The 288,358-nt window shown below is 42.5% G+C and overlaps 1 protein-coding gene across 1 annotated transcript; it reads right to left on the bottom strand.

The window, feature by feature from the left end:
- Positions 1–79,886: 79,886 nt before the first annotated feature.
- Positions 79,887–219,212, bottom strand: gfra3 (GDNF family receptor alpha 3). The gene is made up of 8 exons (XM_060910759.1): positions 219,163–219,212; positions 123,844–124,128; positions 106,414–106,506; positions 102,065–102,413; positions 101,721–101,830; positions 98,051–98,185; positions 90,727–90,851; positions 79,887–80,093 (listed from the first exon to the last, which is right to left on the bottom strand). The coding sequence occupies exons 1-8, from the start codon at positions 219,203–219,205 to the stop codon at positions 79,887–79,889; spliced, it is 1,347 nt and encodes a 448-aa protein (XP_060766742.1). The 5' UTR covers positions 219,206–219,212.
- Between the last annotated feature and the right edge of the window lie 69,146 nt (positions 219,213–288,358).

The following is a 288,358-nucleotide window of genomic DNA, read 5'->3' as shown; positions in this document are numbered from 1 at the left end:
GAAAACCACTTGTTAGTGAGACTAATCAGGAGAAAAGGCTTCAGGTTGTTTGCGAGCATAAAGACTGGACTCTGGACCAATGGAAAAAGGTCATGTGGCTTGATATGTCCAGCCCTGTATCCGAAATCACTCCCTACTCAAGATATAGTGGACTATATAGTCTATATAGTAGACTATATAGTGAGGTTGCCATTTTGTAGTGCTGTCCGAATGTGCAGTGAGCATTATTACACCCTATATAGTGCACTCAAAGTATCCCACAATGCATCATAAAAAGTAGTGTACAATGATGGTCACTAACCAAGCAATATATCCCATCATGCATTGCAGTCGCACTGAAAGAAATCAAATCAAAAGTCTCAAATTTGATTTAATAAAAGGCAGAGCCAAAGAAGAAAGGATTCAGCCTTGATTTAAAAGAACTGAAAGCTGCAGGTACTTTGTATTGATTAATGTGGGAAATACGCTCAGTATAATATGTATTTATCACAAAAATACATGCATGTGTTTATTATTTTGAAAACCCACCAGCCGACTGATCTGGCACGTCTTAATTGTGCGACAGTAATGACATAAATAATGGTGCAGCAGAGTAGTGTCCGAAAGTGGGTTTTTTTTTTTCATTTTACCAATGAGCTCACCATATAGTCCTCTATATAGTAATTCCCTATATAGTGAATAGGGAGCAGTGAATGAGTGAGTGATTTCAGACACAGGGCAGATTGACCCTATTCCTGAGTGATGGGCGTGTCAGGGTAAGAAGGGAAGCACATGAAGTGACACATCCATCATGCATGGTGTCCACTGTACAAGCCTCTGGAGGCAGTGTGATGATCTGGGGTTGCTTCAGTTAGTCAGGTCGAGGCTCAGCAACGTTATGGGGCAATAAAATGAAGTCAGCTGATGACCTGAATATACTGAATGACCAGGTTATCATCTCGTCACATCAATGGATTTGTTCTTCCCTGACAGCACAGGCATAAAATTAGGGCTTAGATTGTGGTTCAGGGAACATGAGGAATCATTTTCACACATGAATTGACCACCATAGAGTCCCAATCTTAACCCCATTGAGAGTCTTTGGGATGTGCTGGAGAAGACTTTACGCAGTGGTTTGACTCATCCATCCTCAACACAAGATCCATCCATCCATTATCTGTAGCCACTTATCCTGTTCTACAGGGTCGCAGGCAAGCTGTAGCCTATCCCAGCTAACCATGGGCGAGAGGCAGGGTACACCCTGGACAAGTCGCCAGTTCATCGCAGGGCTGGCACATAGACACAAACATCAATTCACACTCACATCTACAGTCAATTTAGAGCCACCAATTAGCCCAACCTGCATGCCTTTGGACTGTAGGGGAAACCGGAGCACCAGGAGGAAACCCACACGGACACAGGGAGAGCATGCAAACTCCACATAGAAAGGCCCTCATTGGCTGCTGGGCTTGAACCCAGGACCTTCTTGCTGTGAGGCACTACACCATCGTGCCACCCCTCAACACAAGATCTTGATGAAAAATTCAAAACAACTCTGGACCGAAATAAATGTTGTGACATTGCATAAATTTATCAAAACAATGCCACAGCGAATGCATGCTGTAATCAAAGCTAAAGGCGGCGCAACCAAATATTATAGTGCACAACTTTTTGTTTGGCAGGGCAGTGTATATTACATGAGGTGTAAGAAACATTTAAACTTAATCAAGCTCACACTCTTGAGTTTTAATCACACTTACTCCAAAGCACATGAAGAAAGCACAGCCGACTGTATCTTTTCAAACTGGCAACATAAGCTGGTGGTGTAACACATGAAGGAAAACACTATCCACCCACTTCCATAAGCATGATGATGACCAAGCATGACCATAAGATGCCCATGATTGGCTAGTGTCACTTGTGATTGACAGAGGAGAGAGATTTGGCCATCCCTCCCTCCCTGAGAGCATGGCCAATTTTGCTCTCGAGCTCCCGGTCGTCTTTCCCCACCCATCTTTCTTTGCATTGTGTATTAATCTTTTGTGACTACTTAATATAATAGACAATGATCAGTCGCTAATGACATTACTTATGGGACCGCTTGACTCATACAAAATATGAATAAAGTCTGACATTTCTTCATTACTCACCAGCTGACATCATGTCCTCAGTTCTCAGTGTACTACAGCAGAAATATTGGCACACACCCCATTTCACCATAATAGACTGCAATAATGATATATTTTATACTTATGTGTCAGGAAATGCTTGTCTAGTTTGACAAGAAAACTCATCGAATAAAAAATGAATTTAATTTTAACTGAGAAATGAAGATGCCAAAATTATCTTCAAGGATCAGTTCAAATACCATCCAACATTCTAAAAGGTGTAATTTTCAGATTTAGCAGAGAGTTGTGCAAACATTGATCCAGCAGTACTGCATTATTAGATGGATTTTGGTGACGCCACATTAATTGAAATGCTCCTGCAATCGACACAATACCGGTTTAAATCTCATTATCATTAAATATATCAATCATATTGTGCTGGTAATCACAGTTCAGAGCTACGGTAAGACATCTTTGGGAATATGGCTCCAGCATGTAATGTTGGTGCATTATAGGACTTGGGTGAAAATCTGATGATGTTTTAAGTCATATTTATGCAGAAATACAGAAAAGTCAAGTCAAGTCAACTTTATTGTCAAATATGCTATACATGCTCGACATACAGCACAGATGAAATATCAGTCCTCTCTGACCCACGGTGCAAACTGGCAATGCAATAAATAAAAATAGAATAATTGAAAAAAAATAAATAAATAAACAGTATAAACACTCTAGATAGGAACTAGACATAGACTAAACACTCAAACAATATAAACAGTATAAATAAACAGTATAAACACTAGATAAGAACAAGACAGACTAAACACTCAAACAGACAATATAAACAGTATAAACACTCTAGATATGAACTAGACTAAACACTCATATATACACACACACACACACACACACACACACACACACACACACACACACACACACATATAAATTGGTACAAATAACCAAACAGTCAAGGGCACTTGAGGTATAGCAGGTAAACATGAAACATGAAATAAGCAGTATAAACAAACTAGCAGCTGTTAAGGTGAGGTAGTGCGGAATAGTGCAAATGAGTGAGGTAAAGTGAGATGTGCGGTCCCTGAGTTCAGTGTGTTAATGAACGATGAGATGTATGTATATATGTGTGTGTGTGTGTTGGGGGGGAAACTGTGAGGATGACATGTCAGATGCTGAAGGGGTGTGTGCGAGCAGAATCTGTGGCAGGGGGCAGAGGGGGGAGGAGGGGCAGAACAGGGAGGGAGTTGAGCCTCCTGACCGCCTGTGAAAGAAACTGTTCTTGAGCCTGCTGGTTTTGGCCCGGAGGCTCCGCAGTCTCTTCCCCGACGGCAGCAGGCTGAGGAGGCTGTGAGATGGGTGGGTGGGGTCACCTGCGATCCTGATGGCTTTGCGGATGAGGCGGGAGTTATAAATATTCATAAGAGAAGGGAGAGGGACACCAATGATCCTCTTAGCTGCTCTCACGATGCACTGTAGAGTCTTGCAGCAGGACACGGTGCAGGCGCCGTACCACACGGTGATGCAGCTGGTCAGGATGTTCTTGATGGTGCCTCTGTAGAATGTGTGCATGATGGGGGCCGGGACTCTTGCTCTCCTCAGTTTACGGAGGAAGTACAGACACTGTTGGGCTTTTTTGGCCAGTGATGCAGTGTTGTTGTTCCAGGACAGGTCTTCAGAGATGTGCACACCCAGAAACTTGGTGCTGCTCACCCTCTCCACTGCAGCACCATCGATAGTTAGTGGTGCATGCTGGGTGTGCTCTCTCCTGAAGTCCACAACAATCTCCTTCGTCTTCTCCACGTTCAGACGGAGATTGTTGTCCTTGCACCACATGGCCAAGCGGCTCACCTCACTCCTGTAGATTGTCTCATCGCCATTGTTGATGAGACCCACCACAGTCGTGTCATCCGCAAACTTAATGAAGAGATTTGAGCTGGATGTTGGTGTGCAGTCGTGGGTCAGCAAAGTGAAGAGGAGGGGGCTTAGCACACATCCTTGGGGGGCCCCCGTGTTTAGTGTAATGGTGCTGGAGGCGTTGCTGTCGACCTGTACAGACTGTGGTCTCCCCGTCAGGAAGTCCAGCAGCCAGTTGCACAGGGAGGTGTTGAGTCCCAGCTGGTCCAGTTTGTGAATGAGCTGCTGAGGAATGATTGTGTTGAATGCTGAGCTAAAGTCTATGAACAGCATTCTGACATACGAGTCTTTTGTCTCCAGGTGGATGAGGGCTGAGTGGAGGGCAGTGGAGATGGCGTCATCGGTCGAACGGTTGGACTGATATGCAAACTGGAAAGGATCCAGGGCGGGGGAGGGCAGACTTGATATGCCTCATGACTAGCCGCTCGAAGCACTTCATGAGGATGGGAGTGAGTGCGACAGGGCAGTAGTCATTGAAGCAGGAGGGAGACGGCTTCTTCGGGACCGGGATGATGGTAGTGGTTTTGAGGCACGTGGGGACAACAGCCTGGCTCAACGAGATATTGAAGATGTCTTTCAAGCACCACTGTCAACATGTTGAGAGATCATTGGGTGCTTTTGGACTGGAGGAACTTTTTCATAGATGTAAGAAATGTTGGAGGAAGTTCGCCATATTTTGTGTGCAGGAACTGAGAACGATCATAGTTCTTAGAACACAATTTTGAGGGACTTTTTTAGCTCCTACTTCAGGGTAGGTACTGTCTCAACACAAGAGGAACCATGAGTGATGTAAGTGTACATCGATTGGTCAAACACGAGCCAATGCAGAACCGGCAACTGCCATTTTTAAAAATCAGCGTAAAACGTGAGCTGTGTAAACATCAATGTTAGGGTTAAAAAATGAAAGGAAAAAAAACATGGACAAATAGACTGACAGTGAAGTCCAGGCTTCAATGAGTGTATATGCCATTTTATTTGTGTGTGTCAACCTCTCTCATTGTTCCCATGTCACCCCTCTGCTTGCCAACCTGCATTGGCTACCTATCACACCTCGCATCAAATTTAAGACATTGGTGCAAGCTTACCAGGCTCACAAGGGGTTAGGGCCAGCATACCTCTAGAGTCTGATCTACCCTTACATACCAGCCAGATCCCTACACTCCACTACTTCTGGTCGCCTGGCCCCTCCTCCTCTCTGCTCCTGCCCAGCCCACTCAAGACTGCTGTCTGTCCTGGCTCCCTGTTGGTGGAATAACCTTCTCATTGAGGTCAGAACTGCTGACTCCCTGACCATCTTCAAGTGCAGACTGAAGACTCACCTCTTCAGGCTGCACTTCTCCCCTTTTTTGCTGCCCACTGTGTAACTGTGTTTCAGTCTTGACCAACCCAGGCTGTGTACTGTTTCACCTGGGGTTAGCCATTTGAGTTCTTTATTTAGTTGTACTTTGTATAGTTGGTTTATTTCCTTGGCTGCTTGAGTATTGGTATGTCAACAGACTATTACACTAGGTATTGCTGTCACTTGTTCAGTTAGCACTTGAACTGTCTTGTCTAGAAATTCAGCACTTCGTGTACCTGACTTTTGCACTCATTGTACGTCACTCTGGATAAGATAATCTGCTAAATACCATGTAATGTAATGTAATATGCCACAGAGGAAATACAGCGTGATTTTGATGTGTCTAAGCAAAAGTTAAAAATCAATTTCCTGCTAACATCATACTAGCAAGCTGGTTTATTTCACTTCAGCATTCCTACTGGCAGTGCCAATACAAACAGAAAAAAAGCCCTTTGAAGGTATGTACAGTAGTTCTTGGGGGGAGCTCCCCAGTGGGTAATTCCTCTCAATAATTGTTTAGTCTGAAAGAGCCAAATATGTTAAAAATTAATTCATTCATTCAATCATCATTAGTAACCACTTTATCCTGGTGTCACTGGTGGTGAATCTGGAGCCTGTCCCATGAACACTGGGCAGGGATACATCCTAGATGGGGCACCAGTCATTTTTCACACCTTAAGAATCTCCACTCCACCTACTAGGATGAGGTGGAAACTGGAGAACCCAGAGGAAACCCATATACACACAGCAAGAACATGAACAACGCCACACAGGCAGTAACCCAAGCTCAGGCTCAAAGCACATAACCTGGAGCTGTGAGAAGACAAATTTAGCAGATAAATACATCCAAGGACTGGCGGCATCTTTGCCCATGTTTACATTAGACCGTATCAGCGGATCATCAGATTAACGTTTTTAAAACGATTAGTGTGCACACAGCAACACCAATACACGATTTGCGTGCACACAGCAACACCAATACACGGATACGCTCGGCTCCGCAGGCATCCTGCGCTCCAAATCACTCTGCCCTGAACAGCGAGTGCCCTCTGGAGGGTGCGCACTCCGGCCTTGCGCAGCTCACAGAGCGCGCGAGTGAAGTGCACAACCACTGATTCGGGACTGAGCTGCTGTGTGTGTGTGATCCCAGCGCATATCACTTACCACTTGCAAGTGGAAGGATGGCAAGCCTAAAGACAATCATAACTACACAATGGGCAGTATTTGCATCAGTATTTGCAGTATTTTCATACTTTTATACTCTTTAATGAAAGGTGATACAAGGCCGCGCCGTTTTTCAGCAGTCGCGCCACATGACCAACGCCAGCGAATCAGGAAGGTGGATGTCACAGTGACGTTGTCCAATGACGACGCCAGCTAGAGCTCAGCACAGCGTATCCGCGTATTCTCAACGTTTACACAGCACTGGAACTGACACGATCTGGATTGAATACGTGGACGCTGGCGGATTCCCGTTTCCCGGCGTTTCCAGGCGGTTTAATGTAAACGGACAGTGCATCCGCGAAGAAAATGAGACAGATACGGTCTAATGTAAACTTGGCCTTTGTCTCAATATCCATTATTAGTTGAAACGCCAACACTTTGGAGGATTGCCATGAATAAGAGCACCTGAAGATCACCCCTTGTGCTTGGGATCACCATAATGGGCCATATTGTAACTTTGTTGGAAGCAGTATTCACCTGTGTGTTCAACACAAGAGGCAGGTTACATATATTAGAGCAAATGACCAGATGGTCTTTAATGTTCTGGTGCTGCTTTGCTGTTGGTGGTCCTGGGAGTCTTGTGAAGAGCAATGGCATTAATAAATTTATGAATTCTCAAAAGCAGCAGGATACTTTGGCTGCAAAATGGGTTCTTGCTGCCAAGCTCTGTCTTAGCTGGAAATGTATCTTTCAGCATGACAATAATCCAAAGCAGCTAAATATGATTGCCTAAAAAAAAAAGGAAATCTCAGTGTTCTGACCTGAGCAATGTTGAGAGTGTTTCCTTTTTGCACATAATTACACACCTACAAATATTAAAGATATAGAGATGTTTGAGAAGGTGAAATGGTCCAAAAATCCATCTCTACCACCAATCTGATAAGTATTAAAGGAGACAACAATCTGCTTCATGCTTGAAAATGGAGGTTCTGCCAGTAATCAGAGGGATGATACATTGCCAATAACTGCCTTTCCTTCTGTGCTTAATGAATGTGTTATTTGTTTTTCTTTATATTTAGAAATGGTAGCCATTATACCCAATCAGTCAACTGCATATGTTGGTACAGATGGGCAGCAAACTGAAAGGAAAAACAACCTAAAGTATCTTAGTAAGGTGTTGGACAATAATGAACCACCAAAACAGCTTCAACATACCTTGGTATCAATTCTTTGTTTGCAATCACGTGACTTTTTGCCTCCTGGTTCACTTCTGGTTTCCAAGTGACGGGCAACAATCAAAGATGGCGTCCAAGCCAAGTATGAATCCGTCGTTATCTTGTGGAAAACATGCTACATCTGACCATGTTAATGGACTAGAACCAAAAGCAAAATCGAGATATCAAGAAAAAGTATATTTATGCGATGAATTGGACCATGGGGTGGCACGGTGGTGTAATGGTTAGCACTGTCACCTCACAGCAAGAAGGTCCGGGTTCGAGCCCCGTGGCCGGCGAGGGCCTTTCTGTGCAGAGTTTGCATGTTCTCCCTGTGTCTGCGTGGGTTTCCTCCGGGTGTTCCGGTTTCCCCCACAGTCCAAAGACATGCAGGTTAGGTTAACTGGTGACTCTAAATTGACCGTGAATGGTTGTCTGTGTCTATGTGTCAGCCCTGTGATGACCTGGCGACTTGTCCAGGGTGTACCCTGCCTTTTGCCTGTAGTTAGCTGGGATAAGCTCCGGCTTGCCTGCGACCCTGTAGAACAGGATAAAGCGGCTAGAGATAATGAGGTGAAGAGAGGATTGGACCACTACAGCTTAAAAAAGATGGACTTTTCAAGAGATTTCAACAATTTTCCAAACATAGTTTCTGGACATTTTCAATTATCTGGTCATTCAAACATCATTTTACGTGAAGAATCAAATGAAAGCTTTCAAAAGTCTTGAAGCTGATAACTTTTTCGTTTGGGGCTGGGTTCATGATATTGGAATAAGACTTCTAAAGAACAATAATCATCTTATTTTTGCGAGGGTGAGTAATGTAAGCCGAAGTGCTGTATGTGATTCAAGTCGGAGCTGCTGTAGGCATTTTTGCAACAACAACTTCCATTTTCTTTCATGACATTTCAAACGTAGCTCAGACTTATGAATTGACGTCATTGGACAATCTGAAAAAACACATCAACAATCGAGTTTCAATTAAGGCCAGCCTACAAACTAGTTTCATCGTTTCATCAACGATTTGTTTTACGACATCCAAAACGTAAGAAAACTCATTTAACATTACAAATTTTGATTTTTGATACATAAAGTTGATGATGTACAGTATGTACTTTTAACACAACGATTGATGAAAACATGAGTATGTGGACTCTCAATTCCTTTCGAACACAGTTAAAGGTTTGCGAGCCATTTTTCATGGAGTCTTTTTGAGATAATTTTTTGTTCTTTCAGCCTTGTGCACAACTTCTTTTGGTATCCTTGAATACCTTTAGTCTTTTTCTCAATTTAATCAGTTTGAACATCCAAATGCAGAGCAACAATCGGGCATATTTTGAGACGAAACACCAGAAACTACTGCAAAGCAGCTGTAAACAAATATGCCTGCCCATCAGCTGGAAATCTGAATATATAATGAGGTGGATCACTACTGGAAGTGACGTCTATTGCAAACAAAGAATTCTGCAAGTCTTTGGAATTGTACTGATGCATGAACACCATTCTTCCCAAAGGTATTGATGTTTTGATGGTGATAGTGTCTAACCCATTACTCTAAAACCTGCCATAGGTGAACAGTGTTGAGATCTAGTGACTGCCATGGCCATAGCATGTGATTAACATCATTTTCATTCTCATCAAATCATTCAATTGGCCCTTGTGCCCTGTGGATGGGGCAGTCATCCTGGAAGAGATCACTCATATCATGATAGAAATGTTTCACCATAGGACCATAGGGTAAAGGTGATCAGTCAGAAATACCTTGTATGGATTTGCAGTGAGGCTTCCCTTTAACGTTATTTTTGTACTTGACCCAAGGACTGATCCTGGGCTCATTTGGGGATGAGGCTCTTAATGGCAGGTTTGCTTTCATATTGAAGAATTTCTTCTGAACTGTGGATCGATTGCACAAATCCATAAATCACTTTTGTGCATGCAGGTTTGCAAAATGGTAGGCACTGGGTTCATTCGTTTGCAGTTTTATATGATTTTCCCATGGTTCCAACATTCCAATATTGACGAACAGTGCTTTCTGAATGCATGATATATCATCAAAAAAGGAGCTGTGCCTATATAAGATTTTGAGCCATGTTTTAGCCAGCGCTCCAGTTCTATGATCGTCTGGTTTTATATATCAATAGGTATAATAATCCTTTCTCCGTTATCACAAAAGTAGAAACAGGAAGTGATGTGACAAGTTGAACCAGTCATGCTACTCTGCATACAAGGTTGAGTGTAAATAGCTTTTACACCTGATGTTCAGTTGAAGTGAACACCAGATCACCATTTTCAATAGGACCAATAGGTATCAGTTCTCTGGACTGCTCTTTCGCTCAGAAATTATATTCACACTTCACCAAACGTACCAAATTCAGGGCTCAGTTGGCCCTTGTCTAGAACACAAACGTTAATATGAAAAAGACAGAAGGGAACAAGTGGACCCAAAGCATGCCCACAAAATAAATGAAAGCATCCACAGTATAACAGAGCCAATGTTTTTTGTTTTGTTTTGTTTTTTCCCCCCATTAGTACCTTAGTTTGAATGGAAATTCATTATGGTCACATGCTTTTACCCAATGCCTGTAAATGTCAGTAAAATATGTCTATCCTTTTGTATAAATAAATGTCTCTCAGCAAATATGCCTTGAAGTAAAATCATAAATATATATGCGCTACATATATTTATTTTCCAGATGCATGTCAAGAATACAATCATTGTTTCTGCAAATACTTTTATATGGCACCTTGCTGCTTTCGCTGCCTCTATTTTTCTCCCCTAAAGTGCTGGCAGTGGAGTAGTAATGATTCATCTGTATGAAGCTGTCTGGGCTGCTGTAGCAGCAGCAGTTTACCCAACGTCGGCTATTACAAAAGACAGAATAGGGGGAAAAAACTTTTCTCAGGTACATGGCTCAGCTCTTCCTGCCTCTCACTGTAGTAAAGAAGTCTCCTTCTGCAGCAAGTTTTTGTTCAGAGCCCAGGAACGGGCACACTCTGCTGAGCTTCACGCAGCCAAGTCTGAATCCAGCGTAAAGCAAATGGTTTGGAATAAAACTGTTTTGTTCTACATTAGAACTGTCTAACCTGCGAACCAATTACCCTGCAGAGCCAAGCTACAACACAGCTGGCTCTGATATTCAAAAGCTACTGAAGGCCTTCAGGTATGTCAGAGTTTGTTCAGTGTGAAATGTACTTCTTTTTTTTCCCATATCCAGCAATGACTGCAATGACAAAACAGTGCAATCTGTTTTTTTTTCTTTTTCTTATTGGATTCAAATCTGGTGGCTTCAAATCTCATTAAAATTGGATTTCTGGATATGCGACTCCGTTTGACCGCTCAACTCTGATTTTGTCCAACTTGGTCTCACCAGCTGCCAAAACACAGGCTGAGCTAATCAAGCTGGTACCCATCAGTGCTGGTAGAAAGGACTCGGTTTCTGAACTACCATTATTAATGCTACATCATAGACAAGTTTTTTGTACACAACAGTAAGGAAATTAGAAATTCTCAAACATCTGTTGATCAGTTTAGTCAGCTGGGAAAGAAAGTCTACTGATTGGACCAGCTTGGAGAGTGTTTTGAAAGATGGTAGCTGGTTGGACCAAGCTGGATTTTTCTTTCGGTCAGAACATGGTGACAAAATAATGGCAAGGACTAAACCCAAGGCAGATCTTGTGGGGGCTGTAGACTTGTCCGAGCATGTCAAAGTCCCTCCTGTGCTAGGACCTGGTCTTCCCAGGCAGTCTCCCCTCCCAGTACTAACCAGGCCCTTAAGGTGCTTTGGGTGGTGCTGATCTCCGCTTCTATAGCCTTTGGCTTCTCGTCTACTATCTAGCTAGGGTTATAGTGGAAGGCTGATCCTCTGGTAACTGCGAGAATTTCACTCCCCACTCGCATCTGTATTGCAGTGTGCCTTGCCAGATGGCAGGCACCATTTTTATGATGGTCTTTAGTATGACCCGACCACAAGTAGAACCCGCAATCTCCTGATCGAGAAGTGAACATCCTAACCACTAGGCCAGCTTGCGTTCATCCAAGCCTGTAGCAACAAAGATATGTTATTTTTCTTTTTGTTGTTTAAAAGCTCTTTAGTTTATGTTGCAGTTGTACCAGATGGCATGGCAGTGCAGTGGTTAGCACTGTTGCCTCACAGCGAGAAGGTTCTGGGTTCAGCCCAGTGGCCAACGGGGGCCTTTCTGTGTGGAGTTTGCATGTTCTCCCTGTGTCTGGGTGGGTTTCCTCCCACAGTTCAAAGACATATGGTTAGGTTAACTGGCTACTCTAAATTGTCCATAGGTGTGAATGGTTGTTTTCCAAGCCTGAAAATGGGAGGGTTGTGGCAGGAAGGGCACCTGGCATAAAACTATACTCCAATTAATATGACATGTGGCTCAATAGGGTCTACATGGCAGTGACCCCACACACATACCGTAAGTGGGACAAGCTGGAAGAAGTGAGTTAGTTGCAGTTACCTGCAAAAATGTTGTACCTAATTTATAATTGTTAGTTGGTTAACTGGCCAAATGCTAACTTTTTTTTTATTCCATCGTTATTACAACAACCAAAGTTTTGCAAGCCAAGAGCTTCTGATGCAAGCATAGCAACAACAATGAGGGTCTGAGAGGAAGCTTTCGCCAGAGAAGGTTGGAAGAACAGAATCTAGTTCTGTCATCCATCTATTCATGTGTAACAGCGAGGGAAAAAATTTTATGCACAGTAGTAATCAGGAATTATTAATAGCTGTAAGGAACAGTAAAAAAGAAAAAAGACATGATTCAAGGTGATGCACGGTATAAACATATGCTTATAGCATTATGTTTATTTACATTATAACTCCAATTCTCTTTGCAGAACAGACAGTCTTTACTGCCCATGTCTCCTTGACTCCTTATTTTTCTTATTTCTCTTTTTTCTTGTTTCTGTCCAAAATCATGTAGAAACAGCCACCACAGCCAGTTTCTCTTGACAAAGTCTTGACATCTTGACACGTTAGAGTGCACTCACTTTTATTTTTGTGAGAAAGCAAGATTTAGGGATGAGACGTGCTACGTCTGGGATCTCTCCAGGTGAAAGATCACACAGCTACATCCACAAAACAACAGAACACCAAATCTCCATGCTGACATTGAACTCAGTTGTGTTTGTATGCATGCCTGCACTGTTACTCCAACAACCACAGTGAACAATCAAGCAAACACAACTACAGTCTAAAGAAGTTCAAATTTTAGTGACACACTAACAAATCTGATTTAACCTACTAAGTGAACAAAGACTTAGATTAGGCATGAAAGCTTGTAGATCTCCAGGATTACAACTGCACAGCCATGTTCTCAACTCGTACAGATTTGTGCTGAGTTAAGGCAGTTTGGTTAGGTATACTCACTAACCTATTTTAAATCATAATCCAGGTAATTGTCTAGCCCTGGATCAGATGTGCTTGGAGCAGGGAAACTCGGTACACCAGCGGGTTCTCAGGACTGGAGTTGAAACTTTTTTTTTCTGGAACACACTGGCTCTGCTCCAATATGCAGGTCCTGGCATCAAGATGAGCCACCAAGAGACTCCTGTACCTAGAGGATCTGCTGTCTTAGGACAGCATTATTTAGATTTCATATAGTGTCCAGGCTTTCACTTTAACTTTTTCAGACTAGGGAAAATCCAGAAAGTAACTTCAGTGTACTTCAAGAATAGGCTAAATTTAGTGGCTGGGGAAAATTCTGGTGTGGTGCACAAAGTTTCGTGAGATACAGAATGTTTCAGACATTGCTTCAGTTTCTCACTGCAGCTTTTGAAGCACCTTGAGATGGAAACAGCTGATATTCAGGAATGGTCCAACTTTAGCATTTTCGCTAATGCGGTGGCTAAGAATAATGGCGTTGGATCCATTGTGGAAATTTTATTAAAATGGCAGTAAAACACAAATCAAATGCAGTGCAGCATTAGACAATCAAGTGCCATTAGTCAGCAGTTCAGAGAGTACAAACACACACAAAGCTGGATTCCTGATGTTGGCAGGTATAAACTACGGTAATATCCATCCATTATCCATAACCGCTTATCCTGTGCAGGGTCACAGGCAAGCTGGAGCCTATCCCAGCTGACTATGGGCAAGACGTGGGGTACACCCTGGACAAGTCACCAGATCATTACAGGGCTGACACAGAGAGACAAACAACCATTCACACTCACATTCACACCTACAGTCAATTTCAAGCCACCAGTTAACCTAACCTGCATGTTTTTGGGGGAAACCAGAGCACCTGGAGGAAACCCACACAGACATGGGGAGAACATACAAACTCCACGCAGAAAGGCCCTCATCGGCCACTGGGCTCGAACCCAGGACCTTCTTGCTGTGAGGTGACAGTGCTAACCACGACACCAGCATGCCTCCAAGTTATGGTAACCATAGTAAGATATTCGTGCAACAATTGTGTCTTTCTTTGATGCGTATTCAATAGTGAAATAAAATGATTATATAACAGTACTGGGTAGCACCCTAGTGGTAAGCATTTGTACTCCAGTTTAGCATTTGGTTTCTGATTGGTGAAATAGACAGCGAATTTCATGTGGTGTCATTTTGTCCAATGGTAGTTTTTTTGCCATAAGAATTTGAATGCAATTCGAACAATTTAACCTCATACATTCATCCCTGCTCCATTTCATGACTAGTGAAATAAAAATGAGCTCACCTAATAATGCACACAACTTAAATACACAATCAACTCACTTGATAAACCGAAGGTAATTTTTATTAGCTGTCTTCATCTAAAAGACCCAAAAAACACCTAATAAATATGCCAGTTGCAAGATCCATGGCAATGGTTGCTGATGAAAGGACTGGGTGTTTCTCAAGGTCAAGAAAGGATCCTTTAAAGACTGCATTTCAAGGATGCCATGCCATCAAATCCTGCCGAAGGATTGTTCCGATGTCTTGGATCCCTTGAGAATTCCCAAAGATGCATGAGTGTATCCTCGATGTTCTTAAAATCACCCACAATCCTATGAGCATGTCCAAGGTGGGACCTTTTCAATGATGCACACCTGCCTAGCCTCTGAAGAACCTAACTTGAAAGGACCCATCCAACCGAGTATACATCCTTGACATTGAGAAATCCCCAGAGTCACATGCCATCCCCCCTAAACTTGCTCACTAACTGGAATGACCAGTTGGGGGAATTCGTAAATTGGTCATGTTCAAGTTGAAATTTCAGAGCCTATAAACCATTGTAATTTTGCTGAGTAGGAGAGTTTGCATTTAAAAGTGCTTAGGTGCACGTCACAATACAGCTCGTGATGGGTTTGCGAATACTTGGCAAAGAAAAATTGGTAGCATCTTCACCAATCGTATGATGCATGGTGAATGTTCTCCAAGCTGCGTGAGTTGTTTTTTGGTGTGTCTCCACATCATGAGTGGCCAAAAACATTGTGAAATTTTCCAATGCAAGCATTGAAATTTGATGGCGATGTTTTCTTCGGCAAACTAAGCAGCGAATACTTGCAGAGGAGTTTGGGAATATTTCCCAAAGCTTGGGGAGGCATCGCCACCAAAACGGCTCATTTTCATTGCGAGCTATAGTGTAATTGTAGTCTAACAGGCCAACGGGATATAGCAGCCTACCATACCTACCAACCTATATTTGAGGATGTACTTTTAGTATTGGCTGTTTTGCTATTTTGTTGTCTTTTAAAAAACATTATTAAAGGTAGACTGTCCTTCAGATTTTTCAAGTGTAGGTCATAAAAAGAATTTTCCCGACACCCAATTATTTTTGTTCGGTGGACCGAAAGCAACTGAATTTGAATTACAGACTTCCAATTTTATTAGGTTTTTGTTTTAAATAGAACAATTAATGGATTTAGAGTCACGTGGCCCTAAATTCTCTACTATTTTTTCCTGCTTCACCATGACCCAATTCAAGATACTACGTCATGCATGACGTGGTGGTCTTTCCCCATTCATGCAAGGCATTGTGGGATACAAATTTGAAACAGGAGAGAAAAATGGAGGACATGAGTGTGCGAATGAAATGTGGAAGACTGACTACAGTAACGGAAAGCGAGAAGAAAAGACGTTACATTATATACAAAGGAAAGGAAACGCAGGACCAAACTAATAAATATCGGCAGTCAGCGAGCACCTCGATGTGATCAGCTGTTCATTTAGCGACAGAATGATGTAACTGTCAGTGCACGGTTAAAGGTAAACCTGCGCGTGCACGCACACATGGACTTCCTCTGTCTGCTTGACTGTGCGAAGTGAGTGATTTCATGCACATTATTTGCTTTAATCCCCTCAAAATAAATAACTTCCCAGCCACAGAATGACCTGATATTTTGTGAGATATTACATAAATAAACTAATATCACAATGAGCAAATTTCAGAGGGAATTAAATTTCACAGATTTTATGAAATCGAAAGGCCATCTCGCTTTAAACAACTGATTTAAAAAAGCTAGAATGCAAAAAAAAAGAAAACAACAACAAAAACTATGAATGCAAGATCATCAACACATTACATTAGTGGCATTTAGCAGAAACTCTTATCCAGAGTGACATACAACATACCCAGAGCAGCCTGGGGAGCAGTTGGGGGTTACGTACCTTGCTCAAAGGCACTTCAGCCATTCCTGCTGGTCCAGAGACTCTAAGGCTACATCCACACGACAACAGCAACGAGATTTTTTTTTTAAATATCGCGTCCACAAGGGCAACGGATCAGTAAAATATCAGGTTCATATGGCAACGCAACGCTTGCTGAAAACGATGCAATACACATGCCACACCACTACGTGCGCTGTAAGATGGTCCCATCGGAGACACCAGAACAATAGAAGAAGTAGACGCATGCACATAAACCCCTTCTTCTGTAGCATTAGCCACATAAAGTTTTGATTATTAATCAGTAGCGTAAAATGAAAGATGCGGAAAGGGGAATGAACGGGGGTAGATGGAAGCCGGTACGCCAACATTCTGATATCCTCCAGAATTCTTTAATGGTCCAGAATAAATTGAATGCTACACATTGATGGATTACTTTGTTCTTCTACGCCCTTTTTGAGGAATGTATTGTCGGACTTAAACCAACATCTGATGAAGTGAGATCGCTCCTTTTTTTTTCCTATGTTTGCTGGCGGGATTGTTTTTGTTTTTGGAAAGCACACGGGCGGTGCGCGGTTTGGTACTGCTTCCACAGTGTTTGGACTAAAGACTCTGCCCTAAGGGCTATTCTCTCTCTCTCTCTCTCTCTCTCTCTCTCTCTCTCTCACTTTGTACCATTACACAATAAATATTCACAGTGAAAATATTTTGTAAGCGCGTTTCATGAACCAAGTTATAGGATTTGTTGACAACTCGCATCGAGTTAGTTACACTTCTACCCGGTGTGAAGCACTCACAGTCATGTGGTTGTGACGTCATCGTAAACAAATCCGTTCTACTCATCCAGACGACTTTGCAACGGCGCCGTTGCCAGATTTTTTCACTCTGGAACCTGTTCTCAAAAGATTTCATTTTGGGGCACCCAAAACGCCGGTGCCGTGTGGACGCCAGGCCGAAACGATAAACAATTTTATCAGATTCACCTGAATCCGTTGCCGTGTGGACAGGGCCTAACTGGTGACCTTTTGGTCCCAAAGCTGCTTCGCTAACCATTAGGCCATGGCTTCCCCCACATGTCATGTGACGCAGAGTCTTCACACCTCCCACGAATGTTCAGGAACATGGAGTGCCTATGCTTATTTGTTGCATTTGTCTTCACATTTAAATGTGAAATCAGAACTTGACATTTGTGTGTTTGAGCTACAAAGAGAAAAGACAACATATAGATGTCTCTGTGTTTATTTTTTGTTCACAACAAGCTAACTAGCTAACTGTGATGAGCAATGTTTGTATGTTTTCCTCCTGAACACAGTGAACTGTTTAACATTGTCATTGTTCTAGAGCTAACAAGTGAATCTGTCTGTATGTTGACTGATCTAAAAGAAATACTTTGATATACAGAATAACTCAATAAAAAGTAAAGAAATGCTAATTTGGTAACAGTTGATGCTGTGAGTAGCCATGTTGATTTTGCGTCACTTGCTGAACTCTGGATTTTTCCGCATAAGAATTCTGAGTTGAGGGGGTTGGAATTACGAGTTTTAGTCAAATGCAGCATCAATTGCTCCAAGGAGTGAAGGAATACGTGACTATTCGATGACTATGACTATACTGGGGGCAGCCATGGCCTGAAGCAGACCCAAAGGGTTGCTGGTTCTATTCCCAAGACCAGCAAGAATAATGTGAGGGGAGTTGAGTGAATGAACAGCACTTTCCCCTCCCTCTGGACCATGGCTGAAATGCCCTTGAGAAAGGCACCAAACCCCCAACTGCTCCCTGGGCGCTGTAGCGTAGCTGCCCACTGCTCTGGCATACATGTCAACCTTTGGTCAATCAAACCTGTGTAACCAACCTCCAAAATCCGTATTTCCCTTATAAAATCTGTATAAGATGCAAATTAAAATAGTTTACCTAAAATTTGAATGATAATTAACAATGATATATCCAAGTTACTTTTTATTCAATATTAATAACAATAAACCTTCAGAATGAATACAAAGCTCCAATGTTTGACAAAAACACAAAGTGTCACTCTAATGTTCTGAATTCAGCTTTTTTAGCAGTCTGCACCAATACCTCACGAGGCTGCATGTCACAGCAAGTGTCTGTATTGATCTTGCCGGAGTGCCCATTCAGAATCTTTTCAGTCGCTAGTGAAAGTCGCTCAGGCGGAAATACGCGTTTCAAACAAAATGTTACTTCCCGGTTGGCGGGATTCTCGCAATGCGGTGTGCGCATGATCAAAAGTGGAATGAAGTCTCGCTACCACAAGATAACATGCGATTTCATAAGACTCTTTACTGGCTGTTTGTGCTTTCTGTGGTGTACAGTACGTTTGTAAATGTTATGCGCTCTTTTATCATCGTTGGAATTGATTATAGCTCTAAATAAATATTGAAGTTTTTTAAAAGAATCCGTATAACTTTATTTGTACGCCCATATACTACGTTTATTGAATCAAATCCATATAAAATACGGACATTCCATATAGGTTGACATATATGCTCTGGGTATGTGTGTGTGCTCATTGCTCACTTGTGTGTTCACTGCTTCAGATGGGTTAAATGCAGATGAGGAATTTCACTGTGCTTGAGTGTACATGTGACAAATAAAGGCTTCTTTTATACCATTATACTATCCTTCACAGTAGCTCACCTACTAGCCAAAAATGCTAACTTTACAGAAGTTGGTAAAACGTGGGATAGCTTGGACTGAAAAGTGCTTCTGTCCCTACATAGCACTTTATCTTTTCTTTTTTTTTTAATTTCCAGCAACAAAAATGTCACACCGTGCCTTCCGCTCTACTGCGTCTGTCTCTTCATCTGTTTTTCCCTCCTGCCGTTTTTATTTCCTTTCACAAGCGAGTCAAAAACGGCCCCCAAAAAAGAGCAGCGATTTGCCAGCGTTAGCCGCATTTAATGCTTATTTTATCGTCTCCGGGGAAAATAAAGTTTGAAGAGGGAAAAAAAAGGAACCAAACCAACTGGTGTGTGGTAAAAATTTAATTAGGCGGAATCTGTCTTCCCCACTCTTTTGCTTTATTTCTGTACGTGTGTGTCCGGGAGAGAGAAAGAGGCGCTTGTATAATGACTAGATTTGAGACATAGACAGGGAAAGGGATTCAATTACTGTGGCCTGTTCTCACTCACACCCCCTGGCGATACAGCAGCACCCCCATTTAAACACACACACACACACACACACACACACACACACACACACACACACACACACAGAGCACATTACTCACAACTCAGTAATACTGCAGTAAGTGTAATATATGATTGAGGGTCAGACAGCCTGAGAAATATTTTTGAAAAAAATGGCAAGCTAATAATCTGAGCAATCAATAGTCAAAGCCCGATGGAAAAAGGAAGACGATCGCTGTATCGGAAAGCAATCTATGGACATTTTTTTATAATTATTATCATTTATACAGGCCTTTCACTGTGGGACTGTGCCTGACTTTATGTGAATATGACCATTGATCGTGTGTGTTTCTCTGCAGGGCCACCATTGCTCATATCACAACACTTTCAGTCTCTCACTCCTTCTTGTTTACTTTTTCTTTCTCTCTGTCTCAGAGAAAAACAAGCTCATGTAGACTCAGAGTCACACGTACACACAAGGTGTGTTATCTCTTCAACGTTTTCACTCTGATGCCCATCATGCCATGCATCTCTCTCTCTCTCTCTCTCTCTCTCCCTCTCTCTCTATCTTTCTCTCTTCCAGTAGCCTTTATCTTTCTCCTGCATACTGGTTTTCCACATATTTATTCATTCATAACTTTCATTGCATTGATAAGGTAACACGATTTTCAAACTGTCTGAGAAACGAGAACTGCTTAGCTCTCGGATAGGCACACACACACACACACACACACACACACACACACACGCGCGCGCCATTTAACCTCATCTATCAGATGCAGTTTATCAATAACCATCCAGCAGGTCTGTCAGCTCAACATCGGTCGTCTGTCAAGTTGCTATTGCCCCTGATCACCCTCACTGTGACACACACACACCCATACACACAAAGAGAGGTAGGTTGGGAACTCTTTCAAACTAAAGGTCAGATTTGCCATTATTCTTTTTGCGGTGTCATTATCTGTCATTGTCACAACATCACTAATGCCTGTTCAGACTGACTGTGTGTGCGCAGTTTGCCCGACACACTTTATATGTGCTAAATACAAGTGTGGAGGTGGAAAGAAGATGGCAGAGTCACACAGAGCAAACAGTGTGACAACTGTATGAAAGGAAAGTGAACATGAGGAGGGGAAGAGAAAATAAAGTAATAAAAGATGAATATTATCAGATGTACCTTCCATAAAGGTTATAAAAGGATTTAGTTATAAATGGGCCTTTTTCATCAAAACTGGAAGGACGAAGATACAGAGGGTTAAAAAAAAACAACATTTTCTGTTTACCACAGAAACCTTCACTCAGAAAGATTATTCAGTTTCTCTTTGTCAGTGCTATCAGTTTGAAGATGTCTAGAATTTCTGGAGAAGTTAGAATTTGATGCCTGCAACACACTCAAAAATATTGGGGCAGAGACATTATTACCATTGTGTTACATCACTTTTCCTTTTAATAACACTTTTTAATCGGATGGGATCTGAGGATACTAATTGTTACAGTTTTGCAATTAGATTTTTTGTCCATTTTTGCTTGATACAAGACTTCAGCTGCTCAGCAGACCGTGGTCGCTGTTGTCTGATTCTCCTCTTCATGATGCCCCATACGTTCTCAATAGGAGACAGATCTGGACTGGCAGCAGGCCAGTCAAGCACACACACTCTGTGTCTACAAAGCCACACTGCTGTAGCATGTGCAGAATGAGGCCTGGCATTGTCCTGCTGAAATAAGCATGGACTTCCCAGGAAGAGGTGTTGCCTTGATGGCAACATACTGTATGTCTCTCTAAAATCCCAATATACACCTCTGTGTCATTGGTACCTTCACATACATGCAACTCACCCATGCCATGGGCACTGATGCACACCCATATCATAACAGATGCTGGCTTTTGCACCTTTCTCTGATAACAAACATGGTCATGTTCACCTTTGGCAAGGAGAACTCAACATCCGGTTTTCCGTTTGACACCTTTCTGTTTTAGCCAGCATTAACCTTTTCAGCAGTTTGTGCTACAGAAGCTCTTCTGTGGGATTGGACCAAGTGGGCTAGCCTTTGTGCCCTATGCGAATCAGTGAGCCTTCGACACCCATGACCCTGTTCCTGGTTCACCAGTTGTCCTTCCTTGGACCACTTTTGGAAGATACTAAGCACTACATACCGGGAACACCCCACAAGATGTGCCATTTTGGAGATGCTCAGACCCAGTCATCTACCCATCACAATTTGGTCCTTGTTAAAGTCACTCAGATCCTTATGCTTACCCGTTTTTCCTGCTTCCAACACATGAACTTCAAGAACTGACTATTCTCTTGCTGCCTTATATATCCCACCCCTCATCAGGTGCCACTGTAACAACATAATCAATGTAATTCATTTTACCTGTCAGTGTTTTTAATTTTATGGCTGATCGGTGTATAAATGAATGAGAAATGAGTGAGATGACAAATGAACCTATGAAAAGCAGCTGCTTTCATCCTGCTGTTACAGAATCGGCTTAATCCATTAGTCAAGCAACAGAGAGCTTTATGTTCAGCGCAATTTCCAAACAGTTTTGCAATGATGAAATATTTTCTGGCTGGGATAATGACACAGCTGATTAGTTGGTCCTTTGTTGTTGTCCAGTACGCATTTGTGTTCACGTTACAAATGTGACGTGTGTCCCAGACCACCTCCAGGTTGCATATTCATGCCAGGTGTTAACAGGGCCTGAAAGTTTTGTTCAGAACATGACGCATTTCTACTCACTGTGGTACAGGTTATTTGCCCCCTGAACTCTACATATTCTGATATTTCAAGCTGGTTATTTGATTCCACTGCAGACTTTCTATAGCAATAGCCATTGTTGTAGCAGAAATAAAGTTCCCCTGTAGAGACTCTTTTCAATAGAAGAAAAAAAAACAATTTGTTAGCCCCCTATCCATCAAAGGACAACCATGGAACCACTGATAAGTGCATATGGGTCCACAGTTCCCAGAGAGGATCCCCCAGAACACTGACATGGTGGTATATGAGGTGCTGATATGAATGTATCAGGTTTTTTTTTTTTTTTTTATTACACATAAAGAACACTGCTGAGTTGAGAAAAAATCTTCAGCCAAAAGTGGTTCCGTGAGCAGAAACTAGCACTGATAAATTCCTGGACAATTATGTAATCTTGAAAGATTATGCTTCATAGATAGTTGCTCAACAAGTGGATTCCAGCTGTCACAGACTACAACAACAACACTTCAAGGTTGGTGCCACTAATAAAGCGGGTTAATAAGTGTACCCAGTGGTTGAAATATTTGAGCGTGGTCTACCACCCAAAAGATATCTGGTGAGAAGTGGTCCCTTGGACAGGGTGGGGGGCAAACTGCACCATTAGTTTTTTCTTTCACCAAATTTGTCAGATTTGATGGTTGTGATGGAGAACCAATTCTTCAATAGTGGATTTCTCCCAGCCTTGATTTTCCACACATGATGTAAGGGAAGTGGTGGTGAAGTGCTTAAACCTTTGAGCTGCAGATTAAATCTCATCACTGCCAAGCTCCCATGAATGGGTCTTTGAGCAAGACCCTTAACCTTCAGCTTCTCAGTTGTATCCTGCCTCAACTGTAAGTCGCTTTGGTTTCAAAGCATCAGCCAAATGAGCAAATTCAAATGCATTTCTGCTGGCTGTGGACCGAGTGCAGTGTCGTGTCTGTTGCTTTCACCAACTCCAGAGAAATTTGCTCTGCTCTGCTACTCTAACTCTGTGCTGTTTGATGCCATTGTTCTGAATGTTTGCGGAACTGCCTGACATTCTTTGTCATGATGTACCTGTGTTGAGTGTATAATTTCAGTTTAATATTTCCTTTTCAAAACATCCCCCGGTCACTAGCCCACACTGACCACCCAATCTGCAAAGGGCAGGATATCTCTTGTGGGGTATTAAAAAAACAAACAAACGTTAACTCAGGCACATGTTCATCATTCTTAACTGTAATTTCAGGAGGCACAGTGGTGCCACAGTGGTGACTGTTGCCAGGTCAGGGTCCATGTGGACCCTATTGATCCACATGTCATATTAATTGGAGCATAGTTTTACAACCCCGATTCCAAAAAAGTTGGGACAAAGTACAAATTGTAAATAAAAACAGAATGCAATGATGTTTCAAAATTCCATATTTTATTCAGAATAGAACATAGATGACATATCAAATGTTTAAACTGAGAAAATGTATCATTTAAAGAGAAAAATTAGGTGATTTTAAATTTCATGACAACAACACATCTCAAAAAAGTTGGGACAAGGCCATGTTTACCACTGTGAGACATCCCCTTTTCTCTTTACAACAGTCTGTAAACGTCTGGGGACTGAGGAGACAAGTTGCTCAAGTTTAGGGATAGGAATGTTAACCCATTCTTGTCAAATGTGGGATTCTAGTTGCTCAACTGTCTTAGGTCTTTTTTGTCGTATCTTCCATTTTATGATGTGCCAAATGTTTTCTATGGGTGAAAGATCTGGACTGCAGGCTGGCCAGTTCAGTACCCGGACCCTTCTTCTACGCAGCCATGATGCTATAATTGATGCAGTATGTGGTTTGGCATTGTCATGTTGGAAAATGCAAGGTCTTCCCTGAAAGAAACGTTGTCTGGACGGGAGCATATGTTGCTCTAGAACCTGGATATACCTTTCAGCATTGATGGTGTCTTTCCAGATGTGTAAGCTGCCCATGCCACACGCACTGATGCAACCCCATACCATCAGAGATGCAGGCTTCTGAACTGAGCGCTGATAACAACTTGAGTCGTCCTTCTCCTCTTTAGTCCGAATGACACGGCGTCCCTGATTTCCATAAAGAACTTCAAATTTTGATTCGTCTGACCACAGAACAGTTTATCACTTTGCCACAGTCCATTTTAAATGAGCCTTGGCCCAGAGAAGACATCTGCGCTTCTGGATCATGTTTAGATACGGCTTCTTCTTTGAACTATAGAGTTTTAGCTGGCAACGGTGGATGGCACGGTGAATTGTGTTCACAGATAATGTTCTCTGGAAATATTCCTGAGCCCATTTTGTGATTTCCAATACAGAAGCATGCCTGTATGTGACGCAGTGCCGTTTAAGGGCCCGAAGATCACGGGCACCCAGTATGGTTTTCCGGCCTTGACCCTTATGCACAGAGATTCTTCCAGATTCTCTGAATCTTTTGATGATATTATGCACTGTAGATGATGATATGTTCAAACCCTTTGCAATTTTACACTGTCGAACTCCTTTCTGATATTGCTCCACTATTTGTCGGCGCAGAATTAGGGGGATTGGTGTTCCTCTTCCCATCTTTACTTCTGAGAGCCGCTGCCACTCCAAGATGCCCTTTTTATACCCAGTCATGTTAATGACCTATTGCCAGTTGACCTAATGAGTTGCAGTTTGGTCCTCCAGCTGTTCCTTTTTTGTACCTTTAACTTTTCCAGCCTCTTATTGCCCCTGTCCCAATGTTTTTGAGATGTGTTGCTGTCCTGAAATTTCAAATGAGCCAATATTTGGCATGAAATTTCAAAATGTCTCACTTTCGACATTTAATATGTTGTCTATGTTCTATTGTGAATACAATATCAGTTTTTGAGACTTGTAAATTATTACATTCCATTTTTATTTACAATTTGTTCTTTGTCCCAACTTTTTTTGGAATCGGGGTTGTACACTGGACGTCCTTTGTGCCACAACTCTCCTATTTCTGGGCTTGGGAAACAACCATTCAATCACACAGTCACACCTATGGGCAATTTTTCTGAGAGTAGTCAAGTAGCCTAACTGCATGTCTTTGGATTGTGGGACGAAACCCATTCAGACACATGGAGAACATACAAACTCCACACAGAAAGGCCCCCATTGGCCACTGGGCTCAAACCCAGAACCTTCTTGCTGTGAGGCGACAGTGCTAACACTACACCACCATGCCACCCTGGTAGTGGCATTATTATAAGGCCATAAATAGGCCACACCTACTTTCAATCCACTAAAATATAGGCCACACCCAGTTCTGGGCCAAATCTGAATATGGATACAGATACAGTATTTGTAACCCTAATTTGTATTTCCATCAGGCATCTCTATGTATGGTGTCAGGCAAGGCTGTAGTACATGAGTCCAGGACTCGGACTCGAGTCCGACTCATGCCCTAATTTTAAGGACTCATGACCTGACTTGGACTCATGCATTAATTGCATTCAGACTTGTAAATTGGAAACAAGGACTCGGATTTTTTCTTTATTTTTTGTCACATGCCAATATAAATTGGCATAAGATATTTACAATTGAGGCGGCACAGTGGTGTAGTGGTTAGCGCTGTCGCCTCACAGCAAGAAGGTCCGGGTTTGAGCCCCGTGGCCGGCGAGGACCTTTCTGTGCGGAGTTTGCATGTTCTCCCTGTGTCCGCGTGGGTTTCCTCCGGGTGCTCCGGTTTCCCCCACAGTCCAAAGACATGCAGGTTAGGTTAACTGGTGACTCTAAATTGACCGTAGGTGTGAATGTGAGTGTGAATGGTTGTCTGTGTCTATGTGTCAGCCCTGTGATGACCTGGTGACTTGTCCAGGGTGTACCCCGCCTTTCGCCCATAGTCAGCTGGAATAGGCTTCAGCTTGCCTGTGACCCTGTTGAACAGGATAAAGTGGCTAGAGATAATGAGATGAGATATTTATAATTGTTGTCAGAAGTTTACATACAGTGGCATGAATGTCATGGGAATATTTGGGCTTTCAGTAATTTCTTTGAACTGTTCTTTTTCTGGGCGGCACGGTGGTGTAGTGGTTAGCGCTGTCGCCTCACAGCAAGAAGGTCCTGGGTTCGAACCCCGGGTCCGGCGAGGGCCTTTCTGTGTGGAGTTTGCATGTTCTCCCCGTGTCCGCGTGGGTTTCCTCCGGGTGCTCCGGTTTCCCCCACAGTCCAAAGACATGCAGGTTAGGTTAACTGGTGACTCTAAATTGACCGTAGGTGTGAATGTGAGTGTGAATGGTTGTCTGTGTCTATGTGTCAGCCCTGTGATGACCTGGCGACTTGTCCAGGGTGTACCCCGCCTTTCGCCCGTAGTCAGCTGGGATAGGCTCCAGCTTGCCTGCGACCCTGTAGAAGGATAAAGCGGCTAGAGATAATGAGATGAGATGAGAATGATTGTACAGCATGTCTTTAATTAAAAAAAACACTAGAATTTGGTGCACAAGTTTTAACTTTCTTTGGGTTTTCAGAAATCAACACAGGGTCAAAATTATACATACAAGGACAAAAATATACAGTGGTGCTTGAAAGTTTGTGAACCCTTTAGAATTTTCTATATTTCTGCATAAATATGACCTAAAACATCATCAGATTTTCACACAAGTCCTAAAAGTAGATAAAGAGAACCCAGTTAAACAAATGAGACAAAAATATTAGACTTGGTCATTTATTTATTGAGGAAAATGATCAATATTACATATCTCTGGGGCAGCACAGTGGTGTAGTGGTTAGCACGGTCGCCTCACAGCAAGAAGGTTCCGGGTTCGAACCCAGTGGCCGGTGAGGGCCTTTCTGTGTGGAGTTTGCATGTTCTCCCCGTGTCTTCGTGGGTTTCCTCCGGGTGCTCCGGTTTCCCCCACAATCCAAAGACATGCAGTTAGGTTGACGTGGGGTGGCCTTGGGCTGAGGTGCCCTTGAGCAAGGTACCTAACCCCTGACTGCTCCCCGGGCACGCTGGTTGGCTGCCCACTGCTCTGAGTGTGTGCGTGTGTTCAGATGGGTTAAATGCAAAGGATGAATTTCACTATGCTTGAAGTGTGCATGTGATGAATATCTGTGAGTGGCAAAAGTATGTGAACCTTTGCTTTCAGTATCTGATGTGACCTCCTTGTGCAGCAATAACTGCAACTAAACATTTCTGGTAACTGTTGATCAGTCCTGCACACAGGCTTGAAGGAATTTTAGCCCATTCCTCCATACAGAACAGCTTCAACTCTGGAATGTTGGTGGGTTTCCTCACATGAAGTGCTCACTTCAGGTCCTTTCACAACATTTCGATTGGATTAAGGTCAGGACTTTGACTTGGCCATTCCAAAACATTAACTTTATTCTTCTTTAACTGTTCTTTGGTAGAACGACTTGTGTGCTTAGGGTCATTGTCTTGCTGCATGACCCACCTTCTCTTGAGATTCAGTTCATGGACAGATGTCCCGACATTTTCCTTTAGAATTTGCTGCTATAGTTCAGGATTCATTCTTCCATCAATGATGGCAAGCCATCCTGGCCCAGATGCAGCAAAATAGGCCCAAACCTACCACCATACTACCACCACCATGTTTCACAGATGGGATAAGGTTCTTATGCTGGAATGCAGTGTTTTCCTTTCTCCAAACATAATGCTTCTCATTTAAACCAAAAAGTTCTATTTTGGTCTCATCCGTTCACAAAACATTTTTCCAATAGCCTTCTGGCTTGTCCATGTGATCTTTAGCAAACTGCAGATGAGCAGCAATGTTCTTTTTGGAAAGAAGTGGCTTTCTCCTTGCAACCCTGCCATGCACACCATTGTTGTTCAGTGTTCTCCTGATGGTGGACTCATGAACATTGGCCAATGTGAGAGAGGCCTTCAGTTGCTTAGAAGTTATCCTGGAGTCCTTTGTGACCTCGCCGTCTATTACATGCCTTGCTCTTGGAGTGATCTTTGTTGGTCGACCACTCCTGGGGAGGGTAACAATGGTCTTGAATTTCCTCCATTTGTACACAATCAGTCTGACTGTGGATTGGTGGAGTCCAAACTCTTTAGAGATGGTTTTGTAACCTTTTCCAGCCTGATGAGCATCAAGAACACTTTTTCTGAGGTCCTCAGAAATCTCCTTTGTTTGTGCCATGATACACTTCCACAAACATGTGTTGTGAAGCTCAGACTTTGATAGATCCCTGTTCTTTAAATAAAACAGGGTGCCCACTCACACCTGATTGTCATCCCATTGATTGAAAACACCTGACTCTAATTTCACCTTCAAATTAACTGCTAATCCTAAAGGTTCACATACTTTTGCCACTCACAGATATGTAATATTGGATCATTTTCCTCAATAAATAAATGACCAAGTAAAAATTTTTTTGTCTCATTTGTTTAACTGGGTTCTCTTTATCTACTTATAGGACTTGTGTGAAAATCTGATGATGTTGTAGGTCATATTTGTGCAGAAATATAGAAAACTCTAAAGAGTTCACAAATTTTCAAGCACCACTGTACATACAGCACACCTAATATTTGGGTAAAATGTATCTTCGCAAGATTCACCTTGACCAAACATTTTTGTTTACCATGAACAAGCTTCTGTCAGAATTCTGGTTGGATATTTCACAACTCTTCATGGTTGAATTGCTAGAGTTCAATTTTTTTTTCTTGGCATGGACTCGACTTATAAGCACAGTCCATATATTTTCAATAAGGTTGATGTCATGACTTGTTTTAAGCTTAATGTTAGCCTGCTTTATCCTCCACAACCAGCTCTGATGCGTGTTTGGTTTCATTGTCCTGTTGTAACTCCCAAGTCCCAAGTCATGTTCAAGTTTCTTATGGTTTATGCTGAAGAATTCTGAGGTAGTCCTCCTTCTTCATCATTCCATCCACTTTGTGCAATGAACCAGTTCCACTGGCAGCAAAACAGCCCCAGAGCATGATGATCCTACCACCACCACCAGCTGGTACAGCGTCCCTCTGTACATAGTGGCCATTGTGGCCAAACAACTCAATCTTTGTCTCATATGACCACACAGCTATCCTCCAGAAAGCTTTTTCTTTGTCCGTGTGGTCAGCTTCAAACTTTAGTTAAGCTTGAAGGTGTCAATTTTGAAGCAGGGGGTTATTTCTTGGATAGCAGCCTCTTAGTCCATGGTGATCTGAACTGTAGACAGTGATCCATCAGCTTCCAGTTCATGGCAGGGCTGTGCCATGGTGGTTCAAAGGTTGTTCCTGACCATCCAAACCAATTTCCATTCAGCTGAGGGTGACAGTTTGGGTTTTCCTGAAGCAAAGTGGCAAGGCAAAGTGACTTCACCTCAGAATAACTTGCATACAATTGTTTGAACTGATCTTGGAATTCGCAATTGTTTAGAAATGGCTCCAAGAGACATTCCGAAGTTGTGTACATCTACAATCCTCTTTCTCAGATCTGCACTGAGCTCCTTGGACTTTCTTATTGTATTGTGTGTTGGTCAATCCAATGAGTGCTGTAAACAAACCCTTTTTATGAAGGCACAGAGAAGCTACTAGCTGTAGTCAATCATGATCACTAACAGGAAGTTAAGAGACCTCGGCCTTGGCAAAATAAGAGACATTTTGGAAGTTTCAGCACCTCTGAATTAATAATCTAAGTGAGCGTATGTAATTTTTTGACCCTGTATGTATAATTTTGACCCTGTCTTGATTTCAGAAAACCCAAAGAAAATTAAAACTTGTGCACCAAATTCGAGTGTTTTTTTATTAAAGATGTATACTGTATAATCATTCTGCCAGAGAAAAAGAACAGTTGAAAGAAATGACTGAAAGCCCAAATATTGCCATGACATTCATATCCAAGATGACATTCATGTCTCTGTATGTAAACTTCTGACCACAACCGATTATCTACATTCATTTTTATACTAATTTCTTGCAAGAGAATGCACATTCACCTGTTCATACGTCATGTTCAGGAACAAACTAACATTAATGGCACTAAAATGCCTGGAGAGAACTCCCCGAGGATTGTCCGCTTTGCTTATACAGACTTCTCATGCAGTGGGAAAAAATGCACTGCTATGTGTTCCATATGTAGAAGAACTATCGAGGAGATGACTTCAATCGTCATTTGGCAAGACTCCACCCAGAGAAGGAAGTGACACGCTATGTTCATTGCTCTGTTGATAGCAGGGCTTGCTTGCTGAGCGATGAACTTGCTAGTGTTAACACTCTCATGTTATTTACCCTGTTGATAGTGGGCGGGGCTTGCTGAGTGATGAACAAGCTTTTTATCTGTAGCCTATTAACTAAAATGAGGCAGTCAAGCAGTAATGTAATGGCCCTTTTCCACTACCCTTTTTCAGCTCACTTCAGCTCGCTTCAGCTCACTTCAGCCCGACACGGCTCGCGTTTCGACTACCAAAAACCAGCACGACTCAGCTCGTTTCAGCCCTGCTTAGCCCCTAAAACTCGCACCGTTTTGGAGTGGGGCTGAAGCGAGCCAAACCGTGCCGACTGAGGCTGGGGGCGTGAGCAGACACTCCCCTGTGCACTGATTGGTGAGGAGGAGTGTCCTCACATGCCCACACACGCCCCGCGAGCGCGCTGGGATCTGTAAACACCGCAAACCCGGAAGGAGAAGAATTACGAATTACGAGAATTTCTGAAGCCTTATGCGCCTCGCCTCATCTATACGCTCTTGCCAGTATCTGTTGGCGTTGTCGGTGACAACAAGCCACAGCACCAAGACCAGCAACACTAACGACTCCATGTCCTCCATGTTTATTGTTTACTATTCGGGTCGTGAGACTACCGCTTAAAAGCTCACTGAATCAGTGACATACAGAGCATCGTGGACGAGTTCGCGGAGCGCAAGGCTCGCCGTATGCCCTTCAAATAATGCGCGCAGTAGGCTATTGATGTTTTATTATGAGCCATGTACCGTATGTCGCCTAATGTTTTTTTGTTTCTGAGTTACATGTTCGTTTGAAGGACTTAATGTACAAAATAACATAGTTGCACCCCGTAGTGTTGAAATTGGTAAACACAGTGCATTCAGTGAGGTTTGCACCGCCCTCCTTTTATTTCTGACTCTTCCTGTCACCGTTGCAACCTCTGAGCGCTCATTCGTATGCCCTTCAAATAATGTGCGCAGTATAGGCTATTGATGTTTTATTATGAGCCATGTACAGTATCCTAATGTTTTTTTGTTTCTGAGTTACATGTTCGTTTGAAGGACTTGATGTACTAAATAACAGTTGCACCCGGTAGTGTTGAAATTGGTAAACACCGCAGTTGCGGACATTTTGTAGCCTAAAATGATGTTATGATAAGCTTTAATAAAGGGCCCGGTCATTTGCCCCGCCCCCGGCCCGGCTCTGACTTGTTCCGCCACTGTCACTGATGTCACTGTTTGCGCTGCTTAACGACATCACATGACGTCCACCCACTTTCGCTAACTCCACCCAATGTGTCCACCCACTTCCAGCCAGCACGGTTCAGCACGGTTGTAGTCGAAATGCAACTCCAACAGCCCCGCTCAGCTCGACTCAGCTCAACTCGGCACGGCACGGCTCAGCCGCGTTTGTAGTGGAAAAGCGGCATTAGTCCCACACAGTAGCAGAGACGCTTTCACATAAAGGCAGAGCCACCGTCAAATGGTGCGGGTTGGAGTCTTGTTCTCTGACTCGACTCGGATCAACAGTGGACTTGATTTGGACTCGACTCAAAATTTTCTAGAATGACTCAAACTTGGACACTGGGGACTCAGGACTGGACTCAGACTTGAGGTTTAGTGACTCGACTACAACACTGGTGTCAGGGTGGTGCAGCAGGTAGTGATAGCCTTGCAGCTCTTGAGCTTGATCCTTAGCTTGGTACAGAGTTCTTGTATGTTCTCTTTCTGTAATGGTTTTCTCCAGGTTCTTTAGGTCCCTCCAACCTCCTCAAAACACAATGGTATGCAGATTTCCCCAAGCTATATGATTCCCTGCCATGAAAAGACATCCCAAATGGTGTTTTCATTCCTTGTACCCAATCTTCCCGGGATAGACACGACTCTGACCAGGACAAAGCAGTTACTAAAGATGAATGACGATGATGGTGTGCATGATTGACATGATTGTGAATGAAGGGTTTTGAGGAGTCTGGACTAGATTCGAGTTTTCTTTTTGAAAAAAAGAGAAGTGTTTGTGCTGGGATTGATTGAGAGAAAGTGCTCTAGAGAGAGACAGACAGAGATAGAAATGTTTAAGGGATAAATGAATGGAGATACTGAAATGAAGAGAATGGCATGAGGCATGCGTGAGGTAGATGGAAAGATCTAAATAAGGTAAGACCTTCCCTTATTTAGATCTATGAGGTCAAAATTAGGGACTGAAGCGAAATAAAAAGAATTTGATGAAGGTGAGATTTTAAATGGAGAGAAGATCTGTCAGGAGGGTGAGACTTGATGAAGCAACCCCCATGAAGCAGGGCAATACTGGACATACGGGGCAAAACGAGGAGAGATAAAACAGAATGATGTCCTTGAGTGAGAGGCATTTATGAATTATTCACCAGAATTTGCTGTACATCAGCTGGTATCGACTTCTTAATCTCCTCTAACTCTGCACTATGCTTTCACAACTCAAACGCATTTGGAAAGTGTGTGTGGTGTTATGCACGTGTAGTATTTTGTGTGTGTACTAGAGCGGTACGAGAGTGGATGATTGTTAGTGTATGTTAATGCGCCATGATGGAGAGCTGAGGGTTCTGAAAGCGAGTGAGTGATGCACTGCATGCGAGCACTACTGTAAAGTTGTGCGAGTACACTGACATTTAAGATCAGAAGGAGATGCACAGATTCAGATGGAAGTAAAAAGAGAAAATTTTCGAGTATAAGATCACACAGACATTCACAGACAGCCTGATGGGGCACATGAGGCCATGTGAGAGATGGAATATATGTAAGGCATTTTATTCCAGCTTGTCTGATTGACACTCCGATTTCTTCTGAAAGTGCTTCAGAACAGTTTGTGTCTCACGGCGGCTCCTTTGGGAGCAGGTACGAGAGGAGAGCTGTGTTTCTCCAGTCATTTCGCTAAATCATTTTCTTGTGTGCGCCTTCCATTGCTGACTGAGGAAAGCCCTGATGAAACTCGGCCTCCGCTCTGTTATTACATTTAGCTGCGACTCAATTCTCGGCAGCATGTTCGTCTTCGGAAGACATTTTTATTTTCGGTTTGGAAAATGGTCTATGTAAAACAAAAGCCCCATCCTAGCTGCATACTCCTCCATCATTTGTGGCAGACAGGTAAAGTAATTGTAAAGTAGTAACTACCACACATAAATATTATTTATATGACAAATGCAATTGTACATGGTAGGTTTCTTTTCAAAATTCCCACAATTTTCTAGTAGCTTGTGGAAATAAAGAAATATTAAATATTTTAAGCATGATGTACGCAACATTAACTCTTTTTTTCCCTCAGCACTTTCACAATCAAGAGCCAGGTTCTGGTTAATTTTCCACCAAACTGAGAGAAATGTGAATGGTCTCAGTTATGACAGCTAAAATATCTGCATCATTATAAAAGCACTAATGACACCAGTGTTAAATTCAGCATGGATCAAATGCTCCAAATGCTTGGATAATTATTGATCCTTTACCTGACTGGCTGTTTATTTTTATCAGTTCATATAATAATAATAATAATAATAATAATAATAATAATAATAATGGGGCGGCACAGTGGTGTAGTGGTTAGCACTGTCGCCTCACAGCAAGAAGGTCCTGGGTTCAAGCACAGTGGCCAATGAGGGCCTTTCTGTGTGGAGTTTGCATGTTCTCCCCGTGTCTGCATGGGGTTCCTCTGGGTGCTCCAGTTTCCCCGACAGTCCGAAAGCATGCAGGTTAGGCTCATTGGTGTCTCTAAATTAACTGTAGGTGTGAATGGTTGTTTGTGTCTATGTGTCAGCGCTGTGATGACCTGGCAACTTGTCCAGGGTGTACCCAGCCTCTCGTCCATGGTCAGCTGGGATAGGCTCCAGCTTGCCTGCGACCCTGTAGAACAGGATAAAGTGGCTACAGATAATGGATGGAATAATAATAATAATAATTTCTCCTACTTGTCCAGGGTGTACCCCGCCTTTCGCCCGTAGTCAGCTGGGATAGGCTCCAGCTTGCCTGCGACCCTGTAGAACAGGATAAAGCGGCTACAGATAATGAGATGAGAATAATTTCTCCTTGAGGATGTTCTAGTAGTAGGTTGATGACCTTGGACTGCCTGGTTCCCCACAGTTCCATTGGCAGGCGAGAACTGAGCAGCAAGTTTGGCCTTCTCATTCATGCCGTTCGCTTGTATTTCATTATTTGTGTTCATAGTAATCATATGAGTATTGTTTTGTCTAGGGTTAACTCCTCTAGCCTTTGACTGTAACTACATTCTGTCTCACAAGGCAGTGGGCACCAATATAGATCCCTGTTAAGGCCAATCTATAAAGGTGGGTCCAGTGTAGCATCAGGCACCAGATAAGGCCAATCCACTACTGGCACCACAGGGTATAATTATGCCACTATGATTCATGAGAAGTATGGATTTGACCACAGTTAAAGTGGTATGATCACAGAGCAGAACCAGTATTGGAGAAGGAAGATACAAAGATACTATGGGATTTCAACATCAGAACTGACAAAGTGATAGAAGCTAGGAGGCCTGATATTGTTGTAGTAGATAAGAGGAACAGTGAAACTACTATTATTGATGTGGCAGTGCCTGGAGATTTTAGAGTGAAGGATAAGGAGACTGAGGAGATAGCTAAATACCAAGATCTGGCAACTGAGATGACTAAGATGTGGCAAACTCAAGCAAAAGTGATCCCAGTAGGGATTGGTGCTCTTGGTGCAAAGTATCTCTTTACTGAAAGGCTAGCTTTGCTGGAAGTACACCCAAAGAGAAAAGACAACATCCAACAAGCGGATCTGTTAGGATCAGCACACATCCTGAGTAAAGTCCTGTCCATCCCAGTCTAGTGGTAGTAGACAGATGGCAGAGACCAACTATAGACATATCGTGATATAACCAATAATAAGAAGAATAAGAATAAGAATAATAACTAGAAAGGAGCGGCATGGTGGTGTAGTGGTTAGCACTGTCACCTCACAGTAAGAAGGTCCTGGGTTTGAGCCCAGTGGCTGACGAGGGCCTTTCTGTGTGGAGTTTGCATGTTCTCCCTGTGTCTGTGTGGGTTTCCTCTGGGTGCTCTGGTTTCCCCCACAGTCCAAAGACATGCAGGTTAGGTTAATTGGTGGCTCTAAACTGACCGTAGGTGTGAATGTGAGTGTGAATGGTTGTTTGTGTCTATGTGTCAGCCTTGTGATGGCCTGGCGACTTGTCCAGGGTGTACCCTGCCTCTTGCCCATAGTCAGCTGGGATAGGCTCCAGCTTGCCCGCAACCCTGCACAGGATAAGCGGTTATGGATAATGGATGGATGGATAACTAGAAGGGCACTCGAAGAGCGCAGACGTCCAGCAAGGCCAAATGCCATATCTCACAAAATCAGCGAAAGAGATCCTGAAGTCGTGGATCTGCCCAGTGACTCGGCTCCACTCAAAAATGTAATGGGTTCTTCCTTGGCCAATGCTACACCCTTCCACCAAGTTTCATGGAAATCAGATCAGTAGACTTTGTGCAATCCTGCTTTCAGTTACAACCCCGATTCCAAATAAGTTGGGACAAAGTACAAATTGTAAATAAAAACGGAATGCAATGATGTGGAAGTTTCAAAATTCCATATTTTATTCAGAATAGAACATAGATGACAAAACAAATGTTTAAACTGAGAAAATGTATCATTTAAAGAGAAAAATTAGGTGATTTTAAATTTCATGACAACAACACATCTCAAAAAAGTTGGGACAAGGCCATGTTTACCACTGTGAGACATTCCCTTTTCTCTTTACAACAGTCTGTAAACGTCTGGGGACTGAGGAGACAAGTTGCTCAAGTTTAGGGATAGGAATGTTAACCCATTCTTGTCTAATGTAGGATTCTAGTTGCTCAACTGTCTTAGGTCTTTTTTGTCGTATCTTCTGTTTTATGATGCGCCAAATGTTTTCTATGGGTGAAAGATCTGGACTGCAGGCTGGCCAGTTCAGTACCTGGACCCTTCTTCTACGCAGCCATGATGCTGTAATTGATGCAGTATGTGGTTTAGCATTGTCTCATCTCATCTCATTATCTCTAGCCGCTTCATCCTTCTACAGGGTCACAGGCAAGCTGGAGCCTATCCCAGCTGACTACGGGCGAAAGGCGGGGTACACCCTGGACAAGTCGCCAGGTCATCACAGGGCTGACACATAGACACAGACAACCATTCACACTCACATTCACACCTACGGTCAATTTAGAGTCACCAGTTAACCTAACCTGCATGTCTTTGGACTGTGGGGGAAACCGGAGCACCCGGAGGAAACCCACGCGGACACGGGGAGAACATGCAAACTCCACACAGAAAGGCCCTCGCCAGCCCCGGGGCTCGAACCCAGGACCTTCTTGTTGTGAGGCGACAGCGCTAACCACTACACCACCGTGCCGGTTTGGCATTGTCATGTTGGAAAATGCAAGGTCTTCCCTGAAAGAGACGTCGTCTGGATGGGAGCATATGTTGCTCTAGAACCTGGATATACCTTTCAGCATTGATGGTGTCTTTCCAGATGTGTAAGCTGCCCATGCCACACGCACTAATGCAACCCCATACCATCAGAGATGCAGGCTTCTGAACTGAGCGCTGATAACAACTTGGGTCGTCCTTCTCCTCTTTAGTCCGAATGACATGGCGTCCCTGATTTCCATAAAGAACTTCAAATTTTGATTCGTCTGACCACAGAACAGTTTTCCACTTTGCCACAGTCCATTTTAAATGAGCCTTGGCCCAGAGAAGATGTCTGCGCTTCTGGATCATGTTTAGATACGGCTTCCTCTTTGAACTATAGACCCTTTTCAGTCACGTGACCTTCGTAAACACGACCACCATTTTGGACATGTAGTGGACTTCGGCTTGAATCAGTTTGAATGAGAGGAAGGCGACAAACGAAAAACATAAAAGAAAAAGGAGCGAGATGCAGAAAACACCTTCACTATCCAGCGACGTAGGGCATTTACAGGGCGAGCAGAGGGAGAGGTATTTGCAAAAATTGAGGTTAGCAGGCTTAGAGAACGACGTTTACCTGCTTCCACCAGGATTGTTCACTGACGTACGCTCCGGAACCTCGGCCGGAGCACTCCTGGAGCAAGCCGGAGCGCGCTGCTTAATTTGAGGGGGAGCAAGCCGGAGCGCGCTCTGGAACCTTGGACGTTGGCTCCGGCAGCTATTTACACTGGATCCGGTGTAAATAGCTGCCGGATCATAATTACAGTAAACTAGTAAATACAGTAAAGGAAAAACTTGAGACTGAAAGGTTTTAACAGTCATCCAAATGACTGAACGTAAACATTGCTACAGTAACATACTAGCTACTATGTTGTTGACATTAGCTAGTCAACAATAGCTACTACAGAAGAACAAAGAGGTTACAATGGGCTATTTTAACCTATTTGGTTACACACTCGCCGCCACAGAATGTTAACAGCAATGTAATGCCTTTTCTGGCTAATTTTATTCATCTTACCTCCAACAAAGTGGTCACTACACAAGCGTTGGTATGCCGAGGGCTGCCAATCTTTCCTGTTAATGGCTGCTATCCATCTTCTCCGTTAGGATCCGATAAAATGATAAACCTTGCCTTGTTTGTTGATGGTTACTACATCCAGGTGCACAACAATATAGTGGCATGATGGAAGTCTTGCTGAAAGTAAAAACTTTCTTTGCTGCCATTCCTCAATGTTGGCTGTGGTAAACTACTGGTAGTGCATGTCCAAAATGGCGGCCACGTTTGTCATGACATCACGTGAAAAGGGTCCATAGAAGTTTAGCTGGCAACGGCGGATGGCACGGTGAATTGTGTTCACAGATAATGTTCTCTGGAAATATTCCTGAGCCCATTTTGTGATTTCCAATACAGAAGCATGTCTGTATGTGATGCAGTGCCGTCTAAGGGCCCGAAGATCACGGGCACCCAGTATGGTTTTCCGGCCTTGACCCTTACGCACAGAGATTCTTCCAGATTCTCTGAATATTTTGATATTATGCACTGTAGATGATGATGTGTTCAAACTCTTTGCAATTTTACACTGTCAAACACCTTTCTGATATTGCTCCACTATTTGTCGGTGCAGAATTAGGGGGATTGGTGATCCTCTTCCCATCTTTACTTCTGAGAGCCGCTGCCACTCCAAGATGCTCTTTTTATACCCAGTCATGTTAATGACCTATTGCCAATTGACCTAATGAGTTGCAATTTGGTCCTCCAGCTGTTCCTTTTTTGTACCTTTAACTTTTCCAGCCTCTTATTGCCCCTGTCCCAACTTTTTTGAGATGTGTTGCTGTCATGAAATTTCAAATGAGCCAATATTTGGCATGAAATTTCATAATGTCTCACTTTCGACATTTGATATGTTGTCTATGTTCTATTGTGAATACAATATCAGTTTTTGAGATTTGTAAATTATTGCATTCCGTTTTTATTTACAATTTGTACTTTGTCCCAACTTTTTTGGAATCGGGGTTGTAGACAAACATACACCAAAGGGCTTTTCTTACAGGGTTTTTGGCATCAAGGTGCATTTTTGTATTATTAACTTCCAGAGAGAGAAAAAAAGAGGCTGGTGAGGGAACAGACACTTATAGCTGCTATGACATAAGTGATAACAGACCTTCTGACCTTCACTGACATTCCACAACATTAAAAAGTGCTGATACACGGAGAAAAATTATGGCATCTTCAAATTCAATAACTTAATAGCATTACAGTACTTATTTTCCTATCACAGTATGACCCAGCCATTTTATTCTTTCCTTACTTATCAACATTCTAGATTATATCTTAAATAACTCTCATCTAGCTGATAGTACAGACACAGTCCTGAAAAGGTTGAATAGTTTATTTCCTTCTTATTTCTCTTACTGATGTTATTATTCTGCCTTTCTTCATAACACTTCCACCTTCCATTTAGCCACGAGCTAGCCTTAAAGCAATTAATGCCTTTGTGAAATTAGTTTTAATCGAACTAGTTATTTTTTTCTCTCTTGTTTTTCTCTGTACCTTAATTACCTTCGACTGAACTAGAATGGGTTTAGGAGCTGAGTTAAGTAGCTTTTTGGCTTGGCTTCTCCAACACTGATCACTTCTTATCAGTCATCACCCTTCGCTTGCAGGAAGAAGCACTCTTAATTAGTTTGAAGTTGGGCTGTGTAAGATGATACCAGATGTATTAGGGTAACTGCAAAGAAGAGATACCAAATAACTCCAAGCACAGTTGAGTCTTAGAGGAATAGTTTAGCTAAATGGGAAATTTAACACTAATTTTGTGTTACCCCAAAACGACCAAGAAATATTTTCCATCTGATGCTTAAAGCTACATTTTAAGCTTTGTGTTGACTGGATGTGTGACAAAATCATCACATACTCGCCTCAAAGTACATTGTCAGTCTCAGTGGAATGCTATTTGAACACAAACAGCTCCATAAATTCGAATTAAATAAACAAATCAAATTGGACCTATATTTCCAATCAAAAGTTTTGAAACACTTTTAAGGTTTCATAATATTTCATTATGATTTAATCACAGCTATAAAATATGAAGTGCCAAATGTAAATTAAATGAGGAAAACAATTAAACAAGTTCCACCGAAGACCTAAAGCTTTGCATTTAAGGACTTATTAACCATCCGCTCTTTCAAATCATAATTAGGCTCTAATTAAGCTTCATATTAAAGGGAAAACTAATGAAGTTAAATGTATTCATTCATCTTCAGTTTCCACTTTATCCATTTCAGGATCATGGAGAATCAGGAGCCTATTCCAGGAACACTACGAGTGAGGTGGGAATACACCCTGAATGGAGCATAGGGCAAAATGTATGCACACAATTATACACTTATTCACAGTGAGGGCAATTTAGTATAGCCAACAGACCTGGGGCTGTACGAACAGGTAGATCCAGGTACAAAACACAGAACAGCCTTCCAAGTCGTCCTCAGTGGCTGTCCATCACTAGCGATGATGACTGCTTCATTAGGATGCGCAGAAATGCAGATGGGCTGCAAGGCCAGCATCAGAGTGCACCAGACTGATTCTCCTTTCCTAATGAAGCGCCTTGCACAGTAAGGTAAGACAAACGATATCATGCCCCCATTGTGTTGCCTCTCTTGACCTCCAGACCTGATGCCAAATGGTGCACAAAAGTGCCACAGCTCTGACGGGTATGGAAGTTGCCCCACAGTGACAACTGACTCGCTGAGTGATGCCATCTGTTGGCCATTTGAGTGGCTCTTCCACATGCCATCAGGTGGTGTACTATAGACCCTGTTGGGTTCATCTGCCACATTGCACTGAAAAGCACATGGCTGCCAGCACCTTATTGGTGATGTACTGTTTAATCCATAACTGGAACCCAGGCAGGTGCTACCACTCCAGGTCAGAGCGGACCTGGGAACAATGGTGATTAAGGGGTAACTCCACTTTCACCAATACTCAAGTCCTCCTGGACCAGAGACTCACCACCAGCTGCAGTTTAAAGTCATACGCAAGACTAAGAATGACAAGCCTTCCAAGTAGTGTTCAGGACTCAGACACAGTCTCAGTGTTTAAGTCTAGGCTGAAAACATATCTTTAGTCAAACTTTTTGTTAATAGTTTTTTATTAGGTAAAGGAGTAGATCTGGAGGGTCCTCGGGCATAGAGTGTTTTGGTAAACTGGGATGTATGGATGCTGTCAAAACCCCCCCACTCTCACTCACTCAGGCTTGTTGATAGTGTAGTGGCTGGCTGCTTTATGTCCCAGGGCACCCGCATGCCTGTGTTACCTTCTGGATCTCCCCTTTTAGTTATGGTGCCATAGTTAGTTTTGCCAGAGTCCCTGTTTGCATTCAGTGCAAAATCTATATTGTTCTTACTTTTTAGGTGACATTGGGCATACCAAACAACCTGCCCCCCCACCCCCACCCCCATCTGTCCCTCTCTGTTGAGTTACATATCGATCTTGAGACACCAGTGGTGTTGACCTCTTCTGCTCTTCGGACCTGCCTGATGCATCCTGATGCCCTGTGTCTGGCTGGAGTCTCATCACGTCGCTCCTGTGGAGGACGGCCCCATATGGACAGTCAAAAGTTGTACTTGGAAGACTCTCTGGACACTTACAGTAATGCATCTATGGCTGAGGACTACAGTTGACTTGCTAATTTTAGGACTGCAGTTGTCATGAACAGTTTTGCACTCAAGTTTCCATCGATAAACAGTTTATAACTTCAACAAAATAGACTTCATGCTAAAACTGTAATGAGTTTCCTGGTTACACAGTTATATTTTGTAACTATATAGGACACTGTTATGGAAGCAAATTATTTATAATCACATTATCTGTTATCATCCAAATAAGGATGGGTTCCCTTTTGAGTCTGGTTCCTCTCGAGGTTTCTTCCTCGTGTCATCTGAAAGAGTTTTTCTTTGCCACTGTCGCCACAGGCTTGCTCATTGAGGATAGATTAGGGATAAAATTAGCCCATGTTTAAAGTCTTTAATTTTCTGTAAAGCTGCTTTGTGACAATGTCTATTATTAAAAGCGCAATACAAATAAACTTGGGTGGCATGGCGGCGTAGTGGTTAGCACTGTCGCCTCACAGCAAGAAGGTTCTGGGTTCGAGCCCAGCGGTTGACAGGGGCCTTTCTGTGTGGAGTTTGCATGTTCTTTCTGTGTCTGTGTGGGTTTATTCCAGGTGCTCTGGTTTCCCCCACAGTCCAAAGACCTGCAGGTGAGTCTAAATTGTCCATAAGTGTGAATGGTTGAGAGGAGAAAACCTCTATAATAATCCAGTAGAAGGCAATGGGAAACCACTACTGCAATTTTCCCTAGAGACTTTGATGGCGGCGGCACGGTGGTGTAGTGGTTAGCGCCGTCGCCTCACAGCAAGAAGGTCCTGGGTTCGAGCCCCGGGGCCGGCGAGGGCCTTTCTGTGTGGAGTTTGCATATTCTCCCCGTGTCCGCGTGGGTTTCCTCCGGGTGCTCCGGTTTCCCCCACAGTCCAAAGACATGCAGGTTAGGTTAACTGGTGACTCTAAATTGACCGTAGGTGTGAATGTGAGTGTGAATGGTTGTCTGTGTCTATGTGTCAGCCCTGTGATGACCTGGCGACTTGTCCAGGGTGTACCCCGCCTTTCGCCCGTAGTCAGCTGGGATAGGCTCCAGCTTGCCTGCGACCCTGTAGAAGGATAAGAGCGGCTAGAGATAATGAGATGAGATGACTTTGATGGCTGAAGCCATCAGAGCGGCCACATCACTGTAGTGATATCCCAAAATGGATGGGACAAATAAACTTGATTTGACTTAAATGTGTAATCAAATGGTGTAAGTTAAGAAATTAATGTTTAAAAAAAGTTTCATCATTCATTTTAGAGATAACAATGTGTCCTACAGTTTCAAAAACCACATAAACAAGGCTATCTGAGAGATCAAAGTGAGTGTGTGTTGATTTAGACATGATGCTAAACTGGAGGTTATAAACTTCTCTTGCTTGGAAACACCACTAATGTTCAAACACAAAACTAAAGAAGCAAAGTTCAGACCCCAACATGTTCTGGCCGCTGGAGTATATTCAGAAAAAATACATAAATGTTTACAATTTCATCTGTAATCCAGCAGTTTGCTCTCCACACTGTTCTGCTTGACACAGCTGGCTACATGTGATCCATCCATCCATCCATCCATCCATCCATCCATCATCCATGACTGCTTATCCTGTGCAGGTTCTCAGGCAAGCTGGAGCCTATCCCAGCTGACTATAAGCAAGAGGCGGGGTACACCCTGGACAAGTCACCAGATCATCGCAGGACTGACACATAGAGACAAACAACCATTCACACTCACATTCACACCTACTTAGAGCCACTAATTAACCTAACTTGCATGTCTTTGGACTGTGGGGTAAACCAGAGCACCCAGAGGAAACCCACGCAGACACGGGGAGAACATGCAAACTCCAGACAGAAAGGCCCCCGTCAGCCACTGGGCTCAAACCCAGAACCTTGCTGCTGTGAGGCGACAGTGCTAACCGCTACACCACTACATGTGATACGATATGAAATTAATTGATGCCCAAAACTATGCAGCAGACTCTGTTTGGGTGTGTTATAAAGGAATTGAAAGCACTGCCTGAGCCTAATCTTGAGAAATCCCACATTTGGCTCGAGGAGACAGGACTGCTTTGGCAGTCCCTCTCTCACACACAGTCCCATGAGTACAACCCCCAATCCCCCTCTCGTACCCCATCCCCTAATCTTCCTGGCCCTGAGTTTAACGGCCTGTTCCCATCTTTCTGCAGCATGTTTTCAGCCCCCCATTCTGCATAAACTAGTGTAGAGTTGCATCCCGGCACCTGTCAGGGGATAAAAACATGTGGCGCAAGGGAGCTTTCAGCGCCAGGCAGAAGAAGTCAAGGACTCCTTAACTGGAGCCTGAGACCGAGGGAAACTTCTCACGCTTGGCACCAGAGAACGGGCTAGACAAGGAGATGGAGAGAGTAACAACTGAATGGAACCTTGACAGAGAGGTGACACTGTTGAGGACAAAATAAAGGGATCAAGGGTAGCAAGAAAGACAGAGCGATAGATCTGGTGTCATACTGATGTAATGCTAAAAGAAGTTGAGAGCTGATAGAGAGGAGCCAAGCAAAAACAAATGTGATGGATGGAAAAGAACGGCTGATAAAAAAGCCGATATCCACACGCTTCTAAGGGCAGATCAAGAAAGCGATAGACGGCCACAGGAAAGGAGGATGGGTTGGAAGAGTAGAAACACATGGATGGGTTGGAAGAGTAGAAACACATGAAATTAAACAGAGTGGGGGAAAAACAGAAAATAAGAAATGAATTTAGTGCCCCAGGCATGAGGATGAGTAAGCATGAGAGAGGCAGATCGAGTGAGATCTAGCAAGAGATAGAAAGAGGAAGGAGGTGGAGGAGTGACCAGGCTAGCGTGACGGTACGGCAGGTGTATTAAACATGCTGATGCCTTTAAAACAGACAACAGACCATAAATTACTGCAGCTTCTGTTATTAGTGCGGCACAGGAGCACTGGAGTAGAGAGACACTTCAGTTACCAGCCCACTCTCATACTAATGCAAAGCGAGTGGAAGAGAGAAGGAGGGAGAGATAAGACAAGTCTGTGGAGATATAGATACAGGAAAGAGAGAGAAAGCAGTAAAATGAGCGGTAAAACAAGTAATTAAAGTACAAAATGTAAAGAGTGGTTGAAATCATAGAGAGAAAATAGATGTAATGAAACGACTTGATGGATGGAGTGAAGAAAAAGCAAGAGAGAGAGAGAGAGAGAGAGAGAGAGAGAAGGATTAGGAGGAGTGATAAAGGGGTAATGAGGGGGACCGAATATGAGGCTGTGCAACCGGGAAGAGCTCGCTGCTCGCCATTAAAAGCACAGGCCCCATTAGATAGTAAACTACCCGTTTGCGTGAGAACAGAATCTGAACTATTGCATACGCACGGAAAAAGCAGTCCAAAAGTATATCTGCCTCACAAACAGATGGAGAGAGAGAGGGAGGGGGAAGAAAATACCATATGGCTAAAAGTGTACATTCTATTGGCTTAGTGAGAGACAAAGAAAAGACTAAAGTTGCTTACGCTGGGTAAAACGCAAACACATGAGGAGAAAGAAAGAAAAATAAAGCACACACGCACAGACTTGAATAAAGAGGATAAGAAAGATAGAGACAAGCAGTGAGACGGACAGTGAGACAAAGAGAGAGGAAGACAGTGAGCCATGCGGCTGGCCGGTAATTAGATGGACGCCGAGCAACAGAGACGGATGCAAGGACAACCAGAGCGATGGCAGTATCTGATGAGTACTGGCTGTACACAGATGTAATGAAGTAATGATGTGCTGGAATGATGCACAGACCTGTTCCGATACAAGCCCACACACACACACACACACACACACACACACACACACACACACACACACACACACACATTGAAATCAAGTGTTCACTCACTAAAGCACAGCCATAGATAGAATATATATATATACTGATCAGACATAATATTAAAACCACTGACAGGTAAAGTGAATTATATTGATTATGTTGTTACAATGGCACCTGTCAAGGGGTGGGATATATTAGGCAGCAAGAGAACATTCGGTTCTCGAAATTGATGTGTTGGAAGCAGGAAAAATGGGCAAGCGTAAATGAGTGACTTTGACAAGGAAGGACCAAATTGTGATGGCTAGATGACTGGGTCTGAGCATCTCCAGAATGTCACATCTTGTGGGGTGTTCCCAATATGCAGTGGTTAGTACCTACCAAAAGTGGTTCAAGGAAGGACAACCAGGGAACCAACGACAGGATCATGGGTATCAAAGGCTCACTGATTCACATGGGACACGAAGGCTAGCCCATATGGTCCAATCCCACAGAAGAGCTACTGTAGCACAAACTGCCGAAAAAGTTAATGCTGACACCATTCTGTTTTCGCCAGCATTAACTTTTTCACCAGTTTGTGCTACAGTAGCTCTTCTGTCAGATTGGACCATATGGGCTAGCCTTCATGCCCCATGCAAATCAATGAGCCTTCAACACCCATGACCCTGTCGCCGATTCACTGGTTGTCCTTCATTGGAAGGACTTGGAAGTACCACTCAATGTGGGCTTCTGTTGTTGCATGCTGAGATGCTTTTCTGCTCACCATGGTTGTAAAGACTTGCTATGAGTTACTATATCCTTCCTTGCAGCTCAAACCAATCTGACCATTTTCCTCTGACCTTTCTTATCAACAAGGCGTTTGTTTCCAACCACAGAACTGTCGCTCACTCAAGTCAATGTTTTTTTGTTTTTCGTACCATTCTGTGTAAACTCTAGAGACTGTTGCGTGTGAAAACCCCAGGAGATCAGCAGTTTCTGAAATACTCAAACCAGTCCATCCCCTTCTGATGTTCGAACATTGCGAACATTCACTGAAGCTCTTGATTTGTATCTGCATGATTTTATGCATCTAATAAAGTGGCCGGTGAGTGTGTGTGTGTATGGAGAGACAGGGTTTGAGACACAAATTTGGTAATTTACAATGCAATTATCTTAAGGCGATAATATAACAAAATACAGCCTGAAACATGGTGGTGTGATGCAATTTTCTTTTAGCACCCTGATATTTTTGCAAGAACACATTCGCAACAGGAGTTCGCTCAGACTGAGCCGAGGCTTCCAGACCAAACGGCATGATCAGAAAATCTTACACTATCTTATAGCAAGCAATATATTTTACTGAACTTTCCTACAGTAAGTTGATTATTTTTCAATAACAGCCCATCCCACTGTGTTTTATTTTTCTGACAGCACACTGATTTGCTAACATTACCATTTGTTTACTTATTAAACAGTGACATACTTTTCATCTCCTTGAAGTTACATTTAATGTGGAACTAGTTCCTGTTATCACATCTCATCTCATTATCTCTAGCCGCTTCATCCTGTCCTACAGGGTCGCAGGCAAGCTGGAGCCTATCCAAGCTGACTACGGGCGAAAGGCGGGGTACACCCTGGACAAGTCGCCAGGTCATCACAGGGCTGACACATAGACACAGACAACCATTCACACTCACATTCACACCTACGCTCAATTTAGAGTCACCAGTTAACCTAACCTGCATGTCTTTGGCCCAATCCCAATTCTAATTTCTACCCCTACCCCTCCCCCTTCCCCTCCGCCTTCCCCTTGGCCCTTCCCCTTGAAACTGAGCTACAAGGGATAGGGCTTGAAATTCAACCCTTACGTATTGGGATAGCCCTTCAACGATCGCATACGTCATCGCGTACCTCCGTCAGCGTTTACGTTAGCAAAACACGACCAAATGCGTCATTGGCTGCGACCAGCCGCTACAGTCAGAGCCAGAACAGAAATCTCTGCTGGCAGGGTGTGATTTGTTAACTAACACCACTGAATGGGATATCTTTGGCGCTTCGTGCACCACATCCGACAGAATGAGGTGTCAGAACACTCATGTAAACAATAAAAGCGAGAATAACAGAACAAAACGTACGCAGTAAAGCAACCGAAAACAATATTCACTCCCAAAGCTTTTTAGCAGCAGCTTGGATTTCAGAAATCGCTGCTCATTCTCAGCTCGAAAGCGAATCAAGCGGCGTGTTTCCTCTGGATAACAACTTAAAACACGTAAATAATGGAGAAAATAAATTTATGACAATCTTTCGCCGCGGGAACCGCCATCTTTCTGAAATCCGCATGAAATCTCGCTGAAATCCGCATGGCATTGTGGGAAATCACTCAAACCCCTTCGTTCGGAGTCAGCTCCAGGAAAATCTCCGTTTGGAGGGGTACAGAAGCCCTACCCCTTCGCGTTAACTGGGATTAGGATACCCCTACCCCTTCACGTGAACGCGCAAAATGGAGGGGAAGGGCCAAGTCCAAGGGGTGAAATGGGATTCGGCCTTTGGGGGAAACCGGAGCACCCGGAGGAAACCCACGCGGACAACATGCAAACTCCGCACAGAAAGGCCCCTCGCCGGCCACGGGGCTCGAACCCGGACCTTCTTGCTGTGAGGCGACAGCGCTAACCACTACACCACCGTGCCGCCGTTATCACATTATAATAGTTATAAAGCCATTTAGCCCTCACCACTCTCTCTCTCTCTGCTCTTTCTCTCTATTTAACTTAATAAGATAGAAAAAACACACAGCTGAGACATTACTCAGAAAAAGCAAAGCTCTAAAATGTCTTAAGTGGATGTTTTTACACATCCAGTGCAATTTGGCATGACGAGTTATTTGTCTGAAATAGATTTTTTTCTGATGACTATTTCCTAAATGAACACTTTGAAATCAAAGGCAAATGTTCATGTGCGAAAAAGTGACGTTTATTTAAAAAATATCTTTTTTGCAGCAGCAGCAGCATATTCGATTTTTCTAATATTATATCCACGAAAGGAACACATTCAACCAGTCAGGGCGCAGGCTATGGAAATGTCATTACACTGCTGCAGGCTTGGGCAGGTCATCAAAAATGAGAAAGGTAAGAACTTTAAAGACTGACTGGAAAAGAACAAATAGTAGAGGAGCTCAGCAATGACAACGGTGATATCCAGTCTATGGTCTGTAGCTTACTTTGTGATTTGGTGAAGCTTGCTATCAGTCTCAGTAACTCCTGAACCAAGGAGTGAACCTCCCCGTGTTCTCAACTACTTCTGAGGAGAGGATCTTGCCAAAATTTTCTCCCGACCCTTTTTTTTTTGTAAAGAAATAAGCACTAAGTCATCATCATTTGAAGGAAGCCATGACCTATTGGTTAGAGAAGCAGCTTTGGGACCAAAAGGTTGATGGTTTGATTCCCTGGACCAGCAAGAATGGCTGAAGTGCTCTTGAGCAAGGCAACTGCTTCCCAGGCTGCTCTGCATATGTTGTACATCGCTCTGGATCGGAGCATCTGCTAAATACCATTAATGTAATTTGTTGACTCGGTCATCATGTGATTGTTTTCGTACCATGCTCACATAATTGCATCACGTTTAATGTTGCATTAAATTCGTCAATTATTTTTTCGCACGTTCACATTGTTTATTCACATCACACTGTACGTGTAAAGACCTTTACAAATTATTTAAGCTACAGCTTTACCTCTGGTTTGTTGCATATTGCTGACACTGGAGAGTACTTCCATAAATATTACATCAGTATCTCCTCACAGAAAACTTCACCATACCAACACAAGTGCCTGTGTAAATTGTTACTATTGAAACTAGAAGGGCACTTGGTAGAGCGCATACCTCTGCCAAGCCACATATTAGAATATCCAGATGTTTACTATGTTTACATCAAAATCTAATCGATTGTTCTTCGGCCCACCTTTCCACAAAATTTCATCGAAATCCATTCACTACTTTTTGAGAAATGTTAGGAACAAACAAACAAACGGAGGTGAAAACATCACCTCCTCCAACAAAGTTGACAGAGGTAACAATAATGTAGTACAATGAAGATATTAATATAAAGCTGTGATTTGAATTACAACTGGAACAACATTTTAAGCTGCTGTGAAGAAAATTAAAGTGACCAATCAGAATAGAGGATTCAGCAGTGCTGCGGCATAAATAACATTATTCTATCCACATTCACTGGATATAAGCAATTGTGCGCTCTGATTGGCTATTCTACTACTAGGATATCAGCTCATATACCATGAGTAGAGAAAAAAATGGTGAAGCATGTCGCTGAACTGACTGAGGATGAAATAAAAACTCTATTCGAAAACAAAACCCCCAAAAATAAAAAAGCAACAAAATATGGAATAAAAGTATTTGATGGTAAGAACTTTTTTTCAAGAATTATTATTAAAGCATTTTTCACAAACTGCTACTGTCGTTTGTTTATAATAATAATAATCAGGGTGCGATTTGTCAAAAAACCAGAAGGGGGGATGTTTTTTTTATCATGAAACATCACAAAATTAAGGTAACAATAGGCTAACAGCTCAATAACATCCGATGATATCAAATGAATAACACTAAATGAAAACGAACACTAAACCAGAGATAGTAAATTCATCTTCCTATCTCTCTGACCAAGGCCGAATCCCATTTCACCCCTTGGACCTACCCCTTGGCCCTTCCCCTCCATTTTGCGCGTTCACGTGAAGGGGTAGGGGTATCCCAATCCCAGTTAACGCGGAGGGGTAGGGGAAGGGGTAGGGCTTCTGTACCCCTCCAAACGGAGATTTTCCTGGAGCTGACTCCGAACGAAGGGGTTTGAGTGATTTCCCACAATGCCATGCGGATTTCAGCGAGATTTCATGCGGATTTCAGAAAGATGGCGGTTCCCGCGGCGAAAGATTGTCATAAATGTATTTTCTCCATTATTTACGTGTTTTAAGTTGTTATCCAGAGGAAACACGCCGCTTGATTCGCTTTTGAGCTGAGAATGAGCAGCGATTTCTGAAATCCAAGCTGCTGCTAAAAAGCTTTGGGAGTGAGTATTGTTTTCAGTTGCTTGACTGCATACGTTTTGTTCTGTTATTCTCGCTTTTATTGTTTACATGAGTGTTCTGACACCTCATTCTGTCGGATGTGGTGCACGAAGCGCCAAAGATATCCCATTCAGTGGTGTTAGTTAACAAATCACACCCTGCCAGCAGAGATTTCTGGTTCTGCCTCTGGCTCTGACTGTAGCGGCTGGTCACAGCCAATGACGCATTTGGTTGTGTTTTGCTAACGTAAACGCTGACGGAGGTACGCGATGATGTATGCGATCGTTGAAGGGCTATCCCAATACGTAGGGGTTGAATTTCAAGCCCTATCCCTTGTAGCTCAGTTTCAAGGGGAAGGGTCAAGGGGAAGGGGGAGGGGAAGGGGTAGAAATTAGAATTGGGATTGGGCCTAAATATACGAACACTAACACAACAAAGTTCGCATTGCTTGTCGCGTTGCTATGATGTTTCTCTCCCTCCGGATTAAATGGACAGTGACTCGAAAATCACTAAAATACATGAATACTAAATGAACAGTTTGCTCTGATGGCGCAGTTCACATTGTGCGCAGCTTTCCGATTTAAACTGGTTTTTTTTCATCCTTATACTTCCTGTTTCATGGACTGTAACGGATTTGCTTATTTAGTAATTTTAATACAGAATTTACTTTGAAATTATAATCAGACACTCCAACGCCACCCCTAAAAAAAAAAAAAATCGGCCGTGAAAAAGGCGGCATCCGCCAAAAGGTGCGCTGTTTGCATCCCTGCATAGAACGCAAAGATATTGTTATTATCTACAATGTATCTATTTGCTGGGGACGTTCGTGAATATCAAAGCTGCCACTTCGGGTCATTTTGAAAGTGAGTGCAATGTAGACCATAGAAAACTGTGTCACAACATGCCTGTCATGTCAACTTTTTTTTTGGTTTGTTTGTTTTATTGACGGGGTTGTCCCCGAGGATTTTTTTTCAGCAGAGATAAAAACCAGAGGGGGGGATGATCCCCACCATCCCCCCCAGCAAATCGCACCCAGATAATAATAATAATAATAATAATAATAATAATAATAATAATAATAATTTCAATTTATATAGCGCCTTTCTCAAAACCCAAGGTCGCTTTACAATTACTGGGGGAAAAAAGTCCACCAAATAAACATCAGGATGTCATTCCAATGGTGTAGCAGCTACAGTCCCACCAAAAGGCGCACGAAAACAAGTCCCACACCACCTGCACAGCTGCCGCGACGCTACTGGGCAACATCACTCGGAACACCGCACCATGGATCCACAAAGTGAGCATAGACGCACCGCCACACAGAGCGCTGGTATGTCCCAAACTGCCTGCATAGCCGCCGCGATGCCACCAAGCAACATCACTCGGAACATCACGCCAAGCACTAAAGCACTGCTGCACAGAGCGCTGGACAACTACAGTGTTAAAATGAGCAACGAGCTCACTGCAGTCCATAGCGAGGAGCACAGGGATCACCCACGGCAAACCAAGGCCTGGAGGGAACCGATGCTCAAAACTGGGTCTGGGGCTACACCACAACTGGCGGACAAAACACTCAAACAAAAACAAACATCAAACGACACAAACACAAAAAAAAGACCCAAAAGAGAAAATAAAATAAAATAAAATAAAAAGCTCCAGTGAGAAGAGGCAGCCAGAATGCGCACAGCATACTCTCAACCGGAAACGGGGGGAAAAAATTAACATAAAAAAAGTAAACTTTTTTACATTTTTTTGTAAAACAGTTTACATTTTTAAGCGGAAATTATTTTGTCAGACGTTTTGTATACAGTTCTTATTTATCCAATTTGCAAACAATAAAAATAAAAATTCTCTGTTTCTTAAAATCCAGTGAATATGGATAGAATAAAAGAGTTATTCCAGTCAATCTCATCGTACACGGCTTATAGCTAAGTCGGTGCTCCGAGCCTCGTTGGCTATCAGCTCATATACGACTCGATTTTGTGGAATAACTGTTAATTATTTTTTTCGCAGTGCGGCTTCCATCAAATCCTGTGCTCTGATTGGCTGGCGAGCGGGTCCGTATCCTACGATATGGACCCGTTACGGACCCCGGTTATGGACCTCTGGTGACTCGCTCATTCACAACAACAACAAACATAGTAGAATTTTTTTGTCAACAATTATCTTTTTTTATAAGATTTATTTATAAGATTATCAAAAATCTTATAAATTTTTGCCAGCATTTCTCAGGAGAATAGCATTAATTTTACAGCATGGATAGCGATAACGACAGTGTTCACAGTGAAAGTGAGTTTTACTACCCTGAGGAAGAAAAAATAAAAGAAAACATTTCAGGAGAAAGCTAAAAACCTCTAACTTGCTAACGCTGAGCAAAAACATGGCTGAATCCTGAATGACTCCTATTTGTATAAATAGGGGACTACATAGGTGGCAAAATGTAGTGTTTTTTCCTGCCATGGAAGTGCACTTGTATACCGAGGAGGAAGCCATTTACATTACAGCCGTGAATGAGGATTCAAAATGGCGGCTCGGCTTGATTTTCCCTTTCGGGCGCTCTCATTTTCTGTTAGAATTTGGTAAAGAAAAGAAAAATATATTACTTACCAGCTTAAGGTCGGTCCGTATGGTGAAATACCGTGACCGAGGTCTTGAAAGTACTGACCGAGGTCCTCTGGGACGAGGTCAGTATTCAAGGCCGAGGTCACGGTATTTCACTATACGGACCTCCCAGCTAGTAAATAACATATATTTATTCCATCTGATATTCCAGCTTGATGAGAAAACTGTGATTGTTCCAAGCCTTTCGATTTTGATTTAGATTTTGATTGACGTGACACTAAAAGTCATTTGTTGTTTACTCACTTGCCAGTGTATTCTGAGGGGGCGTGACGTGTTATGTTACTGCCACCTAAGTGACACAAACCGCACAGCTTTTCTGCTCCAAAGATCATCCAAAGATCATCCTCATCTTATGAAGCTTCGTTATGTCTTTATCACGGTTATCTCGGTTAATGTATCTCAGCAAAACAAAGCTCATGGGTCGGCGCTGTGCTGTCGAGAGATACTTGTGTTCTGATGAACACAACAACCCTGGTGCACATCATGACCCAGCTCTTTTCCAGGACATTGATAGGACAGGGTATTACAAAGAGATGTAATTACAAAGCATCTCTTGCTTTTTCCTTCTCACTTCCTCTCTCTCTCTCTCTCTCTCTCTCTCTTTCTGCAGTGCAGTAGTCAGCGCCAGCCTTGCCTATCAGTGCACGCAAATCTATGAGGCATGGAAAATTCTAGCACCAACCTAGTTTGAAAACAGTATGATTGGTCCATACTCCCTTCCACTTGCCAGAACACATCCTTGACTCGAAAGATAAACAGCTCAGAGTGAGCCAAAGGCTATAGAAATAAACCCATCGGGATACGGTGCGTGGTGTAGACCAAATGGGATGATGGTGAATTCTTACAGTAAGCAATATAATTTACTGAGCCTTCTGACAGTGAATAAACAGGTACTTTTGGCTGAATCTCAGGGTTGCCAGGAGGCATTTTTACGCCCGTTTCTAACCCCAGCAAATTTGGACGCATGCAGAACTAATTGAAGTAATTTTCTCGTAACAGCCTGGTTCGGCTGGTTCGCGGCTCAGACTATTTACAGCCTGACCGTCCTGGATTCAGCTCATTCTATATATAATGCAGCAATTTGTAGACAAGGCCATGAAGGTCATGTGTTAGGAAGTAAAACTGCATACTCAGGAAGTAAAAACGATGAGATCCAGGGTTATGCTTGTTATAAGCTCGAGTGGGTGGTTAAATAGACACAGTGTGCTTATGACATTATAGGTGTTGGGTGTCAATCAGATTTGGTTATGTTTTGAGAAAAAAATTAATCCTTTAGAAAATACAGAGGAGTACTAATTAAAAAAAAGGTACCCTATGGGTACATGTGGCTACTGCTTATAAATAAAATTGTTTTCTGATCCCATGTCCATACAGTAAATATAGCATATGTTATCAATTATACTCGCCTCATCTCTTGCAGGAATCACCAAGCTGTGAGCAGCATCAGGGCTTATATAGTATTTTGGTTCCCAATTTTGTTTACTGTGTTTTGTTCAAAATACAGCGCTGTGAACTAGATCTATTTTCAAAATGGTAAGAAAGCACTTGTTCATGAATTGTCTTAGAAGCATTATTTAGTACTAATGAGCACATTTTGTTTCACAAGTGTACTGTAAAGACTAAAATAAAAAAAAATTAAAAAATTAAAGCGAACAGCAGAAGTTTGATCAATTATATATTTAACTTTTACTCTTGGTTTTTACAAAGGAGCTGATTTATTCCCACATGGGACTTTAGTAATTGCAAACTGAGCAAATTGCTCAAAAGCTTCCAAAGTTGTCTTCGCTGCCTTCTTGAGTTTTTGTTGAATGGCTGGAATTCTTGGTGTAAATATCTGCCAAAAACCTCAAAAAAAACGTACAAAACCTTTCGTTTGACCTTTCAGGAGGACCAAACAAAAGCTGTGATAATCAAAAGGTAAATTTTCTTAAAATAAACACCACTTACTTGATATCCAATCAGTAGCCTTGGTGAGCCACAAGGTGAATTTCGTTTATCTTTTTATCTGCTGATTATCTACCAATACTACGAAGTTATAATGAGGATTCTCTTATTTTGTTTCTGGTTCTGATTGGTTCCAAAGTTTATCGAGACGTAGAATGGGTAATCGAACTTGATCAGGATAAGTGCTGATTAGTTACGAAGTTTCGCCATTGTTGCACTCAATCTTACATTCTTAAACCATGATGACGTAGTGGCTTCGCCACTCGTTTTTGTTTACCTTTGATAATGCGAGATTGACTGTTTGTATCGCGAGATCATGATTCGCCGTTCTGGTGATTGTAATGCTTATGCGCACGTGCAGTGCAGTATTGTTACACTCATTCTTACAACATGATGACATAGTGGCTCCGCCTCTATGAGGCAGTAACTATTAAAAAAAAGAAAAGGCAGCACGGTGGTGTAGTAGTTAGCACTGTTGCCTCACAGCAAGAAGGTTCTGGGTTTGAGCCCAGTGGCTGATGGGGGCCTTTCTGTGTGGAGTTTGCATGTTCTCCCCATGTCTGTGTGGGTTTCCTCCGGGTGCTCCAGTTTCCCCCAAAGACATGCAGGTTAGGCTAATTGGTGGCTCTAAATTGACCGTAGGTGTGAATGTGAGTGTGAATGGTTGTTTGTCTCTATGTGTCAGCCCTGTGATGATCTGGCGACTTGTCCAGGGTGTACCCCGCCTTTCACCCGTAGTCAGCTGGGATAGGCTCCAGCTTGCCTGTGACCCTGCACAGGACAAACGGTTATGGATAATGGATGGAAAAATCAGCCAGTTGAATAACACTTTGTCAGTAACTTTTTTCTTTCTTTCCAGTTGGTGTCATTTGTTTTGACAGCAAGACAATTGACGCCAAACCACTCTGTCTTTCATGCAGGTTTCTAATTCACTAACATATTTGATATTAGTGTCGCAGAGAAGAGTGTCTACAAAAGTTGATGGTGGCCATCCTCTCTCAGCATAGCCATGGGTTGGTTGCTAGGTAACCATGAGGTGTGCAAGAGATGATGTGTCCTGGAATGTATGACCAGTAAGTCCCCTGATAACTTCTGAAATTCTGCTCAAGATGCCGTAAAGTGTTGTCCATCCATTCATCCATCCATCCATTATCCGTAACTGCTTATCCTGTGCAGGGTCACAGGCAAGCTGGAGCCTATCCCAGCTGACTACGGGCGAAAGGCGGGGTACACCCTGGACAAGTCACCAGATCATCACACGGCTGACACATAGACACAGACAACCATTCACACTCAAATTCACACCTACGGCCAATTTAGAGCCAACAATTAGCCTAACCTGCATGTCTTTGGGGGAAACTGGAGCACCCGGAGGAAACCCACGCAGACACGGGGAGAACATGCAAACTCCGTACAGAAAGGCCCCCTGTCGGCCGCTGGGCTCGAACCCAGAACCTTCTTGCTGTGAGGCGACAGCGCTAACCACTACACCACCGTGCTGCCCCGTGAAGTGCTGTGTTATTAAATTTATCTGCCCAGTTGATGTTGTACACCATCTTAGCATGCGTATATATGTGCCATTGAATGATTTTTCCTCTTGTTGTGTTAGTGACCAGGTGGCATAACCATAGAGTTGTAGCACGAAAGGTCACTCTTCCACACTTTCTTCATTTTGTGTAAAGATTTCCAAGCTAACACTTTCCTAGTAGAAATATCCTTTTCTTTGTTACACCAATTTCCAAGATATTTAAAACTTTGGTCGCCAGACTCAGTTAATGCTTGTCTGATTTCTTCACCACCAAGAGTGTGGCGGGATTTGATATCTAACATTGTCAGTAACACACCTAGTATGAGGCGTATTATTGTGTGTCGCTTCAGAATGCATTCAGAAACTCAGCGAGTGCATGATGCTAAACTGACAACTCAACTGACAAATCAAGTTTGTGCCAATAAACTAACATGATTCATCAGCAAAAAATTGACATCAGCAACATCAATGTTTAATAAGGATACAAGCACTGGCTGTGCTTAAATGCTTAAACGAGACTTACTATCTCCCCATTAACAGATTAAAAGCTTTAAAATGTCTGTCCTTCTCTCCCCCTTCTCTTCCAGCTCTCCATCTCCTTCAGTCGCTCTCCCTCGCTAAGTGAGCATGAACAGAAAGGCAGAAAGCAGCTCCTGCAGGGACCCGGCAGGAAGGGGCGTCTTAAAACTAAGCCTCTCCAGGGAGCAAATGAAGACAGAGAGAAAGCAAGAGTGAGAGAGATGGGGAAGGGGGGGACATATTTCTTTTTTATATGACCTCTTTATTAAACGATAAAGCCGGCAGACCTGCCTCCTGAGTAAGAAAAGGATCCGCCTGGCAATTATGGAGAGATTGAAGAACAACAGAGGAGATGGAAAGAGAGAGAAAGAGAGAGAGAGAGAGAGAGAGAGAGAGCAGATGGAGAGAACAAGAGGCCTGAAAGAAAGAAAGAAAGAAAGAAAGAAAGAAAGAAAGAAAGAAAGAAAGAAAGAAAGAAAGAAAGAGGGAGAGAGAGAAAGGAGAAGGAGATTAGAAAGAAAGAAAGAAAGAAAGAAAGAAAGAAAGAAAGAAAGGAGATTAGAAAGAAAGAAAGAAAGAAAGAAAGAAGAAGAAAGAAAGAAAGAAAGAAAGAAGAGAGAGAAAGGAGAAGGATATTAGAAAGAAAGAAAGAAAGAAAGAAAGAAAGAAAGAAAGAAAGAAAGAAAGAAAGAAAGAGGGAGAGAGAGAGAGAGAGAGAGAGAGAGAGAGAGAGAGAAAGGAGAAGGAGCTTAGAAAGAAAGAAAGAAAGAAAGAAAGAAAGAAAGAAAGAAGGGGAGAGAGAAAGGAGAAGGAGCTTAGAAAGAAAGAAAGAAAGAAAGAAAGAAAGAAAGAAAGAAGGGGAGAGAGAAAGGAGGAGCTTAGAAAGAAAGAAAGAAAGAAAGAAAGAAAGAAAGAAAGAAAGAAAGAAAGAAAGGAGGAGGAAAGAAAGAAGGAAAGAAGGAAAGAAAGAGAGAAAGGAGATTAGAAAGAAAGAAAGAAAGAAAGAAAGAGGGAGAGAGAGAGAAAGGAGGAGCTTAGAAAGAAAGAAAGAAAGAAAGAAAGAAAGAAAGAAAGAAAGAAAGAAAGAAAGAAAGGAGAAGGAGCTTAGAAAGAAAGAAAGAAAGAAAGAAAGAAAGAAAGAAAGAAAGAAAGGAGATTAGAAAGAAAGAAAGAAAGAAAGAAAGAAAGAAAGAAAGAAAGAAAGAAAGAAAGAAGATTAGAAAGAAAGAAAGAAAGAAAGAAGATTAGAAAGAAAGAAAGAAAGAAAGAAAGAAAGAAAGAAAGAAAGAAAGAAAGGAGAAGGAGGAAAGAAAGAAGGAAAGAAAGAGAGAAAGGAGATTAGAAAGAAAGAAAGAAAGAAAGAAAGAAAGAAAGAAAGAAAGAAAGAAAGACACACACACGCAATGAATAAAAATTTGAGAGTGGATATCAGTGCCATCAAATACAAAACCTGTACATTCCTTTGTCTCTCTCCGTGTGTGTGTGTGTGTGTGTGTGTGTGTGTGCGCGTGTGTGTGTGTGTGTATAAAATTCTCTCCCTAACTGCTTTACTATTTTAGTAGGTGAGTCGTCCACAAACGAGAGCAGCCTTCATTTTCACCTCCAGCCCAAAGTGTGCTCAGTTCAACGGAGAGATGATGGGGGTGGTAAGGAGAAGATGCTGGGGGCGGGGGTGGGGAGTAGTCGCTCAGTGAGAGAGGAGAGAGCCTGTAATCTCATCAGCCGTGTTGTGATTGAACACGGTGGGACAGAGAGCAATCTGATTAATAAATAAATGGGCTCTGTGTGGCTCCCATATGTCAGAGAGAAAGAGAGAGAGGGAGGCTCCGCTGGCATTGCCCTCATCAGAACTGATGCTTTGATTGGGCACGATGCAATTACAACGCAGATACACCCTGGGGAATCGAAAAAAAAACACAACAAAAAAAAACAGCCACAACACTCTCATCTCATCTCATCTCATCTCATCTCATCTCATGACACTTAGATGAACTTGCACAATGTCGAAGAGTTACTTGAACTTGCTTGGGGTGCAAATACTTTCAAGCGAAGGTGTTTAGAAATGGAGGAAACCATCCGAGCTGCTGGAGAAAAAGATTAAAATATAAATTAAACTCACACACAAACACATGCATTACTCTACAGTCATAGCCTTGACATTACGCTCGCTCGGGGCGTATGTGCTTACGAGTCAGAAAATAGAGTATATGCTTCGAATATAAAGCAAACACACACACACACACACACACACACACACACACACACACACACACAAGTTTACTCTCTTAGAAAGAAAAACAGCCACAGTCAAACTCGGACCGATCGTTTCTTCCTTTATTTCAGATGGAACATTATTAATGATACACAGCAACAGTGATTTCATCCTTTTTAATTGTTTTTAATACACTTGATAGGAAACAGGACACAGCGCAGAACCTGAATACCAAAAGGAGCATGAAGGCTGAGAAATGAGTTCCAGAGCCCAGAAGGAACTCCCAGGCCGTGACTACTTGTGCTAATGTGACTAATTGTGAATTAGCGCTGATCGCCAGCCAACACCACTGCATCGTCTGGATAAAGAGTCACGGCTCTGGGATCTGATCTGTTTGGGGAAGGAGGGCGTGTTTTGTGGCCCCCGTGACAGCTGAGAGTTTTCAGAACTGACTGTGAACTAAAGCCAGCGTTGCTGTTTAACCTTGGCAGCATGAAACTTTAGTCCTCAGTCGCTTTGTCGGGTTCAACTCGTCACTTTGAAGATGCGTCAAAGGAGCTGATCTCAGAGGAACTTCAGCTGAGAGTGTGTACACCAGGGATGAGGAGTGAGGTTGGGTGTGGGGTGTGTTTAGAGCTTAGAGCAAGGATGGTAGCCATGTTTTTTTTTTTGAGAGTCAGTGTGAGTAGTGAATACAGTGAGTAAAGCAGGGGTGTAGCCACCTTTTTTTTTTTTTTTAATAGCATAGCAAGACAACAGGGGCAGTAGATGCATGGAGCAGCAACTGAGCAACCAAAACTATTCCTCTAGTTTGGTTTACGACAAGAAAGTAAATTTCAGCGACGAAAACATACAGCGTGTTTAGAGCAGTACGATAAGGTTACGTGGTGATTTTAGGATTTAAGACGGGATTGGAATTAAAAACTGAAAACTTTTTGCTCATTTTTTATTTTACAGAATCAAATCGTGCTCTATGCAATCAAAGCCTGTTGTCTCAATAAACAAATAAATAAAGGTTTATTTGAACCAAAATCACAACTTCGGACACTAAAGAAAAAAAAAATTCGAATTTAAATCATTTCTGGGATCTTTTCGTCAAGGTCAAGGCTTTTTTTTTTTAATGTAAAAAAAAAAGCCTTGACCTTGACAAAAGGGTCCCCAAAATGATTCCAATCAGAATTTTTTTCTTCCGTAGTGTCCGAGGTTGTGATTTCAGGACCTCGATCAAATTCCAATGAAATGCCAATCAAGTGAGATATCCAGAGTGGAGTTAAAGGAGAACTGAAGGCAAATTTTTTATCATCAAAATTCTATTTCTCATTTTATTAAATATCGGAATGCATTTTTGATCGCTATTTTGTCGCTGCTATAGCAAGTAATGAGTGTTTGAAATACGCTCTGTAATATATCAGTCTGTATGTCAAAGCAATGGCCGTAAACGAGATTTGTTGAGACCTGTGCGAGACATCGTAGGACGGAAGTAAAACATACAGCGGAAATCAAAGTGACCAACATCTGCCAACGTTGTCAAAAGACGCGCGCGCCCTCTTTCAACTGCTGATGTAAATCAAGCCGGAAGTTTTCCCTGTGTCCGAAATCACTCCTTACTCACTATATAGTGTGGACGCCATTTTGTAGCGCTGTCCGAAACCTTAGTGAGGATTATCTGGGAAATGCGCTCAGTATAATATGTATTTATCACAAAAATACATGCATGTGTTTATTATTTTGAAAACCCACCAGCCACCTGATCTGGCACGTTTTAATTGTGCGACAGTAATGACGTAAATACCAGTGCGACGGACTCGTCCTTATCCTGTCGTCTTTCCAACTCTTCTCTACTCCACGTTGGTTCGAAGTCGTATGGAATAATCTCCATCACTGATGAAGCTGGCAAATCTCTAAATTAATCTAAATTGGAATGATATGGCGATCTGGCCGCTGTGTAAACAGTTTTCAAAATGGCGGCGCTGACACTTCACGTTTGAAGTCTCGCACAAGTCTCGTGAAGATCGCGTGGATAAGCGACGCCTGCCGTGGACCAAACGAACTACATTCAACACGGCTAAAAACCGAAAAGGCCGACAAGTGTAATATAATATGCCAATACGAGTCACGATATAAGGTTAATAAAACCGAAAATGTAATTGAATAACACGTTAATTAAGAAATAAAGCAAGTTTAAAAATGACTTCAGTTCCCCTTTAACTCCACTGCAACTCCGCTATAACAAACTCTTTCACTACGAACTTTTGCAAACGACAAACTAAGTTTGTGTCGCCTGCCTTTAATGACAATGAGCCAGTCTTCAAAAAAACATCACTGATCCATGTACTTCTCTTCACACAGGGACAAACAATAAGTAGTTAACTCCGCAGTCAAGTTAACAATACGTGTTAATGCGACAAAACAAATGCTTAACAAGCCTCGCTTACGTGTCCATCACTAACAATTATTGAGATCAATGGACGAACATTTGGCGATCAATGGACGAACTCTATAAAAGGATGAAACGACTGCTGATATCGCTAAACTTAACATCTAGTTAAAGCACACCGGGGTTTGTTTTATACCCTCCACCCCACCCAGCCCCACCCTGCGCCACGACATCAATGACATCATCAGTGATTTGCGGCACATGAATGAACTGAATGGTGAAAATTTAGAAAACAGAGTGAGTCAGTGTTTGGACATTGACAACGATATACTGTTCACCTCCGTCATTTCCATAACAGATGAAGAAATCAATCATCGCCTCCGTTTGTGATCCTTTAAAAGAGAACTGAAGTCATTTTTAAACCTGCTTTATTTCTTAATTAACGTGTTATTCAATTACGTTTTCGGTTTTAGTAACCTTATATCGTGACTCATATTTGCAACTAATTGCAATTAAATATTATACTTATCGGCCTATTCGGTTTTTAACCGTGTTGAATTTAGTTCGTTTGGTCCACGGCAGGCGTCGCTTATCCGTGCGATCTTCACGAGACTTGTGTGAGACTTCGAAACGTGAAGAAGTGTCAGCCAGGTGTCAGTGCCACCATTTTGAAAACTGTTTTCCAAATGAAATATTGCACAAAAACGAGTTTAACTGATGATTACTGCCTACAAACTTTCCTGATTGCTATCAAAACAAACAAAACTTCCGGCTTGATCACGTCAGCATTCGAAAGAGGGCGCGCGCGTCTTTTGACAACGTTGGCAGATGTCGGTCGCTTTGATTTCCGCTGTACGTTTTACTTCCGTCCTACGATGTCTCGCACAGGTCTCAACGAATCTCGTTTACGGCCATTGCTTTGACATACGGACTGATATATTACAGAGCGTATTTCAAACACTCATAACTTGCTATAGCAGCGACAAAATAGCGATCAAAAATGCATTCCGATATTTAATAAAATGAGAGAAATAGAATTTTGATAATAAAAAATTTGCCTTCAGTTCTCCTCTAACTCAGTCACTGAATAGTGACTTGGAAGGAGAAATTTGTGATCAGGAGAATGTGCCTAAAATTTTGCATATAAACTGAGTGTTTGGTGTGACAAGTGGGTCCATTTCACTATTACAAACTTTTTGGTAGAACGAACTATTTGGACGTCCCCCAAGCAAGGAGTTCGTGATACTGTAGCTGGGTTGCAGTGTAATCAGGTTTCTAATAGCAACTGGATTTTCCTGGTCAGGGTTACAGTGGAGTCACTGGACATGACGTGGGATGGGATGCCAGGCCATCACAAGACACCATACACACAACTAAGGGTGATTTGGAGTAGCCAATCAGCTTATCAGTATTGTTTTTTTTTTTTTAGAAGGGCGGAAACTGGAGAACCCAGAGAAAACCTACACAAACAGAAACCTGACGCTGGAGCCCTGAAGTGGGATCATTTGGAAAATTTAGTGGGAAAAACAATCAGCTTTTTTTAGAAATTTGAAATATTTCATTAGCTAACCTTAATTTGCAATGACATTGTTTTTTAACGTAATGCCAAATACCGTGAAGATTGAAATATTTAAAGTGCCATTCCACCATTGGATGTATTCTTTGGCATAAAATACAATATATTTTATGACAACATGACTAGACAGAGAAATCTTTTAGCTTCAAAATGATATATCAAACATGATTTTTTGACAACGACAAGTATATTAATTTTGCGACCAAAGTCACCTACCCTTTTAATTTCCGCGCGGTAGTGAAACGTGATGTCATCGGCAGGTTCCCCTTCTTGTGTACCATGTGTCGGTCTATTTTTAGACCAGGAAACCCCCAAAGTGAGAGAGTCATTTCTCCTCGTATATGGGGGCCAAAAAAATTGCGAAAAATTTTGAGTTAATCTTTCAGTTAGCTAGATTTATTGGTATTAGCTAGATTTATTGGTATTATTTTTCTCGCGTTCTATCCGCCATTGCTGATAATATGTGCCACGTCACACGGTACACAAGAAGGGGAACCTGCCGATGACATCACGCGCGGAAATTAAAAGGGTAGGTGACTTTGGTCGCAAAATTAATATACTTGTCGTTGTCAAAAAATTATGTTTGATATATCATTTTGAAGCTAAAAGATTTCTCTATCTAGTGATACCGTTTATATATATATGTTGTCAAAATATATTGTATTTTATGCCAAAGAATACATCCAATGGTGGAATGGCACTTTAAATGGTGAGATTCAGAAATAAGTCGAACACAAGCTGTAATGGCTAAAACTGGAAAACAGGATTTGCCTGTGGATTTTCTAACGTCAGGAAAAAATGGAAAGAATTAACAATTACTATTTCATTTATAGGATGCAATCAGACTTGTAGTACTCGAGTCCAAGACTCGGACTTGAATCTGACTCATGCCCTAATTTTAAGGACTCGTGACTTGACTTGGACTTGAGCACTGATGACTCGGACTTGGAGTCATATATTAACTGCATTCGGACTTGTAAATTGGAGACTCGGACTCTGATTTTTTCTTTATTTTTTCTTCATTCTCTCCATATAAAATGCCTGGAGAGAATGTCCCTAGAATGTCCGCTTTGCTTAGACAGACTTCTCGTGCGGTGGGAAAAAATGCACTGCTGTGTGTTCCATGTGTAGAAGAACTATCGAGGAGACGACGGGGACGACCTCGAACTTCAATCGTCATTTGGTAAGGCTCCACCCAGAGAAGGAAGTGACACGCTATGTTCATTGCTCTGTTGATAGCGGGGCTTGCTGAGCGATGAACTAGCTAGTGTTAACCCTCTCTCATGTTATTTGCCCTGTTGATAGTGTTGATAGCAAGCTTTTTATCTGTAGTGTATTAACTAAAACGGGGCAGTCGAGCAGTAACACTCGTCCAACAGAGTAGCAGAGACGCTTTCACATAAAGGCAGCAACAGCCACCGTCAAATGGTGCGATTGGAGTCTTGTTCTCGGACTCGACTCAAAATTTTCTTTAATGACTCGGACTTGATCACTGAGGACTCGAGACTAGATTCAGACTCGAGGTTTAGTGACTCGACTACAACACCAGATGCAACATTCATGACTTTTTCTTTAAAAATACATTTCTACATACGGTACATTTACAAGATTTCAACAGCGTAATTTATCAACAAGAATCAGCATTCTGCCTTTGTTATATTTTTCGTCCACTTGGATTGCGTCCTCTTTTCAATCTTTTTTTTTTTTTATTACGGCTGTGCATGAAAGCCTTTAAAATGAAAACCAGGGATTGTATACAAGGATCTAAGATCTAAAATGCACGCTTCCAGTGCCAGTGAGCAGTGTGTTGAGCATTGTGCCGGTACACAATGGAAACAGTATGTGGGAGGTTTAGAGGCAACTTTTGCATGGATCACAGCAGCGTCCTGACTTCCTCATGGGGGAAAAAAAAAAAATCTTGGAAAATCTCATGTGCTTTTATTGTTCTGTATTTTTCATTCTGTCTTGATGGAACATCTGCTGCTACACGATGAACCGATCGCAGCGAGTGATGATGTGTGCTGTAGTGTACATCGGTGCGTGGTCTGCGGATGTGTGCACAGTCAACAGTGGAGCGTGAACGCTGAGGTCCAGTGTCAACAGATACAGAAAGACAAACAGCGGAAAGAAATACAGGGGGGGAGCACGAGTGTCATACCGCTTTAACATTACATACTAATGTAGAACTCAATGACCCGAAAAAATGGCGGCTTAAAGCCGTGAGGCATCAATTAGTACAAAATAACGTGTTTGTGTTCTGAATGAGTATTACAGCCAACTTAAATAGTGTTTTTGGTGATTTTTTTTCCTTTTTTTTTTCGAGGTTGTTCTTCATTTAGGAAACATTAGCGGTGTTAATTATGGTCATGTAATCGGGGTTGCAGTGTGGGGTGGAAAAGAGAGCGATGCAGTCCACTGAGCACATGGTTCTGCTGCAGGACAGAGAGAGACAGAGAATGAAGGAAAGAAAAAAAGGAGGGACAACACTTTCAAGTGTTTGAGAGCGTGTGTGAGAGGGAAAGCTTGATGTCTGTAGCGTCTAAATGAGGTCTAGTGTGTGTGAGAGGCAGAGACAGAGAGAACCTGCGATTAGTATTAGTGATGGAGTCAGACGCTCCTGCTTCATTTGCAGCATACAGACTTGACTAGCGAAGCTCATTTCAGCCCTGCTGATGCTCTCTCTCTCTCTCTCTCTCTCACCCGGACTTTTTCCTCAATCTTTCATCCTCGTGCAGTCTTTCCTTTTTTGAGATTTCCTAATCCTCTCACAAGCTTTCTGCCTTTCCTCTGTTTATACTCTCTCTCTCTCTCTTCTGTTATTGTTCTTAATCTCTTTGACTTTCCACAGTATGTGTCTCACTCACTCACTCCAGCTTATACAGGCTCTCGCTTTCTCTCTGCTTATGTCTGTTTCTTTCTGTCTCTCCTCTTTCTGTATCTCTCTCTCTCTCTCTCTCTGCTAATTTGTCTGTTTCTTCCTCTATCTATCTGTCAGTCTCTCTTTCTTTCCATCTCTCTCTGCTTGTCTCTTTCTCTCTGCCTCTCTTTTTGTATATCTCTCTCTTGTTTCTTTTCTGTCTGTCCATCTTTCACGTTCTCTCAACCTACCCATCTCTCTCTCTCGCTCTCGGACACTGTCTTGCACTCCCTTTTTCTGTCTTTCTCTCTGCTTGTTTCTTTCTCTCCATCTCTCTCTGCTAATGTGTCTGTTTCTTCCCCTGTCTATCTGTCAGTCTCTGTTTCTTTCCATCTCTCTCTGCCTCTCTTTCTGTATATCTCTCTCGCTTCCTTTTTGTCTGTCCGTCTCTCACTTTCTCTCGACCTACCCATCTCTCTCTCTCTGATACTGTCTCACACTCTTTTTCTGCCTGTCTCTCTCCCTTTCCCTGTCCGCCTGTTTCTTTCACTTTTTCAGTCATTCTTTCTCCATCTCTCTCTCTCTGCTAATTTGTCTTTCTCCCTCTGTCTATCTGTCAGTCTCTGTTTTTATCTCTCTCTCTGCTTGTCTCTTTCTCTCTGCCTCTCTTTTTGTATATCTCTCTCTCGTTTCTTTTCTGTCTGTCCATCTTTCACTTTCTCTCAACCGACCCATCTCTCTCTCTCGCTCTCTGACACTGTCTTGCACTCCCTTTTTCTGTCTTTCTCTCTGCTTGTTTCTTTCTCTCCATCTCTCTCTCTCTCTCTCTCTGCTAATTTGTCTTTCTTCCTCTGTCTATCTGTCAGTCTCTCTTTCTTTCCATCTCTCTGCTTATCTGTCTCTTTTTCTCTCTGCCTCTCTTTCTGTATATCTCTCTCGCTTCCTTTCTGTCTGTCCGTCTCTCACTTTCTCTCAACCTACCCATCTCTCTCTCTCTCTGATACTGTCTCACACTCTCTTTTTCTGCCTGTCTCTCTCCCTTTCCCTCTCCGCCTGTTTCTTTCACTTTTTCAGTCATTCTTTCTCCATCTCTCTCTCTCTGCTAATTTGTCTGTTTCTTCCTCTGTCTATCTGTCAGTCTCACTTTCTTTCCATCTCTCTGCTTATCTGTCTCTCTCTCTGCCTCTCTTTCTGTATATCTCTCTCACTTCTTTTTTGTCTGTCCATCTCTCCCTTTCTCTCAACCTACCCATCTCTCTCTCTCTCTCTGACACTGTCTCACACTCTCTTTTTCTGCCTGTCTCTTTCTCTCTGCCTGTTTCTTTCACTTTCTCTCCATCTGTCTCTGTCTCTCTCTCCAATAATTTGTGTTTCTTGCTCTATTTGTCTCTTTCTATATCTTTCTCTTTCTGTCTGTATCTCTTTCTCTCTCTCTCTTGCTCACTCTTCTTGTTCTTTCTCTCTGTCTGTTTCTCTCACACTTTGTCTGTCTCTCTCTTTTTCCTGTTTGTTCCTGTCTCTCTGTCACTCTCTATATACATCTATCTCACTCTCTCTCTCTCTCTCTCTCTCTGAATCTGTATATTAAAGCTAACATTAACACATTAAAGCTTGATGTGTTTACACTGTATAGTAATGGCTCACACTCATATAAACACAAAAAGGTATAGAAATTCAGCCTATAATCGTGTCTCTGCCTCAGTGCCTCTGATATCCTGTTATATGCAGTCATTTAACGCATGGCTTGTTTGTTTGTATCAGTAAAAAAACGTATTAGTGTAAGGCGAGGACGTCGCTCACGCTGCCTCTTGTCTTTATGCCATGCTGTGATCTTTGCTCAGTGACAGCAATTTAAAAATTACATCAGCCATCACACAAGCTGAGCGGCATCTGGACACACACGTCAATCTTCCCGCCGGAAACGTGCGTGTTCTTAATTAAGGCCTGTGACTGGATGAGCACTGCCTGCGTCAGTAGTGATAGCCATGTCTCCATCCAAATCTCAAATTCAATTTAAGAGCTAAATTAAGTTGCTGCAAAAATATATGGGTAATAAATAGGCTCCGTGTTTCTGATCACATCACGTCTCTGGTCCTTCCGCAAAAATACTTTAATAGCGGAGGCATGGACAGACGCAATTAATAATATTGGGCCATTTTCTTTTGTTTCACCAAGTAGCTACATTTCTCATTGGTCATAGATGAAAAATATATCAACAACATTGAATTAGAAATCTCTCTCTCTCAATGCTGCGATATTAAGATATTCTCAAAGCAGATACAGCCTTTTAAATGTATATACCCTTTATACTTTTAAGCAAAACTCACATGTAAGTAACATAACCTCAAGCAAAATCAGCTCCAGCACTCTCTCTCTATATATAACATGGACACGAGTGTTTTACTGGGAAATACACCACTCGTATTTTTCATATGTGCTACATTCGGGACACTGAGAACTAAAACCATGACATAAATCTCTTTATTTTTTTCATGGTCCGGGTTCCATCAAATCCTGCGCTCTGATTGGCTGGCGAGCGGGTCCGTATCCTATGATACGGACCCCAGTTACGGACCCCGGTTATGGACCTCTGGCGACTCGTTTGTTCACAACAACAAACATAGTAGCATTTTTGGTCAACATTTATCTTTTTTTAATAAGAATTATTTATAAGATTATCAAAAATCTTATAAATTTTTGCCAGCATTTCTCAGGAGAATAGCATTAATTTTACAGCATGGACAGCGATAACGACAGTGTTCACAGCGAAAGCGAGTTTTACTCCCCTGAGGAAGAAGAAATAAAATAAAACATTTCAGGAGAAAGCTAAAAACCTCTAACTTGCTAACGCCGAGCAAAAACATGGCTGAATCCTGAATGACTCAATTTTGTATAAATAGGGGACTACATAGGCGGCAAAATGTAGTTTTTTTCCTGCCATGGAAGTGCACTTATATACCGAGGAGGAAGCAATTTGCATTACAGCCGTGAATGAGGATTCAAAATGGTGGCTCGCCTTGGCTCGGTTTTCCCTTTTGGGCGCTCTTGTTTTCTGTTAGAATTTGGTAAAGAAAAAATATATATATTATTTACCAGCTTAAGGTCGGTCCGTATGGTGAAATACTGTGACCTCGGCTTTGAATACTGACCTCGACCCAGAGGGCCTCGCTCAGTACTTTCAAGACCTCGGTCACGGTATTTCACCATACGGACCGACATATATATATGTCACTAGTGAGGAAATCGATGAATTGTTTTGATAAATTTGGGTACTTTTTGTTTGTGAATGTGTTGATATAATAAAAAGAAAATCACATTAGCTTGAAGATGTGAAGTTTATCTTCTCATGTTGAAAAACTCGCATTTTTCACTCAAAATACATCATGGATCTGAGTGACATAATTCCTGATATTTCACTCCGATGACATCACTCCCAGTGTTTTCCCGCTGACTAGACAGACGAGTGCTGCCAAAATGGCAAACCGGTTCAAAATTAAAATTCTTTTGATTAACTTGCATATTTTTTATTATTTTTTTGTGGATGTGTCCATATGATATAAAGAATATTACACAGTGGCGCGAAGATATACAAATGATCTTCTCATGTTGAAAATATTTTTACTTGTTTGCTTCACTCCCTCATGAAATATATATTCACTACTTGAAAATACACTTCATATCTTCGCACCACCATGTGATATGCGCTAAATATTATACTATTCTATCAACATTCACTGGACATGAGCAATCGCATGCTCTGATTGGCTACTCTACAACTAGGATATCAGCTCATATACCGTGAGTAGAGAAAAACAAAATGGCGGCGCATGTTGCTGAACCAACCGAGGACAAAATAAAAACTCTACTCGAAAACAAAACCCCAGAACATCCAAAAAAAAAAAAAAAGCAACAAAATATTGAATAAAAGTATTTGATGGTGGAAACATATCTTTTTTAATTTTTCAAGAATTATTATTATCGCATTTTTCACAAATTGCTCCTGTCATTTCACCAGTTTGTTTACATTCTAAGCGGAAATTATTTTGTCGGAAGTTTCGTATAGTTTTTTATGTCTCGAATTTGCAAAAAATTAAAATAAAAATGCTCTGTTTCTCAAAATCCAGTGAATGTGGATAGAATAAAACAGTTATTCCACTCAATCTCGTCGATTTCATGGAATAACTGTTAAATATATAGTACCAGTGAAAAGTTTGGACACACCTTCTAATTCAGTCTTTTTTCTTTATTTTTATTAATTAAAAGCATTTTTAGCTGCTCAGTATTTTATGACTACTTCAGCCTTTCAGTTTACTATACCTGGTTCAGCAGTTCAGTGTTGTAGAATTATTTTAACGGCTCATTAGTCTAGGACTACAGTACCAGTCAAAAGTTTGGACGCACCTAATTTAATCGAACAATTTTTCTTTATTTTTATTTATTAAAAGTCACGTCATGTCTTAAAGTAATGATGGATGTTTCTCTTTATTTAGTTGAGCGGTTCTTGATATAATATGGATTACTACAGTTGTGGTGTTGAATAGGGCTTTTTACTGTATTGTTATTATTTAGCAGGCTTGTCGTACTCGAGTCCGACTCGTGCCCTAATTTTAAGGACTCGTGACTCAACTTGGACTTGAGCACTGATGACTTGGACTTGGACTCAGACTCGTGCATGAACTGCATTCGGCCTCGTAAATTGGAGACGAGGACTCGGGTTTTTTCTTTATTTTTTGGTAACATGCCATAATAATTTGGCATAAGATATTTATATCTACATTACAGTACTTTTTGTACTAATTTCGTGTAAGAGTGTCACACCTGCGCGCCTTGGCGCGTGCATCAGATAGACTCTCAGGCGTGCTCCGGACAGCGCGCGTGCCAAGCGGACTCTTGTGTGCGCACCGTAAACGACTCGCACCTGCACAGGATTAAGGGGCAATCAGCGCGCCGATATAAAAACTGCGAAAACGCACTTACTTTGCGAAGTATTGAGTTGCGTTCCTGATACATTACCAAGCCTTATTTCCTTGTTTGGGTTCCTGATCCCTGATTTCCTGTTTCTCGTCTTTGATTCTGCCGAGTCTACGATAGCCTGTTTGTGCCTCACTCGACCTGTTGCCCATTTCACTGTTTTACGATTTGCCTGCCGTTCTGGATTGTTTACCGTCTTCACTCGTATTAATAAACACACCTTCTGCACTTCCATCCGTCTCCCAACCATCTCTGACAGAATACTTCACACTCCCTGATAAAGAGAAGCACATTCACCTGGTCATACGGCATGTTCAGGAACAAAGTAATGTTAATGGCTCTGAAACAAACAGCCACCGTCAAATGGTGCGGCTGGAGTCTTGTTCTTGGACTCGACTCAAAATTTTCTTTAATGACTTGGACTTGAACACTGGGGACTCGAGACTGGACTCGGACTCGAGGTTTAGTGACTCGACTACAACACTGTTATTTACTATTTACTGTTTAATCTCAAATGTATTAAAGAAGGTAAGAAATTAATCCACTAATTAACTTTTGAAAAGCGTTCCAGGTGACTGCCTCATGAAGCTGGTTAAGATAATGCCAATAGTGTGCAAAGCGTCATCAAGGTAAACGCTGGATACTTTGGAGAAGCTAAAATATGAAACATAATTTGTTTTTGTTGACCGCATATATTTCCATATATGTTCCATATGTTATTTCTTAGTTGTGATGTCTTCAGTATTGTTTTACAATGTAGAAAACAGTAAAAATACAGAATAACCTCTGAATGAGTAGGTGTGACTGAAATTTTGACCGGTCCTGTATTTTAGACAGTATATTTCTGCAATACATAGAGTTAAAGCCAGATTTCTGCACCCCAGTCAAGTGTTTTATTCATTTGAATGTTTATAGAAATGGTAAACACTGAATAAAATGAAAATAATTGTAGTTACTGTAAATATACTGAGATACTAGATGAACAATACAAGACCTGCTCCATCATTTTGAGTCACTTTGAATCAGAACTACGTTTTTTTTTTTTAAATGTACATTTCTATAAAGAGAAACGTTTCAGGCTTCTGCTTATACCAGCGGTATTGTCTAATATTTTTGGAAGAGAGATGATCGATCCAGTGTCTGATATAATATTAATACTGTGTTAAATTACTTTTCAGAAGAACAAAAATAGCTTTTCCTGAGATATGATATACGCAATGACTAAGTCTATTGTTATTTAAAGAAAGCAAGAAAGCAGCAACTGACTGAATGTGAATGCTGCGATTTTTAATGTTATTTTTGCATCAATTGTTTTCATTTCTCTTTCATTTGGGTCAAATAATTTATTCCTGGCGATGTTTCATAAATATATCACACTGTACTCTTTATACTGTATCTGTCGTACATATCATGTGACTTCAAGTGGTGTTATATTTTTATATATCACCCATGCTTGATTTGGAGCATAATAATAATACAACCCCGATTCCAAAAAAGTTGGGACAAAGTACAAATTGTAAATAAAAACGGAATGCAATAATTTACAAATCTCAAAAACTGATATTGTATTCACAATAGAACATAGACAACATATCAAATGTCGAAAGTGAGACATTTTGAAATTTCATGCCAAATATTGGCTCATTTGAAATTTCATGACAGCAACACATCTCAAAAAAGTTGGGACAGGGGCAATAAGAGGCTGGAAAAGTTACAGGTACAAAAAAGGAACAGCTGGAGGACCAAATTGCAACTCATTAGGTCAATTGGCAATAGGTCATTAACATGACTGGGTATAAAAAGAGCATCTTGGAGTGGCAGCGGCTCTCAGAAGTAAAGATGGGAAGAGGATCACCAATCCCCCTAATTCTGCGCCGACAAATAGTGGAGCAATATCAGAAAGGAGTTCGACAGTGTAAAATTGCAAAGAGTTTGAACATATCATCATCTACAGTGCATAATATCATCAAAAGATTCAGAGAATCTGGAAGAATCTCTGTGCGTAAGGGTCAAGGCTGGAAAACCATACTGGGTGTCCGTGATCTTCGGGCCCTTAGACGGCACTGCATCACATACAGGCATGCTTCTGTATTGGAAATCACAAAATGGGCTCAGGAATATTTCCAGAGAACATTATCTGTGAACACAATTCACCGTGCCATCCGCCGTTACCAGCTAAAACTCTATAGTTCAAAGAAGAAGCCGTATCTAAACATGATCCAGAAGCGCAGACGTCTTCTCTGGGCCAAGGCTCATTTAAAATGGACTGTGGCAAAGTGGAAAACTGTTCTGTGGTCAGACGAATCAAAATTTGAAGTTCTTTATGGAAATCAGGGACGTCGTGTCATTCGGACTAAAGAGGAGAAGTTGTTATCAGCGCTCAGTTCAGAAGCCTGCATCTCTGATGGGATGGGGTTGCATTAGTGCGTGTGGCATGGGCAGCTTACACATCTGGAAAGACACCATCAATGCTGAAAGGTATATCCAGGCTCTAGAGCAACATATGCTCCCATCCAGACGACGTCTCTTTCAGGGAAGACCTTGCATTTTCCAACATGACAATGCCAAACCACATACTGCATCAATTACAGCATCATGGCTGCGTAGAAGAAGGGTCCAGGTACTGAACTGGCCAGCCTGCAGTCCAGATCTTTCACCCATAGAAAACATTTGGCGCATCATAAAACGGAAGATACGACAAAAAAGACCTAAGACAGTTGAGCAACTAGAATCCTACATTAGACAAGAATGGGTTAACATTCCTATCCCTAAACTTGAGCAACTTGTCTCCTCAGTCCCCAGACGTTTACAGACTGTTGTAAAGAGAAAAGGGGATGTCTCACAGTGGTAAACATGGCCTTGTCCCAACTTTTTTGAGATGTGTTGTTGTCATGAAATTTAAAATCACCTAATTTTTCTCTTTAAATGATACATTTTCTCAGTTTAAACATTTGATATGTCATCTATGTTCTATTCTGAATAAAATATGGAATTTTGAAACTTCCACATCATTGCATTACATTTTTATTTACAATTTGTACTTTGTCCCAACTTTTTTGGAATCGGGGTTGTAATAATAATAATAATAATTTAAAGGCGCTCATACTTTGTACATTGTCCATAAGTGAAGACAAAACGAAATAAGATAACTTTCTGAATTAACATTTTACACCACCAGAAATCTGACTCTTTCTTCTTTTTTTTTATGTATAAGACTGAAAATTTGGTTCTGGATCGAAGAATGTATACCGTATTAATTAATCTCTACGATGGCCTTTTGCAGAGCTGAGCTACATCGCAAGCCTTTTCTTCTTCATCTACAGATGACAAACAGAAATTGCTGAATCACGACAGAAATGATTACTTGCCCAATATTATTAACTTGTCCCAATGTCCTGTAGCACTTTGTTTTTAATACAGAAAGTAACGCGGAGACGGGATGTGTTTATTCACCTTAAGTTCTAAACACCATTTTTTTTCGCTGACAATTTAATTTGTTGCTTAAATCGAATTCGATATTTGGGAGGGAAAAAAAGAAGAAGAAAGAAAGAAAGACACGAGTGCTGACCTTCGCCCGGATGGTGGAATAGCAAGTTCGATCAGCGCTCTGCCTATTCCATTCCCGCCGCATAATAGACCAATTTGGGGAGGTCATTGTTAAGACATGTAATGGGTGTAATGTGAGGTTCTTCCTCTGAATAGGACAGAGTACAGAAAGACCAGAGCAGTGGCTGACCTTTCCGCCTTGCATTAGATCCCTGTGAACTGGCACAATAGATGGGGTAAGACCAAAGCGGGGGTCTTTAATAAGCCTCCTACATTAAAGCCCCTCCGGAAGAGAAGGAAAGATGCTCTGGCGTGCTCAGACATACACGAGGAGTGAAGGAAGGGGAGCAGGGAAGTGGGAAAAAAAACAAACAAACATTAGTGTCAGCAATAGATTTATACGACAAAAAGAGCTCGAGATGTTTGACTGTATGTTTGTGCTAGAGGGTCTTTCTTCTCTTCTCTCTCTCCTATTTCTTTTTTTCCCATGCTCTATCAAAAGCAATTCTTCCCCCACAACGCACAACAAGATAAACAGTTTGCGTTATAACCCATTATCTCCGGCTGGCAAATAACTTCCTCCCTGAGGTTCCAAATCCAGACTGGACCCCAACACCTGCTGTGCACTCACGTCTTCACGCATGGATTTATTTATTTATTTATTTAGACTTTATTAGTCGTATTGTTCCAGGATATGTGTGTGTGTGTGTGTGTGTGTGTGTGTGTGTGTGTGTGTGTTTGTTATTTATGCCCCTGGTTAAAGTCCACAGCCTGTGCTGACTCTAAAAATTAAAGCACAGTGCAGATAGAGCAATAAAGGAAAAGCGCTTGCATCTGCACCAATGGAGGGTCACGCTGCACGTGTGTGCGTGTGTGTGAGTGCCTGCACCTTCACTTAAGACAAAGAACTCAGAATTTACACTCTAACAATACATATCTACTTGTGTTTTCACCACATTGTCACCGCATCCACCGTTTCTGCGCTCGTTGTCATGGCAATCAAATAAATACACATAAACCTGATGAATTTATTTCAAAATTGTCTTTAAGCAATTTATCCTAATTTGTATTTTTTTAATTTAACATCAAATTTTACGGGGCGGCACGGTGGTGTAGTGGTTAGCGCTGTCGCCTCACAGCAAGAAGGTCCGGGTTCGAGCCCCGTGGCCGGCGAGGGCCTTTCTGTGCGGAGTTTGCATGTTCTCACCGTGGGTTTCCTCCGGGTGCTCCGGTTTCCCCCGCAGTCCAAAGACATGCAGGTTAGGTTAACTGGTGACTCTAAATTGACCGTAGGTGTGAATGTGAGTGTGAATGGTTGTCTGTGTCTATGTGTCAGCCCTGTGATGACCTGGCGACTTGTCCAGGGTGTACCCCGCCTTTCGCCCGTAGTCAGCTGGGATAGGCTCCAGCTTGCCTGCGACCCTGTAGAACAGGATAAAGCGGCTAGAGATAATGAGATGAGATCAAATTTTACACTGATAAAGAACAAACAGTCGATGTATGTAAATTTGTACATATTATCTGCATATTATCTTAGCATGCATTAACTGTCCGTTTTGTTAGCTAGGTTAATCTTCCAACTTCTTTTATTTTGTGCTTCATAGTGAACAACATCCACCTCCATAAATTCAGCTAAACGCTGACGTGGTGACTGAACAACGTGCCTTGAAAGTAATACAAAAACAAACCTCCATTCAAATTCAAAATAGTGTTATGCTACCAAGATATTCTCAAGTTATAGACGTAACGTTTACAAGCTAGCGCGTTCGTGCACAGTCTTGGTATAACAGTGGCTTCTTTAATACCTCATTTTATGTCATTCAGTGATTCGAAGTAACTACTGAGCCAGTTAGCTAGTTATGAGCTAGTTATCTGTTTATCTACACCTCAGTGGAACCAGAAACCTGCTAGTTATACTCGTTATCTTTAATTTATTAGGCTAGCTGTTCTGTTTATTTTTCAACAACATCCATTTTACCTTAAAACACCAGCTAGCTTGCTTAAAAAGTGAACCAAGATGGGTAATTTCCAAGCTAGCAAACAGTTTCTTGATTGAAACATGAAAAAAAAAAAAGATTTGTTTTGTTGCCATCTTTCACAAACACTCACTGTAACCTGAGCAAAATATCATTAGCCTTAATTTTTGGCATTATTAGCTAATTAGCTGTGTAGGTTTACTATTGTGCTGTCATGCGATCCCTCAGTAGCAATACTAGCTAGCTTACGTCATACTTCAAAGCAGTTCAAGGCTAATTATTTAGTTTTCGTGAAATCTTTTTAAAATGTAAATATACTCAGCAAAAATAAAAACTTGACACTCATTATTTTTCAAATAGTGTTTAGAAACTTTTCTTGAAAGAGTTCTTGTTGTGATTATGGTTAAATGCATTGTCAAGGGCATTACGTCACACATTCATTCTACTGGTCGGGCCTACGTAGCACGTGCGAGAGCACTGCACGCTAAAATCACGTTTCCACGTGACAAGTGACGTGACCTATTGATACACGTGCAATTGATCTCACGGTAGCAGAGTAGAGTGTCATCTCAGAAAAACAAGGTTTTATGGTTAATTATTCGTTAATTTGCAATGCCACGACTGTCAAACATTCAGCGTGAACGTGCCATTGGCATGCTGAATACGGGAACATCCGTCACTGACGTTGCGAGGGTTATGGGATGAAGTCGACAGACCATCCATAATCTCCAGACACGTCTCCATCAAACTGGCACCACAGCCGACCGCCCCCGTCCTGGTCGCCCACGTGTGACGTCACACGCAGAAGACCGACAGATTGTCTTACGTCATTTGTGTAATCGGTTTGTCACTGCCACATCCACTGGGAATGAATTGTTTGGAGGTCGAGTGACTGCCCAAACCATTCGAAATTGCCTGCGCTCTGCTCTGCATTAAGTTGTGACTCACAGTTTTTGATCATGAACATTGTCGTCGCATTTCCGGTGGAACCGATTCCATGACAAACATGATCTGTATGCTATAGCATCTTTAATGACAAGATAATTGAATACAATCGTTATTTCAAACCTATTTTCCAAAATGTTCAAATTATTGACTTTGAAACGAGTGTAAAGTTTTTATTTTTGTTGAGTTTATTTTAAAGGGTTTTTTTTTGGTTTTGTTTTGTTTTCAATTTGCTTCACTCTGGCACATAATCTTGCTGTAACCTGAGCAAAATAACATTAGCCTTAATTTTTGGCACTATTAGCGAAGTAGCTGTTTAGGTTTACTTTTGTGCTGTAATGACAACCCTCACTAGCAATGCTAGCTAGCTTACTTCAGAGCAAGTCAAAGCTAATTAGCTAGTTTTAATTAAATCTTTTTGAAATTTAAATATTTTTAAAAGTTTTTTTTTCCCCTCCAATTTGCTTCACTCTGGCACATAGTCTCACTGTAACCAGAGCAGAATAACATTAGCACATTAGCATTGTGTCATGTTAGCTATTGACAGTGACAATGCTTATGAGCAACACTAGCTAGATAATTTGCTAGCGTTGGCATTATTAGCTAATTAGCTGTTTAGGTTTACTATTGCACTGTCATGATACCCCTCCTTAGCAATGCTAGCTAGCTTACTTCAGAGCAAGTCAAGGCTAATTAGCTAATTTTTTACGAAATCTTTTTGAAATTTAAATATTTTAAAACATTTTTTCCCCCAATTTGCTTCACTCTGGCACATAGTCTCACTGTAACCAGAGCAGAATAATATTAGCACATTAGCATTGTGTCATGTTAGCTATTGACAGTGACAATGCTTATGAGCAACACTAGCTAGATAATTTGCTAGCTTTAATGAACGATTTTCTAATAGATAGATAGATAGATAGATACTGTAGGTGAACAACTTTTTCAATTTGTTTCAATGTGTAAAAAACTCTCAGTGGAACAGATCAGAGCGACATTAGCCTTATTAGATTTCTACGTTTAGCTAACCATTTGCAATGCTAGCTTAAGTAAAATGAGCATTAGGCTAATTTTAGTGAACAGTTTTGTTAAATTTTTTAAATTTGTTTCAGTCTGGTACATACTTTTCGTATAACCAGAGCAGAGCAATATTAGCATAACTTTATGACACGATTAGCTCACTAGAGTTTCATGTTTAGCTAATGTAGTCCAAAGGCAGACTCCATGCTACAGCTTTTGCGAGACAGTTTTAGCAAGGAGTATTTAATTTTAATACATTCAAGATTTTTAAAGTAATTATAATTTGGCATGGGCGGCACGGTGGTGTAGTGGTTAGCGCTGTCGCCTCACAGCAAGAAGGTCCGGGTTCGAGCCCCGTGGCCGGCGAGGGCCTTTCTGTGCGGAGTTTGCATGTTCTCCCCGTGTCCGCGTGGGTTTCCTCCGGGTGCTCCGGTTTCCCCCACAGTCCAAAGACATGCAGGTTAGGTTAACTGGTGACTCTAAATTGACCGTAGGTGTGAGTGTGAATGGTTGTCTGTGTCTATGTGTCAGCCCTGTGATGACCTGGCGACTTGTCCAGGGTGTACCCTGCCTTTCGCCCGTAGTCAGCTGGGATAGGCTCCAGCTCGCCTGCGACCCTGTAGACCAGGATAAAGCGGCTAGAGATAATGAGATGAGATGAGATAATTTGGCATGGAAGTGAGATTAAACCATATTCTAGCAAGGAGGGCTATCATAGTCACCATACCAGCGAAGCTGTTTACTGAAATAAACAGGATGCAGCGTGGTGAACTTGCAAGCAGACACATATTGTAAGAGGGTTTTTTTTTCTGATGTTGACAAAGTGCATACATTCTGTACACACACGCACACACACAGAGTTATAAAATCTTCAGCAATGAGAAAACGCATAAGATGTCTAAAGGCAAAGTTAAAAATAAAAAATAAAAAAAAGAACAAGGTGTGCACTCATATGTAGCTGTGTCATTGGACAGAAGCAATACAGCAATTCCGAAACAGCGGCGCAAGTTGACTGACGCTTAGCCAACATCAGCAAAGCAAAGGAGAATTACACAACAGATACATCACATTACTGATTCACTGATTCACTCAATGACAGTCAGGCGTTAAATAGATCCGATTTGATTCAGTCCAATGAGTCATGAATCATGAATCGTGATTCCTAGCAATTTTCCAAACAATTGGCACAGAATCAGATTCAGAGAGTGACTCCCTGGGGGAGAAGCTGCGATCGGCGAGCTATACACAGCCCTCTCGGCGAGAAGGAGAAACAGAGTGAAAGGAAAGGACAGTAGTGGGTAGGAGAGGACTTTCCTGTCCTCTGTCCTCTTCTTCTCTTTTCATCTCATTTTTTCATCTTGCATTCTCTCCATCCCTCAGTATAAAGTCTTTGAGTCTTTAAAGTGGGTGTGAGTGATTATTTTTAAGGAGGGTGTGTGCAGATGTAAGTGTATATATGTAAGTGTGGATAAGTGTGAAAATGGCTGTGGTTTCTACCCCCAGCTGAGGGTAGCGAGCAGCAGCAGAGGAAGAAGGTAAAGGGAGGCTGAAAGGGATGAGGCCCGGCCCTGAACTCTGCCCGTCTCGGAATCCAAATCGGTGACAGTGGCCTTCTCTGGGAATGGAGGGATGACGTTGAACTCATCCACTGGATCTATATCATCTTCGTGATCGTTCTTTTCCTCCTCGCTCTCCTCCACCTGACACCAAAAGAGAATGAAAAAAATGGATGTTAGGGCTGGCATGAAAGGAGCAACATGTCCAACACTAACCTGTGCAATATCAGGAAGCCTGAACGCAGTGTGTGTGTGTGTGTGTGTGTGTGTGTGTGTGTGTGAGAAAGAGACAGAATGAGAAAGTAACAGAGACAGGGATTAAGAAATAGCGATAACAGGGGTGAGTGAGAGAGAGTGACAGATGGGCATGAATAAATTAATACTAATAAAGTCTGACTGATGCAGTGCCTCCCGCAAACACCTCTGACTAATCCTTTCACGGAGCGAGAGGGCGCGAAAGAGATGAACACGTGAAGAAGAATGGGAAAGACGGAGTGAGAGAGATCAAGAAAAGACAGAGAGAGGTTCGGTGAACAGAGCGCAAATTCGCTGAGAAAGAGAGGTAGAAGTGACAGCGGAAAAAGAAATGAATCCCTTTTTGTCTGGAAGCCCAGATTATCACTAAGCCCCTGCACTCTGTGTATGCATGCACGCACGCACACACACACACACACACACACACACACACACACACACACACACACACACACACACACACACACAAAAGCACTGCAATTGCTCATCAATAAACAGTCTGTGAGGATGGATATTGATATATAGGAATTCCATTTTTTTTTTAAATGAAAAGAACTTATATTCATATAATCAGTCATGCTGAAAAATCCATAATGTCCCAAGAAGACAACTGAAATGCCCTTTGCCTTTTAAATACGTCTTTGCCTCTGACCCTTTCTTGACAACTCATCTCATCTCATCTCATCTCATTATCTCTAGCCGCTTGATCCTGTTCTACAGGGTCGCAGGCAAGCTGGAGCCTATCCCAGCTGACTACGGGCGAAAGGTGGGGTACACCCTGGACAAGTCGCCAGGTCATCACAGGGCTTTCTTGACAACTGTTTTTTTTTTAAATTACACGGTATGATTGATAATCTAAGGGTGGCACGGTGGTGTAGTGGTTAGCGCTGTCGCCTCACAGCAAGAAGGTCCGGGTTCGAGCCCCGTGGCCGGCGAGGGCCTTTCTGTGTGGAGTTTGCATGTTCTCCCCATGTCCGCGTGGGTTTCCTCCGGGTGCTCCGGTTTCCCCCACAGTCCAAAGACATGCAGGTTAGGTTAACTGGTGACTCTAAATTGACCGTAGGTGTGAATGTGAGTGTGAATGGTTGTCTGTGTCTATGTGTCAGCCCTGTGATGACCTGGCGACTTGTCCAGGGTGTACCCCGCCTTTCGCCTGTAGTCAGCTGGGATAGGCTCCAGCTTGCCAGCGACCCTGTAGAAGGATAAAGCGGCTAGAGATAATGAGATGAGATGAGATTGATAATCTAAGGGTGGCACGGTGGTGTAGTGGTTAACACTGTCGCTTCACAGCAAGAAGGTTCTGGGTTCGAGCCCAGTAGCCTACGAGGGCCTTTCTGTGCGGAGTTTGCATGTTCTCCCCGTGTCTGCGTGGGTTTCCTCTGGGTGACAGCCCAAAGGCATGCAGATTCGGCTAATTGGTGGCTCTAAATTGACCATAAGTGTGAATGTGAGTGTGAATAATTGTTTGTCTATGTGTCAGCCCTGTGATGATCTGGCGACTTGTCCAGGGTGTACCCCGCCTCTCGCCCATAGTCAGCTGGGATAGGCTCCAGCTTGCCTGCGACCCTGTAGAACAGGATAAAGCGGCTAGAGATAATGACATGAGATGAGAACTTATATTCATGTAATCAGTCATGCTGAAAAATCCATAATGTCTCAAGAAGACAACTGAAACGCCCTTTGCTTTTTAAATACATCTTTGCCTCTGACCCTTTCTTGACAACTGTTTTTTAAAAAAAATTACACGGTATGATTGATAATCTAAGGGTGGCACAGTGGTGTAGTGGTTAACACTGTCGCTTCACAGCAAGAAGGTTCTGGGTTCGAGCCCAGTAGCCTACGAGGGCCTTTCTGTGTGGAGTTTGCATGTTCTCCCCATGTCCGCGTGGGTTTCCTCCGGGTGACAGTCCAAAAGCATGCAGATTCGGCTAATTGATGGCTCTAAATTGACCGTAAGTGGGAATGTGAGTGTGAATAATTGTTTGTCTATGTGTCAGCCCTGTGATGATCTGGTGACTTGTCCAGGGTGTACCCTGCCTCTCGCCCATAGTCAGCTGGGATAGGCTCCAGTTTGCCCGAGACCCTGTACAGGATAAGCAGCTACAGATAATGGATGGATGGACCGATAATCTAAATTCTTGGGTCATGTCTCTTTCACACCGCCTGACCCTTGTGGCCATGAAGATGATAAAATCTTCTGAGAAACACACAGGGCGATAGTTCAATATTTTTTGTGGAAAAATTACTCGCAGCATCAGACACTCCACCAACAGATAACCTTTTGTGCACTTTTCTAGTCAATAGCTTCAGAATCCTAAAGGTTGTAACCTGGCTCTCTTCACTACTGCTCTTTCTAGAACAGTTGAGAAATGAGAAAGCAAAATTTTGAACAGCATGTGAAACGCAAAGTGCTTTTTAAAAAGACAATCTAGCCACTGGATTGAAAACGATTCCACTGCATCCGTAGTAAACATCGATTTATATTGCAATATTAAAATAATAAAAGCCTGACCTGGTTCACTACAGCCACTATAACATTTCACAAAGCATAGCGCACTCTCTATTGAAAACTACACGTCTGACTCACGACATTAACGGGATATCCGCCAGCATGAACATTTTAATGTGTTTTCAAAGATCAAGAAAACATCTGATCACAGATTTTTTTATAGACCAAAAAATGGTTATCTAGTGCTTCAATCAAGGTGGACCAACAAAAATAAACACATTAACCATGTTTTAAATCAAGCTGGACTGGCCCAGTGACATACACTCACCGGCCACTTTATTAGGAATACCCATCCACCTGCTCTTTATGCAGCCGGTCCCTTGACAGCAGCACAAGACATAAAATCGTGCAGATACAAATCAAGAGCTTCAGTTAATGTTCACTTCAAACATCAGAATGGGAAACATTATGATCTCAAAGTGTGACTTTCTTTCACTGTGGCATGGGTGATGGACTGGTTTGAGTATTTTAGAAACTGCTGATCTCCTGGGGTTTTCACACACAACAGTCTCTAGAGTTTACACAGAATGGTGCAGAAAACAAAAAAAGCATCGAGTGAATGAGCAACAGTTCTGTGGGTGGAAACAAACGCCTTGCTGATAAGAGAGGTCGGAGGAAAATGGACAGATTGGGTCGAGCTGCCAGGAAGGATATAGTAACTCGTATAATTACTCTTTACAACCATGGTGAGCAGAAAAGCATCTCAGCACGCAACAGCAGAAGAACACCTTGGGTTTCAGTCCTGCAGCCAAGAACAGGGATCTTAGATTCGAGAATAAGTTCCTATTAAAGTGGCCGGTGAATGTAGCTGTCCATGATCATGTGTTCGGGGTTAATGTTCCCACAATGAGAAAGATTATGTTTAAGGTATAAGGTATGAAACTGTAATCATTATAAAAAAAAAAAATCCATAAATTGGATTAAAAATTCAAATGAAAGTAAATGAGTTAGATTTAATTAAAATTAACTTAATTAATAAATTAATTTAAAAAAACTATGGGAAAAATACCTTTTTTTTTTTAAATCTAAAAATCTTATTCCTTTGTGGTTTAAGAGTCTGAAGCAGAAACAACAACAGAACCAGGAATTAATCATTTCAGTTTAGGGTGAATTACACAGACTTAAATTGAGTGCAGACTTCATGAACTTATAATTGATGGTGATGTATGTACTTTAAATACTCGTGTTCAGCACTATTTGATTTCCGTACTGTGATTTCGTAGGGAGAACTTCTTGGCTGCTCTGAACCACTGATTGGCCCTTTTGGTTTACTATGATAGTGCTTTATTGCCTTTGTTTATTCATGACCTAGTCATATGTCTTGTGGCTATTGTTCACCATAGCACGTTTTATATATATATAAGACATCAAAAAGCACCCCACGGGGATGTATTTATATAAAATAATTAATGATTATCCCACGAAATCGAGTCGTACATGAGCTGATAGCCAACGAGGCACGTAGCACCGAGTTGGCTATAAGCCATGTACGACGAGATTCATCAAAATCCGCTTAAATCCATCAAAATCTGTTCACTACTTTGTTAGTTACATTGGAAACAATTAAAAAAAAAATCCTGGATCCAGAAACATATCTGGATTTGCATCAAAATACAATCAATTGTTCCTTGACCCATGCCTCACCTTTCCTCCAAATTTCATCAAAATCTGTTCACTGCTTTTTCAGTTATGTCGTAATAAGAAACACTGTTACTATGTTAGATAAAATAATGAAGTGCATCAGTTAGTTCCTTCGCTGGCAACTGTGTCAGCAGATTATCTCAGAACGCAAATCTTTAACAGTTATTCCACGAAATCAAGTCATGTATGAGCTGATAGCCGACGAGGCGCGTAGCACTGAGTCGGCTATAATCCATGTACGACGAGATTGAGTGGAATAACTTTTATTCTATCCACATTCACTGGATTTTGAGAAACAGAGCATTTTTATTTTTTTGCAAATTCAATAAATAAAACCTTTACACAAAACGTCTGACAAAATCATTTCCGCTTAGAATGTAAACAAGGCGGCGAAATGACAGGAGCAATTTGTGAAAATGCTATAATAATAATTCTTGAAAAATAAAAAAAGAGACGTTCTTACCATCAAAGACTTTCATTCCATATTTTGTAGCTTTTTTTTTTGGTATTTTTGGGGGTTTTGTTTTCGAGTAGTTTTTATTTTGTCCTTGATTGGTTCAGCAACACGCTCTGCCATTTTGTTTTTCTCTACTCATGGTATATGAGCTGATATCCTACGTAGTAGCAGAGTCGCCAATCGGAGCACCCAATTGCTCATATCCAGTGAATGTGGATAGAATAATATAAACTAGTTAACTAAAAGTCAAATGCATCCATATTTGTTCTGCCTTTGTCTCATTTAAATAAGAGCACCAGTGTTATATGGTGTATTTAACATTAATGGAAAAAAAACCCTGAATAAATGCTAATAAAGATGCAGGTCCAGAAGCTGTGGCATGCCCATGGACAGATGTTTGGCCACTCAAGTCACACGAGTCAGTCTGTAAATTAAAACATTAGGTTGAGACACGAGCAAAAAAGTCGACTGAAATGGATACAGATTTAGATTCTGAGCCAGTAACGTTCCCATCAAGCTTTCGTCGCACTGATGAAACGTTGCTGGTTGGCTCTTCTTCCAAGCCTCAATATAATCTGAGAACACAGCAAAGAGCGCACCCGATCAATATTGATTTAATTTCTTACAAGAGTCATTAGTTTGAAGGATGGAGGTTTTGGTAATTGGACGTGGCAGCGTAGGCTGTTTGAATGTGAGGCCCTGTGTATGATGATCGCAGTGCTGACTAAAAATGCGTTCCACTCAGACAGACTCGCTGTCTTGTTTTTCGGGCTTTCTATCAATTACCATCAATTATAAACAACAGCTCTGCTGAAAAATGAAACTTAGATAAGGTTAAAACGGAGTCCCTCAGCTACCTGAGGACGTTATCAGAATGAAATGTGTTCAACAGGTTAGAACATAGTTAGGTTGGAACGCATACTCAATGTGAGTATTATGAAATATGTACAAAATATTTCTAGTACGGTCAAAGCATTAGACTCAGTAAAAAAAATTCCAGGAAGGACAAAAATTTCACTCCTTTAAATCAGGTTTCTTGACTTCATGCGAGATGTCCCTGGACGTCTTTGGTCAGGTGCTCATTGGGAATGTTATGGAAACATATGGTCCTATAGTGAGAAATGTTGAAATAACGTTATGAAAGTAAAAATGTTGAAAACTTTCTCAGATCAAAAAAATAAAAAGATTGAAAGTTCTTGAAAAAAATGTAAAACTTTCAGGAACCATTCTGCTAGTCTAACAAGCTTATCACCGTCTACAGTCGCTACAGCTGAGAGTCGAGCGGTTTTATTATTGAACGTGATGAAGAACTGCCTATTTTCACAGAAAAATTTTTTTTTTACCCGTGACTATCTGATCCATACATTAACTTATTGAAAAACTTGGGCTGATGTGAACCGGACAAACTTTTGCTCAATCCGGTGAATGCATCATGCCCAGAAAATCACATTAATGTCACAGTGTCCAAAAGTTTGATTTCCCGTCAAACTAATAAAAACCAGTGTAAGGAAGTGCTTCCAAACATCAGCAGAAAACCAATCAGATAGTAACATGCAATATTCTCATCGCCGGATGGTACATATTTTAAGATATTTACTTATAGTTACATATTTATAGCGTATATCTGACTCTCTCTCTCCCTGAGGCTCAAAATACTGTCCTGTTAATCTGAGACTGATGGCGGCTCTGACAATATTGTGCTATTTATGCTGCGAGGGCCTCTTAAAAACACAGATCTTGTAGGTGTATTATGTATAGTGGTGTGTAGTTGTGTTATGTGTAGTAGTTTGTGTAGTTGTGTTATGAGTAGCAGTTTGTATAGTGATTTCTGAAGTTGTGTTATGTATAGCGGTTTGTGTACAGTAGTCATATTATGTGTAGTAGTTTGTGTGGTTGTGTTGTGTAGTAGTTTTGTAGTTGTATTATGTGTAGTAGTTTGTGTAGTTGCGTTATGTGTAGTAGTTTTGTAGTTGTATTATGTGCAGACGTTTGTGTAGTAATTTGTGGTTATGTGTAGTAGTTTCTGTAGTGTTGTTTGTAATAATTTTTGTATTTGTATCACATGTAACAGTTTGTGTAGTTATGTGTAATAATTTGTGTAGTTGTGTTGTGTAGTCGTTTTTGTAATTGTTTTTTGTGTAACAGTTTGTGTAATTTATGTAGTTGTGTTGTGTAGTAGTTTGTGTAGTTGTGTTATGTGTAGCAGTTTGTGTAGTTGTGTTATGTGTAGCAGTTTGTGTAGTTGTGTTATGTGTAGTGGTTTTTGTAGTTTTGTGTAACAATTTTTGTAGTTGCCTCATGTGTAGTAATTTGAGTAATTATGTTGTGTAGTAGTTTTTTAATTGTATCATGTGTAACAGTTTGTGTAGTGGTGTTATGTGTAATAGTTTGTGTAGTTGTTGTGAAGTAGTTTCTGTAGTGTTGTTTGTAATAATTTTTGTATTTGTATCACATGTAACAGTTTGTGTAGTTATGTGTAATAATTTGTGTAGTTGTGTTGTGTAGTCGTTTTTGTAATTGTGTTTTGTGCTACAGTTTGTGTAGTTGTTTTATGTGTAGTAGTTTCTGTAGTTGTCTTGTTTGTAATATTTTTTGTATTTGTATTACAGGTAACAGTTTGTGTAGTAATTTGTGTAGTTGTGTTATGTGTAGTAGTTTTTGCAGTTGTGTTTTGTGTAACAGTTTTTGTCATTGCATCATGTGTAGTAGTATGTGTAGTTGTGTTACCGTATGTGTAGCAGTTTGTGTAGTGTTATGTGTAGCAGTTTGTATAGTTGTGTTATGTGTAGTAGTTTGTGGGGTTGTGTTATTTGTAGTAGATTCTGTAGTTGTGGTTTTTGTAAAAAAATTTGTATTTGTATCAAGTGTAACAGTTTGTGTAGTAATTTGTGTAGTTGTGTTATGTGTAGTAGTTTTTGTAATTGTATCATGTGTAACAGTTTGTGTAGTTACATCATGTGTAGAAGTATGTGTAGTTGCGTTATGTGTAGCAGTTTGTATAGTTGTGTTATGTGTAGTAGTTTGTGGAGTTGTGTTATTTGTAGTAGTTTCTGTCGTGTTTTTTGTAAAAAAAATTTTGTATTTGTATCACGTGTAACAGTTTGTGTCGTAATTTGTGTAGTTGTGTTATGTGTAGTAGTTTGTGTAGTGTTAGGTGTAGTAGTTTCTGTAGTTGTGTTGTGTAGTAGTTTCTGTAGTTGTGTTTTTTGTAAAAAATTTTGTATTTGTATCACGTGTAACAGTTTGTGTAGTAATTTGTGTAGTTGTGTTATGTGTAACAGTTTTTGCAGTTGCATCATGTGTAGTAATTTGTGTAATTGTGTTGTGTAGTAGTTTTTGTAATTGTATCATGTGTAACAGTTTGTGTAGTTGTGTTGTGCGTAGTTGTGTTGCTTGTAACAGTTTCTGTAGTTGCATCATGTGTCGTAATTTGTGTAATTGTGTTATGTGTAGTAGTTTTTGTAACTGTATCATGTGTAACAGTTTGTGTAGTTGTGTTATGTGTAGTAATGTGTGTAGCTGAGTTGTTTGTAAAAGTTTTTGTAGTTGGACTATGTGGTACTCTTCACTCCTGCTTGTCCAGTAAAATGCCCCAGAAGGCGAACATTTGTGAATCTGAAGAAGTGATATCATTATAGTCTAGTTAATGAAGCTCACATTTATGTAGTGAAGATGGAGCTTTCATTGCAATCCATGTTTGCATTAATTGAAGTATGCTCTTAAAGCTATACTGTGTAATAACGAAGCAGCTCTTGTCGCTTCCTCCATTGTACAGGATATTCAATTAACGCGGTCTGCTTCACACATACAGCTCTTCCTGTTGGAGGTTTTCAGAGCACTGGGCTGTGACTTTGTCTTGGCTGTGCTCCTGATCAGCCATGCGTTCTGTATAACACCCAGCTCCAAAGCCAAAATTACTGCATTTAGAAGAGCTGGCCCACAGTTGGGTTCTGCGTGGAAGCTGACAGTCACACTCTGTTGTGTCAGCGAATAAAGTCACACACAAATGTTTAACAATGTTAATTTATGTAAATTGGCTTGACTATTCAGTAGGTTGTAATGAGTGCAGAGTGTGTTCTGTGGTCAATTTTCCAAGACATTAGTACACAAACATCTACACATAACACAATCAGTAGGGTAGTGTGTTCAGTGTGTTAGTTTTTCAGTATCGTGGGGATTGGGCACAAGAATTAAATTTAGTAGTAGAGTTAGTCGTATAGTTCGATAGTTAATTGAGTAGTGTGCGAAATAGTATAGTTTTATCATTTGAAAAGTAGTGTGTTCGATAGTAGAGTTTTAGAGTAGTGGAATCAGTACTGTGTTGAGAGTTAGTTTTTCAGTATGTTATGTACTTTGAACAGTAGCATTGTTTGTTCAGTAGTGTAATTTAGTAGTTTGTCGAGTAGTGTGTTCAGTCATAGTTTTATAGTTCCTTGTGTACTGTGTTCAGCAGTATAATTTTATAGTTTGTTGAGTACTGTGTGCAGTAAATAATTTTATAGCGTGTAGAGTGGTATAGTTTTTTTATATAGTTCAGTAGTGTATTCAGTATGAAATTTTATAGTTCATTGAGTAGTGTGTTCAGTAGTGTAGTTGTATAGTTTGTTGAGTAGTGTGTTCAGTAATATAGTTTTATAGTTCGTTCAGTGGTGTGTTCAGTAGTGTAGTTTTATAGGTCGTTGAGTAGTGTGTTCAGTAGTGTAGTTTTATAGTTTGTTGAGTAGTGTGTTCAGTAGTGCAGTTTTATAGGTCGTTGAGTAGTGTGTTCAGTAGTGTAGTTTTATAGTTTGTTGAGTAGTGTGTTCAGTAGTGCAGTTTTATAGTTCATTCAGTAGTGTGTTCAGTAGTGCAGTTTTATAGTTCATTCAGTACTGTGTTCAGTAGTGCAGTTTTATAGTTGGTTGAGTAGTGTGTTCAGTAGTATAGTTTTATAGTTCGTTGAGTAGTGTGTTCAGTAGTATAGTTTTATAGGTCATTGAGTCGTGTGTTCAGTGGTGTAGTTTTATAGTTCGTTGAGTGGTGTGTTCAGTTGTGTAGTTTTATAGTTCGTTGAGTAGTGTGTTCAGTAGTGTAGTTTTATAGTTCGTTGAGTAGTGTGTTCAGCTGTGTAGTTTTATAGTTTGTTGAGTGGTGTGTTCAGTTGTGTAGTTTTATAGTTCGTTGAGTAGTGTGTTCAGTAGTGTAGTTTTATAGTTCGTTGAGTAGTGTGTTCAGCTGTGTAGTTTTATAGTTCGTTGAGTGGTGTGTTCAGTTGTGTAGTTTTATAGTTCGTTGAGTAGTGTGTTAAGTAGTGTAGTTTTATAGTTCGTTGAGTAGTGTGTTCAGCTGTGTAGTTTTATAGTTCGTTGAGTGGTGTGTTCAGTTGTGTAGTTTTATAGTTCGTTGAGTAGTGTGTTCAGTAGTATAGTTTTATAGGTCGTTGAGTAGTGTGTTCAGTAGTGTAGTTTTATAGTTCGTTGAGTAGGGTGTTCAGTTGTGTAGTTTTATAGTTCGTTGAGTAGTGTGTTCAGTGGTGTAGTTTTATAGGTCATTGAGTAGTGTGTTCAGTAGTGTAGTTTTATAGGTCATTGAGTAGTGTGTTCAGTAGTGTAGTTTTATAGTTTGTTGAGTAGTGTGTTCAGTAGTGTAGTTTTATAGGTCATTGAGTAGTGTGTTCAGTAGTGTAGTTTTATAGGTCATTGAGTAGTGTGTTCAGTAGTGTAGTTTTATAGTTTGTTGAGTAGTGTGTTCAGTAGTGTAGTTTTATAGGTCATTGAGTAGTGTGTTCAGTAGTGTAGTTTTATAGTTTGTTGAGTAGTGTGTTCAGTAGTGTAGTTTTATAGGTCATTGAGTAGTGTGTTCAGTAGTGTAGTTTTATAGTTTGTTGAGTAGTGTGTTCAGTAGTGTAGTTTTATAGTTTGTTGAGTAGTACCCACCGAGTTGAGGTCTTCAAACAAGTTTAGCTCGATGTGTTCAACGTGAGGGGAAGGTCGAGGGGGAGGGAGCAGTGTACCCTCCACAGGCCGAGGATTGGCGCTCCCCATGTTCTCTATGGCATTACCTGTGACAGCCGGAGACACAGACACAATGTTAATTCACTTTCATGCAACTTAACTTTAAAAAAATCAAGTGCTAGATTTAATTCCTCATTGCTTGCTGCAGTGTAAGAATCTGACAGGCCAGGTTGGTGTTTTTGTTCACCGACTAGGTGATTGGCTCTTTATACTGGAGAGGTGGGATTTACATTCTAGTCAACATGTTAAGAACTTTGCCCTGCCTAATTCATATTTTTAAGGAGTGGCCTGTCTGTACTCAAACTTGTTGCCGCTATTACCCACAATGCAGTACTATTCTGACAGTCAGATTTGGGTAAAGCCTTTTTCCAGTATGACTGCATTAATGCAGGTTGCATACGTCAATAATATTCTAAAACAGGAATAAACAGATCAATGTATTGTGGATCTGAATGACACTCAGCTTTATGGGAAGTTTTCTCTCCAGTCAGCATCACTAAATTCAACCACCATGGCCATTTGCCACTAATCTCAGCTATACAGTCTCATGCATTAATAAGTAAGACCATTTAAAGCAGCAACATATTTCTTAAAGTTGGCTCCTGCCAAATATTTGAAATGAATATTGCACACTTCTCGACATCATTGTTACAAGCCAAATATTCACTTTGGCACTTACGTGAGAATAATAACGGCTTGTTTGTAATACAGACCATATAATGAGTGGGTTCAAAGAAACAAATATAACCTAAAAGAAGTTCACAACCATGTGTGTAGTACCAAGGAATGCGGTGTGAAATGCTGTAATATTCTGGATGATACCAAACAGGAGTGTTATATAAAACAAGCCCTCTGACTGCAGTCCTGCTACGCCACATAGTACAACAGCAAACATGATGAACTGGGATTGTTCAACCTTATAAGTCAAATTCCGAAGTAGGCTAGGTTTTCCAGCTGAGTGTTCACCTGCAAGGATTGCTTTAGCTTGTTAGGTTGACTTGCTCAGACTCAAGATTGTCCAAGCATGTAGAAATAGCTTTGAGAATGCTGTGTAAGAGGGACAAGTGACATCAGCCTTGTGATTGGTGAAGCCTATGCAAGCTTTGACAAACATTAGCACAACCCACTGTATAGTGAAAGGGAAGAAATACTGGCATGTTGTACCATCTCAGACTTTATAATGCATATTGTGGCACCAAGGCCAATTTTGTCATTTATAATGGGTCAACGATATTACAAAGAAATTTAATCAGACACACACACAAAAATATATCTTCAGGATATATTAAAGAATGGCCAAAATAATTCAGGATATATTCTATCCACATTCACTGGATATGAGCAATTGCGTGCTCCGATAGGCTACTCTACCATGAGTAGAGAAAAACAAAATGGCGGAGCGTGTTGCTGAACCAATCAAGGACGAAATAAAAACTCTACTCAAACAAAACCCCCAAAAATACAAAAAACAAATTATGGAGCAAGAAGACAGAGTGATCTCTATCCCCCGCCCTATATACCAACTATATACCAAGTTTCAAGATATTATTTGTCACATTTTTCAAGTTCTGCTGCAGGAAACCAACCCTACCTTTTTATACTGACCTCAGCAGCCCATGGCATAAACCCACCGGAACCTTTGGTCCAGGTGAGCTAAAAATAAAAATTTCTCACCTTTCTTAGTATCAAAAGGAACATATACATTACTTAATCAACACATGTACCAACTTTCAAGACCGTACCACTCATAGTTTTCAAGTTCTGCTCCAGAAATAAAACCTACCCCTAAGACTAACCTTGGAGACTAAGTCTGAAATTGTTTCCAATGGAAACATGAAAAATTAAAATTTCTCAAACTTCTTAGTATGAAAAGGCACATCTACATCACCTTGTTAACATGTATGCCAAGTTTCAAATACATATCATGAATAGTTTTGGATATATGCTCCGGAAACGAACATTGCTCTTAGAAACTAAGTCAAAATCTATTTTTATGTAAACATTTGAAAAATACTTTTTTTTTTTCAAAAATCCAAAATAGCTAAAGGCACCAGTTCACAAGTTGCTTGAAATGTATACAAAGTTTCATGAAGATATCTTCAGTAGTTTTAAAGATATGGCCCAGAAACGAAAACGTGACCGGACGGACGAACAGACAGAACCTGTTTCTATTTCCCCCGGCCAAACAAAGTCTGAAATAATGAATAATAAATAACAAAAGTATTTGATGGTAAGACCGTATCTTTTTTTATTTTTCAAGAATTATTATAGCATTTTTCACAAATTCAGAGGCTCCGACTTGGGAAATTACAAAGAGGGAGATTCTCCCTCTCTGCGAGTAGCTCGGAGGGAGACAAGTTTGGGCGCCGTAGGCATGAAGGTGAGTTGTTTATATATATATATATATATATATATATATATATATATATATATATATATATATATATATATATCTCCTTCTCACCCCCGGCGGGGGGGTGGGGGGTGGGGTGGTATCCATGTCATCCTCAAGCTCGGGTCCTCTACCAGAGGCCTGGGAGTTTGAGGGTTCTGCGCAGTATCTTCGATGTTCCTAGTACTGCACTCTTCTGGACTGAGGCTTCAGATGTTGTTCCTGGGATTTGCTGGAGCCACTCTCCCAGTTTGGGGGTTACTGCCCCAAGTGCCCCCACTACCACGGGGACCACACAACCCTTGACCTTCCACATCCGTTCCAGCTGCTCTTTTAACCCTTGATACTTCTCAAGTTTCTCATGTTCCTTCTTCTTGATGTTGGCGTCAGCTGGGATCGCCACATCTATCACCACCACCCTCTTCTGCTCTTTGTCCACCACCACTATGTCCGGTTGGTTAGCCAGGATCTGTTTGTCAGTCTGGAAGCTGAAGTCCCACAGAACCTTGGCCCTGTTGTTCTCAGTCACCTTCTGTGGTATGGCCCATTGGGACTTGGGTACTTCTATTCCATACTGGTTGCAGATGTTCCTGTATACTATCCCAGCCACTTGGTTGTGCCTCTCCATGTACGCTGATCCAGCTAGCATCTTACACCCCGCTACTATGTGCTGGACTGTTTCAGGGGCTTCTTTGCACAGTCTGCATCTTGGGTCTGATCTACTCTGGTAGATCCTGGCCTCTATGGCTCTTGTGCTTATGGCCTGTTCTTGTGCTGCCATGATTAGTGCCTCTGTGCTGTCTGTCAGTCCTGCATTATCCAGCCACTGGTAGGATTTCTTGATATCAGCCACTTCCTCTATCTGACGGTGGTACATGCTATGTAGGGGTTTGTCTCTCCAGGTTGTCTGTTCCTCCTCCTCCTCTGCACTCTCATCAGGGTTCTGCTGCCTGAGACATTCACTTAGCAGTTCATCCTTTGGGGCCATCTTTCTGATGTATTCTCGGATTTTCGATGTTTCATCCTGGACCATGGTCTTGACGCTCACTAGCCCTCGGCCTCCCTCTTTCCGCTTAGTGTATAGTCTCAGGGTGCTGGACTTGGGGTGGAACCCTCCATGCATGGTGAGGAGCTTTCTAGTCTTGATATCTGTGGCTTCTATCTCCTCCTTTGGCCAGTTTATGATACCAGCGGGGTATGTGATGACTAGTAGTGCGTACATGTTGATGGCTCGGACCTTGTTCTTACCATTCAGCTGACTTTTCAGGACCTGCCTTACTCTCTGGAGGTATTTGGCTGTGGTTGACTTCCTTGTGGCCTCTTCATGGTTTCCATTAGCCTGTGGAATGCCAAGGTACTTGTAGCTGTCTTGGATATCACCTATGTTGCCCTCTGGTAGGTCAATCCCCTCAGTCCGGATGATCTTGCCTCTCTTTGAGACCATCCGGCCACACTTGTCCAATCCGAATGACATCCCTATGTCATCGCTGTAGATCCGGGTGGTGTGGATCAGCGAGTCTATTTCTCGCTCGTTCCTGGCATACAGCTTGATGTCATCCATGTAGAGCAGGTGGCTGATTGTTGCCCCACTACGGAATCGGTACCCGTAGCCGCTCTTCATGATGATCTGACTGAGGGGGTTCAGGCCTATGCAGAACAGCAGTGGTGAGAGCGCATCTCCTTGGTATATGCCGCACTTGATGTTGACTTGGGCAATGGGTTTTGAGTTGGCCTCTAGGGTTGTCTTCCACATTTCCATTGAGTTCTGGATGAAGGTCCTTAGGTTCCTGTTGATCTTATACAGTTCTAGACATTCCAGTATCCATGTGTATGGCATTGAGTCGTAGGCTTTCTTGTAGTCAATCCAGGCAGTGCACAGGTTGGTCTGTCTCTTCTTACAGTCTCGGGCGACTGTTCTATCGACCAGTAGCTGGTGCTTGGCTCCTCTGGTGTTACTGCTACTGTTAATTCCTTTCTGTGCCTCGCTCATGTATTGAGCCACATGCTTACTCATTTTTGCCACAATGATGCCTGACAGGGCCTTCCATGTTGTGCAGAGACAGGTAATTGGCCGGTAGTTGGATGGGATGGGATGGAATGGCGGATAGAACGCGATTGTCAGCTTCGGAAAAGAAGTGAAGGAAAATAGCAAGTGATGCCCAAAGGAGACGGTCGATGGTGAATATCGGCACAGCAATCGACAAGTGGAAATCGCATTCTATCCGCCATTGCTGATAATCTGTGCCACGTCACACGTGACGTGGTACACAAGAAGGGGAACCTGACGATGACATCACGTTTCACTACCGCGCGGAAATTAAAAGGGTAGGTGACTTTGGTCGCAAAATTAATATACTTGTCGTTGTCAAAAAATTATGTTTGATATATCATTTTGAAGCTAAAAGATTTCTCTGTCTAGTCATGTTGTCATAAAATATATTGTATTTTATGCCAAAGAATACATCCAATGGTGGAATGGCACTTTAATGTCAATAATGACTATTATAAACTGCCAATGGTAGACCCTCTGATGATCATGTTCTTCTAATAATATTCTAAATCTAAGTTAGTAAAAGTCAGACAAAAAAAGTCAGACAAGTTCGTTAGAGTCTAACGTCTGGTCTGGTGATCTAACCTTGTCAGATATAGGGTCGTCTTGCTGCCGTCCAAAATAGTCCACCATTCATCCCTGGCGACCATCGCAACAGGCGATCCAAACTTTATCTTGGTGATTTTCTGATATTTTTTCTTCGTAGTTTGGCTTTCGCCATTTCCACCAACGGAACTTCATTTCATTATCTCATTCAAGAGAACATAAAGTTAAAGACGAGCAGGCGATAAATGCAGATGAAATGCAGGCGCGAAAAAACAAAAAAATGGTTGAGTGTCGCAGGTTTTCTCATTCTCTCGCGTGTATCATTAATAGCGCCATCTGTATGCTTTATCGGTAACTGCTAAGACATTGGGTGGGCTCAAGTGTGTACCCTGCGGCGTACCAAATTCGGCTCGATTCATATGCGCGCTTGATCTGCGCGCGCATGCTTCCGGCATTCACTCCAATCCCCTCGTTACGCCGATCGGTGTACCGACCAGGGAATCGGCATATACCGCGGGGTACACACTTGAGTCCACCCATACAATGTCAGATACATGAAAAGCGGAAAGTCAACTATTAATTTTCGTCAACATAAACGTATCAAGTTATATATTTTTTAAACTAATCATGTGTAGTAAGGGGGGGGGGCGGCACGGTGGTGTAGTGGTTAGCGCTGTTGCCTCACAGCAAGAAGGTCCGGGTTCGAGCCCCGTGGCCGGCGAGGGCCTTTCTGTGCAGAGTTTGCATGTTCTCCCTGTGTCCGCGTGGGTTTCCTCCGGGTGCTCCGGTTTCCCCCACAGTCCAAAGACATGCAGGTTAGGTTAACTGGTGACTCTAAATTGACCGTAGGTGTGAATGTGAGTGTGAATGGTTGTCTGTGTCTATGTGTCAGCCCTGTGATGACCTGGCGACTTGTCCAGGGTGTACCCCGCCTTTCGCCCGTAGTCAGCTGGGATGGGCTCCAGCTTGCCTGCGACCCTGTAGAACAGGATAAAGCAGCTAGAGATAATGAGATGAGATGTGTAGTGTGTGCATGCGGGAGATTTTTATGCTGTCAGCAGGAGGTCAGGAAGATTTTCTAAATGTTCCCTAAAGCGGGAGATCTCCCACCCACGGTGGGAGAGTTGGAGCCTCTGCAAATTGCTAGTGTCATTTCACCGATTTGTTTACATTCTAAGCAGAAGTTATTTTGTCGGACATTTTGTACAAAGATTTTATTTATTGAATTAGCAAAAAATAAAAATGCTCCGTTTCTCAAAATCCAGCGAATGTACACGCCTCATTGGCTATCAGCTCATGTATGACTCGATTTTGTGGAATAACTGTTAAGTATATATCTCAAACAATGGCAAATAATATAATCTCAAATAATAGGGAATTGTTTTTTAATTTTATATATATATATATCATTATTATCTCTAGCCGCTTTATTCTGTTCTACAGGGTCGCAGGCAAGCTGGAGCCTATCCCAGCTGACTACAGGCGAAAGGCGGGGTACACCCTGGACAAGTCGCCAGGTCATCACAGGGCTGATACATAGACACAGACAACCATTCACACTCACATTCACACCTACAGTCAATTTAGAGTCACCAGTTAACCTAACCTGCATGTCTTTGGACTGTGGGGGAAACCAGAGTACCCGGAGGAAACCCACGCGGACACGGGGAGAACATGCAAACTCCGCACAGATAGGCCCTCGCCGGCCACGGGGCTCGAACCCGGACCTTCTTGCTGTGAGGTGACAGCGCTAACCACTACACCACCGTGCCGCCCCCATTGTATATATATATATATATATATATATATATATATATATATATATAAATAAACAATTCCCTATTATTTGCAAATTCCATTACCAAGTTCGCCTATTGCATTTACCAAGTGAAGGCTAACATGTCCTTCTTCCTAGACATTGCATCTTTTCAAATTCGGCTTGAACATCACAGAGCAGTTGAACACATTTACAGGAGAGTGCTAATTGCTCCATTTTATATAAATGAGTCACCCAAAGCCGTGAATAGCTAGTCTCATGCTAATAAACAAAGAGGAAAACAAGGCCATCCTTCCCACGAACAAAGTAGGTTGTGACAGCATTGGTACTCAAAAAGACAATCCCTCAAAAATAGGGCAAAACTTTAGATGTCTGCTGAAAATTTATGTATAACACATTTAAAAAGCTGATATTTGAGATTGTGTTGCTCTTGGCTGAACATGCTCTTGGCTGTAGAAATGAGTGGCACAGTAAAACTCACGCAGACAAATGTTGCTGTTGAACATGTGCAGGATGCGCAGGCACTCCTGCAGCTGGTTCCCACTGCCTTCACAGTTACACCACTGAGACACCTCCGTACTACTGTTACTCACGTAGTTCGGTGTCATGATGGTACCTGCCAACAAGGAGAGAGAGAGAGAGAGAGAGATGAGAAAGGTGAGATACAGAAGGTATAGAATTTAAAAAAGACAAAAAAACACACTTGAAATGAAGGACAGCGAGAGAAATGATGGGCTAATCAGTCAGGCCTCCATCTGGGAGAATCTGCAGTTCTCTTGGTCCTTGGCTTTAATCATGTTAACACGTGCAGCCACATTGTGTCTCATTTATGTGACACATCTCTGACTAATTTCATTAAAGCGCCTGATGTCCTGGTAGTTCAGGTCCATGTCATATTGGGGATTCAGTACAAACCCTTGAGGCTGCCAGGACATTTTCCTAATTACTGAACCTGTGTAATGGCATATTGTCTCAGAGGAAATGTATTCAGTAATCGGATATTTTTCAGCTCAAGACAAACATGTTAATTTCACTGAGAGGAATACATGACCTGGCAATAATCAAATATTTTACAGATACCAATAAGGGAGCTGAAATTTTATCCACAGAAAATCTTTTTCCATAAAATGGCACTTTCAGTTTCTGGTCAAAAGATTACAAATGCAGAAAATTTGACCAAAGTTTCACCCGTGGATTTTTTTTTTCACCACAAGTCTGAAAGATCACCTGAAAGCAAGGCATCCTGATTAATATGAAAACCATAAACAACAGCTTTAACATCATTCATCTTTAGCAAGTACTTTGTCCTGATCATGGATCCAGACCCTGTCCTGGGAACACCGGGTGTGAGGCAAGTTTATCTAGTTATTGTTTTGCATGCATCAGATGTTCACTTTTATGATAAGGTTACAGGTAAGCTTGCCTTCTGATGACTTTTCCATGCAGATCATGTTTGTACAAGCAATGCTGCAGAGTAGAAGAGTGCACCACCACTCCTGTTCCAGCTAAACCTTCCTGCATGTCCTTAGTCTCATACGGGGATTTTGCTTTGCCTTTGTGGCCAACATACAGGCAGTTTGATCTGAAAGTTTTTTTGGTCTTCTAGATGTTTCTTTCACTTCCACAACCTACCTTCCGGATCCTGCTTTGGCTTCCACAATCTACCTTCCAGATCTTGCCTTTATTTGCACAATCTACCTACCAGATGTTGCTTTGACTTCCACAATCTACCTTCCAGATCTTGCCTTGGCTTTCACACCTTACCTTCCAGATCCTGCCTTAACTTCATCACTCTCCCATCCAGATGTTGGCTTGACTTCCACAACCTACTTTCCAGATCCTGCCTTGACTTCCCCAACCTACCTTCAAGATTTTGCCTTGACTTCCACAACTTACCTTACAGATCTTGCTTTCACTTCCACAACCTACCTTCCAGATCTTGCTTTCACTTCCACTTCCACAATCTACCTCCTATATCTTGCCTTGACTTCCCCAACCTACCTTCCAGATCTTGCCTTGACTTCCACAATCTGCCTTCCAGATGTTGCTTTGACTTCCATAATCTCCCTTCCAGATCTTGCCTTGACTTCCACAATCTGCCTTCCAGATGTTGCTTTGACTTCCATAATCTCCCTTCCAGATCTTGCCTTGATTTCCACAAACTACCTTCCAGATCTTGCCTTGACTTCCACAACCTGCCTTCCAGATCTTGCCTTCACTTCCACAACCAACCTTCCAGATCTTGCCTTGACTTCCACAACCAACCTTCCAGCTTTTGTCTTTACTTCCACAAACTACCTTCCAGATCTTGCCTTGACTTCCACAACCAACCTTCCAGATCTTGCCTTGACTTCCACAACCTACCTTCCAGCTTTTGCCTTTACTTCCACAAACTACCTTCCAGATCTTGCCTTGACTTCCACATTCTACCTTCCAGATTTTGCCTTGACTTCCACAATCTACCTTCCAGATCTTGCCTTGACTTCCACAAACTACCTTCCAGTTTTTGCCTTGACTTCCACAACCAACCTTCCAGCTTTTGCCTTGACTTCCACAACCAACCTTCCAGATTTTGCCATGACTTCCACAAGCTACCTTTCAGATCTTGCCTTGACTTCCACAATCTACCTTCCAGATATTACTTTGACTTCCACAACCTACCTACCTGATCTTCCCTTGACTTCCACAATCTACCTTCCAGATCTTGCCTTGACTTCCACACCCAAATTCAGGGTGGAATGCAGGGTAGAATACACGCTGAATATAATGCCAAGCCAACACAGGGCACCATGTACACATACATCCACACCTAAGGACATTTTGAAGGATCAAATGCGGCTTGTTTTAGGGAGTATGCCTTGTGGCATGTTTTTGGGACATGAGAGGAAAACAGAGAATACAAGGGAAACCCATGCAGACATGAGGAGAACGTGAATTTCCACACAAACAGAGCCCAGGATCAAACTGTGGCTCCTGAATCTATGAGGCACCAACTCTACCTGCTGTCCCAACATGTTGCCCATATTAGGTTCAATTTTTATGTAATTTTCTCTTGTTTATTGTCAGCTCAGTTTTGTAAAGTAATGGTTTACTAGGGAGACTTGCCTTTTCATTTCCTTGTACTTTCTCAATTATGTTTTAATCAATAAGTTAAAATTATTAGTTTTTACAATTTTCAAAAGTATAAAGAGCAAAGTAAATTATTACAGAATCAAAAGTTTTTGCGGGGTTAATAAAATTTTTTTTTGGTCCAGCACCCTGAACTTTTGGCCAAAATTCAGGCTCACTTTGCACTTAAAACCATCCGGCTTTCCTTTGCATAAAACCAAGAAAAATCAGTACTTGTATTTGTCATTTCTTTCATTTCTATTTTGTTTTAGTTGAGTTTTTGCAACAGTTTTAACATGCACGTAATCCAAGTAGAATTTGTATTCCTCCTACCTGCTTGGTTCTTTGATGTGAGCTTATTTAAAAGAGACTCAGGATGGATTGTTGCATTTGAAGTTTGATTGCTTATGCTGAGTTTGGGTCAAATTTGACTTATGCTTTTTCAGCGTGTTATTGTCAGAACACATCTTGAGGAAGGATTGACTCTTGAGAAGGAAGACTCACTGTATAATTTCAGGAGCACCTATAAATAACACGGTGTGTTGTGGCATTACATTTCCTCTGCTGGGTATCTCTACTGAATTTACATATTTGTATGTACATTTTTTACATATAATCTACATATTTTTTTAAAGCCGCACTTCTAAAATTAATGTGTGTGCACAAAACTCCTCACCAGGACAAATACTCTTACATGAGAATGTTAATAATGAAGCTTGGAGTTAATAAATGTATAGTATTTATCTGAATGCTTCATCACGTAGGTAAATGCTATCGAGATAGTTTCCTTAAATCATTTGAAAGAACACTGAGTGAAAGCTCATACGCAGTCCACTTACACACACACACACACACACACACACACACACACACACACACACACACACACACACACACAGACATATATATCTGTGTCAAACTGATTTACTTGGAGCACAGTGATGCGGAGCATCTGTGCTCAGTTTGTGTAAACAGGCAAGGACCCGAGGCTGCGGTCTTGTGCTGGGCCATCACAGGGCATTTATCAGCGCATGATTGCTCACCGATCAGTCCAGCGTACGCCTTCAGGCAGACAGCTCCGCTCTCACGCAGACAGCCTAAAGGGGAGTAAGAAGAGGGCTGGCAGTTCTGCTGGAAATCAGCCAGTCTAGACCTAAGAGAGAGAGAGAGAGAGAGAGAGAGAGAGAGAGATTATCAGCATAGAAGTTAAAGCTTTGATGCTGTATATAAAAGAAAAATAATAACGGACCAAAAACAGAACCTTGTGGGACACCGGTTTATATAGGATTTACCTATAACATACTATATTTGTCAAAAAAAAAAGTAATAAAATAGTTCTGTGTGTATCACTGTGTGAGTCCATGCATTTATGTAGGTGAACAACCACCTGCACAAGTCATCACGGAGGCAATAGCTCTCCAGGTGCAGGCAGTTGGGTTGTGCGTCTTTCTCCTCATAGGAACAGGAGGGGACGATGGTCTTCCTCCTCCTCTCTCCACATAATGGTTCGGTGCAAGAGCAGAAAAGCACACCAAAACTGTATTCTTCAGGCACACGCTCCAGAAACTTGCGCAGTGCCCGGTGGCACTTCTGTCTGTTGCAGCGATCTGAGCCTGCCACCCGCTTGGTGCACGCCAGCACATACTCTGCACGTAGGGCACCACACTTCTCGAACAGCCCACAGTCCTGAGCTGCCTTTAAACACTGGTTCTGTCCATCTACTGGAAACGAGGGCACTGAGGTAGAGAGGGAAAGATGAAGGTGTGAGATGACTTGTGAATTAGAGCACGATAGAGTCAGCAGGGTGACAGACTGGGCATCAGACACCTTTTCGGTCCAGTGCCGCAGAACACGAGGACCTGAGAATGATGGAATATAACAGTTTTGCTTTTAGCCTTTAGGGTGTTTTATAAGATGAATGGAATTCAGATACAATGGTCCATTGTTCCACAATCATTAAGAAAACAGATATACTGAGTTACCGTTTTATTAGGTGCACCAATTTTGTACCTACACTTACGCGCCCGTGGCTTGGAATTTATCATGGCTGCCCTGAAATAAACCTTGAGGCCAATTTTAATCTTACAGCTTCAAAGCAAATCCAAAATCAACCCCTGACAAGGCTAAGTCCCATAATAACAGCACAAAACTTTAGGCTATTTCACAATCATAATATGCATGGCCAGCAATTGGACTGACTAACATAATAGCTAGCTGGCAAAAATCATTTTATACTTCTGAGCTGTTACTTGCATTACCATCTCAGGTGGTGACAGCCCTTTTCAATTCTCTTTGAATCTCTGCTCTTTTCACAGTCGTAAGTCTCAGCAAGGCCCAATCAGATATGAAGTAGCTAAGCCTATTTAAAGGCTTCTTTTAAAGGTTCTACTGTATTTTCCTCATGTTTCATACATTCCACAAGGGGAATTTAGAGGCCGGGTTCCCAGAACCCACTCAAACCACCATACCTTGCCAGGGCCAGCTATAACAGCTCATAAAAGTCCACAGACCACCATTATTCATAAACTAAAACAAGGTTTTGGTGAGAATGGTGACAGTCTGCTTTCAATAAATGGACCATCTCAACATCATAGCCCACTGATCGACTGGCTGAAATCACCCATGTGGTAAACAACAACATGGTATCACATGATTGTCGTAATTATGTGCCAGATTATATGTGAATGTGTGTGTGTGTGTATGAGATGTCCTGTAATGGACTTAATGTGTTCCTAAGAATGAACGAATCAACAAAAATGCAAAACAGTTAGCTGAACTAGCTGTAACCTGACACTATGACGTTTAACGTTACTATATTTAACAGTTATTCCACAAAATCGTGTCGTACATGGGCTGATAGCGCCGAGTCAACTATAAGCCATGTATGACAAGACTGAGTGGAATAACTGTTTTATTCTATCCACATTCACTGGATTTTGAGAAACAAAGCATTTTCTTTTTTTACAAGTTCGATAAATAAAAGCTTTATACAAAGCGTCCGACAAAATCATTTCCGCTTAGTATGTAAACAAACTGGCGAAATGACAGGAACAATTTGTGAAAAATGCTTTAATAATACTTCTTGAAAAATTAAAAAAAGATGTGTCCTTATCATCGAATATTTTCATTCTATATTTTGTTGCCTTTTTTTTTTTTTGTATTTTTTTTGGGGGGGGGGGTTCTTCTTCTTCTTTAGGTTTTTTTTGGCGGTTGGCAAACCAACGTAAAGGTGCATTACTGCCACCGACTGGGCTGGAGTGTGGAACAGGAGATATTGGGAGAAAACAAAACAAAAAACTATATTCTTTAAGCTATTTCTGTTTCTTTTAAATACTTGATAATTTTTGGGGTTTTGTTTTCAAGTAGAGTTTTTACTTTGTCCTCGGTTGGTTCGGCAACACGCTCCACCATTTTATTTTTCTCTACTCACGGTATATGAGCTGATATCCTAGTAGTGGAGTAGCCAATCAGAGCGTGCGATTGCTCATATCCAGTGAATGTGGAAAGAATAATAATCACTGAAACAATTAGATCTGGAATTTATACCATATATATATATATATATATATATATATATATCTTTGTGGATCCAGAGCCCACCCCAGAATCACTGGGCATGAGGTGGGAATACAGCTTGAATGGGACACCAGACCATTGCAGTATCTATATTTTCAGCTAGGGGCAATTTATTTTTGCCAACCCACCTACTGGTGTGTTTTTGGTAGGAAGCTAGGGATGAAACTCCATACATAGACCCATGCTTCAGGATCAAACCAGGAACCACAGCACTGTGAGGCACTAATGTTACCCGCTGTGCCATCATGCTGCATTTAGCATGTTAGCTAATCATAAATAGATAGCTGCTGAGAAAGAATGGTATTAATGGTTTTTCCATCCTGAGCAAGAAGCTGTACATGAAACACACACAGGTGCAACTACCATGTCAGTGTCACCATTAAGAATAGTCCATCATCTGAGTAATATATGGCTAGAGGTGATGCTGTCAGTGATCAATGGGGTAGAGGAGGGCTGACACAGCGCACATAGCAATAGACAGGCTTCCTGTCAGTAATAGCAGCCCTACAAAGTGCACCTACAGTTGTGGTCAGAAGTTTACATACAGTGGCATGAATGTCATCTTGGATATGAATGTCATGGCAATATTTGGGCTTTCAGTCATTTCTTTCAACTGTTCTTTTTCTGTGGCAGAATGATTGTACAGCATACAGCTTTAATAAAAAAAAACACTAGAATTTGGTGCACAAGATTGAATTTTCTTTGGGTTTTCTGAAATCAACACAGGGTCAAAAATATACATACAGCACACCTAATATTTGGGTAAAATGTCTCTTCGCAAGATTCACCTTGACCAAACATTTTTGTTTACCATGAACAAGCTTCTAGCAGAATTCTGGTTGGATATTTCACGACTCTTCATGGTCGAATTCAATTAAATTTGTTTTTTTTTCTTGGCATGGACTCGACTTATAAGCACGGTCCATATATTTTCAATAGGGCTGAAGTCAGGACTTGTTTTAAGCTTAATGTTAGCCTACTTTATCCTCCACAACCAGCTCTGATGCGTGTTTGGGTTCAGTGTCCTGTTGTAACTCCCAAGTACGAAGTCGTGTTCAAGTTTCTGATGGTTTATGCTGAAGAATTCTGAGGTAGTCCTCCTTCTTCATTATTCCATCCACTCTGTGCAATGAACCAGTTCCACTGGCAACAAAACAGCCCCAGAGCATGATGATCCTACCACCACCACCACCAGCTGGTACAGTGTCCCTCTGTACATGGTGGTCATTCTGGCCAAACAACTCTATCTTTCTCTCATCTGATCATACAGCTTTCCTCCAGAAGGCTTTTTCCTTGTCCATGTGGTCAGCTTCAAACTTTAGTTCAGCTTGAAGGTGTCAATTTTGGAGCAGGGGGTTATTTCTTGGATAGCAGCCTCTTAGTCCATGGTGATCTGAACTGTAGACAGTGATCCATCAGCTTCCAGTTCATGGCAGGGCTGGGCCATGGTGGTTCCCAGGTTGTTCCTGACCATCCAAACCAATTTCCTTTCAGCTGAGGGTGACCGTTTGGGTTTTCTTGAAGCAAAGTGGCTTGGCAAAGTGACTACACCTCACAATAACTTGAATACAATTATTTGAACTGATCTTGGAATTTGCAATTGTTTAGAAATGGCTCCAAGAGACATTCCGGAGCTGTGTATATCTGCAATCCTCTTTCTCAGATCTGCACTGAGCTCCTTGGACTTTCCTATTTTACTGTGCTGGTCAATCCAATGAGTGCTGTAAACAAACCCTTTTTATGAAGGCACAGAGACACTACCAGCTGTAGTCAGTCATGATCACTAACAGGAAGTTAAGAGACCTTGGCCTTGGCAAGACAAGAGACATTTTGGAAGTTTCAGCACCTCTGAATTAATAATCTAAGTGAGCGTATGTAAAATTTTGACCTTGTATGTATAATTTTGACCCTGTGTTGATATCAGAAAACCCAAAGAAAATTAAAACTTGTGCACCAAATTCTAGTGTTTTTTTTATTAAAGCTGTATACTGTACAATCATTCTGCCACAGAAAAAGAACAGTTGAAAGAAATGACTGAAAGCCCAAATATTGCCATGACATTCATATCCAAGATGACATTCATGTCACTGTATGTAAACTTCTGACCACAACTGTATATGGTTGATGTATCTGATGCTGAGTGCTGAAGATGTGAAGTACCTGCCACAATCGAGGCCAGTTTTGTTATTTCGCTATTTCTCACGAGCTCCAGTTCAATGTCCTCGTACGGGGACGTCTCAATGTCATCATAGCCTGCAACAGACACACATTCAGTCTTATCAGTGCAGAGACACACACTTGGAGCCAAACAAGTGGCGGAATATTCCATCGTAATTAAGCCTGCAGAAGCGCTCCATTACCTTATCGTTACAGCTAATTAAGAGAGCTGCTGCGTTTAATCAAATTACAGGGATTATATGATGGCTCTATGATGATGCATAACACTTAATAACATAACTAATATTGCCGAGTTATCATCTAGACTTAGAAGACTTTTCCTCCAAGGGGAAAGTGTACGTGTCTGAGGGAGGTTATTTGCTCGGTGAGAAAGCGTGATGAGCTAAAATCAGACAGACAAGTATTCCATGCATATGATATCCTTCCCGCCGAGCCGCATGCCACGTTTAACACCCCGCCCAACGTACACACTCATACACACACCATATGAGCGAACGCCTCATATTCCCTCTTCGACATCGAAATTATAATGCATCACTTTTCTTATCACGATCTCGCATGCAGAAAAAGCACAATGCAAATGAGTGTTTTTGGCACAATGTGCATCACGGTGTAATCACGCAGCTGCGAGCCGCAGCCAAGATACGAGTCGCAATTTGAAACGCAGGGCTGAACACTTGACATTTTCATTTGACAGTGGCTGAAAAGCGCTTCTTTTACGGGACGGCTTGTCTCTCCTCTGACAAACTCGATCCTGACTCTCCACACAGCCGTCTCACCACTCTGAGACAAGCATATTAGGATATAGAAATCATTTCAATGATACATGGTTTGAATCTCACTGTTTTCTTTGAATGGATATTATAAATACTTTACTGATAGAGCTCTCTTTTATACGGCATCCAAGGTCAATAAAGATGATCGCTGATACTGAAACTGGAGAGAGAATGTTTAACCATTTTTGCGAGACAAATCATCAAGAATTTTATATTGTTATGAATGAAATAAAAGCAGATTTAACATTCATTCGCTGCATGCAGATGTCCATACACAATAAGTATTCAACACGTCAATTACTTTTTAAACAAACAGTACCAGTTAAAACTGGTTTTACATTACATCACAGGCATTTAGCAGATGCTCTTATCTAGAGCGACATACAACGCACCCAGAGCAGCTTGGGGAGCAGTTGGGGGTGAGACGCCTTGCTTAAGTGCACTTCAGCCATTCCTGCTGGTCCGAGGAATCAAACCAGCAACCTATTGGTCCCAAAGCTGCTTCTCTAACCATTAGGCCATTGGTTTGCAATTCATTTTACATTATGTTGTGTTAGGTTGTGTATGATATTTTAGGTTGCGTTATCTTGTCTTATGTCATCATGTGTTATGTTCTGTTATGTGACGTTTGCACAGCTTTTACCAGCTCTTGCAATATTTGTGTTGCACCACAGGATTTTTGTACCAGATGCTCTGTTTACAGAATGCGTAGAAATGGCGTTGAAAAGTGTGTGATATTTTGCACCGTTTTCGCTGGCTGATCCAATAACTATCAACGAATAATCACCTCAGTAGTGCCCCTATGGGATACATTTACCACTTTTAGTGAAGGCTACATCAGGGGGCAGAGCCTTTTCTTACAAAGCCCCACAGTTATGGAACAGCCTTCCAAGTAGTGTTCGGGAATCAGACACAGTCTCAGCGTTTAAGTCTAGGCTGAAAACATATCTGTTTAGTCAAGCCTTTTGTTAATGGTGTTTATGAGGTAAAGGAGTAGATCTGGAGGGTCGTCAGACAGAGTGTTTTGGTAAACTGGGATGTATGGGTGCTGTCAGTCCCCATTCGCTTGCTCACTCGAGTTTGTTGACGGTGTAGTGGCTGCTGCTTTATGTCCCGGGGCTCCCTCATGCCTGTGTTACCTTCTGGCTCTCTCCTTTTAGTTATGCTGTCATAGTTAGTTTTGCTGGAGTCCCTGCTTGTACTCAGCGCAAAATGTATACTGTTCCTACTTATTCAGGTTACATTGGGCATAACATACAACCTGTGTTTTCTCCCTCTTCTCTCCCCCCCAAATCTGTCCCTCTGAGTTACATGTCAATCCTGAGACCGAGATGCTGACCTCTTCTGCTCCTCGGACCTGCCTGATCCATCCTGGTGCCCTGTGTCTGGTTGGAGTCTCATCAGTAGAGGACGGCCCCATATGGACCGTTGAAAGTCACACTTGGAAGACGCTCTGGACTCTTACGGTAATGCTTTTATAGCTGAGGACTACAGTTGACTTGCTAACTTTAGGACTGCAGTTGTCATGAACAGTTTTGCACTCAAGTTTCCATCAATGAAGAGTTTATAACATCAACGAAACTGACTTCATGCTAAAACTGTTAAAATCACGTTGTCTGTTATCACTCAAATGAGGATGGGTTCCCTTTTGAGTCTGGTTCCTCTCAAGGTTTCTTCCTCATGCCGTCTGAGGGAGTTTTTCCTTGCCACTGATGGGGAAAAATTAGAGATAAAATTAGCTCATGTTTAAAGTCATTCAAATTCTGTAAAGCTGCTTTGTGACAATGTCTATTGTTAAAAGCACTATACAAATAAACTTGACTTGACTTGACACTTTTAACATCGTCCATGAATGTGTTGGACTGAGGCTGGTTTTGGAGGACTTGAGACAGGGACTCGTTTTAAAAGTTACCGTGTAGTTACTGTCCAGAAGCGGAAATGAGTCAACATTCGAGAGCGTCCATTCATTGTCCATGTACTGACTGATTCTGAGTCCTGGTCTCCATGTTTTCAACACTGCATGTTCAGAGGTGAGAAAGAATCTCATCTCATCTCATTATCTCTAGCCGCTTTATCCTGTTCTACAGGGTCGCAGGCAAGCTGGAGCCTATCCCAGCTGACTACGGGCGAAAGGCGGGGTACACCCTGGACAAGTCGCCAGGTCATCACAGGGCTGACACATAGACACAGACAACCATTCACACTCACATTCACACCTACGGTCAATTTAGAGTCACCAGTTAACCTAACCTGCATGTCTTTGGACTGTGGGGGAAACCGGAGCACCCGGAGGAAACCCACGCGGACACGGGGAGAACATGCAAACTCCACACAGAACGGCCCTCGCCGGTCCCGGGGCTCAAACCCAGGACCTTCTTGCTGTGAGGCGACAGCGCTAACCACTACATCACCGTGCCGCCCACGTGAGAAAGAATAAAAACACATTTTATGACTGACTATCATGTGTCACCCACAGTTCTAGCTTTGTTGGGAACATTTTGTCCAGGTTAAACTTGGTCCCATGTTAGAAACAGAGTATCGTCGACTAATATTCTGACATAATAAACAGTGCTAAAAACAAATTTGGCATGGCACCAACAAATCAATGAGGCATCAAATTAAATTACTGAAAGTTGTTTTGCAAATCCATCATAAAAGTCATGTCATTCTGGTCCAAAAATACACTTTAGACCTAGCTGAAACAACATGCACATCATGGACATTTTGAAGGCCTGGAACATGGACCATTTTGGGTTACGTGTACATGATTTCATGTCAGATTTACAGTAACTTCCCTCGGTCCAATTTCACTTTGGTTTATATTTCCTGCATACGAAGGCTTGGTAGTGTAATGCAGCAGGTAGAACTCAAAATCCATAATCTGAGCATCTGGTATGAAAATCTATGGAACATGTATGGAATTATGTGGTAAACAAAAAAAAAAAGTCATCTCATTATCTCTAGCCGCTTTATCCTGTTCTACAGGGTCGCAGGCAAGCTGGAGCCTATCCCAGCTGACTACGGGCAAAAGGCGGGGTACACCCTGGACAAGTCGCCAGGTCATCGCAGGGCTGACACATAGACACAGACAACCATTCACACTCACATTCACACCTACGGTCAATTTAGAGTCACCAGTTAACCTAACCTGCATGTCTTTGGACTGTGGGGGAAACCGGAGCACCCGGAGGAAACCTACACGGACACGGGGAGAACATGCAAACTCCACACAGAAAAGCCCTCGCTGGCCATGGGGCTCGAACCCGGACCTTCTTGCTGTGAGGCGACAGCGCTAACCACTATACCACCGTGCCGCCCACACACACACAAAAAAAAGTATTAAAACCAAAATATGTTTGATATTTTAGATACTTCAAAGTAGCCAGCGTTTACCTTGATGATGCTTTGCACACTATCGGCATTATCTTAACCAGCTTCATGAGGTAGTCACCTGGAATACTTTTCAGTTAACAGGTGCCTCATCAAAAGTTAATTAGTGGATGAGTTTCTTGCCTTCTTAATGCGCTTGAGATCAAACAATCAATAGTAAATAATAAACTAGATAGAGAATTTGACTAAAGTCGCGGTAATTTGTGCTAGCTGTTACAAACTGGGACGTCTGGTCACAGAACTCTATAGAGCTGGAAGGGTAAGAGATACAGAATGACGCTTAGTGAGGAAAAGTTACGTCCTACCGCCTTGAACAAAATAAAAAAACTGATTGAAAAAAAATCATGATAATTGACAGAGTTATCAGTGATTGAAAAGAATCCTGTTTTTCATGGATCGTTCCAGTTCAGTGATCCAGATCAGCACCAAAAGTCATAGCAATGTAATTTGGCCCAGAGGTGTTCTTCATGTGAAACTTGGTGATGACTGAGGGAGAAATAGCATCCTAAAAAACATTAGGAGAATAATAATAATAATAATAATAAAATAGAAATATCCTGAGTGAGAGCAACAATTTGCACCAGCACTGCTAGCACAAATTAATTAATAAACATACAGTAAATAGCCCTATTCCATCCACAACTGTAGTAATCCCTATTATGCCAAGAACCACTCGACTAAGTGAAGAGAAGCGACATCCGTCATTACTTTAAGACATGAAGCTATTTAAATTATAAAAATAAAGAAAAAACACTGAATTAGAAGGTGTGTCCAAACTTTTGACTGCTACTGTATTTCCAGTGCAGCTAGTCACATGAAATGTTGAGCGGATATTGGCATTAATGGATCGCTGTCATGCTGGAAAGTCCATCCTCGTCTCATCCTCACCATCCTAGGAAATGCCAACAGATTCTTCTCAAGAATTTTCCAATACATGACTCCATTCATTTTCCCTTTGATGATTTGGATTGTGCTTGTACCATGAGAAGAGAAACAGCCCCATACCGTGATGCAGATGATTTCTAATTAGCACAGTTAGGAGAACTAATTAGTGCAATCAGCTGGGTTTCTTACTGTACAGTACTGTACTTTTTTATATATTTAAGTGAAATTCGTGTAATATTTATAGTTATTTGTATATTGTGGGCCCGAGTCGAGGGCAGCACAGTGGTGTAGTGGTTAGCACTGGTGCCTCACAGCAAGAAGGTTCTGGGTTTGAGCCCAGTGGCCGACGGGGGCCTTTCTGTGTGGAGTTTGCATGTTCTCCCCGTGTCTGCGTGGGTTTCCTCCGGGTGCTCCGGTTTCCCCTACAGTCCAAAAACATGCAGGTTAGGCTAATTGGTGGCTCTAAATTGACCGTAGGTGTGAATGATTGTTTGTGTCTATGTGTCAGCCCTGCGATGATCTGGCGACTTGTCCAGGGTGTCCCTCGCCTCTCGCCCATAGTCAGCTGGGATAGGCTCCAGCTTGCCTGTGACCCTGAACAGGATAAGCGGTTATGGATAATGGATTGCAGAAAATAATGGAATAGGCCCGAGTCGGGTGCCGTGTTACATGGGCCAAGCCAGATGCAGGTGAGCAAAACCTATTGTTTGAGTTCGGCCTGCGTGCGGTGTGGCGTTTGACCCGGGTGTAAGACAGGCTAACTATATTTTATTGTTATTTATTTCCTGTCATGCATATATGAACATATACAATGTAACACACACACTATAAGTCAATAAATTATTATTAATTATTATACCTACAGGCCACTTTTTCCATGGAATAAAAACGTGTTCTATTCCCTTCTAGTGGGTTTATTGATGGCATGCAATATTGTGATCATATCGCTTATCCTCCGTGTATTTCGCCGCTCTCCCCAATGGAGAATGAGTGTGCAATATTGTTATAATATTGCATGTTGTCAAGACAACACGACGTCACATGTCAGAGCTCACCTGAAGATCCAATGACAAAACTTTTCTGCTGCGCATGCGCACAATCATTTCTTTGTCGGCCGAGAAAAACAGAAGACGAGGCTAAATCCAGTGCTCGGTTTAAGCACTAAATAAATAAACTGAAACTAAAGACGTGCTGAACACCCGAAAGGCAACGAAAACTTCATTAGATATTCTTCACACATATTTACAAGAGAAAAACATACCACCAGACATCGAAAAACTGGAAAAGAGACACGTCGGAGATGTAAAGCTCCCACACTAGCGAGTGACAGTTTGTAAATAAACATGACTGCGAGATTTGCTTAGTTAAAAGCAAAAGATTTTGAGAGAAATTTGGCTGCCAGGTTGCTCCGTCATGTGTAGTTGTCAGTGTTGATTTTAAAAGTAACTAAATAAATTATACAGGGAAAATAATAATAATAATAATAATAATAATAATAATAATTGACTTAATTGTGCTAGCATTGGCCTGCGCTAGCACTACACCTGCTAGAAGCTAACTGGACTGCCGTGCTAACAGCACCGAGTCGCAGGTAAGCCGGTGTCGGCCTTCGCTAACGTTACTGCTACACCAGCTGGAAGCTAACTGGACTGCCGCGCTAACAGCACCGAGTCGCAGGTAAGCCAGTGTCGGCCTTCGCTAACGTTACTGCTACACCAGCTGGAAGCTAACTGGACTGCCGCGCTAACAGAACCGAGTCGCAGGTAAGCTAGCTTTGGCCTTCGAGAATGCTGATATGAAGAGTGTGTATGTATTACAATAATAATAATAATAATAATAATAATATTGGCTGGCTTTTTTCATGGTACATCAGATATATTCCATTCAGCTACCCATCTTCGATTCGTTCGATATCATGCTAGCTGAATGGAATATGTGTGATAGACCACTCAACGGCAGCCAATATTATTATTATTATTATGCTTCCACCTCTGAACTTGGTTGAACTTGGTTTTTAGGGCTATTTACAAAGCCAAACAAGGTCCTTTGAAAAGTTTGATTTTTTTTTTTCTGGTCTGAGCACACTATATTGTCCCAGTAATCTACACGCTTCTCTAATGCTGTGTTCACATATATACCGGTACGAAAGTGGTATAACTGTATCGATACAAAGTATACCGGTACAGTTTAGTGCATCTGTCCACACTAGCGAGAAATGTTTGCGGTTTTCTTTCACAGTAGTTGAAATGCGCGTGCGCGAAATGTTTCCGTGGTTACCGAGTAACTTCCTTCCGAGAATATGGCGGATGAAACAACGTGTGTGTGCTTTTTGCTGTCAGTGTACAGTCTGTATTTCTGGTGGTCATTTATTCAGTCGAATCGTATAAAACGCGCGAAGCAGTTGAGAAAGAAACAAAGAAAACGAATCTCCGTTCTTCACTATTTTATTCAGCGAAGACATCGATTGAGGTGTGTGACTTTGCGCATGCAAAAGTCCACACTACAGCGAAGCGCTACAGTACCGATACTGTACCGGTACGAAACCCATACATTTGTGGGTTTCGTACCGATACAGTTATGGACCCTTTTCACGTGACGTCACGACAAACGCGGCCGCCATTTTGGACATGTACTACCAGTAGTTTACCACAGCCAACATTGAGGAACGGCAGCAAAGAAAGTGTTTATTTTCAGCAAGACTTCCATCATGCCACTATATTGTTGTGCACCTGGATGTAGTAACCATCAACAAACAAGGCAAGGGTTATCATTTTATCGGATCCCGGTAGATGCTGACCGATGGAGAAGATGGATAGCGGCATACCAACGCTTGTGCAGTGACCACTTTGTTGGAGGTAAGATGAATAAAATTAGCCAGAAAAGGCATTACATTGCTGTTAACATTCTGTGGCGGCGAGTGTGTAACCAAATAGGCTAAAATAACCCATTATAACCTCTTTGTTCTTCTGTAGTAGCTATTAGTTAGCGTTGTGTTCCTTTGCTGTTGGTAGACTGTAGGACAGATCAGAGGCAATGTCCTACAAACAGCGCTTAATTTGAGGGGGAGCAAGCCGGAGCGCGCTCCGGAACCTCGGGCGTTGGCTCCGGCAGCTATTTACACTGGATCCGGTGATCCGACACCTCTTTTGACTATGTAACAAAAAAAAAATAATAATAATTAAATAAAAAAATGCAAGTTTATTTAGTGTTAATGTCTGATTTTGATATCTGTCTTGTTGGTGATTTCTCTCATGAAACGACATCCACAAAATATCTGCAGATGAACTTAATTTGCAGTGTTATTACAAAACACGCCCAGAAGCGCAACGCCGCGCCCCCCTCCCCCCCTCTCTTTTTTTCCGCACCGGAGCAGCTCATCCTCTGCGCTCCGGGACCTCCCACTTTACAAATTAAGCACTGCCTACAAATAAGTGTTCAGAATAAGAGGAACATGTATTTGTCTCTTAAATCCAGGCCGTTCCCTGTAATCTGTAATGACGGTTGGAGAAAGTAATGGCAAATAGTGAGTGCACAAACCATAGAAGGTAAACTGTACACAGCGCCAGGGCAGTGTGATGGTATGTCTACTTTTAGATTGTGTTAACTTATCAGTGAACACACTTGTCACTCGACGAGTTTCACGTCTTTACGACGGATACTTAAATGTGTGTTAGGTATTATTGTTGCAGTCTAAGCAGTCATTGTAGCAGCTAGATGAGCGAGAACCGAAAGGGTCTGTGCCATAAACCGTTATTTCTGTACGGCGTTGCTAATGTGTCGTTACTGTTGTTATTTCTCCCTCTGCTCGCCCTGTAAATGCCCTACGTCGCTGGATAGCGAAGGTGTTTTCTGCATCTCGCTCCTTTTTCTTGTATGTTCTCCGTTTGTCGCCTTCCTCGCATTCAAACCAATTCGAGCCGAAGTCCGCTACATGTCCAAAATGGTGGTCGCGTTTACGAAGGTCACGTGACTGAAAAGGGTCTATACCGCTACAGTACCGGTATAGTTGCTAGTGTGGACAGGTGTTGCGGTACGAAAGTAGTATTGTATCGGTACAAAATCCCTAGTGTGGACAGGGTATAAATGTTCTGGACAAAATTCAAACAAGCTTCAACGTTCCTTTTCTTCAGTAATGAAGTGATTGAGAATGAAGACTATGGCTGTGGAAGGCATTGCCTATGCATTGTTTTCTCTGTGACAAATGTACCCACTGCTTCCAGCTCTTTCTTGAGCACTTTTTGAGTGGTCCTTAGCTCTCGGATTACTCTTCTGACTAACGTTCTTACTGCCCACTCAGAAATCAGTGAGGAGCTCCTGTGCGAGGCTGGGTGATGGTTGAGTGATTTTCCTTACACTTGCAAATAATAGTCACAGTGGTGCTTTTAGGAACATTTATTAGGAGTTGAGAAATCCAGTGCTGTTGCTGTGCTGCTCAACAATCTTGGTGTGAAGGTGTTGAGAGAGCTCTTTGACTCTCCAAATTGTGAGATGTTTCTTGCATGACAGCTTGGTGTGCCAAATGATTTGTTTCCTTGCGTTCAAAGGTGGGTTTCACTTTTTCGAAAACTGGAAGCACTAATTTACACTAACTTAGCACATGTAAGAGATTTAATTAGTGCAATCAGCTGGGTTTCTTACTGTACAACACTGTACTTTTTTTCCTGTGTCAATCCACCTTATTGCACAGAACGTTATACTTTGGAATATTACGATTTCTTTTTCTGTGTAGTTTTATTAGGCTAATACCAATGTATGCTCAACATTTCATATTAATAGCTGCACTGGAAATATGTTTGTTAGAAATAGACACTCACCAGCCATTTGAATAGGAACTTGTTCTTTCTTGATTCTAAGATTCCTGTTCTTGGCTGCAGGAGTGGAACCCAATGTGTTCTTCTGTTTGCTGTTATTTTTTTTCGCGGTGCGGTTTCCATCAAATCCTACACTCTGATTGGCTGGCGAGCAGGTCCGTATCCTGCGATACGGACCCCAGTTACGGACCCCGGTTACGGACCTCTGGCGACTCGCTCGTTCACGACAACAAACATAGTAGCATTTTTTGTCAACATGTATCTTTTTTATAAGATTTATTTATGATTATCAAAAATATTATACATTTTTGCCAGCATTTCTCAGGAGAATAGCATTAATTTTACATCATGGATAGCAATAACGACAGTCTTCACAGCAAAAGTGAGTTTTACTACCCTGAGGAAGAAGAAATAAAAGAAAACATTTCAGGAGAAAGATAAAAACCTGTAACTTGCTAACGCTGAGCAAAACATGGCTGAATCCTGAATGACTCAATTTTGTATAAATAGGGGACTACACAGGTGGCAAAATGTTTTTTTTTTCCTGCCATGGGAGTGCACTTGTTCATGAGTGAGGGAAGGATGGAGCGTGAGATCGACAGGCGGATCGGTGCAGCCTCCGCAGTGATGCAGTCGCTTTACCGGTCCGTCGTGGTGAAGAAGGAGCTGAGCCAAAAGGCGAAGCTTTCAATTTACCGATCTACGTTCCGACTCTCACCTATGGTCATGAGCTTTGGGTAATGACCGAAAGAACAAGATCGTGGATACAAGCAGCCGAAATGAGTTTCCTTCGCAGGGTGGCTGGGCGCTCCCTTAGAGATAGGGTGAGAAGCACAGTCACTCGGGAGGAGCTCGGAGCAGAGCCGCTGCTCCTCCACATCGAGAGGAACCAGCTGAGGTGGCTCGGGCATCTTTTTCGGATGCCTCCTGGACGCCTCCCTGGGGAGGTGTTCCAGGCATGTCCCCCCGGGAGGAGGCCCCGGGGAAGACCCAGGACACGCTGGAGGGACTATGTCTCTCGGCTGGCCTGGGAACGCCTCGGTGTTCTTCCCGAGGAGCTGGCCGAGGTGTCTGGGGAAAGGGAAGTTTGGGCTTCCATGCTCAGACTGCTGCCTCCGCGACCCAGCCCTGGATAAAGCGGAAGAAGACGAGACAAGAGACGGAGTGCACTTGTATACCGAGGAGGAAGCAATTTGCATTACATCCGTGAATGAGGATTCAAAATGGTGGCTCGGCTCGGTTTTCCCTTTCGGGCGCTCTCGTTTTCTGTTAGAATTTGGTAAAGAAAAAAATAAATATATTATTTACCAGCTTAAGGTCTACCACCTTGGCCTTAAATACTGACCTCGGCCCAGAGGGCCTCGCTCAGTACTTTCAAGACTTCGGTCACGGTATTTCACCATACGGACCTCCCAGCTGGTAAATAACATATATATATATATATATATATATATATATACAGGGAGTGCAGAATTATTAGGCAAGTTGTATTTTTGAGGATTAGTTTTATTATTGAAAAACAACTATGTTCTTGATGAACCCAAAAGACTCATAAATATCAAAGCTGAGTATTTTTGGAAGTTGGAGTAGGGCTTTCTTAGTTTTAGCTATCTTAGGAGGATATCTGTGTGTGCAGGTGACTATTACTGTGCATAATTATTAGGCAACTTAACAAAAAACAAACATATACCCATTTCACTCATTTATTTTCACCAGGGAAACCAATATAACAACTCAACATTCACTAATATACATTGCTGGCATTCAAAAAAACAAAAAACAAATCAGTGACTAATATAGCCGCCTTTCTTTACAAGGACACTCAAAAGCCTGCCATCCATGGATTCGGTCAGTGTTTTGATCTGTTTGCGATCAACATTGCGTGCAGCAGCAACCACAGCCTCCCAGACACTGTTCAGAGATGTGTACTGTTTCCCCTCCTTGTAGATCTCACATTTGATGAGGGACCACAGGTTTTCTATGGGGTTCAGATCAGGTGAACAAGGAGGCCACGTCATTAATCTTTCTTCCTTTAGACCCTTTCTGGCCAGCCATGCTGTGGAGTACTTGGATGCGTGTGATGGAGCATTGTCCTGCATGAAAATCATGTTTTTCTTGAAGGATGCTGACTTCTTCCTGTACCACTGCTTGAAGAAGGTGTCTTCCAAAAACTGACAATAGGACTGGGAGTTGAGCTTGACGCCATCCTCAACCCGAAAAGGTCCCACAAGCTCATCTTTGATGATACCAGCCCATACCAGTACCCCACCTCCACCTTGCTGGCGTCTGAGTCGGACTGGAGCTCTCTGCCCTTTGCTGATCCAGCCACGAGCCCATCCATCTGGCCCATCAAGACTCACTCTCATTTCATCTGTCCATAAGACCTTAGAAAAATCAGTCTTGTGATACTTCTTGGCCCAGTCTTGACGTTTCATCTTGTGTGTCTTGTTCAGTGGTGGTCGTTTTTCAGCCTTTGTTACCTTGGCCGTGTCCCTGAGTATTGCACACCTTGTGCTTTTTGACACTCCAGTGATGTTGCAGCTCTGAAATATGGCAAAACTGGTGGCGAGTGGCATCTTGGCAGCTTCACGCTTGACTTTCCTCAGTTCACGGGCAGTTAGTTTGCGCCTTTTTTTTTTCAACGCGCTTCTTGCGACCCTGTTGACTATTTTGAATGAAGCGCTTGATTGTTCGATGGTCACGCTTCAAAAGCTGGGCAATTTTAAGAGTGCTCCATCCCTTTGCAATATATGTCACTATTTTTGACTTTTCTGAGTCCGTCAAATCCCTCTTCTGACCCATTTTGCCAAAGGAAAGGAAGTTGCCTAATAATTTTGCACACCTGATATAGGGTGTTGATGTCATTAGACCACACCCCTTTTCATTACAGAGATGCACATCACCTGGTATGCTTAATTGGTAGGAGGCTTTCAAGCCTATGCAGCTTGGAGTAGGCCAACATGCATAGAGAGGGTAATGTGGTCAACATACTCATTTGCCTAATAATTCTGCACTCCCTGTATATATATATCCTGGCAAAAGAGCTCGAACCATGAATCTGGTCATTTTCCTCTGAGCTCTCTTATCAACAAGGCGTTTGTTTCTACCCACAGAACTGTCACTCACTTACTGTCTTTTGTTTCTCGCACCATTCTGTGTAAACTCTAGAGACTGTTGTTTGTGTGTGAAAACCCCAGGAGATCAGCAGTTTATGAAATACTCAAACCAGTCCATCTGGCTCAAACCAACACCCGCAGTGCTACAGTGAAAGAAAGTCACACTTTGAGATCACAATTTTCCCCATTCTAATGTTTGAAGAAGTGAACATCATGATACTGAAGCTCTTGATTTGTATCTGCATGATTTGAGCTGGGTGGCACGGTGGTGTAGTGGTTAGTGCTGTCGCCTCACAGCAAGAAGGTCCTGGGTTCGAGCCCTGTGGCCGGCGAGGGCCTTTCTGTGTGGAGTTTGCATGTTCTCCCCGTGTCCGCGTGGGTTTCCTCCGGGTGCTCCGGTTTCCCCCACAGTCCAAAGACATGCAGGTTAGGTTAACTGGTGACTCTAAATTGACCGTAGGTGTGAATGTGAGTGTGAATGGTTGTCTGTGTCTATGTGTCAGCCCTGTGATGACCTGGCGACTTGTCCAGGGTGTACCCCGCCTTTCACCCGTAGTCAGCTGGGATAGGCTCCAGCTTGCCTGCGACCCTGTAGAACAGGATAAAGCGGCTAGAGATAATGAGATGAGATGAGATGATTTGAGCTGCTGTCAAGGGACTGGCTGATTAGACAACTGCAGAAAACAGCAGGCGTGTGGGTGTCCCGAATAAAGTGGCCGGCGAGTGTCATTGACATGTTGAATTCTATTTCCCCCACTGTATAATGCAACACTGACCTGAATGTAGGAAGGGGAAGTACAGTGGATATAAAAAGTGTACACACCCTGTTAAAATGATACGTTTTTCTGATGTTAAAAAAAATGAGACCACGATAAATAATTTCAAAACTTTTCCAACCTTTAATGTGACCTATAACCTGTACAATTAAAAAACAAACAAATCTGTTAGGGGGAAAAAACATAAAAATAAAAAATGTACAATAAGCTGGTTGCATAAGTGTGCACAGCCTTAAACTAATACTTTGGTGAAGCACCTTTTGATTTAATTACAGCATTCAGTCTTTTTGGGTTACACACCTGCCATCAATTAAAATGACTCTGATTCACCCCAAATAAAGTTCAGACATTTACTCAGTTGCATCCTCCAGCAAAGGCCAGCGTTCGCAGAAAGCTTACAAAGCGTCAAAGGGAGCTCATTGTTGAAAGGTATCAGTCAGGAGACGGGGACAAAAACATTTCCATGGCATTAGATATACCATGGAGCACAGTGAAGACAGTCATCAAGAACTGGAGAAAATATGGGACAACAGTGACGTTACCGAGAACTGGACGTCCCTCCAAAATTGATGAAAAGACGAGACGAAAGCTGGTCACGGAGGCTGCCGAGAGGCCACAGCAACACTGAAGGAGCTGCAGGGATTTCTGGCAAGTACTGGTTGTGTCCTACATGTGACAACAATCTCCCGTATTCTCCATATGTCTGGACTATGAGGTAGGGTCAAAGAAAAACATCCAGGCCCGGCTAAATTTTGCAAAAACAATACATCAACTCTCCCAAAAGCATGTGGGAAAATGTGTTATGGTCTGATGAAACCAAGGTTGAACTTTTTGGCCACAATTCCAAAAGGTATGTTTGGTGCAAAAACAACACTGCGCATCACCAAAAGAACACCATCCCCACGGTGAAGCATGGTGGTGGCAGCATCATGTTTTGGGGTTGTTTTTCTTCAGCTGGATCAGGGGCTTTATCAAGGTGGAGGGAATTATGAACAGTTCTAAATACCAGTCAGTTTTGGCCCAAAACCTTCAGGTGTCTGCTAGAAAGCTGAAAATGAAGAGGAATTTCATTTTTCAGCATGACAATGACACCAAAAAAGTTCTGGAACTGCCCAGCCAGAGCCCAGACCTAAATCCGATTGAAAATCTGTGGGGTGACCTGAAGAGGGCTGTGCACAAGAGACGTCCTCGCAATCTGACCGATGTGGAGCGCTTTTACAAGGAAGAGTGGGCAAATATTGCCAAGTCTAGATGTGGCAGGCTGATAGACTCCGACCCAAAAAGACTGAATGCTGTAATTAAATCAAAAGGTGCTTCAACAAAGTATTAGTTTAAGGGTGTGCACACTTATGCAACCAGCTTATTGTATTTTTTTTGTTGTTGTTTTTTCCCACAACAGATTTGTTTGTTTTTCAATTGAATTGTACAGGTTATTGGTCACATTAAAGGTGGGAAAAGTTTAGAAATTATTTCTCATGGTCTCATTTTTTTTATATCAAAAAAACCTATCATTTTAACGGGGTGTGTACATTTTTTTATATCCACTGTAAGTTACCAATATACAACCCCGATTCCAAAAACGTTGGGACAAAGTACAAATTGTAAATAAAAACGGAATGCAATGATGTGGAAGTTTCAAAATTCCATATTTTATTCAGAATAGAACATAGATGACATATCAAATGTTTAAACTGAGAAAATGTATCATTTAAAGAGAAAAATTAGGTGATTTTAAATTTCATGACAACAACACATCTCAAAAAAGTTGGGACAAGGCCATGTTTACCACTGTGAGACATCCCCTTTTCTCTTTACAACAGTCTGTAAACGTCTGGGGACTGAGGAGACAAGTTGCTCAAGTTTAGGGATAGGAATGTTAACCCATTCTTGTCTAATGTAGGATTCTAGTTGCTCAACTGTCTTAGGTCTTTTTTGTCGTATCTTCCGTTTTATGATGCGCCAAATGTTTTCTATGGGTGAAAGATCTGGACTGCAGGCTGGCCAGTTCAGTACCCGGACCCTTCTTCTACGCAGCCATGATGCTGTAATTGATGCAGTATGTGGTTTGGCATTGTCATGTTGGAAAATGCAAGGTCTTCCCTGAAAGAGACGCCGTCTGGATGGGAGCATATGTTGCTCTAGAGCCTGGATATACCTTTCAGCATTGATGGTGTCTTTCCAGATGTGTAAGCTGCCCATGCCACACGCACTAATGCAACCCCATACCATCAGAGATGCAGGCTTCTGAACTGAGCGCTGATAACAACTTGGGTCGTCCTTCTCCTCTTTAGTCCGAATGACACGGCGTCCCTGATTTCCATAAAGAACTTCAAATTTTGATTCGTCTGACCACAGAACAGTTTTCCACTTTGCCACAGTCCATTTTAAACGAACCTTGGCCCAGAGAAGACGTCTGCGCTTCTGGATCGTTTTTAGATACGGCTTCTTCTTTGAACTATAGAGTTTTAGCTGGCAATAGTGGATGGCACGGCGAATTGTGTTCACAGATAATGTTCTCTGGAAATATTCCTGAGCCCATTTTGTGATTTCCAATACAGAAGCATGCCTGTATGTGATGCAGTGCCGTCTAAGGGCCCGAAGATCACGGGCACCCAGTATGGTTTTCCGGCCTTGACCCTTACGCACAGAGATTCTTCCAGATTCTCTGAATCTTTTGATGATATTATGCACTGTAGATGATGATATGTTCAAACTCTTTGCAATTTTACACTGTCGAACTCCTTTCTGATATTGCTCCACTATTTGTTGGCGCAGAATTAGGGGGATTGGTGATCCTCTTCCCATCTTTACTTCTGAGAGCCGCTGCCACTCCAAGATGCTCTTTTTATACCCAGTCATGTTAATGACCTTTTGCCAATTGACCTAATAAGTTGCAATTTGGTCCTCCAGCTGTTCCTTTTTTGTACCTTTAACTTTTCCAGCCTCTTATTGCCCCTGTCCCAACTTTTGTGAGATGTGTTGCTGTCATGAAATTTCAAATGAGCCAAAATTTGGCATGAAATTTCAAAATGCCTCACTTTCGACATTTGATATGTTGTCTATGTTCTATTGTGAATACAATATCAGTTTTTGAGATTTGTAAATTATTGCATTCCATTTTTATTTACAATTTGTACTTTGTCCCAACTTTTTTGGAATCAGGCTTGTAGTAACCCTGCCTTTTTTTTTGTCTTTGTAATCTCACTAAGCCTGGTCCTTTTAATCTAATACTCCATTTGCAAATTCAATATGTAAAAAATATGGAGAACTGAGAGAACTTGGACTGGAGTGATGGATGACTTCTGCTTTGCGCCAGTCAGCCTGACACCCCACCAAATACAGTCCTCTTGGGTCGGAGTTGTTGAACAGTAGGTAGAGCTGGGCGGGTGGTGGGTGCGGAAATGACATCACCGATGCAGAAATGGACAAATGGTAATTTATAGGAAGAGATTGGTGCTTCCAACATGACATTTCTCCCAAACTTCTGATCTCATAACTCCATTTGTTGTAGAATATGATCTCATCATCTCACCAAACCCTAGATATTCACCAACACAGGATTTCCACTCATGAACACACATGCCCAATGAAGCATTCATGCATATGCACATGCACACTCCCACACACCCAGGAACATACATGTGCATTGGTTGCTCACCCTGTGGGAAGCGCACAGTCCAGTACACTCGGAGACAGAGACCCTCTTTGCGGGATTTGCGCTGGCATTTGCACTCCTGCAGGGGTCGATGGTGCAGCAGGGCATTCTGGGCGTCGGCGCAGGCCTGGCGGGCTTCAGGACCCAGTGGGGCCACAGCTTCCTCATCCACACAGTAGTCCAGTTGTCTGTACAGTTTTTCACACTCAGGTTGGGCCATACACTCCTGTACAGCTTGCACGCAGTCCAGCGTGTCTGGGAACAGGGGCACCACCAAGGACAACGAGCCTGAGGGACGACATCACAGGACACTTCTGATCACTACTGACATTCAGACATTCAAAAATTAGAGCAGTATATGGACTTCAAATACGCAACATACAACCAGAAGCAAAAGTGATAAACACTGCATGAAGAAAAAGGTCTATGGTACTATGAAGTCACACATTAACTCCTTCACTTAGGGCTGGGATATACAGTGGTGTGAAAAAGTGTTTGCCCCCTTCCTGATTTCTTATTTTTTTGCATGTTTCTCACACTTAAATGTTTCAGGTCATCAAACAAATTTAAATATTAGGCAAAGATAACACAAGTAAACACAAAATGCAGTTTTTAAATGAAGGTTTTTATTATTAAGGGGAAAAAAAATCCAAACCTACATGACCCTGTGTGAAAAAGTGATTGCCCCCCCCCCATTAAAACATAAATTAACTGTGGTTTATCACATCTTTAGAAAGCTGATTTCAATTTCTCTAGCCACACCCAGGCCTGATTATTGCCACACCTGTTCTCAATCAAGAAATCACTTACGGTAAATAGGACCTGCCTGGCAAAGTGAAGTAGACCAAAAGATCCTCAAAAGCTAGACATCATGCTGCGATCCAAAGAAATTCAGGAACAAATGAGAAACAAAGTAATTGAGATCTATCAGTCTGGAAAAGGTTATAAAGCCTTTTCTAAAGCTTTGGGACTCCAGCGAACCACAGCGAGAGCCATTATCCACAAATGGCGACAACATGGAACAGTGGTGAACCTTCCCAGGAGTGGCCGGCTGACCAAAATTACCCCAAGAGCGCAGCGACAACTCATCCAAGAGGTCACAAAAGACCTCACAACAACATCCAAAGAACTGCAGGCCTCGGTTAAAGTGCCATTCCACCATTGGATGTATTTTTTTGGCATAAAATACAATATATTTTATGACAACATGACTAGACAGAGAAATCTTTTAGCTTCAAAATGATATATCAAACATAATTTTTTGACAACGACAAGTATATTAATGGTGGTGTAGTGGTTAGCGCTGTCGCCTCACAGCAAGAAGGTCCTGGGTTCGAGCCCCGGGGCCGGCGAGGGCCTTTCTGTGTGGAGTTTGCATGTTCTCCCCGTGTCCGCGTGGGTTTCCTCCAGGTGCTCTGGTTTCCCCCACAGTCCAAAGACATGCAGGTTAGGTTAACTGGTGACTCTAAATTGACCGTAGGTGTGAGTGTGAATGGTTGTCTGTGTCTATGTGTCAGCCCTGTGATGACCTGGCAACTTGTCCAGGGTGTACCCCGCCTTTCGCCCATAGTCAGCTGGGATAGGCTCCAGCTTGCCTGCGACCCTGTAGAAGGATAAAGCGGCTAGAGGAGATGAGATGAGAAGTATATTAATTTTGCGACCAAAGTCACCTACCCTTTTAATTTCCGCGCGGTAGTGAAACGTGATGTCATCGGCAGGTTCCCCTTCTTGTGTACCACGTCACGTGTGACGAGGCACAGATTATCAGCAATGGCGGATAGAACGCGATTGTCAGCTTCGGAAAAGAAGCGAAGGAAAATAGCAAGTGATGCCCAAAGGAGACGGTCGATGGTGACTATCGGCACAGCAATCGACAAGTGTAAATCGCGTTCTATCCACCATTGCTGATAATCTGTGCCACGTCACACGTGACGTGGTACACAAGAAGGGGAACCTGCCGATGACATCACGTTTCACTACCGCGCGGAAATTAAAAGGGTAGGTGACTTTGGTTGCAAAATTAATATACTTGTTGTTGTCAAAAAAATTATGTTTGATATATCATTTTGAAGCTAAAAGATTTCACTGTCTAGTCATGTTGTCATAAAATATATTGTATTTTATGCCAAAGAATACATCCAATGGTGGAATGGCACTTTAAGGTCAGTGTTCATGACTCCACCATAAGGAAGAGACTGGGCAAAGATGGCCTGCATGGCAGAGTTCCAAGACGAAAACCACTGCTGAGCAAAAAGAATATAAAGGCTCGTCTCAGTTTTGCCAGAAAACATCTTGATGATCCCCAAGACTTTTGGGAAAATACTCTGTGGACTGACGAGACAAAAGTTGAACTTTTTGGAAGGTGTATGTCCCATTACATCTGGCATAAAAGTAACACAGCATTTCAGAAAAGGAACATCATACCAACAGTAAAATATGGTGGTGGTAGTGTGATGGTCTGGGGCTGTTTTGCTGCTTCAGGACCTGGAAGACTTGCTGTGGTAAATGGAACCATGAATTCTGCCGTCTACCAAAAAATCCTGAAGGAGAATGTCCGGCCATCTGTTCATGACCTCAAGCTGAAGCGCACTTGGGTTCTGCAGTAGGACAATGATCCAAAACACACCAGCAAGTCCACCTCTGAATGGCTTAAGAAAAACAAAATGAAGACTTTGGAGTGACCTAGTCAAAGTCCTGACCTGAATCCAATTGAGATGCTGTGGCATGACCTTAAAAAGGCGGTTCATGCTCGAAAACCCTCCAATGTGGCTGAATTACAACAATTCTGCAAAGATGAGTGGGCCAAAATTCCTCCACAGCGCTGTAAAAGACTCCTTGCCAGTTATCGCAAACGCTTGATTGCAGTTATTGCTGCTAAGGGTGGCCCAACCAGTTATTAGGTTTAGGGGGCAATCACTTTTTCACACATGGTCATGTAGGTTTGGATTTTTTTCCCCCCTTAATAATAAAAATCTTAATTTAAAAACTGCATTTTGTGTTTGTGTTATCTTTGTCTAATATTTAAATTTGTTTGATGATCTGAAGGGTGGCACGGTGGTGTAGTGGTTAGTGCTGTCACCTCACAGCAAGAAGGTCTGGGTTTGAGCCCCGGGGCCGGCGAGGGCCTTTCTGTGCGGAGTTTGCATGTTCTCCCCGTGTCCGCGTGGGTTTCCTCCGGGTGCTCCGGTTTCCCCCACAGTCCAAAGACATGCAGGTTAGGTTAACTGGTGACTCTAAATTGACTGTGAGTGTGAATGGTTGTCTGTGTCTATGTGTCAGCCCTGTGATGACCTGGCGACTTGTCCAGGGTGTACCTAGTGTTGCCAGATACTGCTGACGTTTTCCAGCCCAAAACATGTTCAAATCCGCTAAAATGCACTTAAAACCCCCCAATCTGGCAACACTGGGTGTACCCTGCCTTTTGCCCGTAGTCAGCTGGGATAGGCTCCAGCTTGCCTGCGACCCTGTAGAACAGGATAAAGTGGCTAGAGATGATGAGATGAGATGATGATCTGAAACATTTAAGTGTGACAAACATGCAAAAAAAAAAGAAATCAGGAAGGGAGCAAACACTTTCACACCACTGTACTTGATGCTACATTACAGGCATTTAACAGACACTCTTATCCAGAGTGGATGTACAACATACCCAGAGCAGCCCAGGGGTTAAGTGCCTTGCTCAAGGGTATTTCAGCCATTCCTGTTGATCTAGGGAATCAAACCAACGACCTTTTGGTCTCAAAGCTGCTTCTCGAACCATTAGGCCATGGCAACTTGCATACTTACAGACGCTGCTGCTGCTACACAAACAGTGTACTGACTATATTGTACTTGCATGCGTACTTTCTGTACATCTAGAGGGTTCCAACAAGTGGCATTGTGAGAAATCTGTCTCGAATTTGCTTCCATTTCATCTTGCACATCTCCATATACACTTTCAAAGAGCTGGCGATTTGACACCAGCTGTTCTTACAGGCATGTTTTTCTCTACGGAGAGTCACATCACTAAGACGATGATAATTTCTAATCTGCTCTATCAGCTCGTCCTCGAAGCGTTCAGCCATGCTGATAACTTCAGACGAGTAAACAGCGATACTAATGTCACGGACCAAAACATGAACACATCACCACCTCAATTTTTGCTGATACAGCAACTCGTCCATATGTCACATTAATTTCTGACAACGTGCTCAGAGGACGCATCAAAAGAGGGCTGGGAACGCGTGGCAGCCATGATGCGTGCATGGAAGCATTCGGATCATCAAGTATATCCCTGCCCTTAGAGGGCGCCATTTGTTTCATTCGAATTCAATAGTTAGTCTCATTGGTCTCAATTCATGGACATTTTGGACTGCTTTCTTTAATTTTTTTTTTTTGAACTTCAGTTTGTGTAACTGAAACAAACAAGCTATTTAACAGTTATTCCATGAAATCAAGTCATACATGAGCTGATAGCTATAATCCATGTATGACAAGATTGAATGGAATAACTCTTTTATTCTATCCACATTCACTGGATTTTGAGAAACAGAGCATTTTTAGTTTTATTTTTCGCAAATTCGATAAATGAAATCGTCATAAAAAACGTCCGACAAAATCATTTCCGCTTAGAATGTAAACAAACTGGTGAAATGACAGGAGCAATTTGTGAAAAATGCTATAATAATAATAATAATAATAATAATAATAATAATAATAATAAACCTTGAAAAATAAAAAAAGATATGTTCTTACCATCAAATACTTTTATTCCATATTTTGTTGCTTTTTTATTTTCTGTGGTTTTGTTTTCAAGTAGAGTTTTTATTTCATACTCGGTTGGTTCAGCAACATGCGCCGCCATTTTGTCTTTCTCTACTCACGGTATATGAGATGATATCCTAGTAGTAGAGTAGCCAATCAGAGTGCGTGATTGCTCATATCCAGTGAATGTGGATCGAATAATTACATTTAATAAAATAAAACTCCAACAGTGGTTTTGCTTAAACATTTGATGATGGACGACAACAACTGCCTTTAGACGTCTATTATAAGTGCAGTTTTAAGCAGGCGGTAACATCTTTAATCCTTATTTTGCAGATAAAAAACAAAATGAGCCTCATTTATCAAGCCGGGCATGAATCAATCCATACTTAGGAACAGTTAAAACTAAAAACACGAACTAATGCAAACCTCGACTTGAGCAGCTTCAAATCATATCATTTGCATGGATTACTGCACTTTTATATAAAGATTATACTGTCAAGCTTAAATAAGTTATTCATTTCTAACTGCAAATGTCTTTAAATGCAGTCTTTTTTTGATATTAAGCATACTAATTAAAGGTAGACTGCCTTTCAGATTTTTCAAGTGGAAGTCATAAAAAGAATTTTCCCCGACACCTGGTTATTTTTGTTTAGTGGACCGAAAGCTACTGAACTCGAATCACAGACTTCCAATTTTATTAGGTTTTTCTTTTAAACAGTACAATTAATTAATTTAGAGCCACATGGCGCTAAATTCTCTGCTATTTTTTTCCTGCTTCACCATGACCCAATACAAGATACTGCATCATGCATGACGTGGTGGGCTTTCCACGTTCGCGCAAGGCATTGTGGGAGACAAATTTGAAACAGGAGAGAAAAATGGAGGATGCGAGTGTGCAAATGAAACGTGAAAGACCGACTACAGTAACGGAAAGAAAGCGAGAAGAAAAGACGTTATGTTATATACGAAGGAAAGGAAACGCAGGACCAAACTAATAAATATCAGCGCTCAGCGAGCACCTCGGTGTGATCAGCTGTTCGTTTAGCGACAGAATGATGGAACTGTCAGTGCACAGTTAAAGGTAAGCCTGCGCACACGCACACACACACGGACTTCCTCTGTCTGCTCGACATGCACATTATTTGCTTTAATCCCTTCAAATTAAATAACTTCCCAGCCATAGAATGGCCTGATATTTTGTGAGATATTACAGAAATAAACATAGATCACAATGACCAAATTTCAGAGGGAACTAAATTTCACGGTTTTATGAAATCAAAAGGCCGTCTACTCCTAAAGAAATATTATGTATGAAAAATGAAAGAATGCAGTGAACACAATTCATTCATTAAGTCAAATAGGGGGCGGCACGGTGGTGTAGTGGTTAGCGCTGTTGCCTCACAGCAAGAAGGTCCGGGTTCGAGCCCCGTGGCCAGCGAGGGCCTTTCTGTGCGGAGTTTGCATGTTCTCCCCGTGTCCGCGTGGGTTTCCTCCGGGTGCTCCGGTTTCCCCCACAGTCCAAAGACATGCAGGTTAGGTTAACTGGTGACTCTAAATTGACCGTAGGTGTGAATGGTTGTCTGTGTCTATGTGTCGGCCCTGTGATGACCTGGCGACTTGTCCAGGGTGTACCCCGCCTTTCGCCCGTAGTCAGCTGGGATAGGCTCCAGCTCGCCTGCGACCCTGTAGAACAGGATAAAGCGGCTAGAGATAATGAGATGAGATGAAGTCAAATAGGACCAGTCATTTAATTAAAACAAACGAAAGGCACCTGTGGTCTGTTTATGTCCATCAGCTGTAAGCAAATAGCTCAGTTAAGGGGCAATTTAGATCATGCTGCGTTTATGAAGGAACGGATATTTAGAAGCTGGTACGATTTTTTTTCCCCCCCGATAATGAAAGCTGGCTTATAAATCAGTTCCAGTTGCGATGCCATCTTCTTTTAAATGCTGTGCCACACTTTACAGCCACACTAACCTGTCCATGTCCAAGCTTCATCAGTGTCTGAATTTCTGTTACTGACTCATTTCAAAGAGAGATAAATGACATGATTTGAGAGCGTGTCGGCATGAGAGACTTAAATCGTTTAAAACTGTGTGATGCTTGGTGTCTGTGATTACCTGGGTTCAGTGTCGGGATATTTTTGTTCTCCATTTGCCTGTCGAACCATTTTATTTTCACCTCACTTCATTCACATCTAATTGATCAATTACCTTTTTGTCTCTACATTTTGTCCTTTGCTTTTCAAGTGCTATTCGGAATAGATATTTGTTTAATGATATCAAATAACTTCCAAGTCTGACTCGGGAAAAAATCCATTTTCTTTTGCCCGCATTTTATCCTCTTTGATCTTTACCTTTTATAGGGTTTTGGGGACTTAACTAAATGTACAGGAGCTGTCCCAGGAATGTGTTTTGCTTTTTACACATACAGTGGAGCACCGTTATAACAGGGTAGTTGGGACTGAAAGAGTCTGACTGTGTGATGAGTGAATCTGTTATAACAGTAAGTATATCAGGTGAAAATCCAATTCAGCCAAATTTCTTGAAACTGCTCTCATTGAATTCAGAATTGAATGCAGAACAACATACTTTTTACAGAATTAAAATATGTTTATCCGTTCTTGAAATATTACAAATCAAAGATTGAAGAAACTGCATAATTTTTAGAAAACTAAATATATGTTATTTACCAGCTGGGAGGTCTGTATGGTGAAATACTGTGACCGAGGTCTTGAAAGTACTGAGCGAGGCCCTCTGGGCCGAGGTCAGTATTCAAAGCCGAGGTCACGGGATTTCACCATACGGACCGACCTTAAGCTGGTAAATAATATATTTATTTTTTTCTTTACCAAATTCTAACAGAAAACGAGAGCGCCCAAAAGGGAAAACCGAGCCGAGCCGCCATTTTGAATCCTCATTCACGTCTGTAATGCAAATGGCTTCCTCCTCGGTATACAAGTGCACTTCCATGGCAGGAAAAAAACTACATTTTGCCGCCTATGTAGTCCCCTATTTATACAAAATTGAGTCATTCAGGATTCAGCCATGTTTTTGCTCGGCGTTAGCAACAGTTAGAGGTTTTTAGCTTTCTCCTGAAATGTTTTATTTTACTTCTTCTTCCTCAAGGTAGTAAAACTCGCTTTCGCTGTGCACACTGTCGTTATCGCTATCCATGCTGTAAAATTAATGCTATTCTCCTGAGAAATGCTGGCAAAAATTTATAAGATTTTTGATAACCTTATAAATAAATCTTATTTTAAACAAAAGATAAATGTTGACAAAAAATGCTACTATGTTTGTTGTTGTTGTGAACGAGCAAGTCGCCAGAGGTCCATAACCGGGGTCCGTAACTGGGGTCCGTACCGTAGGATACAGACCCGCTCGCCAGCCAATCAGAGCGCAGGATTTGATGGAAACCGGACTGCGAAAAAAATAAACCGTAATATTCTGTATGAGGATCACATGGTCCAAAATGGGCCTCATTAACCAATGAGATCAAATGATTTTTTTCTTAATAACTTTTCTATTTTTCAAGATATTTACATGTAAATTGGCAGGCACATAGATGGTCATATACTGAATACAAAGTAAAAAAAAAATAGCAAAAACAAATTATGCAAATTAATATTTAATTAGTATTAAATATGCAAATTAGGTAAAAACATTACATCGGTACACTCTCTTTTTCAAAGTTTCACCAAATGGCTTTATTTGTGCAATATAAAGCTGATCTTAACTCTCATTTATACATCACAAAGAAGGAGAAATCAATGTTAATCATAAAATATGCATAAATAAACAATGAACGTCATTCCCATCTACCATTCTCTATCAAAATAAAAAAGTAATAAAATATTATTTCTAATTCCCTCTTTGTGCTCTGTATTTCTCAAAAGTAGGGCCTACTAGTGTTTATATGATTGATGTGATTAATATTCACACCTTTCAAGGCTAACCTCAAAAAAACTGTGTGATCCACATCCAATAAACAATACGCATTAATTGAACTGAAATTGACACTCGCGTTTCTGACTTCCGTTTTTTAAAATCTCATTCTGACCACTAAGATCTCAATATTTTTCATCAAAACAACTCCAGTTATATTCTAAAATAGTTATTTATTTACATGAATCAGTCTGATTTGAAAAAATAAGTAGGTAAAGCTATGAAAACTCACTTCAAAGTCTCCCGTGAATCATAACGTCAAAACTAGCAGATGGAAAATTTTGCTGAATCCTTCATCAGAAACAGTGAGAGCGACAGAACATCTCTAAAAAAGTTATCTGATTGATATTCATGAGTAATCCAGTTGGAAACCAATCAGAAGAGAGAGAGAGAGAGACAGCCTGAGCGCTTTCCCGTGACTCAAAAAGAAAATCACCGGCAGTTTCCTGGCGTCCCGCGAGCAGAGAGTTTTTACACTGTTATACCGACTTCAACTTGCCGTTACTCCCAAAGTACTGAACAGGTCTTAACCAGATACATTTCTTTGAAAAGCAGAGATTATAAACTTTTTAATGATAGTATTCACAATAGAAAATATTCAAGAGTTAAGTAGTGACAAACTTGGAAACTTAGATGAGCGTCTGCATGCACAATTTTCACAGCACGGCCAGCGAGCGTCTGATACGCCTAATAACGGTATGGAAAATCTGGCATGGCTCGAAACATTTTATGAGCTTTATATTTTATATAAACCAGTTTCCTGAAGATATCCAGTGAAGAAATTGAAAAAACTATGATCATTTTTACCATGCTGATAACTAATTTTTTTAATTGTTGACTGTCAGTGTAGCAAATAATATGTATTATTTTTTTCGCGGTCCGGTTTCCATCAAATCCTGCGCTCTGATTGGCTGGCGAACAGGTCCATATCCTACGATACGGACCCTAGTTACGGACCTCTGGCAACTCACTTGTTCACAACAACAACAAACTTAGTGGAATTTTTTGTCAACATTTGTCTTTTTTTTATAAGATTTATTTATAAGATTATCAAAAATCTTATAAATTTTTGCCAGCATTTCTCAGGAGAATAGCATTAATTTTACAGCATGGATAGCGATAACGACAGTGTTCACAGCGAAAGTGAGTTTTACTACCCTGAGGAAGAAGAAATAAAAGAAAACATTTCAGGAGAAAGATAAAAACCTGTAACTTGCTAACGCCGAGCAAAAACATGGCTGAATCCTGAATGACTCCTATTTGTATAAATAGGGGACTACATAGGCGGCAAAATGTAGTTTTTTTCCTACCATGGGAGTGCACTTGTATACTATGGAATCAATTTTGTGCCAAAATGTTCATACAATACTTTTGAAATATCAAACAAAAATGTCAAATCAAAATACAAAAAAAGAAAAAAAAAAAGTCAATTTTTTTAGACTGGCAAACAAATTATTCGTGTAATCGTGCAAAATATCAGTCTATTACTCTTCAGAAACCTTTTATTTTTGTTCCGCGTCTTTCTCAGTTTTGTTTGACGTAATTTATTTTGGTTGCGATTCCAGCTTTCTCGTTTGCGCTCCCTGACTTTTTGCTTGCAGTTTTGGCACAAACTTCACGTGTGGGTGGGCTGTCCAGGAATGCATTCCCATTGGCTAACTTGTGTTTGACTGACAGCTACGCTCAGCGATTCCCCGGAGGCTGTTGCGGCCATTCCCTACTCGGATTCTGGTGGACTGTTTGACGAGTGGCCGATCCATTGACGGTAAACAAGGATCGAGTGGACTTCAGTGGCGACTATGATATTGAATTTACACTTTGTTGAATTAATTCAATATCATAGTCGCCACTGAAGTCCACTCGATCCTTGTTTACCGTCAATGGATCGGTCACTCGCCAAACAGTCCGCCAGAATCCGAGTAGGAAATGGCTGAGCGTAGCTGTCAGTCAAACACAAGTTAGCCAATGGGAATGCATTCCTGGACAGCCCACCCACACGTGAAGTTTGTGCCAAAACTGCAAGCAAAAAGTCAGGGAGCGCAAACGAGAAAGCTGGAATCGCAACCAAAATAAATTACGTCAAACAAAACTGAGAAAGACGCGGAACAAAAATAAAAGGTTTCTGAAGAGTAATAGACTGATATTTTGCACGATTACACAAATAATTTGTTTGCCAGTCTAAAAAAATTGACTTTTTTTTCTTTTTTTGTATTTTGATTTGTCGTTTTTGTTTGATATTTCAAAAGTATTGTATGAACATTTTGGCACAAAATTGATTCCATAGTATACCGAGGAGGAAGCAATTTGCATTACAGCCATGAATGAGGATTCAAAATGGCGGCTCGGCTCGGTTTTCCCTTTCGGGCGCTCTTGTTTTCTGTTAGAATTTGGTAAAGAAAAAAATAAATATATTATTTACCAGCTTAAGGTCGGTCCGTATGGTGAAATACCGTGACCTCGGCCTTGAATACTGACCTCGGCCCAGAGGGCCTCGCTCAGTACTTTCAAGACCTTGGTCACAGTATTTCATGATGCGGACCTCCCAGCTGGTAAATAATGTATGTAATATGTTATTAAATAACATATGTAATAGCACTCTGATATTCTTTTTTTTTCTTCCAGTGTACGCCATGTAAAAGGATGTTTCTGTAAAGAAATAAAAGTATTTTCTTTCTCCGCAGGTCCACTTGAACTTGCCATCTTGTAAAAGCTCCGGTCTCATGAGCAGCAGTGAGTGACAGCCGCAAATATGAAGATTCATAAAAACTGTCCAATCAAGTGGGGAAAAAAAAAACCTTGAAAACAATTCCAATTGGTTGCTCATAAAAGAAGGTGTGTCCAGGGCACACTTTGCTGCGCCCCAGGCCAAATCTTGAATCCGTCAATTAAAACGCAGCCTCGGGTCACCTGATCTCCAAAAGTTTGTGTAGCCATATACACACTCATTTGTCCAGTGCCCCGGCGAGTGGAAGTATACAAGAAGTGTAGGTGTTCACATAAAATTTAAATAAATACAGTTTAAAAACGGCTTAAAATAATGAGCTGGACACAGGGTGAAGTAGGATGAGTAAACAATTTTGACCTAATAAATACTTTTGCTTACTGCCATTTATGTTTAATATCATGTAGTCTTTCTCATCTGGATAATTGGAAGGAGGGTGGCACCCCAACGCCCCGTATTGACCAGCTGTCATTGATCTTAACGCATTTTCAGGTAACTCTTCTTCTGAGTCTGAGACTGTTGAGTTCTCAAATGCAACTACATAAAGTTAAATTTAAATTTTGGGAGCCATGAGCTGACCGTGTTAAAACAGTTTTCGTGTAATAGTGAGCCATATTATAATGGCACTCCGCTGTACATGCAAGTTCAATTCACTTCAATTCATTTTCAGTTTGTGCCTCATGAGCAAGCCAGTGGTGACAGTAGCAATAAAAAAAGTCCTTCTGACGCCGTGAAGAAGAAACCTTCAGAGGAAACAGACTCAAAAGGGAACCCATCCTCATCTGCATGACTATGGGGTGCCATGTGTCACCGGGCCCATTTCGTGGACGAAATGCATTTTGTCCATCACAGAATGCATTTCGTCATCACGAAATGCATTTCGTCCATCACGAAATGCATTTCGTCCATAACAGAATGCATTTCGTCCATAACAGAATGCATTTCGTCGGACCCGGAATTCTTTCGCTCGAACCCGGACCTTCTTGCTGTGAGGCGACAGCGCTAACCACTACACCACCGTGTCACCCTTGCTGTGAGGTGATGGTACTAACCACTGCACCACTCTGCCGCCCTGAAACTATTCTTCGCAATTACAGACGTAAAGCTATCTATCCAAAGAAGAACATCCAAAGGTATCTTCATGTTTTTTTTCTTTCGCTACCATCTTCAGTCATCTCATGGTGATCTTTAGGCTGTCCATGTGGAGCCATCCTCAGCAGCCAGTGATTTTCAGGTGACGAAAACTCCGAGCAGAACAAGGAGGTGTGTATAAGGAAAATCTGAAACTTTTGTAAATGTGGTGCACCTTTTTTAGTTCAGTTTGGTTTATGCAAAACATTTACACACAACTTTACTAAAAGACTGATAAATGAGGCCTATTGTAGTATGGGTCATGAATTAAAATTGGCGGTGTTTAATAACGTATTGCAACCTGTTCACCAGTAACCACTTAGTGCCATTGTGATCAAAGACAACTGCCAACAAAGATACATTTTCAATTGATTGAAATGTCAGTCTTACAACGCTTGGCTAAAGGCCACCAATAAAAGGACAATATAATATAATTTAACAGTTATTCCACGAAATTGAGTTGTACATGAGCTGACAGCCAACGAGGCGCGTAGCACCAAGTCAGTTATAAGCCTTGTACAACGAGATTGAGTGGAATAACTGTTTTATTCTAGCCACATTCACTGGATTTTGAGAAACAGAACATTTTTATTTTTTGCAAATTCGATAAATAAAAACTTTATACCAAACGTCCGACAAAATCATTTCCACTAAGAATGTAAACAAACCAGCAAAATGACAGGAGCAATTCATGAAAAAATACGATAATAATAATAATAATTATTGAAAAAAAAGATACGTTCTTATCATAGTTTGTTGCTTTTTTGTATTGTTGGGGTTTTGTTTTTGAGTAGAGTTTTTATTTCATCCTCGGTTGGTTCAGTAACATGCTCCGCCATTTTCTTCTTCTTCTTTAGGGTTTTTTGGCAGTTGGCAAACCAACTTAAAGGTGCATTACTGCCACCGACTGGGCTGGAGTGTGGAACAGGGGCTATTGGGGGGGAAAAACTATATATGAGCAATTCCAGCGTTATGGACGTGACACTTGAACTCAAAATGGCAACAAATGACCCAGTGCATGTTTTATTGTCTCCCAGTATTTAAACAGGTGTTGCATATTTTAAGGCTGTACCATACTGGAGAAGTGATAGAACAAGAACAATTCCCATAGTACATCTGGGGCATGCCAGAAAACGCCAATAAAAGATGCGTTATGGATGTGACAGAAAAAGTATCACTTTTCTTGGGTGACTGTACATTTTTATCAAACTCTATGAAATTGTAAACCTAATGTCGAAATGGAGATATCCATTTGATAGAGGGGTCCAAGGTGAATATTAAAAAATCTTTGTTTAAAATATTTTGTATTTCATGCAGAGTTTCGGAAGGAAAAGTCAGCGTTATGGATGTGACGAAATTCCGTTATGGATGTGACGCGTCTGAAATAGACATGGCGTATGTTTAGAAAATCAGCAATTTAACCACCATAACCCTTTGAAAAACTCTCTAAATATCAGCTAAAACTATCAAAGTTCTTAAATAATATTTAGGATGGCTATCGTTTTGCTGTTTTGTGGATTTTAGCATACATTTCTGTGGCTTGTGGCAATAATATAGAATTGTACATGATCAAAGTTGATTTTAGCTTGGGGTTTACATTATAAGAAAGAAAGACTGACATATTAAGGCGAAGGGAACAATTCTTGTGACAAATTGGTTCAACTTATTTACATCTGTAAAATACAGGCCTAGGTGATATCTCTGGGAGTGGTTTTGATGTATTACATGTTGCTTTATTTTTGCATGGTGAGGTTGACATTTACATGGAATTGCCCATTCTTTTAGCTATTTCTTTTAAAGACTTGATAAAGCGATATATCTGACTTGATGCGCTCCACCATTTTGTTTTTCTCTACTCACGGTACATGAGCTGACAGCCTCATAGTAGAGTAGCCAATCAGAGCACACAACTGCTCATATCCAGTGAATGTGGATAGAATAAATATACAGTGCTCAGCGTAAATGAGTACATCCCCTTTGAAAAGTAACATTTTAAACAATATCTCAATGAACACAAACAATTTCCAAAATGTTGAAAAGACAAAGTTGAATATGACATCTGTTTAACTTATAACATGAAAGTAAGGTTAATAATATAACTTAGATTACACATTTTTTCAGTTTTACTCAAATTAGGGTGGTGCAAAAATGAGTACACCCCACAACAAAAACTACTACATCTAATACTTTGTATGGCCTCCATGATTTTTAATGACAGCACCAAGTCTTCTAGGCATGGAATGAACAAGTTGGCGACATTTTACAACATCAATCTTTTTCCATTCTTCAACAATGACCTCTTTTAGTGACTGGATGCTGGATGGAGAGTGATGCTCAACTTGTCTCTTCAGAATTCCCCAAAGGTGTTCGATTGGGTTCAGATCAGGAGACAGACTTGGCCACTGAATCACTTTCACCCTGTTCTTCTTCAGAAATCCAACAGTGGCCTTAGATGTGTGTTTCGTCATGTTGGAAAAGTGCACGACGACCAAGGGCATGGAGTGATGGTAGCATCTTCTCTTTTGGTATAGAGCAATATGTCTATGAATTCATGATGCCATCAATGAAATGCAGCTCCCCGACACCAGCAGCACTCATGCAGCCCCACATAAGGACACTGCCACCACCATGTTTCACTGTAGGCACCATGCATTTTTCTTTGTATTCCTCACCTTTGCGATGCCATACAGTTTTAAAGCCATCAGTTCCAAAAACATTTATCTTGGTCTCATCACCCCAGAGTCTAGAGTCCCAGTAGTCTTCATCTTTGTCAGCATGGGCCCTGGCAAACTCTAGGCGGGCTTTTTTGCACCTGGGCTTTAGGAGAGGCTTCTTTCCTGGACGGCATCCATGCATGCCATTCCTCTGCAGTGTACGCCGTATTGTGTCACGGGAAATAGTCACCCCAGTTTGGCTTTCTACTTCTTTAGATAACTGCAGTGAACTTGCATGCCAATTTTCTTCAACCCTTCTCATCAGAAGACGCTCCTGTCGAGGTGTTAACTTCCGTGGACGACCTGGACGTCTCTGTGAGATGGTTGCAGTTCCACCTTTCTTAAATTTTTGTATCACTTTTGCTACAGTATTCTGACTGATAAGTAAAGCTTTGCTGATCTTCTTGTAGCCTTCACCTTTGTGGTGTAAAGAAATTATTTTCTTTGGGGAATTCTGAAGAGACAAGTTGAGCATCACTCTCCATCCTACATCCAGTCACTAAAAGAGGTCATTGTTGAAGAATGGAAAAAGATTGATGTTGCAAAATGTCGCCAACTTGTTCATTCCATGCCTAGAAGACTTGGTGCTGTCATTAAAAATCATGGAGGCCATACAAAGTACTAGATGTAGTAGTTTTTGTTGTGGGGTGTACTCATTTTTGCACCACCCTAATTTGAGTAAAACTGAAAAATGTGTAATCTAAGTTATATTATTAACCTTACTTTCATGTTATAAGTTAAACAGATGTTATATTAAACTTTGTCTTGTCAACATTTTGGAAATTGTTTGTGTTCATTGAGATATTGTTTAAAATGTTACTTTTCAAAGGGGGTGTACTCATTTACGCTGAGCACTGTATATATGATATTACACAGTCATGTGAAGATATGAAGTTTATCTTCGACTGGTCAATGGATATATCACGAGTGAGTGAAGCGAATGAAAATATTTTCACCACTCGAAGATAAACTTCATATCTTCACGCAACCGTGTAATGTTCTTTATATTATATGGACACATCCACAAAAAAAATGCAAGTTAATCAAAAGAATTTTAATTTTGAACCAGTTTGCCATTTTGACAACGTGTGACTAGTCAGTGGGAAAACACTGGGAGTGATGTCATGGGAGTGAAATATTGGGAATTATTATACATACGGGCCACTTTTTCCATGGAATAAAAATGTGTTCTATTCCCTTCAAGTGGGTTTATTGATGGCATACAATATTGTTCTTATATCGCTTTTCCTCCATGTATTACGCTGCTCTCCCCAATGGAGAGTGTGCAATATAATATTGCACGTTGTCAAGACAACATGACATCACACACAAAGATCCAATGACAAAACTTTTCTGCTGCGCATGCGCACAATCATTTCTTTGTCAGCTGGGAGAGAGGGAAGACGGGGTTAACTCAGTGCTCAGTTTAAGCACTAAATAAATAAACTGAAACTAAAGATGTGCTGAACACCCGAAAGGCTATCAGAACTTAATTATATATTCTTCACGCATATTTACAAGAGAAAAACAAACCAACGGACATCAAAAAACTGGAAAAGAGACACATTGGAAATGTAAAACTTTCACGCTAGCGAGTGACTGTAACAGTTTGTACACAAAGATGGCCGCGAGGTTTGCTTCATTAAAAGCCGAAGATATCATCTCATCTCATTATCTCTAGCTGCTTTATCCTGTTCTACAGGGTCGCAGGCAAGCTGGAGCCTATCCCAGCTGACTATGGGCGAAAGGCGGGGTACACCCTGGACAAGTCACCAGGTCATCACAGGGCTGACACATAGACACAGACAACCATTCACACTCACATTCACACCTACGGTCAATTTAGAGTCACCAGTTAACCTAACCTGCATGTCTTTGGACTGTGGGGGAAACCGGAGCACCCAGAGGAAACCCACGCGGACATGGGGAGAACATGCAAACTCCGCACAGAAAGGCCCTCGCCAGCCACGGGGCTCGAACCCGGACCTTCTTGCTGTGAGGCGAAAAGCCGAAGATTTAAAGAGAAAGATGTGCTGAACACCCGAAAGTCTACCAAAACATCACTGCACTGTAAAAAAAAATCTGTTGTTTTTACAAAAAAAACCTGGCAGCTGTGGTTGCCAGAATAATTCAGTATAAAATACAGTGAACATGTAAACAGTTTTACTGACCAAACAATAGTTACAACAGTGTTAAATTGTAAAATAAACAGATTGTCCCATAATTTTGTTTTTTAAAGATTTTTTTGGGGCTTTTTCCAACTTTATTGGATAGGACAGTGTAGAGACAGGAAATGAGTGGGAGAGAGAGACAGGGAGGGCTCGGGAAATGACCATGGGTCGGAATCAAACCCAGGTCTCCGGATTTATGGTATGGCGCCTTATCCACCTGAGCCACGACGTCCCCGGTAAAATTCTTAAAAATAAAAATTCAAAATATATGTTTGTTAAATGTAGCTAGCTATTAATTTGTCTGGATTTAATAATCACAGACATTAAATGTTATTTTTACACTGCTAAAATGTCTCATCTCATCTCATCTCATTATCTGTAGCCGCTTTATCCTGTTCTACAGGGTCGCAGGCAAGCTGGAGCCTATCCCAGCTGACTACGGGCGAAAGGCGGGGTACACCCTGGACAAGTCGCCAGGTCATCACAGGGCTGACACATAGACACAGACAACCATTCACACTCACATTCACACCTACGGTCAATTTAGAGTCACCAGTTAACCTAACCTGCATGTCTTTGGACTGTGGGGGAAACCGGAGCACCTGGAGGAAACCCACGCGGACACGGGGAGAACATGCAAACTCCGCACAGAAAGGCCCTCGCCGGCCACGGGGCTCGAACCCGGACCTTCTTGCTGTGAGGCGACAGTGCTAACCACTACACCACCGTGCCGCCCTGCTAAAATGTAAAAAATAAAAATTTATGTTGTTGTGAAGGATACAACTTTTCTCTGTACAAAATACAAAAATGTGTGTTTTCCACAACAAAATACATCTCATTTCATTATCTCTAGCCGCTTTATCCTGTTCTACAGGGTTGCAGGCAAGCTGGAGCCTATCCCAGCTGACTACGGACGAAAGGCAGGGTACACCCTGGACAACTCACCAGGTCATCACAGGGCTGACACATAGACACAGACAACCATTCACACTCACACCTACGGTCAATTTAGAGTCACCGGTTAACCTAACCTGCATGTCTTTGGACTGTGGGGGAAACCGGAGCACCCAGAGGAAACCCACGCGGACACGGGGAGAACATGCAAACTCCACACAGAAAGGCCCTCGCCGGCCACGGGGCTCGAACCCAGACCTTCTTGCTGTGAGGCGGCAGTGCTAACCACTACACCACCGTGCCGCCCCAACAAAATACAATATTTTTGAAATTTTTTATTTTAAAATTTACAATAATTTTCGGTTCGACATTATACAACATCATACTGGTAAATAAACACAATATCACTGTATTTTGCTTTACAGAATTTTTATGTCGTGATTTCACAGAATTTTACTGTTGATTTTACTGACTTTTTTAACAGTGTGGATATTCTTCACGCATATTTTCAAGAGAAAAACATACCAACGGACATTGAAAACTGGAAGAGAGAGCAATAGTGGAAATATTGTCAAAGTTCTACTTGGAGGTGAGGAAAAGTGACGGAGACTTTTACAAGAGGACTTCACTTGTGGACTTCACTCAGCAAAGCCATTTTGTTTTGAACAACTGCAATGGAACAATTAACTACGACCAAAAGTAACTCTGAACTTGAACTGTCGATCTGGATATAGCTTGTATATAAGTTGGGTTGCTGTTCAGGCTTTTTGGACTTGTACCATTTTTATTGATAGAACTTTGACTTTGTACAGTACATTGGATTGACAGAACATTGACTTACATTCGATCAGAATCAGCATTCAGTATTGGTAAGTTACCGCCCTGTTCTTAACTTTTTGGAAAACCTATAATTGTTCCATTGAATGTGTATGAATAATAATAATAATAATAATAATAATAATAATATTGGCTGGGGGTTTTTCATGGTCTATCAGATATATTCCATTCAACTACTCATCTTCAACTCGTTCGGTATCATGCTAGCTGAATGGAATATATCTGATATACCACTCAACACCAGCCAATATTATTTAAATATGTCACTCAGATCCGCGATGTATTTCATATGAAAAATGTGAGTTTTTCAACATGAGAAGATAACCTTCATATCTTCAAGCCAAAGTGTGATTTTTCTATTGATTCTATCAACATATTCACAAATAAAAAGTCTCCAAATTTATCAAAACAATTCATCGATTTCCTCACGAGTGACATATAGAGATTTATATCACAGTTGTAGTTTGTATGAAAAATACAAGTGGCGCATTTCCCAGTCAAACACTCATGTCTATGTCAGAGAGAGAGAGAGAGAGAGAGAGGAATACTGCAAATACAGTAAAGGCGATGACGAAACATGCTAATGGACAGAAAAACATCCTTATTATCTCAAACTCACTGAAGCATGTGTCAGTTTCTGAGACTCTGGATCATTTTAATTGATGACATAAGCAGAATCACAGTTCGATCAGATCTTCATCATATAATCTGATGTAGAGAACACACTTTTCTGATTCCAGGTACCATTTCACTGTGATCATCTGATACCAGGGACATGGAAAGGCGTTTTACGCTGAAGGTGCTGGAACTGTAGCGTCAGCTACGACGTTACACCTGAATTATAGCTAAATCATTTTTCTCTTCACAGAAATTGTGCGTGGCACGGTGGTGTAGTGGTTAGCGCTGTCGCCTCACAGCAAGAAGGTCCAGGTTCGAGCCCCGGGGCCAGCGAGGGCCTTTCTGTGTGGAGTTTGCATGTTCTCCCCGTGTCCGCGTCGGTTTCCTCCGGGTGCTCCGGTTTCCCCCACAGTCCAAAGACATGCAGGTTAGGTTAACTGGTGACTCTAAATTGAGCGTAGGTGTGAATGTGAGTGTGAATGGTTGTCTGTGTCTATGTGTCAGCCCTGTGATGACCTGGCGACTTGTCCAGGGTGTACCCCGCCTTTCGCCCGTAGTCAGCTGGGATAGGCTCCAGTTTGCCTGCGACCCTGTAGAAGGATAAAGCGGCTAGAGATAATGAGAATGAGATGAGAAATTGTGTGTTGACTATAATTATTACACCATGGCAAGGCTGAATGCTTGAATCGGAAGGTGTTGATAATAAGTGAATTCATGACTGTATCATAAATTTTATTTTAACGCACTCGCTCTAACACATTGTCTTATAACAGCTCATTAACAGGGACTTATATGGCAGAGGCGCCACACAATCTAAGCCTAATAATAAACTGATTTAAAATGTGTTGATATTTAACAAAGAAGAGTGGATAATGGTGACATTTTTTGTGAGGAGACATTTATTTAACATGTATGGAAGGAATCATGGACTCAGTGATTTATAAAAGTCAGTAAGTTTCCTGACACGGGAGGTGTTTCCTGTTGTCACATACAGTATATTATCGAGGCTGTATACAGTCCTGTGCAAAAGTCTTTGGCACCCGATTTTTTTTTTCATACAAACTTTGATATAGATTTCTATTTTATGACTTCTACATTATCGAGTCAGGAAAAACACATTTTAGAGTCCAAATTTTCGTTTTTGAGGACAAAGTTAAATGTTACAGGGGAAAAAAAGTTTGTATCTGAGCAGGTTATTCCATAAGAGAGCACTTTTCAGATTAAAAAAGAAAACATAATGAAGTCTGCTGGGTTTTGGTGCAAAATGAAGAAGCGAGTGTGGCAGTCAAAGTGTCCAGAAGAACTGTGGCTGGTTCTGTAAGATGCTCAGCAAAACCTACAGCTCATTTCCTTATCAAACTGCACTCACTGTACTGGAGACTACTATTTTTTTAACGCAAAGGGTCGTCTCACACCAAATGTGGACTTTGTTTCATTTATTATGGCTTACTGATTACTGTCTGTAGTATTTTTTTCATGTTGAAACATTTCATTTCATTATTTTTAAGCCATTTTTGGTCGACAGCATTTCTTTACATGTGCCTGAGACTTCTGCACAGTAATTTCATTTCATTTCATCTCATTATCTCTAGCCGCTTTATCCTGTTCTACAGGGTCACAGGCAAGCTGGAGCCTATCCCAGCTGACTACGGGCGAAAGGCAGGGTACACCCTAGACAAGTCGCCAGGTCATCACAGGGCTGACACATAGACAACCGTTCACACTCACATTCACACCTACGGTCAATTTAGAGTCACCAGTTAACCTAATCTGCATGTCTTTGGACTGTGGGGGAAACCGGAGCACCCGGAGGAAACCCACGCGGACACGGGGAGAACATGCAAACTCCGCACAGAAAGGCCCTCGCCGGCCACGGGGCTCGAACCCGGACCTTCTAGCTGTGAAGCGACAGCGCTAACCACTACACCACCGTGCCGCCCTTAGATTATCAATCATACTGTGTAAATTTTTTTTTTAAACAGTTGTCAATAAAGGGTCAGAGACAAAGACGTATTTAAAAGGCAAAGGGTGTTTCAGTTGTCTTCTTGGGACATTATGGATTTATCAGCATGACGGATTATATGACTATAAGTTCTTTTCATTTTTTTAAAATGGAATTCCTATATATCAATATCCATCCTCACAGACTGTTTATTGTTGAGCACTTGCAGGGATTTTGGTGTGTGTGTGTGTGTGTGTGTGTGTGTGTGTGTGTGTGTGTGTGTGTGTGTGTGTGTGTGTGTGTATACACAAGGGTAAGTCAAAAAGTTCTAAGACAGTTGTTATAATTTCAAAAGGTGTGAAAGACATCCCCCAAACACTTCTTCTTCTACAAAGAAGGAATTCCCCGATGGAAACACCGCTTGCAGAAGTGTTTAGACTTAAATGGAGGATATGTAGGGAAATAGCTTTGTTGTTTTCATAAATAAAGATTTTTTCAATTGGTCTTAGAACTTTTTGACTGACCCTCGTGTGTGTGTGTAGATAGATAGATAGATAGATAGATAGATAGATAGATAGATAGATAGATAGATAGATAGATGCCATGTACAACGAGGTTGAGTGGAATAACTGTATTATTCTCTCCACGTTCACTAGATTTTGAGAAACAGAGCATTTTTATTTATAATTTTTGCAAATTCAATAAATAAGAGTGCTCTGAGGCGGTACGGTGGTGTAGTGGTTAGTGCTGTCGCCTCACAGCAAGAAGATCCGGGTTTGAGTCCCATGGCCGGTGAGGGCCTTTCTGTGTGGAGTTTGCATGTTCTCCCCGTGTCTGCATGGGTTTCCTCCGGGTGCTCCGGTTTCCCCCACAGTCCAAAGACATGCAGGTTAGGTTAACTGGTGACTCTAAATTGACCGTAGGTGTGAATGTGAGTGTGAATGGTTGCCTGTGTCTATGTGTCAGCCCTGTGATGACCTGGCGACTTGTCCAGGGTGTACCCCGCCTCTTGCCCGTAGTCAGCTGGGATAGGCTCCAGCTTGCCTGCGACCCTGTAGAACAGGATAAAGCGGCTACAGATAATGAGATGAGATGAGAAGAGTGCTCTGAGAGCATAATATCCCCTGCTGGCAACAAGGGCATAACTCTGGTAAAATTTGCCCGAATTAAACGAAATTTCAATATGCGTATAATTGTCATAACAAAGCCTTTTGCCAAGTTTGGTGAAATTCCTCCACAAATTGTGAGAGGAGTTGATTTCAGAAGAACGTACACCCTCATGAAATTGTCAAAGTACAAGTAATTTAATCAAGGGTCAAAACTCTGGGAAAATTTTCACAAACGAATTTAAATCGCAATATGTGTCTTACCGTCATATAACAAGGCTTTTTGCCAAGCTTCGAAAAATTCGTCCAAAAATTGCGAGAGGAGTTGATGTCAGAAGGAAAACACACCTTCGTGAAATTGTGAAAGTACAAAGTTGTTAATCAAGGGCTGGAACTCTGGGAAAATGCGACCGAATTTAACGAAATTACAATATGCGTACTACCAATATATAACAATGGCTTTTGTCAAGTTTCATGAAATTCCTCCAAAAATTGTGAGAGGAGTTGATTTCAGAAGGAAAACACACTCATGAAATTGTCAAAGTATAATTTTGTTAATCAAGGGCTGTAACTCTGGTAAAATGTGACCAAATTTAATGAAATCGCAATATGCGTATTACCGACATACAACAAAGAATCCTGCCAAGTTTTGTGAAATTCCTCCAAAAATTGCGAGAGGAGTTGATTTCAGAAGGTGAGCACCCTTCCCGGGATGGACGGATGGACATCGCCACGACATAATCCCTCTTCTGGCCTTTCGGCCAGCGGGGGATAAAAACTATACATAATCTCATCTCATCTCTAGCCACTTTATCCTGTTCTACAGGGTCGCAGGCAAGCTGGAGCCTATCCCAGCTGACTACGGGCGAAAGGCGGGGTACACCCTGGACAAGTCGCCAGGTCATCACAGGGCTGACACATAGACACAGACAACCATTCACACTCACATTCACACCTACGGTCAATTTAGAGTCACCAGTTAACCTAACCTGCATGTCTTTGGACTGTGGGGGAAACCGGAGCACCCGGAGGAAACCCACGCGGACACGGGGAGAACATGCAAACTCCGCACAGAAAGGCCCTCGCCGGCCACGGGGCTCGAACCCGGACCTTCTTGCTGTGAGGTGACAGCGCTAACCACTACACCACTGTGCCACCTGTTAGGACTAGGACTGTTTTGGCCTCTAGAGGCCGCTGTTATTTCCTTTTCATGTCGTGTTTATTTTGGCCTCTAGAGGCCGCCACTGTTCCTGTGTTTTGTGTTTGTGTTAATTGCCTAATTATCTTCACCTGTGTCCTTAATTAGTTTGTCTATTTATACCCCTGAGTTCAGTCCTCTTGTCACGGAGTCTTTGTGCTGTTATGTTTATCTCCAGTTTCCTTTGTACTGTGTTTTTTGATCTTCTTAGCTTTTGAATTTTTGCACTTTGCTTTTCTTTTGGATTATACTCTTTGGTTTTTTTTTTGTCTTTTGTTTTGCCCTGTATATAGTGTATATAGTTTAAATAAACCTTTTGATTCCTTTTCTACTTCCGCCTCACGCCTCTGCATTTGAGTCATCCCCCTGGTGGCCTAGTGGGGGTTTGCTGGATTATCACACCAACGAACCAGGTTCGAATCCCAGCAAAACCCTAACAGAAAGACTCCGTCATGACCGACTCAGCAGAGGCTGCTTCAACTGTCTACCCGGCCAACCTTCAGGGAATTATGGCAGCTTTGACACGCTTCGGAGCGACCATGGACGCTCATGGACGTACACTCACCAGCCAACGTGAGGCCCTCGCTCGCCACGAGGAACTGCTTCAGCAAATTGGGAAAACCCTGGCACAGCTGACATCTCTGCCTGCATCTCCTGCTCCTGATCCAGTTCCTGCTCCTGATCCAGTTCCTGCTCCTGATCCAGCTCCCACTCCTGCTCCAGTGCCTCCTGCAATACTGCCTTCTTCACCTCGCGAACCCAGCCTTCCTGCACCACAGAGGTATGACGGCAAGCACAGTGAGTGCCGAGAGTTCCTTACCCAGTGTCAACTCACCTTTGAGCTTCAGCCTACCACCTACACTACGGATCGCCGCAAGATTGCCTTTGTGATAACCTTATTAGCTGGTAAGGCGCGAGCCTGGGCTACTGCTATCTGGCAAAGACAGGGACCTGAGTGCTTTGATTTCCAGCTGTTTTCTGAAGAGATGCTTCGGGTCTTCGATCAGGCAGACATCAGTACCGACGCAGCCCGAAAGCTCATGTCCATCCGGCAAGGAGGAAGCGTCGCAGATTACGCCATCTCGTTCCGAACACTCGCAGCAGTAAGTGGATGGAACGAGACTGCCCTGGTGTCAGCCTTCCACCATGGTCTGTCTGACCCCATCAAGGACGGTCTGGCCTCTATTGGATGCCCAAGTGACCTCGAAACCCTCATCTCACATGCTATTCGTCTGGACAACAGGATGAGAGAACGCCACCAAGCCTTGAGCCCCCCCAGCCTCCCTACCTCTACCTGGAGACCGTCTACCTCCTTCAGTGACTGTCCAGAACCCATGCAAGTGGGTCGTACTCGCCTCTCCGCATCTGAGAGGGAGCGCAGAAGGAGGGACAAGTGCTGCATCTACTGTGGCAAGCCTGGTCACTTCCGAGCATCATGTCCCGAACTCTTGGGAAAAGGACCGCCCCGTCCAGCCGAGGGAGGGTTGTGACGGGGCCTACCCTCTCTCCCGGACTCCCTGGCCAAGGAATCTACATCCCGGTCTCCATCTCCTGGGGTGAGTCTGTCCACTCTTGTCAAGCTTTGATAGACTCAGGGGCGGCTGGGAACTTTATGGATATTCACTTCGCCCAAAGCATCAATATTCCGACTGCACCTCTTGAAGTCCCACTGTCTGTGTCTGCCCTCGATGGCCAAGCGTTAGGTGATGGAAGAGTCACCCAAGTTACTTCTCCAGTTTTCCTCCAGTCTCAAGGTCACAAGGAAGAAATATCCCTGCACCTGATTCCTTCACCTGAGTTCCCAGTTATTCTAGGCCTTCCTTGGCTTACTCGCCACAACCCTCGCATAGACTGGGTAACAAGCCAGGTTGTGGAATGGGGCCCTGCATGCCATGCCTCTTGTCTGCTCTCTAGCTCTCCTGTGTCTCCTGCCGAGCCCCCTGATCTCACCGAGTTATCTCAAGTTCCCACAGAGTACTGGGATCTCAAGGAGGTATTCAGCAAGAGCAGGGCCGCCGTTCTTCCTCCGCACCGGGCCTACGACTGTGCCATCGACTTGCTCCCTGGGACTACCCCTCCTCGTGGCAGACTGTTTTCCCTCTCTCAGCCAGAACGCAAGGCTATGGAGGAATACCTCAAAGACGCCCTGGTCTCTGGGTTCATTCGACCCTCCACCTCACCTGCTGGTGCCGGCTTCTTCTTTATCGGCAAGAAGGATGGGGGGCTTCGACCATGTATTGACTACAGGGGCCGGAACAAGATTACTGTGCGCAACCGATATCCTCTTCCGCTGATGTCCACTGCTTTCGACCTGCTCCAAGGCGCCACCGTCTTCACCAAGTTGGACCTACGGAACGCATACCACCTCATCCGTATCCGACAGGGAGACGAGTGGAAGACTGCCTTTAACACCCCGTCTGGGCACTATGAATACCAGGTGATGCCCTTCGGACTCACCAACGCACCAGCTGTTTTTCAGGCCCTAATCAACGACGTCTTAAGGGACATGATTAACCTATACGTTTTTGTCTACCTCGACGACATCCTTATCTTTTCCAAGACCGTGCAGGAACACCGCCACCATGTCCGCCAGGTTCTCCAGAGGCTGCTACAGAACAATCTGTTCGCCAAGGCCCAGAAATGCGAATTTCATGTTCCCGAGGTCTCCTTTCTGGGATTTATTGTACGGACAGGCCAACTCCAAATGGACCCTGCCAAGACCCTGGCCGTCCGGGATTGGCCGACTCCCAAGTCCGTTAAGGAGGTTCAGCGGTTCTTAGGATTCGCTAACTTCTACCGCAAGTTCATCAGGAACTTCAGTTCTGTGGCAGCACCCATGTCAGACCTCACCAAAGGGACAGGTGGATCTTATGGCTGGTCTCCTCAGGCAGAAAAGGCGTTCAAAGACCTCAAGGACCGCTTCTGCACGGCACCCATTCTGGTTCTCCCGGACACCTCCCAACCATTCATCGTGGAGGTGGACGCCTCGGACAGTGGTGTCGGCGCGGTGCTCTCTCAACGTTCGGAAGGAAAGCTGCACCCCTGCGCTTACTTCTCCCACCGCCTGAGTCCTGCTGAGTCCCGGTACGATGTGGGGGATCGAGAACTGCTAGCGGTCAAACTGGCCCTTGAGGAGTGGAGGCACTGGCTGGAGGGAGCACAACATCCATTCCTGGTTTGGACTGACCACAAGAACCTGGAGTACCTCCAGCAAGCCAAGAGACTGAACCCTCGACAGGCTAGGTGGGCCCTGTTTTTCAGTCGGTTTGACTTCACCCTCTCATACCGCCCCGGCTCCAAGAACACCAAACCTGACGCACTGTCCAGACTGTTCTCTGCCACTAACAGGGAGAATGAAGTCGGGCCTATTATCCCTGTGTCCCGGATTGTGGCCCCTGTCCGCTGGGGTATTGAGGAGGCTGTCCGACGAGCCCAACGCCAGGACCCCGGTCCTGGGACGGGGCCACCAGGCCTCTTGTATGTCCCACATCAAGCCCGGGCCAAGGTTCTCCAGTGGGGTCACTCTTCCCCTCTCACCGCCCACCCGGGAGCTCGGAGGACCCTGGACTTCCTGAAAAGACGCTTCTGGTGGCCTAACATGGAGAAGGAAGTAAGGTCATTTGTCCTGTCCTGTGAGGTTTGCACCAGAACCAAGAACCCACGACAGCGTCCCCAGGGTCTCCTGCATCCTCTGACCATTCCCCGGCGTCCCTGGTCCCATGTGGCAGTCGACTTTATCACGGGTCTCCCTGAGTCACAAGGTAACACGGTCATTTTGGTCTTAGTTGACAGATTCTCCAAGGCCTGCCGCTTCATACCACTGTGCAAACTCCCCTCTGCTCTTGAAACTGCGAAACTTTTGTTTAATCATGTCTTCCGAGTCTTTGGTCTTCCACAGGACATCGTCTCAGACCGAGGGCCCCAGTTCTCCTCCCGAGTGTGGCACGGGTTCTGCAAGGTTATCGGAGCCACTGCCAGCCTCTCCTCTGGGTTTCACCCACAGTCCAATGGTCAGACGGAGAGGCTCAACCAGGACCTGGAAACCACCCTGCGAGGCCTGGCTATGGATAACCCGACATCGTGGAGCACCTGGCTGCCATGGGCGGAGTACGCCCACAACACCCTGCAGTCATCGGCCACCAAGCTGTCGCCATTCCAGTGCCAATTCGGGTTCCAGCCACCTCTGTTCCCGGACCAGGAGGAGGACGCGGGGGTGCCCTCGGTCAACCAATATGTGAGACGGTGTCGCAAGACCTGGAGCAAGGTCAGGAAGACCCTCATACAGACCTCCAGAACCAACCAGACTCAGGCCAACCGCCATAGAAGACCTGCACACGCTTTCCGCCCTGGGCAGCGTGTTTGGCTGTCCACTAAGGACCTTCCACTGCGGGTGGAGAACCGCAAGCTTGCTCCTTGCTACATTGGCCCCTTCAAGGTGGTGCGCAGGGTGAACCCTGTCTCCTACCGGCTCCAGTTGCCCCGGACTCTGAGGATCAACCCCACTTTCCATGTTTCCCTGTTACGGCCCGTACTGACGTCTACGTATGCCCCTGCCCCTAGGAACCCCCCACCCCCCCGCATCTTCCAGGGGCAGACTGTGTTCACTGTGAATCGCCTGCTTGACTCCCGCCGGGTCCGCGGCGGGTTGCAATATCTGGTGGACTGGGAGGGCTATGGTCCTGAGGAGCGCTGCTGGGTTCCTGCTCGGGATGTCCTTGATAAAGAACTATGTCGGGACTTCCATTCGGCCCATCCGGATCGCCCTGGGAACGTCAGGAGACGCTCCTAGAGGGGGGGGTCCTGTTAGGACTAGGACTGTTTTGGCCTCTAGAGGCCGCTGTTATTTCCTTTTCATGTCGTGTTTATTTTGGCCTCTAGAGGCCGCCACTGTTCCTGTGTTTTGTGTTTGTGTTAATTGCCTAATTATCTTCACCTGTGTCCTTAATTAGTTTGTCTATTTATACCCCTGAGTTCAGTCCTCTTGTCACGGAGTCTTTGTGCTGTTATGTTTATCTCCAGTTTCCTTTGTACTGTGTTTTTTGATCTTCTTAGCTTTTGAATTTTTGCACTTTGCTTTTCTTTTGGATTATACTCTTTGGTTTTTTTTTTGTCTTTTGTTTTGCCCTGTATATAGTGTATATAGTTTAAATAAACCTTTTGATTCCTTTTCTACTTCCGCCTCACGCCTCTGCATTTGAGTCATCCCCCTGGTGGCCTAGTGGGGGTTTGCTGGATTATCACACCAACGAACCAGGTTCGAATCCCAGCAAAACCCTAACAGCCACCCACTATACATAATATACAACAAAATAATTTCCGCTTAGAATTTGAACCAACTGGTGAAATGATTGTCGCAATTTGTGAAAAATGCGATAATAATAATTCTTGAAACATAAAAAAAGATACGTTCTTATCATCAAATACTTTTATTCCATATTATGTTGCTTTTTTATTTTGGGGGGGTTGTTTGTTTTCGAGTAGAGTTTTTATTTCGTTCAGCAACACGCTGCGCCATTTTGTTTTTCTCTACTCAAAGTATATGAGCTGATATCCTTGTAGTAGCGTATCAAATTTTATATACACGTACATGAGCTTCACTTTTTTCTCTCTGGTTATGTTTGTGGATCCAGGATTTTTTTTGTCTTTTCCCAACAGAGCTCAAAAAGTAGTGAATGGATTTTGATCTCCAGCTTTATTATTATCCTCGGCTCAAGTGATTTGATGTTGTTGTTGATACTATGTGGCTTGGTGGAGGGATACACTCTACTCTCCCGAGTGCCCTTCTAGTGATTATTGAAATTATTATTGTATGTGATTGAACATGTATAGAACTCGTATCATGGTGCACGGTGAACCCGACTTGTAAGCTGGAGTTCTACATTTCAACAAACTCTTAACACAGAGGAAGAGCAGATGGGGTTCATAGTTTCAGCACAGCTTTCAGGGTCAAAGGTTAAAGGCTAGAGGTTCAAAAGTTAAAGTTGATGTATCGCAGTAGCAAACAAAGACGTGATGAACTGTGTCTGTGAGAGCGACGTGTGGAGTCACAGCGTGCTGTTGTTCAAACACCGCGAATATGATGTAGACTTCGTGTTTCCTCTTTTGTCAGGACAAATTATGTTTTTGGCAGGAAATGCTCGGATAATATATCACGCCCAGAAAAGAACTTTAATGTTGTTGGGTCATGTTCTAACAACACATATTTATGATGGGAAACATTTTGACCGTAGAGAAAAAGACATCCATCTGCAAAGTTGTGAAAGTGAAGAAAGAAAGAAAGAAAGAAAGAAAGAAAGAAAGAGTCCTAAGTCATGAAGGATCACAGCCGGGTTGTGTGTACGGCTGCCATCACCTCTTCGTTTCTGGGCTTTATTATTTCAGAATTGTTTAAAATAAAAAAATAAAAAAATCGAGGGAATGACTTCATGGCCATTTCCTCTTTCCTCGGCATGAACCCCACTCCCATGTGAGTGAAATTACATCCCCCCTTCTCTCCCTCCTTTTTCTCCCTTCCTCCTCTCTTTCTCGGTTTTATTCTCTAAAATGTCCATCTCTCTCTCTCTCTCCTCTATTTCTATTTCATTCTCTCTATCCTCCATTTCACTGTTCCTGTTTCATTCTCTCTATCCTCTAAACGTCTCTCAATCTTCCATCTCTCTCTCTTCCTCCTCTTTCTCCATTTCATTCTCTCTCCCTCTCTCTCTTTCCATCAGCTTCATTCTCTCTACCTTTCATGTCACTCTCTTCCTCCTCTCTCTTTCCCCCATCTTTCTCACCTTCTTCTTCCTCTGTTTCATTCTCTAAATCTTCCATCTCACTGTTTTTCTCCTCCATTTCTGTTTCATTTCCTCTATCCTCCATACATCTCTCTCAATCTTCCATCTCTCTCTTTCTTTCTATTACATTCTCTCTCACACTCTTCCGTCTGTTCCTCGCTTTCCATCTACTTCATTCTCTCTATCTTTCATGTCACTCTCTTCCTCCTCTCTCTTTCTCCATTTCATTCTCTCTATCCGCCATATATCTCTTTTTCTCTCTTTCCCCATTTTAGTCTCTCTCTCCTTTCTTACTTGTTTCATTTTCTAAATCTTCCATCTCTCTCTTTCTCCTCTATTTTGATTTCATTCTCTCTATCCTCCATACATCTCTCTCAATCTTCCATCTCTCTGTCTTCCTCTCTTTCTCGCTATTACACTCCCATTTTACTCTCTTCCTCCTCTCTCTTTCTCCATTTCATTCTCCCTGTCCTCCATATCTCTCCGTTTCATTCTTTCACTTCGTCTCTTTCATTCTCTCCATCTTCCATATCTCTTTTTCCTCCTCCTCTCTTTCTCACTTTCATTCCCTCTATCCTCCATCTCCTTCCTTCTCTTTCATTCTATCTCTCTCTTCCTCTCTGTTTCATTCTCTCCCATCGCTCTCTTCCTCATTCTCTCAAGCTTCCATGTTTCTCTCTCTCTCCCTCCTCTTTTTCTCTTTCATTCTATCTAGCCTCCATCCATCTCTCTCTCTCTTTTTCACGGTTTCATTTTTCTCTATCATTTCTTTCTTTCTCCCCATCTCATTTTCTGTTCCTCTGTTTCTCTCTCTCCTCCATATCTCTCCTGTCTCTCTTCCTCCCCATCCCTCTCCTACTTTTCTTCTCTCACTATCTCAATCTCTTACCCGGACCCTCTGTCTTTCTCTTTTTCCCCTCTCTTTTACCTCATTGTCTTTTTTTCTGTCTGTTTCTCCAATCTCTGCCTCAGTTCCCAACCCCCAGCCCTCTCTCTCTCTCTCTTTTCCATCCCAGTTTGTAAAGGCTGACGGTTTAAATTTGTTTCTAAGAGAATATTGAATAAATGTATAAATCATTCCTTTATTCACCTTGAGTTAGCGTTTTATCCTGGTCAGGGTTCCGGGGAACGCTGGGAGTGAGACGGGATACACCCCGGAGTGGACTTGCCTTTCTTTCTTGCCGTTCATTCGGATGAGGTATTCTGCTCATTTGTATTCACCATGCAGTGTTTCAAAACATTTCAGTTTAATGTGTTATGCGTACAGTGTAATTAAATGTTTCTAATAGTAAGTAAGTATAATTGGTCTTATTAATGTCTTTTGCTCTACCTCTCATCACTTCTCCTTTCCCATCCCTCTCCCTTTTTCTCTCTCTCCTCTCTGTTTTCTCTTTCTCTCTCTCTCTCGCCGTCTCCCTCTCTCTCTGTCTCTCTTGCCAGAACAGCAGGGTGTCCTAATTGCTGTAAGGCCTCGTGTTAAATTATGTGCTGATTGAGTATTTGCGGCTGTGAGCTGTAGACGAAACTATGATGGAGGCTTTGACCTTAGTTTCTGAAAGGGAATTTAAAAAAAAAAAACACCACATCTAATCACTTCTTCAACTAACAACAGCGCACGGCTAATCACTTCCTATGACTAACCCCATTTCCAGAAAAGTTGGAATATTTTCCAAAATGGAATAAAAACAAAAATCAGTGATTTGTTAATTCGTGTGTACGTTTATTTAACTGACAAAAGAGCAAATAAAAGATTTTCAATAGTTTTACTGACCAACTTAATTTGTATTTTGTAAATATAAACGAAGTTAGAATTTACTGCCTGAAACACTCTCAAAAAAAAGTTGGGACGGAGTCAAAATAAGACTGAAAAGTTTATCAGATATTCAAGTCACACCAGTTTGGAAGATTCCACAATAAGCAGGTTTATTGGTAACATGATTGGGTATAAAAGGAGCTGCACCAAAGGCTCAGTCTTTCCAAGCAAGGATGGGGCGTGGCTCAGTCCTTTGTGCCAAAATTCATGAGAATTGTTCATCAATTCAAAAAGAACTTTTCTCAATGAAAGATTTTAGGTTTTTCAAAATCTACAGTCCATAATACTGTGAAAAGATTCAGGGAATTCAGAGACATCTCAGTGCATAAAGGGTGAGGTCGCAAACCACTGTTGAATGTGTGTGACCTTCGAGCCTTCAGGCGGCACTGACTGCCTGAGAAACTGTCATGCTAATGTGACAAATGTAGCCACATGGGTTCGGGAGAACTTCGGAAAACCGTTGTCATTTAACACAGTCTGCTGCTGCATCCAGAAATGCAACCTCAAACTGTATTACACAAGGAGGAAGCCATTCATCAATTCTATTCAGAAACAATGCTGATTACTCTGGGCTTGAACTCATCTCATGTGTGCTGTGGTCAGATGAGTCCACATTTCAGTTTGTTTTCGGAAAAATTGGACATCGAGTTCTCAGTGCCAAAGGTGAACACGACCATCCAGTTTGTTATCAGAGAAAAGTGTGACGGTATTGGGGGGGATCAGCGCCCACAGCATGGGTGAGTTGCATATATTGGGATTTTAGACAGACATATGTTGCCAATGGTTATTTCAGCAGGACAATACCAGGCCTCATTCTGCACGGGCTACAACAGCATAGCTTCATAGACACAGAGTGCATGTGCTTGACTGGCCTGCTGCCAGTCCAGATCAGTCTCTTATTGAGAATGTATGGCGCATTACAAAGAGGAGAATCAGATAACGGCGACCACAGACTGTTGAGCAGCTGAAATGGACAAAAATTCTAATTGCAAAACTGCAACAATTACAGGTAGTCGTTGACTTACGACCTATGCGACTTACGACCTATGCAACTTACAACCGATCGACTTTACGACCGTCTGGTTATGACTGGCAAGTGTTTCCCAGCTAAGCTAGCTGAGCGTACGACAGTTTCCGCCCCAGCTCCTGGCAGCGCCCAGCATCCAGCCTCTCGCCGCGTACAACGGTTTCCGCCCCAGCTCCTGGTTTATGAAACGAGCAAATCCTCCCGCCAGCCTGAGCGCTGCAACAGCTGATGATGATGTAGACGACCCACAGCCAAGCACCAGTGATGCCAGCGGTCACTAAGTTTTGTATTTTGCTATGTTTTACATTTGTATTTTGGTATGTTTCAAACTAAAATGCTTTCTATTTTTCACACCTGTATTTCATATTTTTTGTTTTGCACATATTAAACGAATTATACTGTACGCAGTGTAGTATGCAGTGTTTGACTTAAACCAAATAATGAGCCAAGGTAATAAAATAAGAAAATGTTGATAAAATAAGACTTTAAGATGATTACAATATCATTACACATCACAATATACTTACGTTCATTGAACATAGCCCGACTTCCGACCAGATCGGTTTACGACCGGTCAGTCGTAACCAAACACATATGGAATCAATTTTGTGCCAAAATGTTCATACAATACTTTTGAAATATCAAACAAAAACGATAAATCAAAATAAAAACATTTTTTAAAAAAGTCAATTTTTTTTAGACTGACAAACAAATTATTCGTGTAATCGTGCAAAATATCAGTCTATTACTCTTCAGAAACCTTTTATTTTTGTTCCGCGTCTTTCTCAGTTTTGTTTGACGTAATTTATTTTGGTTGCGATTCCAGCTTTCTCGTTTGCGCTCCCTGACTTTTTGCTTGCAGTTTTGGCACAAACTTCACGTGTGGGTGGGCTGTCCAGGAATGCATTCCCACTGGCTAACTTGTGTTTGACTGACAGCTACGCTCAGCCATTTCCTACTCGGATTCTGGCGGACTGTTTGACGAGTGACCGATCCATTGACGGTAAACAAGGATCGAGTGGACTTCAGTGGCGACTATGATATTGAATTAATTCAACAAAGTGTAAGTGCGGGACAAATGTGTTGTATGTGTTGCAGTAGTACACATTATGCAGGTGTTTCGTGGCAAGTCAAATGTTAGCATTCGCTCCACAACCCAATATAATAGCTGCCTTGCTAACGTTAAACACGCCTGCATAATGTGCACTACTGCAACACATACAACACATTTGTCCCGCACTTACACTTTGTTGAATTAATTCAATATCATAGTCGCCACTGAAGTCCACTCGATCCTTATTTACCGGCAATGGATCGGTCACTCGTCAAACAGTCCGCCAGAATCCGAGTAGGGAATGGCTGAGCGGAGCTGTCAGTCAAACACAAGTTAGCCAATGGGAATGCATTCCTGGACAGCCCACCCACACGTGAAGTTTGTGCCAAAACTGCAAGCAAAAAGTCAGGGAGCGCAAACGAGAAAGATGGAATCGCAACCAAAATAAATTACGTCAAGCAAAACTGAGAAAGACGCAGAACAAAAGTAAAAGGTTTCTGAAGAGTAATAGACTGATATTTTGCACGATTACACGAATAATTTGTTTGCCAGTCTAAAAAAAATTGACTTTTAAAATTTTTTTTTTTTTTTTAATTTTGATTTATCGTTTTTGTTTGATATTTCAAAAGTATTGTATGAACATTTTGGCACAAAATTGATTCCATAAACGCAGTCGTAAGTCGACGCATACCTGTAGTATCCTCCGATCCCATGCGATTAAAAAGTGTTATTAAAGGAGAACTGAAGTCATTTTTAAACTTGCTTTATTTCTTAATTAACGTGTTATTCAGTTACGTTTTCGGTTTTAGTAACCTTATATCGTGACTCGTATTGGCAACCAATTGCAATTAAATATGATACTTATCGGCCTATTCGGTTTTTAGCCGTGTTGAATTTAGTTCGTTTGGTCCACGGCAGGCGTCGCTTATCCACACGATCTTCACGAGACTTGTGCGAGACTTTGAAACGTGAAGAAGTGTCAGCCAGGTGTCAGCGCCGCCATTTTGAAAACTGTTTTCCAAACGAAATATTGCACAAAAACGAGTTTAACTGATGATTACTGCCTACTTTTTTCAAACTTTCCTGATTGCTATCAAAACAAAACAAACTTCCGGCTTGATTACGTCAGCATTCAAAAGAGGGCGCGTGCGTCTTTTGACAACATTGGCAGATGTCGGTCACTTTGATTTCCGCTGTACGTTTTACTTCCGTCCTACGATGTCTCGCACAGGTCTCAGTGAATCTCGTTTACGGCCATTGCTTTGACGTATGGACTGATATATTACAGAGCATATTTCAAACACTCATAACTTGCTATAGCGGCGACAAAATAGCGATCAAAAATGCATTCCGATATTTAATAAAATGAGATGAATAGAATTTTGATGATAAAAAAATTTGCCTTCAGTTCTCTTTTAAAAGGAAAGGTGATGTAATACAATGGTAATAATGCCTTTGTCCCAAATGTTTACTGAGTGTGTTGCAGGCATCAATTTCTAGCTTTATTTATATTTACAAAATACAATTAAAAAATACACCACACATCTAATCACTTCTTGTATAAAAAACTCCACACGTCTAAAAAAAAAAAAACCCGAAACACACCTTTTTATACAAAACACCTTAGAAAAACACCACAGAGCTAATCATAGCTTTTACTAAGAAGACAACACTTTCAAACGTGGATTCTATGAAAGACACTGTGATTTTATGGGGGGGAAAAAAAATCTAATCATGGCCTCTACTAAAACGCCACACGTCCAATCATGAACTAAACAAGAAACTCCACATGTCTAATTTATTAAAGTTAAATTAGTGACTAGTTTTTATTCCGCCATCATCTCGTGTGGATTCTTCCAACTGGATGGTTTGCAAAAAGATAAATTACACATTAAAAGTAAATGGCTTTCGATGCTAATGGGAGTATTCTTGGGGAAATCAAAGATAAACAATATACAAACCCACGACGCAGCACTGAGCTGCGTGATGATGAAACACTAACACACTCGTAATGAACAGACAGTGGCACAGACCCACGACTTATGCTACTGCTAAGGAGAGACGTAGAGGAAAACCTGAAAGAAAGAGTAGGAGTGAGAAGTTAGAGAGAGGGATAAAAATAAAAAAGAAAGTGTGTGTGTGTGTGTGTGTGCGCGTGTGTGTGTGTGCGCGCGTGTGTGTGGGGGGGGGTAAACACAGAATGACAGACAGCGGAAGCAGCAAGCAAGGAAACGGTCTCAGTATGGAGGCCGATTGCAATCAGACACATGCTGGCCTCGGTATTATGGTATGTGGGTGTGTGTGTGTCTGTGTGAGTGTGTGTGTGTCTACTGAAAATACATTGGGCACACAAGAGTGACACGACACACTTACACACACAGACACCTTGAAGAACTTTTAGTTGCACTACACAAACACACACACACAGAGCCAGAAACAGCAACTGCGATTAGGAAAAAATTGTACAGCAATATAGAAAAGTAATGGGAGGGTTTGTGTGCAGACCGGTGTGTGTGTGTGTGTGTGTGTGTGTGTGTGTGTGTGTGCCTGATGAGAAAAGAATGTTAATGAGGACTATATCATATTCATAATCCACAGATCATATTCTCTCAAAGAAAAAAAAGAGATGAGGGAAGAAAAGAAAGTGTATGAAAGACTGAGAGAAAGTGAGAGAAAAGTAAACAAGAAAAACACCACCTTTATCCACATTTTGTTGAGACTGCCTCAATTTCTTAAATCGGACTGTCATACGAGTGAGACTAGGGTGTCATCTTAAAAAAAAAAAAAACACACCTTTCCAGCTGAAATATTTGAGAAAGGGAAATGATTGCGAATAACATTTCTGTCTCCGAACCAAACCCATTAACAGTAAACTCCAAGAAGACGTAACTGGTACCACTCTATATTGCAATGAGCATCTTAAAGCGATTAACCAGGAAATTTTGAAATTATGAAATATCAGCATTATACATGAATACAAGATGTTTTTAAAAAAAATTCAGTGGACCTTTGTTAAAAGACGTTAAACTTGTAACATCAGTCCATTGGGCCATTTCCCTGGGCGCGGCCGTACTGGATTAGCCAGATACATGGATGTATTCGGAGATGAATACGAGGGTGACTTAGGATTCCGTACGACAGCATACCGTGTCACGCATCAAACGGATGGAAGAGAAGCAGGTAAACATTTTTTTTAAATAAACAGGCAATAAACTAGTCACTATTTTATTTTGATTCCTTTTCTAATCCTGCATCGCTATAATTTTTGTGGAGAAATGCAAACAAATTGACCAAGAAGTCACGCTAGACTATAATATTACAGTGGGGCTTGAAAGTTTGTGAACCCTTTAGAATTTTCTATATTTCTGCATAAATATGACCTAAAACATCATTGGATTTTCACACAAGTCCTAAAAGTAGATAAAGAGAACCCAGTTAAACAAATGAGACAAAAATATTAGACTTGGTCATTTATTTATTGAGGAAAATGATCCAATATTACATATCTGTGAGTGGCAAAAGTATGTGAACCTTTGCTTTCAGTATCTGGTGTGACCCCCTTGTGCAGCAATAACTGCAACTAAACATTTCCGGTAACTGTTGATCAGTCCTGCACACCGGCTTGGAGGAATTTTAGCCCATTCCTCCATACAGAACAGCTTCAACTCTGGGATGTTGGTGGGTTTCCTCACATGAACTACTCGCTTCAGGTCCTTCCACAACATTTCAATTGGATTAAGGTCAGGACTTTGACTTAGCCATTCCAAAACATTAACTTTATTCATCTTTAACCATTCTTTGGTAGAACGAATTGTGTGCTTAGGGTCGTTGTCTTGCTGCATGACCCACCTTCTTTTGAAATTCAGTTCATGGACAGATGTCCTGACATTTTCCTTTAGAATTCGCTGGTATAATTCAGAATTCATTGCTCCATCAATGATGGCAAGCCGTCCTGGCCCAGATGCAGCAAAACAGGCCCAAAACACGATACTACCACCACCATGTTTCACAGATGGGATAAGGTTCTTATGCTGGAATGCAGTGTCTTCCTTTCTCCAAACATAACGCTTTTCATTTAAACCAAAAAGTTCTATTTTGGTCTCATCCATCCACAAAACATTTTTCCAATAGCCTTCTGGCTTGTCCATGTGATCTTTAGCAAACTGTAGACAAGCAGCAAGTTTTTTGGAGAGCAGTGGCTTTCTCCTTACAACCCTGCCATGCACACCATTGTTGTTCAGTGTTCTCCTGATGGTGGACTCATGAACATTAACATTAGCCAATGTGAGAGAGGCCTTCAGTTGCTTAGAAGTTACCCTGGGGTCCTTTGTGACCTTGCCGACTGTTACACCCTTGCTCTTGGAGTGATCTTTGTTGGTCGACCACTCCTGGGGAGGGTAACAATGGTCTTGAATTTCCTCCATTTGTACACAATCTGTCTGACTGTGGATTGGTGGAGTCCAAACTCTTTAGAGATGGTTTTGTAACCTTTTCCAGCCTGATAAGCATCAACAACGCTTTTTCTGAGGTCCTCAGAAATCTCCTTTGTGTGTGCCATGATACACTTCCACAAACATGTGTTGTGAAGATCAGACTTTGATAGATCCCTGTTCTTTAAATAAAACAGGGTGCCCACTCATAACCTGATTGTCATCCCATTGATTGAAAACACCTGACTCTAATTTCACCTTCAAATTAACTGCTAATCCTAGAGGTTCACATACTTTTGCCACTCACAGATATGTAATATTGGATCATTTTCCTCAATAAATAAATGACCAAGTATAATATTTTTGTCTCATTTGTTTAACTGGGTTCTCTTTATCTACTTTTAGGACTTGTGTGAAAATCTGATGATGTTTTGGGTCATATTTATGCAGAAATATAGAAAATTCTAAAGGGTTCACAAACTTTCAAGCACCACTGTATACTATAGTCTAGTTGTCACAGCAACAGAAAGACTCTCAGGCATGTTCTGGACTCCAAACTGACTCATGAGCATGCCACGAATGACATACCTGCACGGGATTAAGGCGCAATCAGTACGCCTATATAAGGACTCAGAATGCAGACTTACTTTGCGAAGTATTGCGTTGTTGTGACACCTTACCGAGCCTGGTTTCCTGACTGATTTCCTGTTTCCTGTTCCTTGTTTTTGACCCTGCTTCTGTCTATGATATTCTGTTTGTGCTTCGCTTGACCTTTCGCCTGTTTTACCATTCACAATATACTGTATGCCTGCCGATTTGGACCGTTTGCCTGTTTGCACTTTTCTTTATCATAAAGATCTTCTCTGCTGGGCGGCACGGTGGTGTAGTGGTTAGCACTGTCGCCTCACAGCAAGAAGGTCCGGGTTCGAGCCCCGTGGCCGGCGAGGGCCTTTCTGTGCGGAGTTTGCATGTTCTCCCCGTGTCTGCGTGGGTTTCCTCCGGGTGCTCCGGTTTCCCCCACAGTCCAAAGACATGCAGGTTAGGTTAACTGGTGACTCTAAATTGACCGTAGGTGTGAATGTGAGTGTGAATGGTTGTCTGTGTCTATGTGTCAGCCCTGTGATGACCTGGCGACTTGTCCAGGGTGTACCCCGCCTTTCGCCCGTAGTCAGCTGGGATAGGCTCCAGCTTGCCTGCGACCCTGTAGAACAGGATAAAGTGGCTAGAGATAATGAGATGAGATGAGATCTTCTCTGCTTACATCTGTCTCCAACCGTCCCTGACAGAATACTTCACCCCGCTGACACGAGTACAGCATGCACTTGGACACCTCCGCTGTGCTCGCGGAAAATGACATCACACACGATGGCATTATGGCAGCCTCCCCGGCAAAAAATAGTCCTGTCTATTTTCATCGCTTTAGTAGTTATATTGTTAATCCAACATGCAGCTTTTTTTATAAAGGATAGACATAAAGACCGACTTTTAGCTCAATTTGTTTATTCGCGAGATATTTTCTTTCAGAATTAACAGGAAATAGTTTTTTTTCTTCAAAAATTAACGTCAGTTCCATATCACCATAAATTACCGAAATTAAGCATTAAGTATATAAGCATCACGCAAAATCAAACCTATGCTCTTCGAAATGATCTTCTTCATGGGTTTCATTGAATAAATAAAGCTTCTTAGCCTCCTAAAAAGAGTTCTACTTGGAACAGAACCAGAGTACCGAGTACTTTCTAGGGTTTCCCCAGTGTGGCAATCCACTGGGGCATCCTTAAGTTTGTGAGAACGTTTTTCTCTCGCTGTGAGAAAAAAAGGTTCTTTAACAGTTCTTTAAAGGTTATTTAAAGTTTCGCTGGATAATTAAAGCTGTACTGCCTTTCAGATTTTTCAAGTGTAGGTCATAAAAAGAATTTTCCCCGACACCCAATTGTTTTTGTTTAGTGGACCGAAAGCTACTGAATTCAAATCACAGACTTCCAATTTTATTAGTTTTTTTTTTTTTTAAATAGAACAATTTATGAATTTAGGGCCATGTGGCCCTAAATTCTCTGCTATTATTTCTTGCTTCACTGTGATGCAATACAAAAGACTACATCATGCATGATATGGTGGGCTTTCCCTGCTTGCGCAAGGCATTGTGGGATACAAATTTGAAACAGGAGAGAAAAATGGAGGACGTGAGTGTGCAAAAGAAACGTGAAAGACCGACTACAGTAACGGAAAGAAAGTGAGAAGAAAAGACATTATGTTATATACGAAGGAAAGGAAATGCAGGGCCAAACTAATAAATATCGGCACTCAGCGAGCACCTCGGTGTGATCAGCTGTTCGTTTAGTGACAGAATGATGGCACTGTCAGTGCACAGTCAAAGGTAAACCTGTAGATGGCAGTAATGCAACACTGTGGGTGCTAGCTACCGTAAAACCCAAAAGAAGAAGAAGGTAAGCCTGCATATGCGCACACGGACTTCCTCTGTCTGCTTGACTGCGCGAAGCAAGCGATTTCATGCACATTATTTGCTCGGGAATCCCCTCAAATTAAATAACTTCCCAGCCACAGAATGACCTGGTTTTTCTTTTTTTTTTAAGATATTACAAAAATAAATATATATCACAATAACCAAATTTCAGAGGGAACTAAATTTCACCAGTTTTATCAAATCGAAAGGCTGTCTATTTTTAATGCCTCTTAGCTTCCTAAAAGAGTTCCACTTGGATCATTTGTGACAAGAAAACACTCTAATATAGAGTTCTGCAAGGCTGAGTCAAACGAAAACCTTAATTTGGTTTTATTTTTCAATATTTATTGCGACTAGATGATTTTTTAAAAATCAGATAATTTTTCTACATAACCTCCATTTCGAGGGCGGCACGGTGGTGTAGTGGTTAGCGCTGTCGCCTCACAGCAAGAAGGTCTGGGTTCGAGCCCTGTGGCCGACGAGGGCCTTTCTGTGTGGAGTTTGCATGTTGTCCGCGTGGGTTTCCTCCAGGTGCTCCGGTTTCCCCCACAGTCCAAAGACATGCAGGTTAGGTTAACTGGTGACTCTAAATTGACCGTGAATGTGAATGGTTGTCTGTGTCTATGTGTCAGCCCTGTGATGACCTGGCGACTTGTCCAGGGTGTACCCCGCCTTTCGCCCGTAGTCAGCTGGGATAGGCTCCAGCTTGCCTGCGACCCTGTAGAACAGGATAAAGCGGCTAGCGATGATGAGATGAGAACCTCCATTTCGTTCAATGCAATGCAAGTGTATTCTGGCATTTAACGAGTCTCCGAATTCCTCTAGAAAATATTGATTTGATTCAAATTTATGCCATATTTGAAGGTTTTCATTTGACTCGCTCTCCTACTTCACTCATATCAGGGTTCCTTGAGAGACACAATCAAAGGAGCATAATAAATGTAAAGGGTTTTTTTTTTCCCAAAGGGAGTCCATGTCATAAAATCGAAGAGCAAACAATAAAACCTAAAACACTCCGTTGTAAACAAATCATCTCAGAGTCATTTCAAACGATTCACTGGGAGTATTTTAGTATGGTGGTATTCATTAGTACTTTTAGGCCTCTCATTCCACTGTCATGGTTCAGAAAGAGTGTTAGAGACCCCAGTAACACTTGCATTGAAGTACTACTATTAATTTCAGCACGAACCTATTTTCCCGTAACCTTTTTTTTCTTTCTTTTTTCAAACTAATTAAAACCCAATTTACAGACAATGATGAAAGTCTCAACCCTCCTTTCTGCTGAGAAGAGCGTGTGAATTACAAGGCTGATAAAATCTGTTAATGAGCATAAAACATTAAAACACAATACCTACTGACTCTTCACTCCCACCCATTTAGTCGTTCAGTAAAGGGGAAAGAGAAGCGTAGAGGAATAAAAGCTGATGTCTAATTACGAGGTATTTGTGGCTCCATTTCCCTCCACATTTGCATCCTTGAGTAAGCTTATTTACCTATTCATTTTTTATTATTATTTCTTGCCTAATTTCCTTTCTTGTTCATTTAATTTTTCTCCTTGTGTCTGTTTAGACATTTGTCTACACTTGTAGCATAATCTGCAGTCCAGACATTTAATTAATCCTACAGTCTTTGAAAAACATCCCTCATGCACTCTTTATCTGGGTAATGTTCTCGCCTCTCTTGCATTTCCTGCTCTTAGAAAACAGGGTTATTCAACAAGCTTCGAAATAAAGGGGTTCTAATTGGATCAGTTTCTACAACCCCAATTCCAGAAAAGTCGGGATGCTGTGTAAAACATAAATAAAAACAGAATGTGAAGATTTGCGAATCATGGAAGCTCTATATTTCATTGAAAAATAGTACAAAGACAACATATCAAATGTTGAAACTGAGAAATTTTATTGTTTTTTGAAAAATATACGTTCATTTTAGATTTGATGTTGGAACAGGGGCAACAAAAGACTGAAAAAGTTGTGTAATATTAAAAAAAGAAAAAAAAACTAATTTGGTTAATTGGCAACAGGTCAGTAACACGATTGGGTATAAAAAGAGCATCCCAGAGAGGCGGAGTCTCTCAGAAGTAAAGATGGAGAGGGGTTCACCGCTTTGTGAAAGACTGCGTGGGCAAACAGTGCAACAATTTAAGAATAACGTTCCTCAATGTAAAATTGCAAAGAATTTGGGGATCACATCATCTATTGTCCATAATATCATTAAAAGATTCAGAGAATCTGGAGAAATCTCTGTATGCAAGAGACAAGGCTGAAAATTGACATTGGATGCGTGTGATCTTCAGGCCCTCAGGCGACACTGCATTAAAAGCAGACACGCGTCTGTAGTGGAAATCAGTGTATGGGCTCAGGAACACTTCAGGAAACCATCATCTGTGAAATCATTACTCCATCCACAAATGCAAGTTAAAACCAGATATAAACAATATCCAGAAACACCGCCACCTTCTCTGGGCCCGAGCTCTTTTACGATGGACTGAGGCGAAGTGGAAAATTGTCCCGAGGTCTAACGAATCAAAAGTAGAAATTCTCTTTCGAAATCATGGACACCACGTCCTCCAGGCTAAAGAGGAGAGGGACCATCCGGCTTGTTATCAGTGCACAGCTCAAAAGCCAGCGTCTGTGATGGTATGAGAGTGCATTAGTGCACATGACATGGGTAGCTTGTACATCTGGGAAGGCATCATTAATGCTGAATGATCTATACACGTTTCAGAGCGATATGCTGCCATCCAGACAAAATCTTTTTCAGGGAAGGCCTCCCTTCTTTCAGCAAGACAATGCTAAACCACTTTCTGCACATGTTAAAACTGCATGGCTCCGTAGTAAAAGAGTCCGGGTGCTAAACTGGCCTGCCTGTAGTCCAGACCTGTCTCCCATTTAAAACATTTGGCACATTATGAAGTGCAAAATACGACAAAGGAGACCCCGAACTGCTGAGAGACTGAAATTGTATATCAGGCAAGAATGGGACAACATTTCTCTTTCAAAACTACAGCAACTGGTCTCCTCAGTTCCCAAACGTTTACAGAGTGTTGTTAAAAGTAGAGGTGATGCAACACAATGGTAAACATGCCCCTGTCCCAACTTTTTTGAAACATGTTGCTGACAAATTCAAATTGAGCATATATTTTTCAAAAAACAATAAAATTTCTCAGTTTCAACATTTGATATGTTGTCTTTGTACTATTTTCAATAAACTATCTGGTTTCCATCCATCATCTATAACCACTTATCCTGTTCTATATGGCCGCAGGCAAGCTGGAGCCTATCCCAGCTGACTATGGGTGAGAGGTGTGGTACACCCTGGACACCAGGTCATCGCAGGGCTGACACAGAGACAAACAACCATTTACACTCACATCTACAGTCAATTTAGAGTCACCAGTTAACCCAACCTGCATGTCTTTGGATTGTGGGGGAAACCGGAGCACCTAGAGGAAACCCACGCAGACACGGGGAGAACATGCAAACTCCACACAGAAAGGCCCTCATCAGCCGCTGGGCTCGAACCCAGGACCTCCTTGCTGCGAGGCCACCGTGCCACCCTAGCCGGTTTCCATGATTTGCAAATTATCACATTCTGCTTTTGTTTATACAGTGTCCCAACTTTTTTGGAATTGGGGTTGTACATAAAACCATTAAAGGTTCCCCAACAGTGACAAGCCAAAGAACCACTGACATTGCCAGAACCTTTTTCTCCAATCTTTGACCTTCAACATTCTTATGGCTCTTTTCCACAACATGGTACCACCTCAACTCGACTCAACTTGCTTCGCCTTTTTTGGTCGTCCACCGGGCCAAAGTTGTGGATTGTACCTGGAACCAGGTACTTTTTTTGGTATCATCTCCATCAAGGTTCCAAGTGACCTGAGGCAATACTGAGGTGATGTGAAAACACTGCAGTCTCCTGACTGGTCAGAGAGGATCATCGCTATCACTATGTCATCACTGTGCAAGACAGGACATTCTGAACAAACCCTCCATTTTTAAATACCATTATATTTATTTATTACTCTTCACTGATTATGTGTGTGTTTTCACCACTCACATGCTATATAAACTCACTGGCCACTTTATTAGAAACACCCATTCACCTGCAGTTTGATGCAGTTCTCTAATCAGCCGGTCCCTTTACAGCAGCACAATGCATCAAATCATACAGATACAAATCAAGAGCTTCAGTTAATGTTCACTTCAAACATCAGAATGGGAAACATTGTGATCTCAAAGTGTGACTTTCTTTCACTGTGGCCTACCTCACTTTCTACCACTGTGGACTGGTTTGAGTGTTTCAGAAACTGCTGATCTCCTGGGGTTTTCACACACAACAGTCTCTCGAGTTTACACAGAATGGTGTGAAAAACAAAAAACACCGAACGAGTGGGCGACAGTTCTGTGGGTGGAAACGAACGCTTTGTTGATAAGAGAGGTCAGAGGAAAATGGCCAGATTGGCTCAAGCTACCAGGAACAATATAATAATTCATAGCAACTCTTTACAACCGTGGTGAACAGAAAAGCATCTCAGCATGCAACAGCAGAAGAACACATTGGGTTCCACTCCTGCAGCCAAGAACAGGGATCTTAGAATCAAGAACAAGTTCCTATTAAAATGTGGCCAGTGAGTGTATGGTGTAATGGTGAGGTCTGAGGCCTCCAGTCTGAGAACATGGGTTCGGTTCTCTGCTCGGCACATTTTATTTGAGGAAAGTTTTACTGCAGGTAACTCATCAGAATCAGTTTTATTGGCCAAGTATACTTACATACACAAGGAATTTGACTTCGGTAGGTGTTAACTCTCTATACACTTAACAGTAGACATGTAGTAGTCAGGGGCGCAGATAGGATTTTTGAACTGGGGGGGACTGAGCTGTCAGCAAATGATTCCATTTTGTGTGTGTATATGTATATGTGTGTGTGTGTGTGTGTATATATATATAATATATATATATATATATATATATATATATATATATATATATATATATATATATATATACACACACACTACCGTTCAAAAGTTTGGGGTCACTTTGAAATGTCCTTATTTTTGAAAGAAAAGCACTGTTCTTTTCAATGAAGATCACTTTAAACTAATCAGAAATCCACTCTATACATTGCTAATATGGTAAATGACTATTCTAGCTGCAAATGTGTGGTTTTTGGTGCAATATCTCCATAGGTGTATAGAGGCCCATTTCCAGCAACTCTCACTCCAGTGTTCTAATGGTACAATGTGTTTGCTCATTGCCTCAGAAGGCTAATGGATGATTAGAAAACCCTTGTACAATCATGTTAGCACAGCTGAAAACAGTTGAGCTCTTTAGAGAAGCTATAAAACTGACCTTCCTTTGAGCAGATTGAGTTTCTGGAGCGTCACATTTGTGGGGTCGATTAAATGCTCAAAATGGCCAGAAAAATGTCTTGACTATATTTTCTATTCATTTTACAACTTATGGTGGTAAATAAAAGTGTGACTTTTCATGGAAAACACAAAATTGTCTGGGTGACTCCAAACTTTTGAACGGTAGTGTGTATACATGTTATTTCACCTCCCTCACTGCCATCACCAGGAACTACCTGCAGGCCAGGACAATGATAACATTTTAACATAGCCTATGGAAATCCAAAGTTTACACATTATCATCACGCACAGAAATTGCAAAACTAGTTTTAAAACCGCTAAGTTCCAACTGTTAACCATAGCGAGATGCTGGGCTACGTGTGTGTGTGTAAAGTGTAAACCAGTGCATCCTGGCTTTCTAACTATGCCTGTGTGTTGCGTGAGCGGCAGTCAGTCAACAACTCTTTGCAAAGTTTCCTTATGAAACAATATGCTCGCTGAAATTATGGCAGGGAACGCCAGATTAAACATTAAAACTGCCTTCTGAGCACTGTATCTACAGGCTACCACCGAAAGAAGGAGGCTACCAGAAAGGCATCACTCCGTATGATTTTACTTTCACTACGACATTACTTTGAACAGACTATCAAAAAATTCCAAGGTGATATGATAAAGTAAGGCACAGTTTACTTACAGTCGTTGTTTTTTTTTGTTTTTTTTTTTAAACGATGCAATCGTTTTCTGCCTTTTGGCACCCTTCATCATGCCGTGTTGGGGTCCTGAACTAGGAGGCGCTGTCCCCGATATGCCTGTCAAACTTGTTATGGGTAACCATAGCAACCAAGCTCGAGCTCGCAACCTGTGCAGTCTGCGCAGTTGCAACTATGTCTGTACTGCTGTGCACCTCAATAAACCGAATGGTAATTAGTCTTTTGATTTTTCCGTGAGGTTTGCCTTATGCAAAGAAAGACAGCATAGACGTTTTTTCCTCCCTATAAGTGGGGGGGACCGAACGAGGTGAATTTAAATCTGGGTGGGACGAATCCCCCCCGTCCCCCCCTCTATCTGCGCCTGTGGTAGTAGTATACATTTAGTAGACAAATAATAATATAGACATATGCTGTACAATAAAGGCAACAATATACATGTAGGCACATATCAACATAATGTACAAATAATACAATAAACAAATAAGACATAAGTTAAGACATAAAGTAGACCTAAATTACAGGCCAAGTGGTGGGTGTGGAATGTAAAGTGCAAATAATAGTGCAGTGTAGTGTAAGGGCCTCTGCATGCTCTTGCGACAAGGCTTTCGCAGATAGTTTTTCGCAGACAGTTGTAATTTATCGTTGAGCGGGGAGTAATAGGCGTGCGCGATGTTATTCACCGCCACAACGCAAGGGGGCGCGAAGTCGTGAAATCGCTAGGAGTAGTTGGTGGGTGTGGTTAGTGGAGTGTTTATCCTCCGGTTACTTATAATGACTAGAACTGGAGTCGTATAGATGTACGTACTTCCTCACTTCCTCGATCAACCGCTCTTTGTGCTGCTCCATCTTCGCTCGTGTTTTTAAAAATGGCAGTAGTGAAAACAAAACAAACCGGGAAAGTAGGGAAGCGGAAGTGCATGTACAGCGGATGTAGAGTGGACCAATCAGAGCCCTCTTGTCTGCGACGCTGTCTGCGAGGCTTCTGCGGTGGTCACAATTTTTGGGAGGTGCGCGCAGAGCATCTGCGAAGGGGGGGGCTACGCAGACGCCATCTGCGACGCCATCTGCGAGGACTGGGTTGTCAGCATAAATTGGCCTTAATAGTGTAGTGTGCAGGATGCATATAGGAATGGTAAGTATGCAGTAGAAATTCAAGCATCTCGTAGCATCCACAACAATTGCACATACACATGATCAAATACACACCCAAACACTGTCCTGTCAAGGTTGCCATGGTCATGGACACCTCAACAGGCACTGGCAGAAGTGGGTGGATGGCCAAGTGGGGATGACCCACAGTTCAGGAGAGTGATGGCAGTGGGAAAGAAGCTGTTCTTGTGTCTGGTTGTTTTGGGGCACAGGGATCTGTAGCGCCTGCCAGAGGGAAGGAGGTTGAAGAGAGTGTGTACAGGATGTGTGGGGTCTGTGATGATGTTCTCTGCCTGCTTCCTGGTCCTCCCATTGTACAGGTCCTGAAGGGAGGGCAGAGGGGCACCAATGATCTTTTCCACTGACCGAATTGGGCCTTGTAGTCTGTGCTTGTCCTGTTTTGTGGCTGCTCCAAACCAAACTGTGATGGATGAGCAGAAGATGGATTCAATGACAGCAGTGTAGAAGATGATCAAAAGCTCTTGTGGAAGGCCATGTTTCCACAGTTGTCATAGAAAGTACATCCTCTGCTGGGCCTTTTTAAGGATGGCGTTGATGTTGGACTCCCACTTCAGATCCTGGGAGATGATGGATCCCAGAAACTTCAAAGAGACCACATGTGACACAGGGCTGTTGGATATTGTGAGGGGGGTACTTCCTGAAGTCCACAACCATCTCCACGGTCTTTAGAGTGTTTAGCTCTAGATTGTGTTGACTGCACCAGACCACCACCCTATCAACCTCTTGCCGATATGCAGACTCGTCACCATCCTGGATGAGCCCAATGACAGTAGTGTCGTCTGCAAATTTTAGGAGCTTGACAGCTGGGTCTTTAGAAGTGCAGTCATTTGTGTAGAGGGAGAAGAGCAGTGGGGAAAGGACACACCCCTGTGGAGCACCAGTGCTAATTGTCCTGGTTCCAGATGTGACGTCTCCCAGCCGCACATGCTGACTCCTGTCAGTCAGGAAGCTGGAGATCCACTGACAGATGGCAGGAGATACAGTGAGCTGAGAGAGTTTGGCAGTGAGGATTTCAGGTATGATAGTGTTGAACACCGAGCTGAAGTCCACAAACAGGATCCTAGTATAGGCCCCTGGTTGGTCAAGGTGTTGCAGAATGAAATGCAGCCTCATGTTCACTGCATCGTCCACTGACCTAGTATTTGCCCTGTAGGCAAACTGCAGGGGCTCCAGCTGGTGACCTGTGATGTTTTTGAGGTGAGTCAATACCAGGCGTTCAAAGGACTTCATGGTGACTGAGGTCAAGGCCACAGGTCTGTAGTCATTCAGTCCAGTGATGGAGGGTTTCTTGGGAACTGGGATGATGGTGGAACTTTTGAAGCATGAGGGGACTTTGCACAGCTCCAGTGATCTGTTGAAGATGTGTGTGAAGATTGGAGCCAGCTGGACTGCACAGGTCCTGAGACAGGAGGGTGATACTCCATCAGGGCCTGGAGCTTTACGAACTTTCTGTCTCTCAAAGAGGTGGCAGACATCCTGTTCGCATATGATTAGTGTGGATGGGGTGTCGGGGGGGAGGGGTAGCCAGGTGAATGGTGGGGACTGCAGTTGGTCTGGGGTGGGGGAGGGGTGTTAATGTCTCCCTTTCAAATCTGCAGTAAAAAGCATTCAGGTCGTCAGCAAGGCCATTGTTAGCCTCAGCAGTGGGGGATGGTCTCTTGTAGTTGGTGAGGTCTTGAAGGCCTCTCCACAATGCTGAAGAGTCGTTAGCTGAGAACCGGTGCTTCAGCTTTTCAGAGTAATTTTTTTTAGCTGCTCTGATCTCTTTGGTCAGTCAGTACGTTTACATGCACATCCAAATCGAGCTGCTGTCGGTAATTGAGCTAAGGGTCCCAGCAGGGGTGCCAGAGAAATCCAATCCTACATGCACATAATAAAATCGAGCTATTGTGTGAGGTACATTGTGCACCCGAGCCACAGGTGGCGCTACACGCCCCATCGTGTTGGTACACTTCCGGTTGTCGTCATGAAGAAGAGCTATTCAAGAGTATAAACAAAGTTATCAGCAGTGTTGCCAGATACTGCTGACGTTTTCCAGCCCAAAACATGTTCAAATCCACCAAAATGCACTTAAAACTGCCCAATCTGGTAACACTGGCAGTTCCGTGTTCACAAGTTCCGTGCTCAAGCTGTTAGGCTTGCTCTAACAGACTGTATGGCTACAAACTGTCCTGCGCAGACCACTGTTTTGTAAGACAACTTATTTTGCACAATTGTATATTTTTCTAAAGTCCATTTTTTGCTTACAAAAAATTTTTTTTTTTTGCTTACAATTTAACTTATGTCTTAATAAACACACAAAAAGTTCAATTGTTTTGTTTTTATTGACATTCTTCAGATGTTGGACATATATATATATATATATATATATATATATATATATATATATATACACACACACAAATACAGAGACTTGTTTATGTACACAATTCACAGCTATGCAACAGCTGTACAGATGTATTTGGTGATACAGTAAGTGAGCTAAATTTTAACAGTGCAAACAATGCCACAAAAAGAAAAGATTCATGCCGTTGTCATGATTCGTTGTCATGCCAACCGAGGCTGTTGTGTTTCCTGCTTGTGGTCTCGTCACTTGTCACTTCCGGAAGGGGCAGTGCTGAAGTAAGTAGCTCGAATACGTAGCTCAATAGGGTATACATGCACTAAGTAGCTCGGCAGAAATCGCATAATCTAGGTCATGTAGCTCGATTCCGAGAAATCAAGTTCGGTTCAATTTCAGCCGAATTAAGGTGTATACATGGCATTTTGAACTTCGATTTCAGTCGAGCAATGGCAGAAATTCGATTCTCTCTATGTGCATGTAAACACACTGAGTGTGTTTTCTGAGTTTTTTGTGCAGAGTCTTGTCTCCATTGCTGAAGGCCTCCTCCTTCGCCTGGCGGAGCTGACTCAGTTTAGCAGTGAACCATGGCTTGTTGTTGTTGAAGATGCAGAAAGTCTTTGTTGGCACACACACTTCCTCACAAAAACTAATGTAGGATGTTACAGTGTCAGTAAGTTCGTCCAGGTCAGCTATGGCATCTTCAAAAACACTCCAGTCTGTACGGTCAAAACAGTCCCTCAGTTCATCCTTTGCCTCATTAGTCCACTTCTTCATTGTTCTGATTGCAGGCTTTACAGATTTTAATTTGTGCTTGTAAGTGGGAATGAGGTGAACTAAGCAATGATCAGAGCGGCCTAGAGCCGCACGGGGGACAGAGCGGTATGCCCCTTTAAGAACTGTGTAGCAGTGATCCAAGGTGTTATTGTCTCTGGTGGGACAGTCAACGCGTTGTCTGAATTTCAGTAGTTTGTGGTTCAATTTAGCTCTGTTAAAGTCTCCCATAATAATGAGCAATGAGTCCGGATATTTATGCTCTGAGAAGTTTACCTGATCAGCGAGAGCTTGCAGATCATCCCTCACGTCAGCTTGTGGTGGAATGTACACGCCGACCAGAATGAATGAGCAAAATTCTCGCGGTGAATAGAACGGTTTGCAGTTCAGAAAAAATGATTCCAAGTTTGGGCTACAGTGTTTACTGAGAACTGTAACATCTGTACACCAACCTTCGTTTATGTAGAAGCAAATTCCTCCACCTTTCGTCTTTCCTGATAGCTCTTTTTGCCGATCTGCGTGGTGTAAACCGAACCCGGGAAGATGTAGTCCATTGTCAGGGATGAGTTCACTGAGCCAGGTTTCGGTGAAGCAGAGGGCAGCAGATCGAGCAAAGTCCCTGTTCGCCTTGTTCAGAAGAAGCAGCTCATCTATCTTGTTAGGTAGGGACCGAACGTTCGCCAGGTGCATTGCGGGAAGAGGCATACAAAATCCTCGTTTGCAAAGTCGCACAAGTGCACCGGCACGTTTCCCTTGCCTGCGGCATCTTCTCCCACAGACAGCAGCTGCTCCTCCGACCAGAAGTTCCAGAAAACTTTCCGGATCGATGAAATTAGGTAAAATTCTTTCTGGAGTTTGATGCTTGATAGAAAATAATTCCTCTTGACTAAAAATAATCCGGTTTGCATGGCTGGTCTTCACGAAAATAAACAAAAACAACACAAATAGGAGAGAGCGATGTACCGAGGCTGCCATCTGTGGCGCCGTCTTGGATTTTCATTTAAAATTAACCAGTCTGGCCTAGGGGTGTGCATTGGCACAGCCCTCACGATTCAATTCGATTACGATTCGGAGGGTAACGATTCAATTCAATCCGATTCTACGATGCATTGTGATGCGTTAAAATTTTACTGAAAGCAAGGCAAATTTTTCAGTAGTCATGAGGCAGTACAAGCAGTCAGATACTGAACAACATTTTATTGGCTGTTGTGTGTATCACTCCTGTTTTAAACAAAATAAAATTGAATGTTATAGAGTTTCAAATATGAAAAAGAAAACAAATTACAGCTTTTTAGTGCTTTGAATGAGACCAGATCTTTCTTTTTTACACACAGGTCTTGTCTACTTTCCCATCAACCTCGTAGAATCCAAAATGTGCCCAGATGTCAGCTTTCCAAGCTTTGGATGCGTTAATAATAACCTGTCTCTCGCAGTCCTCTTCCTCCGCCTCAGCCATCTTGCTAAGCTAGTGCTCTCTCGACTGGTGTGCAGCTACAGACTGCGCATGTGTGTGATGTTGCTCCGGAAATGCCCACGGAAGTTTTTTTTTTTTAATACGCTGAATCGATCTGGCATGTTGCCGAATCGATGCTGAATCGTCCATGCCCCGCATTGCGATGCATTGCCGAATCGATTATTGTTGACACCACTGGTCTGGCCTATACTGATATTTTGCCTGACTCTCTGTTGGTAACACCAAAGAATGTAAGTGCACTATACCTTTGACCTCTGGAGTCAGAAAGAATATTAAAGCATGATACGGACCGAATGTTCCTGCCTTCATCAGAAACCAATCGAGACTTCCAATCGAGAATCTTGCTTCGATCCGAGTAATGCCCTGCCATGATGTTTGGTTTATTAGAAAACCTCAGCTAACCGACAACATTACCCATAACTTTTTAACCAAGACATAATTCGGCAAAATATCAGTACAGGCTGACTAATTTCATACGAAGAACCTGCAGCAAAACTTTCCCTCAGTAATATAAGCCAAATCGGGACAGGATCCCGCATCTTCAGACTGGTAGCCCTGTGTCTTTACCATGACACCACCTCGTTCTGTAACACTATGATGCGCCAATCAGGTTTTAATGTTACTTGTCAGCTCGGTGCATGGAGAGTAATAATAATAATAATAATAATGTTCCTTTGTGTGTCATGCTGAAGAATACATCACGGCAGTTTCATGTGGCATTGTTATGATGACCAGCTACCTTGAAGGGGTGGCGGACAACAAACTCCTGATATCAAAAGTGAGTAGAGTTGAGTCAAGTTGAGCCGGGACCATGCAATGGAAAAGGGCCATTAGAAAAATGATTCCTCAAAGGGGCTGTGGTACATTTTAAGGGTTCTTGCTCTCTAAAATGGTTCTAATAAGACCCAGTTCTAATAGGAAAACTCTTTGTTGTTTGGTTTTGCAATGAATCTTTAAGACTTTTCCCAAATTCACAAATCAAAGAATCTTTTATATTGGTAGGGCTTTTTTCTCCTCCATTGACTTCAACATTATTAGAAACGAGACCGTCAATGATGGCGTAGCTCACTCCGGCCCCGTCTAGTCCAGAAGGAACAATCTAAAATGGGCCACCTTGCAAGCTATACACACTATATACAAGCTATATATAGAAGCAATATCCATCCTAGGAATACCGACCTATTTGCCAGAAAGAATCTAAAACGGCAAGGAACTGACCAAGAAGAAGTGATTTTTGTTGAACTGCTGATTAAGGCTTAATTAGTCCATAACTTAATTAATAATTGTAATGAAGCAAATCTGGGTAGAAGTTATATGCACCCTTGGTACCTATACCTTCATGCCAGAAAGAATCAAAATTGGTAAAGAATTGAGGGAGAAGTGATTTGTGTGGAAACTGCTCATTAGGGATTGATTAATTACTCAATATCTTCATTATTAATTGCAAGTATGCAAATTTGGGTAGAAGCCAATATGCACCCCAGGCAGACCCACCTTCCTGCCAAAAAGAATAAAAATCGGTGAAGAATTGAGAGAGAAGAAGAAACGATTGTCATGGAACGTAGACAATGCCAGATGAACAACGGACAATACATGACGGCATAAAACTCTTTGTTATAGGGTTCTACATAAACCCATTACAGGTTCCCCCAGTGTGATGAACCAAAGAACCCTTTACTTTGCCAGAACTTTGTTCTCCAGTGTTGAACTTCAAAATACTTAGAAATCGAGTTCCTCAAAGGGGACGTGGTATATTTTTTAAGGGTTCTAGCCCTCAAAATGTGGTTCTACATGGATCCATTTCTAATAGGAAAACTCGTTGTTGTTGTTGAGTTTTGCAGAGAATATTTAAGATTTTTCCGAAACTGACAAACCAAAGAATGGTTGATGTTGTTAGAACATTTTTCTCCACTGCTGAACTTAAACACTTTTGGAAATAAGGGTTCCTCAAGGGTTTTTAAAGGTTTAAGGGTTGCACCTCTCTAAAGGTATCAATCCAAAGGAACTTTTAGGTTGTGAGAACTGTTTTCTCCAGCACTGAGCTTCAACACTACAAGAAATAAGAGTTCCTCGAAGAGTTTTGTATGGTTTAAGGGTTCTACTTGGGTCTAACATAGAACAGTTAGGTTGTTGGAACTTTTTAAGGCTTCCTCAAAGGCTTTTTATATGTTTTATGGATTCTAGCTATCTAAAGGGGTTCTATTCAAAAGGCTTTCTGATAGGGAACCATTGTTGTCGGGTTCTATATAGGATCTTTAAGGATTTCCCCAAAAGAAACAAAACTGAATCACCTTTAAAGGTCCTAAATTGTCTGAGTGCTGGTTTGTGTTGGTAAGGTTTTGAACATTAAATATTTCGACAGGTTGAGAATTTTAAAAAGGCACAAACTGAATCAATTAAACAGAATATTGGGACTTGGGGGGTGTATGTAAGTGCAATGTATCTATTGTGTAGCACAAGCAGGAACTAAGAACCACCAATCTGGAAGCACTGGCACTAGAATGGTCTTTGAGAGAGAAGCTCAGCTGCAGTTTCCTGATTCTATATGCTATGGTACTTTGTGCAAAGAAACACTCAAAAAAGCAAACCTGCCAGTGATCGCTGTCCTTAAAGAAATCATTTATGATTATTATTTTTATTATTATTTTTACTCATTTCAAAAGCACCACTTATGAAAAATGCCTACTGAGCTGTTGAGGAGCGATCTGGGTCTCTGCACAGAACATGAAGGACAGGTTCTCTCCAAGCTCTAAAGAAGTAAGTGTGCCTGAGGGCTGCTGTTCTTTAAATCAGACAGTCAGAGGTTTTAGCGAAATATGGGTCAGAGCGCTGTCCTGCTCGCTTTTGGTGACACGTCACATCAGAGCGTAGCGGCTGTATTAAAGCAGGCGGGTGGAGGAGGCTGAGAGTGATTGACAGCATGGGGGAAAACAGAGCAGAGAATGAGGGAGGAAGTTCTCGCTGCAGCACACTAACGGGCCACTAATTTAGAGCGCTTAGCCAACACCATCCGTTTAATGATAATGAGCTGCAATATTATGCTGAAATCAGGACTGGGGGAGGTGGAAACAAATATACATACATACATACATTTTATATATATATATATATATATATATATATATATATATATATATATATATATATATATATATATATATATATACACACAACCCCGATTCCAAAAAAGTTGGGACAAAGTACAAATTGTAAATAAAAACGGAATGCAATAATTTACAAATCTCAAAAACTGATATTGTATTCACAATAGAACATAGACAACATATCAAATGTCGAAAGTGAGACATTTTGAAATTTCATGCCAAATATTGGCTCATTTGAAATTTCATGACAGCAACACATCTCAAAAAGTTGGGACAGGGGCAATAAGAGGCTGGAAAAGTTAAAGGTACAAAAAAGGAACAGCTGGAGGACCAAATTGCAATTCATTAGGTCAATTGGCTATAGAGGGCTACCGCATGACGTCACCGCGCCGCGAGATTTTGTTAGGCGCCATATTGGAAGACCAAGTACATGCACTCACAATATAAAACAAAGTACAAGTGAGAGTAAAGTGACACGATGGATAATTCGGGTTATGTGAGTACATTACCAGCTGCAGAAAGGGCACGGTATGTGGAGAAACTCGCTGTGATTGATGGGTTTGACCCATATGATAAGACTCGCGGAGAATCTGGAAGAATCTCTGTGCGTAAGGGTCAAGGCCAGAAAACCATACTGGGTGCCTGTGATCTTCGGGCCCTTAGACGGCACTGCATCACATACAGGCTCAGGAATATTTCCAGAGAACATTATCTGTGAACACAATTCACCGTGCCATCCGCCGTTGCCAGCTAAAACTCTATAGTTCAAAGAAGAAGCCGTATCTAAACATGATCCAGAAGCGCAGACGTCTTCTCTGGGCCAAGGCTCATTTAAAATGGACTGTGGCAAAGTGGAAAACTGTTCTGTGGTCAGACGAATCAAAATTTGAAGTTCTTTATGGAAATCAGGGACGCCGTGTCATTCAGACTAAAGAAGAAAAGGACGACCCAAGTTGTTATCAGCGCTCAGTTCAGAAGCCTGCATCTCTGATGGTATGGGGTTGCATTAGTGCATGTGGCATGGGCAGCTTACACATCTGGAAAGACACCATCAATGCTGAAAGGCATATCCAGGTTCTAGAGCAACATATGCTCCCATCCAGACGACGTCTCTTTCAGGGAAGACCTTGCATTTTACAACATGACAATGCCAAACCACATACTGCATCAATTACAGCATCATGGCTGCGTAGAAGAAGGGTCCGGGTACTGAACTGGCCAGCCTGCAGTCCAGATCTTTCACCCATAGAAAACATTTGGCGCATCATAAAACGGAAAATACGACAAAAAAGACCTAAGACAGTTGAGCAACTAGAATCCTACATTAGACAAGAATGGGTTAACATTCCTATCCCTAAACTTGAGCAACTTGTCTCCTCAGTCCCCAGACGTTTACAGACTGTTGTAAAGAGAAAAGGGGATGTCTCACAGTGGTAGACATGGCCTTGTCCCAACTTTTTTGAGATGTGTTGTTGTCATGAAATTTAAAATCACCTAATTTTTCTCTTTAAATGATACATTTTCTCAGTTTAAACATTTGATATGTCATCTATGTTCTATTCTGAATAAAATATGGAATTTTGCAACTTCCACATCACTGCATTCCGTTTTCATTTACAATTTGTACTTTGTTCCAACTTTTTGGGAATCGGGGTTGTATTTATATATATTACAGTACTGTGCAAAAGTCTTCAACATTTATAAGTTACTATAAACAGCAGTAAGCCATAATAAACGAAACAAAGTCGATATTTGGTGTGAGACGACCCTTTGCTTTAAAGAAAAATAATAGTAGTCTGAGGTACAGTGAGTGCAGTTTGATAAGGAAATGAGCTGTAGGTTTTACTGAGCATCTTACAGAACCAGCCACAGTTCTTCTGGACACTTTGACTGTCACACTCACTTCTTCATTTTGGACCAAAACCCAGTAGACTTCATTATGGTTTTTTTTTTTTTTTAAATCTGAAAAGTGCTCTCTTATGTAATATGCTGCTCAGTCGTAAAAAATAGAAATCTATAACAAAGTTTGTATGAAAAAAAAATAGGGTGCCTAAGGCCCCCATCACACTTATTCGGAATTAGCAGGAATCAAGCAGAAACAGCCGGAATGAAAAATTTTTCCAAATTCATGCCACATTCGGGCGGGAATTTCAAACTGACCAACATTCTTACAGCTTTGTAAGAATGCCGTTCGAATACTTGGAATGCGCTTCGAACCCGCCTCGATTGATTCTTGCACATTCCGGGTGTATTAGCTTTCGAATGCAGTTCAAATGTAGGTGGAACACAGTAGGAATACCTAGAATGCTGTTAGAATGCAGTAAGAATATTAAGAATGCACTTCGAATGCTGTATGAGTGTGGTTCGATTGCTGCCTGAATACCACCTGAAGGATGCTGCCTCGAATGCTGTACGAATTCACCTCAAATGCAGTCAGAACGCTCCCGGAATAGCCACCGAATATGTTTCGAACGTCTAAGAGGCTGTCCACACGGCAACGGATTCAGGTGAATCTGATAAAATTGTTTATCGTTTCGGCCTGGCGTCCACACGGCACCGGAGTTTTGGGTGCCCCAAAACGAGAACGGGTTCCAGAGTGGAAAAATCTGGCAACGGCGCCATTGCGAAGTCATCTGGATGAGTAGAACGGATTTGTTTACGATGACGTCACAACCACATGACTAGAACAAGCAGCACTCTCGCTGTTTTGTATGAACCACTGCATTGCATTCACTTTTGTATACAGCTTTTCTTTTAAATAAACAAGTAACTGAACCATTTCTTGAATTTCTTTTTTTTATTGGATAAGACTGCTTTTCAAAATGTTCACACAATATAAAAAGTTATATAAATTATATAAAAATGCTTTTCAAAATGTTCACACACAATAAGAAAATTAAGTTATATAAAACTATGCACACTAATAAAACTAATTTGTACACACAGAAGGCACGATTTCCTTGCGTAGTCGCAGCCATCTTCTTCTTGTTGTGTGTTTGTTCCTGTGAGTGCTTAGAAGAAGGGGTTTATGCGCATGCGTCCTACTTCTATTGTTCTGGTGTCTCCGATGGGACCGTCTTACAGCGCACGTAGTGGTGTGGCATGTGTATTGCATCGTTTTCAGCAAGCGTTGCGTTGCCATATGTACCTGATATTTTACTGATCCGTTGCCCATGTGGACGCGATAGTTTTTTTAATAAAATCTCGTTGCCGTTGTCGTGTGGATGTAGCCTAAGAATTCAAAGAGAATGCAGCTTGAATACTTAGAATGTACTTCGAATATCCCGGAATATACGAAGAATTTTCATTCCGACGGCATTCCGGCTCATTCGAGGCACATTCGGGACATTCTGGCAGGATTTGAAGTGGTTTGCCATTTCGATTTTTCCCTCAAACGCGATCAGAATGTTTCGAAAGCTGTTGGAATACCATAAGAATATTTAGAATGCAGTCAGAATGCAGTTAGAATACACTTCGAATGCCGTTTGATATTTCTCCTCTTCGAATGCACCTCGAATGTTTTGAGCATGAGCAAAACATTCAGGCCGGCCACAAGAATGGGCCCGAATGTTTGGAATGCACTCAGAATGCAGTCAGAATTGTTAGAATGCACTTCGAATATCCCGGAATATACAAAGAATTTTCATTCCGACGGCATTCCGGCTCACTCCGCCTCTAGTGTGACTACCCTATAAGATTTTTCCACAATACTTTATATATTCCACAAAATCGAGTCGTGCATGAGCTGATAGCTGATGAGCCGCTATATGTTAATGGGTAACAGATTGAATGAATGTTAGACATTTTTCATACCCTAAAATGGATAACTCATGTAAAATGATACTTCCAGCATGCAGTGTTAAATGAATTCAAACATTAATTCTAAAAAAAAAAAACATACGATTTTGATGTGATTATAGTATACACTAAAGGTACACTAAAGTGTAGTTACAGTTGGCTGAGACAAGCAAAATTATTAAAGGAACAGTCCACCGTATTTCCATAATGAAATATGCTCTTACCTGAATTGAGACGAGCTGCTCCGTACCTGTCCGAGCTTTGCGCGACCTCCCAGTCAGTCAGACGCAGTCAGACGCGCTGTCACTCCTGTTAGCAATGTAGCTAGGCTCAGTATGGCCAATGGTATTTTTTGGGGCTGTAGTTAGATGCGACCAAACTCTTCTGCGTTTTTCCTGTTTACATAGGTTTATATGACCAGTGATATGAAACAAGTTCAGTTACACAAATTGAAACGTAGCGATTTTCTATGCTATGGAAAGTCCACACTATAATGACAGGCGTACTAACACCTTCTGCGCGCTTCGGCAGCGCATTGATATCTGAGCTCCGTATCAATGCGCTGCCAAAGCGCGCAGAAGGTGTTAGTACGCCTGTCATTATAGTGCGGACTTTCCATAGCGCAGAAAATCGCTACGTTTCAATTTGTGTAACTGAACTTGTTTCATATCACTGGTCATATAAACCTATGTAAACAGGAAAAACGCGGAAGAGTTTGGTCGCATCTAACTACAGCCCCAAAAAATACCATTGGCCATGCTGAGCCTAGCTACATTGCTAACAGGAGGGACAGCGCGTCTGACTGCGTCTGACTGACTGGGAGGTCGCGCAAAGCTTGGAGAGGTACGGAGCAGCTCGTCTCAATTCAGATAAGAGCATATTTCATTATGGAAGTACGGTGGACTGTTCCTTTAACAGTTATTCCACGAAATCGAGTCGTACATGAGCTGATGGCGCCTCGTCGGCTATAAGCCATGTACGACGAGATTGAGTGGAATAACTGTTTTATTCTAGCCACATTCACTGGATTTTGAGAAACAGAGCATTTTTAGTTTTATTTTTTGCAAATTCAATAAATAAAAACTTTATACAAAACGTCTGACAAAATCATTTACGCTTAGAATGTAAACAAACCGGCAAAATGACAGGAGAAATTTGTGAAAAATGCGATAATAATAATTCTTGAAAAATTAAAAAAAGATATGTCCTTACCATCAAATACTTTCATTCCATATTTTGCTGCTTTTTTTTTTAGTATTTTTTGGGTTTCTTCTTGTTCTTCTTCTTCTTCTTTTTTAAGGTTTTTTTTTTGAGATTGGCAAACCAACTTAAAGGTGCATTACCGCCACCGACTGGGCTGGAGTGTGGAGCAGGAGATCTTGGGGGTGAAAAAACTATATTCTTTTAGCTATTTCTGTTTCTTTTAAATACTTGATAACAATTTTTAGGGTTTTGTTTTCGAGTAGAGTTTTTATTTCGTCCTCGGTTGGTTTAGCAACATGCTCCGCCATTTTGTTTTTCTCTACTCACGGTATATGAGCTGATATTCTAGTAGTAGAGTAGCCAATCAGAGCACGCGATTGCTCATATCCAGTGAATGTGGATAGAATATATATATATATATATATACACACACACACACACACATACACACACACACACACACACACACACACACACACAATCTCTCTCAGATATGCGTTCTCTTTTTCCATACACATATCTCCGAATCATTTACTTTTTACTTAGCCATCTCCATTTCACACAGTCATTCTTTCACACACACACTCACTCTCTAGCATACACATACATACTTTCTCTCTCTCTCTCTCATACACACACACTCTTACTGTCACTCAAGGATTCTGTCTCTTGGCTTGAGTCTTGGAGTCGAGGCGCAGGCCCAACACCATCTGCCATTTTCACGACTGCGTTCCAAATCCTTGTTATCAACAAAACACACAAGCGACCCTGAAGGGCCTCGAAACTTCCCTGTCCTTCACCGTATGTCAAGATCAGGTGACTGGCAAAACAATCAACTTCGTTAATCCATTCAAACCCCTACGGCCCAGCCCGTCGTCCTCTCCCTCTCTGTGTGTGTGTGTTTACTTGCCCCAGATCTATTCTTTTACAATTCCTCAAAATTGCTCAAACACAGGTATTGTGTATGAATAACCTGAAGTCATTTCCTTCAAAATTCCGAACACTTTTTTTTTCGCAACAGGCTTCACACAGATTCTGCCTCTAAGCACAAATTTCATAACGAACCATACTGTCATAAATTTTTCATATTTGTCATGAAAAAGACTGCTGGAGGATGCAAATGCAGGTATATGTTTACTGGAAAACTGGCAAACAAATGCAAACTGTGAGGCAAAATTGTAATTAAAAAAAAACAGGCAAGAGGTCAGACGATCAGCAGGCAAAATCCTAAAATGCAAGAAACCAGGAACCAGCACAAGATCAAAAACCAGAGTCGCAATCACACCAATAACGGTGAAAGGTATTTCATTCTTGGCTGTACAGAAGTGTGGGAAATAATGACAATAAACATATCTTGAATCTTGAATAAGGCTTGGTAAAGTCAGGCAAGAAAACACAAAGCGTTTACTTCGCAATGGTGTGGAGTTTTCTGTGTGCTTATAAAGCGTAGGTGGAGATTGAGTCGATATGTGTGCAGTAATCAGGTGACAGTGAACGTGAGTGTGTGTGACTTGTAGTCCATGGTGGCCATGTTTGTAGGATATGCTGTGTTCTAGGAAGTGGGGTTTGGAGTGGATTCCAGTGCAAATGTGACAATATTCAAAACCCGGTATGTCATTGCATCATTCACACTTTTTATCAGAGGCTTATTCCACCCCTTTTCATCCATCCGTCCATCCATCCTGTAGGTATCATGCCGCCATCTTGTGTCAGAACTACAATTCCCAGTCCACTTCCGTGTGACCTACGTCACGCGTGGGCGGGATCATCTACGTCATCATTCAAGGAAACATAAAACAATGGGACAACGCTTCCATCTTCGCTCTCTCACGTCTAGCTTCCGATGGATCTGGACGTATAAAGAGGCGCGCTCTCCACCCCAAAAAGACGTCTTCTTTCTTGCAAGATCCATCACTCAGCGCGATCTCCTTACCCTTGGCAAAGGTAAACTCTAGAGTCGCGCGATCTTTAAACTCAACCTGAGTTACAACCGGTTTACTTGCATTAGAAGTGACGTCACGACTGCAGCCCAGGCAGTTAAAAGTTAAGAAGCGATTGAATCCTTTTTAACTCAAAGCGCTGTGCATCTTATTCTGATCAGAGACTTTTCCTCACGAACGCTGAGGTTCGGACCAAGAACCCTCTGCTTTCCACGGGAACCACCCAAGTGCTCCGCTGGACCCGAAAGTTTCTCCGCCTCCATCACGAGCGGCTCACGTGCTCCCACGGCGAGGCCCGAGACTACACCGGCGAATAGTTCTTCATATCTTGCTAAAGGCAGGATTAAGTAAGATTTTGGCATTTGGGCATAATTAGGATAGTCTTAGGAATTTGCTTTTATTTGAAATAGTGTGAATTTAAACCCAGGTTTATTGTTACACTGTTGAACACGCAGCGTGTTGATTTATTTTGGTTCTATGTTCTCTCAATTGTTTAATAGATAGGCTGCGCATGCTTCTCTCTTTTATTCTTTACTACTAACATATAGTTCTCATTATTATACATCTTGATGTCATTAAGATTTCAGTGGATTCAGTATGGTTATGAGCTAGTGGGTTAGCTACAGCTTCGCTTTTGTCTGCTTAGCAACACAAAGCTAATCAAGGCCTACCATGTGCTCAGCAAGCCATCAGGCCTAACAAACACACTTTAGCTAGGCTATAGGGCCTTTCACAAACACATACTAGCAACACAAGGCTAATCTAGGCCTCCACCACGTGTAGTTAGCTACACGAGGCTAAACACAGAGCTAATCCTTTGTTCTGTTTAGATAACATTCTTTTGTTTAGCTACCAACAAGCTAGGCCTCCACCACGTGTAGTTAGCTACACGAGGCTAAACACATGGTCAAGTCCTTCACACTCTCTCTCTCACACACACACACACACACACACACACACACACCCCTCACTGCTTGTATATATTGATTTATCTTTTTATCTTTGTATAATAAATTCATTTATTAAACAAACTGTTTATTTGTGTGAACAACAATATCTGAAGTCCCCAATTTTCTCAAAGAATTCAAAAAGGGTGCAAATGTTATATAATATGGTAAGTGATCTTAATAATTTAGAAATGTACCATAATTTAGCTGTTTGGTAATTTATTATTAAGCACCAGGATTAATGGTATGATTCACTAAATGATTCCCTAAATGATTCATTGAACGATTCCCTAAATGATTCATTGAACAATTCCCTAAATGATTCACTAAATGATTCATTGAACGATTCACTTCAAATGAGAGTGATTCTATGGTATGATTCAATTCAAACGAGTCAAATTAAATGATTCAATGGGATTGATTCATTTTAATTATTGACCTTCAAAATTTAATGAGACTGATTTAACGAGATTGATCACTTAATATCAATAATTAACTGATTGCACCCACAATCCATCCATTATCTGTAGCCGCTTATCCTGTCCTACAGGGTCGCAGGCAAGCTGGAGCCTATCCCAGCTGACTACGGGCGAAAGGCGGGGTACACCCTGGACAAATCGCCAGGTCATCACAGGGCTGACACATAGACACAGACAACCATTCACACTCACATTCACACCTACGGTCAATTTAGAGCCACCAATTAGCCTAACCTGCATGTCTTTGGACTGTGGGGGAAACCGGAGCACCCGGAGGAAACCCACGCGGACACGGGGAGAACATGCAAACTCCACACAGAAAGGCCTTTGCCGGCCACGGGGCTCGAACCCGGACCTTCTTGCTGTGAGGCGACAGCGCTTATGTACTGTACAAAAGTCTTAGGCAATATATTTTTTTTTCCATACAAACTGTTAAAGATTTCTATTTAATGACTTCTACATTATCGAGTCAGTGCAAAAACATTTTAGAGTCCAAACGTTCGTTTTTGTTTGGGTTTTCTTTCCAGCACAAAATTAAATGCTGCAGGAAAAAAACATTTTTGTATCTGAGCAGCATATTACATAAGAGGCCATTTTTCAGATTAAAAAAGAAAACATAATGAAGGCTGCAGGATTTTGGTGCAAAATGAAGAAGTGAGTGTGACAGTCAAAGTGTCCAGAAGAACTGCGGCTGGTTCTGTAAGATGCTCAGTAAAACCTACAGCTCATTTCCGCATAAAACTGCACTCACTGTACCTCAGACTACTATTTTTTTTTTAAAGCAAAGGGTCGTCTCACTCCAAGTATTGACTTTGTTTCATTTATTATGTCCTACTGCTTACTGTTTATCATATTTTTTAATGTCAAAACATTTCATTTCATTATTTTTTAAGCCATTTTTTGGTCTACAGCATTTCTTTACACGTGCCTAAGACTTTGACAGAGTACTGTATATATTTCACTACTGATGGATGGTCCTTTGCTGTTCTGAATATTCATTCATTTGTTCAGTCATTCTCAAGAACGTGTGGTGCATATTTTGTGACCAGCTACTTTTTGGGGCTTGATTTTTGACATATTGTTTACCAGTAACTTTGGTAAAAACACTGTAATGGCTGTGCTGTTGAATGATCAGTGTAAAAAAAAAAAATTAATTAAAAATAAATAAATAAATAAATAAAAACATCTGCTGTGGAAACTGCTATAGGTTTGTGTGTGCGTGTGTTGTTATGTGAATATTTCATTTCATGGAGTGTGTTGTCGGTTTTTTAATTCTGCGCACACTGAAAATCTTTGAGAAAAAAAACACTGGAAAATTGGAGTGGTTTCTAAAATAATTTGTAGCTCGGAATTAAAATAAATAGGAATTAAAAACTCCAGTGCTCGAAAATCTTAGTAAGAAATACAGGCTAGGTATAATTAACTGAAATACAGTATGTTTATAGGTTGTTGTTTTTTACTAACACTGTCTCAGTAGAAGTGTAAGACAAATATCTGCTCGCAGTAACCTCACCAAGCATGTGCACTCATTCACCTTTAATTAAGCCCTCGTTGCAGCCTGATAGTGGGCAATGAATTCATTAAATATAAAGATTAAACTAATTGGAAGAATACTTGTTTAACTCGTTTTCCTTTTTTAATTGCCAGAAGCAATGTAACACCTTTTTAATATAAACTCCACGTGTTCAAAAAAAGTTTTAATGCAACTCTCATGACACACTGATACACGATGTCTCAAAAAAAAAAAAATCAATCCATTTAACTTCAGTTTGTTTATCACCTACAGCATGTCACCTGAGTCTGCTGCTGATTGGCTCTTCCTGATGTCTTCCTGAGCTGTACCATCCATTAGGGACGGACCCAGACCGGTGCAACTGATGCACGTGCATCGGTCAGAAATATATGTACACTACTTGCCATCGGTCACGGGGCGCTTGTTTACTTTACCGCTAGCCGGCTACATGGTCTATAAGCCACGCTCAACCAACAGACCAATGATTCAGGATCCGACCACCTGTGGTAAGCGGTGATGCCTACCTGACCTAATTACCTGTATTCTCACGATGCTTTGTATAGTGTGACCTGAGACAAAGAATCTAGGTCAAACCAATAAAATGCTCCAGAAATTCAAAACTCGCTGCGAATAACGGGCTGAACCAAGGTTGTAGCGCGCCAAACCTGAGCTGTTTCAAAAGGTCTCGGGGGAAGAGGGATGTGCCTGTGAAGTTTGGTGGGGCTAGGACATTTGGTAGCCGAGTTATGAATTTTTAAACCCCAGCATGCATGCGCAACTGGAGCCAGGACTCATATTAAAGTTTTCGGTGAGCCGTGCTTCTGCAGAGGGTTCGGGGGTGAATAACGGGCCGAGTCGCAGTCAAAGCGGGCCGAGCCTGGCTGTTTCGAAAGGTCTCGGGAAGCGGGATGTGCTTGTAAAATTTGGCAGGGCTAGGACTTTCGGTGGCCGAGTTATGAATTTTTAAATCCCTGTGTGTGTGCGCAGCTGGAGCCATTAAAGTTTTCGGCAAGCCGTGCTTGTGCAGGGATGAATAATGGGCCTCTTCAGAAAGGGCTCCGTGTGGTCTACAGACCTGTGAAACTCCAGAGCAAGCTGGTAAAATTAGTGAAAATATTTCTACAAATGTGTATCTGTCAGATTCTTGGGCTGGATCCATCCCTGCACCATCTGATGAAGAATTTTGTCCTCGGTACAAATCACCAACAGCCCTTTCATTTCTAAAATCACACCAATTTCCACACATTTTTTTCTTGTTCTTTTCCTTACACGACTTCAATTTTCTAGTTTCCGCCACAGTCCAAAGACATGCAGTTAGGTTAAAGTGCACCTGACAGCAAAATTATGTTCTAAAATAGGTTTCTGTAATATGGTAAAACTACAAACACCACTGATCACTTTCATGATAGAACTAACCACCAACAGAACGAAACTCTTTGTGCGCAGCTGCATCAATCTGGCCAAGCACCAAGCCGCTGTCAGTGGCCGCCATATTTGCCATGACGTCACATGCAGAACGACTGCTCGGCCTTCTATGCAGCTATGGCCGACGAAACAGAGCGATTTTCTGACCAGTCTTCAGAAACTGAGGCCCTTTTTGAGGTTGACACTGGACATGTCGGATTACATGAAGACGAAGCAGTGGGTGGCGTTTTTCCTTATCGTTTTGAGCCGTATCTGGACGATTTGCCTGCAGAAGATGAGATTTCCGACTCAGACACAGACGACGACGACGGGACCAATGCAGAGGACGTCATGATCCCAGCTGACATCGGGAGGCTCCAAAGCACTGAATGGTAATATAATAATAATAGATCTAGTCCTCGGGGGGGCATGAAGGATGAGGGAAGAAAGCGTGTGGGGGGGGGAGGTGATTAGGCAGGGAATGACCCCTTGCCCGGTCTACGCCACCCCACATATACACACACACACACACACACACACACACACACACTGAGTCTTGATGTGGACTAGTGCATAAATCCAGGCCTCTCCCCTATTATTGTAACCAAGCATCTAAAAACTTACCTAGGATATACTGTAGATGTATTGTGTAGTACAGAGTTTATGACTGAGTGATTGAACATTTATTATAATAATAATAAATTTGTAACACAAGTAGCAAGTCAGTATTATTCTGTATTATTCTGCAAAAATTTCCTGGTTGCCATTGACAGTGGGATTGGTGAGGTACACATCCCGGCTGCCGCCTGAGCGGGATTTGTTTACCTTACACATCCTGCCATCAATGGCAACGTGATAATGATTAGGTCATTTCACTTGTTTGTGTTAATCACTTCCTGTTAAACAGAGTTAGTATGTTGAATTCCCTCAAGATTTCTCTCAAGAGACAATACTGTGAAATATCCATGCAAGTAGTAAGATTGCCCATATCTTATACGACAACATCCTATTTGTATGCATTGGATTGGTTTTCATTGATATAATTCCCCAAAATCACCTTAGGTTTGCATACAAACCTTTCAATTCACGTCAAATTTGAAGATTGAAGATTTGAAGATTCAGTCATTTTTGCGAACTATTGTGTTATTATGAATATTCATAATACGAAATGTTATTTTTCATTGAAAAATAGGCCGTATCTTAGGTGGTAAATGATAACAGGATAAAATACTTCTATCATATAAAATTGACAGTCATTGACAATATTACTGCACTGATTTCCTTTTAAAAAAAATATGCTCTCTTGAAAGTTCATGGTCTTTTAGATTTGGGCCGTTTTCTCACATTTTTATTTGATAAGAATAAAAACTTCTATGAACTGATGAGGGCGGCACGGTGGTGTAGTGGTTAGCGCTGTCGCCTCACAGCAAGAAGGTCCGGGTTCGAGCCCCGTGGCCGGCGAGGGCCTTTCTGTGCGGAGTTTGCATGTTCTCCCCGTGTCCGCGTGGGTTTCCTCCGGGTGCTCCGGTTTCCCCCACAGTCCAAAGACATGCAGGTTAGGTTAACTGGTGACTCTAAATTGACCGTAGGTGTGAATGTGGGTGTGAATGGTTGTCTGTGTCTATGTGTCAGCCCTGTGATGACCTGGCGACTTGTCCAGGGTGTACCCCGCCTTTCGCCCGTAGTCAGCTGGGATAGGCTCCAGCTTGCCTGCGACCCTGTAGAACAGGATAAAGCGGCTACAGATAATGAGATGAGATGAACTGATGAAATTCAATTGCATGTTCGGCCTATAAGGTCCAGCCAACACGGTATTGCAGCGGAACTGTGGCAGAACTTTGAATCATGAACAAATTCAACTATTGCTATTATTTAGTAGTAAATATCTCATTACAAGATGGAGATCTACACCGAAAAATCATCAGTCAACAGCTAATCAAACAAGTGTCACAAGTCTGTCAGAGGCCCACCTGTCATTGGGAGTCCACATGTCCTGTGTCCGGCGCACTTGTTTTGCCCACTCTTCGCGTCTGATGGGATCCTTGGGAAAGGTGTACAGACTATACCCGGCTTCCCTGGTGTTGGAGCAAAACCCAGCCACACCAAAATCCACAAGTCAGATGCAAAAATATTCACTTGCAAAAGCACTGGTGAACAGCTGAGAAAATGTCTGTCAGCGGTTCTGCATGTGACGTCACACCTGCCTTCTTCCTCAGCCGTGGGTTGGCTCGCCATGATATCGATTTATCTGCGTGGCGGACCATTCAAAACGATGTTTCTTACTATTCTGTCGCGCGATGTGTGAAGTAAATCTGTCATTTTATTCAACTCAATATGGCAGAAATTAACAAATTAACATGTTTTTTGGTGTCAGGTGCACTTTAACTGGCTACTCTAAATTGGCCATAGGTGTGTTGGTTGTTTCCCCAAGCCTGGAAATGGGAGGGTTGAGGCAGGAACGGCATCCGGCATAAAACTACGCTCCAGTGAATATGACATGTGGATCAATAGGGTCCACATGGCAGCGACCCCACACACATAAGTGGGACAAGCTGGAAGAAGTGAGTGAGTGATCGTCACTAATGGCTTAAAGGTGCAGTCAGTGATTCTAATCCAATACACTTTTTGTCAAATTCAGTGAATATCTCTTCACGATCTGCTAGTGTCCGTTCTGTCCATTGTGTCCAAGGGGGAAAGGGGGCAGTGGGAGTAAGAGGGATGGTAAATTTGGCACATGCTAATGTTCTAAACTTCATAACATAATCACATTGTCAAGGAGAGATGGGTGAGAAACAGCTAAAGAGGAGAAGGTGAGAAAAACTGAAAAAGAAGTGCTATGATCAGGCAAGGGTGAAGAGGCATATTAACATCGGTGGAGAAACCTCTGAGAGTTGAAAGTCGTGAAGACGGATTTGGAGGTTGCTCTGTTTCTGCCTGACTGGTGAGTAACATTAGTTTTGGTTTCACCGAACTAATAGGTCAGTGTGTTGTTTTGTCCCGTTTGCTAATATTTGTGATAGCAAGCAGGCACCTGTTTCACATCTGCGTATCAGGTAACGTGAAATCCTTTGCTAGTTAAATTCCTAGTTTGCCAATTTTGCCGTTGTTGTGATGTTCGCTATAGTAGCAGGAGATCTGTGAGTATCGCTGTCTGGAGCTGGTGTACTGGCTCTGGGAAACCGTCATCCTGTCTGCATGTTAGCTTCACAGCAGCAACTATAGCTACACTTTCCTAACCTACAACCTAGCTAGCTTTAGTTACATTACTTGCTGTGTTGTTATTCGTTCTCGATCATGGTATTTGTCCGTACAATGTTTGCGAAGGTTTAGCCAGGAAGACCTAAAAACAAAAGTTTGCTCGTACAGTGGGATTATTTGGATTGATTCATAGTTCAAAATGCGATGCTAGGTAAAGCTACCGTTCTTGTTAGCTTAGCTACAAACCTACAATTCTCTCTTCCTTGACTGTAGTTTTGTAAAAACAATCTAAGCAACTAATGCCGCTTTTCCACTACAAACGCGGCTGAGTCGGGCTGAGCCGTGCCGTGCTGAGTCGGGCTGAGCGGGGCTGTTGGAGTTGCATTTCGACTACAACCGCGCTGAACCGTGCTGGCTGGAAGTGGGTGGACACATTGGGTGGAGTTAGCGAAAGTGGGTGGACGTCAGGTGATGTCGTTAAGCAGCGCAAACAGTGACATCAGTGAGCTTTTCAGCGGTAGTCTCACGACCCGAATAGTAAACAATAAACATGGAGGACATGGAGTCGTTAGTGTTGCTGGTCTTGGTGCTGTGGCTTGTTGTCACCGACAACGCGGACAGATACTGGCAAGAGCGTATAGATGAGGCGAGGCGCATAAGACTTCAGAAATTCTCGTAATTCGTAATTCTTCTTCTTCCGGGTTTACGGTGTTTACAGATCCCAGCGTGCTCACGGGGCGTGTGTGGGCATGTGAGGACACTCCTCCTCACCAATCAGTGCACAGGGGAGTGTCTGCTCACGCCCCCAACCTCACTCGGCACGGCTTGGCTCGCTTCAGCCCCACTCCAAAACGGTGCGAGTTTTAGGGGCTAAGCAGGGCTGAAACGAGCTGAGTCGTGCTGGTTTTTGGTAGTCGAAACGCGAGCCGTGTCGGGCTGAAGTGAGCTGAAGCGAGCTGAAGTGAGCTGAAAAAGGGTAGTGGAAAAGGGCCATAACTCTCAAAAGTTTTTACTCTGTTGTGTTTTCGCTGCTGTGTTTGTGTGTTCGTTTAATGACGTTTTATATTATAATGTTTATTTTGCTTCAGCTATGAGATAGAAACATCCACTTCAACACTATATAATGCCACACTTACAACCCGCCGTAAGTGTTTTGGACACGCATGGGTCGAAGGGTTTGGTAGCTTGCAGTCGTGCCGCAGGGTCGCGGTGAACCCGGGGGAAAGTTTGAGGGAGGAGTACGGGCAAAGTAATTGTCAAGTACAGGTTGCACGCCTGACTTCCTCGAGGCGTGGGAAAAACTGTGCCGTTAGCCCGTGGAAAGCGTATGTCTGATGTGCGTGTGACTTGCATTTTACCAGTTTCCTGCGCTAGGAGTACAGGCCGCACTTGTGAAGCATGTGTGACGCACGTGATTAGCACGTGACAATCACTCATGACTTGCGTGTGATGCAAGCCAGGAGTGGGTATAAAACCAGCATGTCTGCAGCATTCTGCATCTGTCTTTCGGCTGAAGAACAATATCGCTTCGTGCTGCTCCTCAGCTTCTATCATCTGCGTATAAGGGTCCAACTCCCTCAGTTGTTGTGGCAGTATGGCAACAGCCATCTTGTTCCCTTCTGCAATGCTACACGTTTACATGATCGGTTCCTTGGTTCCTCCCCAATATATATACCCAGAGTCTTGCCCCTCATGTCGTGTGTGGGTCACATGCACTGCGTGCACGCCACACATAGGGGTAGAAAGTGAGATGTACTTCTGTCTTGAGGGCCGCACAAATAGCAAGGGTGGAATACTTGTGTAGTACTTCTGAGACACGTCACTCGTACAATGACTGTGCGTCCTCTGGTAACCACGAGAGTTTGACTTCCCCACTCGCATCTGTATTGCAGCGTGCCTTGCCAGACAGTAGTAGGTATAATTTTTATGATGGTCTTTGGTATGACCCGACCGCAAGTAGAACTCGCACTCTCCCAGTCGAGAGGCGGACATGCTAACCACTAGGCCAACTCGTGGGCTTACCAATAATTACCAGCTTCAATTTATTAATTTACTGAACAAGACGTTATACTTCTTATCCATTTATAGTTACATTTAAATATACATAGCCAACTTCAGGCTAGGGGCGGCACGGTGGTGTAGTGGTTAGCGCTGTCACCTCACAGCAAGAAGGTCCAGGTTCAAGCCCCATGGCCGGCGAGGGCCTTTCTGTGCGGAGTTTGCATGTTCTCCCCGTGTCCGCGTGGGTTTCCTCCGGGTGCTCCGGTTTCCCCCACAGTCCAAAGACATGCAGGTTAGGTTAACTGGTGACTCTAAATTGATCGTAGGTGTGAATGTGAGTGTGAATGGTTGTGTCTATGTGTCAGCCCTGTGATGACCTGGTGACTTGTCCAGGGTGTACCCCGCCTTTCGCCCGTAGTCAGCTGGGATAGGCTCCAGCTCGCCTGCGACCCTGTAGAACAGGATAAAGCAGCTAGAGATAATGAGATGAGATGAGATGAGATGAGATGAACTTCAGGCTATCAGACTGGTGCAGAGTCAACAAAAAACAAAAGAGATGGACAAAAAAAAGAGATGATTGTTGACTTCAGAAAAACACGGAGTGACCACTCTCTGTTGTACATCGATGGCTCACTCATAGAGAACATCAAGAGCACCAAATTCCTTGGTGTTCTTCTGGTAGAGAATCTTACCTGGTCCCTCAACACCAGCCCCATAGCCAAGAAAGCCCAGTAGCATCTCTACTTCCTACGAAAGCCGAGGAAACCCCCATCTCCCATCACCCATCCTCACTATATTCTACAGAGGGACTATTGAGAGCATTCTAAGCAGCTGCATCACGGTCTGGTTTGGGAATTGCACCATTATGGATTACAAGACTCTACAGCGGATAGTGAGGACAGCTGAGAAGATGATTGGAGTCTCTTCCCTCTATCACAGACATTAACACCACACGCTGCATCCGGAAATCGACCAGCATTGTGGATGACCCCATACACCCCTCACACAATCACTTCACCCTCCTCTCATCTGGAAAATGGTAACAAAGCATTCGGGTCTTCACAGCCAGACTTTGTAACAGTTTCTTCTCACATGCCTTTAGACTCCTCAACTCTGAGGGACTGGACTGATTCTCACGGATTGTTGATCACACCACTTGCACTGCAATCTTTGCACAGTGAAGAACAATACACGATTACTTTTTACAACATTTACAATGCTTATCACTTGTACAATGCTTATATTTATTTATTTTTTAACATATTGCTACCTCAAAAACGCACACTCAAACCTTCTGGACATTATCAGGGACTGGGACTGGTTGGGACTGTACTGTCTGTTTGTGCACTGTCCTTGAGGTTTGCACTTTATGTTGTTGTATAGTTTATAGTCTGCAGTATTGCACTCGCTGCACTCTTGCTCTTTATATTGTTAGATGTAGTTTTGTAGTCCTGTGATGTTTAATGTAGCACCATGGTCCTGGAAAAATGTTGTTTCGTTTTAACTGTATACTGTACCAACTGTACAGTTGTGGTCAGAAGTTTACATATAGTGACATGAATGTCATCTTGGATATGAATGTCATGGCTTTCAGTAATTTCTTTGAACTGTTCTTTTTCTGTGGCAGAATGTACAGCATACATCTTTAACTGCAATCCCGATTCCAAAAAAGTTGGGACAAAGTACAAATTGTAAATAAAAACGGAATGCAATAATTTGCAAATCTCAAAAACTGATATTGTATTCACAATAGAACATAGACAGCATATCAAATGTCGAAAGTGAGACATTTTGAAATTTCATGCCAAATATTGGCTCATTTGAAATTTCATGACAGCAACACATCTCAAAAAAGTTGGGACAGGGGCAATAAGAGGCTGGAAAAGTTAAAGGTACAAAAAAGGAACAGCTGGAGGACCAAATTGCAACTCATTAGGTCAATTGGCAATAGGTCATTAACATGACTGGGTATAAAAAGAGCATCTTGGAGTGGCAGCGGCTCTCAGAAGTAAAGATGGGAAGAGGATCACCAATCCCCCTAATTCTGCGCCGACAAATAGTGGAGCAATATCAGAAAGGAGTTCGACAGTGTAAAATTGCAAAGAGTTTGAACATATCATCATCTACAGTGCATAATATCATCAAAAGATTCAGAGAATCTGGAAGAATCTCTGTGCGTAAGGGTCAAGGCCGGAAAACCATACTGGGTGCCCGTGATCTTCGGGCCCTTAGATGGCTCTGCATCACATACAGGCATGCTTCTGTATTGGAAATCACAAAATGGGCTCAGGAATATTTCCAGAGAACATTATCTGTGAACACAATTCACCATGCCATCCGCCGTTACCAGCTAAAACTCTATAGTTCAAAGAAGAAGCCGTATCTAAACATGATCCAGAAGCGCAGACGTCTTCTCTGGGCCAAGGCTCATTTAAAATGGACTGTGGCAAAGTGGAAAACTGTTCTGTGGTCAGATGAATCAAAATTTGAAGTTCTTTATGGAAATCAGGGACGCCGTGTCATTCGGATTAAAGAGGAGAAGGACAACCCAAGTTCTTATCAGCACTCAGTTCAGAAGCCTGCATCTCTGATGGTATGGGGTTGCATTAGTGCGTGTGGCATGGGCAGCTTACACATCTGGAAAGACACCATCAATGCTGAAAGGTATATCCAGGTTCTAGAGCAACATATGCTCCCATCCAGACGACGTCTCTTTCAGGGAAGACCTTGTATTTTCCAACATGACATGACGTGAAAGACCTGGACTGCAGCCTGGCCAGTTCAGTACCCGGACCCTTCTTCTATGCAGCCATGATGCTGTAATTCAGGGGTGTCCAAACTGATCCATAAAGGGCCGTGTGGCTGCAGGTTTTCATTTCAGCCATGCAGCAGCACACCTGATTTGGCTCATTCAATCAACTGAACTGTCTTCACATAGTCAAATACTTGCAGCCACACCCACCCTTGATTAAAGGGTGGGTGTGTCAGTTGATTGAATAAGCCAAATCAGGGTGCTGCTGCATGGCTGGAATGAAAACCTGCAGCCACACGGCCCTTTATGGATCAGTTTGGACACCCCTGAATTACAGCATCATGGCTGCGTAGAAGAAGGGTCCGGGTACTGAACTGGCCAGGCTGCAGTCCAGGTCTTTCACCCATAGAAAACATTTGGCACATCATAAAACAGAAGATACGACAAAAAAGACCTAAGACAGTTGAGCAACTAGAATCCTACATTAGACAAGAATGGGTTAACATTCCTATCCCTAAACTTGAGCAACTTGTCTCCTCAGTCCCCAGGCGTTTACAGACTGTTGTAAAGAGAAAAGGGGATGTCTCACAGTGGTAAACATGGCCTTGTCCCAACTTTTTTGAGATGTGTTGTTGTCATGAAATTTAAAATCACCTAATTTTTCTCTTTAAATGATACATTTTCTCAGTTGAAACATTTGATATGTCATCTATCAGTCCCCCCAGGATTCCGCGGGCCTTTTTTGTGATTGTTGCACGCTAAAATGTCTGATGTTGCGGGGGGGGTTCCAAAAAATTGCAATGAAATTTGCAGTGTTTTTTAGGTTTTTGTTGCGATTACATTACGGGAGGAAGTGAAAGTTGCGAGAAATTGTTGCGATTTTCTGTTTTTCTGATTTTCTGTTTAAAGTGCATAGAACCTCACAGCACAACATGAAGTTACCTTAAAATATAATATAAATGCCTCAGCTTTCATGTAAGAAAAAAAAAACTATTAATACTAGTACTGTGTGCAGGCAGTCTCTCCTGAAGACTAAATTAAACAATAATTATAAACTAATAAAATAAATGGCTCAGGCTTCATAGAAGAAAAAAAACAATTTGAACAGAATCTCACAGTATGATGCTGAAGCTGCCTAAACAATGGAAAATAAAATACCATTTTGGCAAAAATGTTGGCATCCATTAATTTCTTGTATTAAGTAAAAAAATAATGTAAAGTGCGCACAGTCCTTCACTGTAAACATAACACACTTTCAGTAACAGAATTTAAGCCTATATAAACACTGACTTGCACATGCTGCTTCTCTTGAACGTATACACGGAAGTAAGGCAGAAGGTAGTTTGTCGACGTCACCTCAAGACGACGCCAATGATTGGTCAAATTTGCGGGAAAGTTGCGGTGATTGGATATAATTGCAACACCACCCTGAATTCGCGGGGATTGGTTGAATTTGCGTTGAAGTTGCAAATCACAACATCGCAAAATCCTGGAGGGTCTGATCTATGTTCTATTCTGAATAAAATATGTAATTTTGAAACTTCCACATCATTGCATTCCGTTTTTATTTACAATTTGTACTTTGTCCCAACTTTTTTTGGAATTGGGCTTGTAAAAAAAAAAATTGGCAGAGTTCAATCAAATTTGTTGGGGTTTTTTTTTGGCATGGACTCGACTTATAAGCACGGTCCATATATTTTCAACAGGGTTGAAGTCAGGACTTGTTTTAAGCTTAATGTTAGCCTGCTTTATCCTCCACAACCAGCTCTGATGTGTGTTTGGATTCACTGTCCTGTTGTAACTCACAAGTCCCAAGTCGTGTTCAAGTTTCTAATGGTTTATACTGAAGAATTCTGAGGTAGTCCTCCTCCTTCATTATTCCATTCACTTTGTGCAATGAACCAGTTCCACTGGCAGCAAAACAGCCCCAGAGCATGATGATCCTACCACCACCACCAGCTGGTACAGTGTCCCTCTGTACATGGTGGTCATTGTGGCCAAACAACTCAATCTTTGTCTCATCTGACCACACAGCTATCCTCCAGAAGGCTTTTTCTTTGTCCACGTGGTCAGCTTCAAACTTTAGTTAAGCTTGAAGGTGTCAATTTTGGAGCAGGGGGTTATTTCTTGGATAGCAGCCTCTTAGTCCATGGTGATCTGAACTGTAGACAGTGATCCATCAGCTTCCAGTTCATGGCAGGGCTGGGCCATGGTGGTTCAAAGGTTGTTCCTGACCATCCAAACCAATTTCCTTTCAGCTGAGGGTGACCGTTTGGGTTTTCTTGAAGCAAAGTGGCTTGGCAAAGTGACTACACTTCACAGTAACTTGGATACAATTGTTTGAACTGATCTTGGAACTTGCAGTTGTTTAGAAATGGCTCTAAGAGACTTTCTGGAGTTGTGTATATCTGCGATCCTCTTTCTCAGATCTGCACTGAGCTCCTTGGACTTTCTCATTTTACTGTGTGTTGGTCAATCCAACGAGTGCTGTAAACAAACCCTTTTTATGAAGGCACAGAGAAGCTACCAGCTGTAGTCAGTCATGATCACTAACAGGAAGTTAAGAGACCTCGGCCTTGGCAAGATAAGAGACATTTTGGAAGTTTCAGCACCTCTAAGTGAGCGTATGTACATTTTTGACCCTATATGTATAATTTTGACCCTGTCTTGATGTCGGAAAACCCAAAGAAAATTAAACCTTGTGCACCAAATTCTAGTGTTTTTTTTAAATTAAAGCTGTATGCTGTACAATCATTCTGCTACAGAAAAAGAACAGTTCAAAGAAATGACTGAAAGCCCAAATATTGCCATGACATTCATATCCAAGATGACATTCAGGTCACTGTATGTAAACTTCTGACCACAACTGTATATGCTTGAAATGACCATTACAAAAAAGACCTTGAGCTTATGTTGGGGATTGTCTGCAAAACAAGTCCCTGTTCTCACCTACTACTACTCCAGACAGCTTCTATGAGTTTATGTGAAGTGTCTCCTGAACAAGTCCCTGCGAATGAGCTGCTACTATAGAAATGATTATGTTGGAGCAAGAGCATTAAACATAAACCTCATAAACCTATGATTTTTTTAAACTAATTGTTAGAGCTGCTGTTATAGAAAATGAATAAACACCTTTTGACCAGTCAAAATCGAGTATTCAAGAGCACTCTGGTATAAATGTCGGATAGCTGCAATCTGTGTTCTTTAAAAGCCTATAATCGCTCAATGTTGGCACAGGAAAATCACCGGCTAAGGAAACACATTCTGCCATTAAAAGCACCAAATTGGGTAAAAACAAATCTCCTAACGAGAAGGATAGAGGAGTACAGAGACAGAGGTAGAGAGCAACAGACAAACAGTCTTGAATAAAATCCAGTAAACCATGAATTTCACAATAAAGTGGATAAAGGCCATCATTGTTAGGCTGAAGAATAAATGAGTAGAGAGAAAAAAAATCAGAAATAAGAAGCAGGATACACTTTGGTTTTCGATATTTTTTTCACTATTAATAAAGCAATCTGCAATTCCTTGCATTCATTCATTTAGTCGGTCATTCTAATGAACATATGGTGTATATTTTGTGACCGGCTAATTAATCAGGCTTGTTATAAGCAATAATAGTCAGTAAAAATGCCAACTAATGATGTATTGCATGTCTGCAATAAATGTTTTTTATTTGGGTTTTTTTTTCCACCAATGACATTTTTTTTATAACACTGTACTGGCTGTGCTTTTGAACGAACAGGGTAAGATAATCAGCTTCTTTTTTTTAAAAAAATAAATTCGTATGTGTGTGTGTTCTGATGTGAATATTTGATCTTGTGGACTGTGATGAGGGTTTTGAAGCATCCTTTTCATTTTGCTCACACTGAAAATCTGTAAAACATTACAGTTTTGAGGAAAAGCTGGGTGGCACGGTGGTGTAGTGGTTAGCGCTGTTGCCTCACAGCAAGAAGGTTCCGGGTTCGGATCCAGCGGCTGGCGAGGGCCTTTCTGTGTGGAGTTTGCATGTTCTCCCCATGTCTGCGTGGGTTTCCTCCACAGTCCAAAGACATGCAGTTAGGATGACATGGGGTGGCCTTGGGCTGAAGTGCCCTTGAGCAAGGTACTGAATCCCTGACTGCTCCCCAGGCGCTCTGGTGTGGCTGCCCACTGCTCTGAGTGTGTGCATGTGTTCACTGCTTCAGATGGGTTAAATGCAGGGGATGAATTTCACTGTGCTTGAAGTGTGCATGTGACAAATAACAAAGGTTTCTTCTTCTTCTTCTAAAAATGTAGAACATTGGGGCAGCGTCTAAAATATTCTGTAGCTAAGGAAAAAGTGTGCTGTCTCTCTCTGTCTCATTTTATATTTATATATATATATATATATATATATATATATATATATATATATATATATATATATATACACAGACACATATATAAAACACAGGGCAGCACGGTGGTGTAGGGGTTAGCACTGTCACCTCACAGCAAGAAGGTCCAGGTTCGAGCCCTGTGGCCGGCGAGGGCCTTTCTGTGTGGAGTTTGCATGTTCTCCCTGTGTCCGCGTGGGTTTCCTCCGGGTGCTCCGGTTTCCCCCACAGTCCAAAGACATGCAGGTTAGGTTAACTGGTGACTCTAAATTGAGCGTAGGTGTGAATGTGAGTGTGAATGGTTGTCTGTGTCTATGTGTCAGCCCTGTGATGACCTGGCGACTTGTCCAGGGTGTACCCCGCCTTTCACCCGTAGTCAGCTGGGATAGGCTCCAGCTTGCCTGCGACCCTGTAGAACAGGATAAAGCAGCTAGAGATAATGACATGAGATGAGATGAGACACTCACTGGCCACTTTAATAGGAACTTCTACTTGATTCTGTGATCCCCAGTGTGGTCTTCTGCTGTTGCATGCTGAGATGCTTTTCTGCTCACCACGGTTATAAAGAGTGATTATATGAGTTACTATATCCTTCCTGGCAGCTCGAACCAATCTGGCCATTTTCCTCTGACCTCGCTTATCAACAAGGCGTTTGTTTCCACCCACAGAACTGTCGCCCACTCAATGTTTGTTTTTTGCACCATTCTGTGTAAACTCTAGAGACTGTTGTGTGTGAAAACCCCAGGAGCTCATCAGTTTCTGAAATACTCAAACCAGTCCATCTGGCTCAAACCAACACCTATGCCACAGTGAAAGAAAGTCACACTTTGAGATCACAATTTTTCCCATTCTGATATTTGAACATTGTGAACATTAACTGAAGCTCTTGATTTGTATCTGCATGATTTGATGCATTGTGCTGCTGTCAAGGGACCGGCTGATTAGAGAACTGCATCAAACAGCAGGCGGATGGGTGTTCCTCATAAAGTGGCCTCTGTGTATATATATATATATATATATATATATATATATATATATATATATATATATATATATATATATATATATATATACTCAAAAAAAACCATTGGATTTACTTAACTGAGTTATGGCAACTGGTCCCACGAAACTGTGTTAATTTAGATGTATTGAATACAGTTATGTTGAGTTTTTCAACACATAACTGTATTCAATACATCTAAATTAACATAGTTTCATTGGACCGGTTGCCATAACTCGGTTAAGTAAAAAATCCAATGTTTTATTTTTTTGAGTGTATATATATATATATATATATATATATATATATATATATATATATATATATAAGGAAAATCAAGTTCATGGATGTGATACTGATACATTATTAATGTGTTATAAATCACACTGTCACTTGATTAACAGTTGCTTTACTTTTCCATGATGAGGTAATTCAGTTACAATGAATTAGCTCTCTATATTAAGAATGGTGTCACTACCTGTCTCTGAAAACAGCATGTCCAGTCTGTCCTTGGGCATGTATCCATCTGAGACAGCACTAGAGCTCTGGCTTTACACAAGCGGCCAATTAGGCCGGGTTTATACTTGGCACATGAGGTAGCGGAGACACACACAAAGCACCAAGCTACATAAAAATTAGGAGTAGTGTAGGGATGCGCCCAGCAGCTCTGTACTTCCTTACACGCTGTTTATTTCAGATAGATCACTGATAATATAACATCTTGTAAAAAGCAAGACATCAATGTTCCATTAGTTTTGGTAGCTGGGCGAATAAACACTGCCACAGCTTAAAATTGTACTTCAACCCAAATGTAGTCGATCATCCAGGACTTTACACGTGTTATGAGCTCATCGCTTTCGGTTTAGCATGACACAAACTGTCTGTCTAAATCATCACCCACTCTTAACTCAAACTGTTTTGTTCAGTATCTCAGACAGACTTGTTTATGTGGTTTGTAACACTGCAAGACACACTGATGTCGCTAAAAAGAAATGTGGACAAAAGGGCTTCACAAACAGTCTGAAGCTGAATCACTTTCCTCCGCAGCACATATTTTGCTATCACTCATGCAGGAGGTATGGAAAAAAGTGTGTGGGTGGAGTTGTACATCAACACAGAGCTGCAATCAAGGCCAGCTTTTTCAAGTCCAAGACAAATCCAAGTGAACACCAAGTCAAGAAGTCAAGATCAGGTCCAAATCAGAGACACAGAGTCAAGACCGAGACAGAAAAAGGAATCCTCTTTGAAACCACTTGCTTGCTGAATCAGTGATTTTGTTCTGAAGGAAGAAAAAAATAACATATTTTTAAAAGACAGATAGATTCAGACAAGACCAATTCGAATAATTGGAGAGACCAGTGGTCAAGACTGGGACAAGTCCAAGTGCAAATACCAACTAGAATAGAGTGTTTACCTCCGACAAGCTACATAGCAACATCAAAACCAAATCACTTGAACCGAGGATAATACTAAAGCTGTACACCAAATTTCATCCAAATCTGGTCACTACTTTTTGAGTTATGTTGAGAAAAGCCAAAAAAATCCTGGCTCCACATACATATCTGGATTTGCATCAAAACCTAATCAATTGTTCTTTGGCCTATCGCCCACCTTTCCTCAAAATTTCCTCAAAAATCTGTTCACTACTTCTTGAGATACTTTGGGAACAGACAAACAATCAGAGGCAAAAGCATAACCTTCTCCAACACAGCTGGTGGAGATAACAAATCCAAGACAACAGTAAAAGCATGTGGACTCCAGATTCGAGTACTATAGCCATGCATTAAAGGAACAGTCCACCGTACTTCCATAATGAAATATGCTCTTATCTGAATTGAGACGAGCTGCTCCGTACCTGTCCGAGCTTTGCGCAACCTCCCAGTCAGTCAGACGCAGTCAGACGCGCTGTCACTCCTGTTAGCAATGTAGCTAGGCTCAGTATGGCCAATGGTATTTTTTGGGGCTGTAGTTAGATGCGACCAAACTCTTCTGCGTTTTTCCTGTTTACATAGGTTTATACGACCAGTGATATGAAACAAGTTCAGTTACACAAATTGAAACGTAGCGATTTTCTATGCTATGGAAAGTCCGCACTATAATGACAGGCGTACTAACACCTTCTGCGCGCTTCAGCAGTGCATTGATATCTGAGCTCCCTATCAATGCGCTGCCGAAGCGCGCAGAAGGTGTTAGTACGCCTGTCATTATAGTGCGGACTTTCCATAGCATAAAAATCGCCACATTTCAATTTGTGTAACTGAACTTGTTTCACTGGTCATATAAACCTATGTAAACAGGAAAAACGCGGAAGAGTTTGGTCGCATCTAACTACAGCCCAAAAAAATACCATTGGCCATACTGAGCCTAGCTACATTGCTAACAGGAGTGACAGCGCGTCTGACTGCATCTGAGTGACTGGGAGGTCGCGCAAAGCTCGGAGAGGTACGGAGCAGCTCGTCTCAATTCAGATAAGAGCATATTTCATTATGGAAGTACGGTGGACTGTTCCTTTAACGTGATTCAGGTGATAACCGCAATTTCATTTGTGCATTGTAATACAAATCTATTTTTATGTTATGAAACTCTGGGCGGCACGGTGGTGTAGTGGTTAGCGCTGTCGCCTCACAGCAAGAAGGTCCTGGGTTCGAGCCCCGGGGCCGGCGAGGGCCTTTCTGTGTGGAGTTTGCATGTTCTCCCCGTGTCCGCGTGGGTTTCCTCCGGGTGCTTCGGTTTCCCCCACAGTCCAAAGACATGCAGGTTAGGTTAACTGGTGACTCTAAATTGACCGTAGGTGTGAATGTGAGTGTGAATGGTTGTCTGTGTCTATGTGTCAGCCCTGTGATGACCTGGAGACTTGTCCAGGGTGTACCCCGCCTTTCGCCCGTAGTCAGCTGGGATAGGCTCCAGCTTGCCTGCGACCCTGTAGAAGGATAAAGCGGCTAGAGATAATGAGATGAGATGAACTCTTTATGTATAATTAACAGTTATTCCATGAACTCGAGTCGTACATGAGCTGATAGCCGACGAGGTGTGTAGTATCAAGTTAGCTATAAGCAGTGTTGTAATCGAGTCACTAAACCTCGAGTCCGAGTCCAGTCTCGAGTCCCCAGTGTTAAAGTCCGAGTCATTCAAAAAAATTTCGAGTCAAGTCCGAGAACAAGACTCCAGTCGCACCATTTGACGGTGGCTGTTGCTGCCTTTATGTGAAAGCGTCTCTGCTACTGTGTTGGACGAACGTTCCTGCTCGACTGCCCCGTTTTAGTTAACAGGCGACAGATAAAAAGCTTGCTCATCGCTCAGCAAGCCCCGCCCACTATCAACAGGGCAAATAACATGAGAGGGTTAACACTAGCTAGTTCATCGCTCAGCAAGCCCCACTATCAACAGAGCAATGAACAAAGCGGACAATCCTAGGGGCGTTTTCTCCAGGCATTTTAGCGCCATTAACGTTAGTTTGTTCCTCAACATGACGTATGAACAAGTGAATGTGCATTCTCTTGCATGAAATTAGTAAAACTAATTAATGTAGATATAAATATCTTATGTCAAATTATTATGGCATGTTACAAGCAATAAAGAAAAAATCCGCTTCCTCATCTCCAATTTACGAGTCTGAATGCAGTTAATGCACGAGTCTGAGTCCAAGTCCGAGTCATCAGTGCTCAAGTCAAGTCACGAGTCCTTAAAATTAGGGCACAAGTCAGACTTGAGTACTACAAGCCTGGCTATAAGCCAGGTACAACGAGATTTAATGGAATAACTGTTTTATTCTATCCACATTCACTGGATTTTGAGAAATGGAGCATTTTTTATTTTTCATTCTCTCATTATCTCTAGCCGCTTTATCCTGTTCTACAGGGTTGCAGGCAAGCTGGAGCCTATCCCAGCTGACTACAGGCGAAAGGCGGGGTACACCCTGGACAAGTCACCAGGTCATCACAGGGCTGACACATAGACACAGACAACCATTCACACTCACATTCACACCTACGGTCAATTTAGAGTCACCAGTTAACCTAACCTGCATGTCTTTGGACTGTGGGGGAAACCGGAGCACCCGGAGGAAACCCACGCGGACACGGGGAGAACATGCAAACTCCGCACAGAAAGGCCCTCGCCGGCCACGGGGCTCAAACCCAAACCTTCTGGCTGTGAGGCGACAGCGCTAACCACTACACCACTGTGCCGCCCTAATAATAATAATAATAATAATAATTCTAGAAAAATAAAAAAGATATGTTCTTACCATCAAATGCTTTCATTCCATATTTTGTTGCTTTTCTGTATTTTTTGGGGTTTTGTTTTCGAGTAGTTTTTATTTCATCTTCGGTTGGTTCGGCAACACGCGCCGCCATTTTGTTTTTCTCTACTCACGGTATATGAGCTGATATCCTCGTAGTAGAGTAGCCAATCAGAGCGAACGATTGCTCATATCCCGTGGACGTGGATAGAATAATTGGTGTTACTGACCCAAAAAATGTCACTGGAAGTGAGTGTATGACTTTACACGTACAGCACTAAACTTATAGCTATTAGCTTCCATCACTTCTAAGCACACACCAGCCTTGACGTTTCATTACTAAACTAAAGAAGCAAACCATCAAACCAAAATTATCCTTTTTATCATGAATGATGGAAAACAAAGGGCTTCTTTCTTATTATTATTGTGACACAGAATAAGAACGCTACCAGATTCACTGACTCTTGAACACCCGATTGTTTGTTTAGTCTTTTATAGGATTGATTCTCCACACCTGCTAACATCTGTCACCGAGACTCAGAACTCAGATAGAGACCTCCGGGCCCCGTCTATCACTAAAACACACACTTGCAATTACATACACACCTGGTCTCACACAGACACGCTCATTTTTCCATGTTTTTTCGAAGTGTGACTTTCTGACATTTACACACCCCGAATGAGGCAATTGCACTCTCCTCGTCATTTACAGGTTTCCTGTTTATACACTAATTAACAACCAGCTTCCACACATATAAGGCTAAGGCTCGATTTTAAAGCCAAAATGAAACTTCAAACAAATTGGCAGCCTATTTAACCTTCTATAAACTCACTTTATGTGTTTAATCTTTAACCGAGCGATGTGTATTAAATACACAGACAAATAATTTCAAATTCAAATAGATCTTTGACGTGCATCTCTGTCAGTCCAGTAGTACTGACTATACTGAATCTCTAGTTATATATCTAAAAAAAAAACAGTACTGTGCAAAAGTCTTTTTTCATGCAAACTTTGTTATAGATTTTTATTTTATGACTTCTACATTAGGGCGGCACGGTGGTGTAGCGGTTAGCGCTGTCGCCTCACAGCAAGAAGGTCCGGGTTCGAGCCCTGTGGCCGGCGAGGGCCTTTCTGTGTGGAGTTTGCATGTTCTCCCCGTGTCCGCGTGGGTTTCCTCCGGGTGCTCCGGTTTCCCCCACAGTCCAAAGACATGCAGGTTAGGTTAACTGGTGACTCTAAATTGACCGTAGGTGTGAATGTGAGTGTGAATGGTTGTCTGTGTCTATGTGTCAGCCCTGTGATGACCTGGAGACTTGTCCAGGGTGTACCCCGCCTTTCGCCCGTAGTCAGCTGGGATAGGCTCCAGCTTATAAAGCGGCTAGAGATAATGAGATGAGACTTCTACATTATCAAGTCGGTACAAAAACATTTTAGAGTCCAAACGTTCTTTTTTTTTCCAGCACAACATTAAATGTTACAGGAAAAAAAAAAAGTTTATATTTGAGCGGCATATTCCATAAGAGAGCACTTTTCAGATTAAAAAAAGAAAACATAATGAAGGCTGCTGGGTTTTGGTGCAAAATGAAGAAGCGAGTGTGACAGTCAAAGTGTCCAGAAGAACTGTGGTTGGTTCTGGAAGATGCTCAGTAAAACCTACTGCTCATTTCCGCATAAAACTGCACTCACTGTACTTCAGACTATTATTATTTTTATTATTGACTTTGTTTCATTTATTATGACTTGCTGCTTACTGTTTATAGTATTTTTTTAATGCTGAAAAATTTCACTTCATTATTTTTTAAGGTGGACGGCACGGTGGTGTAGTGGTTAGCGCTGTCGCCTCACAGCAAGAAGGTCCGGGTTCGAGCCCCGTGGCCGGCGAGGGCCTTTCTGTGTGGAGTTTGCATGTTCTCCCCGTGTCCGCATGGGTTTCCTCCGGGTGCTCCGGTTTCCCTCACAGTCCAAAGACATGCAGGTTAGGTTAACTGGTGACTCTAAATTGACCGTGAGTGTGAATGGTTGTCTGTGTCTATGTGTCAGCCCTGTGATGACCTGGTGACTTGTCCAGGGTGTACCCCGCCTTTCGCCCGTAGTCAGCTGGGATAGGCTCCAGCGTGCCTGCGACCCTGTAGAACAGGATAAAGCGGCTACAGATAATGAGATGAGAAGAGATTTTTTAAGGTATTTTTGGTCTACAGCATTTCTTTACATGTGCCTAAGACTTTTGCACAGTACTGTACGTTTCAGTGGCAACCACTACTATTAGAGCTGGGACTTGAGCTCAGCCAAAACTTAGCCTGACACCAAAAAAGCAACAGGGCAAAGGATTTTGCAAGGGATTAGCGGCAGGCTGCCAGGTCACTCTGTTGTGTGTAGCTGTCGATGTTGATTTTAAAAATAACTAAGTAAATTACACAGGGAAATGAATACTTAAGTCAGAGTGAAAAATACTGTGGCGAGCGTGCAGCATGGAAGAAGAGTCTGGAGACAGAAATCTTAGTTTCTCAGTCGTTAGCCTGTGCTACTTGCTCTCGATAGATAGCACTGGCTTGACCGCTTTATTAGCATTTGCTAACACTACTGATGAACGCTACACCGGATGGAAGGTGACTTCACTGTTGTGCTGATGGCGCCGATTCACGGTTAAGCTCGCGTTGGCCTTCGAGAAGGCCGAGGGCAATAAATTTTTGGTCCCTCCCACTATAAATCAAAATCTGATTGGTTAATCAGTCATCTGTCACTTCCTACATAAACATACATTGCCATGGCCTTCTGTCTCGGCAATGAAGTCCTAACCAATGAGTGAGCAGCTCTAACCTCTTCGCAGCCTAGAGACAACAAACAAAAACATCTCATTGGATAACTCGATTTTAATGTTTTCAGGACAGTAACCCTTTCATTTCTGAAACAAATTTGATAGGCCGAATTAGAATTAGAAGACAATAATTATAATGAAATCATGAAAGACTGAAAGAAATTAAATATAACATTTGAAATGCTGATATGTTTTGGCCTTCTCTGAAGGCCTAGAAGGCCCTAATGGTTCCCTTCTGGTACATCCCACCGTTTGACTCATCTGTTCAAGGTTCAAATTTCAGCACTTAAATGAAGCGAAATAATCATATCACCCCGACTGAACATGAAGCAGTAAAGCAATAAAATGGTTAATAAAATGCAATCATCTGCAAGGCAACAAGAAGAACATCACGTTTTTAACTTAACGGTGTTTAATCTGCTATATAAAAGACTGCTGTACAGGATTTCTATAAATGATTCTTTGCTTTCAGTCTAATCAAGGCAGATTTTACACCAACGTTTAACTATCGCAAAAACAATCTATTTTGTTTGAACTTCAGAAAACTGTCAGAAGTGTCCTGTTCGGTCATCATTTACTACCAGACTGCTACAGATATCAAAGTTTCTTTTATGTGACACCAAAATCCATCAGTGTTGAATGTGTCTGAAAGAAGCAGTGCCATTTTTGAGAGCAATGGCACAAAAACTTGGATAAGAAATCTTCATGATAAAATGAAATAGTTGGCTGGTAAAGAGATGCGATTTGAAAACCAGCCTCAATTATCAGCACATTTCAAATTGATTTGCATGCATTTACAGGAAAAGGAGTTCATAAAACAAAAATAAATCCATAATATCATCCATATTTTATTTTAAGGACACTGTTATCACATATACACATATACATGTACCTCGTATAGTGAAGGCTACATCAGGGGGCGGAGCCTTTTCTTACAAAGCCCCACAGTTATGGAACAGCCTTCCAAGTAATGTTCGGGAATCAGACACAGTCTCAGCGTTTAGGTCTAGGCTGAAAACATATCTGTTTAGTCAAGCCTTTTGTTAATGGTGTTTATGAGGTAAAGGAGTAGATCTGGAGGGTCGTCAGACAGAGTGTTTTGGTAAACTGGGATGTATGGATGCTGTCAGTCCCCCACTCGCTTGCTCACTCGAGTTTGTTGATGGTGTAGTGGCTGCTGCTCTATGTCCCGGGGCTCCCTCATGCCTGTGTTACCTTCTGGCTCTCTCCTTTTAGTTATGCTGTCATCGTTAGTTTTGCCAGAGTCCCTGCTTGTACTCAGTGCAAAATGTATACTGTTCCTACTTATTCAGGTGACATTGGGCATACCTAACAACCTGTGTTTTCTCCCTCTTCTCTCCCCCCCAAATCTGTCCCTCTGAGTTACATGTCAATCCTGAGATCGAGATCCTGACCTCTTCTGCTCCTCGGACCTGCCTGATCCGTCCTGGTGCCCTGTGTCTGGTTGGAGTCTCATCAGTAGAGGACGGCCCCATATGGACAGTTGAAAGTCACACTTGGAAGACGCTCTGGACTCTTACAGTAATGCTTTTATGGCTGAGGACTACAGTTGACTTGCTAACTTTAGGACTGCAGTTGTCATGAACAGTTTTGCACTCAAGTTTCCATCAGTGAAGAGTTTATAACATCAACGAAACTGACTTCATGTTAAAACTGTTAATGTTGTAGTCATGTTGTCTGTTGTTGCCCAAATGAGGATGGGTTCCCTTTTGAGTCTGGTTCCTCTCGAGGTTTCTTCCTCATGCCGTCTGAGGGAGTTTTTCCTTGCCACCGTTGCCGCAGGCTTGCTCATTGGGGATAGATTAGGGATAAAATTAGCTCATGTTTTAAGTCATTCAAATTCTGTAAAGCTGCTTTGGGACAATGTCTATTGTTAAAAGCACTATACAAACAAACTTGACTTGACTTGAAACTTGATATACTGCTGCGTTTTTTTTTTTAAAGTGCCTAAAACAAAACAGTAGCTTTGATATTCAGCGATAAACTATTTTGTAGGAGATGACTGACACAGATATTACAGCTATCCTTGTCTATCTATCTATCTATCTATCTGTATCTACTGTATGTACAGTAGACTATATGACCAAAAGTATGTGGACACATCACTATATAGCAGAAAAGAAGAAGAAACCTTTATTATTCGTCACATGCACACTTCAAGCACAGTGAAATTCATCCTCTGCATTTAACCCATCTGAAGCAGTGAACACACACACACAGAGCAGTGTGCAGCCACACCAGAGCACCCAGGGAGCAGTCAGGGGTTCAGTACCTTGCTCAAGGGCACCTCAGCCCAAGGCCGCCCCACGTCAACCTAACTGCATGTTTTTGGATTGTGGGGGAAACCGGAGCACCCGGAGGAAACCCACGCAGACACGGGGAGAACATGCAAACTCCACACAGAAAGGCCCTCGCCAGCCGCTGGGTTCAAACCCAGAACCTTCTTGCTGTGAGGCAACCGTGCTAACCACTACACCACTGTGCCACCTATGACCGTATGTGGCTCTTCCCCAAACTTTTGCCACAATGTTTGAAGCACACAATTGTATATGTCTTTGAATTTCCTTCCACTGGAACTAGGAGGCCCAAACCTCTTCCAGCACGACAATCCTCCTGTGCACAAAGCAAACTCCCTGGAGTGGAAAAACTCAAGTGTCCTGCACGGAGCCCTGACTGAACTCAATCACACTGAACACCTTTAGGATAAACTGGAACACTGACTGCATCCCAGACCTCCTCACTAAACATCTCACTCATGCTCTTGTGGCTGAATGAACACAAATCCCTACAGTCACGCTCCAAAATCTAGTGGAAAGATATATATGGGTGTGAGGGTCAGGTGTCCACAAACTTTTGGCCATATCTATCTATCTATCTATCTATCTATCTATCTATCTATCTATCTATCTATCTATCTAGTACGCTAAAAAAACAGGAATTTTACAGCATTATTATTATTATTATTATTATTATTATTATTATTATTATTACATCACTAATAGCCCATGTTCTGAGAGAAAGACAAAGACAGTGGGGAGATTATCAGTTCAGTTATTGTCACGTGACTAGAACATGGCTCCCCCTGATCTCGCGGTGGAGTGGACTGGGGTGGGCAAAATGCGCGCGCATCAAAAGTGCAATTATTTGAAGCACCTTGTAGATAAATGCTGTCACTCAGCGCATGCATTACAGCGTGTCTCAGCTGTGTGTGACATGAAATATACTCCAGATGATGGATGCATACACACACGCACACGCGCGCGCACACACACATGCACACACGCACGCACACACACACATTTCAGGTAAGCAGGATTGTGTTCTGTGTCAAATCAACTCGAGCAACAAACTGTTCCAGATCCTTACGAAGTTCTTGATGCGCATCGGATCTTAAGTGTTTTTATTTTGTATTCATGTCTGAAAGCACACGCTCTGAAGAAAAGGGTACTAAACAATACCTTTCCTTATTATTGGACGTAGCACCTTTATCTTTGGTGGATGCCGTGTCCCTTTAAAAATATTTGAGGGACATTATTGCACCATAAAGACCTAAGAAGGACCTTAGTGTAGGCAAAAAATATATACTAAAGGTACAAGATGTGTATACTCGAGGATCCAAGCCCAGACAAGAACCTTTATCCATAGTGTTCATGAAAACCTACAAAGCACTGCAAACTGCTGTACACTGAACAAAATATCCTGTGTGTGTGTGTGTGTGTGTGTGTCTTTATATCTTGATGTGGATCATATGTCCCCGTGCTCAAGAATAAGTACATCTGACATGTTTAACATTGTGGGGACATTTCGTTGGTCCCCATTAAAGAGCGACTTTTTTAGTAGAAATGTAGCTTATATTAAAGAAAAAAAACAGAAAGCTTTAACTTTGGTTCTTGAGGTTAAATGGGGATAAAGATGGTGTTTGGGTTGGGTGTAGGCTGCATTAAACAATTTCCCAGCTTAGGATCAATAAAGGAAATCTATCTATCTATCTATCTATCTATCTATCTATCTATCTATCTATCTGTCTGTCTGTCTGTCTGTCTGTCTGTCTGTCTGTCTATCTATCTGTGATTATGTGAATGGAAGGTCCTCACAAGGATAGTAAGACAAGTGTGTGTGTGTGTGTGTGTGTGTGTGTGTGTGTGTGTGTGTGTGTGTGTGTGTGTGTGTGTGTGTGAGTGCGTGCGTGCGTGCGTGCGCGTGTGTGCGTGTGCACTCGTTTTTTGGTTTTTTTTTGTTAATATACTACTGAGGACCAAATGTCCCCACAAGGATAATAAAATCTGACAATTTCAACTTTGTGGGGACATTTGGGTGGTCCCTACAAAGAAATTGCTGTTGTTGTGTTTTCTAAACAAAAAATAGAAAATAAAAATAAATAAAAATAAAAAGAGCCAAAAAGTTTCCTTTTCATTACTGAGGTTAAGGTTAGGTTGAGATGTAGGCACAGCATTAATTAACTGCGTTAATAATAATTATGTGAATGGAAGGTCCTCACAAGGATAGTAAGAGAAATGCGTGTGTGTGTTTTGTTTTTTATATATACACTACTAAGGACCAAATATCCCCACAAGGATAGTAAAATCTGACAAATTCGACCTTGTGGGGACATTTGGATGGTCCCCACAAGGCAATTGCTGTTGTTGTGTTGTCTAAACAAAAATTAAAAAATAAAAATAAAAAGAGACAAAAAGTTTCATTTTCATTACTGAGGTTAAGGTTAGGTTGAGATGTAGGCACAGCATTAATTAACCGCGTTAATAATAATTGTGAATGGAAGGTCCTCACAAGGATAGTAAGAGAAATGTGTGTGTGTGTGTGTGTGTGTGTGTGTGTGTGTGTGTGTGTGTGTGTGTGTGTGTGTGTGTTAAGAGAGAGAGAGGGGGAGCTTCACAGACAAATTCATGATATATCCTCAGTGACAGAGGTCTCCTATCATATCTATAATATGTCGGGGGAATCATACTTTGAGACGCGGATCATCTCTCAATAAATCGTGCCTGTCTGCATCCTGCTCGGGACTCAATCAGACAAATAACCAAGCCGAGACAAGACAGTAACAACAGTCTGAGTCAAAAGACTTCTTACAACAACATCTATAAAAACACAGCAGTCAGAACAAGTGTGCTGAGCAACTAGAGAAATAAATGATGCATAAAATAAGATTAATGAATAAAAAACACACCAGCTGCATTTATTTAGAGGAATACAAAATAATTAAGCTACATAGGCTAATTGGACCTGAAGGAACATGGGTGTGCCTGTGAAGATACATTCATTCTCTATACCTTTTATCCATTGTGGGTTGCAGGTGAGCCAGAGCCAATCCCAGCTGACACTGGGTCGCTGACAGGTCGGCAGTTTATCATAGGGTTAACACATACAGACAGACACTCATGGACAATTTCGAGTAGCCAGTTGACCTCTTTGGATTGTGAGAGGAAACCGGAGCGCCTGGAGGAAATTCACACAGACGCACTCCATACAGAGATGCCCTATTCGACTGATGAATTCGAACCCGGAACCTTCTTGCTGTGAGGCGACAATACTAACCACTGCACCACCATGACGATGAAGATACATTTCAAAGCTATTGTGTACCTCGGCGAACATTTTATACCTGTCCATTTTTCACCTTATTTCTCCCAACACAGAGATTCAAATCAGCTATATTCGGATAAATTCAACTATCTTTCTGCATTCAGTAATTAAACACGCTGATTCGATTTCCCTTCGCGCTCCTTGGACTCCGTGAACGACTCATCCCGAAGTTGACTTGTATTTCGATTTCTCCAATAAGATATTAAACACGCAGGAAGACCTCGACGAGAAATGTTGAATTAATCCGCATGGTGGTGTGTTCTATAAGATAAGATAAGACCCTATGAGTTAACGGAACCCTGAGGGGTTTTGAACCTTGTCTGATGGTAGAGAAGTGACAAGCAATGAAAAATAGAGTATATGATGCAGCTTATTCAGTAATTAAACACGCTGATCCGATTTCCCTTCGCGCTCCTTGGAGTCTGTGAACGACTCATCCCGAAGTTGACTTGTATTTCGATTTCTCCAAGAAGATATTAAAGACCTCGACGAGAAATGTTGAATTAATCCACATAGTGGTGTGTTCTATAAGATAATATAAGACCCTATGAGTTCACTGAACCCTGAGGGGTTTTGAACCTTGTCTGATGGTAGAGAAGTGACAAGCAATGAAAAAGAGAGTATATGATGCAGCTCGAGCTGCATCATATTCAGTAATTAAACACGCTGATCTGATTTCCCTTCGCGCTCCTTGGACTCCGTGAATGACTCATCCCGAAGTTGACTTGTATTTCGATTTCTCCAAGAAGATATTAAACACGCAGGAAGACCTCGATGATAAATGCTGAATTAATCCACATGGTGGTGTGTTCTATAAGATAAGATAATATAAGACCCTATGAGTTCACTGAACCCTGAGGGGTTTTGAACCTTGTCTGATGGTAGAGAAGTGACAAGCAATGAAAAGTAGAGTATATGATGCAGCTCGAGCTCTATTAAACACGCTGATCCGATTTCCCTTCGCGCTCCTTGGACTCCGTGAACGACTCATCCCGAAGTTGACTTGTATTTCGATTTCTCCAAGAAGATATTAAAGACCTCGACGAGAAATGTTGAATTAATCCACATAGTGGTGTGTTCTATAAGATAAGATAAGACCCTATGAGTTCACTGAACCCTGAGGGGTTTTGAACCTTGTCTGATGGTAGAGAAGTGACAAGAAATGAAAAATAGAGTATATGATGCAGCTCGGAGCATCAGAAGATGCCATGCACTGACAGTCCGGCTGTGCCTGCCAGACCTCCAACCAACTGCTCATATGCAGAATTAAAAGTAACAGACTATGTGATTGCTGCTCTCTGGGCTGGGTATAACTCTGTGTAAACGTGCTGCACTGCACTGCTGTCATGCAAATCATGTGCATGTATGCAAAAAGATATATATGAGGTATATATTGAGAAAACAGTGTCTATTCGGAGTTTAAGAGTGAACTTTTTTTTTTGGATTGAAGCACCATGGATATTAAACTGGACAGTGATGCTGATGATGCTGATGATGCAGTGCAATAAGGCAGGCGCGCGCCTGGTGCTTACCTGTGATGAAGAGCAGGTGCAGCGGGATTCCCAGCCGGAACATTTCCTTCACGGATGGAGACACAACAGTTGTTGTTGTTGTTGTGGGTATATCCGAAGCTCGTGCCTACCGGAACAGGTCGGACACTCTTCTTTTTACGAATGAAGCGCGCGCGCGTGCACACAGCCGCCCTTTACACACAGTGAGTGCGTCCAGGCGCGCGAGCGCAGTTCAGCACGCTCACTGGCTGAGTCGCGCGCACGAAATGATTTCAAACTTCCCGACCGTCATCCGGTGCCGCTCGGTTCCGTTCAGAATCGGTCAGAGTGTTAATGTCTCTGGCATAAGAAAAAGAAAAAATCACCAACAACAACAACAGCGGTAAAGTTCAAAAACGTAAAGCGCGTGCGTTATGCACTAATAATAATAATAATAATAATAATAATAATAATAATAATAAAGCCGATTCCAGGCTGTGGAGATGTGGAGGCTGTGCGCGGACTGACGGTTCTCGGTTAAGTCCAGCAGCGTTTCCGATGCCGCTCGCGCCAGCAGTCCGCTATAACCGAGCGCTCAAACTCCAGGACGCGCGGCGGCTGCATTCTGATTGGCTCCGGGACACGTCCACGGGCCTGGCCACGCCCACACGGGCGTCATTCCAAACACAGACCAAACCGGACCAACAACGGACTGAAAACACAAGTTATTTATTATAATCACTCTTTCTGTTATCACCCGGATGAGGATGGGTTCCCTTTTGATGATAGATAGATAGATAGATAGATAGATAGATAGATAGATAGATAGATAGATAGATAGATAGATAGATTATTTATTATAATCACTCTTTCTGTTATCACCCAGATGAGGATGGGTTCCTTTTTGATGATAGATAGATAGATAGATAGATAGATAGATAGATAGATAGATAGATAGATAGATAGATAGATAGATAGATAGATAGATGTATTTTGAAGATAGATAGATAGATAGATAGATAGATAGATAGATAGATAGATAGATAGATAGATAGATAGATAGATGTATTTTGAAGATAGATAGATAGATAGATAGATAGATAGATAGATAGATAGATAGATAGATAGATTATTTATTATAATCACTCTTTCTATTATCACCCAGATGAGGATGGGTTCCTTTTTGATGATAGATAGATAGATAGATAGATAGATAGATAGATAGATAGATAGATAGATAGATAGATAGATAGATAGATGTATTTTGAAGATAGATAGATAGATAGATAGATAGATAGATAGATAGATAGATAGATAGATAGATAGATAGATAGATAGATTATTTATTATAATCACTCTTTCTATTATCACCCAGATGAGGATGGGTTCCTTTTTGATGATAGATAGATAGATAGATAGATAGATAGATAGATAGATAGATAGATAGATAGATAGATAGATAGATAGATAGATAAGTTATTTATTATAATCACTCTGTCTGTTATCACCCAAATGAGGATGGGTTCCCTTTTGATGACAGACAGACAGACAGACAGACAGACAGACAGATAGATAGATAGATAGATAGATAGATAGATAGATAGATAGATAGACAGACAGATAGATAGATAGATAGATAGATAGATAGATAGATAGATAGATAGATAGATAGATAGATAGATAGATAGATAAGTTATTGTGGCAGCGGGGGTGTGGTCAAGCATCGTTCTGTGACAGGAGGGCGGAGTCAGGGAAGGTAAGTGGCAGAATCACTACACCTGTCGTTAATTAATGTGTTTGTGTGTCTTCCCAGTGACCGCGCCCTATTTAAGGACAGAGAGCGAGAGCAGAGGGAGCTCTTTCCACAAATAGACGACTGATGTGTGTGCGTGTGTCTGAGTGTGAGAGTGCAGATATAAGCTGAAAAGCTGAATAAAAGCAAGTTTTGTGAACTCGGTTCTGTCCTGCTGTCCTTCTGTGCTCCACCCACCTATACGAACTGTCAGAGTGGTGCTGAAACCCGGACGAGCACAGAAGAGAACAGCCCCATGGAGTCCTCCACCTTCGCCGACCTGATCCACGGCCCAACAGAGCCAGCACCAGGCGCTGCTCGCCCTCCGAAAGGAGCAAGAACAACGGTTCGAGGCCCTGGTGCTGGCGCAACAGGAAGATCATCGGGCTTTCTGGCACCTCCTCGCGTCGGCGGGGTCCACCATCTCCACTGCCGCGGGCCCTTCCCCCCTCACCCTCACGAAGATGGGCCCGCAGGACGACCCCGAGGCATTCCTCACGCTCTTTGAGCAGGTAGCAGAGACCTCAGGGTGGCCGGTGGAACAGCACGCGGCGCGCCTCCTCCCCCTGCTAACGGGAGAGGTGCAGCTGGCTGCGCTACAGCTCCCCGCCAACCGCTGGCTGGCCTACGCGGACCTTCGCCGGGCCGTCCTCCAGCGGGTGGGACGCACCCCGGAGCAACAACGTCAGCGTTTCCATGCTCTGCGCTTGGAGGAAGTTGGCCGGCCGTTCGCGTTTGGCCAGCAACTCCGGGACGCCTGCTGGCAGTGGTTGAGGGCCGACAGCTGCGACGCCGAGGGACTCATCGACCAGGTGGTACTGGAGCAGTTCGTCGTGCGTTTACCAGCGGGAACCGCAGAGTGGGTCCAGTGCCACCGCCCGGCGTCGCTGTATCAGGCAATCGAGCTGGCGGAGGACCATCTGGTGGCTGTCCCGATGGCAGGACAGCAGACGACCTCTTCTCTTCTCTCCTCTCTCTCTCTCTCTCTCTCTCTCTCCTCCTCCTGTGTTTTCTCCTCGCCCTATTCCCCCACCGCGGAGGCGGGGGCCGGCGCCACCTCAGCTGGCCCGCCGCACCCGCGGTGCCCTCCCGTGTCTCCCTTCTGTGTCTGTCTCTCCCCCCCCCCTCAGGTGAGTGAGCCCCAGAGCACTAGTGCAGAGAGGAAGCCTGGGCCGGTTTGCTGGCGCTGCGGGGAACTGGGCCACCTCCAACAGCAGTGCTCGGTAATGGAAGTGGGTGCGGTGGTTTGGATCCCCGACACGCCAGGAGCCGCCCTCAATCAGGCCGGAGCGTATCGCATACCGGTGAGTATCTAAGGGGATTCATATCAGGCGTTGGTGGATTCTCACTGTAATCAGACCTCAATCCACCAAAGCCTGGTGCAAGACGAGGCATTGGGGGGAGCACAATTGGTGAAGGTGTTGTGTGTGCACGGGGATGTTCACAACTACCCTTTAGTGTCGGTCCACATTCATTTCCGAGGGGAAAAATTTATAGTGAAGGCGGCAGTTAATCCTCGCCTTGCCCACTCTATAATTTTGGGGACTGATTGGCCGGGATTTCAAGATTTAATGACACACTTAGGGAAGAGTGGGTCCTGCCATTTAACAGGGGGAGGTCCCGGTGTCGCTTTGGCGGGAGCAGCTGTCACAGAGCCGTCTACGTCATCTCCGCGTCAGAGTGAGGAGCCGCCGGCTCCTCCTCTCTCTGTTGGGGAATCCCTCGCGGATTTCCCATTAGAGCAATCGCGAGACGAGACTCTGCGGCATGCGTTTGACCAAGTGAGAGTAATCAATGGTCAAACGCTCCAGCCAAACGCCACCCCATCCTTCCCCTACTTCACGATTATGAAGGATAGATTATACCGAGTGATGCAGGACACTCAAACTAAAGAGCGAGTCACGCAGCTTTTGATTCCGAAGAGCCACCGGGAATTGGTATTCCAGGCGGCTCACTTTAATCCCATGGCTGGACACTTAGGGCAGGATAAAACACTAGCCCGAATAATTGCCCGATTCTATTGGCCGGGGATTTGCGGCGATGTCCGTAGGTGGTGTACGGCGTGCCGCGAATGCCAGTTAATAAATCCAGCGGCCATTCCAAAAGTGCCTTTGCACCTTCTACCGTTAATCGAGACCCCGTTCGAAAGGATTGAGATGGATCTTGTCGGGCCATTAGATCGGTCAACACGAGGGTACTGCTTTATATTAGTTCTAGTGGACTATGCAACGCGATACCTGGAAGCAGTGCCTCTTCGCAATATCTCAGCATGCAGTATTGCGGAGGCGCTCTTCCACATCATCTCCCGAGTTGGAATCCCAAAAGAGATTCTGACTGATCAAGGCACCTTGTTTATGTCACGAGCACTGAACGAACTGTATGGGTTATTAGGTATTAAGCCGATCCGCACCAGCGTGTATCACCCACAAACAGACGGTTTATTGGAACGGTTTAATCGCACCCTTAAAAACATAATTAAAAAATTTGTAAGTGAGGACGCGCGTAACTGGGATAAATGGCTCAAACCCTTGCTCTTTGCAGTGCGAGAGGTCCCCCAAGCCTCCACAGGGTTCTCCCCGTTTGAATTATTATATGGGCGTAAGCCGCGCAGCATTTTAGATGTGCTGCAAGAAAATTGGGAGGAGGGACCTTCACCAAGCAAAAATGAAATTCAATACGTTATTGACCTGCACGCAAAACTCCACACACTCACACACCTAACCCAGGAGAATTTGCAGCAGGCCCAAGAACGGCAAACCCGCCTGTACGACAAGGGTACGTGCCTTAGAGAGTTCGCACCGGGAGATAAAGTACTCATACTGTTGCCCACATCGAGCTCTAAATTAGTCACCAAGTGGCAAGGACCCTTTGAGGTCACACGGCGAGTCGGGGATGTCGACTATGAGGTGAAGCGAATGGACAGGGGTGGGGCGCTACAGATTTACCACCTCAACCTACTCAAACTCTGGAACGAGGAGGTCCCCGTGGCGTTGGTGTCGGTGGTTCCGGAGAAGGCGGAGCTGAGGCCGGAGGTTCAAAAAGGAATATTAGCATCACGTACCTCTCCGGTCCCCTGTGGAGACCACCTCTCCCCGACCCAACTCGCGGAGGTTGCCCAGTTGCAGACCGAGTTTTCGGACGTGTTCTCGCCCCTGCCCAGCCGCACTAACCTCATAGAGCACCACATTGAGACGCCCCCGGGGGTGGTAGTGCGTAGCTGCCCTTACAGGTTACCCGAACACAAGAAAAAGGTGGTTCAGGAAGAACTCGAGGCCATGCTCGAAATGGGCATCGTCGAGGAGTCCCACAGTGACTGGAGCAGCCCGGTGGTCTTGGTACCCAAGGCCGACGGGTCGGTCCGGTTCTGTGTAGACTATAGAAAAGTCAACGCGGTGTCTAAATTCGATGCATACCCAATGCCTCGTATTGATGAGTTGCTCGATCGGCTAGGCACGGCTCGTTTTTACTCGACACTGGATTTAACAAAGGGTTATTGGCAGATCCCCTTGACTCCATTATCCCGGGAAAAAACGGCCTTTTCCACACCGTTCGGCTTACACCAATTCGTCACACTTCCTTTTGGGCTGTTTGGGGCGCCCGCTACGTTTCAGCGGCTGATGGACAGGGTCCTCCGCCCCCACGTCACCTATGCGGCCACCTATCTCAACGACATCATCATCTATAGTAATGACTGGCCGAGGCACCTCGAACATCTGAGGGCTGTCCTTAGGTCGCTGAGGCGAGCGGGTCTCACGGCCAACCTGAAGAAGTGTGTGATTGGGCGGGTGGAAGTACGGTATCTGGGCTTCCACTTGGGCAATGGGCAGGTGTGTCCCCAAATTAACAAGACAGCAGCAATTGCGGCCTGCCCAAGGCCCAAGACCAAAAAGGGGGTTAGACAGTTCCTGGGGCTGGCTGGCTATTATCGTAGGTTTATACCTAATTATTCGGACGTCACCAGCCCGCTGACTGATCTGACTAAAAAGGGGGCACCAGATCCGGTCCAGTGGACGGAGCAATGCCAGCGGGCTTTTTCTAAGGTAAAGGCTGCACTGTGTGGGGGCCACTTTTACACCCCCCTGACTTTTCTCTCCCCTTTATGTTGCAGACGGATGCGTCGGACAGAGGGCTGGGGGCCGTTTTGTCCCAGCAGGTGGAGGGGGAGGATCGCCCAGTCTTATACATTAGTCGTAAGCTGTTGGTGCGTGAGGGGCGCTACAGCACCATCGAGAAGGAGTACCTGGCGATCAAGTGGGCAGTCCTCGCCCTCCGGTACTACCTGCTGGGACGCCCTTTCACCCTCTGTTCAGACCACGCGCCCCTCCAGTGGCTCCACCGCATGAAGGATGCCAACGCGCGGATCACCCGTTGGTATCTGGCACTCCAACCCTTTAACTTCAAGGTGATCCACAGGCCGGGGGCGCAGATGGTCGTGGCGGACTTCCTCTCCCGTCAAGGGGGGGGGGGGGGGGGGTCAGCTGCAGGCCGGACAGCCGCCCGGCCTGAGTCAGGCGGTGGGGGTATGTGGCAGCGGGGGCGTGGTCAAGCATCGGTCTGTGACAGGAGGGCGGAGTCAGGGAAGGTAAGTGGCAGAATCACTACACCTGTCGTTAATTAATGTGTTTGTGTGTCTTCCCAGTGACCACGCCCTATTTAAGGAGAGAGAGCGAGAGCAGAGGGAGCTCTCTCCACAACTAGATGACTGATGTGTGTGCGTGTGTCTGAGTGTGTGTGAGAGTGCAGATATGCTGCTGGACTCAAACCCAGGACCTTCTTGCTGCGAGGTGACAGCGCTAACCACTACACCACCGTGCCGCCCATATTTATTTTTTTCTTTACCAAATTCTAACAGAAAATGACAGCACCGAAAAGGGAAACCATATTTAGAACAAACCTGCTACAAGCTCGTCAAAAACCTGTTTGACAAGCTACGTTAGCTCAGAATTTTCCAAAAATAAAAATCTTGATCTCGGTGACACAAAACCAGGTGCTTTCACTTTCGCCCTGAGCACTGTCATTATCGCTATCCATGCTGTAAAATTAATGCGATTATACTGAGAAATGCGAAAATAAATTTTGACAAAAAATTGCTACTATGTTTGTTGTGAATGAGTGAGTCGCCAAAGGTCCGTAACCGGGGTCTGGATCGTAGAATTCCGGACTGCTCGCGAGCGAATCAGAGCACATGATTTGATGGAAACCGGACCCCGAAAAAAAATATCTCATGCCTCTGAAGCAACCTATTGGATTATTTTGTGAATTCTCAAAATGAATATATGCTGTGGAATCATGGTGGTTTAACGTTAAGCTAGCTAGTCAGTGAAGCTCCACCTGACATGCTAGCAAACTTTTCAAACTGAAAATCATACTGGGTAGCTAAGATTACTAGAAAAGAAAGATTTCTACATTGCTTATTTGGCAAGATTATGCTAAAACATATTTCTGAAAGGACTTCAGATAATTTAACGTTATTCATGTTAGCGTAACTCTGTTTTTACATGCTAACTAACAGTGTCCAAGTTAACTAGCTATGTGTTAACGTTAGCCATGGACAAGGCTATGGCAACTTGGCGGGAAAATCCATAGAAAGTCATTTGACTAACCAGACTGCATAGCTATTGCAACGTTATCGCTAGCTCTAAAAGCATAGACAACTTCATTGCAAGCTTTCTCTTGGAATAAAATGTTTATATACCTCAATATGCTTCTGCAGGTTGGATGGCGAGTTTTTGTAGGCTGTGATGTGGTTCGTATTAGGTAAATCAAATCAAATCAAATCAAGTTTATTTGTATAGCGCTTTTAACAATAAACATTGTCGCAAAGCAGCTTTACAGAATTTAAACGACTTAAAACATGAGCTAATTTTATCCCTAATCTATCCCCAAACAAAGCAAACATTTAAAACGAAACGAATCTTTAATCCTTTCAGAAAACTGAAACATGGGTTCTAGGTATAGCCCTGGGTGTGTGTGCATTCCCCAGAAGAACTGCCTCCTTCCATTCTGCCATCAACTGATCGTGTTAAATAATGCTGCTGAGAAATCACTGAACTTGATTTTATCCAGTCTATGGACGTGGCGTGACCCGAGTGATTACTGATCGGCTGTCTCAGTGTCACCTGCGAAAAAACCATCACGTTTTAGAAAAGAAAAGAAAAAAACATCCACTTTCAAAGCTGCTTCATAGTAACGAGTAACGAGGACCTTGATAGAAATGTAGTGGAGTGAAAAGTACGATATTTGTCTTTCAAATGTAGTGAAGTTAAAGTCATAAGTTTCCAAAAAATAATACTCAAGTAAAGTACAGATACTCAAAAAGTGCACTTAAGTACAGTACTCAAGTAAATGTACTTCATTACTGTCCACCTCTGGTTCTGCATTCAAGCCCAATGGCTGACGGGCTTTCTATGTGGAGTTTGTATGCTGTCTGTGTGGGTTTCCTCCCACTGTCCAAAGGCATGCATTTAGGCTAATTGGCTACTCTAAATAACTCCATCTACGTCATCGCTTGTTTACCGCAATGCGACATCCGGGGTCAGGTCCGCTATATTGTTTACTTTCACCTTTGTTAAACACTGCATTGTTTTAATAAATATATTACTTTCATTATGTCTTCTTCTTAAATCAAATCATTAGTTTTCTTTTGTTTCAGACATGTAAAAGTTTTTACCTTTACCTGACATGTTTCGACATGATTATAAAGGCACGTCACACACCAACATCCGGGTGACCCTCTGATGAAGACGGAAGTTACACCGTCGAAACATGTCAGGTAAAGGTAAAAACTTTTACATGTCTGAAACAAAAGAAAACTAATGATTTGACTGCATTGTTTTGTCTAACCGGTTTTAACCATGCCACCTAAAGTGAATTGCTGTGTGCCTTACTGTGTCTCCACAACAAAGAGAACATGGAATTTGAGCTTTTATCAGCTGCCAGTCAAGAAGGAGAGAAGAAAGAAATGGATAAGTTTAATCTGCAGTGAAACCCTTCAAACTGAATCGAAATGGGCGTGTTTGTAGCTTGCATTTCTCTGGTGGGAAAAAGACGTACTTAAACTGTGGCCCAGCAATATTTTCATTGTCTGCGGAACGGTCTTCGGTTATAGAAGATTATAACAATCGACACTGTTCATCATCTGAAACTAGTGATATTCCAAAACCTGTACAACAAAGAAGCGTTCTTCGGCCTTTGCCTCTCAACGTGCCGAAGCACTCGGCAGCCGAACGAGTCTGTCGGACCAATAAAACTCCCAAACCGCCAAGGGTTCTCTCTCGGGTATGGATAACGTTCAGTGTACCTCACTAGCGGCATTTATTGAAGTAAATGCATTTATACTGACCATGACACGGCAGATCAGCAGGTTTCCAAAGATTTTTTTCTAATGTTTCCTGATATCAAGTTTTATTGAACTAATCACTCATTTATAAATATTTTGATAAGACATTCTGAGATTTGATGCCATTGTTGTACAGTGTGGTAGACTCGGTCTAGACTCTTTACCTTCTCACCAAGCTTGATTTACTGTAGATTCTGATTTTCCTGCTGTAAACCCTCGACATGTTCTCCACCTCTTTAAATCACCAATTTCATTGTCTTCCACGACAGAGCACAGCAAAATCGCTCCTCTCACATCGCTATCACGTAAAATTAATCTAACATCTACTATATTGCACAACTACCAACCCTGGCTGTCCCCCGTAATGCATTGCAATAAACAAGTGATGACGTAGTTATGCTTGGGGGCTACTGCCCATTGGTGTGAATGGTTGTTTCCCAAGCCCAGAAATGGGAGGGCTACGACAGGAAGGGCATCTGGCATAAAACTATGGTCCAATTAATGACATGTGGATCAGTAGAGTCCACATGGACCCCGACCTGGCAATCATGCTGGAAAATTAGTTCATGTTTAAAGTCTTTAATTTTCTTTAAAGTTGCTTTGCGACAATGTCTATTGTTAAAAGTGCTGTACAAATAAACTGACTTGACTTAAAGAAGTTCTATCAAAAGTATGTGTGCTAGAAAAGGTTCTCAAGATCGATGATGCAGAAGAAGCATTATTAGTGTTGTAATTTGTAAATAATTAAAATAAAAAATGATACATGAAGCTCCCATCTGTGAGATGCATTTGGGGTCATTTATTATTACTAGTAGTTATTGCCCGTGAACCCGATTTCTTCTGAATGGTATCTTTGTGTAACACAGGTCTAGGTTAGAGTTAGAGACTGGGATGAAGGTTCACGGTCCAGCAGGACAACAACCCTAAACATACTGCTAAAGTGACACTGGAGTGGTTTAAAGGGAAACATTTAAATGTCTTGGAATGGCCTAGTCAGAGCCCAGACCTCAATCCAATTGAGAATCTGTGGCATAACTTGAAGATTGCTGTACACTGTAAAAAATGTCCGTAGAATTAACAGTGAATTTATGTAAAATCATGACATTAAAAAACTGTAAATACAAAAACAATGAAGCAGTGTGTAATTTACATCAATATACTGTAAAACTCCTAACCAAATACCACTGTTAATTTAACAGTTAGAATATGTTGAATTGATCATATTTTTTTGTAGAATTTACAAATTGTTGTACTTTAAACACAGACAAACTGTAATACTAAAACAGAATGTGATAGTTAAAATTACATCATTGCCCTGTTAAAAAAAATAAAAACATGCCCACTGTCGTGGCTCAGTCGACTAAGGTGCAATACCATGAATCCGGGGACCTGGGTTTGATTCCAACCTGAGGTCATTTCCTGATCTCTCCCCAGCTTATTTCCTGTCTCTACACTGTCCTATCCAATAAAGGTGAAAAAAGCCCCCAAAAGATTCTAAAAAAAAAATCTGTCTAGTAGATCATTGCTTGTAACCAGCATTGTTTATTGTACAATGAATATCCATAAAATTAACAGTTATGTATTGATTATTGTACATTGAATACCTGTAAAATTTACATTTAGTTATCATTAATTGTACATAGAGTCCCAGTGAAATGTACAAGTTATTCTGTAATGTTGTTTACATTTCACTGTATTTTTAACAGGATTATTCTGGCAACCACAGCTGCCAGTATTTTTCTGTAAAAACAATGGATTTTTTTTTTTTTACAGTGTACACCAATGCAACCCATCTAACTTGAAGGAGTTGGAACAGTTTTGTCTTGAGGAATGGGCAAAAATCCCAGTGGCCAGATGTGCTAAGCTAACAGAGACATACCCCAAGAGACTTGCAGCTGTAATTGTAGCAAAAGGTGGATCTACAAGGGATTGACTTTGAGGGGGTGAATACCTATGCACACTCCAGATTTTTGTTTTTTCATCTTAATTATTGTTTGTGTCACAATTAAAAAAAACAACGTGCACCTTTAAAGCTGTAGGCATGTTGTATAAATCAAATGGTGCTAACCCTCCAAAATGCATTTTAATTCCAGCTTGTAATGCGACAAAACAGGACAAACACCAAGGGGGATGAATACTTTTGCAAGGCACTGTATATATATATATATATATATATATATATATATATATATATATATATATATATATATATGTGTGTGTGTGTGTGTGTGTGTGTGTATGTATGTATGTGTGTTTTCACTGGGTTCTGTCAGAATGACGTAAATCATTCCCCGCATCTCCTCAGTGACATAGACTCGGCTGTAGCAGAAATCTCCAGCAAGGAGCGCTGGTTGCGAGGTCCCGTACAATAGAAACTGTCAGGCGAGTCAGGGAGGGGATAGGGTGGCACGGTGGTGTAGTGGTTAGCACTGTCGCCTTGCAGCAAGAAGGTTCTTTGTTCGAGCCCAGAGGCCGATGGGGGCTTTTCTGTGTGGAGTTTGCATGTTCTCCCCGTGTCCGCATGGGTTTCCTCCAGGTGCTCCGGTTTCCCCCACAGTCCAAAGACATGCAGGTTAGGTAAACATGGGTCAAGGCACTTAACCCCCAACTGCTCCCTGGGTGCTGTAGCATAGCTGCCCACTGCTCTGGGTATGTGTGTGTGCTCATTGTTCGCTCGTATGCGTGTGTTCACTGCTTCAGATGGGAAACTGTTTCCATTTCCGGTTGAGAGTACGCTGTGCGCATTCTGGCTGCCGCTTCTCACCAGAGCTTTTTATTTTCCCTTTTGCTTTTCTTTTTTTTGTGTGTTTGTGTAGATTGAGGTTTGGTTTTTTGTTTTTGGTTTGAGTGTTTTGTCTGCCGGTTGTGGTGTAGCTCCGGACCCAGTTTTGGGCGTCGGTTCCCTCTAGGCCTTGGTCCGCTGTGGGTGATGCTTGTGCTCCTCGCTATGGACTGCAGTGAGCTCGTTGCTCATTTTAACATCGGGGTTATCCAGCACTCTGTGCAGCGGTACTTTTGTGCTTGGCACGGTTTTCTGAACGATGTTGCTCGGTGGCATCACAGTGGCTGTGCAGGTGGTTCAGGACATACCAGCGCTCTGTTTGTGGATCCATGGCATGATGTTCTGGGCGGTGTTGCCTGGTGGCGTCGTGGCGGCTGTGCAGGTGGTGTGGGACTCGTTTTCGTGTGCCTTTTGGTGGGACTGTGGCTGCTACACCATTGGAATGACATCCTGACCTTCTTTTGGTGGACTTTTTTTTTCTTCTTCCCACCTTTCCTTATAATTGTAAAACAGCCTTGGGTATGAGAAAGGCGCTATAGAAATTTAACTTATTATTATTATTATTATTATTATTATTATTATTATTATTAAATGCAGAGGACGAATTTCACTGTGCTTGAGTGTGCATGTGACAAATAATAGTGTGTGAATAGTGTGTTGAATTAACACTAATCCCATGTTCTGGAAAATCAAAAATGTTGTCTTGGGCCCCTCTGGGGTGTCACCAGTCCATGTGCAAAGTATGGAGTATGTGCGTCCAGTCGTGTCAATTTGCACAGGTGAACAGACAAAGAGACAGAGAGACAGACAGCCTTCCTTGAGTAGTATAGATTACTAGTAGTAGTGTTATGATTTACTGTTTACGCAACCAAGAACCATCTGAATAAAAGAATTAATTCTCCTCATGAAGAAAGTTCCACTTGATGTAAGAGATAGATAGATAGATAGATAGATAGATAGATAGATAGATAGATAGATAGATAGATAGATAGATAGATAGATACTTTATTCATACCAAAGGAAATTAAGGCATCCAGTAGCTTATATGACACACACATACAAATGCAAAAAAAAAAAAAACTCACAGAAGAAAATTATGAGATGATTATAGATTCTAAGGCAGTATGCAGAGTGGAAGTGGTGCAGTAGGATGCTATGATAGAACAGAACGTAGTGGCAGTAGTGCGAAAAGTGAACAATGCAGGGATATACCAGTGCAATTACTCTAACTGATACAAAATACAAATACACAATATACCAACACAAGAATGTAAACAGCAATGGAAATTAACTATACAAAGCATTTAATACTCTGTAAAAAAATACTAGAATCAAAAGATAAAAACAACAAGTTAAAATTTAGGACAAAATGATGGTGATGTAGTGGTTAGCAGTGACGCCTCAAAGCAAGAAAGTTCTTGGTTTGAACCTGGAGGACGATGGGGGCCTTTCTGTGTGGAGTTTGTACGTTCTCCTCGTGCCTGTGTGGTTTTCCTCCAGGTGCTCTGGTTTCCTCCTACAGTCCAAAGACATGTGGTTGAGGTCAACTGGCTTCTCTAAACTGCCCATGAGTATGAATGGCTGTCTGTTTTTCTTTGTTAGTCCCAGTGTTGTAGTCAAGTCACTAAACCTCAAGTCCGAGTCAAGTCTCGAATCCCCAGTGTTCAAGTCCAAGTCATTAAAGAAAATTTCAAGTCGAGTCCGAGAACAAGACTCCAACTGCACCATTTGACGATGGCTGTTTCTGCCTTTATGCAGAGGTGGACAGAGTACCCAACTTCATGACTTAAGTCAAAGTACAGATCCCACTGGTCAAATTTCACTCCGATACAAGTAAAAGTTTTCCAGTCAAATTTTTACTTAAGTTAAACTACTAAAGTACTTGCTTTTAAAAATACTTAAGTATTAAAAGTACATTTTCTGTCAACGCATTGTTGTATTATTGCCACAACGCTTACAAAACCTAATGCCTCTGAAACAACTGACTGGATTATTTTGTAAATTCTCAAAATGAACGCATGCTGTGCCATCATGGTGGTTTAACGTTAAGCTAGCTAGTCAGTGAAACTCCACCTGACATGCTAGCAATCTATTTTCAAACTCAAACTCATATTGGGTAGCTAACGCTACTAGAAAAGAAAGATTTCTACATTCTGTTTATTTGGCAAGATTATGCTAAAACATATTTCTGAAAAGACTTCAGATAAGTTAACATTATTCATGTCAGCGTAACTCCATTTTTACATGCTAACTAACAGTGTCCAAGTTAACTAGGTATGTGTTAGCATTAGCTGTGGACAAGGCTATGGCAACTTGGCAGGCGAATCCATAGAAAGTTATTTGACTAACCAGACTGCACAGCTATTGCAACGTTATCGCTAGCTCTAAAAGCACAGACGACTTCAATGCAAGCTTTCTCTTGAAATAAAATGTTTACATCCCTCAATATGCTTCCACGGATTGGACGGCGAGTTTTTGTAGGCTGTGATGTGGTTCGTTTTAGGTAAACAAAGCAAACATTTAAAACGAAATGAATCTTTAATCCTTAATCAGAAAACTGAAACATGGGTTCTAGGTAAAGCCATGAGTGAGTGCGTGCGTTCCCCAGAAGAAACGCCTCCTTCCATTCTGCCATCAACTGATTGTGTTAAATAACGCTGCTGAGAAATCACTGAACTTGATTTTACAGTCTATGGACGTGGCGTGACCCGAGTGATTACTGATCGGCTGTCTCAGTGTCACCTGCGAAAAAACCATCACGTTTTAGAAAAGAAAAGAAAAAAACATCCACTTTCAAAGCTGCTTCATAGTAACGAGTAACGAGGACCTTGATAGAAATGTAGTGGAGTGAAAAGTACGATATTTGTCTTTCAAACGTAGTGAAGTTAAAGTCATAAGTTTTCAAAAAAAAATACTCAAGTAAAGTACAGATATTCAAAAAGTGTACTTAAGTACAGTACTCGAGTAAATGTACTTCGTTACTGTCCACCTCTGGTTCTGCATTCAAGCCCAATGGCTGACGGGCTTTCTATGTGGAGTTTGTATGCTGTCTGTGTGGGTTTCCTCCCACTGTCCAAAGGCATGCATTTAGGCTAATTGGCTACTCTAAATAACCCCATCTACGTCATCGCTTGTTTACCGCAATGCGACATCCGGGGTCAGGTCCGCTATATTGTTTACTTTCGCCTTTGTTAAACACTGCATTGTTGTGTCTAACCGGTTTTAACCATGCCGCCTAAAGTGAATTGCTGTGTGCCTTACTGTGTCTCCACAACAAAGAGAACATGGAATTTGAGCTTTTATCAGCTGCCAGTCAAGAAGGAGAGAAGAAAGAAATGGATAAGTTTAATCTGCAGTGAAACTCTTCGAACTGAATCGAAATGGGCAAATGTTTGTAGCTTACATTTCTCTGGTGGGAAAAAGACGTACTTAAACTGTGACCCAGCAATATTTCCATGGTCTGCGGAACGGCCTTCAGTTATAGAAGATTATAACAATCGACACTGTTCATCATCTGAAACTAGCGATATTCCAAAACCTGTACAACAAAGAAGCGTTCTTCGGCCTTTGCCTCTCAATGTGCCGAAGCACTCGGCAGCCGAACGAGTCTGTCGGACCAATAAAACTCCCAAACCGCCAAGGGTTCTCTTTCGGGTATGGATAACGTTCAGTGTACCTCACTAGAGGCATTTATTGAAGTAAATGCATTTATACTGACCATGACACAGCAGATCAGCAGGTTTCCAAAGATTTTTTTCTAATGTTTCCTGATATCAAGTTTTATTGAACTAATCACTCATTTATAAATATTTTGATAAGACATTCTGAGATTTGATGCCGTTGTTGTACAGTGCGATAGACTCGGTCTAGACTCTTTACCTTCTCACCAAGCTTGATTTAGATTCTGATTTTCCTGCTGTAAACCCTCGACATGTTCTCCACCTCTTTAAATCACCAATTTCATTGTCTTCCACGACAGAGCACAGCAAAATCGCTCCTCTCACATCGCTATCACGTAAAATTAATCTAACATCCACTATATTGCACAACTACTGACCCTGGCTGTCCTCCGTAATGCATTGCAATAAACAAGTGATGATGTAGTTATGCTTGGGGACTACTGCCCATTGGTGTGAATGGTTGTTTCCCAAGCCCAGAAATGGGAGGGCTACGACAGGAAGGGCATCTGGCGTAAAACTATGGTCCAATTAATGACATGTGGATCAGTAGGGTCCACATGGACCCCGACCTGGCAATCATGCTGGAAAATTAGTTCATGTTTAAAGTCTTTAATTTTCTTTAAAGCTGCTTTGCGACAATGTCTATTGTTGAAAGCGCTGTACAAATAAACTGACTTGACTTAAAGAAGTTCTATCAAAAGTATGTGTGCTAGAAAAGGTTCTCAAGATCGATGATGCAGAAGAAGCATTATTAGTGTTGTAATTTGTAAATAATTAAAATAAAAAAATGATACATGAAGCTCCCATCTGTGAGATGCATTTGGGGTGATTTATTATTACAACCCCGATTCCAAAAAAGTTGGGACAAAGTACAAATTGTAAATAAAAACGGAATGCAATAATTTACAAATCTCAAAAACTGATATTGTATTCACAATAGAACATAGACAACATATCAAATGTCGAAAGCGAGACATTTTGAAATTTCATGCCAAATATTGGCTCATTTGAAATTTCATGACAGCAACACATCTCAAAAAAGTTGGGACAGGGGCAATAAGAGGCTGGAAAAGTTAAAGGTACAAAAAAAGGAACAGCTGGAGGACCAAATTGCAACTCCTTAGGTCAATTGGCAATAGGTCATTAACATGACTGGGTATAAAAAGAGCATCTTGGAGTGGCAGCGGCTCTCAGAAGTAAAGATGGGAAGAGGATCACCAATCCCCCTAATTCTGCGCCGACAAATAGTGGAGCAATATCAGAAAGGAGTTTGACAGTGTAAAATTGCAAAGAGTTTGAACATATCATCATCTACAGTGCATAATATCATCAAAAGATTCAGAGAATCTGGAAGAATCTCTGTGCGTAAGGGTCAAGACCGGAAAACCATACTGGGTGCCCGTGATCTTCGGGCCCTTAGACGGCACTGCATCACATACAGGCATGCTTCTGTATTGGAAATCACAAAATGGGCTCAGGAATATTTCCAGAGAACATTATCTGTGCACACAATTCACCGTGCCATCCGCCGTTGCCAGCTAAAACTCTATGGTTCAAAGAAGAAGCCGTATCTAAACATGATCCAGAAGCGCAGATGTCTTCTCTGGGCCAAGGCTCGTTTAAAATGGACTGTGCCAAAGTGGAAAACTGTTCTGTGGTCAGACGAATCAAAATTTGAAGTTCTTTATGGAAATCAGGGACGCCGTGTCATTCAGACTAAAGAGGAGAAGGACGACCCAAGTTGTTATCAGTGCTCAGTTCAGAAGCCTGCATCTCTGATGGTATGGGGTTGCATTAGTGCGTGTGGCATGGGCAACTTACACATCTGGAAAGACACCATCAAAGCTGAAAGGTATATCCAGGTTCTACAGCAACATATGCTCCCATCCAGATGACGTCTCTTTCAGGGAAGACCTTGCATTTTCCAACATGACAATGCCAAACCACATACTGCATCAATTACAGCATCATGGCTGTGTAGAAGAAGGGTCCGGGTACTGAACTGGCCAGCCTGCAGTCCAGAGCTTTCACCCATAGAAAACATTTGGCGCATCATAAAACGGAAGATACGACAAAAAAGACCTAAGACAGTTGAGCAACTAGAATCCTACGTTAGACAAGAATGGGTTAACATTCCTATCCCTAAACTTGAGCAACTTGTCTCCTCAGTCCCCAGACGTTTACAGACTGTTGTAAAGAGAAAAGGGGATGTCTCACAGTGGTAAACATGGCCTTGTCCCAACTTTTTTGAGATGTGTTGTCATGAAATTTAAAATCACCTAATTTTTCTCTTTAAATGATACATTTTCTCAGTTTAAACATTTGATATGTCATCTATGTTCTATTCTGAATAAAATATGGAATTTTGAAACTTCCACATCATTGCATTCTGTTTTTATTTACAATTTGTACTTTGTCCCAACTTTTTTTGGAATCGGGGTTGTACTAGTAGTCATTGCCCGTGAACCCAATTTCTTCTGAATGGTACTTTTGTGTAACACAGGTCTAGGTTAAAGTTAGGGTTAGAGGCTGGGACGAAGGTTCACATTCCAGCAGGACAATGACCCTAAACATACTGCTAAAGCTACAGTGGAGTGGTTTAAAGGAAAACATTTAAATGTCTTGGAATGGCCTTATCAAAGCCCAGACCTCAATCCAATTATTCTGGCAACCACAGCTGCCAGTATTTTTCTGTAAAAACAACGGATTTTTTTTTTACAGTGTACACCAATGCAACCCATCTAACTTGAAGGAATTGGAGCAGTTTTGCCTTGAGGAATGGGCAAAAATCCCAGTGGCTAGATGTGCTAAGCTAATAGAGACATACCCCAAGAGACTTGCAGCTGCAATTGTAGCAAAAGGTGGCTCTACAAAGGATTGACTTTGAGGGGGTGAATACCCACGCACACTCCAGATTTCTGTTTTTTTCATCTTAATTATTGTTTGTGTCACAATTTAAAAAACAATGTGCACCTTTTAAAGCTGTTGTGTAAATCAAATGGTGCTAACCCCCCAAAATGCATTTTAATTCCAGCTTGTAATGCGACAAAACAGGACAAACACCAAGGGGGATGAATACTTTTGCAAGGCACCGTGTGCTTGAAAGCTTGTGAACCCTTTAGAATTTTCTATATTTCTGCATAAATATGAGCTAAAACATCATCAGATTTTCACACAAGTCCTAAAAGTAGATAGAATCGTTTTCGTTCGCCTTTTGGTGGGACTGTGGCTGCTACACCATTGGAATGACATCCTGACCTTCTTTTGGTGGACTTTTTTTTCTTCTTCCCCCCTTTCCTTATAATTGTTCCTTATAATCCACTTTCAAAGCCGCTTCATAGTAACGGGTAATGAGGACCTTGATAGAAATCTAGTGGAGTGAAAAGTACTATATTTGCCTTTCAAATGTAGTGAAGTTAGTCATAAGTTTCCAAAAAAAATACTCAAGTAAAGTACAGATACTCAAAAATTGTACTTAAGTATAGTACTCAAGTAAATGTACTTCGTTACTGTCCACCTCTGCCTTCATGTGAAAGTGTCTCTGCTACTGTGTTGGACTAACATTACTGCTCGACTGCCCCATTTGAGTTAATAGGCTCCAGATAAAAAGCTTGTTCATCGCTCAGCAAGCCCCGCCCACTATCAACAGGGCAAATAACATGAGAGAGGGTTAACACTAGCTAGTTCACCACTCAGCAAGTAAGCCCTGCTATCAACAGAGCAATGAACATAGCGTGTCACTTCCTTCTCTGGGTGGAGTCTTAGCAAATGATGATTGGAGTTCGAGGTCGTCCCCGTCGTCTCCTCGATAGTTCTTCTCCACATGGAACACATAGCAGTGCATTTTTTCCCACTGCACGAGAAGTCTGTATAAGCAAAGTGGACAATCCTAGGGGCTTCTCTCCAGGCATTTTAGCACCATTAACGTTAGCTTGTTCCTGAACATGATGTATGAACAGGTGAACATGCATTCACTTGCACGAAATTAATATAAAATTAATATAGATATAAATAGGGCGGCACGGTGGTGTAGTGGTTAGCGCTGTCGCCTCACAGCAAGAAGGTCCTGGGTTCGAGCCCCGTGGCCAGCGAGGGCCTTTCTGTGTGGAGTTTGCATGTTCTCCCCGTGTCCGCGTGGGTTTCCTCCGGGTGCTCCGGTTTCCCCCACAGTCCAAAGACATGCAGGTTAGGTTAACTGGTGACTCTAAATTGACTGTAGGTGTGAATGTGAGTGTGAATGGTTGTCTGTGTCTATGTGTCAGCCCTGTGATGACCTGGCCACTTGTCCAGGGTTTACCCCGCCTTTTTGCCCGTAGTCAGCTGGGATAGGCTCCAGCTTGCCTGCGACCCTGTAGAAGGATAAAGCGGCTAGAGATAATGAGATGAGATAGATATAAATATCTTATGCCCTGACGACTTGTCCAGGGTGTACCCCGCCTTTCGCCCGTAGTCAGCTGGGATAGGCTCCAGCTTGCCTGCGACCCTGTAGAACAGGATAAAGCGGCTAGAGATAATGAGATGAGATGATGAGATATCTTATGCCAAATTATTATGACATGTTACAAAAAAAAAAAAAAAGAAAAAATCCAAGTCCTCGTCTCCAATTTATGAGTCCGAATGCAGTTAATGCACGAGTCTGAGTCCGAGTCATCAGTGCTCAAGTCCAAGTCAAGTCACGAGTCCTTAAAATTAGTGCACGAGTCCTGGACTCGAGTACTACAAACCTGGTTAGTCCTGGTGATAGACTGGCAACCTGTCCAGGGTGAACCCTGATTTGGCGAGAGCAATGTCAGCTGGGATTGGCTCCAGCTCACCCATGACTCTCTGTATAGATGATGGATGGAATATGATTTTTTTCTTCATAGAATCGTCCAAAAAAAAGCGGTTGAAGAAGTGCACCACTGTTCTATGGCATTGCTTCAAAGACCATTTTGTGTTACTTTGTTCAAGTCATCAGTTGAGCGCTGTGTGTGGGGGTGGAGGGAGGTGGGGTTTGGGGGAGGGGATTACCAAACCAAAAAACAACACAGCTGGACGTGCTTTCCCACACTCTTCTAACAAAACCTTCAAGTGTTCTTCACTGTTTTTTTGTTTTGTTTTGTTTCATTTGACAGTTTGGCCTTCTTAGCATGGTCATTAGCTCAACAAAGAATCTTTAAAGGCTCCTCCAGAGAAGAGATATCTATTCCCCCCCTCCCACTTTTTGCTAAGAATACATCATCCAGTGTAGAACTCATTCATCTGGGTCAAACCCCTGGTTCTGCAGCTGTCCCCGTATTGTCCTGCATATTTATTTCCCCTGCTCCTAAACAAACTCCTGATACAACTTATCACTGAATTAAAAAGCCATTTCTGATTTAACGTGGGTGTGTTAGGACTAAGAAAACAATAAAACCTACAGGGTGGGGGAACTCCAGGACTGGAGAACAGAAGAAGTGCTTTTGGTTTTGTAAATAATACTTTCTTAGATGATATATTTGATCGTTTTAGTTGCTGGAGATAGCAGAAACATCAACAGCAGGAATGATTTCCCCTCCAAAAAAACCCTCCAGTAATTTTTTAAACATGTTTATTCAATAATCCTTCAGTTCTTTTGTAGCACCTAAAAAAGGGGGGGGGGGGGGGGTTATTTTATGGTTTGGATTTAAGATCCTTTTCTGACTAGCCATGGTGTCATGTTTGTAAATTAATTAAATTTTGTTTGATTGAATTTGTATAATATCCAACCACATCATTTTTAACTTGCTCAGATTTGTGTCTCATGTGATCAGATTCTTCTGCTTATTAACCAGTGAGTCAAATCCGGTGTGTTAGAGCAGGGGTTTCTGATATAACTCATCAGTTAATGAGCAGAATGTGTGTGTGTGTGTGTGAGCTGAGAAATCATACTGTGCTACAGCACAGCTGGAGTCCTTTTCAATTTATTAAGTTCTTCGACTGTCCTACGTGCAGTTCTCTAATTAACTTGAGGAAAAATTAGCTGCAGAACCAGAACCCATCCCCTCTGTCTCGTGTACTCTGTAGTCACGGCTGATTTTCGAGTCTGTATCACTACCTGAGGTGTTCGCTGTGAGAAATGGACAGTGGAAAGAGATAGACTGATGGTCTGCATTTACCGTCAGATGAACTGTGGAGTGATGGACACTTTTCCCATCATGCACCACACAACGAGAAGTTAGGAGCTTGGATCAGAAAACAGACAGAAGCAAAGCGACGACTGGTGAGTGAAGGACGGAGGCAAAGTGTACATTCAGGTGTACAGGATGTTACACATCACTATTAAGTACATTGCTGTTTAAGTAAGAAAACTACATAGTATAACACTGAACACAGTCCATTGCTGAACAGAGTCTAACACTGAACACAGTCCATTGCTGAACAGAGTCTAACACTGAACACAGTCTAACACTGAACACAGTCCATCGCTGAACACAGTGTAACTCTGAACACAGTCTAACAATAAACACAGTCCGACGCTGAACACAGTCCGACACTGAACACAGTCTAACACTGAACACAGTCCATTACTGAACACAGTTCATCACTGAACACAGTCTAACAATAAACACAGTCCGACACTGAACAGTCTAACAATAAACACAGTCCGACACTGAACACAGTCCGACACTGAACACAGTGTAACAATAAACACAGTCCATCACTGAACAGTCTAACAATAAACACAGTCTAACACTAAACATAGTCCATCACTGAACACAGTCTAACACCAAACACAGTTCATCACTGAACACAGTTCATCACTGAACACAGTCCAACACTGAACACAGTCCATCGCTGAACACAGTGTAACTCTGAACACAGTCTAACAATAAACACAGTCCGACACTGAACAGAGTCTAATACTGAACACAGTCCATCGCTGAACACAGTCTAACAATAAACACAGTCCGACACTGAACACAGTCCAACACTGAACACAGTCTAACAATAAACACAGTCCATCACTGAACACAGTCCAACACTGAACACAGTCTAACAATAAACACAGTCTAACACTAAACATAGTCCATCACTGAACACAGTCTAACACCAAACACAGTTCATCACTGAACACAGACTAACACTGAACACAGTCCATTACTGAACACAGTTCATCACTGAACACAGTCTAACAATGAACACCATCCATCACTGAACACAGTCCAACACCAAACACAGTCCATCACCGAACACAGTCTAACGCTGAACATAGTCTGTCACAGAACACAGTCTAACAATAAACACAGTCCATCACTGAACACAGTCGAACAATGAACACAGTCTAACACCGAACACAGTCTAACACTGAACATAGTCTAACACTAAACACAGTCTGTCACTGAACACAGTACATCAACAAACACAGTCTAAAAATGAACACAGTCTGTCACTGAACACCGTCTCTAAACACAGTCTAACACTAAACACAGTACAACACTGAACACCATCCATGACTGAAGACCGTCCATCACTGAACACAGTCTAACAATGAACATAGTCTCACAATGAACACAGTCCATCACTGAACGCAGTCCACCACTGAACAGTCTATCACTGAACACCATCCATCACTAAACACAGTACATCACTGAACATAGTCTAAGACTGAACACAGTCAATCACTGAACACATTCCATCACTGACCACAATGTATAATTGAACACAGTCTAACAATGAATACAGTCCTACACTGAACACAGTCCAGCAATGAATATAGTCCATTACTGAACACAATCTAACAATGAATACAGTCCTACACTGAACGCAATCCAGCACTGAACACAATTCAGCACTGAATATAGTACATTACTGATCACAGTCAATCACTGAACACAGACTAATAGTGAACACAGTCTAACAATGAAGACAGTCTGACACTGAACACAGTCTAATAATAAACACAGTCCAACACTGAATACAGTCCATCACTGAACACAGTCCAACACTGAACACAGCCCAACACTGAACACAGTCTAACAATAAACACAGTCCATCACTGAACACAGACACTGAACACAGTCTAACTATAAACACAGTCTAACACTGAACACAGTCCATCACTGAACACAGTCTAACACCAAACACAGTCTGTCACTGAACACAGTACATCAACAAACACAGTCTGAAAATGAACACAGTCCGTCACTGAACACAGTCACTAAACACAGTCTAACACTAAACGCAGTACAACACTGAACACCATCCATGACTGAAGACCGTCCATCACTGAACACAGTCTAACAATGAAAATAGTCTCACAATGAACACAGTCCATCACTGAATGCAGTCCATCACTGAACAGTCTATCACTGAACACCATCCATCACTAAACACAGTACATCACTGAACATAGTCTAAGACTGAACACAGTCAATCACTGAACACAGACTAATAGTGAACACAGTTCATCACTGAACATGGTCCATCACTGACCACAATGTATCATTGAACACAGTCTAACAATGAATACAGTCCTACACTGAACACAGTCCAGCAATGAATATAGTCCATTACTGAACACAATCTAACAATGAATACAGTCCTACAATGAATACAGTCCTACACTGAATGCAATCCAGCACTGAACACAATTCAGCACTGCATATAGTACATTACTGATCACAATCACTGAACACAGACTAATAGTGAACACAGTCTAACAATGAAGACAGTCTGACACTGAACACAGTCTAACAATAAACACAGTCCAACACTGAATACAGTCCATCACTGAACACAGTCTAACAATAAACACAGTCCATCACTGAACACAGTCAGACACTGAACACAGTCTATCACTGAACACAGTACATCACTGAACACAGTACATCAGCAAACACAGTCCGTCACTGAACAGTCACTAAACACAGTCTAACACTAAACGCAGTACAACACTGAACACCATCAATGACTGAAGACCGTCCATCACTGAACACACTCTAACAATGAACATAGTCTCACAATGAATACAGTCCATCACTGAACAGTCTATCACTGAACACCATCCATCACTAAACACAGTCAATCACTGAACACAGACTAATAGTGAACACAGTTCATCACTGAACACAGTCCATCACTGACTACAATGCATCATTGAACACAGTCTAACAATGAATACAGTCCTACACTGAACATAATCCAGCAATGAACACAATCCTGCACTGAATATAGTACATTACTGATCACAGTCAATCACTGAACACAGCCTAACAATGAAGACAGTCTAACACTGAACACAGTACAGCACTGAACACAGTCTAACAATGACTACAGGCTCTCACTGAACACAATCCATCATTGAACACAGTCCAGCACTGAACACAGTCAATAACTGAGCATAGTCCAACATTGAACACAGTTCAATCCTGAGCACAGTCCATCACTGAACACTCTCTCTGGCACCTAACACTGTCTGGCACTGAATACCATACAGCACTGAACACAATCTATCGCTAAACACCGTCTATCACTAAACACAATCCATCACTGAACACAGTCCACCCCTTAACACTGTCTAGAATTAAACGCTGTCCATCACTAAACATAGTCTGTTACTGAACACATTCTGGCACAAAACACTGTCCAAATATGAACAGAGTCCATCACTGAGCAGTGTTTTCCACTGAATGCAGTCCTGAAATGAACATTGTTTGGCATCAAACACTCTCTTGTTCTGAACACAGTCTAACACTGAACACAGTCCAGAACCGAATGCAATCCTGTACTGTCAGGCCCTGAACACTGAACCTTGTCCAGGACTGTTGTTTATATCACTTACATAACAGTGAGTATTTGAATTGAAAACAAACTTCTAAAACCTGATCTCAAAAAAAAAATCAGACAAATTAGAATGAATAAAGGTGAATATGTTTGGATTTCTTTAAATGTAATATAAAATGTAGTGTGAATGCTAATCCCACCTGTAATTTTAATTCTAATTCTATTTCATTTAATACAAATATACTATGATTTTTTTCTGATTTTATTTGATTGTAGAATTGCCCCAATTCTAACTTTACTTCTAACTCCAGTTTAATTTGATTTCCTACAAATTTAGTCTGAACACTAACCCTGTCTAATTCCGTCTTCATAACTGCAGGACTTTGCAACTTCATGACATTTGAAATTTTAAAATTGAACACAGGGATTGTGTTGAATGTGTACAGCTTTGTCTTTTTCACGTGTTTCAAATAAATAAATAAATAAATAGCATTTCTTTCTTTTTTCATGTGTATTTTTGGATACAATTTTATGACTCATCAGAGACAAAGGAGTGCTATAAAGGACAGGAAGCTTGGGGTTACTCCAAGTGCCAAAGGGGTCTCAAGGAAACATAAATTGTCTCTGAAAGTGAAAATTATCTGGGACAGGCATCTAATGCATTTAACTGTCAGAGGCTTAAATGTTCGACATGGCATTATGTCTGAGACAAAGGGTGGAAATAAAGTAGACAATATCTATGCACATTAATTATTTGTTTGTAAAATGCAGAAAAAAGACAGATTTGATGCACATACATATAGTATGTGGTCTAGACCTATTTATAAATTACTGTTATTGCAGCCTGTAGTTTTGTCTTTGACATTTTTCTCCGCCTTTAATCTGGTCGATCGGACAGTTTTGACTTAGAGGAGCAATAAGGAGACATTTCTATTAAATTTGATCCAATGTTATGAGAACGGGATATTGCTCTGTAATGCCAGAATACGTGTGTGTGTGTGTGTGTGTGTGTGTTCAGGCAATGAAAACTAATGTGAGTAGTGAGCTGGTCAGCTGTAGGGATGTCCCTACTTTCTGCTGAAGTGTGCAAAATCGAGCAGGTTATTTCCTGGCCTTCGATTGCGTCGTGTAAAACAACCAGCCCTGTGATCAACAGCGTAGCATATGACACGCAAAACAACAAGACAAGTGTTAAAAAAAAAAACAGCTTGCCATGGCTACTTTATCAGGATTACATGGGCACACTGCTATTAAAGCGTTCAGCGTGAGGGTGGAGATTCTGGTTGTAATGCTGGCTCCCAGCATATTAGTTTTCCACTTGTTTACATCGAGGTCCACTTTAGGAAATTCCATTTTGGAGAGGAGCCCGGAAGGATGGATGATGGATGCGTGCTGCAATATTAAAGCTCAAAGTTCAGCTGACAGGGTAAAACGGAGATGGCAAGGCTTTAAATCGTCTCCGTATGGAGGTGTAGGGTTCAAAGTCTTAACAAAGAGCTACAGCACTTACAACAGGAGCCATTATGTTAACACAACAACATGCATACATTACATTGATTGACACCAGAAGGCAGGAACCTGATCATCTCTCTCTCTCTCTCTCTCTCTCTCTCTCTCTCTCTCTGTGATGGGGGGGTTGACACTAGGCACTAGGTGTCATTCACCTAATCAGCTGAAGTGCTATTGAGCTTCTTGCCTCCATCTGGCTGGACATTTGGAGACACCAGAGAGTCAAATCCTTCTCAAACTCATCCATTTATCACTTTATACACCTTTCATTTCTTTTACACACACACATACACACACACACACACTGCTGTACAGATTTCTACTGAAAGGCTGTTACATCCAAAATGCTTTCTGTAATTATACACCCACATCCTCGTATGCTTGCTTTAAATAACCCTGTTAAGCTTCATAATCTGAATCTCTGAATAAACAAATTCGTATAATAGCAGAGATCAACTTTAGTGGTAAATTTTGCAATTGAATACAGTACTAGGTGAAGATATAGTTGACACTGAACTCGTGTAATTAATTAAAATTAAGATTGTGTGGGTGAACTGGATAAAATTTGTGAATAAAAACTGGGTAACATACAGTGACATCTTATTAATTCTACTAGTACCTAGAAGAGCATGCAGAGTGCAAATCTGCAAACGCAACCATTTTTTTTAATGTCTTGATGAGTCGTACTTCCTGCCAATGATTCCACAGCCTGTTTGTTTCAAATTAACATATTTTGAAACCACTGTATCCCAGATGGTGGATTACTGGTACCTGTAAATGTGGATTGTGATATGGAGGAGTCATATTTCTTCATTGACTATGTTTTGTCAATATTGAACTTGACTGTGGGTGGCACGGTGGTGTAGTGGTTAGCACTGTCACCTCACAGCAAGAAGGTTCTAGGTTTGAGCCCAGTGACCAATGGGGGCCTTTCTGTGTGGATTTTGCATGCTCTCCCCGTGTCCGCGTGGGTTTCCTCCGGGTGCTCCGGTTTCCCCCGCAGTCCAAAGACATGCAGGTTAGGCTAATTGGTGACTACATTGGTGTATCTGACCCATGGTTTGGATCTGCTCCAAAATATAATGTGTTCTTCCTTGGCCCATGCTACACCCTTCCACCAAGTTTCATGAAAATTGGGTCAGGAGGTTTTGCGCAATCCTGCTTAAAGTCAGACAAGCTCCTTTGTGGAGGGAATTACCTCAAATGCAAAGAAAGCACAACTTTATTCATCACACACTTGTGAAATTTCCTCTCTGCATTTAACCCATCTGAAGCAGTGTACACACACATACACATACCCAGAGCAGTGGGCAGCCATGCTAACAGCACCCAGGGAGCAGTTGGGAGTTAGGTGCCTCACTCAAGGGCACCTCAGCCCAAGGCCATCCCATATTAACCTAACCTGCATGTCTTTGGATTGTGGGGGAAGCCAGGGTACCCAGAGGAAACCCACACAGACACAGGGAGAACATGCAAACTCCACACAGAAAGGCCCTTGCCGGCCACTGGGTTCGAACCTAGAACCTTTCTGCTGTGAGGCGACCGTGCTAACCACTACACCACCATGCCACCCACATGAGTGTGAATTGGTGTTTGTCTCTATGTGTCAGCCCTGCAATGATCTGGTGTCCAGGGTGTACCCCACCTCTTGCCCATAGTCAGCAGGGATAGGCTCTAGCTTGCCTGCGACCCTGCACAGGATAAGCGGTTATGGATGATGGATGGAACTTGACTGCCATCTACTGGATTTTATGATGTATGGCATTGTTGAGAGCAGACTTCTGCAAAAGCCAAATGCCTATCTTGCAACATTAGCACAAGTGAAACTCATCTCATCATCTCTAACCACTTTATCCTGTTCTACAGGGCTGCAGGCAAGCTGGAGCCTATCCCAGCTGACTACGGGCAAAAGGTGGGGTACACCCTGGACAAGTCATCACAGGGCTGACACATACAACCATTCACACTCAATTTAGAGTCACCAGTTAACCTAACCTGCATGTCTTTGGACTGTCAGGGAAACCAGAGCACTCAGAGGAAACCCACACAGACAACATGCAAACTCCACACAGAAAGGCCCTCGCCAGCCACGGGGCTCGAACCCAGACCTTCTTGCTGTGAGGTAATAGCACTAACCACTACACCACCCTGGCTTAGATCTGCTCCAAAATTTAATGTGTTCTTCCTTGGCCCATGCTACACCCTTCCACCAAGTTTCATGAAAATTGGGTCAGGAGGTTTTGTGCAATCCTGCTTAAAGTCAGACAAACTAACAGACAGACAAACAAACCACAACAAAAACATAAGCTCCTTTGTGGAGGGAATTACCTCTAATGCAAAACTAAAGATGTCAGACACTGAATAAACTTTGTCTCATGTACTACTTTTTGGCTAAGCTGGAAATTTTCAAAATATAATTGATTATTTGCCAAACTGTACCTTTACTGTGTTCTCTGTATTTCAGCAACTGAGACCAACACTCAAGCCCACCTCTATCATCACAATTCTCATCTTCCTTTGTTAACATGCTTTAAAATACAGTAGATTTTATATTTGTTAATTTCAGTGATGATTAATTTATAGTGCCCTCCATGATAATTGTCCCCCCTTGTAAAGATTAGTTAAAAAGGGTCAGAAAAATTCCACCTTTGGGTGAAGTCATTTCATCTCACACTGAAAAAAAATTGTGAAAAATCAAACCTTTAATGGAAATAAATTTATTCAAAAAAACCAAATCCTTCATCAAGAAATAATTATTTTCGATAAAATCATATGTGCCACTATTATTTACACCCCTGTATTTAATATTTTATACAACCTCCCTTTGCCAGTAAAACAGCACTGAGTTTCTCCTATAACATTGTATAAGGTTGGAGAGACAGAGCAGGGGATCTGAACCCATTCCTCTTTACACAATCTCTCCAGATCATCCAGGGTCCTCTGCCCTCTCTTGTGCTCTCTCCTTTTCAGCTCTTCACTGGGGTTCAGGTCAGGGGACTGAGATGGCCACGGCAGAAGCTTGATTCTGTGCTCAGCGAACCATTTTTGTGTTGATTTGGACATCGGATCATTGAATGACGACCCAGTTTTAGTTTCCTCTCAGAGGCAGCCAGATTCTGTTTTAAAATGTCCTGGTATTTCATGGAGTCCATGATGCCATGGACCCTCACAAGATTTCCAGGGACTTTGGAGGAAAAACAGCCCCAAAACATGACAGAACCTCCACCATGTTTTACAGTTGGGATTGGGTTCTTTTCATTATAGGCATTCTTCTTTTTCCACCAAACCCACCTTGAGTGTTTATTGGCAAAAAGTGTTCTTTTTTTAACATCAGACCAGAGAACATGGCTGTAGCAGTATTTTGCAAGCTTCAGGTGCTTATGTTTGTGGTTAACTGAGAGAAAAGGCTTTTTTTCTGGAAAACCTTCCAAATAATCTGTTGGCATTGAGGTGGCATTTGATGGTGGTTTTGGAGATTTGGAAACCCCAAGATTTTACTTTTTCTTGTAATTCACCAACAGTGATCCTTGTTTGTTTGTTTGTTTGTTTGTTTGCCTCTCTTACCCTCTTCCTCATGGGGGCAAAATAAACTTGGATCTTCTTCTCGGCAAGTTTGTAATAGTTCCAGTTGATGCTCACTTTTTTATTATTGCCCTAACAGTAGAAATGGACATTTTCAGGTGAGTAGCTACTTTTTATAACCATTCCCTGACTTATGAAGGTCGACACACTTCTCCCTCATTTGGTTTATGTGCTCTCTTCTCTTTCCCATGTTGATGGCTGACTAAGGGAATTTCGCTTCTGTGTCACCTCATATTTGTTCCCCAGTTAATCAGGAAGTCATGGATTACAGCTTGAAAGTTCCTACACACTCCAATCAACTTAAAAATACTGTACAATTTAAACAATGCAAATTGACCCCAAAACACTTTTCAGGTACAGTGGGGCAAAAAAGTATTTAGTCAGTCACCAATTGTGCAAGTTCTCCCACTTAAAAAGATGAGAGAGGCCTGTAATTTTCATCATAGGTATACCTCAACTATGAGAGACAGAATGAGAAAAAAAAATCCAGAAAATCACATTGTCTGATTTTTAAAGAATTTATTTGCAAATTATGGTGGAAAATAAGTATTTGGTCAATAACAAAAGTTCATCTCAATACTTTGTTATATACCCTTTGTTGGCAATGACAGAGGTCAAATGTTTTCTGTAAGTCTTCACAAGGTTTTCACACACTGTTGCTGGTATTTTGGCCCATTCCTCCATGCAGATCTCCTCTAGAGCAGTGATGTTTTGGGGCTGTCGCTGGGCAACACGGACTTTCAACTCCCTCCAAAGATTTTCTATGGGGTTGAGATCTGGAGACTGGCTAGGCCACTCCAGGACCTTGAAATGCTTCTTACGAAGCCACTCCTTCGTTGCCCGGGCGGTGTGTTTGGGATCATTGTCATGCTGAAAGACCCAGCCACGTTTCATCTTCAATGCCCTTGCTGATGGAAGGAGATTTTCACTCAAAATCTCACGATACATGGCCCCATTCATTCTTTCCTTTACACGGATCAGTCGTCCTGGTCCCTTTGCAGAAAAACAGCCCCAAAGCATGATGTTTCCACCCCCATGCTTCACAGTAGGTATGGTGTTCTTTGGATGCAACTCAGCATTCTTTCTCCTCCAAACACGACAAGTTGAGTTTTTACCAAAAAGTTCTATTTTGGTTTCATCTGACCATATGACATTCTCCCAATCCTCTTCTGGCTCATCCAAATGCTCTCTAGCAAACTTCAGACGGGCCTGGACATGTACTGGCTTAAGCAGGGGGACACGTCTGGCACTGCAGGATTTGAGTCCCTGGCGGCGTAGTGTGTTACTGATGGTAGCCTTTGTTACTTTGGTCCCAGCTCTCTGCAGGTCATTCACTAGGTCCCCCCGTGTGGTTCTGGGATTTTTGCTCACCGTTCTTGTGATCATTTTGACCCCACGGGGTGAGATCTTGTGTGGAGCCCCAGATCGAGGGAGATTACCAGTGGTCTTGTATGTCTTCCATTTTCTAATAATTGCTCCCACAGTTGATTTCTTCACACCAAGCTGCTTACCTATTGCAGATTCAGTCTTCCCAGCCTGGTGCAGGTCTACAATTTTGTTTCTGGTGTCCTTTGACAGCTCTTTGGTCTTGGCCATAGTGGAGTTTGGAGTGTGACTGTTTGAGGTTGTGGACAGGTGTCTTTTATACTGATAACGAGTTCAAACAGGTGCCATTATTACAGGTAATGAGTGGAGGACAGAGGAGCCTCTTAAAGAAGAAGTTACAGGTCTGTGAGAGCCAGAAATCTTGCTTGTTTGTAGGTGACCAAATACTTATTTTACCGAGGAATTTACCAATTAATTCATTAAAAATCCTACAATGTGATTTCCTGGATTCTTCCCCCCATTCTGTCTCTCATAGTTGAAGTGCACCTATGATGAAAATTACAGGCCTCTCTCATCTTTTTAAGTGGGAGAACTTGCACAATTGGTGGCTGACTAAATACTTTTTTGCCCCACTGTTTCTTTTGAGTCTTTTACCTGGAACCTTTTCTAAAAGTTAAAAAAACACCCTTGAAGAATGAAGGCTGTTTTTCTTGCAGCGTGTCCATAAAAAGTCAGCTCTACCAACAGCAGCATGTTATTATACAATGTCAGTAGGTTGTGCACCTGGATGAATGTAATTTAGCTTAAAAGCAGATGGTGGGTTTGTTGTCCAGACTCTGGGGTTTCTTTTTATCCAAGCAGAACACAACACTCCCATGTTCCAGGATGATGACTGTAGGGTATATAAGCAATCTGGAACATTTTAACAGACCTCAATCTCATAGAAAACTTATTTGGAACAGCAGGTGGATTACCAAAATAGCCTTGAAAATACCTTCTAACTCTTGCTGAATTGCACAGCCTGTCAGTGGAAAGCCAGCTTCCTGGACAAAAAATAGTCTCATATGTCAGTTCTTTTCTAATACTTGGCAATACCCTCATCCCCCTTAATAGGTCCCGTCAGGGGAAAACACCACAAGTGCCTTCTGAAAAAGAACACCACGCTAATAAAAAAGTTGATTTGAAGAATAAACATTGGTTATTTTTTCTCAGACACCTGTATTTATTTGATGTTTTGTACTGTCCATCCATCGAGTCACTCACCCATCCATCTAAACCAGCCTAATTACTATGCATGCATCCATCCATCTATCTAAACCAACCTGCTTAATAGTCATTCATCCACCCATCCATTCAGCCATCTATTTATCCATCTCTACGGGCCTGATTATTATTTGTCCATCCATCCACCCATCCATCCATCTAAATCAATCTGCTTAATCATCATTCATCCACCCATCCATTCAGCCATCTATTTATCCATCTCTACTGGCCTGATTACTATCTGTCCATCCAGCGTCCATCCATCCATCAATTTTTACCAGCCTACTTTAATACCATCCCTCCATGTATCTCTACTGGCCTGATTGCCATCCACCCATCCTTCTCTATAAGCCTGATTACTATCCATCCATCCATCCATCCATCGATTTTTACCAATCTGCTTTAATACCATCCATTCATCTATCTCTACTGGCCTGATTGCTATCCATCCATCCATCCATCCATCCATCCATCCATCCATCCATATCTATAGGCCTGACTATTATCCATCCAGCCATCCATCAATTTTTACCAATCTGCTTTAATACCATCCATCCATCCATCCATCCATCCATCCATCCATCCTTCTCTATAGGCCTGATTACTATCCATCCATCAATTTTTACCAGTCTGCTTTAATACCATCCATCTATCCATCCATCTATCCATCCATCTCTACTGGCCTGATTATGATTCATCTATCCATTCATCCATCCCTCAGTTTTTACCAATCTGCTTTAATAACATCCATCTCTACTGGCCTGATTACCATTCATCCATCCATTCATCCATTTTTACCAATCTGCTTTAATAACATCCATTCATCTCTACTGGCCTGATTACTATCCATCCATCCATCCATCCATCCATCCATCCATCCATCCATCCATCCATCCATGCATCTATTCATCCTTACCCTTACCAGGTCTGCTTTCCTACCATCCATCCATCCTTACCAGTCTGATTTCTTTTTTTCCATCCATCCATCTATCTCTACCAGCATACCTAAGAGCCATCCATTTCTACCAGTCTGCTTTTATACCATCCATCCATCCATTCATCCATCCATCAGTCCATCTCTACTGGCCTGATTAATATTCATCCATTCATCCATCTCTACCAGTCTGCCTAACATCCATCCATCTAGTTATACAAGCCTGATTACTATCCATCCATCCATCCATCCATCCATCCATCCATTCAGTATATGCATACATTCATAAATCTCTCTTGGACTATTCACTGTTTATATCTTCAGCCAGTCATCCTTCTCTATGAGCCTGCTTAACATCCATTTATCCATCTCAAGTGGACTGACTGTTATTCATCCATCCATTTCTATCAAACTACTTACAATTCATCCATCCATCTTTACATACAGTGTCTTGCAAAAGTATTCATCTCCCTCAGTGTTTGTCCTGTTTTGTTGCATGACAAGCTGGAATTAAAAATGGATTTTTGGAGGGTTAGCACCATTTGATTTACACAATATGCATACCACTTTAAAGGTGAAAATTTTTGTTTTATTGTGACACAAACAATAATTAAGATGAAAAAGCAGAAATCTGGAATGTGCACAAGTATTCACCCCCTTTCGTATGAAACCCCTAAATAAGAGCTGGTCCAACCAATTCACTTCATAAGTCACATAATTAGTTGAATAAGAACCATCTGTATGCAAAGTGTCACATGATCTGTCACATGATGTCTGTATAAATCAACCTGTTCTGGATGGACCCTGACTCTGCAACACTACTAAGCAAGCAACATGAAAACCAAGGAGCCTCCAAACAGGTCAGAGACAAAGTTGTGGAGAAGTATAGATCAGGGTTGGGTGATAAAAAATATCCCAAACTTTGAATATCCCACGGAGCACCATTAAATCCATTATAGCAAAATGGAAAGAATATGTCACCACTACAAACCTGACAAGAGAAGGCCGCCCACCAAAACTCACAAACCGGGCAAGGAGGGCATTAATCAGAGATGTAACAAAGACACCAAAGATAACACTGAAGGAGCTGCAAAGATCCACAGTGGAGATGGGAGTATCTGTCCATAGGACCACTTTAAGCCATACACTCCACAGAGCAGGGCTTTATGGAAGAGTGGCCAGAAAAAAGCCATTGCTTAAGAAAACATGTTTGGAGTTTGCCCAACAGCATGTGGCAGACTCCCCAAACATATGGAAGAAGACTCTCTGGTCAAATGAGAAAAAAAATCGATCTTTTTGCCCATCATGGGAAATGCCATGTGTGGCGCAAACCCAACAGCCTGAGAACACCATTCCTACAGTGAAGCATGGTGGTGGCAGCATCATGCTGTGGGGATATTTTTCATCTGCAGGGACAGGAAAGCTGATCAGGACTGAAGGAAAGATGGATGGCACTAAATACAGGCCAATTCTGGAGGAAAACCTGTTTGAGTCAGCCAGAGGTTTGAGACTGGGACGAAGGTTCACGTTCCAGCAGGACAATGACCCTAAACATACTGCTAAAGCTACACTGGAGTGGTTTAAAAGGAAACATTTAAATGTCTTGGAATGGCCTAATCAAAGCCCAGGCCTCAATCCAATTGAGAATCTGTGGCATAACTTGAAGATTGCTGTACACCAACGCAACCCATCTAACTTGAAGGACTTGGAGCAGTTTTGTCTTGAGGAATGGGCAAAAATCCCAGTGGCTAGATGTGCTAAGCTAATAGAGACATACCCCAAGAGACTTGCAGCTGTAATTTCAGCAAAAGATGGCTCTACAAAGTATTGAATTTGGGGGGTGAATACCTGTGCACACTCCAGATTTCTGTTTTTGCATCTTAATTATTGTTTGTATCACAATCAAACAACAATTTTCACTTTTAAAGTGGTAGGCATGTTGTGTAAATCAAATGGTGCTAACCCTCCAAAAATCCATTTTAATTCCAGCTTGTAATGCGACAAAACAGGACAAACACCAAGGGGGATGAATACTTTTGCAAGACACTGTACATTCAGACATACATACATCTCTACCGGACAGATTATTCTCCATCCATCGATTCATCTCTGTCAGCCAGCTTACATCCATCCATCTCTTCAAACCTGATTCTCATTCATCTGTTTATCTGTGCAAAAGAGTTGTGTGTGCATTAGGAGAGTATGGTTTAGTGTTTGAGCCTCAAAAGGCTATTGTTATAGTCTATTGTTTAATCCCAGGCCACCAGAGAGCCACTGTAGATCCCTCGAGCAAGATCCTGAACACTGAACCGTTCAGCTCTGTGTGCGGATTAGATTCTGTCTCACTTGTAAATTCTCTTAATGATGAGCTAAGATGAACTGAGACACTGCTTTCCTTAATGGCCTCTCCCAGTCTACTGTCATTTTATTGATGCTGTCATTATATTCACAAACAACGAATAACAGTATTATAATAGTATTTAAAAAAACCAATTACTAGCCCTGTTGTTTTCTTCCTGCTTTTTCTACGTCGCTGTCAATCATTAAGTTTTTATTTCAGCGGATGTTAATCCCTCATAACGAGTCTCTGTTCTTTCTCCTTCTGTCCTCATCACTTTCTCTCTCTCTCTCTCTCTCTCTCTCTTTCCATCATTGCTTTACGATGGCCGTAACCTTTTTCAGTCACACTCCACTATCAGCCTCTTATCTCATCCCGAGCTCAACGAAGCGGCCCTTCATGAGGTCACTTCATAGAAGTGGACATAAGAGATAATGTACTTCCTAGTGACTCAGGTTCTCTGTGACCACTTTCACAGGCACATAAACACACACACCCACACCCACACGCGCATACATATCTGCGTCAATGCAATAATCTAGCTTTTAGTGTGTGCTACGGAAACGTGGCTGTCGTAACAAATGAATATGTGCGTAGGTGGAAAGATTGTGACAAGACAGAAAGAGGAAAGGAAACAAAAATGGGGATACATATACAGTTTTTTTTACTCTCTCTCTTCTGCCGTTATCACAAACTCACACACACAATTTCTCAATCCCACTTGCGCTGTATGCTTGTTAGTTCCACTCGAAATGGTAAATGACAAACAATCAGAGGCACTGGAGCAGTGGCTTAGCAGCCCACAGAACCAGCAAAACAAAAACAAACAAGGCAATTACTGTAATTCACACTACACCGGTCCTCTGTGTTACACACACACACACACACACACACACACACACACACACACACACACACTCCATATTAAACATGCATGCAGACCCACACTGTGTTAAACACACATTTAGTCCACAGACACTCCATATTAACACACGTGTGCATACTGGGGATACTTTCTGTGAAACACTATCATTTCCATTCTTAGCATTTCCTAGGATTTTTTTTTTTTTTACAAAGAAGGAAATTGTTTGCAAAGAATAGATCTGCGTGGTATCATTATACAATTTTCAGCTGGACATGAGAACAAAAGTTTACAACCCCACACTTTCTGGGGGAAAAGAAGAACATTTTCACAATTTACCTACTGAAAAAAGACGTGTTAAACATTATATAATACAGATGTTTCCTTTAACATCCATATTTTAACATCCTCTAACATTAGCAAAGAAAAAAAAAGTTTTGCCATTGACATCTAAGTTTTCGGATTTATATATATATTTATATAAATATATAAATGCACATAGAAAGTAGGTGGCATGGTGGTGTAGTGGTTAGCGCTGTCGCCTCATAGCAAGAAGGTTCTGGGTTCGAGCCCCGTGGCTGGCGAGGGCCCTTCTGTGCGGAGTTTGCATGTTCTCCCCGTGTCTACGTGGGTGTGCTCCGGTTTCCCCCACAGTCCAAAGGTTAGGTTAACTGGTGACTCTAAATTGACTGTGCGTGTGAATGGTTGTCTGTGTCTATGTGTCAGCCCTGTGATGACCTGGCGACTTGTCCGGGGTGTACCCCGCCTTTCGCCCGTAGTCAGCTGGGATAAGATCCAGCTTGCCTGCGACCCTGTAGAACAGGATAAAGCGGCTAGAGATAATGAGATGAGATGAGACATAGAACATACACTCTCCAGCCACTTTATTAGGAACACCCATCCACCTGCTGTTTGATGCAGTTCTCTAATCAGCCGGTCCCTTGACAGCAGCACAATGCATCAAATCATGCAGATACAAATCAAGAGCTTCAGTTCATGTTCACTTCAAACATCAGAATGGGAAAAATTGTGATCTCAAAGTGTGACTTTCTTTCACTGTGGCATGGGTGTTGGTTTGAGCCAGATGGACTGGTTTGAGTGTTTTTCAGAAACTGCTGATCTCCTGGGGTTTTCACACACAACAGCCTCTAGAGTTTACACAGAATGGTGCGAAAAACAAAAAACAATGAGTTGAGTGAGCGACAGTTCTGTGGGTGGAAACAAACACCTTGTTGATAAGAGAGGTCAGAGGGAAATGGACAGATTGGTTTGAGCTGCCAGAAAGGATATAGTAACTCATATAATCACTCTTTACAACCGTGGTGAGCAGAAAAGTGTCTCAGCATCCATCCATCCATGTAAACCAGCCTGTTTAATACTCATTCCTCCACTCATCCCTTCAGCCATCTATTTATCCATCTCTACTGGTCTGATTACTATCCATCTGCCCATCCATCCATCAGCTTTTACAAGTCTGCTTTCATACCATCCATCCATTCATCCATCCATCTCTACTGGCCTGATTTCCATCCATCAATTTTACCAGTCTGCCTTAATACCATCCAATCATCCATCCATCTCTACTGGCCTAATTACTATCCATCCATCCATCCATCCATCCATCCATCCATCCATTCAGTCTTATCAGTCTGCTTTCTTTCCATCCATCCAACCTTACCAGTCTGCTTTCTTACCTTCCATTGATTCATCCATCATCCATCCTTACCCTTACCAGGTCTGCTTTCCTACCATCCATCCATCCATCCATCTCTACTGGCCTGATTACCATCCATCCATCCATCCATCCATCCATCCATCCATCCATCCATCAATTTTACCAGTCTGCCTTAATACCATCCATACTGGCCTGATTTCCATCCATCAGTTTTACCAGTCTGCCTTAATACCATCCATTCATCCACCCATCCATCCATCTCTGCTGGCTTGATTATCATCCATCCATCCATCCATCCATCCATCCATCCATCTAACCTTACCAATCTGCTTTCTTACCTTCCATCCATCCATCCATCCATTCATCTCTACTGGCCTGATTACCATCCATCTATCCATCCATCTATCCAACAATTTTTACCAGTCTGCTTTAATACCATCCATCCATCTGTATTGGTCTGATTACTATTTATCCATCCATCTATTCACTCGGGCGGCACGGTGGTGTAGTGGTTAGCGCTGTCGCCTCACAGCAAGAAGGTCCGGGTTCGATCCCCGTGGCCGGCGAGGGCCTTTCTGTGCGGAGTTTGCATGTTCTCCCCGTGTCCGCGTGGGTTTCCTCCGGGTGCTCCGGTTTCCCCCACAGTCCAAGGACATGCAGGTTAGGTTAACTGGTGACTCTAAATTGACCGTAGGTGTGAGTGTGAGTGTGAATGGTTGTCTGTGTCTGTGTGTCGGCCCTGTGATGACCTGGCGACTTGTCCGGGGTGTACCCCGCCTTTCGCCCGTAGTCAGCTGGGATAGGCTCCAGCTTGCCTGCGACCGAAGGATAAAGCGGCTAGAGATAATGAGATGAGATGAGATCTATTCACTCTCATCAGTCTGCTTTCCTACCATCCATCCATCCATCCACCCTTACCAGTCTGTTTCCTTACCTTCTATCTATCATCCATTCATCCATCCAAATTGGCCTGTGCCTGAGTTTCCCAAAAGCATCATAGCACAAAGGTCATCGTTAAATGGTAGAGCGAGCAGCACAATGAACACTCTCTCTCCTAGTTAAGATGCTCTTAGCATTAAGAGGCTTTTGGGAAACCCACCACAGATTGGTTCAAGCTGCGAAGAATGATATAGTAACTCATATAATCACTCTTTACAACTGTGGTGAGCAGAAAAGCATCTCAGCATCCAACAGCAGAAGACCACACTGGGTTCCACTTCTACAGCCAAGAACAGGAATCTTAGAATTAATAAGAAGTTCCTATTGAAGTGGCCGGTGAGTGTATGTTGCTTAATAAATTGTCTACAATGCATGAAAATGACTATAACTCATCCAAATAAATAAAGACCCAATGACCCAGTGGCACCAATAGAGCTATCAACTATTTCCATTGTTCTCTTGAGCACTATTCCACAGTTTCAGGATGGCATGAGATAAAATATCTCCTGCTGCCTGAGCTGTAAGGGATCCTTTATTAATAAAACTATTGTGATATGATTATTTTCACGATATTACTTTATACAATTTATCTACTCAACAGAAACAATGCTGTTCCTCACAGACTGGATGTCAAAATATTTTTTCCTCCTCATTGTTTCCAAATCTGTGTGAAATTCTTTCTTTCTTTTCTTTTAAAGCCTGTAGCACACAAAAATAATTTTTTTCTGATGTTCACAGGCAACCTGTTTGAAAGATTAGGGATGAAATAAGGAAAATATCTTCTCCTATCTGAACTATAAAAGATCTTTTATTAATAGAACTTTTATGACATGAAATGTTTGTCATATATCTTTACAAAGCAAAGAACGATTCGACAACAGCCAAGCTAAAGCGAATGCATGGAAAATAGATACTATTTCATTTTTATTGTTAATTCCATGCATGAATCTGGTGCTTTGCTTTCTGAAACAAAGGCAGTGCAGCTGAAATGAGTAGTATTTGTTTTATTTTTTCGCTTTAATCGGTTGCTCAGTGTGGCTCTGATAACCTGCGGCTGAAAGGGGAAGTTGGCAGATGTGTTTAGTTTACTGTCTCTGTGACTGCTTGCTTTTGCCCAAGAGCCAAACACACACACACACACACACACACACACACACACACACACACACACACACACACTGACTTAGAAGAGAACATCAGATCCATACGCAGCTGCATTGCTTGTTAATGGCAGTGTTGTACCTGCAACTAAATGGTTTTGGAAATGAAAGTAAAGAAAATAAAATAGCACTGGGAGCCGAGAAAATACAAATGATTTAATCTGTACAGAAACACGAACAGAGTGTGAGGGTGGGAGAGAGAGAGTGTGCACATGTGTATGTGTGTGTGGGGGGGGGTAAGGAAAGACAAACAAAGGCCCTTTGAAAAAGTGGTTAGTTCCAATATTGACCATCGTGGTTCAGAAAAAGCACATGCCAAACTTGGCCTCGGCAATGACAGTGATACAAAGAGCCATCAACATGTTTTATCAGCAAGCTGAATTAGCAACATCTGTTCAGGTGATTGCTAATGTTCACATCAAGGTGCGATACAACAGACTCCCACACACACTTACACACACTCCTCACAGGTTACTGCATAGGGGAGACCGGGGATGAATGGGCTGTAACGCTTTTTGTCTCAGCACCTATAACTTGCAGAATTTTTGTGATGGAGCGCCCAAATTTCGACACAAAGTTCCTCATTTGTCTACTAAAAAGAGCAATGTTTTCAACTTCTCCAACTATAAATCACAAAATTCATTACTGGATGTCGAATTCAACGTACCAGGGTACGTTGTAACACAACCTGGGGTAAACTGTAAGTAAAATTGAAGAATTTAAAATTGAGACCACACCACGAAATATGCATCTATCCTTGACTTGCAAGTGACGTCAAAGCAAAATAGAAACCCGGATGTCGGCCATGTTGGTGGAGATACAAATGCAGGGTCAAGCGACGTTCTATACAAAACATAGTCACGTGTGCGTGACTCTCTTTGTTTTTCCACTGCTTTAAGCGTTCTTTTAGCTATGCCATATCTTTGTGCTGTATATGGTTGTGGTCACAACAGTACTCGTGACCGTGGCATGTTCCGATTTTTTAGAATTCTGTCCGTGATTCAGAAAGAGGGCGAGGAAACTCTGAGGCTTGGTACGAAGAGGAGACAAGCACGGCTGAACAACATCGGCAGGGTTGATCTAACAGAGGCTAAAACCAAAACAGCTCGTGTTTGCAGTAATCGTTTTATCTCAGGTGAGATTCAAAAGCTTTCTCGATAATATCATGGAAGAATTTTATTTCGTGTTGCTAGAATCTTGCTATAAAATGAGCGTTCTCTTGTCGTGGTTCACTCGGTCGTTGTTATAATTTTAACACGTGTATTACCATTTCGCTTCTAGGAGCGCCAGCAAAATTATACGATAGAAACAATCCAGACTGGGCACCCACTCAGAAAACAGGCTATGTTTCATCCAAGGTCGGACTTGATTCTTCCAGATAGAACACGATATCTGGGTACTCTATGGCCGGTAGAAGCGTCTTATCTTCAGAAAAGTCTGACTTTCTTAAATAATATGGGTCAAAACCACACATATCTATCTATCTTCTCTTTGGATCGAATCTTTGCTTGAGCGTTCAAATCGTGGTAGTACTGAGAAATTTCAGCATTGTTTACAGACATGCTTTCAGCAGTTGCCATCCTAGCTGCTTTGGATATCCACCATCATGGCGGATGCTCATGATGTAGCACATTTTGATCACATGGTCGCAAGTCATCTATATAAATTTATTGTGCGTCTGCCAACACTTGAACATCTTCCTGGTTCACTAAGAACAAAAGGAGCTCATCACTGATGCTGAAATGAAGCACAGTGTCAGTGGTGTGCGTCCTGACATTACGGTAAAAGAGCTTTCTTAAAGAACATCTGATAATACCTACTGACACATATGAATGGAAACTTTCACCAGGGGGTCATGCAGCTCATCATAATCAACATAAATTCCAGGAAGACTTCTGGCAATTAAAGCTAGACGGCCTTTCGAGTTCATAAAATCGGTGAAATTTAGTTCCCTCTGAAATTTGGTCATTGTGATATATATGTTATTTACCAGCTGGGAGGTCCGTATGGTGAAATACCGTGACCGAGGTCTTGAAAGTACTGAGCGAGGCCCTCTGGGCCGAGGTCAGTATTCAAGGCCGAGGCCACGGTATTTCACCATACGGACCGACCTTAAGCTGGTAAATAATATATATCATTTTTTTCTTTACCAAATTCTAACAGAAAACGAGAGCGCCCGAAAGGGAAAACCGACCCGAGCCGAGCCGCCATTTTGAATCCTCATTCACGGCTGTAATGCAAATGGCTTTCTCCTCAGTATACAAGTGCACTTCCATGGCAGGAAAAAAAAACTCCATTTTGCCGCCTGTGTAGTCCCCTATTTATACAAAATTGAGTCATTCAGGATTCAGCCATGTTTTTGCTCGGCGTTAGCAACAGTTACAGGTTTTTAGCTTTTTCCTGAAATGTTTTTATCTTGTTTCTTCTTCCTCAGGGTAGTAAAACTCGCTTTCGCTGCAAAGACTGTCATTATCGCTATCCATGATGTAAAATTAATGCTATTCTCCTGAGAAATAAATAAATGTTGACAAAAATTGCTACGATGTTTGTTGTTGCTGTGAACAAGCGAGTCGCCAGAGGTCCGTAACCGGGGTCCGTAACCGGGGTCCGTATCGTAGGATATGGACCCGCTCGCCAGCCAATCAGAGTGCAGGATTTGATGGAACTCGGACCGCGAAAAAAATATGTTTATATTTCTGTAATATCTCACAAGATATCAGGCCATTCTGTGGCTGGGAAGTTATTTAATTTGAGGGGATTAAAGCAAATAATGTGCATGAAATCGCTCGCTTTGCGCAGTCAAGCAGACAGAGGAGGTCCGTGTGTGTGTGCGCATGCACAGGTTTACCTTTGTGCACTGACAGTTCCATCATTCTGTCACTAAACGAACAGCTGATCACACCGAGGTGCTCGCTGACTGCCGATATTTATTAGTTTGGTCCTGCGTTTCCTTTCCTTCGTATATAACATAACATCTTCTCATTTTCCGTTACTGTAGTCAGTCTTTCACATTTCATTTGCACACTCACATCCTCCGTTTTTCTCTCCTGTTTCAAATTTGTATCCCACAATGCCTTGCGTGAACGGGGAAAGCCCACCACATCATGCATGATGTAGTATCTTGAATTGGGTCATGGTGAAGCAGGAAAAAATAGCAGCGAATTTAGGGCCATGTGGCTTTAAATTTATTAATTGTTCTATTTAAAAAAATAAATAAATAAAATTGGAAGTCTGTGATTCGAATTCAGTAGCTTTCGGTCCACTAAACAAAAAATAACCAGGTGTCGGGGAAAATTCTTTTTATGACCTACACTTGAAAAATCTGAAAGGCAGTCTACCTTTAATAAACCAACAAACACACATACTGTGTTTTTCTTTTAAATGATGAAAAATTAACTTGAGTGTGTGTATCTGAGTCACAGTAGTGACAGATGTATCAAGGTCTACCAGGGGTGCAGTTTTCATGGGCCCAGAACTTTCAATTTACACATCTGATCCACTTTGCTTTGGATTTTGAGTTTTCAACGGGCTCCATGTACACAGTCTTCTATGTGAGTTGTAATTATGGGGATGTTTGCAACACTCTTATGAGGTGTAACAACCATCTCCACCCCTGTCAGTCACTGTTTAGTTAGCTGTGCTAGCATGCTGGTTTGAAAGTGTGTTGTCATCGAGTCACTAAACCTCGAGTCCGAGCCCAGTCTCGAGTCCCCAGTGTTAAAGTCCGAGTCATTAAAGAAAATTTCAAGACGAGTCTGAGAACAAGACTCCAACTGCACCATTTGAAGGTGGCTGTTGCTGCCTTTATGTGAAAGCATCTCTGCTACTGTGTTGGACGAACGTTCCTGCTCGACTGCCCCATTTTAGTTAATAGGCTACAGATAAAAAGCTTGCTCATCACTCAGCAAGCCCCGCCCACTGTCAACAGGGCAAATAACATGAGAGGGTTAACACTAGCTAGTTCATCGCTCAGCAAGCAAGCCCCGCTATCAACAGAACAATGAACATAGCGTGTCACTTCCTTCTCTGGGTGGAGTCTTACCAAATGACGATTGAAGTTCGAGGTCGTCCCCGTCGTCTCCTCAATAGTTCTTCTACATATGGAACACATAGCAGTGCATTTTTTCCACACTGCACGAGAAGTCTGTATAAGCAAAGCGGACAATCCTAGGGGCTTCTCTCCAGGCATTTTAGCACCATTAACGTTAGCTTGTTCCTGAACATGATGTATGAGCAGGTGAATGTGCATTCTCTTGCATGAAATTAGTATAAAAATCAATGTCAATATAAATATAAATATCTTATGCCAAATTATTATGGCATGTTACAAAAAATAAAGAAAAAATCTGAGTCCTCGTTTCCAGTTTACGAGTCCGAATGCAGTTAATGTACGAGTCCGAGTCATCAGTGCTCAAGTCCCAGTCGAGTCACAAGTCCTTAAAATTAGGGCACAAGTCAGACTCGAGTACTACAAGCCTGGTTTGAAATTAGCGTAGATTATATGCCTCACATTTTCCCCAAGAACCTATTCTTTAATCTAATACAAGTTACTTAATTCAAACTCGTACAGTATCCGTACTCATCAAAATATAGGCTTTATCCAAAAATTTACTTTCTTCCGTGAAAATTACTGTTTTGGCCGTAAAACCTGTACACTTCTTCACACAGCCATGCAAATTCACATGCAAGGTCAGGGACGGAGAGGTAATACGTGAAATTGATCACATGATTCTTATGTCATCCCTTATTGGTGAAAGTGATGCTGTTACAACAATCCCTTTGTTACGAGCATCCCTGGTCTCCCCTATACATTAGTGATGCACACCTACTACACTGCTTTCACACAGTGGAATAAAGGATATGAATACAAGGAAATATTAATAACATTAGAGTCATTGGGAAATCTACATAAAAACACTTAAAAACTGATCCTTTTTTTTAAAGAAACATCTGTATTTAATTCCTTATAACCAGTTCTGAGATCATTCCTGATTAATCTAATTGTGTGCACATTGCATGTATTCTCTGATCAGGTATTTTTCTTCAAGTGACTTTCTCAAGTGTTCGGTTGCTTATTGAGAAAAACACACACACGCACACACACACCTAAGCATCATTACAGAAATCATGCACAAGTCAGTAATGTGACCTGACATGAAGCAGACGTACTGTTACCAGCCTGAACTTGATTCTTTTCTGATAACTATATAACAAGTTTAATTATTTTCTTATTTATAATATACAACAGCAATTTACCAGTTCTATTTTTTATTTATCAAAAACCGACATAGCAAATGTTGTCTGCAAATCTGATAAGTCAGAAGGGTGTTGATTCATTTTCCATAACAGCAGCTCTGACCATCAGCATTATCATTTCCATAGTAACAGCTCATTCAGCGTTTTCCCAGTGTGACGCACGTTGCTCTGTTCTCAATTAGCTTGTTTATACCCATCAGCCATAACATTAAAATGACCAGCTTAGCTGAGCAAATAGCAACCAGTATATTTAACAGTTATTCCATGAAATCGAGTCATACATGAGCTGATAGCTGACAAGGCGAATAGCACCGAGTAAGCAATAAGCCATGTACGACGAGACTGAGTGGAATAATTGTTTTATTCTAGCCACATTCACTGGATTTTGAGAAACAGCATTTTTAGTAAACAAACCAATGAAATGACAGGAGCAATTTGTGAAAAATGCTATAATAATCTCATCTCATTATCTCTAGCCGCTTTATCCTGTCCTATAGGGTCGCAGGCAAGCTGGAGCCTATCCCAGCTGACTACGGGCAAAAGGCGGGGTACAGCCTGGACAAGTCGCCAGGTCATCACAGGGCTGACACATAGACACAGACAACCATTCACACCTACGGTCAATTTAGAGTCACCAGTTAACCTAACCTGCATGTCTTTGGACTGTGGGGGAAACCGGAGCACCCGGAGGAAACCCACGCGGACACGGGGAGAACATGCAAACTCCACACAGAAAGGCCCTCGCCGGCCGCAGGGCTCGAACCCAGATCTTCTTGCTGTGAGGCGACAGCGCTAACCACTACACCACCGTGCCACCCTAATAATAATTCTTGAAAAATAAAAGAATTAAAAGATATGTTCCTACCATCAAATACTTTCTTTCCATATTTTCTTACTTTTTTTGTATTTTCTGGGGTTTTGTTTTCGAGTAGAGGTTTTATTTCCTCCTCGGTTGATTCAGTGACACGCTCCACCATTTTGTTTTTCTCTACTCATGGTATATGAGCTGATATCCTAGCAGTATAGTAGCCAATCAGAGTGCATGATTGTTCATATCCACTGAATGTGGATAGAATAATCAATATTATAGATTTAACAAGCAAATTTTCCTGTATGTTGATTGATCCATCGTATAACATGTACTGTTGATGCTCTGAGCAGCCATGTTGATTTGATGTCACTTGCTGAACTCAGAGTTGAGGAGACCATCTTGAGTTCCCGAGTTGACCTGTGTTTTCTTAGTTTTTTCCCCGTTGAGGGGTTTCAACCTTTACGACTGAGTGGAATTATGAAAGGCAGAATTATGAACTGAAAGCATAAGGTGTTGTGATTTGCAAATACACAACAGGATACACTCTGCTCATGGTTCAAGTGTTTGAATTTTGAATTGTTCTTCCTTCCTGTGATTTGAGCCTGGGTATGGATTTTGATTATGTTGATCATTTTGTCCAAATCCAGTCAAATCAAGTGGGTTGTAACTGTCTTTCCTCTATATACAGTGCCTTGCAAAAGTATTCATTCCCCTTGGTATTTGTCCTGTTTTTTTGCATTACAAGCTGGAATTAAAATTGATTTTTGGAGGGTTAGCACCATTTGATTTACACAACATGCCTACCACTTTAAAGGTGCACATTGTTTTTTATTGTGACACAAACAATAAATAAGATGAAAAACAGAAATCTGGAGTGTGCATAAGTCACATAATTAGTTGATTAAGATCCACCTATGTGCAATCAAAGTGTCACATGATCTGTCACATGATGTCTGTATAAGTCAACCTGTTCTGGAAGGACCCTGACTCTGCAACACTACTAAGCAAGCAACATGAAAACCAAGGAGCCTCCAAACAGTTCAGAGACAAAGTTGTGGAGAAGTATAGATCAGGGTTGGGTTATAAAAAATATCCCAAACTTTGAATATCCCAGGGAGAACCATTACATCCATTATAGCAAAATGGAAAGAATATGGCATCACTACAAACCTGACAAGAGAAGGCCGCCCACCAAAACTCACAGACCGGGCAAGGAGGGCATTAATCAGAGATGCAACAAAGACACCAAAGATAACACTAAAGGAGCTGCAAAGATCCACAGCGGAGATGAGAGTATCTGTCCACTGGACCACTTTAAGCCATACACTCCACAGAGTGGGGCTTTATGGAAGAGTGGCCAGAAAAAAAAACATTGCTTAAGAAAACACATTTGGAGTTTGCCCAACAGCATGTGGCAGACTCCCCAAACACATGGAAGAAGATTCTCTGGTCAAATGAGACAAAAATTAATCTTTTTACCCATCATGGGAAATGCCATGTGTGGCACAAACCCAACACCCTGAGAACACCTTCACTACAATGAAGCATGGTGGTGGCAGCATCATGCTGTGGGGATGTTTTTCATCTGAAGGGACAGGAAAGTTGATCAGGACTGAAGGAAAGATGGATGTCACTAAATACAGGGCAATTCTGGAGGAAAACCTGTTTAGTTGGCCAGAGGTTTGAGACTGGGACGAAGGTTCACATTCCAGCAGGACAATGACCCTAAACATACTGCTAAAGCTACACTGGAATAGTTTAAAGGTGTTAGGGTTTTGCTGGGATTCGAACCTGGTTCGTTGGTGTGATAATCCAGCAAACCCCCACTAGGCCACCAGGGGGATGACTCAAATGCAGAGGCGTGAGGCGGAAGTAGAAAAAGAATCAAAAGGTTTATTTAAACTATATACACTATATACAGGGCAAAACAAAAGACAAAAAAAAACCAAAGAGTATAATCCAAAAGAAAAGCAAAGTGCAAAAATACAAAAGCTAAGAAGATCAAAAAACACAGTACAAAGGAAACTGGAGATAAACATAACAGCACAAAGACTCCGTGACAAGAGGACTGAACTCAGGGGTATAAATAGACAAACTAATTAAGGACACAGGTGAAGATAATTAGGCAATTAACACAAACACAAAACACAGGAACAGTGGCGGCCTCTAGAGGCCAAAATAAACACGACATGAAAAGGAAATAACAGCGGCCTCTAGAGGCCAAAACAGTCCTAGTCCTAACAGGACCCCCCCCTCTAGGAGCGTCTCCTGACGTTCCCAGGGCGATCCGGATGGGCCGAATGGAAGTCCCGACATAGTTCTTTATCAAGGACATCCCGAGCAGGAACCCAGCAGCGCTCCTCAGGACCATAGCCCTCCCAGTCCACCAGATATTGCAACCCGCCGCGGACCCGGCGGGAGTCAAGCAGGCGATTCACAGTGAACACAGTCTGCCCCTGGAAGATGCGGGGGGGTGGGGGGTTCCTAGGGGCAGGGGCATACGTAGACGTCAGTACGGGCCGTAACAGGGAAACATGGAAAGTGGGGTTGATCCTCAGAGTCCGGGGCAACTGGAGCCGGTAGGAGACAGGGTTCACCCTGCGCACCACCTTGAAGGGGCCAATGTAGCGAGGAGCAAGCTTGCGGTTCTCCACCCGCAGTGGAAGGTCCTTAGTGGACAGCCAAACACGCTGCCCAGGGCGGAAAGCGTGTGCAGGTCTTCTATGGCGGTTGGCCTGAGTCTGGTTGGTTCTGGAGGTCTGTATGAGGGTCTTCCTGACCTTGCTCCAGGTCTTGCGACACCGTCTCACATATTGGTTGACCGAGGGCACCCCCGCGTCCTCCTCCTGGTCCGGGAACAGAGGTGGCTGGAACCCGAATTGGCACTGGAATGGCGACAGCTTGGTGGCCGATGACTGCAGGGTGTTGTGGGCGTACTCCGCCCATGGCAGCCAGGTGCTCCACGATGTCGGGTTATCCATAGCCAGGCCTCGCAGGGTGGTTTCCAGGTCCTGGTTGAGCCTCTCCGTCTGACCATTGGACTGTGGGTGAAACCCAGAGGAGAGGCTGGCAGTGGCTCCGATGACCTTGCAGAACCCGTGCCACACTCGGGAGGAGAACTGGGGCCCTCGGTCTGAGACGATGTCCTGTGGAAGACCAAAGACTCGGAAGACATGATTAAACAAAAGTTTCGCAGTTTCAAGAGCAGAGGGGAGTTTGCACAGTGGTATGAAGCGGCAGGCCTTGGAGAATCTGTCAACTAAGACCAAAATGACCGTGTTACCTTGTGACTCAGGGAGACCCGTGATAAAGTCGACTGCCACGTGGGACCAGGGACGCCGGGGAATGGTCAGAGGATGCAGGAGACCCTGGGGACGCTGTCGTGGGTTCTTGGTTCTGGTGCAAACCTCACAGGACAGGACAAATGACCTTACTTCCTTCTCCATGTTAGGCCACCAGAAGCGTCTTTTCAGGAAGTCCAGGGTCCTCCGAGCTCCCGGGTGGGCGGTGAGAGGGGAAGAGTGACCCCACTGGAGAACCTTGGCCCGGGCTTGATGTGGGACGTACAAGAGGCCTGGTGGCCCCGTCCCAGGACCGGGGTCCTGGCGTTGGGCTCGTCGGACAGCCTCCTCAATACCCCAGCGGACAGGGGCCACAATCCGGGACACAGGGATAATAGGCCCGACTTCATTCTCCCTGTTAGTGGCAGAGAACAGTCTGGACAGTGCGTCAGGTTTGGTGTTCTTGGAGCCGGGGCGGTATGAGAGGGTGAAGTCAAACCGACTGAAAAACAGGGCCCACCTAGCCTGTCGAGGGTTCAGTCTCTTGGCTTGCTGGAGGTACTCCAGGTTCTTGTGGTCAGTCCAAACCAGGAATGGATGTTGTGCTCCCTCCAGCCAGTGCCTCCACTCCTCAAGGGCCAGTTTGACCGCTAGCAGTTCTCGATCCCCCACATCGTACCGGGACTCAGCAGGACTCAGGCGGTGGGAGAAGTAAGCGCAGGGGTGCAGCTTTCCTTCCGAACGTTGAGAGAGCACCGCGCCGACACCACTGTCCGAGGCGTCCACCTCCACGATGAATGGTTGGGAGGTGTCCGGGAGAACCAGAATGGGTGCCGTGCAGAAGCGGTCCTTGAGGTCTTTGAACGCCTTTTCTGCCTGAGGAGACCAGCCATAAGATCCACCTGTCCCTTTGGTGAGGTCAGACATGGGTGCTGCCACAGAACTGAAGTTCCTGATGAACTTGCGGTAGAAGTTAGCGAATCCTAAGAACCGCTGAACCTCCTTAACGGACTTGGGAGTAGGCCAATCCCGGACGGCCAGGGTCTTGGCAGGGTCCATTTGGAGTTGGCCTGTCCGTACAATAAATCCCAGAAAGGAGACCTCGGGAACATGAAATTCGCATTTCTGGGCCTTGGCGAACAGATTGTTCTGTAGCAGCCTCTGGAGAACCTGGCGGACATGGTGGCGGTGCTCCTGCACGGTCTTGGAAAAGATAAGGATGTCGTCGAGGTAGACAAAAACGTATAGGTTAATCATGTCCCTTAAGACGTCGTTGATTAGGGCCTGAAAAACAGCTGGTGCGTTGGTGAGTCCGAAGGGCATCACCTGGTATTCGTAGTGCCCAGACGGGGTGTTAAAGGCAGTCTTCCACTCGTCTCCCTGTCGGATACGGATGAGGTGGTATGCGTTCCGTAGGTCCAACTTGGTGAAGACGGTGGCGCCTTGGAGCAGGTCGAAAGCTGTGGACATCAGCGGAAGGGGATATCGGTTGCGCACAGTGATCTTATTCAGGCCCCTGTAATCAATACATGGTCGGAGCCCCCCATCCTTCTTGCCGACAAAGAAGAAGCCGGCTCCAGCAGGTGAAGTGGAGGGTCGAATAAACCCAGAGACCAGGGCATCTTTGAGGTATTCCTCCATGGCCTTGCGTTCTGGCTGAGAGAGTGAAAACAGTCTGCCACGAGGAGGGGTAGTCCCAGGGAGCAAGTCGATGGCACAGTCGTAGGCCCGGTGCGGAGGAAGAACGGCGGCCCTGCTCTTGCTGAATACCTCCTTGAGATCCCAGTACTCTGTGGGAACTTGAGATAACTCGGTGAGATCAGGGGGCTCGGCAGGAGACACAGGAGAGCTAGAGAGCAGACAAGAGGCATGGCATGCAGGGCCCCATTCCACAACCTGGCTTGTTACCCAGTCTATGCGAGGGTTGTGGCGAGTAAGCCAAGGAAGGCCTAGAATAACTGGGAACTCAGGTGAAGGAATCAGGTGCAGGGATATTTCTTCCTTGTGACCTTGAGACTGGAGGAAGACTGGAGAAGTAACTTGAGTGACTCTTCCATCACCTAACGCTTGGCCATCGAGGGCAGACACAGACAGAGGGACTTCAAGAGGTGCAGTAGGTATATTGATGCTTTGGGCGAAGTGAATATCCATAAAGTTCCCAGCCGCCCCTGAGTCTATCAAAGCTTGACAAGAGTGGACAGACTCACCCCAGGAGATGGAGACCGGGATGTATATTCCTTGGCCAGGGAGTCCGGGAGAGAGGGTAGGCCCCGTCACAACCCTCCCTCGGCTGGACGGGGCGGTCCTTTTCCCAAGAGTTCGGGACATGATGCTCGGAAGTGACCAGGCTTGCCACAGTAGATGCAGCACTTGTCCCTCCTTCTGCGCTCCCTCTCAGATGCGGAGAGGCGAGTACGACCCACTTGCATGGGTTCTGGACAGTCACTGAAGGAGGTAGACGGTCTCCAGGTAGAGGTAGGGAGGCTGGGGGGGCTCAAGGCTTGGTGGCGTTCTCTCATCCTGTTGTCCAGACGAATAGCATGTGAGATGAGGGTTTCGAGGTCACTTGGGCATCCAATAGAGGCCAGACCGTCCTTGATGGGGTCAGACAGACCATGGTGGAAGGCTGACACCAGGGCAGTCTCGTTCCATCCACTTACTGCTGCGAGTGTTCGGAACGAGATGGCGTAATCTGCGACGCTTCCTCCTTGCCGGATGGACATGAGCTTTCGGGCTGCGTCGGTACTGATGTCTGCCTGATCGAAGACCCGAAGCATCTCTTCAGAAAACAGCTGGAAATCAAAGCACTCAGGTCCCTGTCTTTGCCAGATAGCAGTAGCCCAGGCTCGCGCCTTACCAGCTAATAAGGTGATCACAAAGGCAATCTTGCGGCGATCCGTAGTGTAGGTGGTAGGCTGAAGCTCAAAGGTGAGTTGACACTGGGTAAGGAACTCTCGGCACTCACTGTGCTTGCCGTCATACCTCTGTGGTGCAGGAAGGCTGGGTTCGCGAGGTGAAGAAGGCAGCATTGCAGGAGGCACTGGAGCAGGAGTGGGAGCTGGATCAGGAGCAGGAACTGGATCAGGAGCAGGAGATGCAGGTAGAGATGTCAGCTGTGCCAGGGTTTTCCCAATTTGCTGAAGCAGTTCCTCGTGGCGAGCGAGGGCCTCACGTTGGCTGGTGAGCGTACGTCCATGAGCGTCCATGGTCGCTCCGAAGCGTGTCAAAGCTGCCATAATTCCCTGAAGGTTGGCCGGGTAGACAGTTGAAGCAGCCTCTGCTGAGTCGGTCATGACGGAGTCTTTCTGTTAGGGTTTTGCTGGGATTCGAACCTGGTTCGTTGGTGTGATAATCCAGCAAACCCCCACTAGGCCACCAGGGGGATGACTCAAATGCAGAGGCGTGAGGCGGAAGTAGAAAAAGAATCAAAAGGTTTATTTAAACTATATACACTATATACAGGGCAAAACAAAAGACAAAAAAAAACCAAAGAGTATAATCCAAAAGAAAAGCAAAGTGCAAAAATACAAAAGCTAAGAAGATCAAAAAACACAGTACAAAGGAAACTGGAGATAAACATAACAGCACAAAGACTCCGTGACAAGAGGACTGAACTCAGGGGTATAAATAGACAAACTAATTAAGGACACAGGTGAAGATAATTAGGCAATTAACACAAACACAAAACACAGGAACAGTGGCGGCCTCTAGAGGCCAAAATAAACACGACATGAAAAGGAAATAACAGCGGCCTCTAGAGGCCAAAACAGTCCTAGTCCTAACAAAAGGGAAACATTTAAATGTCTTGGAATGACCTAATCAAAGCCCAGACCTCAATCCAATTGAGAATCTGTGGCATAATTTGAAGATTGCTGTACGCCAACGCAACCCATCTAACTTGAAGGAATTGGAGCAGTTTTGCCTTGAGGAATGGGCAAAAATCCCAGTGGCTAGATGTGCTAAGCTAATAGAGACATACCTACCCCAAGAGACTTGCAGCTGTAATTGTAGCAAAAAGTGGCTCTACAGAGTATTGACTCTTTTTTTTGGGAGGGGAATACTCCCACACTCCAGATTTCTGTTTTTTTTTTAATCTTCAATATTGTTTGTGTTACAATAAAAAAACAATGTGCACCTTTAAAGTGGTAGGCATGTTGTCTAAATCAAATGGTGCTAACCCTCCAAAAATCCATTTTAATTCCAGCTTGTAATGCAGCAAAACAGGACAAACACCAAGGGGGATGAATACTTTTGCAAGGCACTGTATATAGCTTGTATATACTGGAGCAAAATCTCATTTCTACAGGACCATGGTGTAAAACACAATGATGCACAAGAAGACAAAGTGCGAATACACTGAGTGCAGGACAATAAATACACAGGATACATACTTTACAAAGGGGTTTTTTTACATGCTGAGTTTACACACTTGTGTCCTGCCTTCAGTCACTGCACGTTATGCACATAAAGTGAAATAAAAAATAAATTAATAGAATGTGTTCTTAATTATCAAAGAAAACTGAATAATTGTAATCCAAACCTAAATTATTTTTCTTTATTTTTATGAATCAAAAGTCACGCCCCCCCCAGAACTGCCACCTTATTGTGGTGGAGGGGTTTGTGTGCGTGAATGATCCTAGGAGCTATGTTGTCGGGGACATTACGCCCCTGTTAGGGTCTCCCAAGGCAGACAGGTCCTAGGTGACAGACCAAACCAAGAGCAGTTCACCAAAACCCCTTATGGATAACACTCAATCAAGGACCGTGACATCGCCTGGTATGGCGCAGCCGGGGCCCCACCCTGGAGCCAGGCCTGGGGTTGGGGCTCATATGCGAGCGCTTGGTGGCCGGGCCTTTGCCCGCCGGGCCTTTGCCCACGGGGCCCTGCCGGGCTCAGCCCGAAGCGGTGATGTGGGCCCGACCTCCTGTGGGTTCACCACCCACAGAGGTAGCCGTAGGGGGCCGGTGCAGTGTGGATTGGGTGGCAGTCGGAGACAGGGGCCTCGACGACCTGATCCCCGAACACAGCGGCTAGCTGTTGGGACATGGAATGTCACTTTGCTGTGGGGGAAAGAGCCTGAGCTTGTGCGGGGTGTTGAGAGGTACCGGCTAGAGATAGTCAGACTCACCTCCACACACAGCTTGGGCTCCGGAACCCAGCTCCTCGAGAGGGGCTGGTCTCTCCACTTCTCTGGAGTCACCCATGGTGAGCGGCGGTGGGCTGGTGTGGGCTTGCTTATAGCTCCCCAGCTCAGCCGCCATGTGTTGGAGTTTACCCCAGTGAACGAGAGGGTCACCTCTCTGCGCCTTCGGATCAGGGAGAGGGCTCTTGCTGTTGTTTGTGCCTACGGGCCAAATAGCAGTATAGAGTATCCGGCCTTCTTGGAGTCCCTGGGAGAGGTACTGAGAGGTGCTCAGACTGGGGACTCCATTGTTCTACTGGGGAACTTCAGTGCTCACGTGGGCGACGACAGTGACATATGAAGGGGAGTGATTGGGAGGAACGGCCTCCCCGATCTGAACCCGAGTGGTGTTTTGTTATTGGACTTCTGTGCTAGTCACAGTTTGTCCATAACGAGCACCATGTTCAAGCATAGGGGCATCCATAAGTGCACGTGGCACCAGGACACCTTAGGTCAGAGGTCGATGATCGACTTTGTTTGTCGTTTCATCGGACCTCCGGCCCTATGTCTTGGACACTCGGATGAAGAGAGGGGCTGAGCTGTCAACTGATCACCACCTGGTGGTGAGTTGGATCCGCTGGCAGAGAAGGAAGCTGGACAGACCTAGCAGGCCCAAACGTACCGTGAGGGTCTGCTGGGAACGTCTGGCCGAGCACTCTGTTGGGGAGGTCTTTAACTCCCACCTCCGGGAGAGCTTCTCCCAGCTTCTGAGGGAGGCGGGGGACATTGAGTCTGAGTGGACCATGTTCTCTGCCTCCATTGTCGACGCGGCTGTTCGGAGCTGTGGCCGCAAGGTCTCCGGTGCCTGTCATGACGGCAATCCCCAAACCCGGTGGTGGACACCGGAAGTAAGGGATGCCGTCAAGCTGAAGAAGGAGTCCTATCGGGCCATGTTGGCGTCCGGGACTCCTGAGGCAGCTGATGGGTATCGGCAGGCCAGGTGTGACGCAGCTCGGGCAGTTGCGGAGGCAAAAACTTGGAACTGGGAGGAGTTCAGCGAGGCCATGGAAGAAGACTATCGGTCGGCCTCAAAGAAATTCTGGCAAACCGTCCGGCGCCTCAGGAGGGGGAAACAGTACTCTGCCAACACTGTTTACAGTGCAGGTGCGGAGCTGTTGACCTCGACTGGGGACATTGTCGGGCGGTGGAAGGAATACTTCAAGGATCTCCTCAATCCCACCATCACGTCTTCCATTGAGGAAGCGAAGGCTGATGACTCAGGGTGGACTCATCCATTACCCAAGCTGAAGTCACTGAGGTGGTTAGCAAGCTCCTCGGTGGCAAGGCACCGGGGGTGGATGAGATCCACCCTGAGTATCTCAAGTCTCTGGATGTTGTGGGGCTGTCTTGGCTGACATGCCTCTGCAACATCGTGTGGCGGTCGGGGACAGTGCCTCTGGAGTGGCAGACTGGGGTGGTGGTCCCTCTTTTTAAGAAAGGGGACCGGAGAGCGTGCTCCAATTATAGGGGAATCACACTTCTCAGCCTCCCAGGGAAGGTTTACTCCAGGGTACTGGAGAGGAGAATTCGGCCAATAGTCTAACCTTGGATCCAGGAGGAACAATGCGGTTTTCATCCTGGTCATGGCACATTGGACCAGCTCTATACCCTTCATAGGGTGCTTGAGGGTTCATGGGAGTTTGCCCAACCAGTCCATATGTGCTTTGTGGATCTGGAGAAGGCATTCGACTGTGTCCCTCATGGTATTCTGTGGAGGGTGCTTCGGGAGTATGGGGTTCGGGGCTCTTTGCTAAGGGCTGTCCAGTCCCTGTACGAACGGAGCAGGAGTCTGGTTCACATTGCCGGCAGTAAGTCAGACCTGTTCTCAGTGCATGTTGGACTCCGGCAGGGCTGCCTTTTGTCACCAGTTCTGTTCATAATTATGGACAGAATTTCCAGGTGCAGCCAGGGGCCGGAAGGAATCCTGTTTGGGAACCACAGGATTTCATCTCTGCTTTTTGCAGATGATGTTGTCCTATTGGCTTCTTCAAACCAGGACCTTCAGCATGCACTGGGGTGGTTTGCAGTCAAGTGTGAAGCGGCTGGGATGAGAATCAGCACCTCCAAGTCCGAGGCCATGGTTCTCGACCGGAAAAGGGTGGCTTGCCCTCTCCAGGTTGGTGGAGAAGTCCTGCCTCAAGTGGAGGAGTTTAAGTATCTCAGGATCTTGTTCATGAGTGAGGGAAGGATAGAGTGTGAGATCGACAGGCGGATCGGTGCGGCTTCCGCAGTGATGCAGTCGCTTTACCGGTCCATCATGGTGAAGAAGGAGCTGAGCCAAAATGCGAAGCTCTCGATTTACCGGTCAATCTACGTTCTGACTCTCACCTATGGTCATGAGCTTTGGGTAATGACTGAAAGAACAAGATCGCAGATACAAGCGGCTGAAATGAGTTTCCTTGCAGGGTGGTTGGGTGCTCCCTTAGAGATAGGGTGAGAAGCACAGTCACTCGGGAGGAGCTCGGAGTAGAGCCGCTGCTCCTCCACATCGAGAGGAATCAGCTGAGGTGGCTTGGGCATCTCTTTCGGATGCCTCCTGGACGCCTCCCTGGGGAGGTGTTCCAGGCATGTCCCCCTGGGAGGAGGCCCCGGGGAAGACCCAGGACACACTGGAGGGACTATGTCTCTCGGCTGGCCTAGGAACACCTTGGTGTTCTTCCCGAGGAGCTGGCCGAGGTGTCTGGGGAAAGGGAAGTTTGGGCTTCCATGCTCAGACTGCTGCCTCCGCGACCCGGCCCCAGATAAGCGGAAGAAGACGAGACAAGACGAGAGTCACGTCATGTATTAAAGTAACGGTGCATGCTGTTTCTCTTTACTTAGTCGAGCAGTTCTTGACATAATATGGATTACTATAGTTGTGGTGTTGAATAGGGCTATTTACTGTATTGTTATTATTTACTATTTACTCTTTGATGGTTGGCGGCATGGTGGTGCAGTGGTTAGCTGTCACCTCACAGCAAGAAGGTTCTAGGTTTGAGTCCCATGGCTGGCTGGAGCTGTTCTGTGTAGAGTTTGTGCCTGTGTGGGTTTCCTCCGGGTGCTCTGGTTTCCTCCAACAGTCCAAAGACATGCATTTGTTCAATTGGCCACTCTAAATTACCCATGTGTGAGTGAGTGAGTGAGTGAGTGAGTGAGTGAGTGAGTGAGTGAGTGAGTGAGAGTGGCTGTCTGTCTCTCTGTCTTGGTCCTGCAATGGATTTACGGTCCATTCAGGATGTACCCCGCCTCTCGCCTGATGCCAGTTGGGATTGGCTCCAGCTTCTCCACGACCCGCAATGGATAAGCAGTCAAATTAATGTTTGATGATCTCAAACTCATTAAGAAAGAAAGAAACTTGTCCACTAATTAACTCTTGACGAGACATACCTGTTAATTGAAAAGCGTACCAGGTGAAGCTCATGAAGCTGGTTAAGATAATGCCAATAGTGTGCAAAGCATCATCAAGATAAACGCTGGATACTTTGAAGAATCTAAAACATGAAACATAATTTGCTTTTTTAACACTTTCTTCATTTTCCACACAATTCTATACATGTTCCATATGTTATTTCATACTTTTGATGTCTTCAGTATTGTTTTACAATGTAGAAAATAAATTTTAAAAAATACATGAAAAACTACACTCTCAGAAAATAAAGTATATTGTTCTATCCACATTCACTGGATATGAGCAACCATGCACTCTGATTGGCTGCTCTATGACTAAACTATCAGCTCATATACCGTGAGTAGAGAAAAACAAAATGGCGGCGTGTGCTGCTGAACCAACCGAGGATGAAATAAAAACTCTACTCGAAAACAAAACCACAATAAATACAAAAAAAAAAACCAACAAAATATGGAATGAAATAATTTGATTGTAAGAACTTATCTTTTTTTCAATAATTATTATTATAGCATTTTTCGCAAATTGCTTCTGTCATTTTGCCGGTTTGTTTACATTTTAAGTGGAAATGATTTTGTCGGATGTTTTGTGTAAAGTTTTTATCAAATTTGCAAAAAGTAAAAATAAAAATGCTCTGTTTCTCAAAATCCAGTGAATGTGGATAGAATAAAACAGTTATTCCACTCAATTTCGTCATACATGGCTTATAGCCAACTTGGTCCTAGGTATGACTTTATACTGCAACCGGTGGGAAGTCTCAGTTCCAGGAGGACTTGAGTATTGGGGAAAGTGGAGTTACCCCTTAATCACCATTGCTCTCAGGTCCGCTCTGACCCGGAGTCGTAGCACCTGCCTGGGTTCCAGCTATGGGTTAAACAGTACATCACCAATAAGGCGCTGGCAGCAGGGCACTTTTCAGTGCAGTGTGGCAAATGAACCCAACAGGGTCAATGGTGCACCACCTGATGGCATGCAGAAGAGCCACTCAAATGGCCAATGGATGGCATCACTCAGCAAGTCAGTTGTCACTGCAGGGCAACTTCCATACCTGTCAGGTCTGTGGCACTTTTGTGCACCACGTGGCATCAGGTCTGGAGGTCCAGAGAAATAACACGATGGGGGCATGACATTGTTTGTCTTACCTGACTGTGCAAGGCACTTCATTAGGAAAGGAGAATAAATCTGGTGAGCTCTGGTGCTGGCCTCGCAGCCCATCTGCATTTCTGCGCATCCTAATGAAGCAGTCATCATCACTAGCGATGGACAGCTGCCGCCACCGCTGCCAACAACAATAGCCAACTCAGTGCTACGCGCTTCGTCGGCTATCGGCTCATGTATGACTTGATTTCATGGAATAACTGTTAATTATTGTACTTTTAGGGATGCAACAGCTTGTCACTGCAGTAGTACCCTCTAAGGTGGTGGTTCTCAACCGGTGGGGCCAGCCCCCCTGGGGGGGCGTGGACACTCTCCCAGGGGGGCACGAGTAGGCTAGGATGAGGGGGAAAAATCAGGAAAAAAATAATTTAAAAAAATCACGAAAATTCCCATGTCGAAAATGCAAGCAGTTGGACTACTCTAACACAGAAACAAATCAACCACACAGTTTCATTTCAAATTTACCAATACAGGGGGTAGTATTTTGAGCCTGTGACGCGATGTCACGTAACTGTTAGGCTAACCTACTATATAAGCATCTGCACACGCGTTGAGCTTCATTCACTCTAGTCTAGTCTCTTGCCAAGTTCTCTTGTGCCAGCTCTTGCTAATCGATCTGTTATCAGTGTTGATATCAATCTACTTTAGGCCTTTACTTCAAACCCAAACAGTCTTTTTAAAGACTGATACCACAAAAAGTCTTTTTAAAGACTATCCCAATCTCAGCCCTAGCTATTTTTTAACTGCTAAGCATGCACTTAGCTAATAGAGTAAGCCTCTGCCTTTTTCACCATGTTGCAACACATACAACACACACGACTAAGACAATCACATACTCACTCACTCACACACTCACTCATTCACTCACTCACTCAGGACTACAACCTTAAGTCTTCAAATAAAATTGGTATTGTCTGCAAAATTGTTAAATGCTTGTATTAAAGAACGTGCATAAGTCCCGTCTGATTAGTCCGCGATACTTGTCTCTTAACATAGCCACACATCCAAATTATAATTAACAAAAATGGAGAGATTTCTAGTGAGGACCAACAAGGCAACTGACGCACCACCAGCTGCAAAAAAGCTTCGAAGGTACGATGAAGCATACCTGCAGTTTGGATTTACAGTCACGGCTGATCTGAGACCTCAGTGTGTCGTGTGTGCCAAGGTGCTAGCAAACGACAGCATGAAGCCCTGCAAACTTAAAAGGCACCTCGAAACAAAACATGCTGCTATTAAAGATAAACCGGCAGAATATTTTAAAAGATAGCTTGATGGCCTCCATCAGCAACAGGCAACCATTTTCAGTGCACAGCACTGTGTCTAAACAGTGTTTGAAGGCATCGTATGTAGTGGGCAAAAGAATAGCTAAACTGGGTAAACCGCATACAATTGCCGAGACTCTCATTTCGCCGGCCGCACAAGACGTGCAGAATAATGATAGGAGATAGTGCAGCAGCCAAACTCGGTGCAGTACCACTGTCCAATGACACAGTTGCTAGGAGGATTTCAGACATGTCTAATGACATCAGAGAGCAACTCATAGAGTTCATAAAACAGAGTCCTTACAACGTGCTGCAGCTGGACGAATCCACTGATATTGCTGGGCAGGCCCAGCTCCTCGCCTATGTCAGGTATCTGCGTGACAAGGTGATTGAGGAGGATGTCCTATTTTGCCAGCCTCTTCAGTTGCACACTACAGGAGAAGCCATCTTCAATGTCCTTGATATTTTTATCCGTGAAAATGGTTTGGCTTGGGACCGATGCATTGGCCTATGCACGGAGGGTGCACGGGCAATGACGGGCCGCGAGCGTGGCCTAGTTGCTTGTGTTCAGCAAGTAGCTCCACTTGTGAAATGGACACATTGTATGGTCCATCGCGAAGCATTAGCTGCTAAAAAAATGCTGGTTCTCTTTGAATCCATGCTGAACCAATCCGTGAAAATGACAAATCTAATCAAATCACGGCCGCTAAACTCTCGCTTGTTTGGGGTCCTCTGCCAGGAGATGGGGTCAGGGCACGAACAGCTGCTTCTGCACACTGAAGTTCGCTGGCTCTCCAGGGGGTGGGTGTTGCAGTGGTTGTACTGTATGAGCTGCGAGAGGAGGTGAAGTGTTTTTTGACAGAAATCAAATCAGATCTGGCGAAGCATCTAGATGACACTATGTTTGCTTGCGTCTCTGTCCTATTTGGTTGATATATTTGACCGTTTGAATGGCCTTAACCTGTCTCTGCAAGGCCGCGAAACTCATATTTTGCTCCTCGCAGACAGAGTGGACGCCTTCACACAAAAAATTGACCTCTGGCATGGCCGCATCAGTCGAGGGAACTGTGACATGTTCCCCAGCCTTGCAGACTTTATCACTGATGCAGGCACGTCACACAATTTCTCCTCTCTATTTCAATCAGTGTCTGAGCACCTGTCTGCAATGAGAAAAGAATTTGCGACGTACTTTAAAGAGGATTATCGCTCTTTTGCGTGGGTTCGAGATCCATTTGTGTGCACAGCAAACGAGCTGTCAATTGATATGCAGGAACAGCTTATTGAGCTGGAGAGTGACAGTAGGCTGAAGGAACTTTTTACCTCCTGCCCTCTTTCGTCATTCTGGGCAGCAGTGATGCAGGAATACCCTCAACTCTGTGACGTCGCCTTGAAGATTCTCCTCCCTTTCGCGTCCACATATTTGTGTGCTGCAGGATTCTCAAAAATGACTGCACTCAAAACGAAATACCGCAATCGTGCACAAATCGAGGATGATTTGAGGCTATGTTTATCAGACATTGCACCAAGAATTGAGGATCTTTGCAAGGCAAAGCAGGCTCAGGTCTCACATTAACTTTGCCTACCTGCAAGCTCCTGTAAAACATGCAGATGATATGCCTATTATTAGGCCTAGTAATAATAACAATAATAAAGCATAAATTCATATCAGAAGTCTAGTGCCAATTCCCAGTTATAGCAATAGCCTAGTAATGATAATAGGCCTACTGATAATATTATTAATAATAATAATAATAACAGCAAAACATGTAACCTCATAATTATATAGCTATAGCCTAGTAATGATAATAGGCCTACCACTACTCATAATAATAATAGTAATAATAATAATGCCTGCAAGCTCACATTAGAAGTCTGATGCTACTTCCAGTAATAACAATAGCCTAGTAGTGATGATAGGCGCCGCCTACCTACCGCTACTGATGATAATAATAATAATAACAATAATAATAATAATAGTGTGGGCCTAAAAATAATAGTCTATCTATCTATCCATCCATCTATGCAAGGTGGTGTAGTGGGGGTGGGGCCGGTAAGGGGGGTGGGTGGCGCCGGGAGGAGGGGGCCCCAACTGCAATGAACCAGCTTTGGGGGGGCCCAGCTTGAAAAAGGTTGAGAACCCCTTCTCTAAGGTATTTATTTGTACCCTTTATACACCACTTAGGAATATATATGTGCCTTTTTGGCCCTAAAAAGATACACATAATTACCTTGAGGTTCAAAAATGAACCCTAGGGGGGATGTTAGTGTAGATTGTACCTTGGGGTACAGAAATGGACTCCTACTCTATAATAATAATAATAATAATTATTATTATTATTATTATTATTATTATTATTATTAACAACCACTACACCACCGGGGTGGCACTGTGGTGTAGTGGTTAGCATGGTCGCCTCACAGCAAGAAGGTTCCAGATTCGAACCCAGCGGCCAGCGAGGGCCTTTCTGTGTGGCGTTTGCATGTTCTCCCCGTGTCTGCGTGGGTTTCCTCCGGGTGCTCCGGTTTCCCCCACAATCCAAAGACATGCAGTTAGGTTGACGTGGGGCGGCCTTGGGCTAAGGTGCCCTTGAGCAAGGTACCTGACCCCTGACTGCTCCCCGGGCGCTCTGGTGTGGATGCCCACTGCTCTGAGTGTGTGTGTGTGTGTGTGTGTGTGTGTGTGTGTGTGTGTGTGTGTGTTCACTGCTTCAGATGGGTTAAATGCAGAGGATGAATTTCACTGTGCTTGAAGTGTGCATGTGACAAATAAAGGTTGAAAAAAAAATAATAATAATAATATAATGAGGAAACAGACTGCAGCACGAAGACCTGATCTTGTGTTGGAGAATGCAAATGAAAGAAAGTTCTGGATTGTCGATATGGCCTGTCCCCAAGAGGAAAGCCTGGAGTGAGTGACAAGGAAGAAGCTTGACAAGTACCAACAACTTGCTTTCGAGACCAGGGAGAAAAGACTAGGATTGAGACTGTCCCAGTCATTATTGGATATCTTGGCGGTGGTGTTGAGGAGTTAAGAAGTTAATCGATGAGAAAAATGCCTCCAGAGTAGTTACGAGGATGCAAGCGGCTGCTCTCCTGGAAGGAGAAACCATCATGAGGAAAGTCTTTGGTGGACTGATATAGAGGAGTGACTAAGCTAAGGAGTATAAATTATAGGAGAAGTCTCAAACTCAAAGCAACATCCCAACAACTGCTTGGTGGGATCGTGATGTGGCCGGACACATAAGTGCTGGCTAATTTACCATAATAATATACAATTTATATAGTGCCTATACAAATATGCTCTAAGTGCTTTACAATCACAAACTAGTAAATAATAATTCAATAACTAATTAAAAAAGGCTAATAACTAAAGACTAAACAGCTATAGATTAAAAGCGAGCCTAAAAAGATGTGTCTTAACTCTGGCTTTGAAAACATTAACATTCTTGGAAATGTGCACACGATCAGGCAATTTATTCCAAAGAAATGGAGCATGTGAAGAAAAAGACCTAAAACCATAATAGTTCAGTCTGTAGGAGACTGGGACAAGCCGGATAGCAGAAGTAGAGGAACATAAGGTTCTTCTAGGTCTATACACTGTCAAAAGCTCTTGTAGGTAGGAAGGTGCAAGACCATTCAGACATTAAAGTAAGTAGATTAACCTTGAATATAATTCTAAATTCAACTGGCAGCCAATACAGCTCCTGTAAGACAGGCGTTATGTGACCGTATTTGCCCTTCATATGAATAACCCGGGCTGCAGCGTTCTGGACAGTCTGAAGTTTGTTGACTAAATATTTTAGGAAGGCCAAAAAGCAGAGCATTACCGCTATCTATCTTAGAACGCACAAAAGCATGAACTAAAATCTTAGTAGTCTCTAGAGATAAGTGCTGTCTTATTTTAGCAATGTTCCTTAGATGGTAGAAGGCAGATTTAACAACAGAGTTGATGTGATTAGTCATAGACAGTGTTCCAGTGCTCCAATGTTCCAGGCATGAGTAGAAGTATAAACAGTATCGTCACCAAGTGTCAGACAATCCAGTGATGGATAGAAACAGAATTTGGAACAAAGATACAAAAGTTCAGTCTTATCCTTATTAAGTTTAAGTCTGTTAATCGTCATCCACTTCTCAATGTCAACAATACATGACTGTACTCTATCCCTATTTGTGATAGTGCATGAATGAGTAGCATGCACGGTGGTGTAGTGGTTAGCACTTGTCGCCTCACAGCAAGAAGGTTCTGGGTTCGAGCCCAGCGGCCGACAGGGGCCTTTCTGTGTGGAGTTTGCATGTTCTCCCTGTGTCTGCGTGGGTTTCCTCTGGGTGCTCCGGTTTCCCCCAAAGACATGCAGGTTAGGCTAATTGGTGGCTCTAAATTGGTGAGTCCACCATCAGGAGAACACTGAACAACAAAGGTGTGCATGGTAGGGTTGCAAGGAGAAAGCCACTGCTCTCCAAAAAGAACATTGCTGCTCATCTGCAGTTTGCTAAAGATCACGTGGACAAGCTAGAAGGCTATTGGAAAAATGTTTTGTGGACGGATGAGACCAAAATAGAACTTTTTGGTTTAAATGAGAAGCGTTATGTTTGAAGAAAGGAAAACACTGCATTCCAGCATAAGTACCTTATCCCATCTGTGAAACATGGTGGTGGTAGTATCATGGTTTGGGCCTGTTCTGCTGCATCTGGGCCAGGACGGCTTGCCATCATTGATGGAACAATGAATTCTGAATTATACCAGCGAATTCTAAAGGAAAATGTCAGGACATCTGTCCATGAACTGAATCTCAAGAGAAGGTGGGTCATGCAGCAAGACAACGACCCTAAGCACACAAGTCGTTCTACCAAAGAATGGTTAAAGAAGAATAAAGTTAATGTTTTGGAATGGCCAAGTCAAAGTCCTGAGCTTAATCCAATCAAAATGTTGTAGAAGGACCTGAAGCGAGCAGTTTATGTGAGGAAACCCACCAGCATCCCAGAGTTGAAGCTGTTCTGTATGGAGGAATGGGCTAAAATTCCTCCAAGCTGGTGTGCAGGACTGATCAACAGTTACCGCAAACGTTTAGTTGCAGTTATTGCTGCACAAGGGGGTCACACCAGATACTGAAAGCAAAGGTTCACATACTTTAGCCACTCACAGATATGTAATATTGGATCATTTTCCTCAGTAAATAAATGACCAATGTTTCATTTGTTTAACTGGGTTCTCTTTATCTACTTTTAGGACTTGTGTGAAAATCTGATGATGTTTTAGGTCATATTTATGCAGAAATATAGAGAATTCTAAAGGGTTCACAAACTTTCAAGCACCACTGTATGTCTCAGCCCTGTGATGATCTGGCGACTTGTCCAGAGTGTACCCCGCCTCTTGCCCATAGTCAGCTGGGATTGGTTCCAGTTTACCCACGACCCTGCACAGGATAAGCGGTTATGGATAATGGATGGATGGATGGATGGATGTCTCCAGTGTCAGTGTGTAGTAAAACTGCCTCTAGAAGACTTTCCTGTTTTTTATGTCTTATTAAGTTTGTGACCCATAATGGATAAGCAGTAGATAAAACGAATGAATGACATTAAACATAACTAAAAATAAAATTAAATTCAAAAGAAAACAGTATGAGGTAAAGTTCTTTAACCTGATTAATGAAAGAAAAAATAATTAATTTTTGGCAAGTTGTTGTGGTATATGATGAATGTAAAACCCTGGGGGAATACTGTTATTAGAAAATAATCAACTTTGCACTGGTAACCATGGTAACACCACATTACACCAGTCCATTGTTAATTATTTTCTTGTGACTGTATTGATTTCATATTACAAAAACTTCCAGTGAGCTATGATTTCATTAATCACAAACCTGATTGTGTTCATGTGTACTCTGTCAAACTCTCGGAGTTCCTCATAACTGATAACTGAGTCATGTCGCATTATTTCAGTATATCCTTATACTCAAGTCATACACACACACACACACACACACACACACACACATGCACCTGCATCACAGTTCATTTACAGCCTCCAAGTGTGTGCTTCTGTTCTAAATCAGACTAGTGCATAATGTTAATGAGTCTATTTTCAGTCAGTATGCATGATAATCTGGATGCACTGCAGAAATCGCAGGTCTATTACAAAGAAGCAGATGACGATGACTCCTCTTGGCAATACAGCTAGAGGGAGGCCTGCAGCTACGCTAGCTGGGCACGCACTTTCTTATCGGATAACCGAGTAGCTATGAGCAGGAAAAAAAGCTCATTGTTTCCCAGAGCAGGCAGGGAAATTGCCATCCTGTTTTCTCTCCCCTGCAGACGTCACTTTAGCAGCTCATGAATGAAAAAAAAAACAAATAACGAGATGGAAAGCAGCAGCCTTTTTGCCTCAACAATTAATCCATTTCACCTTTACTGTTCTCAAACATGCAACTGTCAAACCTTGGAGTCAAATGCAAAGCTGTCTGTGGTTCACACGTTGCTCTGAAAGTGCATTTGAAGGTCTGGGCTGGAAAGTTAGCTGTGGGTGACAGATGAAGATGAGAGATTTAAGAGTGGACAGATTGCAGGAGCCTGTGGCGAGCCTTCCAGTAGAAATTAAGATCCTCCTCATTTCAAGATGAGGTTGTGGATCTGTGTGTGTGTGTGTGTGTGTGTGTGTGTGTGTGTGTGTGTGTGTGTGTGTGTGTGTGTGTGTGTAGTTCAGGGCTCACAGATGTGCAAATGTGCCGACCCGATGGCAGCGGAACTCCTGTCACTGTGCAGCTGAGTCCTCACAGGAATGTGACCAATGTGAATACGGAGATGAGAAAGGTCATGAATTAATCAGACAGGAGGTCGGGATTAAACCATAAACTGACTCATATGAGCAGCAGTGTAGCGAACGCTCTTAAAAGTTTTTTAAAGCAGTACCACAGAGGAAGTGTTTATTTTATAATCAGACTTTTTTTTCAGCTGTGTGATTATGGCTTGTTTCACTGAACAAAATGACCCCAATACCCAAAACTTTACAAAGGTGAGTTTCAGTTCCAACAGTTATTATTGATTAATTAATCAACCATAAGGCCCCCCCTGGGTGGCACGGTGGTGTAGTGGTTAGCGCTGCCGCCTCACAGCAAGAAGGTCCGGGTTCGAGCCCCGTGGCCGGCGAGGGCCTTTCTGTGCAGAGTTTGCATGTTCTCCCCGTGTCCGCGTGGGTTTCCTCCGGGTGCTCCGGTTTCCCCCACAGTCCAAAGACATGCAGGTTAGGTTAACTGGTGACTCTAAATTGACCGTAGGTGTGAATGTGAGTGTGAATGGTAATCTGTGTCTATGTGTCAGCCCTGTGTTGACCTGGTGACTTGTCCAGGGTGTACCCGCCTTTCGCCCGTAGTCAGCTGGGATAGGCTCCAGCTTGCCTGCGACCCTGTAGAACAGGATAAAGCGGCTAGAGATAATGAGATGAGATGGCCCCCTCTCACCCTTTGATCTTGTCATCTGATGACACCACTCATTACCTGAGATGGAATTATTTTTAACATGATCAGCAATTTGAGGAAAACCCAGATGTTATCATCGCAGATAAGCATGGTGGAAAGATCATGGACATGTTTTTACTCATCAAATTCACCGATATGTCATGATCTCCTCATCGAAACCTACTTTGTTTCTGACTCTTTTATTTGACAGTCACCATTTTGTATCTAAACGTGCATTTGAGAGTCACGTGAGGTGTCGATAGTGATCACTTTCACCAGTGCCCACCATTATCGACACCCTGTGGAATTAAGGGACATTTACAACTGTTATGGATCGATCTTTGTGTAACGTTGTTGAAGTAGATGAAGTACTTAAAAAAATAAAAGTGCTGTGATTTTATCATTTTTTTTCCTGATTCATTACAGAATGGAATGTTTATAGACTATTTGGAATCCTATTGCAGTAAATAGAATTACATCAGAATTAAATTCCTAGCATATAATAAATTACAGGGCGGCACGGTGGTGTAGTGGTTAGCGCTGT

This window comes from Neoarius graeffei, chromosome 2 (assembly GCF_027579695.1).
Source record: "Neoarius graeffei isolate fNeoGra1 chromosome 2, fNeoGra1.pri, whole genome shotgun sequence".
In the NCBI taxonomy this organism is placed as follows: domain Eukaryota; kingdom Metazoa; phylum Chordata; class Actinopteri; order Siluriformes; family Ariidae; genus Neoarius; species Neoarius graeffei.
The sequence above is the reverse complement of the archived record's forward strand: the minus strand, read 5'-3'. Positions and strand labels throughout refer to the sequence as shown.

Excerpts from the sequence above, each read along its gene's own strand:
- gfra3 (XM_060910759.1), bottom strand. The coding sequence starts at position 219,205 with ATGTTCCGGCTGGGAATCCCGCTGCACCTGCTCTTCATCACAG. Across the intron at positions 101,831-102,064 it reads CTCCGTGATGACTTGTGCAG|GTCTAGACTGGCTGATTTCC; the intron begins GTGGTTGTTCAC and ends TCTCTCTCTTAG. Across the intron at positions 90,852-98,050 it reads CAACAGCAACATTTGTCTGC|GTAATGCCATAGAGAACATG; the intron begins GTGAGTTTTACT and ends CGGCTGTCACAG.